At 41.4% G+C, this 288,358-nt stretch overlaps 3 protein-coding genes across 3 annotated transcripts in view; 1 reads left to right on the forward strand and 2 right to left on the reverse strand.

Moving 5' to 3' along the window:
- ephx4 (epoxide hydrolase 4) overlaps positions 1 to 2,498 on the reverse strand; it is a 32,354-nt gene extending 29,856 nt beyond the window's left edge. Inside the window, exon 1 of the mRNA XM_079574974.1 lies at positions 1,899 to 2,498. Coding sequence (XP_079431100.1) covers positions 1,899 to 2,141 — 243 coding nt within the window. The 5' untranslated portion in view covers positions 2,142 to 2,498. The remainder of the gene's footprint in view (positions 1 to 1,898) is intronic.
- Positions 2,499 to 4,967: 2,469 nt separating this feature from the next.
- On the reverse strand, positions 4,968 to 11,597 carry brdt (bromodomain, testis-specific; the record flags this gene model as incomplete). The annotated part of the gene is made up of 20 exons (XM_079575448.1): positions 4,968 to 5,375; positions 6,161 to 6,389; positions 6,542 to 6,735; positions 6,812 to 6,891; positions 6,968 to 7,031; positions 7,504 to 7,571; positions 7,844 to 8,006; positions 8,085 to 8,154; positions 8,537 to 8,549; positions 8,654 to 8,761; positions 8,831 to 8,935; positions 9,016 to 9,266; positions 9,349 to 9,503; positions 9,581 to 9,775; positions 9,857 to 9,985; positions 10,083 to 10,421; positions 10,515 to 10,639; positions 10,707 to 10,839; positions 11,010 to 11,147; positions 11,406 to 11,597. The coding sequence occupies 20 exons, from the start codon at positions 11,595 to 11,597 to the stop codon at positions 5,310 to 5,312; spliced, it is 2,817 nt and encodes a 938-aa protein (XP_079431574.1). The 3' UTR covers positions 4,968 to 5,309.
- A 15,802-nt stretch (positions 11,598 to 27,399) lies between these two features.
- Positions 27,400 to 151,414, forward strand: tgfbr3 (transforming growth factor, beta receptor III). The gene is made up of 16 exons (XM_079575449.1): positions 27,400 to 27,546; positions 63,978 to 64,165; positions 88,066 to 88,203; positions 105,650 to 105,827; positions 113,865 to 114,027; positions 115,952 to 116,099; positions 120,806 to 120,995; positions 121,368 to 121,624; positions 122,577 to 122,732; positions 126,544 to 126,681; positions 128,116 to 128,301; positions 132,453 to 132,752; positions 135,036 to 135,166; positions 142,689 to 142,804; positions 143,040 to 143,147; positions 151,169 to 151,414. The coding sequence occupies exons 1-16, from the start codon at positions 27,486 to 27,488 to the stop codon at positions 151,291 to 151,293; spliced, it is 2,583 nt and encodes an 860-aa protein (XP_079431575.1). The 5' UTR covers positions 27,400 to 27,485; the 3' UTR covers positions 151,294 to 151,414.
- Positions 151,415 to 288,358: the final 136,944 nt, after the last annotated feature.

Genomic DNA, 288,358 nt, shown 5'->3' on the forward strand with positions numbered 1-288,358 from the left:
CACCCGATCTCGGAGGGTGCGCCCAGCCACCCTGCGGAGGAAACTCATTTCGGCCACTTGTATTCGCGATCTTGTCCTTTCGGTCATGACCCAAATCTCATGACCATAGGTGAGGGTGGGAACGTAGATCGATCAGTAAATCGAGAGCTTTGCCACGACTCAGCTCCCTCTTCACCACGACAGACCGATACAGCGACCGCATCACTGCTGACGCCGCACCGATCCGTCTGTCGATCTCACGCTCCATCCGCCCCTCACTCGTGAACAAGACCCTGATAATATAATAATAATAATAATAACAACAACACCTGGACGGGGCCTTTCTGTTTGCATGTTCTCCCCGTGTCTGGGTAGGTTTCCTCCGGGTACTCCGGTTTCCCCTACCACTAAAAACATGTACAATAGGCCAGGATGAATGACGTGTGTGAGTGGTGGTCAGAGGGACCGTTGGCGCAGATGTGTGCAACTGCCAGTCTCCCCCAGGGGAAACTGAAGCTACAAACATGGCTTACCACCACCAAGCATGGAGTGAATGTACAGTTTCTCATGTAAAGCGCTTTGTGTCCATGTCTGTGAAAGCCGCTTTATAAATAAAGATCTTCTTCTTCTTATTGATCAGTGTAGAAATTCACATGTTACATCAGCTCTCAAGAAACACTCAGGGTGCAAAGCGACGGGAAAATGTACAATCAAGTCATAGTAATTAGAGGCATCTTACACACTATGAATATAAAAAACGTTTACAGGCAAAATATATTAAAACAAACAAAAAATGAGAACAGAATAAAAATATAAAAGTATCAAATATATCAAGTCAACAGAGCCTTTAAGCCATATTTGAGTGTTTATCTCCTGCAGTTTTCGTCCTTCTCCCTGACAAGCGTTTGTGTTTCCCTTGAACTCACGACTATCTGTTTGAGCAACACTTGAGAAAACATGAGTTATGCTTTTCCACAAATCTCTTCTCCAAGAAGGTCATGGCACAAGATTTATTCACACACTTTATGCGACATGTAAATTCATGCCCTTTAACTAACCCTGATGAGCCTGCAGATGTTGTAGAGACTGAAAAGAAGGTTGAAAACATTTCTACCTCAGCGACAACATCCAGCCAAGTTTCTGTTCTGTTTTTTTCTTATATGTCTGTATCTAAATCTAAATCCTTCCACTGCAGTGACTCACTCCTGCCTATTATGTAAAGCTATGCAAATAAATAGTGTGAGAAATATCGCTTAGTCTTAAAGTATCCAGTTTGTGCTGAGGCAAGGAGTCAGTTTTATATTCCGGAAGCTGCCAAGTTTTTAATTAGACATTGACTTGATTTAGTCGTGTTTAGTCAGATGTTTACTAGTGCCATATAACACTGTTGCACATAAAGCTTCATAAAGAGCGGTCCTCAGACTCGCCTCCCTTGTCTTGGGTTAAAACACCCACTAATGCGCGCAACAATTGCGACTTTTCTTACATAGGGAAACGCATGCGCCCATTTCAAAGACGCACGCGCCGGAGTGTTTGCACGCATTGCTGGAGATCGTGTCTTGAATTCTCAAAAACTTGGCTGTGACATAACGCACGGTGGTCTGACCGCTTTCCTTTCAGCACCACCTGCCAGTGCCATAGCGCGTGTCGAAAACAGTCATTATCGGGCCATTAGCCGGAGATGCCTATCCTTTTTTTCTTTAAACCAGGCCTATTTAAGTACTAAAGCCAGTTACGACGCCACAACAACACCGATGTACGAGGTGGTGCGCGGAGCCTTCTCCTACAATGCGTGCAGCTTCATAAAACAATGGGTATAGACTTAGATGCCTTACCTTTCCCACCCCCCCCCCCCCCCAGACCAGACATATATACATGCGCTCACTCAACGTCCAAGTGCGTGGTCCGCGGTGACTTACCTTGATGCGCACATAACAATGCGTGCCCAAGGACGTGTCATTCAAACAAGCCGGGGGAGTTTCGCGCACTGCCCACTGGAAGACGGCGGTCGGCCTCAGGATGAAGCTCCACCAAAGTTTCAGAAGCGCCACCGCGGTGCACACTCCACAGTAGCCGTAGATCAGTGACCAGTAGCCCGCAACTTTGATCTGCATCGCGAGTCTTATCAAAAATATGACCAAGTTGTAGAGGACTCTCGCCATTTTTGTGTGTGTGTCTTTTTCCCCCCTCTCTTTTTTTTTTTTTTTTTTTTTACATTGCAGCAGAAAGCAGGTTTGGAGCTCTGCGGGAGGAGGAGGAGGAAGAAGCTATCGATCCGGGTTTGTGTCAAGCGCGTTTGTGGCCAGCGCAGCCCCGACAATGCTTCGTTCCCGGCGCATAGGCACGACTGAGTGAAGGGGAGGATCCCACGGCGGCGGCGGCGGCCCGACAACAACGTGATGAAGAAGCGGCTGAATGGGACGGTGTTGGTGGCGGCGGCGGCGTGGGGCGCATCACGTCAGATTTTTACGCGTGCGTGTCGGTGCTGTTGTTGACGACTATGCACGAGGCTCGCCAAAGAGCAGCGACCACCAGCAGCTGTGAAGTCCGAGGCGAGCGGAGGAGGAGAAAGAGGGGGATACAGTAGTAGCCATTTCCAAAGAGCCAAACGAGGCGCTGTGAGGGAGAGGAGGAGGAGGAGGACAATCAAACCAGCGCGATCACGAGGGATGGCTTTGGCGCGCTGTTATGGCAACACGGAGAGAGGAGTGGAAAGTCTTGCGCCCTGAAGGTTTAGCAATGAGAAAAGGGACATTAAACAAACTAAGCAGCGTCACATGAAATTATTATTTGGGTCATTATTTAGGGAAATCTATAATAAATGTATTGATGCGTTAAAATCAAAAGGTCACAGTGTGAGACCATTGGGAAAGGCCGGTCAATTTGGAGTAAACGACAACAAAAAAGGGGGGAGACCAGACATATCCTATGCCCGTGTCTCAAGGATTACCATAAATCCCCGCAGTTCATTCAATGGCAGCCGGTGCCACGCCCGCTTTTCTTCCTAGTGGCACGCGCAGGGGGCAGGGGCGCGGCACGTTTGGGGACAAGGGACCGAGAGCAGGTGGAGGAAGGACGTTTTAATTCAAACACAGTCACAAAATAATTAGTTTTTGTTGTTGTTGTGGTGGCTGATCTTAGAACTCGAAAATGAAATCTTTTAAACTTGCATTGGAGCGGGTTGTTCAAGGCTGTCCGCAAGTTTGGATGGAGGAGACCATGATTTATTTCTTAAAGAGGGGGTATTATGCTTTTTTCAATCACATAGCACCAGTCTATATCACACTACAATGATGACCAAACCTTCTGTTGGTCTGTAAATGCAGAAAATTAGAACAACTGCCTTGTATAAAATGTCTCTCTCAAAATGGCTGTAGTGAATGTCTTGAAATAGGCCTCTGTCTCTTTAAGAACCTCTGACCCTTTCCGACACGCCCCCTCCACACGCTGTCTGTGGCATCAGTGGGGAGGGGGTTCTGCTGAGGAGCAGTGGTTGGTTACTCGGCTGGTGACGAAAGCTCGGAGGCGTCTCCAGGAGGTGGGGGCGTTCCTAGGAGGACTCAGGCAAACCTATCCCTAAAATGGCCGCCATCAGAGTTTTTACAGATTACTCAAAAATACGTGAATGTGCCAAGGCAACACTTCAGGCATGTTTTTAATGAGGGAATGACATAATAACATGATGTAAAGCTTGAAAAAGTCGATTTTGCATAATACCCCCCCCCCCCTTTAAATGGGCTTGTCAATGCAAATACCTTTACCTACATCAATTTGAAGGTTCAATAAGTGGACCAGGCTGTATTTTCAAGAATTTTACAGGTTTGTGTCCATCTTGAGCAGGATTTCTCAACATCTTATCAGGGCTAATGTCTGCTTTAGGGATGCTATAGCAGCCACATGTTAAAAAATATGCCCTTCTCGCAGTCCGTGATGATCAAAAATGCTCCATCTTCCACGCCTTCTTTTTGTTTTTACATTTAGCCTATTGAACCAACCCCGCGGCCATCTGGCACATGCCCTTCTGTTGGAATCAGCTGAAATACGGATGAGGTGTTGTACCAAAGGACACAGAACATGCACTTCTACTAATTGGGTGACGTCACAGTGTTCTAAAGGCCTATAATATTTAATGAGGTGGGGGGCAGGTCAAATAATGTTGATTTGTGGTGTTGTACACGGTGATCATAGTCCCAGTCAGTGATATTTAAAGGAACAGGCCACCGTTTTTCCATACTGAGATATGACGAGTTTATGCGTACCTGTCTGGTCTTTGTGTGTGCGCACAAAGACCAAAGATGTTGTTAGCATTTGGCCTCTCCCAATGTACTCCTATAGCTCCGAACTGGGGTGACGCTGGAAGCGAGCAAGCTCTTCCACAGACACAAAGACCAGACAGGTACGTATCAACGTATCAACTCGTCTAAGCTCAGGTAAGAACATATCTCAGTATGAAAAAACGGTGGCCTGTTCCTTTAATGATCGTTTTTATAATTCATCAGTTTTCTTTGTAGATACGACTCGTGAAAGTGTAACGGCAATTAATAGGAAAAACTGGCCCCTGTGACATCACATTCTATAACCTGAAAACAATACGTGATCCTCTGGCAAAAGACAAGCATTGACAGCAGGATCTATAACAAAAAAATCTCAGACAGTGAAGTAGTGAAATAAGCTTATTATTGAACTAAAAAAAGAAAGAAAGAAAAAACAATATACAGTGGGGACAAAAAGTATTTAGCCAAAATCCAATATAAAGTCTATGGGAAACTGACCAAATACTTTTTTTCCCCACTGTACAAACCGTAACACACAGAATATGTTGACAACGTCTAGATGTAACTTTGGAACTGCAGAACCAGTTGAAAGTGCAGGTAGTGAATATTAACCGAGGTGATATTGTAAACAAAACAAAAATACTGACTGAATGTATACAATACAATCATGCCTTTAGTGCAAAAAATAATAATGCAAAACCACAGTGGCACCTTGATTCAGTCTGTGACACGTTAAATCCTTCATATGTCTGCATTTTCAATCCAACTTTGGAAATAAGCAACATAGAAATTGAACTTTGTGTGTGTTCAGAGTGTTTTTTTACACTGACAAATCTAGCAAGATTCGGGCACTTATGCAATAGCAAATATGGAAGTGCAGCTTTGATTCACCAAATTAATCTAATCCCAGGGTGTAACAGTGCAAACAATAACGGAAGTAAGTAATGATGCAATTTATACATACATTTTTACGTTGATAATAGGTTTTCTATCATAGGAACAATTCAAGAAGTGCTGTTGATGTTCGGCGTGGAGGTCAGTATTTTAACCTGTTGTTTAGTCCAAATTTAGCTCAAAGCTGGTCATGATGTCCCGCTGCATCGACATGTCAATTCCGCACATCTGAGGAGACACAAGTAACACGTGGTTACAACAAAAACCACAAGTGTATTGACAACAACGATCAATCAAGCATTTTTAAATCAATAAGAACTGATGGAATTAACACACGAACTATAAAAGCTACAGCATTTATCACATATCTGTCTTTGAGCTTAATGTCTCAAGTCTGTATTGAAGGGACAGTGCACAAACCAAACCTAACCAAACCTAACCAAACTAACCAAACTAACCAAAATAGCAACAAAAAACAGCACGACAACGAGGAAAAAGCAGAAAAGCATAAAAAAAAGCAACACAATAAAAATGTGGCAAAAAATGCAACACAAAAGCAATGAAGAAAAAATGTAAAAAAGGGAAGACAACGCAGCCACAATGCGAGGAAAAAGACCCTTCAAGATCAGTTTTGTCGGTCTTAGCTTTCAAATGAGGTGTTGCTCTGGCCTGTAGATTTTAGATGTGGGTAAAGCTGAAAAATGCACTCGGTTAAGAGGTTAAACCTTTAAGAGTTAGCTTTAGCTAAGTGGTCAATGATCCTGGGCGTGTTAAAAAAAGTGCAGAGCGATTCGTGAAAAACTGAATCTAGAATCAGAATAAAGATAAATTGAAAACCATAATTACATATTTTCTAAAATAAAGTTTAGCCTTGATTCCAGTCACAAATAAAAAAATTGACATCACAAAGCAAAAGTGAAATCACGTGAATGAGAAGCTAAAGAAAGAAATAAAGTTATAAAATGAAATAGAATTCTTCTTGCAATGTAACCTAGACCATAGAGCTCACTCACTGCTTCTCTCCGGCGTCGCTCTTGCTCCTTCCTGCGGGCGATCTCTCGCTCCCTGTCCACTGGGGAGCTTGAAGGTGTGACCTGAGGTTCCTGAGGGGGCGACGGCTTCAGAAGCTCGGCATCTTTCATGATTTCTGAGAGCAGATCAGTGCAAATCGTCTGCGGTGTCTGCGGTGAGGCAGGTTTCTCTGGCGATGTGAGCGTCTCGCTTTTAACAGAACCTGGCAAACTAGAGCAACAATTTCCTTGATTTAGACCATTATAGCTTTACTAGTAGAAACTATTCAGACAGATATGAGTACTGTTGTGTTCACGTGACATAATATCTGGATATATGTGATTTGATATTAATTATAAAACAGTTGAACAAAAGTTGAATACCTGTTGTTTTCATTAGCTTCTTTATCGGTGTGCTCTTCCATTTGTTTTCTCTTCAGCTCTTTCTCCCTCTCCTCCTTCTCTATCGCCGCTTTCCTAAACTGCTGAAAACTCTCCCTCGAGGATTTGATGGGAACCGACGTGACAGACTCTCTCACCACTTTGGCCCAAGACTCTGCATTTTTCAGAACAATGTCCTACGAAGAAAAGTCACAATAACAGCACAGTTTTCTAAAGCCAGCCAGTAATGTAATTTGACAGGGTAATGCCAACCTTCTTGAGCGTTTGGGGCCCATCTTCCTCAGAGGCTTTCCTTGAGCTAGTGCAAGTGAAGTCCTCAGATTGTCTGAAACCTAATGCATACACAGTAATGTACAGTGTGCTAAAGCTACAGTGAAATGTTGCAGACAGTTTGGTCCAGTGACTTACTGGACCTGCGTTCATCCTTCAGTGGCACCGGACTGTCGCTCAGAGGGGACAGCACAGGCTCCTGCTGAAACAGAAGTCAGAACAGATTCAAGTATTGTTAAAATGTGTGGTACACAACATACGAGGATATAACACACAGGGAGATCCATCTGATGGTCGAATAGTAAACTAATTGGTCTAGCTGTAAGGACATTGTATTGTAACCAAAAGTAATAAATGGTGACAATTACCGACAGTACATGCTAGAGACGTTGAGATCACCGTCCATCCCCCCCTTTTCTAACTAACTAATCTTACAAATGAAGCCTTAAGCAAAGGCAATGTTGTTGAGAAAGCCTTGGTACTATGGTGACTGAACAGAAACAGTAAAGAATGTGGCTGGGAATGTAGACGCGCTCCGTCTCCTCTTCATTGTGTGAATGACACAGGACTAAACCATGACAATAGATCCTCCCTATTAGGTCATTTGAAATACGGATTGTAGCATTTCTATATTACTTTCTACCTTGTCATGGGTTACTGCAACAGGAATATACCTCAAATCTGGTGGCCCAATCCAGGATGATCCCAGGAGAAGCCATTGGGGATATAAGTGCAGATAAATCTGTCAAACAGGAAAAGATATATATCGATCTGAGCCGTGCTTCTGTGTCAGGCATTAGAAGAGATGAAAAATGAACACAGCTAGGACAGTAATGTGAGAACTAAAGCTGACACAGCAGAGCTCCACTAATGCCACACGCACTGAGAGCCATGTGTACTTTTTGAACATAAAGGCTTTGGTGCCAATTTAACAGAAGCAGAAACAGCATTTTATTCAACTCTAAGCAGATGATGTGATGTAGAAACCAGAGCGTTAGACTCGAGAAATGTTACCTGGTGGAGCAACATGCAGCTCATTACTGTTGCAATCTGTCAGCGGCTGTTTGGACTGGGTTTTACTCTCAGTTACTGATGACTGCACCAGGGGACAGGGTCTGACCGGCTCACTGCTCAAGTCTTTAGGTCCACAGGGACTTTTGCTGCCAGCACAGATCGCCTTTGGCAGAGAGGAAAGTGTTTTTTTCATTGCATTTCATTGTTCAAAGCCTATTTGCGTGTGATAAGATGAACTTGCCTTCATCACCTTGTCATCGCTCCGTCTCTTTGCTGGTGGTGCTACAAAGCATTCACAAATCATTTTCAGACTGTAACATGTAATAAAGATTAAACAGTCTCTTACACAATATGAGAGTGCTAGCAACTTTAAATGACGTAATTTAGCCCAAAGCTACAATTCGCCGTGTCATGAACTGTCCCAACCAAATAAACTAAAAATATCTATGATCGTAGAGTCCTCATCTTGTTCCCACTGTAAAATTGTGTGTTTTTTTGTAAGTGACATTAACAACAAGTATGTTACAACTTTGTGTCTCCTCTTAGAGTAATTGACTTGGCAACACAAAGCACTCACTTAGGAAGGAGCAGAATGCCAGATCATACTTTGTTAATAGTACAAAAAATAATTAGGTCCAAAATTAGACAATTCAATTCACAATACATGTAATGAAGTGTGTGTAGCAGGCTGACCTGTTGATCATAACTGCAATAAGAGTAAATATGTGGACGGTTAAAGGGTAAAACAAATAAAGCAGACCTGAATCTTGTATAAAATTCTTTAATGACGCGCAGGCGTCTAAACTGTACCCAGGTCGAGGCTCTCAGACTCAGACTCGCTGCTGGAACAGGAGGAGCTGCTGCTGCTCGCACTGAGGACCGGCCCTCGAGGACGCTGTGGGGTCAGCGGTTTGGATGCTGGAGAGACATTTTTGTCTTAAGATAAATATATCACTATCTCCATGTGGAGGCCTAATGGTGACTTACCAGGTGGCTTTTTCTGCAATATAAAGTGCTCTTTAGGGGCAACCTGGGATTTCCAGACATTTTTTAAAACCATGGCTTGAGCCTCTGGTGGTCTGCTTTGTTTTTCTGCAAAACACAAAATATAGAACATAGTGCATTTATGAACCATATTAACAACAGTCAGTGGTTTTGAGTAAGGCACTTACTGAGATTTTCCTTTTTCAAACACAAGGACACGTATTTCTGCAGCTCTCGAAGAGTGGAGTTCTTGAGCACTTCGAAGTCGACCTCGATCTCCTCCAGAGTGGAGTCTCTGAAACAGGCCTCTCGCTCGTGGATGATACGTACCAGTTTCCCCAGTCGGTCCCCGGGCAGGCGGTTAATGTCCAGCTTCAGCTGCTTCTTCTCTCGGTACGACATTGGCTTTGTTAATTCTTCTTCATATTGCAAGTATTTCCTGCATTATATGTAAACATTTGCATTACAATCTTAGAACATTTAAGTCCACCATACAATTCAGTTCTGCGTAGTGTACGTACAAAGACTTCTTTTGTTTCATTTGTTCCAATAGAGATTTGTATTTGGTGGATTTGCGTTTGAGTTTTGCGATAATCTTTTTGGATTTTTTGTCCTTTCTTGACTTGTCTTTCTTTTTTGACTTCATTCTTCGTAGATGGTCAGTCATTTCTTTTAACTGTAACCCAGATCAATACTTCATGAACATGCTGTCTTTATATTAATGGCATGTACAATAGAGCACAGGACACACACCCACTCCTCCAGGTTGGCCAGCTGTGTAGCCACGTCCTCAGTGGAGTTCTCAGTCTCTGAGGAGCTGTCGCTGTCTGAGCTCCCAGAGGCAGGAACATTTACAACTCTTTCTTCTTTAACTTTCTGTATTTTCTGAACAGGTACACAGCTCCCAGGTTCCATTGAGATTTTAGCGTAACGCGCCTCAAAAACCTCCTGATCACAACAGATTCATACAGTTATACTGGGTACTGTACTTGTGTAGAACATGTACGAACATACACTTCAGAGTCAGACCTGGAGCTTCCTGGCCATGTGGACCACTTCTTCTGACGGTTGGTTGTATTTGTAGCAGTTGGAAAACATCAGTCTGATATCCGCCGCAAACTCTTTTGCATCTGCATATAGTCGCTCATCCATTTTTTTCTGAGGGAAAATAAAGTGAGCCTCAACCTCAGAAATCACTCAATATCTTGCACATCTTGCAACATGAACTGTGTTAAATGTACTGTTTTTCTCATACCCGTACAGTGCCCAGGTCCATAGGCTGCTGGATGACCTCATGGTAGTCGTGCAGGCCCAAAGCCACCGCGTCCACAGGAGTATAAAAGGCCCAGGCGTATGCATAGTGCCTCTTGGACAGGAGCTCCTTCAGGATGTCGTTACAGCTGCGCAGTTGCTCTGACATTCGGCTCTTTTTTACCTCATCACTTGGTAGGTCTTTCTTTGGGGGTTTGATGGGCCGCCCACTGCCCTTCCTCAGAGGACACGAGGTGGACGGCTCGCTCACAGACGAAAGCTCTACTGTGGGCACCGCTGATGGCATTGGTGTATCTGCCTTTCTCTTCAGACATTTTGATGTCTGAAATATTCAAAAAAACATGACGTGAACATGAAAATATTACAAACCTGTGACCATTAAACACAGGACTTTTATTCTAATGGAGGGCCTTACATTGGCATTTGGGGTTTTGTGGACCTTGTTGGGAGTACGATCATTATCAGGTGGAAAGACTGTTACTGTCTGTTGTACCACGACTTCAGATACTGCAGGTTTGTGTTTAGCGTCACCAGCGCAGCCTGAACAAGACACAGGGTTCAGAAGAGACCGAGGAAGAAAACTTGAACTATACTCACTTCCACTTACCTGCATTCTTCATTTTGACAGCATCTTTACCAATATACTCATTAATGTCACGCTCATCTTTGGGCATTTTGGCAATTTTCTGTATAAAGAGCTTCTCCAGGTTTTGTGCCATAAAAACGATGTCATCTCCAGGCTGCAGTAAAACATTCATGAATATCAATAAAGGAAGCATGAGGCTATATTTGTATCAAATACATGTTCTAAGCCTTTTCTTATTACAAACATTGTATAAACAGCCTCTTAGACAAATCCATCTCTCAATATTAATTCAGTAAAACAGCAGGATTGTGTGTGTTCTCTTACTCGATTGTACATATAGCAGTTTGTAAACATGGCGTTAAAATCCTTTATACAGTCAAATGCTTTCCAGTAGTACTTGTTCTGGAGCCGCTTCTTGATGGTGCCCAGATCCATTGGATTTGTTATAATTTTATAATAATCCTGCAAAACAAAACAAAAAAGTCTCTAATACATATGATGGAAACCATGAAATAACTGCTCCCTAAAAAAAACGTGCATTTATAAAGAGCCACAACCAAATAGAAAGCACCAAGATTATTTTTGCCAATGATACAAATACAATGAACATGGATGGCCTGTAACTTTGTTCAAGAATATCGCTTCCTGGACAGCTCTAAAACAGCGTGTTGAAAGTCTATGAAACAATAGTCTGAGGCTTATTTCTACACAAACACTCACTGGTATATGAAGTGCCACAGCGTCAACAGGTTGACGGAAAGGCCATGAGAAATTGTGTTTCCATAGGGCTTTAAGCACAATGCGCTCCAGGTACTGCAACTGGTTGGTCACTCGTCCAGGCTTCTGTGTGTTCACAAACTCTGGAGGAGGAGGGTTCCTGATCACAGCGGGACAGGCCTTCACGTCCGACATTGTGGACACATCTGGATACCATCAACTGGCCCAGAGTTCACTTGCTTTTCCTAAATGTTTTCTAGAAAAAGCAGAAGTAAATGTGTAAATATGTAAAGCATATCAGTATCATCACAGGCTCTGATCAAACACTTCATATTGTAACACCAGACAAGTCTAGAACTACTGGCCTGTGGTATTACTAGTGCAGAACGGCAGCTCTGCCCTGCCACCTACTGTTTATACATAATACCACTTATTTATACTGTAGTGTTTGTCTAAATCGCACGTGGCTTATTTGCCTAAGTATTAATATATTTTATGCAGATAGACACAGGCAAGAAACTCAAAGAAAGTGTGGAGGTTAGTTTATTTATATTCAAATAAAAATCTGTCAATTCATTTGAGGACAGAATACTTCAGATCATCGCAAACTCAACTAAAAAAGACTTCGGATTATTCCAGCAAAACCCCGTAGTCTCATAATGTACGACCCAAACTGGTATTAGGTGAAGAGATGTATCTGTACATTAACGCTATTTTGGCTCGTCGAGGCTGCCCCATTTTATTGATCTGAAAATTGAACATTTTATTCAACTGGTGGTCAGTCACTGGCCTGGATATAACAATGAAGTTTTAATAACAAAAAACACGATTTATATTTTTTGCCAGCGTTGAGTGACCGCTAGACAAACATGACGTTAACGTGCATCATGTTTGTCAGTTTAGCTAATGCTAACGCTAGCCTCAAACTTGAGGTCTTTGTATTTTGAAAACAATCTGAACTGGCAAACAAAACACAACTTGATACAACATAAATGTTCTCACCCATGAGCTAAATAATGTAGTCATAATCACTTGTTCTCACCGAAATGTATCTTTTTTTTTTTTTTAACAAACTACCGCTAAAGTTAGCATTTTTCAAACGTGTGTGAAGAAACGGCAAAGCTATGCATAACACTCAACTTCTTAGCGATCATTTTGGTCCTTTAAGCTAGATTTACAATAGCACACGCAAAACAGTCGCATAATATGTCTTCTAAGTGAATAATCGATCACATTTCTGCCTATAAATGTTACCTGATCTCGTTTCTCCGCGCGCTACTCTTCACAGTTCTGTCTCTACCGCGGCTGCGTGAGTTTATATGCGCCTGTCGTCTCCACAACTGATTGGTCCAAACGCCCTACACTCCGCTGCCACCTGAGACCCATCTAACACGAACCTCCAAAAACGGTCCTAAAATTCTCTAAAGTTTAAAACTCGTTAAAATGCAACATTCAGGAAAAGGTGTAAAAAGCACAGATTTCCCCAAAACGTGTATAACATGTCTCTTGAAACTCAGCCGTGTCCCTCAGCCCTGAGAGAACAGCCTGGCAGCCTGTCTCTGACCGACTGAGCCTCACGCAGCGCACACCTGTCGCCATGCCTGTCCCGCCTGAGTCCCGCCCACAGCCGGGGGGCGGGCCGGGGGGGTTCAAGGGCCGCACAAGGGCGGAAAATTCACCATTCAACAGAATAAAAAACACGGGTGTAAATAATATAGCCTTATCGTAATCAAAAACAATAGAATAATAGGTGTTAGTCAACAAACATAGACACTTAACTATTTTTTATAATTGTATTCAAACTTAGCAGCAAATGTAAAGTAATGGAGATTTTAAATACTGGAGTTATTGTTCACATTAAAACACTTGGACACCACAGTGAGTTAGATGTATTTACCAGCAGTAACTCAGCCGCTAACAGAGTTGTTCCACGGCTATTTTCTCCACTTTTTACACTGTTTTTAGCTAATGTTAGTGAATGGAAATGTATGCTAACAGGTGCAAAGATGGCGGATCTCCATGGTAACTGTGGAATTTCCCGAACTCTATTGTAAACTAATGGCGATTTTAAAAGTTAAAATACTGGAGCTCTACTATGTGTAATATTGTTTACATTAAAACATTTGGACACCACAGTGAGTTAGATGTATTTGTAGCTCAGCAGCTATTGGAGTTGTTTTTCTCCACTTTTTATGCTGTTTTAGCTAATCAATATGCTAACAGCTGAAAAGATGGCGGATCTCCATGGTAACTGTGGAATTTCCCGAATTCCAGTACAACCAGTAAAGTTAAAGCATAATCCCGCGCAATTTTTTGGAGCAAAACATCAAGGCTCCTGAGATGAATCAACAACTAGCCTTATAAATGACCCTAACATCGCTATGACTTTACTTTGTTCGGACAGTATGGTCGTAGTGTCTTACGGGGATTGTCCACGAGATGGAGCCATTGTCAAAGTCCCTCCATGTAAATCCAAACCAACAGGGCTTGACATTTTTATAGCAGCCTATACACAGTTGTCTGTAAACAACATGAGCTTTCTCTTTATTTGGTGGGAAAAAAACGAAAGAAAAAAAGTATAGCCAACAATACATTTATTCATAGCTTAAAATAGTGAAATATATATTTGCATCACAGACTTGAACTTGAACATAAATAATGAAGTGGCGTTTTCCTATAGCCAAATATTTGAATGACCGATAAAGAATCATTGTTTACATCTTTCCACACCAAAGAAAAACATTAGCAAACATCTCTGAAGTAATTTCCTCTACATGCCCCAAATAATAGCCTATGTTTCATAATGCTTTTCTCTCTCTCTCTACTAATCATACACTGCTCTGTAAAGTTATGTAGGTTGTTTCAATTTCTCCTTTTTTTTTTTTTTTTTTCCTTTTTTTCATTTTAACTAAACAAGAACATTGTACTACGAAAACGTTCTTCAAACCTTGGTTGAATTTGCTAGACCTGCACATGTGATTGTCATTGAAAGCTGTTCTTCTCTCTCAAAGATCCAAAGCAAAGAAGTTACTGAATATAAATAAATATCTTGGACATTGTAATTATTGTAGGAGTAGAGTAGACAAAATACTACAATTCGTACTTTATTGTATTTTATTTACATGTGACATAAATGCATCACTGCAGCAGACACAACATATTTATTAACCTCATGATCACGCCTCTGCTGCCATCTAGTGGAGCTAAACAGTAAGAGCACATTTCTCAGGCTCCACAAAACAACCCGGGGAATAAAATAACTCACTGAACACAAAAATCATGTACAAATGTTTGACTTGATGTGCACTATTGCAATGATATTCCACTTGTTTCACCATACCTACAATGACACAGCTTAGTTTAAGAATAAGAAAAAAGGACCATACATATTTCACACATGTGAATTTTGTGGTTTATGTAAATGTAGGTCTTGCATGGAACCACATCCTATCGCAGTTGGCCTATAGGTTTACATAGGCTTACAGAGAATATATAACACTCTATTGCAACAAGGCTGTAATTGCAGAAGACGGCAAAAGTGACTTACATTTCAGTATAAGATTGGTACCATCAATGCAGATGATGCCAATGAGTTTCAAGGAGGTTGAGGGTCAATGTTGCGTCACACTTTAACATTAACACTTATTTGGTTAATATTGCCTTGCTGTGACATCACTTCCATCCCCCCATCAACATGTTATAACTGTGTTGAAAATTTTAAAAAAGCACATTGGTATGAATATTACCAAGTTCACCAGAGGCATACAGCAGCCATTAATTCATGAACGAGCATATTACAGTTGCTTTAAATAATTTACAGAGGTAAAAGTAGAAACCCAAATAATTACTATTTTGTAAGAATATTACTTGAGTACTGACCTGTTATAGTGTAAAAGTCAGATTTTGTTTTTATTCTATTTTACTGGTTGCACATTTTCCTGTCTGTTTATGCACAACAGTGAGTGATCTTCTTGAACGCCGATTGTAACAAGTGAATTTCTCCATTGTGAGATAAATAAAGTATTATCTTATCTTTTTTTTTTTTTTAATGGTTTATTTGGTAGGGACAGAGCAAGTTAATGAACAAGCCATACCGGATTGTAGCCTTAGGCTAATTTTCATCCGTCGTCCCCCATGCGCACTCTCAAACACCCTGGCCTATTGTACATGTTTTTAGTGCTAGGGGAAACCGGAGTACCCGGAGGAAACCTACGCAGACACGGGGAGAACATGCAAACTCCACACAGAAAGGCCCCATCCTTGGTGGGAATCGAACCCGGACCTTCTAGCTGTGAAGCACAAGCACTAACCGCTGTGCTACCGGTTAGTAGCACAGTAGCAAAGTCCTGACATTATGAAATGTCAGGACTTTCATAATGTGAAAGTCCTGACATTTCAAAAATAATACAGAAAAAGGGACAAAAGTGAACTGTTGGAACTGTAACTTATTGTGGAAAGACTAACCAGATGCCTACTCATGTAAAAGCCCAATACACACTGTGATAAAGCTAGAACTAAACTATAAAACTAAGAACAGTTACCCGCCTCCTTGTAGGCCTATAGGTCAAATGCAGCCACGTGGGACTGGAATCCAAATGCATAAACAGAGGTGAGGAGTGCATGCACTTTTTGAAGTAACTCTTTCATTATTTGTGTTTAAAGTTTAAAGGAACAGGCCACCGTCTTTCCATACTGAGATATGTTCTTACCTGAGCTTAGACGAGTTGATACGTACCTGTCGGTCTTTGTGCACGTGGAAGTGCGTGGTAGCTTCCAACTTCACGCCATTTGGTGCTATAGGAATATACTGGGAGAGGCCAAATGCTAACAACATCTTTGGTCTTTGAGCGTCTTTGACCAGACAGGTACGCATCAACTCGTCTAAGCTCAGGTAAGAACATATCTCAGTATGTAAAAACTGTGGCCTGTTCCTTTAAAGCTGAAACAATTAACTCATATATGCAAAATAAATGGCAAAACACTGTATCTGTATTGTTGTTGCTCGGGGATGTAAACTCTCTTTGCGATATTCTGTAAAGTTACTTGACTCAATGTGCAAATCATCAGTGGTGGAAAGTAGCAAGTACAAGTATAAAGTACAAGTACAAGAAAAAACTAAAAATTATAGGTACTTTTACTTTACTTAAGTACATTTTATGATGAATATTTTTTACTTTTACTTCACTACATTTTAGAACCTGTATCTGTACTTTCTACTCCACTACATTTTTAAATTGGGCTAAAAGTAAAAGTATATATTGACATCTTTACGATGAACTGGTTTATTCCCAGTTTAGACTTGGTTAGTTGTTTTACCCCTTTAGACCTGGTTTAGATCTGGTTTTGACCTGACCTAGTTTAGTCCGGGTTTAGACCTGGTTAACTTCCTGTTTTGACCCGAGTTAGTGGTTTACTCTTTTAGCCCTGGTTTGATTCAAATGATTCAAAACATTCCTGCACATTAGACTCTTAAATACTTTTACTTTTTACCTATAAAGTAACTTTTACAATGCTTACTTTTGTACTTTTACTTAAGCAAACATTTTATCAGATACTTTTACTTTTGTACATTTTTGGTCCTGTATCTGCACTTTTACTTAAGTAAGAACACTGAGTACTTCGTCCACCACTGCAAATCATACACTGTAGTTTGAGTCATAGGTTGAACAGCAAAATAAGGTATTTTCGGTCTTATTTTCTCTGAATAATGGTCCCTTGACATTATTATTTTGCCTTTTGATCGAAAACAAAACTAAACCTAGAATAATCTCTTCGCAGTATTTTTTTTGAGAAGCTAATATTACAGGAAGCTACTCTTACTTGAGTAGAGCATTACTCAATCGTGAGTAAATCCATAGCCTGTATGGCAAAAGCATTATGGCCACCACATGTTAAAGGAACAGGCCACTGTTTTTACATACTGAGCTATGTTCTTACCTGAGGTTAGAAAAGTTGATGCGTACCTGTCTGGTCTTTGTGCGTACCCTCAGTCACGCAAAAAGATGATGTTGTTTGTATTTAGCCTCTCCCAATGAATTCCTATGGCTCCAAACGGGGTGAAGTTAGAAGCTACCACGCTCTTCCACGGGCACAAAGACCAGACAGGTACACACCAACTGGTCTAAGCTCAGTTAAGAACATCAGTATGGCTTGCTCCTTTAAAGTGATAGTCTGGAAGTCTAAATGTTTTACAAATTATATAATGCGCTAAATCGTCCACCTGGTCTTGCAGGTAGTAAGTAAGTAAGTATTCACCTTCCGCCCCGCCCACTTTTGCCACTTTTTGCGTTGTCTCGGCACTTCCGGTCGAGCACGAAGCCCGTTCATTTCAACGGAGAACAAGGGAAAATTTTCACCAACATGTCAACACTGCAGCGTTTCTCTGCGCGGCCTGAAAACGGCTTTGTTTTCGTGCAGTGACTGATTTTATCTGGACTCCTCCAGCCCCATGTTAACACATAGGAGAAAAGGGGCGGGCACAATTCATGGCGGCGCCCACGCGAGCCTCCGGAATAAGGGTGATAGTATATATTTTATTTTTTTGTAAAGTCCCACCTTCCCGGATCCCAGAAACTACTCAGAGTCTAGTCCAGATCCATGGTCTAGTCTCCTCCTGCGTTGACCAATGAGACGAGCTTTTCCTGTGAACCAGCCTGTCAGGTCCAATCAGGAGGGAAGGGGGAGGGGCTTGATTTCATTTTATTAAAACTCTGTTCCTGCTTTCTCCATTTTGCAAACTAAGAAGGGCTTTCTGGTTAAAGAGGGGAGGAATTGGATTGTTTACTTTCAAATTTCACTCCATCTCTCATCACTTTGCAAACTTACGGACTATCACTTTAATGTATTTAATGTATCTTATCTGAAGAACCTTATATCTGCTTTTCCACGTGTGAGTGTGTTAGCATCAACATTTTCCTCATTATTTTATATTTTGTCTGGCTGCCCTTCACCTCTTACTGGTCGCTACTGCACGGGGAGCACAGTGTTGTCAAAGCCCCCTCTCTGCCTCCTCCTCCTCCTCCTCCTCCTCCTCCTCCTCCTCACGAAGTCACGCCCCCGACGATCCTCTCAAGTAAAAAAACGGGACCCATTAAACACATTAAACTCACAGAAACACGCTCGTCCCACACTTTCACCTCCTCTCCTGTCTTCTGGTTTGTTTTCCTCTCGCGGAATAGTTTGGATGTCAACAGGAAAGAGTGGGATTTTGTTTTTTTTGACATCCGCCTTCACTACAGCAACTCCTGTCAAAGATCTTGGACTTTTTTTTTTTTTTCTTTACCCTTCATGGTACGTATACGCTGGTTTTCTCTTGGCTTTACGATGCAGAACTTCCATCCACGCCGCTTTCTTGTCATATAACGGAGTTTACAGAGACAGTGTGGAGGTTTGGATGGCCTTTATGACAATGTGCTGTATTTGTGTGAACTTACGCGCCCGCAACAACAGCAGCTCAACATCTGTCCGAGGAGACGATGACATTCCCACGTATGAAGCCGCATAGCCTGTGCGCGCAAAGCGAACCTTTACGCGTGACATTGTGTACGCTGGGGAGACTAGTTAGGCGCATTCATTTGGCGCTGATAAACAGACGTAGTAAAAGGAGAAGAGGCTCGCGCAGAAAGCAGCGTGGTCTCTGGTTCAGCTTTGGCAGCTCAGGAGGTGATGTGTGTGTGGGATGGGAGCAAACAGCTACTGACAGTTGTTGAGGTTAGAATCATGTTGGTAGCTGATCTATCTGAATTGCATTTTGAGTAAATGTGATGATAGTTTGCTGAGAGCCAGATCAATATGTTGCATTTTTCTGTGGCAAACACATTTTGGTTGTATAAAAGTCCTAAACCAGATTCTTGTTTAAATGAGAAACAAGGAAAGAGGAAGCCACTGTGTAGAAAATGCCATTTGTGGTTCGAACTCATTCCTTATTTTCCTACGATTGCATAGAAATTCTTCTGTCACTTTTCAGTGTCACAGAAATGCTTGAAACGTTTAAGTTTAAGTTTAAGTTTAATGGTTTTGTATAGCCCAATATCACAACAGAAGTCGCCTCACAGCTGCACCAAACATCAAGGCAATAAAACAGAGCAATAAATATGACAATTTAAAGTTCAGGTGAATCCAGGCAAATATAATGTCCAATAAGCGTCGGCAGCAGGTAGCGATGAGCGGCGTGGGTGTCCCCTGTCCTCAGACTCTCCAGCACGGCAAGGAAAAACTCAAAAACCCGGCAGAAGAAAAGACAAACCTTGGGGAGAACCACAGAAGGAGAGATCCACTCCCATGGAAAACTTCATGCACTGAGTTTTTCCCACATATTAGGGCTGAAAGATATCGTTATCATATCGTTATCGAGATAGGAACATTCAAGATATTAATATCGAACAAGCAACGATATATCGTGTTGATATCGAGATATGAACATTCAAAAACATTAAAACAAAAAAACAAGATACAAACGATATAGATTTGTATCAATAAAACTGCACTCTTTCTTATTATGTTTTTATTTTTCTGAAATATTCTTGGTTTTCACTGAACACATAGTTATATCGTATCGTGGCGATGTCTCGATATCGCGCATGAATTAGGGCTGGGCGATATGGACCAAATATCATATCCCGATATACGTTGAATATCGATATACGATATATATCCCGATATTTTTTCCGCAAAGTGAGAGCTGTGGAATGAAAGGTCAAAGCCAAATATGAAAAAAAGGCTATAAAATAAAATAGGTCGATCTTTTTCTGAGGGCAACATTTATATTTACAGAGATAACAAAATAAAGTGCTCAGTTTAACTTTAAAAAAAAATCTGATTGAGATTACCGGTTTCTTTTTGTTAACTTAAGAGCTTATCTGAACGATATGGTATGATTCCATATCTTATTTAATAATATATCGATTTATCGTAAATATCAATATATCGCCCAGCCCTAGCATGAATATCGAGATACAGCTTGACATTTGGTCCATATCGTTCAGCCCCACCACATATGTTTGACTTCACAATATACTTAAGAAAGGCTAGACAGATTCTGTTCCATCACAAGAAAAAAAAAAAAGAAAAAAGATTAAAGACCCTAACAAACAATGACAGAGGAAGGCATTAAATCAAAATGTTAGCTGTGGTCCAAACTCACTCCTAACTTTCCAAACACATTTGTTTCATCCCAATTCATTACAGGGACATTTCACAACTTGCTGGGTCCCTTTTTAGGGTCACTTTCACATAAACGCTGTAAAACTAACCTGTAAAGTTTTTGAAATTGATGTGAATGCTTTAGAATTCGATGCACAGTGACTTTACAATATACTAAAGGGGGACAGAACAAATTTCATTCCACTACTAGGAAAAGAAGATCAGGTTTTACTATTGTACTTATTTGAATATCATGTCAGACACTTGCATTGCTCTTTATAAGCCTGACAAGCTTCTCAAAGCACTGTTAATTGTCAGTCATTTTGTTTTCACTTCATATTTAGTAGACTGACGGAAACAAGGCTGCCTGTTGGCTATTACGTTGGTTTTAATGCCACACAGTCTGCAGACAAATGTATAATGACGGTAATGATTTGCCGTGATGAGGACAGGTCTGCACCATCAGTAACAGCTGTGCACAAAGCTGCCGACTCATCGTTTGTGCCGTGTCATCTTTGTGAAAGTTTACTACCATTGGCTGTGTGTGCTGTCCAAAAAGGCCGAAGGGAAAACCTCAAGTTGAAGGTTGTTACTGGATAATTGAGCTGCACAGTCAATTGCACCTGAAAAGAAATTGCAATTTGCAGATGATGACTTGCCTTGCTCTGAAATATGGCTCACAAACCTGTACAATGGTTCAACACAGCATCAATGTGTCGCTTTAGTTGCATAATCGACGTGATTTGTAGCAGATTGCAAAGCGTGCAGAGCTACACGCTGCACTTCTGAAGTTTTTAATCAGTGGGTCAGATCTGGAGTTTACTAGTCTGACAGTTGTGAGCCCACACAATAGAAAGAAGACACCGCAAACCTCATTTGCAAGAGTAGGCGCATCCTGATGACCTGCATTTCTTATCTATGTTATGCAAACAACTTGGACATTATTATTACTCCCCCCCAAACTCCTACATGTAGTTTTGTCCATTCAGTTTGCTGATGGAACAAATTGCTTATGCAGTTTTTATTGCAACATCATTGTTTTTTTCAATATTCAAGACAGTTATCGAATAAAGCTGATTTTTTCCTTCTTTTTTTTTTTACTTCAGCCGTCAGTAAATTGAAGGTATCACGCTGTTTTTGCAATAAGCAGATTCGGCATTTCACCGAGCGCAAAGCATGTTGGTCCAGGTTAAAGGTCAGGCCTACCCAGAGTATGAATATTTTGAGCGTTGAAAATGGGTGTTTTAAAATAATCCTGTAAGAAACGGGGACACAGTGTTACTGGGAAGAGCAAAGGAACTCGTGGTCCTTGCTAAACCAATAAATAAATAAATAGCAGTTGTTGAATTAAGTAAATACACGTATTGTTTACAAATAGCATAACAAGTTAGCTGTATGTCAAACTTATATGTAATCCATTCGCGTCACAACGTTCTGGATCTTTTCTCTCAGTAGGAAATGTGAAGATGATATATGTGATATGGTGGCTCCATATAACACTGTGAGGTTCCTTTATTGCACCCGTGAAGCCCACACGGACTGTCGCACTGCAATGGAGAATGAATGCGAACCTGGCATATCAGCGTAAAACCACTTTAAGCGACATAAAAGTCACTAAATAGCCGATAGTTTGGTTTTAATGGGCTTTGTTGACTCTGTGGGTAGTTGTGAACTTTGACCGGAACGCATGCGTACTGACAATGCTGATTTCGCTTATATTCAACGACACAGACGGCATCTTGTCACAATTTTCCACTCTTTTTAGCCATTTTCTGGTGGAATATGAACTTATTTACCACGCATAAATAAAGCTAAGTGTAAATCGGGCCCATAGGGATATTTTCTCACAGCAGATTGTTCAGTAGAAGTGAAAAAACGGCAGTTGTAGCTAGCGCTAGCTAACCGTTAGCATTAGCTGATGCTGACATGAAGCATCAAGTTAGCATTCTTCGTTATTTGTGTATTTAAGGGCTGTTGAACCACTTTGCTCCTCCCCATGTCTTTGTATCTTTATTTAGTAGAAAACTATATTCATAATTCAGCATTTGTTAAAGTAGTTTTTGAATAATAAGAGAAAGTTTACATTTTTCTCCAAATTGTTTTCCCCCTTAACTGTTTTCAAACATGACCATATATGGGCGATTCCAGAGATGCCGTCTGTATCTATTGGTCATCATTCTTTTCCCTTATTGCCCGAAGTTGAAGCCATTTAGCCTTTTGTTCGCACTTCAGCATTGTGAAGCACTCTAAACCGCAGCCTCCTCTCCATCTCCCCTTCTGTTTTTGTGATTATCCCCGGTGCACTTTTCACTTTGCGCCTGGACGATGGATCGAGTGAGCGCGGATGAGATACGGCCCGACCCTTTAACGGCGAGCTGACCACAGACTCGTAGCTGGATCTCTTTAATGCGCTTCGGTGCGTCGGGTCCGGGGTCCTGCCTGATCGCTGTAATGCGTTCTCCAGACCTCTCTTTGAGGTGAGGCGGCAGCAGCAGCAGCAGCAGCGGCAGCAGCAGCAGCGGCGGCTCGTGGCACAGACGGTCAGGGTTGAAGGGAGAGTCACATGAGGTGATTTCACTGTTGCTGAAACAAAAGGAGTAAGACCCCGCAAAACCAAAACAAAACGTACAAAGACGAGGTTTAATTAAAGGGTGGATTCTGTGTTCAGTTCAGTACTGACTGTATGTTCTCTGTTGTTGGTCAAGTGCATGTTTGTGTAAGCTGCGGTTGCTCTAAATAGTCCTTTGCAGAATCTCAAAGGGCATGAAGAGATGAAAGAACAGGACAAATAGGCGACAAAACCAAAAAGGAAAAGCGTAATCTTTGCCTTATGTTAATGGCAACAGTGGTTCTCAACTAGGACGCTGTCAGGACCCATCATAATCCTAGAATAGCAAGTCACGACCCAAATAAGAACTTATTTTCTTGTATATCATGTAAAATACTGTATTTCCCTTCACAAAATATTATTGAATAAACATTAAATACACCTATGAACCTGAAATTACGACCAAAACGACCAGATGTTGCTTTACTATTTTAAAAGGAAAAATACATTTATTTACGAAAGTGTACTATTGGTTTATACCATATCTACAATAGTTATTACCTGTTGTTGTTAATGTATTTTTTGCTGTAAAATAATAATAATAATAATAGAGTAAATGTGAGAATTTCAGATCGATGAGGAGGCCGCGATGTCTGGGGCTTTGGGAATGGCTGGGATACTTTATTTTGACATTTGGATTAATTTAACCAAAAACATGCAGCTTTCAATCAAAAATACATCAAAATCAATGTCAGAAATGTAAAATCTATTGTCCCGCAACCCCCCACTTTGGAACCACTGAGCTAGAGGCTCCTCCTTGGAAACATAGTATACTGTACTTCAAATCGGTTAACGCTTTGATATGACAAAACTCTCAGTCCAAAATGCAAAGGGAATCACATTGGATAAGATTCAAGATTCAAGATTGTTTTTATTTGTCAAACCATGTGAATGGGAGTTAAGTTTCCCAATGGCCCTGTGTGTGAAGCTGTTTTTCAGTCGACTGGAACTGACCCGTCGATTCCGCCGTCTCCTCCCTGAAGGCATTACCTTGAAGAGACTGTGAGGGGTGCGAAGGGTCCCTGGTGATTTTGACGGCTTTGCGGGTGAGACGGGTGGAGTACATGTCCTTAATAGAGGGGAGAGGGGCTCCGCAGATCTTCTCCGCTGCTCTCACAACTGCATAAGAGGCTGTACCAACATTACAGAGAAAGCTCAGTCAGCAGTTCTTCCCCATCTTAAAGCCACCACTCTTCCAGACAGTTAGGTTACAATTTAAGCGAAAGAAACAAGATGGTTAGACAGGGTTGAAGGTCTAATTAAAGTAAATATATGGGACCTCTTTTATATGTTAGCAGCAACGTTTATATAATGATTTCTTCAAGTTAAAGACAATTAGCAATTTCAAAAGTGAGTTCCTACATCTCTCTCTCTCTCCAGTAAAAGTCTTAATATTTGGTCCCCTGAATCCCCTGCAGCAGACGTGTTTGTTTCCCAGTTGCATGGTGATAGACGTACGGTATTAGAGTGGGCGATTGTGATACGCTTCAGTGTAGTTCAGACAACCGCATTCAGCCACTTGCTCTGAGACGCTGCGGTTTGGACTAATGCTGTAGCTGCGCTAATACTTTCCTGTCGGCTCGTTCCCTTTGTGAAGTGACACAGAATACAATCATCTGCCTCCAAGTGAAAAGAGAATTGCACTGAAGACCGCACGATTTGACAGTTGGATCAGAAGCATGTAATAAATGGCCATGATTAACAAAGAGCAAATATGGCTAATAAAATGTCCTCTGAAGAAAGGAACTAAAATATTTCCTATAACCTCTTATTATAAAGCCTTTTGTAACTTTGTGAAATAGCTTTTTTGTTGCTGTGTTTTACAGTGTCTCTAAGGATGTGCAGTGTGGGCTTGTGTAGTCAGGGGCGGACTGGGACTGAAAACCAGCCCTAGACTCTGGCCAGCCTGGCCCAAATTAGCGTAAATACGACACTTCCACAAATACATATATTAATAACCTCTTACCAGCCGCCTTAACCGAGAACATTTTCTCCAGTTCGGCTTTACCTAAATCAAAAGGCTTCTTGGCTGGAGAGCAACACTGTAACGCCTCATTTGAAAGCTAAAATCTACAAAAGTGATGGTATCTTTTTGTCATATTTTTGTTGATTTTTTGCTGCTTTTTCGTCACTTTTTTGTCACTTTTTTGTTGTGTTTTCATTTTTTTTCCTTCATGTTATTGTTGTTTTTTCATCGCTTTTTTCATTGCTTTGTCGTCACGTTTTCATCACATCTTGTTGTGTTTTTGTCACTTTTTTGTCACTTTTTTGTTGCTTTTCCTGCACATTTTTGTTATTGGATGCTTTTCTTTTAAGCTTTTAGATTTGGGTAAAGCTCGGTTACGCTCGGGGGTGAGGGTGAGGTAAAGTGAGAGGCCAGACCGGTGGCCCTAGAGCCAGTGGCCCTTCTGTGCTCCTCCAGAATGGACACATGGCCAGTCCGCCCCTGTGTGTAGTTGGATTGCTTCTCCCACAAGCTTATTATTTGGAGACAAGTGCCCATTTTATAGATCACATAAATCTAATTCAGCAAATCCTGGTCAATCTATTTCCCCTCTGTCTGAACGTTATGTGGCAGGGCAGAAATTCAACACCGGAGTACGAGACAGCTCCTCCGCCGCTCTAAGCCTCTTCCCTTTTGATTTGGCCCATTGAAGGTGTCCCGACAACAGTTTACCTGCCCTTAGTCCGAGTGCAGGATGAGGTCGAGGAGGCGCGTGAATCCCACAGGTTCACTTTCTCTAAAGCTTGGAAGTGTAATATTTGTCACGGGCGTCCTAAAATCCTACACAGTGAATGCGCCTTTGTCTGCGTTTGTGCAGGTGGGGGAGTTTGCACAGTTACCACAGTGATGCGGCCGACAGTTTCCCCGAGGTGAACCACGATGAAGGAAATACAGATGGTAGAGCCACGTGCGATTCCTGTTGATGCACCTGCCGCGCGTAGAGTTTCGGTTGTGGGGTGACATTTATACACAGTAGTTCTTGGACTGCAGGCTTTGGAAATCGTGTTTTCAGTGACTTCAGTGAGAAGTAGATGCTCTGTGATTTGATGATTGAGCCATCGAGACCGCCTGGATTCCTTATAGATGCAGACGACATCGCGTCATAGAAGGGGGGGGGGCTTCGCCAAGGTGGAAAATTATCCACTCTTAAGAATGAATAGGCCACCGTTTTTACATACTGAGATATGTTCTTAACTTAGCTTTGACGAGTTCTTTAGGACCTGTCTGATCTTCACCCGTGCCTTCAATCATTTAAACACAGCACAGACGGCGTTAGCATTTAGCCTCTCCCTCTCTCCTCTATAGCTCCAAAACTGGTCAAGATAGAAACTACCAAGCTCTTCCACGTTTTCCCTATTTAAATATGGTTACGTGAAGTGTTCCACTACAAAGTATAATTACACAAAATTAAACAATGTGGATTTTCTAAGCGGATAAAAGGGGGAACTATTTTGTAAGGCGTAATAATACCAGGAGTAGTTCAAAATCCGCGCAGTAATCTTCACTTTACTGCGCAGTAATCTTCACTTTACTGTGCGGATGCCAAACTACTCCTGGCAAAATGATCGGGTCGAGCTCCGGTCTCTTTCTATATAAATCCACAACAGGCGTAAGCGGTCGATGAAAGGTTTAATAATAATGATTAAACTTTAACTGTTACCAAAACAATGCTTTTTGGCTGAAATTCACTGTTAAATGTATCGAATCAACGATATTAATTCTGATTTTCGCATTGCTTTGATGATCTTTGCTGCTCAGTCAGATCTTTTCTTTGCATCGTGACTGCCCAGATATGCTTAAGGCCCATAACTTTTTCAAGATCCAGTGTAAAGTAAGTAAGATAATGTAAACGATCTAAATAGTAGCTCACACAGCTCCACAGAAGCGTAAAATGTCTCTCAGCGAGGCATGTCCGACTTCTTATGGCCATTGTTTTGGGTTGGGTTTCTCCGGTTCAATCCTGAGGGCAGGTCATGCTGGTTAGTTTTGCCCTAATCCTCTTACTGCGGACCCCTCGGGAGCTGCCAATTAAAACACGCTCTCGATTAAACTGTGGTAATAACCTGTGACATGTGCGTCTCACTCTGCCCAGGAGAACAAATGACCTCCAATTAACCTGTTCACTCTAATCCTTCATCTTCACTGGCCTCATCTCAGAGGAGAAGCGCTGCCTTGGCTCCATATTGGATGATCTGTGGGTAATCTCCTGCCTCTCTCTTGGATTCACAGGTTGGATGGTGACTTCTGAGGACTGAAAATAGAAGAGGCGGATTCACAAAGGTTTCTCCACTAATCGACCTGTTGCCAGAAACGGCCGGAGCTGCTCATCATGTGGAGACCATACAGACGTTTGATATTGTTGCTTACAATATGGCACTCAGCATCTGCAGGTAAGCTTTATGACTTTTCACTCTCAAAGGCTTTCAAATCATGGTGGAAATGTTTTTTCTTCATTTTTCTTTATCTTTTTATTGGTTTGTTGCATTTCTACAGTTAGCTTTTAGTCCCACGCTTTGATAAACAGCTATAAAATATCACTTTTCTGCACAATATAGTGACAAATTATTGCTTTTACAATAATATCTTCCATGTGACTGAGATTTACAAACACACGGTAACTTAAAAAAGTTCAGCCTTAGTCACAATTTTCGCTCATTTACTTCTATTTCATTCTTGATGTTTTGCCACAACTTTCTTAAAATATAATAGAACATACTTTGTTGAATATATTTAGTAAAAGATGATCGTTATTATTTGTAGCCGTTTTGGAATATTATTATTTCCCCCTCATATTGTGCTTTATCTTCTTTAAAGCAGTACTAAGTAACTTTTTTATCTTAATAAATCCTTTCCGTAGTCCCTCTGGGGGTAATACAAGTGTTAATGGGATGATTGGAGGGTCTTTCATCTCCCCCTGGTGTTTCTGGCAAGAAAACTACAATTGCAACTTGACTGCCACCGGACCGGGGTCACCAATACACACTAATAGAATCACAAAGAAGAAGCTAACAGGCTAACGGGCAAAGGTAACTGCGGGCTAGCGCCACTTAAACAGTATTTACAGCCAAGTTTGAGTGAAAAAAAATATCTCCATTGTGTAATTGGATATACAATATCACCCTCTCCCTTCGCCTTTTCTGTCTGCGTAGTATTTACTCACACGGACAATTAATACGTTAAAAAAACGCAACTTGCTACGACACCTGCAGTTGCGCTTATAGCCTCTAGGGGCAAGAGTTACTTAGTACTGCTCTAAAACCTCAAAAGCTAAAATGTTATGGTGGAAAAGAGTTGCTTTTAAGGTTCCGGGCCTAAATAAAGCTGTGAGACAAACGTTAAAACTCTGCTAAACACACTCAGTTGAAATGTTCACTTCCACCGATCTGTTCTAATGTCTTTGTCAATATATTACAGGGAGTATACGAAGTGTCAAAATCACTGATGGAAATTCAGCTTAATGGGCAGAGCATTTGACCAGTAATGACCCTCAGCTTTGTTTTTTGCAGTAGTTGTGGTACAAACATAGATGCAGCAACTTTTAGCCTTGTGTATGTTACAAAGTTAGCCCGTGCCCAGGGATTTTCCCCAGTCTCCCAGCATGCCTTTCTTGGGCAGCGCCTTTTATATCAAGGATACATGGATTAAGCCTTAAGAATGTTGTACTGACAGCTTTAATCCCTCAATTAAATCCGAATGACGGGATGTATTTCAATAGATTCTCACATTATCAACTGGATATGCCGGCGATGTGCATTGTTGTGAATGTGTGTTGTAACGCCATTGATATGCTACATAATGAGGCGTGTCACTGGATTAATGGCATTATATGTGTCACATTCGGATAACACTTGCTGTGTGGTGTTTGGGGTGTTTTGTTTTATTTTAAACTTTTAGGAAGTTGACCAAAGTAAAGTTTTATATGGCTCGATATTGGACCATTTATGGGATAATCAACTTGAATCTTTCTCAAGATTTCTACAGTAAATGGATTGAGATTAAGAACACAGGTAGTGGACATGATGAGGAATAATAATCCAGTAAGTGTTTCATGTCATCTCAAAAGGGATTATTATAGACCATTTAAATGTGGTGTAAATGGCACTGACTGCATATTCAACTTGCATTTTCTCCGGATTTCCACAGTACTATTCAATTTGATTTTTCCATACTGAGACATGTTTTTACCTGAGCTTAGACGAGTTGATGTGTACCTGTCTGGTCTTTGTGCCCGTGGAAGAGCTTGGTCGCTTCTAACTTCACCCCCATTTGAAGCTATAGGAATATACTGGGAGAGGCCAAATGCTAACAACATCTTTGTTTTTTTTGCGTGACTGAGGAGGGCACACACAACGGCCAGGCAGGTACACATCAACTCGTCTAAGCTCAGGTAAGAACATATCTCAGTATGTAAAAATGGTGGCCTGTTCCTTTAAACGGGCTAGATGCAAGGTCGTGATTTTATACTCACTACTGCCATCTCAGGCCTTATGCGTAACTGCAGCTTCTATATTAAGCTCGTGCATGACGGCAATTCGGACCTGAATTAACACCTTTTTAAGTGACAGTGCAGGATTTTAGAGGCAGTTGTGAGTTCATTCTACACATTAGGACATTGCTGGAGCATGTAGGGGGAGGAAAATACATAATTTTAACATTATTAAACTCCCTATAGTCCCTTTAAATACACAGGTCATGGACTTGATAGGAAATAAGAAATTAAGATGGGTGTTGTGTCACCTCGAAAAGGGATTATTTTAATTAGAAGTAGCCGATTTGACACTGTGGATTATCAGTAAATTGTGTCGGGCCATTGTGTCACAAACAGTGTCTGTGGAGCCGTTGTGTGTACAGAGTGAATGCGGCATAGTTTCTTATATAAGAATGTGTTGTCAGGCAACCATTTCCTTGGTTACTGTAATTTTTATTATTTAATCATCTTGTTTTTATTGCTATACTCTTCATCTATCCATGTATGTAGGGGCTCATGGCTGGTTTGCATGTACTGCTAATTTATTGTTTATATGGAGTAGTAGAGACAGTACAAAACAAAATCTTGATTCATAATGCAAATACAAGCAAGAAAAGTGTATCTGATCATTTGTATGTACATGGTTCAAAAGAAAATCCATCGATCATGTGAATAATTAAACATAATGGAAGCACAGTACAACTTATTCTTATATAAAATGTCTTGAGTGTCTGTTTTACAAGAGCTGATTTCACAATATAAGTCCGTGGATTTGAAACAAGTCTGTATTTAATCCCCTCCATCCTCTGTTGATTGTTAGCGTTAGCGCAGCAGTAATTACCCTGTAGGAAGCTCGCTCACTTTAGCTCCAGAAACATCCAGCCCGCTTCCCAAAACTTTCAGCCCGGTCGTCTCCGCAAGTCATTATTTCGAAACTCTATTCTCCCGAGACCTGAGCCACAGCATTCGCGGGGAGCTCGCTATAGCTTCCAGGCTCCGCACAATCGAGTGGGCAGCGCAAAAACATCACCCGCTGCCACAATGTCAGGATCTGGGACACAATGCAGGCACGTCCAAAGTTTTCCTCCTGATTCTTCCCCATCGGGCTCCGCGCATTGTTTGAGCGCGTCACCAGGGACACATATTTACGGCGTGTCGGCCAAATGCCCTTTCCTCCACAACGCACTGGCAGCGAGTCACGGCGGACGGAGAGAAGTTCAAATGGTCCCCGGTTAACCGCACTATTGGATTCTGGTGAAAAAAACGAGGGGCGCACAGTGGAGTTTGTTGACAGAAGTCTGGACGGTATTGAGGCACTTTTAAAACAATCCAGAACATGTAATTTGCTTTAGAAACCTTTAATTTACGAAAACAGTCATTGTTTTTCGGGTTGTGAAACACAGAGGATTGTGTAAGCCTCTGTATGTGCCTCAGGACAACTCGTCAAGAGCAGTACAGCGTCCAAGAGCCAGGATCTCTGTTACAACCTACAGTAGCTGGTGGATCAGTCTACTATGCATGTTTTGGATTGAGGGGGGAAGTCACCCGGACATACACAGAGGGTGAAAACTCCACACAAGTAGGCACAGGAATTGAACTTGTAACTTTCTTGCTGTCAGAAGTGCTTGCCACAAGGACTTTATCTTCCTCCTAAATGGGTCCGTTTAAGAAAAAGTCTACACTGCAAAAAGTAATCTTGAAATAAGTACTTTTGTCTTTGATTTGAGAGTCTAATTTCAAGAAATGTGTCGATAGGGCAAGATATTTACCCTTAAATTAAAGGACAACATACTAACATACTGAGATATGTTCTTACCTGAGTTGATGCGCACCTGTCTGGTCTTTGTGTGGGCCCTCAGTCACGCAAAACGACCAAAAATGTTGTTAGCATTTGGCCTCTCCCAGCATATTCCTATAGGGGGTGAAGTTGGAAGCTACCAAGCTCTTCCACGGGCACAAAGACCAGACAGGTCTGAGCTCAGGTACGAACATATATATCACAGAATGGAAAAACGGTGGCCTGTTCCTTCAAGATAAAATAGTTTTATTTCAAGTATTTTTTTATTTTTTTTTGAGTGCAGTGATTTATCCATCCATCCATTTTCTTCCGCTTTATCCGGGGCCGGGTCGCGGGGCAGCAGTCTCAGCAGAGATGCCCAAACTTCCCAATCCATGCACACCTCCTCCAGCTGTTCTGGGGGGACCCCGAGGCGACACCAGGCCAGCTCAGAGACATAGTCCCACCAACAGTGATTTATTCTAGTGTAAATATCTCGCCCCATGGACAGATTTCTTGAAATTAGACTCTTATTTATTTATTTATTTTGTTCATGTTCATATCATGTCATGCCGTTACACAATATTTTTTCATCCATACATGAACAAAAAGGAACAGAGGGAAGATTAATCTTATATTATCTGTTCCCATTATAGCAACTTTACAACTAAATGAAATCTCTCAAGTAAATCAAGGACAAAATGACTTATTTCAAGATGACTTTTTGCAGCATAGCAGGCTATTGCATTGCCTGAGCTGGAAAAAAGTGTCCACCTGGATTTAACTAACTATTCTGACCATACATATTCCTAGATGGCAATGCCAGGTCCACAGAGAATCTTTGGATTGTGCTGGAGAAGCATTACGCAGTGGTCACACTCTCCCATCATCATTACAGGAACTTGGTTAAAAATGAATGGACTGGATCTTTTGACTTTGCTGAAGCTCATTCAAAACAATGCCACATTGAATGTCGTCCAATCAAATCGAGCATGTGACATTTTTTTGGTGGTGACTTTTTATTTTGTCAGGCGGTGTTAACCTGTATGCATAGACGGGATCTATCCATATGTTTTTGTTGATTTGATTTATACTTAAGAATTCACTGCTGAGAACCAGCTTCTTAACTCCTAGACTACTTCAATGGGCACCCTTGCCAAAACAAATGGGAAAAGGTGTACTATCAAGAGCTGACCCTGTCTTTTTTTTACCTTTTAGTTATGTTCTTATCTGTGTAATCTGGTTGTAGGAATGGGAGTCAGTATTTTACAGCACTAAATGAATTGTTACACTCCTACCGTGTAGCTTTATATTCTCCAAACAGAGAACAAAGAACCCCTATATGTCTATCTTTTAATATTTCAGCCCACGACACGCCTCTGTTCTATTTCTATCACGTATGCATCTGTGTAAACCTCACTGCAGCCCTCTCAACGTGTCAAAGCGCCGTTACGTAATGTTTAGATTAGCCTGTTCGGGCCTACTCTTAGCTGCAATGTGATCTTATAACTCTAAAAAGCCAGACGAAGACACCTTGACGTCCATATTTCAACCTCTGAAGGCTGCCCCTCTGTTCTCTCCGCTCTCCTTTTGCATGTTTATGTTTTTCCACTCTCAACATTTTGAGGTCAGGTTGTAGACCCCGGTTGCCAGACTTCGACGCGAGGAGCAGACTTTGGGTTTCGCTGTTGACATTTAAAGTTGCGCGGGAGGGTTGCCAGATATGATTTTTAAGGCAGGATGCTGGTTATAGCGGAGGCACGAGGCCCGGGCTGGTGGTGGCTCACTCACACAAAAACCACTGTTCAGTATTCAGACTTTGACAAGGACTTTTTCCTCTTTTCATAGACCATGAGTGCATAATTCTATATCTGTCCAACTACTTTCTATTTCGTAATGGTAAAACAAATATTAGCATTTACTCTGCATCAAAACTTTGGGCCTGAACAAGTTGCTTTGTGCTGAATGATTCTGTCTTTCTGCCCAATTTTGGTGTCTTTATCAAACTATGATTAATACCGGTAGCAGCTATGGCGTAAATCTGTCTTTAGCTCCTCGTTGTATAGTCTGAGTTCGAGTCAAACAAAGCACTTTAAACGGACTCAAAGCGAGAGGCCCTCAGCCTGAAGTCTATACGTTTAAAAGCGTCGCTCTCTCTGAAGCCAAACGTTCACATTAAAGTAAACAGCCCTCTCTCCGTCTGCATTTTTGTGCGCTCTTGGCAGACTCCAGTCATTGTGCGGCCAAAGGCAATTGTAATGTTTTCCCCCCCAAAGGTTTTTGTCTCTCTATCGCTCGATCTCTGCGGTTCTCAAACACCGGGAGGGGCAACCGAACGTGCCACATGGACTTTTCAGGATTTTGCATTTGAAGTTCTGCTTTTGGGAGGGTGAGGTGATTTAGAGAAACATTATTGTGCAAATAAGAGATCAAATACCTGTTAAAGTAGTCTAAAAATGCTAGAAATAGGGTCAGTGTTTTTAAAATGTCCTGTCAGAACATCTCGCTTGGTCATATATAATTTTAAACAGTGATTCTTAACTGGTGGGTCTGGACCCAAAAGTGGGTCACGGAACCATTTTTCAGTGGGTCACGAGTCTATAGGGAACTTTTAGTCAATATTTTCCATCTGAAAGTGCATGGAAGCACTAACTGTGTCTGTTAAAATGAATGTTATTGGGTTGTTTTGATCAGAGTTTCAGTCTTAAAGGAACAGGCCACGTTTTTCCAAACTGAGATATGTTCTTACCCGAGCTTAGACGATTTGATGCGCACCTGTCTGATGTTGTTAGCATTTGGCCTCTCCCAACATATTCCTATAGCTCCAAACGGGGTGAAGTTAGAAGCAACCACGCTCTTCCACGCGCACAAAGACCAGACAGGTACGCATCAAGCTCAGATAAGAACATATCTCAGAATGGAAAAACGGTGGCCTGTTCCTCTAATGGGATATGTGTTGCTTGTTCAACAAAAACTTGTGTGGAAAATATAATATTTTAGACGATATATGACAAAATTACAGTTGTATTTAAGTCCTCGACTTGTCATCGAGGATAATGGGTCCCAAAGCCCTGACACTTGAGAACCACTGATATAAAAGATTGAAAAGATAGAAAAGATCTTTACTTTAAGCTACAATGTTGAGGTTCGGCCCTTGGGTGTTTTGGCCACAATGAAAATTGGCCCTCCATGATGCGAACTTGCCAACCCCTGCTCTAAATCATGATGTATTTCTGTGGTGGTCCTCCCTGATTCACTCCCAACATCTCACATCTCCACGTACGCATGAAGAATCGTGATTTGTGGAAGTTATTGTGTGAGCTAGAAACAGCAGCAAATAAGAGTTTATGCTCCTGCGATGTTTATGGCTTAAGAATGGGAGGAATGTGTAGCGCAGCTTTAAAGAGGGGGTATTATGCTTTTTGCAGGTTTGGTCTTACACCTTGTAGGTTAGAAAATGCAATATTGATCTAAAACAGCTGAAACAAAACATCTAGTAGTTTCATTTCCTGATTTTCACATGATCTCCCCTCTCTCGTCTTGATCCCCTTTGCTGCACAGCTGTTTCAGTGAAAAGGTCTGTTCGGCTTGGGTGGGTAGTGAAGCTATGGCGAGTGTATTGACTTAAAGGAACAGGCCACCGTTTTTCCATACTGAGATATGTTCTTACCTGAGCTTACACGAGTTGATGTGTACCTGTCTGGTCTTTGTGTGTGCGCTCAGTCACGCAAAACGACCAAAGATGTTGTTAGCATTTGGCCCCTCCCAATATATTCCTATAGCTCCAAACAGGGCTAAGCTCAGGTAAGAACATGTCTCAGTATGGAAAAACGGTGGCCTGTTCCTTTAAGATCGAAAGGTGAGGAAAGCATTTCCTGGATATGTTGGGCCTCAAGTGGAGCTGCCGCTGCGGTGCTGAGAATAGCCTTTGGGGAAGTTTCAAAGATTACTCAAAGAAGTGCAAGTGGGTCGAACACAGCTCCAGGTCTGTTTTTGATGAGAGAACAACATTGTAAATGCTCCCTCGAGGCCTTTCACATTAACACATTTGAAGTTCGATATATTGAGGCAGGAAAGTATCACGATAAACGATATTATTGACTCTAACGACTCTCAACTCTCAGGCATAAAAATGACAGTAAACCTAAATCAAAAAATACCACACAAGCTGCGATAAACATAAAATATAATGTAACTTAGTTTTGCTTCAGTTTAAAATCTAAGTTTTACAAAGAAAAAATAGGGGCAAAATGCTAATAAATGTACAGACGATAAATATCGAGCCCAAAAATATATTGTTTATCTGTTATTTATTGAACAATAAGTCAATATAGAGACAGCCCTAACTCCCTCCTTAAATTATAAAACAGAGATCGATCTCGATTTTTGATCCGAACGTAGCCATATCTTTTATACAAACCTCAGCTCAAACAATAACACTCAATACTTTAACATTACTTTCCTCCAGTATCTTTGAAAGCACTAAAATCTTCCATTGTCTCATCCAAACTCCAAACTCCAAAAGTAAGAGCTGTTTTTTCCCAAAGAAATGGCTGTAAACCTGATTAACCTCTTACCACCCGCCTAAACCAAATGCATTCTGTCCTCTTTGGCTATTATATAGGCCTGTGTAACACCTCATTTGAAAGCTAAGACCCACAAAACTGATCTTTTTCCTTGTTGTGTCACCTTTTGTATGTTTTAATGTATGTAAATTTTTGTCACTCTAGTTTTTTGTAACTTTTTGTGGAATTTTAGTCATTTTTTTGTTGAGTTTTTGTCACATTTTTATTGATTTTTTGTCACATTTTTGTTGAATTTTTGTCACATTTTTGTTGAGTTTTTGTCACATTTTTGTTGATTTTTTGTCATTTTTTTGTTAAATTTTTGTCACATTTTTGTTGAATTTTTGTCACATTTTTGTTGAATTTTTGTCACATTTTTGTTGATTTTTTTGTCACATTTTTGTTGAATGTTTGTCACATTTTTGTAGCGTTTACATCCTTGTTTTCTTCTAATTTTTTGTGGCTGTTTTGTTGCTTTTTCCCCAAGAAGCTTTTTGATTAGGGTAAAGCCAAACTGGAGAAAATGGGATCCGTTCAGGTGGGAATTAAGAGGTTAAAGTTCCATGATGATTATTCAGATTAACAAAAGTAGCGATTGTGATTTCGATTACATTTCGATTAATTGCCCAGCCCTTATGAGGTGTTGCAGATGATTTTCAATTGCCCGACTACACCGTAATAAATTGCTTTTGAACTAGAGTAAGTCACTTAAACTGTCCCTTTTAATCCATATTTTTCCTGCCTTAGCGGTTGTGACAGTATCTGCTCTCTCTCGTACTAAATCGTGGAGGTAATTGCCCGCCGGGGCCCACGGTCTTGTGCAACAGTGAAATGTGAGCGGAGGGGTGGCACAGGGGAGGAGACAGAGACACCCTCCACACGCCGCTGTCCTGCCAAACCCACGCCGCCCCAGATGTGCAGCAGCGGCCCGGGCCAAAGCAGCACACAGGCGCAGAGCGGGGAGAGCAGTAATGTTTATACAGCAACGGGAGTCCCTCTGTCTGTAATTACAGCCCTGCAATCCCCACCACGAGCGCTAATACTGAGAGCTGTCAGGCTCCGTGACCCTTTACACAAGTGGGAATTATCAGTCATTTTAGTTGCGTTCGGGCAATCTGTTAAAATTAGAGGAATGGAGTTTGGTAGTCGAGCCACAGTGCTCTTTGTTGCAGCTTCAGGCCCAAAATGCTGCACGTACGGAGGCAGGTGATTTACTACCTGGAAAAGGAAGAGCGTATGGAAAAGAAAACAAGAAGCATGTGTTGTAATCCATAATGCTGTGTGACTCAGTGGTAAAGCTGCAGCACATATGCGTGGCCTTGGCATCGAGTGTGACTCTCATCTCGATTTACCAGATGTCCGGACAACAAAGTCTGCCATAGATACAGATGGAAACGTGTCACACGAGGGGGCGTGGCCTCGCCGAGGGGGGAGAAAAGTCAACATTTTTCTAAATTTTTAGCCGTTTTCTGGTGGGCTATAAACATATTTATCACACACCAATAAAGTCAGGCCAAATGGATCTTTTTTTTTACAGCAGGTTTTTCAATAGAAGCGAAAAACAGCACTTGTTAGCTAGCGCAGCATGAAGCTAACGTTAGCTTCGCTAGCTTCCTGGTTGGCATTGTCCGTTTTTTTAAGTATTAATGGGCTTTTGGATGAATCTCCGTGTCTCTGTCTCTTTATTTAGTAGAACAATATATTCATAATTCTTCTGTTCAAGGGGCTAGATGCAAGTTGGCCATTTTATGCTCACTACTGCCACCTCAGGTCATACATGTAACTGCACCTTCTATATTAAGCTTGTGCATGATGTCACTTTTTGAGTGTCAGTGCAGGATGTTAGAGGCAGTTGTGGTGAACAGGTCTGCGCTCATTCTACACATTAGGACATTGTTGGAACATGTGGGGGGAGGAAAATACATAATTTGAACATTTTTAAACTCCATATAGTCCCTTTAAAGTAATGGAAGTTAATTATTTTCTCTGGGCTACTTTGTTTTCCCCTTCTGACTGCTTCAAACATGACCATTTATTGGCAATTCCAAACATGCCGTCTGTATGGCCAATAAACATTACAGTTAGGGGCTCATTTACCAAGCGTAATGTGCAAAGCGAGTAGCACAGTCATGTATGCACTTTCTACTCCACTGTGAGATCATTAAAGGCTATCTTATCTTTTCTTATCTCATCCATTTGCATATCTTCAAAACCACATTACATTGAGCCACTATGATGATGATGAAGAAGATAGAAACTAAGCTACAATCTTTAAAGCCTCATATTTTTGCATATTGTCTTAACTTAATAAGCTAAACTAAAGATATCCAATAGCTTCCCATGATGGAGGCTTTATCCTATTGTTGATTTAATGAACCTCAATGTGCACAACACTCTGACTGAAAGGCTTTGCGCTGATTGGTCCTGGGTCAGCTGTATCTTGTCATTCCACACAGGGTTCTGACGTAAATCTGGAGTAGTAATCTGACCTCTCTCCCCCCCCCTCTCCCCCTCCGTCAGTCTGGCCCCTCTCCTCTCCTGCCTCTTCCCTCTCTCTTCACCTCTGTCTTTTCTCTCTCTCTCTCTCCGTATTTCCAGTAAGCAGCGGTGTAAATAATTTTCGGTCAGGGGCAGTAATGAAACCCAGCTGCAGTGATTGTGCGTTTTCCATTGTGTTTCCCTCCTCCGCGAAAACGACTTGGCGTAAGAATCTGGTATGTGACTTCATTCAAGAGAGTGGTAATAGCCCAAGAATGAGCCCGTAGTAAAGACAATTATACCCCTTTAAACGTTTCGCACATCTGACGCACGCTTTTATTTTGACACTTTGACTGTCTGACTGTGTGTGCTTTTATTTTGAAATTTCTAACTGTGCATTTGACCTTTCCTTCATATCACGCATTCAGAGATCTTTATTTTTGCCTATAGACTAAACTAGAACTAAACCTAGACTAACTGAATAATAGGATAATGGATGAACTAAATCAGGAATGACCCAGGACCAGGTCTCAGCAGTACAGTCACTCTTTCATTTGAGAGTGTTGATAATACAGTATCTGTCCTAGAATCAAAGGAATACATGGCGGTACTCAATCATTGAAGGCACTATATCTGATTTTTTTTTTTTCCAGAAATAGAACTGAATTTATTTTGTCCTGATTTAATATATTGTAAACATTTGTGAGGAAAAACACTGTGCATCAAATGATAAAGATTTTGTATGAATTTCATGAACATGTGGGCTTGTTTTTTAGCATTTTTGTGATTGTGACCCAGGAAGTGACCTTGCAAGTTGTGAAATTTTGGAAATTGGATGCTACAAATATGTAAAGAAAGGAAGGAATGAGTTTGGATCAAAGCTAATAATAACTAGTAATAAAAAATCAAATCAGGTATAGGGCCTTTAAGAAAGCGTAGGAAAAAAGTTGAAAAAATCGAAAGTTAAATCTAAAGATTTAAAATGGCTTGTTTATGCAGACGATACTCCATGTGCCGTGATGTGCTGTGTTCCTGGTCTGCATTCTTTTACAAGTTTATGGCAAAGCGCATTTTAAATTTTCTAATTAGTGGTAAATGTTGATGTTCATAACAGGCGGTGTAAGAGGTGGAAATGTGAGAGCATGTACCCTATTAGATTAAGGACTTTTAATAGTAGATGGATAGATAGATACTTTATTATTGATGCTCTATTACTAATATTTAGTATCGGAGTACCGCAGTTCTTCTGCCTTTTCTCCTAGTTTCAGAAACCAATAATACTCTGATTGGACAAAGTGACATAATCTGCTGCTGTGTTCTGGTCAGGGTTTCTGTGGGGCAGTCTGCCCCAGGAGAAACTGTGGCTACAAATGTAGCTTACTACCATCAGCATGGAGTGAATGAGCCCTTTGGTGTGACTTGTGTCATATGAAAAGTGCTATACAAATAAGATTCCCTTCCCATTAAAAGCATTAAAAGCATTAAAAGTCATTAAACGAATTGTGCCAAAGTCAAGGCCTTAAATGTCATTAAAAAGCATTACATTTGATTCAAACTGGAATTAAACATTCATTCAACCATTTCTACTGTGTAATTTCATCAACTATGATTTTTTTTCTCTTAAAATATAGTGTTTGGGGATTAAAATGGCATTAAAAAGCTTTCAATTAGATATACTTCTCCCTTTAGAAAACGTGCCATAACTAAATACTATGAAATTCCCCCCAACTCTGGACCTGCACCACATTTTGAGAACCTCTGTGCTCTAGTTTGTTTTTGCAGTTGTTGATGGCGTAGGATTGTTGTAGTAGAAGAGGTGGAATGTGACTCGATGAAGAACGTTTTGGTCATTGCAAAAGAATGAGCTGGCTCCGCTGTGCCACTTATGAAAACTATACAGCCCCATAAACTTTTTTACACATCGGCCTTTCTCTTTTATTCTGTTGTAAGTTAGTTTGACCTTTTTAAACTACGGAGCTGCGCCAGTTTTTGTGTTTTGTTTTTTTTTCTTCCCCCCTCGCAGGCTCTTGTCCTAATATGGGATGGGGCCGAGGGCTTCCAGGTGGTGTCTTTCGTCAGACGATCCCCTCCGAGGCCTCACCTTCTGCGGCCCATTTCCAACAGACGAGTCTCGGTGAAAGATCACGTCCCAAATTTGGACCAATCCACTGGAAAATAACAAAAGAGATGGGGTGACATCATGGAGGGGGCGCTCAGGAGTTTCAGCAGATCACAGGCACAATAAGGACTTTTTAGATGCGGGGGTTTTATTCTTTTTGCTCATCTTAATCCCTATTCTGCACGTTATTTGTTAGAAAATGCTACATTGCAAGTTCGATATATTGAGGTAGGAATCTATCACGATAAACGATATTATTGAAAACCTTATAATGCCACAGAAACTAACTCTAAAGCTTAAAAATGATACAAAATCGAAACAGCAATCTCTACTTGGAAGAGACTTTTGTGTGTTCCTGTAAATGAAGCTGGAGGAAAGCATTTGTTTTTTAGTTTGGGCTGAGGTTTGAATAAAAGATGAATCTAATTTTTAGATGTATTTAATTTATTATGAAAAAAATAAAATCGAATCAAAAATCGAGATCGATAACTATGGGGAAAATAATTGTGTTTTTTTGTTGTTGTTGTTGGGAAGTACGTAAATCTCAAAATATCCCACAATGAACATGACAGACAATGAGACACAACTTACTGTGGGTAAAAAACAAAGTATTAGATTAGAAAAGTAACTCATGCCCCTAGAGGCCATAAGTGCCACTGCAGCTGTCATAGTTTTTTACTCATTAATTGTCCATGAGAGTAAATACTACACTGACAAAAAAGACAAAGGGAGAGAGGGACATTGTACATCCAATTACACCATGGAGATCATTGTAACTCAAACTTGGCTGTAAATTCTGCTTAAGTGGCGCTAGCCCGCAGTTAGCTTTGCCCGTTAGCCTGTTAGCTTCTTCTTCGTGATTCCATTAGTGTGTATTGGAGCCTCCAACTCGGTGCAGGAAAGTTGTAAGGGTGGTTTTCTGGCCAGAGACTCCAGGGGTAGATGAAAGACCCCCCAATAATCCCATTAACACTTGTATTACCCCCAGAGGGACTACGGAAAGGATTTATTAAGGTTAACAAGTTACTTAGTACTGCTTTAAGGACAATAATGTATCTGCCGTTTATTGAACGATAAGTCGATATAGTAATTATCGTGACACCCCCTCTTACATACCCTCTTATATATGTATGTAGGTATGTCCTGCTTGAAGAGGTAAGGGGAGCACTTCCTGTGGGTGGAGCTTCAGGTTGGCACTTCAAATAGTCTCTGCTGAAGATGCTAAAATTGCTGCACCGTGCGTGGATTATGATAAGAGAACATTATAACATGGCAAAAGCTCTAAAAAGTTGATCACAATGTGTACTTTTTTAACATCTTAATTTATAGCCCTTCGCAAACACTGATTTGAGAAGTGCCCTCTTGTTCTAGCGGTACTTCTATCAGTGCATTATGCTGTAGTGCCCTTGGGCTAAATACTTAACCTTAGCCTCCAGTCCTGACCTTATTCCTTTCATCCATTGGACATAGCACAAATTATAGACCACCGGCTTCTTTTTTTGCCCGTAGGCTTCATGTCACAACTGTTTCAATAGAGTTGAAAGCAAATGTTCAGAAAGTCCAGATTTACACTGACTTTTAGCCCAAGTCTTTCCGTGACATTGTCCATTCAGCGCTTGTCGTTTGTTAAGTGTCCGCTTAAGCATGAGACAACACGACTCCTGACATGTCCCCTCTTCTGCCCTGCGCTGCTCTCCAAGAGGCCCAGAGGAATGCAGGGTGCTGGCCCCTCTCACCTCTGTGGCTCCTCACACGCCCATCACACTGGGACCCACCCTCCGCCTCGCATAGACCTGTCATTGTTCAGAGCATAAAGTCTTTGCGAGCGGTGACTTTGTGGTTTTCTGTATCTTGTCTAACGCAGGATATCAGTTCAGCATTCTTTGAGAGAAAGCATCACGAAAATTCTTTAACACCGCAACGTCGGGGCTGCACAAAAGAGACCGAGTCGTTGATCCCAGTGTAATCCCAGAACAGCAACAGGAATAGTTGCAGTTAACAAAACAATTGCAATTGTTAAAGGGGGGGTATTATGCAAAATTGACTTTTTCAAGCTTTACATCATGTTATTATGTCATTCCCTCATTACAAACATGCCTGAAGTGTTGCCTTGGCACATTCACGTATTTTTGAGTAATCTGTAAAAACTCTGATGGCGGCCATTTTAGGGATTGGTTTGCCTTAGTCCTCCTAGGAACTAGAGACGCCTCCGAGCTTTCGTTACGCCTCCGAGGTTTTCGTTGGAAAAAAAAAAGTTGACATTTGTGTGTATTGATCTTGTAGTGATGGAATGACTGTATGGGTGATCACAGTGGTCTCTACAAAGCTCCGGGATCGATTGTTTTGTAGGTTTTCTCTTGAGAGTGTCTGTGAAACAGTGAAAATCTTCCAAATAATTGATCCCGGAGTGTGGAAAGTAAAGGCGCCATGCTGACCACTCATACAGTCATTCAGTCACTACAAGATGAAATACGCACAAATATCAACTTTTTTTTCCACGGGAAATGTTGCACAATGCTCCTTTAAACATGTCCCGGAGCAATAACTTTTGAGAAAACACTAGATACATTTTGGCCTCAATATTTACATTCATTCACATTTTTGTCACTATTTCTTAAAGGGACTATGTTTTTTATGATGAAATATTTTATTGATATTTGCGTTATTCCTGTTGCCATTGGTCTCAATTAAATTGGAAACTTAACACCGAATCGTCTTTCAGTCCACTGTAGACCACAGAAACCAGAAAGGAAAAAAAAAACAAGAAAAACTAACTCAACACGAGAAACTCATCTTAAAGAACAGAATTAGATAAAATAAATAAAACAAAATAACCCCCCACCCCCCTCCCCTGTCCCAGGTGTCACTACCATCGCAATCAGGGTGACAAGGGCAACAAGCCAAATCCTCAATATGTATATATATATATATACACATGTATATACACATGTACAAATACATGCATGCATACATACATACATACACATATACGTACATACACACACACATCCTGCCATGTCCTAATGTGTAGAATGAGCCCAGACCTGTTCAACACAACTGCCTCTAAAATCCTGCACTGTCACTGAAAAACGTGTTACTTCGGGTCTGAATTGCCGTGATGCACGAGTTTAATATAGAAACTGCAGTTACACGTATGACCTGAGGTGGCAGTAGTGAGTATAAAAATGACAACTTGCATCTAGCCCCTTTAAGTAATACTTAATAATTTTTTTAATCCTAAGTAGGTTGTATTTCCTATTTCATGTTGATAGCGAGTATTTTAAGATTAAGAAGAATGTGCACAAATATCAACTTTTTTTCTCTCGCATAAAATGTTGCATAATGCACCTTTAAAATCTCCACTGGACTGAATAGGATGGATTTTAAAACATAAATTGCAAATGTAATGTAATCTAATTTACTTCCCAATTCCCTTGTAATTGAACACATTTTCATAACTCACAGTTTAGTCCAGTGACAAAATGCTGGTTCAGTCCTATAAGCTCAGTCTTCTTTATATCACGTTTCCAGCTCCGAACGCTAATTTACTCCATTTTCTTTTGCTTTTTTCCATGCGGCCAAGGTTGCCTAAACAAGCTACTCCCCTTATGTCACTGTAAGGCGGGCTCTTTTACATGAGAGCTATCAGGACTTGGCGAACTTTAGTGCAAACCTATGCAAGCAGCCAAGCAACACAAACAAGAAGATAGCATCATGTAATAGAAGTCACCAGTGCCCCTCCTATAGGGCCCCTCCAGCTATGACCCAACATTTTTTTTGCGTGTGTCCATAAACACGAGGGAACCCTGCTGTTCTGCTCTGAGTGTTAGTGACAGAGTGATTGATGAGGGAGAAGACCTCAGAACTCCAGGAGAGATATTACTCAGCGGTTTGGGAGGACACAGGGAGCTCTGTTCGCCTTGACATGATGATGTTGTCGAATGGAAATAAAGAGACGAGAGAACAGACATATTGGGACGTTTGGATGTTTTTCTCCGCATAGACTGCTGCAGTGACTCCAAAAAGTTAACTGGAGTTGTCAATTGAGATGCACCGATCCAGCTTTTTTTGCTTCTGATACCGATACTGGGGGTTTGAGTATCTACCGATATCCAATATTAACCGATACAAAGAGACTTTCTTAAAAGTTGTTGCTGTGAGTGAAAAAGTTGGTCCTCTTTTTAAAAGTCTCATGTTTGAAGATGAAGATGTTATCAATTATCAATTATAGGCCATCTATGAAAACAGAGCTAAGTAACTCATGCCCCTAGAGGGCTGAAGCGCCACTGCAGGTGTCGTAGCATGTTTTTTTTACTCATTAATTGTCCGTGAGAGTAAATACAGAAAGAAAAGACAAAGGGAGAGAGGGATATTGTACATTGTGCCACAACCCAATTACACAATGGATTTTTTTATTCACTGAAACTTGGCTATAAATATTGTTTAAGTGGCGCTAGCCCGCAGTTAGCTTTGCCCGTTTGCCTGTTAGCTTCTTCTTTGTGATTCCATTAGTGTGCATTGGGGTCTCCGGGTTGGAGCAGGGAAAGTTGCAATTGTGGTTTTCTGGCCAGAGACACCCGGGGGAGATGAAAAAACCCCCAATCATCCCATTAACACTTGTATTACCCCCAGAGGGACTACGAAAACAATTTATTAAGGTAAACAAGTTACTTAGTTCTGCTTTAATAAACTGTAATGAAAAAACATTGACTGGACTTTTCTATACTAAAGATATGACTTAGATTACATTAAGGGTATAGCGGAGGATGTTCTATTTCCGGGTGGATCATCAAGACGATTGGTCCTCCTAATTGTCAATCATTCTGGTGATATGCCTACGTAAGGCCGTCGTGCGTGCTCGCCCCTTGTTAATTTCTACGCATGCGCACTTTTGAAGCCTATGTGAGTTACGCTGTTAGCCATTCATTGCTGCTCGCAGAACGCACCGAGTCGTTGAAAATGAAAATGGCAGAGGGTCGCAAGAGAAAAAGTGTCTTCGAAGTGAATGAGAAGAAGAGAAAGGCTTCAGAAGAGAGAAACAAGACCAGAGTGTTTTTGGGAGATTCTTCCTTCTCGGAGGCAGGTAGAGCGTTGCGCATGCGCTTTTTTTTTTTTTTTTTAAAGTGGAGAGGGCGGTTCTTTCCTAAAATTCGGGAAAATCCTCCTGTATACCTTTAATATGAACAACTTAACATAAAGTGATCTGCTCATTACAACTTCTGCTTTACAGACACAGTATCAGTTATTCTTTAAAGGGACTATACAGAGTTTAAATTATGTATTTTCCTCCCTCTACATGTTTCAGCCACGTCTTAATGTGTAGAATGAGCCCAGACCTGTTCACAGCTTTTTGTCACTCAAAAAGTTGTTAATTCGGGTCTGAAGTGCCGTCATGCACGAGCTTAATAGAAGCTGCAGTTACATGTAAGGCCTGAGGTGGCAGTAGTGAGTACAAAAATGACCAGCTTGAAACCAACTAAACTAAAACACACTTGACCACTGACTGCAATGTTTCATAGTTTTCATAGTTTCTATCCCAGTGTTGATTAGTTGCCGTAAACATTAGCATGCTGCTGCTAGCTTTAGCATACTGTTGCTAGCTGCGCCTTTTTGTACGGCTATCAAAAATACGCTTGCAGGTAAGTTGGTGAAAGTTGTGTTTTTAAAGCGGTGAGAGCCAAAACAGGTATCGGTTCAGTATCAGATATTTGTACCCGATATTGAATTAGTATCAGCTCCGATATCTGACACCAGTATCGGATCGATGCATCCCAAGTGTATCAATGACTACAGCCTATTCCATCTTAACCACTGCTGGGCTCTTCACACCTGACAGTTGCTTTGACGACTCTTTTGTTCTCTATATTATAAAGGGGGGACAGCACATGTCATCAGCGCTCAGTGAAGACGTACCGAAACCGTTAGTCCACTCATGTCCACACACATGTCCGACGGATCACTTTACACACTGGCTCCTGTGGCCCTCTGGGAATTACCCTTGTCATCCGTCTCCCCAGATCCGCCTGATTTATGTCTGTGTTTAGAGCTGGAGAGAAACGTGCCACTTCTGTTTCACGAGCAGCCGAGGTTACACTCCGCAACTTTGAGAGTTTGTAGAAAACCATGAACATCGGTGAAAGAAATTCTCCTTTTTTTGTTGCTGCTTGTTATTAAAAGAGGGCAGAAAATCGTTAGCCGTGGCCCAAACTCACTTTTAACTTTCCTTTTCTAATGTCCCACTGATTTACGGGATGAGTTTATTAGCAGGTTTCACAACTTCCAGGGTCGTTGCTTGAAAACATAAGGAATCAAGTAGAGGAGCTTTAAACCTTTAGTAGAGAGAGTTGAATCGGAGAGGTAAATCTTGTCAGCAATTTGAGGTGAGAGACAATTTCCTGCTGTTACTTAAACTCTTAAAGGAACAAGCCACCGTTTTTTCCATACCGAGATATGTTCTTGAGCTTAGATGAGTTGATACGTACCTGTCTGGTCTTTGTGCCCGTAGAAGAGCGTGGTCGCTTCTAACTTCACCCCATTTGGAGCCATAGGAATATACTGGGAGAGGCCAAATGCTAACAACTTGCTAACAATGCTAACACTAACATCTTTGGTCTTCATGTGTGGCTGAGGGCACACGGTTCTTTCATATTGTGATATGTTTTCATCTGAGCTTAGACGAGTTGATACGTACCTGTCTGGTCTTTGTGCCCGTGGAAGAGCGTGGGAGCTTCCAACTTTACCCCCGTTTGAAGCTATAGGAATATGTTGGGAGAAGCAAAATGCTAACAACATCTTTGGTCGTTTTGCGTGACTGAGGGCACGCACAAAGACCAGACAGGTACGCATCAACTCGTCTAAGCTCAGGTGGCCTGTTCCTTTAAAGGATGAAAGAGTAATAAGTTATTATGGGTTTGCTAAACCAATGGTTTTCAACTGATGCAGCTTTTGGACCCACCTCCTTTGACTAATTTAAAAAAGTAATAAAATAATGTTTCATTTAAAGGGGGGGTATTATGCTAAATCGACTTTTTCAAGCTTTACATCATGTTATTATGTCATTCCCTCATTAAAAACATGCCTGAAGTGTTGCCTTGGCACATTCACGTATTTTTGAGTAATCTGTAAAAACTATGATGGCGGCCATTTTAGGGATAGGTTTGCCTGAGTCCTCCTAGGAACGCCCCCACCTCCTGGAGACGCCTCCGAGCTTTCGTCACCAGCCGAGTAACCAACCACTGCTCCTCAGCAGAACCCCCCTCCCCACTGATGCCACAGACAGCGTGTGGAGGGGGCGTGTCGGAAAGAGTCAGAGGTTCTTAAAGAGACAGAGGCCTATTTCAAGACATTCACTACAGCCATTTTGAGAGAGCAATTTTATACAAGGCAGTTATTCTAATTTACTGCATTTACAGACCAACAGAAGGTTTGGTCATCATTGTAGTGTGCTATAGACTGGTGCTTTGTGATTGAAAAAAGCATAATACCCCCTCTTTAATCAGTCATTTAATGAATTCAGCCAAAATCAAGGCCTAAAAAGCTTTCATTTGGATTAAAACTTGCATTGAATCATCAATTCCTTGAGAAAATAGTGTCATTTCTCATCAATTTGTTCTAAATTACTCTGATTATGGTCCAAAATTGGCAATAAACATATAGTATTTTGGTATTAAGATAGAATGAACAAACCTCACTATTGACCCTGATATCAAAATACAGCATTCAGAGAGTACTCACAGAGCTGTGTTGTTTTCATTGCTCTATATGTGTTTTATGCACAACCCACTTTAAGTCCTGACCCACCACTTGAGAACCGCTGCTCTGAATGATTATTTGTTTTCCCTATTGATTTGCTTGAAGCTTTCACTCGTCTTGGCCTGTTTTTGTACGCTTTTATATTGACTTCCCGACCGGCCTCTCGCACAAATTTCACACTTTGACGGAGGCGTTTACGACTTCCCTAATGCCCTCCCTCTTCCTCCTCCATCTCCTGCCCTTTCTCTCCGAGTCTAAGATAAACCCCCCTCATAGAGCCCCTTCCCTCCCCTCATGAAGACGGACTTAGCTCACTTCCTGTAGTAGTGGCCCGGGGTTCAGGGGTGAGCGCGCTGCAGTTTTTGTGTCAACACAGTGAAGCCTCGGCCCAAAATCCCCGAAGCGAAACACGCACGGGCCGCAATATTACGTTTCCTAAACTCTCCGGTGCCTGGGAATCGTGGCCCGCAGTGGTGAGACAGGAGATGGAGGATTCAGAACGCCTTAGTGGCAGAGATGGGAACGGACTTAGATTTAGCCGGAGCGCATATTAAAGAGAGAGGCCCCATGCTTACCTTGTGTTTTGGTATTGTCTATTCTGGGCTATATATACCTTGAACTCTCACCGTGCTGGTTGAGTAACTGGAGAAGGAGCAGTAATTGCAGCCGTTATACGCAGCAGGCCTCGCGGTTGACCTCGCCACCTGGATTTAACTAACTGTTATGATCTGGAGTTGCTGCAGTTGGTCAGGTCTTGGTTCAGCAACACCATGTGCCCAAAGAATGAGATCAGCTGACGACCTGAACACCCTAAATGACCAGGTTATTCCATCATTGGGCTTCTTCTTCCCTATTCCAAGATAACATTTGGTTGATTGGGCTCACATTGTGAAAGAGCGGTTCAGGAGGCACAATTTTCACACATGAATTGGCCAGACTTAGCCCATTGAGAATCAAGTACTCAGTTACATTTTATATTTAAGTACATCTGCTTTTGAAGGAGTTCTTCTTCTTAGACTAGTTTTACAATGGGACTATTTCCTTCTACTTGTGTATATAATGGAGTATATCTGTACTCTTACTTGAGTAAAAAAAAGTTACTCGTTCCACAGTGAGTAAATCTTTGATAGTTAGATGGGGTCTGAAGTGATGTTCAGTGTTGTTATGGTACGCGGCCTCGTACTGTCCATCCGAGTGGCAAAAGCCAAAATACTAAGATCATTTTATCTTTTGTTTCTCATAATTTATGCCACTGCTGAATTGTAATTCAGACTTTTACACTCAAACAGTCAGTCAGCACTCAAAGTACTCAGTAGCATTTTCCCCGGGTACATTATTTACTCTCAGTTCAGTAATTATTTTAGAAGAAGAAGAAGATTTTTATTTATATAGCGTCTTTCACAGACATAGTCACAAAGCGCTTTACATGAGACAATTGGACATTCACTCCATACTGGTTAAGCTACGTTTGTAGCTTCAGTTTCCCCTGGGGGGAGACCAATGGCCGCTGGCTGCTCTGCTTTATGACCACGACACTGGGGGCCGCCATTGCTCCGCCATTGCTGTAGTACCTCCATATCGCCACTAGGCCCCCATTGAAAAGCAATGGAGTTTAGACACCTTAAAAACAACTTTAACGCCTTCTTTCTATGTTTTCAACACTAGACTAGGCTAGATATTCCTCCTGAGATAACGCTGGGTTAGTCACAGTTTATGAAATCAGGCTGGTTTTCGTAATAAGAATTTTAGAAATCTCGTACTTAATGAGGCTCGGACTGTTAGCATTGGAGCAGCGTGAGCTACACGTCACGCAAGGGCCGAGTCTACAGTGAAGATCCCGCCCGTATGTCCATTTTAGGAACATGCTTCGTCAGAGCTGGGGAGGAGGAGTCTGTAAATCCGCCATGATTTCCCCGAGCGTGGTCATTATGGTAAACGGGGAGGAGTGAGGAGAGGCTGTCCATTAATATATACAGTCTATGGGGGAGACTGACAGAAGCGCTGTCGCGTCTGCACACGTCTGCGCCAACAGTCCCGCTGACCACCACCGTACATTCTCACACACATCATTCATCCTGGCCTATTGTACATGTTTTTAGTGGTAGGGGAAACCGGAGTACCCAGAGGAAACCTACGCTTTTATTTTTTTAGTCACCACTCTTTACTTCTTCTTGAGTAGAATGATCTCAATGTAGTCACTGTTACTTGAGTAAATGGGATGTGCTGGAGAAGGCTTTGCACAATGCTCACACTCTTCCATCATCAGTACAAGATCTTGGTGGAAAAACCAATGCAAAACTGGATCTATTGAGATTGCAGATGCTCATTGAGACAAAGCCACAGCGGATGTGTGCTGTAACCAAAGGCGGACCAACATTTTTTTTCTTTTTGAGACCACTTTTTTTGGTGAGGCAGTGGGGTATCTGGTGTTTTTTTTTTTTTCATATTCATATCAGTTGGTTATGGGTAATGTCTATACTTGACCATGATTACATCCGAGCATACTGTCTCGAGCAGATCATCAAAAATATGAAATGGTGAACTTAAACTCATACAACCCAACTCCAAACCTATTGTATTTACTGGCAAATATTTTTCTCTGCTGTCCTATAGAATGCCTTTCTTAAACTATACTGTGCTTAGGAATCGTGGCCTGAAGCGGAGAGGCAGGAGATGGAGGATTCACCAAGCCTTAGTGGCATAGACTTAGATCTAGTCGGGGCACATATTGAATCGAGAGGCCCCGTATATGAAAATAGGTCTATTCTGGGAACTGTTTCGGGGCTTATAAAACAGACATTTGGATGACTTAGTTTTGAGTTTGAAGCGTATGCCAGTTATTAGATGCAAAATAATGAATTCATCACCCTAAACCACTGATTCCCAGCCAATAGTTTCCCCCAATATAGTTTGCCTAATCTGCTTGGGCTTTCGTTTTAAACTGACTGCACAATCCACGTCATTTCTCCTTTGGGAAACCCTTGGCTGCGTGTTTACCAGACGCAGAGCCGCAGTAGCGAGTTGTGTATGCGGGACATGTTCTCGCCCTCTCAAGGGGGAGGCTGTTTGTTTATCTTCGGAAATGTCTTTGTGGGAATATCACATGTGTCCCGGACTGGCACAAGCTCTGACATCACTTCCTGTGCCCGGCCCTGGCGCAGTGCCATCGTGTGGAGGGAAAACAAAGAGCCTTGTCCAAAACAACAGGAGCTTATCTGCAGAAAGGGACCTAACCAGGCACGGCCCAGGCTCTATATATAGGCTATTATTGTAGGGCTTTCATGCAGTGTATAGGTCCTTGGTTTCTGTGAGTGTGAGTAAAGTAGAAAGTTTTATTGAATTTAAGCCAAATATCACAATACAGTATTTAAACTCACAATTAAACCAGATTTTAATTGTTTTGCACCTAATTTACATTTACAGAAGGGGGTCCTGAGCTGTGTCTTGAGATATTTTGGTGGAAAAGTTTGGGAACCCCTGATTAAGGCTGGGCACCATTCAATTTTTTTCCGATAGCGGTACTCTAACGACACTTGGTTTTCGATACAGATTCCTGAACGATACTTTTCTTTAATACCTATACTAAAATATTTGTCATATAGAACCATAAAACAGATTAATAGTGTTAATGTTTCCCTCCATTTAATTTCTTTTTCATTTGTATGATGTGTTTGAGGTGAAACAACCAAGAAACTTCTTTTAACTACAAAAGGGCAGAAATAAAACACTTTCCAAGTTTTCCCCCCATTTTTCAAATATTTTTTTTTTTCAAATTTTCCCCCAAATTTCTATTGGTTTAACCTCTTAACTCCCACCTGAACGGATCCCATTTTCTCCAGTTCGGCTTTACCCTAATCAAAAAGCTTCTCGGGAAAAAAGCGCCAAAACAGCCACAAAAAAAGAGAAGAAAACAAGGATGTAAACGCAACAAAAATGTGAAAAAATGAAACAAAAATGTGACAAAAATGAAACAAAAATGTGACAAAAATTCAACCAAAAAGTGACAAAAATTAAGCAAAAATGGGACACAAATGGGACAAAAACTCAACCAAAAAGTGACAAAAATTCAACAAAAATGGGACAAAAATGGGACAAAAACTCAACCAAAAAGTGACAAAAATTCAACAAAAAAATGACAAAAATTCAACAAAAATGTGACAAAAACTCAACCAAAAAGTGAAAAAAATTCAACAACAAAAATTACAAAAACTCAACAAAAATGTGACCAAAAACCCCCCAAACAAACATAAAAAAGGTGACACAACACAGCAACAACGCGAGGAAAAAGATCAGTTTTATGGGTCTTAGCTTTCAAATGAGGTGTTACACAGACCTATATAATGGCCAAAGAGGACAGAAGGCATTTGGTTCAGGCGGGTGGTAAGAGGTTACATTTTTTTCACTTAAATTTTCCCAATTTTTGCACATGTTTTTTCCTAAATTTTCCCCAAATGTTTTTATAATATGATATATATATACAATTTATTTATTTTTATTTTTTTTCATTTTTTTTCCATTTTTTTTAACTTGCGTTTCACTTTTTTTTTTTGACCAACAGCATCACAACTTGAATATAAAGATTTTTCATTTCTTTTCGGGACCTGCTTTCGATACTTTTATTTTTTCGATACCAGACTGGTATCATTTAAAGGTACCGAGATCTACCCCTGATCTAATCAATCCGTAAAAGCTCCTTAGAAAAGATCATAATGGCACAATATAGAACACTAAAACCAATCAAGGGTGTGTTTAAAGGTTTAGGAAATTAAGGAAACCTTTGATTTATTAATTTTCATTATGCATTCGATTATTTTTGTTTTGGCTCTTGAGACAGATATCCACTCCGAAAACAGAATGACACACCTTGGGTTGCCAGATACTGTATGTCTAAATCCTTGCTGCCAAAAACACAGTGTAGGCGTCCAGTTCTGTGCCTGAATTCTGTTGGGTCTGAGCTTCCGAGTGAGGATTTAATTCGCATGCTCCATATCATATCCGTGTTATATTTCACCAACACGCCGCCCAAATCAAGTCGAGCAGTGACTGGGATCACACGTAGCACATTTCAGCTTTTTTTTTTTCACTAAAACTGGCTCCATTTCTGTACGTTATTATCTGATATTTTTGTTCTATAACTCACGGGGGAAAAAAACGAAACATTATATTCCGCAATTTACATACAGCGGTTATAGATTTACGAGCACGACTATATATCATCTGGCAAAAAAAAACGCAAGGCAAACAGAGCAATAAAACCCTGTATATTTTACTACCATTAGCTTTGCACGGCAGGCCAGCTCTAAACAAGGGGTCCACTGTTAACAAAAAGGCCTAAAAGATAGACTTGGTTTTGTCTATAACTTAAAAAGCGACACTCCCTTGGCTGTTAACGCCACTATTGAAGGAAATATCATCTTTTAAATCTACCGAGACAAACACAGGCCGAGAGAAATGTGTGCGCAATGCAATGAGGAGTGACCGAAATGAAGTAATCGCAATCTGACAGCGCTGTGTCAAAAATACAACGTAAGGAGTTCTCCCTCCCAATTACAAGAAGCTGTTTTTACTTGTCTCCGTGTGATATAAGGAAGCGGCCTGAAAGAAGGAGACGCTATTGCTTAAAACATAAGTCGTACATGTCCGGAGCATGAGCTAATCCGCAGTGAAGGTTGTGGAAATAAACCTTTGGGGTTTGTGGAAATGGGAGGGAGGGGGAAGTGGGTCAAGGTGCCTGTCTGTCACTGCGGTAATCTCTCACGTCGTCCAGGCTGGATGTAATGTAATTAGAGAAATACTACACACAGAAGGAGACCAATTGTTTGGAAAAGAAATGAAAATGGTTTGAAAGCCTGTCAGTCCATGCAGGACCAGGAATCGTACACTGGGTTGAGTTTCAACAAAGCGTTTCAAATCAGTCGTAAGTTGTAAGTTTCTTTTGACGTTGCGTTTGTCAAATCAAGGAAAGGGGTTTGAGGCAGTGCCAGGCGGAAACTGGTGGAGACTCTTATTCGCAGTATTTTACATAATCAACAGAAACATTGACTCAGCAATATCAAAAATGTAAGATGGGGCCTAAATCATTGAATGGGTGGCCCAGTGACTCAATGAACAGTTTCCTGCCTTTAAAACATTTTTAAACACATAAACATACATGCAAGTTCATAAATGTACCTATTTTTTATATGAGGCTGAAATATTAGAGCTGGGTGATTTCTTGCCCCCCCAAAATCTTTGAATTTCTTGTAAAAAAAACTAGCAAAAACAAGCAATGGTAAAAAACTGAAAAGTCCCAATGCAGTGTGCAGATAACAAAGATTTTTTGACATCCAAATTATTAATGCTAATTGATTGAACTTGCCAACTCGGGGACTATACAGAGTTTAGAGTTTAGTTTAAAAAGTATTTTCCTCCCCCTACATGTTTCAACAATGTCCTAATGTGCAGAATGAGCCCAGACTTATTCACCACAACTGCCTCTAAAATCCTGCACTGTCACTCAAAAAGGTGTTAATTCGGTCCGATGTGCCGTCATGCACAAGCTTAATATAGAAGATACAGTTACACGTATGGCCTGAGGTGGCAGTAGTGAGTATGAAATGGCTAACTTGCATCTAGCCCCTTTAAATATAAGAAAATAATATAAGTAATATTATTTGGTATGTACAGTTGTGCTCAAAAGTTTACCCTGGCAGAATTTTTGACTATTTAAAAACCATCAATTTTCTTCCACTTGTCTGTTGCTGGGTCATGAATCACATGGCACAAAGTCCCCGACAACAGAGCTCCTCATTCGGGTGCTCAAACCCCTCCACCATGTTAAGGTGGCGGTTCCAAGAGGGGGTTGTTGTGGATGAGGTTCTTTATTTTTTCTAATGGTAAAGCGGCCCATTCTTTTTGGCAAAAAGCCTCCAGTTCCTGTAAGTTCCTGGGCTGTCTTGCATGAACTGCACGTTTGAGCTCTCCCCACAGTCGTCCAATGATATTGAGGTCTGGAGACTGAGATGGCACTAACGGGACCTTCACTTTATTCTGCTGGAGCCAGTGGCATCAGCGAACCAGATCCATATTTCACAGTAGGAACTTGCAGGAACTGGAGGCCTTTTGCTAAGAAGAATGGGCCGTTTTATCAGAAAAATAAATAAAGAACCTCAGTTGTTTCCCCACAAATGGCTTCACACAACCACAACTACGAGTAAAAAAAAGACTTTTTGTGTCATCTTTTATATTCTTTGAGAACTTTTGAGCGCAACTGTACATATCCAATATTCATTTTGTTTAAATTGCGTGAGAACAGCTGGCCCTATGGCATCTGCCGAGAAAAACTTAAAAAGCGAGTGTTATCTAATGTATAGGGGACGACAGGACCAACATTCGCAGACATGTTCCTGTCACCTTGAACTCGGGAGCCCCTCAGACCCCACGGCCTGATGGGAAAAACACACAGTGATGGGATCAGCGCCCCTCGTTTTTTGACCTTGACTTCTGTTTGATTGATGACGGCTTTGTTCATTGTCCCAAATGCGGATCAGTGAACTTTCAAAAGACCTTGAGCTCAAAGCTGACTATATCTCTGTACTATGGGATTTGAAATATACCATTGTTCGTCATATCATGGGGAACAATGGTATATTTCTACATACAAAGTTTTACATATAAAGTTGCCACCATATGAGTGATCGTAACCAGCATTTCCACTAAGGCTATTAGGATTAACTTTCTATTTATCTGAATGAAACCCTCTGTTAAATGGAAAATTGCGAAACAAAGCCTCATTTATTGTTTATTATTTGTTTTCTGTTTCATGGCAAAATGAATTCAAAATGACACTCAAACGCTGTGCAGTCTCTCTCCAGTGGTCCGATAGCATGTGGAAGCTCCATTATGCATTGTTAAACAGTCTTATTGTTAGCCAATAGTGCTCTGGCAGTTGGCTCGTGCGTCGCCTGTTTTTTGTTTGTAATTTTGCAACAGTGAGGAGGAAAAAGTGATTTTCCCTGCACGTCGTTTGACAGATAATGATACCTCACATGTTTTCAATATTTGGTTCCATTATAAAGGTAGCAACAACGTTTTAGAGACCTGGACCGGCTTCCACTCCCAGCTGTGACAGTTGAAGTTCTCCCCGTGTAGCTGTGTTAGGTTGTGCGTTTGCTCAGCTTCACCTTTCACAAAACTGTTCAATAAAGTTCTCACTTGGGCCTGGACTCCACTGAAAAAAGATCTTTTGTTTCTCCATAAGCGTTTCTTTGCAAATATAAAGATTGGCTGCACAATATATTGGCAATTTTATGTTATTGCAAATGAGGTGACTCAATATCCATATTCTAAAAAACTATAAATATATTACAAAACCATCTGACCTTTTTAGCAACACAGCCTTAAACAAAAATGCATGTTGAATTTGCTTCCCATCTTTGTTTAAATAGAACGTTCTGTTTTGAAATTTAGTGAAATAGCTCTAACAACTGCGCCACTGTCGCCCCACTACCATGACTGCGATACTTGGTTTACGATACTGATACTAAAATATTTGTGTATGGAGCCATAAAACAGAACCATCCATCCATCCATCCATCCATCCATCCATCCATCCATCCATCTTCTTCCACTTTTCCGTTTCCGGGTCGTGGGGGCAGCTGTTGGAGCTGACTAAATCACATTGCACCAGCCCCCAATGGCTCCTCCTGCAGGTGGTGGGTCCACAGAAGGACGGCCTCATGGCTCTAACCGGGCCTGTTGGTCTCTCATAAGGGGCTTCTGAACCGCTCTTTGTCTGACCCATCACATAGGACCTGTTTGCCATGGGAGACCCTACCAGGGCACAAACCCCCGACAACAGAGCTCCAAGATCATTCGGGTGCTCAAACCCCTCCACCACGTTAAGGTGGCGGTTCCAGGATTGCTGTCCCTGGATTCAACAGGTGTAAAACTTGGTCTTTAAAGATATAATGGACCAGATCTTGTGCTTGCGCATGGAGGCGCAGGAGCTCTTGACGAATTATTTTCTGAGTGAGCTATGTGCTCTACGCCTTCACCACTTGTGAGAGGGTGACACAAGAGGAGGTGACTGCTGTGATGGGAGACCTTTAATTACCCCATCATGAGCTAAACAATGTTCATAACTCATAAGAGAGAAACGCTCGGTGTGAACGTGAAACAAAACAAATGCACATGTTCACCTCCCACTCCCGCCCACCTGCTGTGTCTCCGCCCTAGTACTTCCCCCTTAAATGCGCTAAGTCTGGAGTGGCAAGATCACAAAGTGCGTTCCTACTAAGCACAAAATGTTACGCTATCGTCTGCATTTTGAGACACGAGATCGGGCCCAATATCTTTTTCGGTACCTGCTTTCGATGCATTTATTTTTTAAGATACGATACAATATACTTTATTAACCCCAAAGGAAATTCAGTTCATCAGCTGCACAATCAAGTCACACATACAAACTCTCAGATTTAAAAAAAACTAGAACAATGGAGAGAATAAATATAATAATAATTTATAAGTATAAAAATATAGAGGTACTACAAAAAAAAACATTTCACTCCCATTTAATCCCTCCCCTCCCGCTCTGGGCAAGAAGGATCTCCTGAGCCTGTCCTTTGAGCAGGAGAGCGAGAGCAGCCTCTCACTGAAGGAGCTCCTCTGCTTCATCACCAGCTCATGCAGGGGGTGGTCTCTGTTGTCCATCACAGAGAGCAGCTTCTCCAGGGTTCTCTTCTCCGAGATTGACACTACAGAGTCCTGATCGGCCCCAATCACAGAGGAGGCATTTATGATTGAATCTGAATCTGAATCTGATTTTCGATACCAGTAGTACCTAAACCTTTTCTTTTCATCACCCTACTGGTATCAATTAACAGTACCCTGCCCTAATCATGGAATTATTTTACCCAACCAAGACACATTCTCATTTAAGCGTCTTTGAGTGTCCAGAAAAGCGCTATATAAAACCGATGCATTATTATTAATATATCATTGATCCTGTATTCCTGCTATGCAGTGCGAGACCCTTCTATTATGTGGTGCTTCTGACAAAGATACATCGGTGCTGCACTCAGGCTAAACAAAAAACAGATCCAGGCGTTACTTTCACTGGCACTGAAAAAACATGGCGGAGAGTGCTGCTCTGGATCAAACATAGTGAAAGCGTAGAGAGAGAAGCAGGTGCCCTCTGGACGAGCGGGACAAAGGATCATGAATAGAAAACAGGAGCTAAGTTTGCAGATCTAAAGAAAGCTGTTGTCATGTAGCATTGCCTATGGTGGAAACACTGTAGTTTGTTTACTTCTGCTGTACGATACAAGGGGGCTTTTTGTGGTGGTTTTGTGGTGGGCGAGGGATGCAAACCAGATGCTTTAGCCTTTATACTTTTATCATTAATGTATGGCAAAAACCTTAACGCATACTTTCCAAATTAAAACCAACAATGAAAATGCGTTGCGGTCAACTCCTCTTGAAGTTGAATTTTTGTCATGATTTTTCCTCTGAAGCAGTTATAGTGAACACAGACTATTTCTGCTTAAAGAACAAATGGCATCAAAGCCTTCTGAATTGAGTGTCGAAAGCTGTCTAATTGGAGCGTTGTTGTATGAAATAAGCTCAGAATGCTTCTAAAATGGGACAGCGCTGCATTGATACTATAAGGGGCTGTTTGTGGATGGAGGAATAAAAGCCAGATGCGCCACAGGTTTTTGCCATTAGCCTTGGAGCTTTGATCGGAGCCTGCCATGTTTTATAAGAGCGCTCCCTGGACGTGCTGTAACATCCCGGAGTGACTTCACCAGCTCCAGGTCGAGACATGTGCGGACGGACCATCCCCAAAAGACAAATATGGAAACAATAAAGCCTCCTGTGTTTTTCCCACAAAATGAGATTTGCCGTACACGATCCCGGGCTTTATGCAGATCTCCTGTCCGCTTGTTGGACGAAATGAGAGTCCAGCAATGTTAATGCGCTATGAAAAGTAACACGAGGCAACGCAGCCAACTGTTATTAAGGCTTGTATCATGTGTTTGAGCTCGACTTGAAGACATTCTTTGGGGATATACGAATTTAGATCAAATGGAGGGCCGTCTTCAGGCATTAGCAGGAATGATATATACCATAACATTGAAAACAAACTTTAATCTTTCACCTGACGACATGCTACGGCGCCGTGATGAACACACTTTGAGCCTTGAGCACAGGTCCTGTTTAGAAATATTATTATGCAAAGATCAAACACCCAAAACACTGTCTGTGAGAGTGTTAGGTCATAAGATGTACAACACTGGGACTTTGGATAAAGTGATGCTTTACTTTGGGCCACTGTCTTTTCTTTATAAATCAGCCGCCACAGCACCATAGACTGAATTCATGGCGGATTTACAGACTCTCCCGCCCCTGCTCTGACGAAGCTTGTTCCTATAAAGGACATAAGGGCGGGATCTTCACTGTAGACTCGGCCCTTGCGTGACGTGTAGCTCGCGCAACTACAATGCTAACAGTCCGATCCTCATTAAGTACGAGATTTCTAAAATTCTTTTTACGAAAACCAGCCCGGTCCCCTTAATTGTAACCAACCCAGCGTAACACAGGAGGAATATCTAGCTCTAGTTCCAAAAAAATTGGGACCAGGCTTTAAAGTTGTTTTTAACATGTCTAAAGTCCAATGCTTTTCAATGGGGGACCAGCGGCGATATGGAGGCACTACAGTTCTGGGCATAAAGCAGAGCAGCCGGCGGCCATTGCACAACACCAACTTCCAAACCCCTGGATTACGGGCATTGAAAATGCAGAGAACAGTTTCATGTTCTATCTATGACACAAAATACATATTGTGGAATAACACGAGTGTCCTGAGGAAAAACACCAGCTCTGCACTGAAATTGAATCTAGAGGCCGACCGATATGAGTTTTTCTAAGGGTGATGCCGATTTTTGGGATGTTAATTGGCCAATGCCGATATGCTCGGCTGATGTTTTTGGCCAATATTTTTGGCCGATATTTCTGGCCAATATCCTGTAAAAACAAACACTTGGCCGCTCCAGACGATTTTCTTTTATTACTGTGAGCCAATCATAGTTTCTGTCCCAGCTTTGATTAGCTGCCATTAGCATATTGTTTCTAGCCGCAGCATTTTGCGCGGCGATCAAAAATACAATAGTGGAGGTTAAAACTAACTAGTCCATATTGACGGAGGTTTAATGAAACTTGTGTTGAAAAAAACTTGAAGCTAACCACTGCGATGTTTCTCACCTCCCCTGAGGCCTCGGGAGTTGTGGGAGGACTCGTTTTTAAAGCGGGAAGTCTCTTATCATTTTCGGTCCCGGAAATATCTGCTTTTTTTCTCTAATTCCACCTTCTTTAGATGAAATATTATGCTCATCAATACCCATTTTCAAAACCACCCCAAACACGAACAAGGAGAGTGTTTTTTATTCTTTTGTAGCTAATCTCTATAATCATCATGATACACCTCTGGCACAACTTCACTCTTTCCTTCATAACTGAGAGATGAGTTTTGCCACACACAATCCCTGGCTTTATGCAGATCCACCTCAGCTTCGTTGAACAAAATGAACAAGCGAAAACAATAGCTGTGAGTGTTACAAAGCGTATTACTTTCTTTCCCCCCTTCTCTGTACCCCTCAGCTGCAGGACGCTCAGTTTGGCGGGACCCTAATGTTGTTATCGAACTGTCTTTCACCGAGGCTTTAATTATTTCCAAATGCTCCGTCTGATTGCTGCTGGCGTCTCCGTGCGTGTTTAGGGCGATCTGTTTGAAACGCGAGCAGCACTTCGGCTGGCACAGGGGAGCAACAGGGTCAAACGTGGAGGAAAATACTGGCCGTAGAAAAATCCATCATAATACGGATGACTTACGAGAGGCACTGTTTGGTTGCTTTGTCAAACATGCACAGTGTGATTTATGCACACTTTATGAGATCGTCGTATTCTGGTAAGCTGCAGTGGAGTTTTATGAACAAAATAAAGGTGGATGATACATTTGTGGTTAGCTTGTGTGTTGTAAGACATATACAACACTCCATAACGTGTTTAGGTAGATACAAATATGGTTTACCACAACAGTGACTGACGACAGCAACAGGGAGACATCGAGTTGAGGATTGAATGTTTAAAACGTTATCCACCATTTTGGTTACAACTATAATTTCCCATTGAGTGACACTGGCCAAAACAATATACAAAGAGGTGTGTAAATACTTAAACTGTGGTTCAGTTATCATATAAATAAGTGCTTTATTGCACAATTGTACAACGAAATTGTGTAGATCAGACGTTGGGCTAGTCCTGAGCCGCTGTGATTCTGTGCGCCGCCATTTTGTTTGTGGAGGAAGGGGAAACTGGAGTGCCTGGAGGAAACCTGGCTGGCTGCCTTCAGTCTCTTCTGAAACGGTGCACCGCCTCCTGGGTTTGTCCTTGTTTCAGAGCATGGCGTCCTGCACTGGTCAGCTCCTCCTTCCTCTTCCTCCTGTGCAGCTCCCTCCACTATCGCCGCTCCTGCTTGCCTCTTGTGACGCCTCCACTGTGCTGCACCTGTGGGGGGCTCTTGGTACCTCCACAGTGTTGTGGTGTGGATTTGTATTTAGCTAGCGTTAGCTCTTTGTTTACTTTTAAAAAGCTGTTGTTAGAGACTTAAAGGGGCTAGATGCAAATTTGTCATTTTATACTCACTACTGCCACCTCAGGTCTTATGTGTAACTGCACCTTCTATATTAAGCTTGTGCATGACAGCGCTTTGGACCCGAATGAACACCTTTTTGAGTGACAGTGCAGGATTTTAAAAGCAGTTGTGGTGAACAGGTCTGAGCTCATTCTACACATTAGGAATACATAATTTTAACATTTTTAAACTCTGTATAGTCCCTTTAACAATGGTGTTCGAGAGGATAGATGAAAAAGGCAGCACTCTGACTGTCTTACATAGAAGAAGTTTATTTACCGTCGGTGCGGTACCCGGAGACATAAACTCGAGACATTGCGCTCGTCCTCCCATTCAAGTCTGTCTCTGCTTCCACAGAAAGGAGATAAAAACCCTCTCAAAGGCGTCATACTGATACGCAAGCAAACATTCAGTGGCTGAGTGTCTGAGCACCACAGTCAAGGCTACGTCAGAGATAGCACGACTGTACAGCCTGACCCAGTATGATAAATAGTAATTTAATGTTATCCTCTAACAGCTGAATCCTTCACAAAAAGACAGAAAAGATGCACAAAAACATCCTGCAGAACAATGTGGAACTCAGAACCTGCAAATTATGTTCCCAGTAAAATGCAAAAACGCTGCTGCGCTAAGGGAGAGGGAAGCTGCTGCTTGTTTACACAGCACCACAGAACAGATTATTGTATGAAAGTGATTTAGTGTGAACTTTAACTTTCTGAATTTTAGAACATTCATGTTGACTAGGGGTTGTTTTTTTTTGTTTTTTTTCATACATCTGCTTTAACTGTACTTGGTTTATGATACGGATACTTAAAGAGATACTAAGTAACTTGTTTACCTTAATAAATCCTTTCCGTAGTCCCTCTGGGGGTAATACAAGTGTTAATGGGATGATTGGAGGGTCTTTCATCTCCCCTGGTGTCTCTGCCCAGAAAACCACAATTGCAACTTGACTGCCACCGGACCAGAGCAACCAATACACACAAATAGAATCACAGAGAAGAAGCTAACAGGCTAACGGGCAAAGCTAACTGCGGGCTAGCGCCACTTTAAACCGAATTTACAGCCAAGTTTGAGTGAAAACAAAAATATTTCCATTGTGTAATTGAATTTACAAAATCACTCTCTCCCTTTGCCTTTTCTGTCAGCGTAGTATTTACTCTACTCAATTAATAAGTTAAAAAATCGCAAATTGCTACGACACCTGCAGCTTGTGGCCTCTAGGGGAAAGAGTTAGCACTGCTTTAAAAAAGGGAGGCGTTTTGCTATCTATTATGTAGAATAATGAAACAGAATGATAATGTTCTAAGATTAAAACCATTCGTGCAAAACCATTAGTTTTTATAATTTATTTGAGCTGGGGCAACCAAATAACGTTCCTCAGTGCTCTCTCAGGGCAAAAGGTCTACCTTCCCAAACACCAGTAATCAGCCCTAATGACGACACAATCCTGATCTCTACCGGATTACTCCATTCTCTTGAATTACACAAAATGTAAATAAAATATTGTTTCGTCAAAGTAAGGCGGGTGGGTTTACAAGGAAAACTACACGTCTTTGAAACTTTATTTATTCTGTAAAAATGGTTTTGAGGATTATCCAAAAACAGCCCAACCGAGGGCAGGAGTTGAAAATTGACCCTGAAAACACAACCCATGACTCAGGAATCTGATTTTACAATCTAACAGTCCACAGTAATCTAATACAAACATCCAAAAGATTAAATCAGATCCGACCAAATCAAATTACTCAGGCTGAAAGTGTTGAGTGACCACATCATAGCAGCTCTTTCAACAACAGTATAAGTGCCCGACCTTATTCGCTCATCTGTTTTCTGTGCAATTCATCTGTATTTGTCAGGTTTTGTGCCTATTACTGACTTAAACAGCCTTAGACCTTTGAATATGTTTTGGATTCTATGCTCCATTCAAGTGTTACCGTTTGTTTACGCGCTAAATGTCAAGTCTAAAACATCCCCCTTGTTTTCCTTCCAGGCCCCGTGTCCCGCAGCCCGTGTGAGCTGCTCCCGGTGGGGCTGGGACACCCGGTGCAGGCCCAGTCCAAGAGCTTCACGGCGCTGGCGGGGTGCGCGAGCCGAGGCACCAGCAGCCTTCCACAGGAGGTGCACGTGGTCAACCTGAGAGGACACGCCCCCGAGGGAACCGGCGGGACACCTCCACTGGTCAGTCACTGCTTCATTTCATCCGCGCCGCTGTTTGGGGAAGGGATTTGGTTTCGGTGACTCAAAATGGAGCATGAGGTTGTCATAGAAGTGCATGGGATCAATAAAATGTCTAAATACACACATCTGTCCGTGCAAAATGACTCCGGGCTCAGAGACGGGTCCCTCGGTGCTACTGTGCGGTCTCTACTATTACTCACACATCTCAGTGGTATGTCGCTTTACAAAGTGTTTCACCAGGAACATTGTGAAAACATGGTGGAAGCTTGTAAAAAAGAAGCTACTTACATTCATGATGGGGTTCGAGTTAGGGCCCGACCGATATATCGGGCCGATATTCAGAAACAGAACCATAAGAGATAGAGACTTTTTTGTTTTGGAATCTACTGATTTTTGTCTTTCAAACAAGCTCCCTCTGAAGTACCTACTAACCATGATTATACAGCGCCCCCTGCTGTCACAGTTCAACACTGACACATTTAGAAGCTTCATATACAGGATTATAGACCAGACATTCTTAAAAATATTAGCCAAAAAGATCAATGGTGCATATCGGTGTCGGCCAATCAAAATCCCCCAAAAATCAGCATCGGCCTAAGACAAACCCACATAGATCGACCTCTGTTAGATATATTTAAACCTCTGATATAATAATACATGTTTAACTATAGGCTATTTGAAAGATAAAAAAAACAAACAAACATCAAATTAAATTGCTTAAAATATCAGCTAATATAGCGGCTATCGCTACGCCAACCCCCTTCATATTGGTATCGGACCCCAGAAATCCATATCGGTCGGGCCCTTGTTCTTGTTTAGTTTAGTCTTATTTGAAGTGATGATCTTCATAACATGCATATTGTTTTATCAAAACTAGGCCAGTCATCTAACATTTAAAGTTTGATATATTGAGGCAGGAATATTGTGATAAATAAAGATTTTAGCAAACTAAAAGAAATGAAAATCACAGTGATTTCTTGTTCTAAGTTGTATAGACAATTAAAAAAAACACACAAATAGCATGAAAATAGGATAAAATACAAACATATACAGTATGCTGACGATAAATATTTGTCATATTTTGCACAGTAAATCGATAGTAATTATTGTGACAGGCCTAAACCTACAGGTGGAAGTGCTTCATTATGTCTCAAAGCTTTTAATGAAATATAAAATGTAGCTGAAAAGATGTGCTTCGGAACAGTCTAGCTGGAGGACTCTTTGTGCATGTATTTTGGGGGGTGGTCGAGAAACCAGCCCTAGACCTGGAGGAATGGGCTCTATGTCCGCGAGTGACTCATGACTAGTGACTTCTGAGTGCGATCTCCGGAGGCCGCGCTCCTTCCTCTCTCGCCATTTTCCCAATAAGGATTAGCCATGTCAACGAATAGTTCAAGACAAACATCACGGATGGTGAGATGCTGATGGGAAGTCACTGACTATGTGTTAACAACAGTACGTTGGATGTAAATTCTTGACTGCAGGAAACCTCTGTTTATAGGACTTTTTTTTCATCTTGGAGCTAAAGGCTAGTATCAAAACTAAAAAGTATTTATATTAAAGACAAGCCATTTATTTTTTTGATCAAAATCTTGGTGCTGTTTTAATTTTTGTTTAGTGTTCGCCGTTAGCTTCAAGACAAACACATCATGATGAGCAGGAAGTTCCCTCTGGTGAATTCTTTGCTCCTGACTGATTTGCTGTGACTGTCCAGTAGTAACTCACCACCTGCCATGGAATCTTGTTCTACTTATTTTTTGGACAAGACACTGCTACAAACTCATATAACCGGGACAGGAAGAGCAGCGCCTCCTGAAGATCCACAGTCCGGTGACGCTTATGTGCATCTAGAACTCTAAGCAGAAAGGTCCACATTGACTGGGAACCTGTGATAACTTCGCAAGGAGTTGACCATCCAGCCACCTCCATGCAGGGCCTGATTTATGCAGGGGCTTACAGGGGCTAAGCCCAGGGGCCCAGCAGGCTGAAGGGCACCTGGGCATAAGGAGAAAAGGAGAGAGTTCCCTCTCTCTTTGCAGACTCCCTCAAATGTAAGGCTTAATCAGATGACTTTATACCCGAGAATAAACCAGGACTAAACAAGGTCTGAGCTATTTTCCTTGAGTTGACACTTGGAAATAATATGCACCTATTGGTCTGCAAAAATCCATGAGAATGCACCAAATTGCACCATTAAAATGAAGAAATATCTGTGGGAGGACCCCCGTACAAAAGTGTCTTTTTTTTAAACTACTACTATGTTTAAGAAGTTACTTCTGCATGTTCTGAAGTAAAACATCATTAATTTATATTTTCATTGTAGAGAGAGAGTGAAATCTGACAGACAGACAGACATACATCATGTTGAGGGCTCTAAAAAGCCCCTGCCTCCATGCCACCTAATACAACAAAACTGTGATGTACCAATCAGGAGCATGGCTGAGTTTGTGTATATGTTCTCACTATTTTTTACATTCATACCAATAAGATTCAAGCTCTTGTAAAATCACATACTTAGATTAAATAAAAACACATTGTTATTATCACTCCAAGTCCATTTCAAGGTTAAAAGTTCAGTGTAGAAGCTGAGGATTTCTGACACCCTTTACAGTTAGAAGATCGTGTTGTAATGCGATTGCTCCTTTCACTCATATCTCCGCATCTCTGGATAACGGCAGCCTGAGTCAGCGCCGATATTGATTTGCGAGCTGTCATCCCGCGCCACTCCCTCATCCCTCGCACTACCCTGCCCTTCTCACCACTTTCCCAATACTTTTCTCATGATTCACGGCCCCAAAAATCGCTGTGTGGGGATTTTCTTTTTTTTTCTCACCCCCGTCCCCCCCAGTCACTGCAGTGTGAAAGGCGCTGCAGCAGCGTGCACAGACCTGCCGTCCCTGCTCCGCGCTGATGCTGCAGGGAGAACAGCGAGACGACGGTGATACATGCTTCGTCAGCGTGTAAATAAAGGGGGTTTCTATGGACGCGCTGTACAACATCGCCTGATTATCGCGGAGTGGATGTCGTTTTTAATAAAGTTTAACATCAAGTAACTTTGAGCTCAGGGTTGTTTGCTTAGTTTGGAAAGTTGCAGAGGATAAAGGGTTAGCTGGTGTTGTGTAATGTTTCGATAAAGGAAGGATTAATGCGGCTCGAGGTGGTGTATTGGAGAGAGCATTTGTTGTAATCCAGAGTATATTACATGCAGTATCCAGGAGTTTGTTTTGAGTTGCTCGTTTAGGCTTTTTCAGCAAGAATGCAGCGCTGGGTACTTTTTTTGGTTCAGGATTAGACCAGCCATGATAACAACATCTAAAGTTCGATATATTGAGCCAGTAACAATATTATTGAAGAAACTATGATGCCACAGAAACTAACTGTAAAGCTTAGAAAGGACTGTTAAAGCAATACTAAGTAACTTGTTAACCTTAATAAATCCTTTCCGTAGTCCCTCTGGGGGTAATACAAGTGTTAATGGATGATTTTGGGGTCTTTCATCTCCCCCTGGTGTCTCTGGCCAGAAAACCACACTTGCAACTTCGCTGCCACCGGGTAGGAATCACCAATACACACTAAGGCTGTATCCGAATGTCCACACTATTCCCTATATAGTGCACTATATAGTGGTCACGCCATTTTGTAGGGGTGTCCGAATGTCCAGAGAGAAAAAAGTAGTCCACTCAAAATTTCCCACAATGCATCTCGAAAAGTAGTGAGCATCGATGGTCACTAAACGGGTCAATATAGACCACAATGCATTGCGAGAGTTGGAGAAGAGCCTGACAGCGACAGGTCTTTGAACTGAACAACACGATTGAATGAAATCAGCTGTTTCAGTCGTGTGTTGCGTATTTCTCAAGAATCAATGACCCAAATATAAACGGGTACGGTGAAAAGATGCTAACGTTAGCTGCTAACCTTTAGCTGGAGCTGTTAAATGACCAACAGCTTCCTCTCGGATAGTCCAAGCCATTCATGTAAAATGTGAAATAATGCGCATCTGACTCGTATTTATCCACAAATATTCCACTGTCTCTGAGTTTGGTCTTTATCGCAGAAACACATTATTCCCGGATTTCAGCGAACTTTTAGCCGATGTAGTGACTCAATCTGCTGGCGCTTCAGACACCGACCTGACCTACTTTCCGCACAGTAAAGTAAAGTGAAGATTACTGCGCGGATTTCGAACTACTCCTTACAATATAGTTCCCCCTTTTATCCGCTTAGAAAATCCACATCGTTTAATTTTGTGTAATTATACTTTGTAGTGGAACACGTAACCATATTTAAATAGGGAAAACGTGGAAGAGCTTGGTAGCTTCTATCTTGACCTGTTTTGGAGCTATAGAGGAGAGAGGGAGAGGCTAAATGCTAACGCCGTCTGCGCTGTGTTTACGTGACTGAAGGCACGGGTGAAGATCAGACAGGTCCTAAAGAACTCGTCAAAGCTAAGGTAAGAACATATCTCAGTATGTAGAAAAGGGTGGCCTATTCCTTTAAGTAAAGAGGCCTAAAAAACAGTGCAAACATATGTCAAAATAGAATTAAATTGATTTAAAAGCAACATGTGGTGTTTCATGTGCCAAACAGCCTTTTTAATAATTACACACATTTAGCTGAAAAAGCACTAAACGCTGAAGATCATAAAGTAGGTGAAGTGAAAGCTGCGCACGCCTCAGGAAGCTGTCTGTCAAAGCCCTTTTCCTTTTGTCTCCTGAGGCTCTGCTGCAGGAGACTGACCCAGAAAAATACGTTAGCTAACAGGGCTATAAAATCAATGTTTTCACCGTCATTCACTCACACAGGTATTTTCTTTCAGTTGTCGTTTCTCAGTAAAAGTATGTGCAGCAAACTGTTTGGATGTTTGATATATGAACTTGAAGTTATCGAGACATATGAGCCAGACACAATAAATTCCCTGAAAGAAATGCTAATTAGGTGCTTTTGCAAACTTCCCTGAGGGGATTCCACAGTGAGACGGAGTTGGCATCGAGTAAAGATGAATTGTTCCTCCTAAAGGGGACGTATACAAATCACCTTCTTGACTGCCTTTGTTATCGCGGTTCCCTCTTCAAAAACATTGTACCTGGAGTTTGCTTTATTCCCGCTCGAGTCCTCGAGCGGGAGGACTCGAAACTGCGGTTTCTTCTCACCGCAGTTGTGCAGAGTCACAGGAAGCTCTTATCTGATGATCCGCGCTTGCAACTGAAAATCTAAATGGGGACTTCTGATTTCCGGTGAATGCGAGTTTCCTTCTGCAGAAAGGGCTGTGAGCTGCACGATGGGATGTCACAGCGTCAAGTGAATGTGATGGTGTGAGAAGAAGCTTTAGAATTTAAATGACCGTGAAGGGTAAAAAAAACTAGAAAACTCCTTGTTTTTATTAATCGAATAAATGAGCTAATCAGCTATTATAGACCCTTCAATTGTTTGTAAACATTCCGGGCTTAGCTGGAGGCGAGAAGCTAGATTCCTATGTATTTTCATATCCACAGACGGCATCGCATCATAGAAGGGGGCGTGGCTTCGCCGAGGGGGGAAATAGAATCTTTTGGGAAATACTTTTTAGCCATTTTCTGGTGGAATATGAACTTATTTACCACACATCAGTGTTAATTTCGTTGACTAAAATATTTAGTCTTAATTTTAGTCAAAGTGATATTTTTGACGACTAAAATTGGACTAAAACTAAATTAAAAGTTTTTCATGAGACTAAAACTATGACTAAAATGTCCAGATATTTTAGTCGACTAAAATAAGACTAAATAAAAATGAAAAGGAGAGACTTCTATTGACCGTCTGAATGAGCCTCAGATCATGTAAATCCTCTGCCAAAGAATCAGCTCTGAGCTTTGTTCATGTGGAGCAGCTCCATGAAGCAGAGGAACAAGATTAAATATGATTATAATGAATAATATCAATGCAAAGTCGACTAAATTAGTCTTAATTTTAGTCGACTAAAACTAGACTAAAATTCAGAAGATTTTTTCGCCTAAATCTCGACTAAAATTACATTACATTTTAGTCAAAAGACTAAGACTAAAATAAAATATGTTGTATGTCAAAATTAACACTGCCACACATAAATAAAGTCAAGTGTAAATCGGGCCCATATGTATATTTTCTCATAGCAGTTTGTTCAGTAGAAGTGAAAAAACGGCAGTCGTAGGTAGCGCTAGCTAGTTGTTAGCATTAGCACCATGCTAAAATGAAGCATCATGTTAGCATTCTCTGTTTTTTAATGTATTTATGGGCTGTTGAACCACTTTCCTCTTCTCCATGTCTTTGTATCTTTATTTAGTAGAAAACTACATTCATAATTCAGCGTTTGTTAAAGTCGTTTTTGAATAATTAGAGAAAGTTTAGATTTTTTTTCCCTTAACTGTCTTAAACATGACCATTATGGTTTTTGGGAATATCAGATAAACCTTATTTTATCGTCTCAAATGTCATTCCTCTTGTTCTTGCACCTTAAGCCACAACAGGACCACATTTTATAGTTGTAGTTTTACACTTATAATCGCTAGTTTTAGTTTAATTTTATTTCTCTTGGTCACTTCCTGTCTCCAGCTGATGTCACTGATGATTTAAGCAGTTAAAGGGTCTGTAATGTGAGGTAGGGATATTGTACATTGTGCCACAACCCAGTTACACAATGGAGATAATTTTTTTCACTCAAACTTGGCTGTAAATACTGCTAATGCGGCGCTAGCCCACAGTTAGCTATGCCCATTGTGCCTCCGACCCGGTGCAGGGAAGGTTGCAAGGGTGGTTTTCTGGCCAGAGACACCAGGGGGAGATGAAAGACCCCCCAATCATCCCATTTACACTTGTATTACCCCCAGAGGGACTACGGAAAGGCTTTATGAAGTTACTTAGTTCTTAAAGAGTAACAAAAACTTTTGAATGAAACATAATGTTTGTAAAATTCAGATCTTTGTTTTATCTTGATGTCCGAACTGGACAAAGGAGACAGCTGGACAGGACTCCTTGACACAGGATGAATCGAGGGTTAGTCGAATGAAAGACGACTGAATGTGGGAGATTGATTTTACAGATAGCGACAGTCGAAGCTTCACAGGGATATCTATAACAGTTCAACCCGAGGTCCGGCACTGAATGGTAGATTTGAGGTTTGCTTTCCCTTTATCAGGGCATACCATCTAAATTTTAAAACACTTTGACCAGAAATCTGTCTCATGTTTGTCAATTTTGCAACATAATATCAATGCACTTCCAGAATCAGCCACATATTATTGGTCTGTTTAAAGCCAGTCAAATGGTCGTGCAGCTATAAAACCTTTTCTAGTTCATTTACTCACAGAACAAGTGCGTCTGTGAACTTGGCCCGTCTGAATTCACAGCAAGACGTTGTTTTTCTGTTTATTTTGCTGCGTATCAAGTGCTTTGGCCAGACTGGTGATGTAAATGACAGAGATCCCTGTCTCTCTTTGGCTGATGGGGTTTGGAGGTGGTGTCTGTCTGGTCTCGGCACACACAGTATCTGCTCAGTGAAAGAGCACCCTGTCCCGTGACTGTCTGGGTACTGACCTGATGGAGAGTTATGGAGGAACACGATGTGACTGAACCGAGCCCAAAGCAGGTTTGAGGAGGGGGGCAGGAGGCAAGTGCACACTGCTAACTGCTTTTCCATTTGTGTTGATGTTTTGCACATAAATTAGTCCAGGTTTAGTTCTGGATTAAACCTGGTTTTGGATGTAATACCTTGTGTATGTGTGGGACAAGGCCTCGTGGAAGGCCCAGGACACGCTGGTGGGACTATGTCTCCGAGCTGGCCTGGTGTCGCCTCGGGGTCCCCCCAGAACAGCTGGAGGAGGTGTGTGTGGATCGGGAAGTTTGGGCATCTCTGCTGAGACTGCTGCCTCCGCGACCCGGCCCCGGATAAAGCAAAAGAAAATGGATGGATGGATGGACCTTGTGACCACATTAATCCTGATTGCAAGTCCCCTTTTTCGTGAGGAGCGACATATTAGAGCAGTGTTCCCAAAATGTGGGTTGCAAGATGTACATTTCTGACATTGAATTTGATGTATTTTTGATTGAAAACAGCATATTCTATTCCATATGTCATAATACAGTATCCAAACTAATATTTTTAAACCAGATTTTAAATGTGTTGCACCTTGAATAATTATATTACGTTTTCAGAAGGGGGTCCTGTGTTGGGGGTTGACTGATTTTGGGGGTCACAGTCTGAAAAGTTTGGGAACTACTACGTTGTTTTCAAAGGAAAAAGGAGGGGTCCTGTGAATGGAGAGGGGCTGAGGGGTTTAGGTTTATATTGTCTTTTAATTTCAATAGGTAATAATTAAGTTAAGAGTCTTGCATCCTGTAAGCATTTGATCAAAACTGAAAAAAAAAATATATATATACTCAAGATATAAGTCTGAAGAAGTTTTTTCTTACTTGTCCATTCATAATTTCTACACTATAATCGGTCTGTCCAGTTCCCGTCACTCACAGCTGCGGCGTGTGAGGCCGCTGCTCCACATCCATCAGTGAAAGTCCTGGTTTTGAAGTTCAAACCAGGCTGTGAGAGCAATGAATGGCTTCCTGACCGGCTCATTGAACCCATTTACCACGGGTCTTAACTGGGGGCGAGTGCCTGTTACTCACAGAGAGACGTGCACAGCTGGCACTGACGCAGACCCACACACCCTGGCTCCGGTCCAGGTTTAGGCCAGGTTTAGTCCAGACTTCAGGCCAGATCTGAGTCATTAAAGACCGAGGAACAGCAGCCTCTGATGACAGGACACATGGCGGCAGTTGGGAGAGGCCCACAGCAGCCATTTTGTCAATCTCTACGCTCGCTTGTGTTACCAATATGAAATCTTATCAAAATTAGATAACAATCCAGGTAGAGATGACTTTTCCAGAGGTGCAAGAGTCTTCCATAAAGGTAGACCCTTGCACCTAACCATAACATTTTCTCTGATAAACAAAGCCATTTCAAATTGCCATGTGGAAAACAAACTTCTTGTTGACGAGCGCTGTAGTGATCTGAAGCTGTTTCCCAGATATTATCCATGCTCTGTGTCTCCTGGGTGTTAAAACCTCTCCGCGTTGGTGGACTGTTGACCTGGAGGTGTTGGTGTTTTGCCACCTGAGCTCTGCAAAAACAATGACCTCATCTTTAAGTGTTCATTTGCGTTGCCCCCGCTCCCGCTCCACGACGGCGCACCAGCTATATCAGGTTTGCGCATTTTCCCACATGCTTCTATTACGTGCCAGCGCGGCCTTTGCACTTTGCTAACAAGCCACGGGAGGCCACGTAGAAGATCAGCCAACACCCGCTGACGGAGCCTGTCTTTGCTTTGTTTGGATGGGGAGAAAGTAAACATGGAAAACAAGGACGGTCCGGGCATGAGTTTGGCTCGAGAATAAACAAGACCCCCGTGGTATCTCCAATCAGCCAAACTTTCTTTAATCAGTTTACGAAAGGCAAACATCGCACACGGGCTTTGAATCAGGAGGAGGCCGTGGATGTGTTTTATCAGCTGGAGTTCATCGGTAAAGCACAAGCACATGGGGACCAAGCGCTGATCCTGAAAAGTCCATTTCAATCTTTTCAGGGCTGTCAAACTCATTTTGGGTCGTGGGCCGAAAACATTCTGCTCCCACGACGGGCCGGGGGGTCACATATGACATAAACAGGAAAATTGTGTTGAAAATGTTTTTCAATGAAGTCATAATAATGAGTTGTGATTTTAAAATAGGACTGTAACCCAATAAATAATAACAGCTTACACTTGTATTGTATTGTATGTTTAAAAGCCTGTGTCACAAGTTTCTCAAAGTGCACTGTAGTCATTATTCATGTGGTGTCATTGTCGCCACAGCTGTCCTGGGGCCGACTGACCATTTACCACATGGCTATAATGTGTTGTTTATGTCTTGATCTCTGCTGGACACTGGAATCCTCCCTCCTCACTCCCCCTTTTTTATTTTGGCTGCCACAGTGATTAGCCTCTCGTGCCTCACAGCTAGATGGTCCCGGGTTTGAGTCCCACCTGGACGGGGCCTTTCTGTGTGGAGTTTGTATGTTCTCCCAGTGTCTGCGAAAGGTTTCCTCCAGGTACTCCGGTTTCCCCTATCACTCAAAATAGCTACAATAGGTTCCCTACTGGGGCCAGGACTCCTCTGAAAAATGGATTCTTAATCTCAGTGGGACTTTCCTGGTTAAATAAAGGTAAAAAACAAAAACATCATCTCCTTTTGTTTGACACATTTAGGTGCTCCTAAAATCTGTAAAAACTTCAGCCGAGCACAAACAACTTTACAAAACACAAGTAAACAAAAGAACGCGGATAGACTAAGCACTTTGAATTGCTTTGTGTATTATTTGTACTCTACAAATAAACTTGCCTCACCTGCTTTGCCTAAGCTTGGTAAAGAGCAGGATCACTTCCCGTAATACATCCAACACAATCCCAATCTCTCTAAGAACTTGAAGCAATCATTAAAGAGTGGGTATTATGCTTTTTTCAATCACATGGCACCAGTCTATATCACACTACAATGATGAGGCAACCTTCTGTTGGTCTGTAAATGCAGTAAATTAGAATAACTGCCTTGTATAACATTGCTCTCTCAAAATGGCTGTAGCGAATGTCTTGAAATAGGCCTCTGTCTCTTTAAAAACCTCTGACCCTTTCCGACACGCCCCCTCCACACGCTGTCTGTGGCATCAGTGGGGAGGGGGTTCTGCTGAGGAGCAGTGGTTGGTTACTCGGCTGGTGACGAAAGCTCGGAGGCGTCTCCAGGAGGTGGGGGCGTTCCTAGGAGGACTCAGGCAAACCTATCCCTAAAATGGCCGCCATCAGAGTTTTTACAGATTACTCAAAAATACGTGAATGTGCCAAGGCAACACTTCAGGCATGTTTTTAATGAGGGAATGACATAATAACATGATGTAAAGCTCGAAAAAGTCGATTTTGCATAATACCCCCCCTTTAATTGTTCTCATATTGCCAATCTTTATGTCCATGTAACATGAAACCAAACAGCAGTGTCAACCCTTACAAAGTGTCCTGAACATTTAGCTCCAGTCACATAAGTTCAATCACTTCTTTCTTTTATAAGCTCACCCTTCCGGTTCATTTTTATCTTTCTCAGCATGCTGCCTCTCGGCCATATCGCTCTAAGATGCCAATCCACAGTTCCCTCCTCTCTCTTCAACCTTTTCCCCTCTCTTGTCGCCTGCTTCTGAACTTTGCACAGACTGATTATCTTCACCGTTGAGAGGAGAGGCTCCAGGTAGTGCCCCTGTTGCTCTCAGAAATGTAGTTTTTCTGCAGATAAGAGCGGTCGCAGGCGCTGGGCCCCGGCTGCCGCTGTGCATCCTCAGTGATCCCGAAACAGCCAAGATTCAGACAGACAACGCAGAGCTGCTCATCTGATAACACTGGCACTGCACCGTCCCGACCCCCACGGCAACACTGTAGACTTGGGGCCAAACAACTGCAGCAAACGCAGATGCAGGGGGCAACTTTAAGAGCAGTTTAAGTATTAATAAAAGTGCTAATAATTAATATACAGCAAACTGGCCAGTATGGCATTCATCACCTCACTTCCATCTTACACTTTGTTGGTTAGAAATGCATTACTGATCTAAAACAGCTGAAACAAAATATCTCCCAGCACCTCCCACCCCACTGATCTTGCTCCATAGTCCATGCGGCCCTTGTGGCTTAGCAAGAGATCGAGAAGTAAGAAACGGATACTTAGATACTTTTTGGGAACAGGAGGAGCCTTTTGTGAGCTGTCATACCAAGAACAGCCTCTGAGGAAGATTAAAAAATTACTCAAAATTGCGTGAGTGGGTCAAAACACAACCAAGTCTCTTTGTAATGAGAGAACCATACCATCGTGGCCTTTGCTCTGCCCAATCCCGTCAGACCTTGGAGGCTAAGCCGGGAAGGGCCTGGCAGGACTTGGATGGGAGACCGTTTGGTAACACCAGGAAGCCTAGCGAATGTAGTGAGTGAGTGAGTGGTTGGTGGTCGGAGGGGCCCATGGCGCAGACTGGTTGCCTCGCTTCCGTCAGTCTATCCCAGGGCAGCTGTGGCTACAATAGTAGTTTACCATCACCGAGTATGGAGTGAACGAATAGTGCAATGTAAAGCGTCTTTGAGTGTCCAGAACAGCGCTATATAAATCCAATGCATCATTATTATTATTATCCATCCATCCATTTTCTTCCACTTTTCCATTTCCGGGTCATGGGGCAGTCGTTGGAGTTGCCCAAATCACATTGCACCAGCCCCTTATGGCTCCTCCTGCAGGTGGTGGGTCCACAGAAGGACGGCCTCATGGTTCTCAGGCCTGTTGGTCTCTCATGAGGGGCTTCTGAAGCACTCTTTGTCTGACCCGTCACCTAGGACCTGTTTGCCCTGGGAGACCCTACCAGGGGCACGAAGCCCCCGACAACAGAGCCCCCAGGATCATTCGGGTGCTCAAACCCCTCCACCACGTTAAGCTGGCACTTCCAGGAGGGGATTATTATTATCTTTATTATTAAAACAACATTGCAACTTGGTAAAAAGCTTTAAAAGGCAGTGTAGCATAATATCCCCCATTTAAAGACTACGATGTTAAGAAAAGTTTATCCTGCTCACTTCTCAGCGTCCTTTAACTGCACACTCAAGTTGGCTCCTCATGCTCCTCGTGCCTTTCTTCTGTAGAGAGTGTGTAAGACAACAGAAACATCAAGGTTATATATTTGCACAGATCAAGGTGCTATAACTGGTCCGAGCTTAGCTACACCTTTAAAGAGTTCCCCTGAGAGACTTGGCGGCTGCTGGAAGGCTGTAGAGACCCCTCCCTGATTGATTAGCGGGACGTTGGCACTGTGGGCTTTGGGGTCCGGTGTCCATTACGGTCAGGGCCAGCGTTTACCAGCAGCTCGGGACGGGGGCTTGTCTGGACCGATCGTGTTTCCGAAATCAAACTCTCCTCTTGGGACAACAGCTGAGGCCGAGCATAAGCCAGGCCTGTCACCAAACATACCATTACTGCCGGTAGCATGTGTCAACAACAGGCTTCTGAAAACTGTGGACAATAGAGGTTTAACATGTGAGCACTACATCACACGCAACAACAATAAGAGGAGCAACTGCCTCCAATGGCAAAAGATCACGACTCTTCCAAAGGGTTTGACATTTCATAAGCAAGTAGAGGAATTCAGATCTCTCTTGCTGGCCATGGGATGGTTGTTATTTACTCTGTTGCATGACTGAGCATAACAAATTTTATTGAGTTTAGCGTGGACTTGATTAGGAAAGAAATCAACAAAACGTGGACTTAATATGAACCAGGAGGACTAACAAAAGAAGTGTACCAGGAGTAAGGTTTTAATCAGAACTAAAAGTGCATATGACAGGTTTTACTGCTTTTGAAATATGACTTATTTAGAAGGATGACATCAGTTGAAAGTTCATCAGTTGCATAATTATAATTTTGTTTTAGTGAAGCTGCAATTGCAATAAAGAAATGTTGGGTAGAAAAGTTCTTTTTAGTAGAATTTTTAAGCCACTGACAGGAAGTGACATAGAAGAAGGTAACTTTCCAGAGCAGTTTGACTCATTTCCCATTGAGGCAAGGCAACTTCATTTATACCGCGCATTTCGTACACAAGGCAACTCAGTGTGCCTAATTGACTTAACATGGTTGGCACGGCAACTGTTTAAAATGGTTTACCTTCTTCTATGTCACTTCCTGTCAGTGACCAATAAGGAGGTGAAACTATAAACATCACAAAAATTGGTCAAACTAAAGAACAATCTTTCGCAAAATTTTAAATATAGTTGTGTTAACTATGTTTAAGCAAAAAATTTGCCTAATGTGTCATATGTACTTTAAAGCTGCACTAAAGAACTTGTTTAAAGAGGGGGTATTATTCTTCATTCTTCAATCACATAGCACCAGTCTATACCACACTACAATGATGACCAAACCTTCTGTTGGTCTGTAAATGCAGTAAATTAGAAAAACTGCCTTGTATGAAATTGCTCTCTCAAAATGGCTGTAGTGAATGTCTTGAAATAGGCCTCTGTCTCTTTAAGAACCTCTGACCCTTTCCGACACGCCCCCTCCACACGCTGTCTGTGGCATCAGTGGGGAGGGGGTTCTGCTGAGGAGCAGTGGTTGGTTACTCGGCTGGTGACGAAAGCTCGGAGGCGTCTCCAGGAGGTGGGGGCGTTCCTAGGAGGACTCAGGCAAACCTATCCCTAAAATGGCTGCCATCAGAGTTTTTACAGATTACTCAAAAATATGTGAATGTGCCAAGGCAACACTTCAGGCATGTTTTTAATGAGGGAATGGCATAATAACATGATGTAAAGCTTGAAAAAGTTGATTTTGCATAATACCCCCCCTTTAAACAAAGTCCAAACCAAGACTAAATCCAAATCAATCGTGGACAATTCGTATAATACACAAATCATGGTCTAAATCAGTGTTTTTCAACCACTGTGCCGCGGTCAGGTGTGCTGTGGGAAATTATCCAATTTCACCTAGTTGGTCTAAGAAATTAGTTGTTATCCACAAATAATGTGCCGTTGTGTCTGTGCTGTGTAGTTATTGGCAGAGTAACCATGTAATACTCTTCCATTTCAGTCAGTGGCTAATTTCCTTGAGAGAATTTTTAAAAAGTAATTAGTTATAGTTACTCACTACTTGTTCCAAAAAGTAACTGAGTTAGTAACTGAATTAGCGTTAAAGAAGAAGAAAAAACACGCACATCCAGTCTGAATAGTGTGCAGGACCAAAGTGGACTATAAAACTGAAAAAGAAAAAAGTCCGCACAACTAAGTAGCTCCCAGAAAAGTTATTTAATGACTTACACCGTGTAACGTTTCGGGCCTGAGCCCTTCCTCAGACATTAGTAACTGAATTACTCTATAATAAAAGTAACTCGTTACCAGGGAAAGTAACTATTTGTGTTGCTATATGTCAAAGAATTTTGTTTTTTTGTTGTTGCTGTTTTCACAAGTCAATTGAAATGGTTAGAACAGACAGGTGTTCAAAGATGTTCAAAGATGTTCATAGTAACTGAATGAACTGAATGGGGGGTGAGTGGGGGAGGCCCCTGTGACTGAGTGGTATTGTATTTGCGCCGCTGTTTTATTAATGTAGGAATATGGCCGTATTCAAAGAGAATGGGGAGGAACAAGAGTAACATGTCCCAACGATCAGGGCAGACTTTACGCACAAGCATGATGTCTCTCCGTGAAACAATCGACAGCAAATATAAGTTTACATGCCCCAGAAGGTTAGTGGCCTTGCACTGTTCTATGGAGCGGAGAGCGGGGAGAGAGGAAGAAGAAAGGCGCTGAGAGAGTGAGGGAGAAAGACGTGTCTCCACCGCGTCCACTGCGTCTTTGGGTTAAAAATAAGTTCCAACACTACTGATCAATGATCACTAACTTGATTCTCCCCTGCGGCTGCACCGCGCTGTGGGGATGACAAGCCGCGGGTCGGGGACACAAGTAGTTTATGGAGCAGAGAGCGCGATGCAGTACTCTGCACGGACAGTCAGATGTGCGTGTTCTGCTCCGTCAGACTCCGCCCACCCTCTCCACTGCTCTCCCCATGCTGACACCGCGGCGCTTCATTCAGCCCAATTGTAACGTGCCACTTTGTTTACCCAGTAACGATAACGGCGTTGTAACGACGAGGAGAGTAATGAATTAGATTACTCCGTTACTGAAAAAATAACGCCGTTACCTAACGCCGTTCTTTTAAACGGCGTTATTCCAAACACTGAGAATTAGTGATGCATGGATGCGACAGGGAGACTATACAGTGTTCACACTCTGAGGGAAAGGACTTTATATTGTGAATATAGGCAGCAGAGTTTCATTTTGTTACATTCTCTGCTGGTGGTGGTGCCTCGCGATTTTTTTTCATTAAAAAAATGTGCCTTGGCTTGAAATAGGTTGAAAAACACTGGTCTAAGTCACGTTCAATGGAAGTTTTGGCTGAAATTATAATCTAATCTTGACAGTTGTGTCCAATTTGATTCGGAATAGAAAATATACCTAAATTCCTCTTTGACTGAATCTTTGCACACTGAATATGCACCGATATTGCTGTTTGTGGCATTAAAAATCACTAAATTGACTTACTGCTGCCCATTTAAACTGCTGTCTTGTTCTTTAGGAGGCAGGCAGATTTAACCAATACATTCATTCCACTGTGAACTCTCAGAGGCAGCAGATTGTGATTTTGCTCTATGAAAATCGTGATTCAGTTTTTTAAATCTTTGCCATATTGCCTGTATTTCTCGCTTTGGGCCAACTGAGCAAATCCAGCTGAGCGTGTCAGACTTGGGAGTGATTTGTTTGTGCTCTTTGAATTCCATGTGGTTACAATTTCATGACCTTTTTGGGCCGAAGAAACTACATAGTCTCAGAAGTGCTTTAGTCATTGTAATGTGATCTTACTGGTCAAAACACCAAGCGCACAGTCAGTCGGAATATCTCATCGGGGAGTTGGGAGTTTCCTCTATTGACAGAGCAAATGAAATGCCTGTTGATTTTTGGTGATTCCCAGTGAAAGCCACAACATCCTTTAATTAGGTAGAAAGTCTGAACACAAAGCGCCTCCCAGGAAACAATCCCCGACTTCAGAAAAGCACAAGAACACACCTTATTCCTTGATTATATTGTAGCCTCGATATGAATGGTAAACGATGGGATAAGGATGAACAATTTAACTGTCTGGTGAGATGTGTGGTCTCGATAAAGTCAACTCACTTTCGCTACAAGTCTATGCAAGTTTATTAAAGCACATTTCATCTTTGCCACAGTAATCCTCAGTGTTGGTTGGGGCTTGATGAGAACATATCACGTGTCAGGCAAAATAGACTTATTGAGGTTTTAACTACTGTATGTTCCCTCGTCAAAAACACGCTTGCAATTGTATTTTGTTTTCACTGATTTGAGTAACTCCTAGTGGAACCACCCGAGAGATCCTAGGAGCTCTGTTGTCGGAGGCTTCGTGCCCCTGGTCGGGTCTCCCAGGGCAAACAGGTCCTAGGTGACGGGTCAGACAAAGAGGCCCCTTATGAGAGACCAACAGGCCCGGTTAGAACCATGAGGCCGTCCTTCTGTGGACCCACCACCTGCAGGAGGAGCCATAAGGGGCTGGTGCAATGTGATTTGGGCAGCTCCAACTGCTGCCCCCACGACCCGGAAACGAAAAAGTGGAACTAAATGGATGGATGATTTGAGGAATACTTTGGTTGTTTCTTTTTTTCCTGCTGAGGGATTCCCATTTGTATTTCCAGGTAGAAGTAGAAGGTAGAAGAAGAATTTGCCTGATGAAGGTCTCAGGACCGAAATGTTGACCTAATCCTAATAAACTATTTTTGCACGATTGGCAGAGTGCGGGAAGTATCAAGAATGTCCCGGGTTCGATTCCCGGACCGTGTGGGCCTTTCCGTTTGGAGTTTGCCTGTTTCTCTCTCTGTGTCTGGATCAGTTTCCTCCGAATACTGTGGTTTGCCCCATCCAGTGTTAATTTCGTCAACTAAAATATGTCTTAATTTTAGTCAAAGTGATATTTTTGGTGACTAAAATTGGACTAAAACTAAATTAAAAGTAAACTAAAACTATGACTAAAATGTCCAGATATTTTAGTCGACTAAAATAAGACTAAATAAAAATTAAAAGGAGAGACTAAAATCATCCAAACTTCTATTGACCGTCTGAAAGAGCCTCATATCATGTTAATTCACAGCCAAATGAACAGTTCTGAACAACTGGAAGCAGCTCCATGAAGTCGAGGACCTTGATTAAATATGATTATAATGAATATTATAAATGCAATTGACATGCAATTTTAGTTGACTAAAACTAGACGTTTTAAAAAGTTTTTTGACTAAATCTCAACTAAAATTAAGCTACATTTTAATCAAAAGACTAAAACTAAAATAAAATGTGTTGTCAAAATTAACACTGCCCCCATCAACCAAAAACATGCACAATAGGTTAATCCTCCAGCCAGGTGATTCTGACCATCAGCCTGGGACCACATCCCCGGGCATCGAAGGATGGGTCAAAACAACCCAGTCCAGTTGATGGCTTTGGACACTTCTAATATAATGATGAACGCCTGGACGACTGAGATTCTACACAATCATATTCCCTTTTCGTATAGTTTGCTAGCTTGCCGATATTTATAATCATATGTTACTTAACACTGATATACAGTATTATTGTAGATAATTCACAAAGTTGATGCAGGTTCCGTAGCCAACAATGAAACGTAAACCCACACACCTCCTTAATTTTGACTAATACCATATTTAATTCTTTTTTTCCCCTCAGATACATCTTTAAACAAACAAACTCAGATTTTTCTACATATTCTGTCAAAGCCTTCAAGTTCCTCTGCCTCCTTCTTTTTACCCTTTTCCTGTTTATTTTGCTTAGCCCTGACCACTCCATCCCCTCCTCACCCTGACTCGTGTGTGTCTGTTGTGCTGCGTTCAGGTGACTCACGCCTTTTGGAAATGTCTTTGTCTGGCTTTGACATTCCTCACTCTCTCTCTCCCCCTGCTCCTCCCCTCTTTTCCTGTTTCTATCCAAAATCTCTATCCAGGTATGATCTTAACTAGGCCCTTGTTATTCTGTGAAGGCACACACAAGTTTCCATAGTGGATTTCACATGTGTTTGTTTCCCCACATCTTTCCCGATCGGGCCCGCTGACTTTGTAATGCTTTTTGTGCTGCTCGACTTCTCCAAATACTTGTCTCCTTAAGGGTAAACATCTGAAAATGATAAATAATTCGATTCCGATCAGACGTGACCTGAAGTTCTTTGCGTTATTTTCTTGTTTAAGAGCCAAATGTAGCATCACAGTGACAAGTCTTTGAAGGAAAGGTGGATGTGAGCAGATAAAAATCACGCTTCGCTGCAACCTGCGTGGAAAAATAGCAGGTCCAGGAGCCAGTTTTTTTTTTTTTTACAGTAAGTGGAGGCGAGACTGGTGTTGTTTGTAATGTGAGCAAAGATGATAAGTTTGGTTGATTCTGACTCAGACACTGCTGTTTAGAGAAGAACAAGAGATTAGTTGGTCGGCTGTCGTCTCTGCGGGAAACTATTATGTACAATATATCAGACTTTTTTGACAAGCAATGTGCTAAGATACAGACGGCATCTCTGGCGCCCATATATGGTCATGTTTGAAGCAGTTGAGGGGGAAAACAAAGAGGAGAAAAATCAAAACTTACTATAATCACCCCACAATGACTTCAATAAATGCTGAATTATCAATATAGTTTTCTACTAAATAAAGATACAAAGATATGGAGAGGAGCAAAGTGGTTCAACAGCCCATAAATACATAAATAACGGAGAATGCTAACATGATACTTTGTGTTAGCATCATGCTACATGCTAACGCTAGCTATGACTTCCGCTTTTTCGCTTCTACTGAACAATCTGCTGTGAAAAAACATTGATATTGACCCGATGTAGACTTGACTTTATTTGTGTGTGTGATAAATAAGTTTATACTCACATGAAAAATTGTGATTCCCAAAACATACTTCCTTCCCCCTCGGCGAGGCCACGCCCCCTTGTTTGACATGATGTCATCTGTATCTATATCCACAATTGAAGAGCTATAAAATCTGATTTGAAAGGTAGATGTGAATCCTTGTAGAATGAATATCACAAGGATTCCCCTGGCGTAAACACATTAAGCTGAGAATACAAATACATGAGACCAGAGGTGGGCAATATATTGTCTGTTGGATATGCACATTTACTATATATCGAGTTTTTGTCCCATGCCAAGAAATGTGACACTAGACAAATTAGAAGGAAAAAAATTGGGAAAATAGGGGAAAATTGAGAAACAATTTCCTCCCCTACATGTTCCAGCCATGTCCTAATGTGTAGAATGAGCCCAGACCTGTTCATCACAACTCCCTCTAAAATCCTGCCCTGTCACTCAAAAAGTTGTTACTTCGGGGCTGAAGTGCCGTCATGCACGAGCTTAATATAGAAGCTGCAGTTACACAATGGCCTGAGGTGGCAGTAGTGAGTATAAAATTACCAACTTGCATCCAGCCCCTTTAAGGACGGTTATCTTTTTGAGCGACAAAGCCATGCTAATTAAGATGTTAGCAACACTTTCTGCATATTTCTGATGGTTTGCAAAAATATCGCTTCGCCCTAAAAACATTGACATATTAATTTTTTGTCAGTGTTGCTCCGTCCGACATGAGACACAGGAAGTTCTCATCAAAGACACACAGGACATTGACACACTGGCCTAGTCTTACGAGGGGTCCAAAACATGGTCATCCAGCAAGCAAAGAGTTTGTTTGTGCGGCAGTCTACGGCTAACAGACTGTGGAAATGCCAGTCTGAGAGGCCAAGGCGTAGAGATGCTAACAGCGACACGCCACTTTAGTATATTTTTTTCTTACAGTAACAAAGAGCTCTGTGTGAAAGTGGAGATTAAGAGGCCCGAGTATCAAGAGTGGAGCGAGTGCCTTTTAGGGAATACGCAGCAGCCACGGCGTCTCTGTAGTTTTATCAGCGAAGCCTGGGGTAAACAAACCCTTGATAACTGCCGACTGGAGCTGTACAGGGTTTAACATCGACGATATTTAATAAACTGCGGCTGATTTGACCATATTGATGTAACGATCACGATTGTAACACTAAATAATTCACAAAATCATTTCAGATGTGTGCCTCATTTAGTTTTCTATTAGTGTGCAGGGACGGACTGGCCATATGTCCATTCTGGAAGAGCACAGAAGGGCCACTGGCTCTAGGGCCGCCTTAACCTCTTTACTCCCGCCTGAACCGAGAGCATTTTCTCCAGTTCAGCTTTACCCAAATCCTGTAGGCCAGTGTAACGCCTCATTTGAAAGCTAAGACCTACAAAACTAAATTGATCTTTTTCCTCACATCATCAGATTTTTTTTGATCACTTTTTTTGTTGGGCAGTCATCTCACTTTTGTCAAATTTTCGTGACTTTTACGTGACTTTTTCGTCACATTTTTCGATTTTTTTTGTCAATTTTTTGTCACTTTTTTATAAAATTTTTGTCCATTTTTGTCATTTTTTTGTACATTTTTTGTAAATGTTTTCTCACTTTTTTGTCCATTTTTTCTAATTTTTTTGTCAAATTTTATCACTTTTTTGTCAAATTTTTGTCCATTTTTGTCATTTTTTTGTCCATTTTTTGTAAATGTTTTGTCACTTTTTCATCCATTTTTTTTCACTTTTTTGTCAAATTTTTGTCCATTTTTGTCATTTTTTTGTACATTTCTTGTAAATGTTTTGTCACTTTTTTGTCAATTTCTTCTCACTTTTTTCACATTTTCATCCTTGTTTTCGTCTCAGTTTTGTTGCTATTTTCTCACCTTTTTTCCAGAAGCTTTTGGATCGGGGTAAAGCTGGAGAAAATGTGCTCGGTTCAGGTGGGAGTTAAGGCGTTAACCGAGCTTTACCCAAATCTAAAAGCTAAAAGAAAAGCATCAAAATAGCGACAACGAAGAGGATGAAAAGAAAACAAAAATGTGCCGGAAAAAGCAACACAAAAAGTGACGAAAAATGTGATGAAGTCAACAAAAACACGACAACAAAGCAACGAAAGGGCCACAAAAACGTGACGAAAACATAACAAAAAATGATAGAAAAAATGTGACAAAAACACAATAAAAAAGTGACAAAAGCACAACAAAAAGCCACAAAAAAGTAATGAAAAAACAACAAAAATATGATAAAAAATGTGGCGACTTGACAAAAAGTTAGAATCACTCTCGTAGGTATTGCATTGTTGCTCTCCAGTCGAGAAGCTTTTAGATTTGGGTAAAGCCGAGCTGGAGAAAATACGCTCCGTTAAGGCACATTTACATTAATTTGGGCCAGGTTGGTCAGAGTCCAGGGCTGTTTTTCAGTCCCAGTCCGCCCCTCTTAGTGTGCTCCATTTTTGCACATTCACACAGAGATTAGGCTCTTACACCTGAAGCTACATGTTCTGTTAAGGCTTAAGTGTCGTGCTCAGGGACACAACTACAGTACACGCTTGTCACACTCTTTGTCTGTCAGGTTGATGTGTCAAACTATTCCTTTTTTTTTCTTTTCAACAATACTTTGTAGTGAGGAGGCGTCTTACACTTTACCCAAAGGCAGTGAAACTTCTTGTGTGCATCAAAGGAGGTTTGGCCGTTTCACAGAGGCAGAAGAGCGAGTGTGAAGTGTCAGCGAAAGACTGGAGTTTCACACCCTATAGTGCAGTCACACGTTCGCTCTTTTGACATGATCTGAACTAACCCACAAGCACAAGCAGTGGGTTTAGTAATGACATACTACTAACCCATTTAATGCATCACAACACATGCAATTATGTGACATTTGTTGGGGTTTCTTTACATTTCTATTCTATTTTTGTCATACAAAACTGCACATTTACATGTCTATTTCTATAAAAGAGCAAAGGTGTGCTGGGTAATCGGGAGAGTCAGGACGTTTCCCGGTGGGCCTCGGCGCTTTTGGCCTGCCAGAAAAAACTCACACTCTCACAGTCGTACTATTACAGGCCCAAGGCTGTAACTGGGCTGCAGTTTTAGACATAAATAAAGCTACTCGTTTTTTGTCATGTAAATGCCATTGGACGCTGAAGTGACTCAGGGGTGTTGAGAGCGAGTTAGTGTAAGTTGGTGCCGTCCAGTGGAGATAACACAGAAGTGTCTGCGAGTAAATAAGTGGACAGAAAATAGGCAGGTGGGGCAATAAAGAAAGTAGTGACTAGGGCTACTCGATTATTGAAAAAATAATAATCACGATTATTTTAGTTATAATTGAAATCACGATTACGTAAACGTTATTTGCTGCCCTTAAAAAAAGTCTTTATTTTATTTATATATTTATTAATAAAAAAAACGATGCTGAATAATTTCTGTTTTCTGAACAGTCATAAAAAAGTACAAATGATTTCAAGTTTGCCTCGATAAAGGAGAGGTCTCTGTTTCACACCTGCCCCCTGCTGGCCAGCCCTCACACCTGCGCAAGTAAAATGAGCAGCGCAGCCTGATGACATCATCACACAGCGCCGTTTGTTTTTATGTCAGGCAAAAGCATGAGCCATGGCACGTGAAATGCGAAGGGAAAATAATCCGAGCATGAAACAACGCAAGTTATAATAAAATAAAATTTAGATTATGCTAGTGTTGTAATCATTTAGTGTAATAATCAAAATTGTAGTCGAATTTCGATCAATTGCACAGCCCTAGTAGTGACCAATGTAAAAGTGTACAAATTATATATTTGTCATTTGCATAACTCAAAGCTGACTGTGGAGATGTGTCAGGCCCGATCCTACACGCGCTATGAGGTGAGCTACACGTCTGGAGTGTGTGGGCTGGTTTGAATAATAAAACTCTCGGGCCGATATGATGCCCCAGCATGCCCTTGTTTTAGGTGAGATGGATCAAAACATGCTTTGAAATCCTCAGAGAGACAGAATATGTTTGGGGTTGAAACTATCCTTCTGATTGGCTGAAGACAGAGCCAGTGATTAGAAAAGATCCTGCTGTGTTGGGAGAGTGGAATGAAACAAAAATTGACAAATAAAATGATTTAAACCATTCTTCTTCATCAGGTTTAAGATATTGCTTACGCTGACATGTTTTCTTTTTTTGGATGTTTAGAGTTGATCCATGGACACAGATTGTCACATATAAATGACCTCTAAAACATGTACAGTTGTTTCCAGGGCAAGATCTTTTATCGCAGTGAAACTTTAAAACCTGACTTTGTGACATTCATGTCCTCACAGTATAAAATGAAAACACAAATGATGCTTTTTTTGTAACCTGATCTCATATTATTGTTTGATTGTTCCCAGGTGGATCTCCACCTGAAGCCGCTCCAGTCCCTGCTGCGTCATCACAAGGCCCTGGTGTTGGTGCTGAACTCTCCTCAGCCGCTCACATGGAGGATCCGTGCAGAAAACCTGGCCCCCGGCGTCGCACGCACCTTTCATGTGAGTCCAGATCCCGCTTCCTAAAACCATCATTTCCTCAGCCCAAACCGTATCCCTGCTTCAGCCCCCTTCAGCGCTCGGGCGAATATTAAAGTGGCAGTCATTTGTTTCCCATGGTACTATTGTCACATCATCATAATGCAGTGTTTTCAGAGGTTGGAAAGTTGGGCTCCAGTGTTGACTTCTGGTGCTAAAGCTGTTTAGTTTAGTTTATTAGTTTATTTGAGCAGCAAAAAAACAAACAAAAGAAAGATAACAAACAATGGATGTTATCACGGGAAAAGGAGTTCTTTTGCACACTCAAAAGGAGTAGGTTGAATTTCACAGAGATTATGACTTAGTAATTAAAGTGAGGCTTTTCATAGTTTAAGAATGCTTTTCTGATACAAACATTATGGCGCAGGTTCTTCACTGGTTTGGCGCTGCGACCCATAATCACCCTGGGATGACAATCCGTGACCCAAATACGACTTAAACTTATGAAATATAACGTGAAATATTGTCTTTCCCTAAAAAGTTGTTGTTCAATAAGCATTAACTAAGCCAAAAAAGCTGAAATTATGATACGAACAACCCGATAACAGTAATTTTAAGTAAGTGCTTTGTTTTTCATTGTTCAATTGTAGAATGAAAGTGCGTTCAGGTGTTGGGTTAGTCATTAGGTGCCGCCATTAGGTGCCAACCTGAGCAGCATTTGTTTGGAGGTCGGGGAAACCGGAGGAACCCTGGCTGTCTTCAGTCTCCTCTAAAACAGTGCATCGCCTCCTGGGTTTGTCCCTGTTTCAGAGCGTGGTGTCCTGCACTGATCAGCTCCTCCTCCTTCCCCCTGCGCTGCTCACTCTGCTCTACAACAGTTTTTCACCATTCGCTCCTCGTTTGTCCGTGTTTTGTCCCTTTAACAAACTCAAGTAGTGATTCTACAACCCACCAGTTGAGAACCACTGCATTATGGTAGTAAATCGTCACATACAGTACTGTCTACTACCTGGTCTGGCCTCATATTGCGTGAAACAAAACGATTTGATTTGATTCATGTGACGACTAAACTGTCCTTTTAGTTTCTTACATGTTCATGCTTGAATTTGTAACTACTATATAAAAGTAGAATATGCTGATAAAGGTCCTTTTACCAGATTATTTGTGTTGAAAATGATAAAAGAGGGGGAGCTTAAAGTTTAGTCCTAAATTTATTCCTACCTTTCCTAACAAATTCTTGACATCTCAATTCTTCACAGTTTAAGTTCATTATGCAACTTTCAGGAATCACATTAGAGCTTTACAGTTACGGAAATGCTACCAACAAATGTCCTCTCGCAATCGATAAAAAATGGTTTATAAGTAGATGCGCAGTCCTTCACAAATGTCAGCTTTTACAACAAAAGTCATTGCAGGGGAAAAACTCGAGGAACCCCTTAACTTATAAATCGTTCCATCCATTTTCTTTGGCTTCATTCGTTATAAATTGTGGTGCATTTTTGTCCGTGACGCGCTCGCTTCTTTACTGTTTATGAACTCGCAGCTGTTCAGATTTGGCTGGGCGTTTCTGTGTATAAGAGAACCAAAAACATGGAGAGTGAGAGTGCAAAGTTCAAGCGCTGAGTCAGGATTTGCTGCTGGAAATTGTATGCCCAATTAGTTCAGATATTTCGAGTTGTTTACGACCGAATGGGGAGTTCCCGGGAAGGGCGTGCTCCACTTACTGTATGTAGACTGCGGCAGATAAGTTTTCTTCATTACTGCCTCGATATTATGCAGCTTAAGAGGTCTGCTTTAAGACAAGGGGCACATATGAGACAATAGTTTGATATTAGGGAAGCAGTGGGAGCCAGTTCCCCTGCAGAGGACAGCCATATGTACCTGAGGCCCCGCTGCGAAACTTAATGAAAATGTAAAACGTGACTTCTTAACCTGTCTTATATAAGTTCAGAGTGTTTCTGCGTCTGAAACCCCTCCCAGGGTCAATATAGAAGTTCTTTCATTGAGACAAAACATGTTTCCCACTAATGTGATGTTGAGATAGTGATCCATTTGTACACAAAAATGACAAATTCTGCTGGATTTGATTGTTCTGCTTGTTTCGAGGTTATGGGGAAAACATTAGAACAGGCAATCGAGGTGGACTACTGAAACATGTTACTAACAAAGCGTAATGTGAATCAGCTATTGATTATAATTTACCAAAAACGGGATTAAGGTTAAGGTGAAGCTTCACATTGTTGTCCTTGTCCTATTGTTAATTTATTGTGAAACTTGGCCTGCACTTATGCACATATTACTAGCGCTATCAATCGATTTCATATATTTAATTGCAGATCATCTCATGAATGTCATAGTTTACTTGCGATTTGTCTATTTATAAATGTCCCTTGAAGTATCATTTTAATACTCTGATACTCTTATGGGGTTCCTCACATATCCGGCAAACTGTGGTTTAGGTTAGAAAGCGCACTTATTAATTGATTTTTTTCCTTACATTGTTGTCTTACAACATAAAGTGCATTTTTATCCATAAATGCCATTCAAAGTTGGTTGTGTTATGTTGAATGTCCAGTTTCATGGGGTAAACGTATAATTAACATGTTTTCACTAGTTTAGATGCAGCCTAGAGCTCTTCTGCTCCAATTGTGGCACAAGAACAGCAGTGCCGCATGCACGACAGTCACATGTGATGAAAATAATGCAGCAGCAAGAAGAAGATCTTTATTTATATTGTGCCTTTCACAGACATGGTCACAAAGGGCTTTACATGAGAGAATTGTACATTCACTCCGTACTTGGTGGTCAGTTTCCCCTGGGGGACAGAAGCGCTGTCGCGAGTGTACACGTCTGCGCCAACGGTCCCTCTGACCACCATCATTCATTCACACACATCATTCATCCTGGCCTATTGCACATGTTTTGAGTGGTAGGGGAAACCGGAGTACCCGGAGGAAGCCTACACAGACACGGGGAGAACATACAAACTCCACACAGAAAGGATCCGTCCAGGTGGGAATCGAACCCAGGACCTTCTTGCTGTGAAGCGAGAGCACTAACCACTGCACGACCGTGCCGCCAGAAGAGCTAAAATAACAAGGCGACAGCTTCTTACTAACCTGAGGAGAGCAGCTTCACACCTTGTCGGGTAAAGGCTGTTCCAAGCTTTGTTTAGTCTGACAGAAACAGTTGTCAATGACGTGGTGAAAGTTTCTGCTCCTCGTTTCCTGACACGTCCATAAGCGGTTGAACAACCTACCTACACTAAGCACTCAAAGCACTTGCAAGGAACCAGTCACCCATTCACTCTCTCGTTCATACACCAATGCACTTTCTAAACCTAAACTTAACCACTTTAAGCTCCTCTTTAACAACATAATCTTCTTCTGTCTAAGATACTAATATGATACGATTTTACTGAAGACACAAAGCAGGAGTAATTTGGACCTCCCGTGTAAAATGCCCTATAGTCGTGATGTATTGCACTATACTGTTTTGTGTCTAGGGGATACTTTTAGACACAGGCAGTGTATCACATGAGAAAATCATCGCCCAGGGACTCCCATAAGCTGCGGCCACAGTTTAGCCCGACTTTATTACAAAGAGAAGCTTGTTTCACGGCTGTATGTGCTCCGCAGGCTTTTCTCGATTTGCAGATTCCTAGAAGTAATCGTTTTCAATTGTCTGTTAACACCGCGGCGTTCAGCAAGAATGTGCTATACGGTATTCAAATGGCTTCCACATGTGGACGGACCCATGTTTTCTGCTTATGCCTCACACACACAACATCCACCGGGAATCTACAATCTCATTGGCTTGGCCCAGACTCATTCGCACACAGAGACATGGACTATTAGGTCTTACGAACAAGCCCCTCACCTCGCAGGAAGGTCCTGGTTCTGCTGGCAATGTTGAAGCTGTTGTCCAAAGCCAACAGTGTCGACATAAATAGTTTCAAGATGAAGCAGGGCCAGGTTTTTTTTTAGCACTGTGGACTGTGTTGAGTGACAAGGAAAATCCATCCCTCTCCGGTGTACTTTAACACAGAGTAAGAGACGTTTGTAAAGATGGATGGTTCCAACCTGCGAAAATCGGATACATATCAAGTTCAGAAATTGGCCTGTGTCGCATTTAAAATAAAACAATCTGTGTTGTTCATATTGTCATGAAAAGAGCAGATACAGGTTGCACATGAGTAAAAGAAAAATTGGATTCGGGTCACTTTGGCGTGCAGTCTGATCATAGACTAAATAACGCTCTCTTCCCTATTGTAGTGTATATCATAAAGCACTTACAGCCGTAGCACACATTTATTGCTCCCTGAGTGTGCAGACTACACTGGAGCTGTTGTTATGAGTCTATGGTCGGCGATAGCATGCAGAGGCCATCATTTCCTGCAGAAAGGGGGAATGTTCTCATGTCATATTAAACTGATGCATTACGATGTGCATGTGGTGTGTCAGTGTTTTCTTAAGCAGCAGGTCAGCCTCACTGTGACTGTCTGTTCCTGTCAGAGGGAGGGAAGACAGGGAGCAGCTGACGGACTGAGGAACCCATTTAAATCCTTTGTCCAAGGTTGTTGTAGTATACTGTGTGTTTTCCATAATTAGTCCTAGTTTAGACCTGGCTTAAGTTGTTAGTCCTGGTTTACTTTTGACCTGGTTTAGTCTTGGATTTAGGCCTTGCATTGATTGTAGGTGTGTGACCAAAGACAGTACTGGCCTCTGTAAATGAGCTGTAAGGCAGCTGCAGTACATCCAGAACTCTGCTGCTCAAGTCCTGACAAGAACCAGGAAATACGACCGTATTAGTCCAGTGCTCAGGTCTCTCCTCTGGCTTCCTGTCGCTCAAGTTTCAAGTTTCAAGTTTAATGGTTTTGTATAGCCCAATATCACAACAGAAGTCGCCTCACAGAGAATATCTTTAAAACAACTTTGCTTGTCTTCATGGTCTCGCACCAAAGTACAGTTCTCTAAAATATTAGAGCCAATGAACCATCTCAGCTCTGAGGACTTCAGGGAGGGGTTTCCTGCTGGTCCCAGAGTTAGGACTAAACACAGTGTTTGAGACTTGATGTTCAAATGTTAAAATCCAGGCTGAAAGTAGCAGGTGTCGTAGCATGTTATGTTTTTTTACTCATTAATTGTCCGTGAGAGTAAATACGCTGACGAAAAAGGCAAAGTGACAGAGGGATATTGTACATCCAATTACACAATGGAGATAATTGTTTTCACTCAAACTTGGCTGTAAATACTGCCTGTTAGCTTCTTCTTTGTGATTCCATTAGTGTGTGTTGGTGTCTCCGACCCGGAGGCAGCAAAGTCATTATTGTGATTTTCTGGCCAGAGACACCAGGGGGAGATGAAAGACCCTCAATCATCCCATTAACACTTGCATTACCCCAGAGGGACTACGAAAAGGATAAGGTTAACAAGTTACTTAGTTCTGCTTTAAAGCCTGTTCAATTCAGTGTAAATAAAAGGAAATCAATAGCAATGATAGACGGGTGAAGAAGTTGTAATCTAACTTTTGTATTACAACCACTGCTACTACTACTTTTGTAGGTCATTGAGAATTGTTCACTGTCGGCTGTTTTATTACTCTTGAATCAGCTCAATTTCAAAATGACAAAGGCAATAAATGGATCAAGTTCAAGTACCCGCTCCCCATTAATTGCCCGCATTGACAATTTACACTTCTGATGTAAAATAATATGATTTTACTCCAACTGCTCTACAGAACATGACACACCGGTGCTGTTTTATGTTCGGTCTGACTGATTGACTGCAGGGCTGAGCTGAACGAGGTGTTAAATGTCTGTTGTTTGAGCGACAGCAGCTGTTGGTATTTACCCCAAAACCTGCTGCACCTGGCCACGATCCAAAGGCATTTCACACGCTGTGCTACACATGTGTATCATATGACGCATCGTAATGCGCTTGCTTTCTTATCACAGAGGACATTGTAACCGTCTCTGATAAAATTAGACAGAAATCCGTGAGAGACTGGGATGGTCAGGATTTTGAATTAGCCTGGAGCGCTCTCTGCAGGCAGCGGTGGGAATGACACGTTAACAGAAAAAACTAGGCAACGTGATGAATAGAGGTCGATGGAAATGGGTTTTTCTAAGACCTATTTACCACAACTGCCTCTAAAATCCTGCACTGTCACTCAAAAAGGTGTTACTGCGGGTCCGAAGTGTCATCATGCACGAGCTTAATATAGAACCTGCAGTTACACGTTAGACCTGTGGTGGCAGTAGTGAGTATAAAATGACTAACTTGCATCTAGTCTCTTTAAAGAAAACTAAAACTCAAAAAACTAAAAACTTTAAAGCAGAACTCAGTAACTTGTTTACCTTAATAAATCCTTTTCGTAGTCCCTCTGGGGGTAATACAAGTGTTAATGGGATGATTGGGGGGTCTTTCATCTCCCCCTGGTGTCTCTGGCCAGAAAACCACAATTGCAACTTTGCTGCTTGCGGGTAGGAGTCACCAATACACACTAGTAGAATCACAAAGAAGGAGCTAACAGGCTAACGGGCAAAGCTAACTACGGGCTAGAGCCACAATTGCATGTACAATATCCATCTATCCCTTTGTCTTTTCTCTCAGCGTATTATTTACACTCACGGACAATTAATGAGTAAAAAACTGCAACATGCTACACAACCTGCAGTGGCACTTATGGCCTCCAGGGGCATGAGTTACTTAGTTCTGCTTTAAGTCTCAGTCTTGTATGGTTCAAAAATGATAAGCAAAAATCTGCAACATAAAATATATCAAATAGGATCCAAGGTATACAAACTTGTAGCCGATTTTAAAGCTCTGACTGAGCTCCTTCCACTGCAACTAACGGAAAATCACTTTTGGTTCCAGAGATATTGGCTTTTATCAGCATCGGATCTGCCGATAGCTGATATTGTAAAATACCCAAATATTGGTCAACAAGCTTTTACTGCATAATTGCTCCTTAAAGCATGTAAAGGATCTTCCCGTTTTTTATCTTGTACGCAGCAAAATCCAGGAACTACAGATCAAAGTGCTCCTCTAGTAAAAGAAGAAATGACCTATAATAATCATATAGTCAACAGCCGGGTGAAGTTTTGGACCGTACCTTCTCTGTCAGACCTCCCTCACTGCCGCGGCCCGGCGGAGGAGCTCTTTCCTGGGGCTAATTGGGCTCAGCTTCAGGCCTGCCAGTGCCTGTTTCCTGGTCCCTCTGTCACACTCTGACACACTCTGACTCCTGGAAAGACTTCAGAGGTGGAGAGCTCTCTGTTGCTGTTGGACACTGGGAACCGTTGGCTTGTAAAGTACCATGAAACAGGCTGCATTTGTAAAACATGCATTCTGATGCAACGGGTGTCAGTCAACGTCGGGCAGGCTTCAACCTGCTCGGAAAACGCCGTAATATCTCAGATTGCAGTATGCGAGATCAGTGCAGGACACATGCATTTTACATTTGGGGGGTTTTATTGTTCAGCTTTAGGTCAGCGTGTCTTGGGCTTTGTATTTAACCTTTTGCCCTTTTTGTTGTCATTATGAGACGGAGGGTTTCGAGCTTCTAGGTTAAGGAAAGGTAAGCTTTATCGTAGCCAAGAAGATATTTGTTTTGGGCTACAGTGCCACATTAGCTGCATAACAAAAGTACAAAAGAGAAGCACACAAAACTATCAGCCAGCTATATCGGGCCAATATTTGGGGATTTTACAATATTGTCTATCAGCCGATCGAGCACCGAACAAAGACGTTATTTCCGTAACAGAAAATGATGGAGACTTCTCGTTTTTTGTCCTCCCACAACTCCCTTGGCCTCACGGGAGGTGAGAAACATCGCAAAGAAAATTGGTTAGCTTCAAGTTTGTTAAACACAAGTAATTTGAAGTGCAGAATCTGGAGAATTCAATCGCTAAACTAGTTTTAACCTCCACTCGTGTATTTTCGATTGCCGTGCAAAATGCAGAGGCTAGTAACACAATGCTAATGCTAATGACAACAAATCAAAGCTGGGACAGAAACTATGATTGGACCATCTAAAGTAATAAAATGAAACCGGCCACTGTTGGAGAAGTCAAGTATATGTTTTTACAGGATTATTTTATTTTAAAAATCTGGGAAAACATCGGCCGAGCATATCGACATCGGCCAATCAACATCCCAAAATATCGGCCTTAGAAAAACCCATATCGTTCGGCCTCTACATATTTTCTGAAGGTCCAGTTTAGTCGTGGATTAGCCCCAAGGTTTAGTCCAATAGTTCCACAGCCATGAGTCAATTATTTGTTGATTGAACTACATTTCCTGGTTTCGACTGTACCAAAATGCTCTTTGCTTATTTTCGTTTGAGGTTGGAGCATAGCGCGGTTTTGCATGTCGGTTCGAAAAGCTTGATGTTGCTCAAACCTTTTATGACGTCTGATGGAGCAACGCTGTAAACTCTGGCTTTTGTTGCCTATTGTTCGCTCGCCAGGCCTGGTCTTTCAGCTCCTCTCTTTGATTACTCGGTATAAGAAATGCGTGGCTCCCACACATGCGCCCCGTTCTGACTGTAATTGCTAATGGAAACCACTATTGGTTTTTGTTCGGAGACAGGAGAGTGGAGGAACGCTCCGCAGTGGCGCGGACACATATGGTATTGTTTTGTATAGAGCGAAGTTTGCCAGCTCGAATATAAAGCGTTACGCACATCTGCAGCACCATTTCACTCCAATTGTTCATTATGAGAGATTTAATCCTCCGCTGCGACACGTATGATCTTATCTTTAATTTTATGAGTGGTCATGATTTCTTTCCACAGCATCTTTGACTTTATTTGGTGAAACACATCCTTGAAACACGTTGTGTATTAGGAAAGTTCAACTTGCCTGTAACAAAAGCAGATAACCAATTATTTTAACCTCTTAATCTTCACCTTAACTGAGTGCATTTTCTCCAGTTTGACTTTACTCAAATCTAAAAGCTTCTTGAAAAAAGCCATTCTTTGGGCACATAGTGTTGCTGAACCGAGACCTGACCAACTGCAGCAACTCCAGATCATAACAGTTAGTTAAATCCAAATTACTTTTTAGGCAACAGTGTATTTATACTTAATAGATACTTGGATGCATTATATACTGTGTTCTGTTCCCAACCTTGTCCCCAGCCGCTCCCCTGCTAAAAATGTCTGCTGTGAAACCTGGGGTCAAGATTATCTTGGCCAGAATAATTGCGATTAATGATATTATCACAATATTTGCCTATGGTTTGAAAAAAAATCACTGAAACTGGGGATTGGCCAATATTAACCTCTTACCACCCACCTAAACCAAATGCATTCTGTCCACTTTGGCTATTATATAGGCCTGTGTAACACCTCATTTGAAAGCTAAGACCCATAAAACTGATCTTTTTCCTCGCATTGTTGCTGTGTTGTGTCACCTTATATATGTTTTTTTCCCCCTTTTTTTTCTTTTTTGTCACATTTTTGTTGAGTTTTTGTTGAATATTTTTCACATTTAAAAAAAAAATGTTGTCACATTTTTGTTGCATTTACATCCTTGTTTTCTTCTCATTTTGTGTGGCTGTTTTGGCGCTTTTTTCCCAAGAAGCTTTTTGATTAGGGTAAAGCCAAACTGGAGAAAATGGGATCCGTTCAGGTGGGAGTTAAGAGGTTAAATATTCGTCTTCATTGCCTGCTGTAAATGTCTTCTTGAGTGAGACATAAAGTAAGTATTTAAAGGCACACTGTGTAACATTTTGGACAGCTCGACCCAGAAAATGCTGTTTCTGCAGTGGGGAAAATCAAAGAATGGATTTGGATGAGGAACAAACCTACTGAAATCTTAAATACCGCTGATTTTAGTCACATCTCCATGGAGACGTACCCACTCCCGGTAAAGTTACCAGCACGGGTTGTCTGATGGATTTAACGATTACCTTCTAGCACGATAATCACGATAATTATAATTTTATCGCTATTAAGAATATTATTGTTTATTGTCCCATCCTTAATCGCAAGTATAATCACAATCGCAAAACACGTCAGAAAAATGGTAAGTGGTCTCAACTTATATCACCCATTTCTACCTTCATTAGTCCCAAAGCACTTTACAGCAAGGAACCAGTCACCCATTCATACACCTGTGTACACAGACTCTGGAGTCAAGGTGGGTGAAGTGTCTTGCCCAAGGACACAATGACCGTGCGTATCTTCAGGAGCTGGGATTCGAACCCCTGGCCTTCCAATCATTTGACGATCCGCTCTATTTAAATCACAATTATGTCTCTTTTCCCCAGAGTTGCACAGCCCTATTGCAGTGACTGAAACATGTTCTCATTTGAAACGCTATGTCCTCGTTCACACAGCATTTCCCACACTCCAGATTACAGCCCTATGATAAACATTTGGCACATCCTCCGCCTGTAAATGCAACATGTGGCTCTGATCAATCAACTCTCACGAGCTCAAAGAGGGAAAATAAACATTCGCATATTGAGAACACTCCCCGCAGTTTTACGTGATGAAAAATGTTTTAAACCCTAATTGAAGGCGCGAGGGCACTCGGGATGCCAGTGGTGCGCCAAAGCCAAAAGATAGCGCAGGAATCCGTGTGCGCAGATAAGAAATGTTAATTGCAGCGTTTGTTGTACCATAGGGTTACTGTGGGGCGGAAATAATGTGATGGCGGTGTGAAAAATGCTCAAGTGTTGCATAAACGGAGGGAGGAGGGTGGAACATGTCACTGTAATAGGCCCAGGTTTTAGATAAATACATTGACTACGTTTACATGCAGTTACTAACCCTTTCATAACTGGTATATTAGCAATAACCCGGTTTGCCACGGCCATGTAAACACTGGCAAAAAAACTGACCCTGAGTGACTCCTTTTCTATATTTTGGTCATATATACACATATCGGAATATCCTCACCGACAGGAACCCTAATTTGTGTTCTGTGCTCAACTTGTATGTCTGGTGCACAGCCACCCGGAAATACTCAAGAAGCCGAGCTAAACATGGCGAAACCCAGACACGGCACAGCGCCATACGTTTGGAGCGAGGAGGAAACCGATGACTTTATTAGTGTGGTGAAAGACAAGGATGTAATGTCCTTTTGTTGATGGTAGAAAGCACAGAGATGGCGAGATCTACAAGAGGGTGGATGGAAAGTTCTGCAAAAGTTAGCGCTGTCGGGCCCGAGCTGTTCATGATCCTCCGTGCTGCTGCCTCTGCTGTTGGAGTCTTTAGATAAAAGAAAAAGAAGAAGAAGTGCGTCTTGGTTTGGAATATCCTGATGATTACAATTAATAGAGATGCACCGATCCAGCTTTTTTTCTACCGATACTGGGGTTTGAATATCTGCTGATATTTACCAATACTAGGAGACTTTCTTTAAGTTTCTCTGAGTGAAATTGAATAAACTCTTCTCCATTTTAAGATCAATAAAGTCATACATTATTGTCATGTTACAGATCAACTATATCTATTGAAAACTCTTGGATAAACATTTAACAAGGATCACTGGACTTTTCTACACTAAACATCCTTGGGTAGATGACAGGCTTTAGGTAACATTAAAATAAACAACTCACATGAAGTGATCATTACAAATATGTTAGATTAAATAATTCTTAAACAAAAATACAAATTTTATTTGGCTACTTAAGGTATTTCTATCATAGTTTCTGACCCTTGATTAGTTTTGTTAGCATTAGCATGCTCTTGCTAGCTTTAGCATACTGATGCTAACCGCAGAATTTTGTGCGGTGATCAAATATACATTTGCGAAGGTTACAACTAGAAAAGATTAACAGATTCTTATCGTTACAATGAGATACAGCCCATTCACTTAGATTTAGGTGGTAAAAGTTGTGTTTTTTAGATCGCTGAGAGCCAAAACTAGTATCAGTTTAGCATCGGATATTTGTAGCCGATACCCAGTATTGCAATTTTTCCAGTATCGGCTCCGATATCCGATTCCAGTATTGGATCAGTCCATTCCTAACAATTACCATGTATACAGGAGTAACTCTTCCTGCACATACATGTACATTTTTCAGAAACTGAAATATTGACCTTAACCCGAATAATGACAGCATGTAAACGTAGTCATTGATTACAACTACTTTAATATACTTGAGTGAAACTGTACTTCCAGGACAACTGAGAGCCTGCTCAAACAATATATATATATATATATATATTTTTTTTTTTTTCTCTCAACTTTCATTCTAATAACCTTAAAAACCCGACCATGCCTTACACTTTTATCCAGTAGTTTTCTGTACACTATTACGAGCTTTGAAAGCAGCGGGAGTCGCCTTTAACTTGTAACTTGGCTTTGAATTGCAACATCTAAAGAATTCCCCGTCACTGCATCCATAATATTAACCTCATGTAGTTCAAATACACACATTTGTTCGCAGTCTTTTGGGCCGCGTTGGCAGAGAGATGGGATGGATTTTCATCCAGCGCTGATGTGCTTTGCTTGGCTGCACATTTCTGCTTGAAGCTTAAGTCAGATACACCCAGCTTTAAAGACACAAGGTTATTGGAAATCGACCATACTGTACTTACAAGTGAAAACAGACATCATCATAAAGTGTATAAGGTGCGGGCTATATTGGAGCTGACTGAGTATCCAAAGTGAAAGGGTCACTTCTTACGAAACTATACATGTTGAAAGTAGTATACATGAAATAGGCCGACAGGGCGCATGAAGAGTCTAAAAATAATACATCATCATCAATTTTTTTTTCTCCAAGGGTAAGTACAGTTCCACCCCTTGTTTGGCCCTTTAGCATTTGTCTTATTTTTTTCCACCGTACAATAATTACTACTTAAGAATTACTTGCTTAAAGGGATATTTCAGGATTTTTGACATAGGGCCTCATTTCCTAGTTTTCCAAAGTGTTGTTGATTTCTGGAGATTTCTTTTTTTATTCATGCAGTCCTTATATTTGAAGAGTTTAGTGGTGCTAGGCTAGCGCATGTCTATAGTAACTAGTAGCCTGTATTATAATCCTCTTCAAAATCATTAGGTAGTCCTCCAAATGTTGCCTTATCTGATTTGTAGAAAGCTCCTTTGTGAATTCCACGTGTACTAATGCCGGCCGCAGGTAAACAAACTAGATCCGGTAACTTATCAGATCACTCTGCCGCTGCGTAGCTACAACCAGGAAGCTTATGTTGCTCAAATATAAATTATTTTAATGCAAAATGGTTATATTTCAAAAATCATTCAGTCAAAACAGACATTTATATGGGCAGTCTGGTGTTATAAATGATTTGCCTCAGGTGCATTGTGCTCTGGTCAGACTGTTTTTAATGCAGGCTACTAGTTACCATAGACATGCACTAGCCTAGCACTAGCCTAGCAAACCTAAATGAGGCCCTATGTCAAAAATTCTGAAGTATCCCTTTAATGTTGTTAGTTGTATAATCCATGCATTTAATGGTTTAGCCAAGTGACAAGTATAACGTAAGATCAACTTTCTTTAAGCTGTTGTTTCAACATTGTTACCTCACCGTCATGTCAATTTGTTAGCATGCCTTTGGCTTGAATTAGTGGCTTTTATTTGGCGTTTAGGAGGGCGCTCCAAACAACACACGTGATGCTGAATAGAGCCGGAAGTGTAATTTCCATTCACACATTTAGCTTAATGTTGGAGCTGCTCAGAAGCAGGTTTGTAAGTTATGCATGATGTGTTGCTTTAATACGAGAACAACCACGACAAGGATGTTTTTCAGTAACATAAATGTATTTATTTATTTATTTATTAATTAGAGTTGCACTTTCACTAAGCGTAGTTTATGCAAACTTCAATAAATACAATAAATTAAAAAAAATGTCAATAAAAATAATTAGTAACAGTTTGTGCCGTTCCTCTCTCTTCTCCAGGCCAGAGCGAGAGAGAGTTTGTTAAAAGCCGCAGTGGGTCTTACTTCCCCGGTTCAAATTCCTGAGGTTTTTTTTGGAGCTGCAGAAGCCTGGAGCTAGTTTGGCTTTCAGGCTTTCCCCCTGTAACTCTCTGTGACTAATTACACTCGTATTACCGCAATTAAACTGATAAACGGTGCTGAGCTTCGCAAAGATTGGATCACCAGAGCTGCCCCGGACCACTGCACCCTGCCCCAACAGGACTGACCTGCGGGCCACGCCTCCCCGTGCTCCGTGTAGAGACTGGGACTGATACAAATGTGGCTGCGGTTGTGGTAAAAGTATAGGCAATAAAGGCCAGAATCTTTCAGTGTATTGCAGTCCTGCTTTAGTCCTTCTTCCCTTTTTCAAAAAACACACCTGGAGCACTTCATTCATGCAGTTTTCACTTCCAAACCTGTTTGTTTGTGTGTGTTTTTTTAAGGCCATAAACAATCACTAGACCCATTCTGAACTGTTCACGCCACCATCTGTTTGTATGTTTCAATCCCCCTGCTCTCAGCATGGGGCGCTCCAGAGTCTTCTTTCCATGAATCACTTATTGCTATAATAAATATCATTGCTGAAGTATCACAAGGATGTAGGGATTTTATGATTACCACGATTACACAAAGACACGGTAGGTTAAAGCAGTACTAAGTAACTTGTTTACCTGCATAAATCCTTTCCGTAGACCTTCTGGGGGTAATACAAGTGTTGATGGGATGATTGGGGGGTCTTTTATCTCCCCCCGGTGTCTATGGCCAGAAAGCAACAATTGCAACTTCGCTGCCTACGGGTCGGAGTCACCAATACACACTAATAGAATCACGACGAAGAAGCTAACAGGCTAGCTCGCAAAGCTAACAGCGGGCTAGCGCCTCTTAACCTCTTACCACCCGCCTAAACCAAATGCATTCTGTCCTCTTTGGCTATTATATAGGCCTGTGTAGCACCTCATTTGAAATTATAATTTTTTTCAATTTTGGTCACATTTTTGTTGAATTTTTGTCACTTTTTGGTTGAATTTTTGTCACATTTTTGTTGAATTTTTGTCACTTTTTTGGTTGAGTTTTTGTCACATTTTTGTTGAATTTTGTCACTTTTTGGTTGAGTTTTTGTCACTTTTTGGTTGAATTCTTTTTGGTTGAACGGATTCTTGGTTGAATCCGTTCAGGTGGGAGTTAAGAGGTTAAACAGTATTTGCAAAGCCTGTCCTCAGAAAGTTGCAACAAAAGGTGCCAATATGTTGAATATGTCACAGCATCTTGATAATCCTTCGCTGTATAGTCCAAATCAAGGTAACAAATTACTAATAATTGTAATATTTTCTCCTACAATAAGATCTACAAGGAAGAGCTGTCCAGTTTATCTCTCTCTTTGGCAAACTATTAATGACTAACCCTGATGAAGTTGTGGCTAATGCTATTTTGCTTTTATTATACATTTACTGTGGCTTATTGTTGTTCATAAATAACAGTCTATAGACACAAAAGATGGAAAACCAACAGCTCCTTGTCTTCATAAGAAACAAACTAAGAATAAAGAGAAACATGACACTTCATCTCTATACTTTATTTACTGCTTTCAGGGACAATGCCAGGAACGCTGTGAGGAGCGTCCAAAGGTCACGCAGATGTGGACCCATAGCTTTAAATGAAGTTATTTGTTAAAGCTTCCTATAGCCCACTGGGATTTAACTACTGTTGTAAAATCATGGCTGCACCTAACTCATAGCTTCATAACACTTTCTTGAAGAACAGCTTTATGCTTAGACTCAGAGGGATTTAATGTTATAATGCGTACAGATAGGAAAATGAGGCAGGCTGTCCAGAGCGTGCTTTTGGACCGGTTGTATTGAGTTGTGTTTTCAGCGCATGTGGATGTTTATCTCTGAAATGAAGCATATGAGCCGGGCTGTATTAAGTGCCAAAAGGGTGGTTCCTCATAGTTAAGGCCAATTTCCCTCTGACGCAGATCAACATTTTTTTTAAGGCTATTTTTGTATATTCTTCTGGCGTCAACAATAGCACAACATATTTTTTTCAAGGATACTATGTTATGCATTACAGGATCTTTACTGAAAAATGACCCACTATCTTCATTGAACACTGTGTTCTCGCATTACATCAAGACCTCTCCCAAGATGCATAGTTTTAAAATCATACTCTATCCCCATGAAGTAGCACTTTTCCAAGGGAGGATGAGGAGGATATATAGATGTGTTTAAACAATGTCTCTTTAGTGCTGTTCAGTGAGGGGATTATTCTTTAACAGGCAAAAAGCAAAGCACCAAGGCCCTCAAAAGTAATAAAGCCTGTATATTACATGCTTTACATTTTTCACTCTTGCTACCTTGTTTAAATCCTTGTGAGTGATTAGAAGAATGATAATAGTTTCAAAGTGCAGTAATGGCTTCGTGCTAGCCCTAAGAACTGTAAAATGTGAATGTTACTTCTTGTACTTGTTTTGATTGGGCACACAGGCTCCTTAAGGTTTCGGATCAAGATTGGCCTCGATCTGGAGCTTGTATCGTATAACGCCGACCCATCCTCTGAGTTTGGACCGGGTCTCGCACTGGACTTGCACTGTTTGGATTTCGTAATTGTTCCTGGGACTTCCTCCAGTGAGACTGTGGGTCTCTTGACCTGGTCTCCGTCCCAGAAAGTGTTGGATTTGTCTAAAATAAAAAGGTTGCTTGACAGTTAGGCTTGTATTGATAATTCTTCATGTGGTGAATTTGCAGAATTGTAGAATTAAATCGGAGGAAGGTTGCCGGCTCATGCACATACTGGAGGAGAACACTTGCATGAGCTCAATTCTGGATTGAAGTGAAAGGTCTCTGTACGACTGCCTCTTAAAAGTTTAGAGGTTTTTATTGTATGTTTTTTGTCTGTGTTGATCTGGACCACAAGTCTGTAATAAAGTTATCTATCTATCTATCTATCTATCTATCTATCTATCTATCTATCTATCTATCTATCTATCTATCTATCTATCTATCTATCTATCTATCTATCTATCTATCTATCTATCTATCTATCTATCTATCTACAGTATCTATCTACAGTATCTATCTACAGTATCTATCTATCTATCTATCTACAGTATCTATCTATCTATCTATCTATCTATCTATCTATCTATCTATCTATCTATCTACAGTATCTATCTACAGTATCTATCTACAGTATCTATCTACAGTATCTATCTATCTATCTATCTATCTATCTATCTATCTATCTATCTATCTATCTATCTATCTACAGTATCTATCTATCTATCTATCTATCTATCTATCTATCTATCTATCTATCTATCTATCTGTCTACAGTATCTATCTATCTATCTACAGTATCTATCTATCTATCTATCTATCTATCTATCTATCTATCTATCTATCTATCTATCTATCTATCTATCTATCTATCTATCTATCTATCTATCTATCTATCTTTACTGACTGCAGTTTGAGAACCACTGAAGTTGAGCAAAATGTAAAATTGAAACTACTCCTCTATGCAACTCTGTCCTCTATAATGTTCCTTTCTGCTCGTCTGCTCTGTGCAGGTTTCCGAGGGCTCGGAGGTGCAGCTCCTGTCTGCAGACGTCACCGCTCTGGTCCTGGAGGAGACCATGCCCCACGGAAACGAGCACCTCTTGAACTGGGCCCAGAGGAAATACAAGGCTGTCACCTCCTTCTCTGAGCTGCGCATGACCCAGGACATTTACATCAAAGTGGGAGAAGGTAAACGGCTCCTTTCACCCTTTAGTCTTTACCAAGTAGTTTACCAAGTAGAGACTCCTCCTCCTACTTATTCAAAACTCATCAGTAGTACATGACTAGTTTCACATCCAAGTCAATAATCACGGTAAGACACAAGAAAAGCAACAAATCGCATGGTTTACAGTTACCATGGATACGTTAAGTCAGGGTAATTTCATGATGGGTCACATATTTCTTAAGACTTATTCCTCTAAGTTCACGAGGCAGCATGTTCCAGTTTGAGATGGCTCGGTGTTAATGTGTTTTTAGAGCATTAGTTCTTGGCAAAGTAAAAGTATCATCGCGTTAATCCCATGTGGACTGCACAGTCTAACAGGCTAAAGAGTTTGTGTGAGGTCCAGATTTGACAGTACATGCCGATAAGTTCTTGACATCCTTTTGTTACCTTTCATTAGTATTTGTTTTGAAAGGACAGCTTAGAGCAAGTGTAGCAAGGTCAAGGTTTTCCTTTGCAGCGCTCGACCACACAACGGGATAGTCTGTACTCTCTTCTGTGACGAAACTGAACAACCCAAGCAGAATCAATATTTATTCTTTCTTTCTTTCTTTCTTTCTTTCTTTCTTTCTTTCTTTCTTTCTTTCTTTCTTTCTTTCTTTCTTTCTTTCTTTCTTTCTTTCTTTCTTTCTTTCTTTCTTTCTTTCTTTCTTTCTTTCTTTCTTTCTTTCTTTCTTTCCTTCCTTCCTTCCTTCCTTCCTTCCTTCCTTCCTTCCTTCCTTCCTTCCTTCCTTCCTTCCTTCCTTCCTTCCTTCCTTCCTTCCTTCCTTCCTTCCTTCCTTCCTTCCTTCCTTCCTTCCTTCCTTCCTTCCTTCCTTCCTTCCTTCCTTCCTTCCTTCCTTCCTTCCTTCCTTCTTTCTTTCTTTCTAGTTTACAAATTGACTTTTTCCAGTAACTAAAGAATATATTATACACAAAATATGGTAATATATTAGTCATTACAATTTAAGTAACTCAAGTTACAAGTGCATTTAAATGGTTTGAATTGTCTTGTACAAAGAAAAAATATCAATATTTATTCTTTCTCTTTCTTTCTTTCTTTCTTTCTTTCTTTCTTTCTTTCTTTCTTTCTTTCTTTCTTTCTTTCTTTCTTTCTTTCTTTCTTTCTTTCTTTCTTTCTTTCTTTCTTTCTTTCTTTCTTTCTTTCCTTCCTTCCTTCCTTCCTTCCTTCCTTCCTTCCTTCCTTCCTTCCTTCCTTTCTTTCTTTCTTTCTTTCTTTCTAGTTTACAAATTGACTTTTTTCTGTAACTAAAGAATATAAAATACACAAAATATGACAATATATTAGTCATTACAATTTAAGTAACTCAAGTTACAAGTGCATTTAAATGGTTTGAATTGTATTGTACAAAGAAAAAATACCAAACCCAAATTCAATGCAGAACCAAATCAAGTTGGACACTGGTGTATAATATAAGATCTGCAGTTGCGTGTAATTAACGTCGTCAAAACAAAACATGAGAGAATTGGGGAAAGCAAAGGAAAAGGAAATCTATGACTGCACGTATGGTCCGTGGCATTATTACTATTTTCAGTTTGTATTTTGTCAAAAGTAAATCTAAAGTAGTGTAACTCAGCTACACTATGTAAAGATATAACTACTAATATAGAATATAGGGTATTGCTTTAGATTAAGGTGTGCTCTTTAAGCATTAATAAGCATTAAAAATCATTTTAAGGTTAGGGGTTAAAGGAACAGGCCACCGTTTTTACATACTGAGATGTTCTTACCTTAGCTTAGACAAGTTCATCTGTACCTGTCTGGTCTTCACGCGTGGCCTCAGTCTTTTCAGCATTTAGCCTCTCCTCCTCTATAGCTAAATATGGTTACGGGAAGTGTTAGACTATAAAGTATAGTTACACGAAATTAAACATTGTGGATTTTCTAAGCGGATAAAGAGGGGAACTATATTGCAAGGCGTAATAAAACCAGGAGTAGTTTGACATCCGCACAGTAATATCTTCATTTTACTGTGCGTATTTACATACTTACAAGCATATTATTAATGCTTATTAGTACCTCAGTAATACTTAAAGGGCACACCTTAATATAAAGCGTTAACGAATATAGTACAATTTTAAAGTAACTTGCCCAACACTGAATGCAAGTTTAAACTTATGGGTGTCTTGCATAGAATTTTGGCAAATCTTTTTCTCAACACACAACAACTTCAAACATTCGAACAGCAAATCGTCACCAACAACATTATCGATGCCCTTCTATCCATTGTTACCAGTTCTGAAATTACAATTGGCAAGTCTGTAGGAGATATTCTCACAAAAGATACTTTTCTAGTTTAAATACAGTCTTAAATTCCACATAAATATCACCTTCCCCTCACCATTTCTGCATGAATTGGTCCTTTGGGGTTTATTCCCCTCTTAAACCCTCAGTTAACATTAGTGATTTCCTGAGATCTCCAAATAAAACCTTAATAACTTCATTACAAATGAACTAAACGTGCATCCTTCGCGTTGTTTAAAGAAGTGTATCTTGGCGCCTGTAGAAAACAGAAGACAGATGCTTCCGTACGTTAGCCACGTCCTGGCACACAGCGTAAACTCTGGGTTGGCACCTTCCCACTCCGGATCTGCGGTGGCACTTTAATAACAAGCCGGAGAGAGCCCTGCAGTTCAGCATCATGTCTCTACTACAGCCACAGCCGCGATGAAGCACCACTGAAGACATGAAGCAGAGGAAATCTACCCCTCTCACTCCCTGGAGCTCAGCCAAACCACAGCCGCTAATGACCCGGCCCCCAGAGCAACCGCTGCACAGCAACAAATAACAGAGCAGTCCCCACACCGGCCTGTGTGCGCACACTTCATTTACAGGGGATTCTCATTAAAAACATCGTTGAGTCTTGGCACAGAATCAAAGTTGGTGTCTATAGACATTGTTTCATACTTTAATTTTCTATGGAAAGTATGCAATTTATAGGAAGGCCTTGTAAAACATGCTCTGTAGGTTAATCCTCCAACGAGATACCCCTGACGAAGATCCTGGCACAAGATCTAGGGAGGCGTAGGTTAGAATTTACATACATCTTAGTTAAACAGTCTGCTTGTAATGTCTCATTATCAAGGTTTTCATTTCAGAGATCAGAGAGAGGAAACAGAGAGAATAAAGCCACTTTTCCTGTATCAAACATTTATGAGAAAAAACAAAAGTCTAAAAGCGTTGTGAGCTCTGTACTTTTGTCCCATGAGGTGACCCAAAGCAAGGAAGCATAATGTGCTGGGACAAAAATACCACTAGACTAGATGCAAGTTGGTTATTTTATACTCGCTACTGCCACCTCAGGTCTTATGCGTAACTGCAGTCCCTATATTAAGCTCGTGCATGACTTGTAACAACTTTTTGAGTGACGGTGCAGGATTTTAGAGGCAGTTGTGGTGAAAAGGTTGGGGCTCACACATTAGGACATGGCTGGAACATGTAGGTGGATGAACATACTTAGTTTTAACATTTTTAAACCCTGTATAGTCCTTTTAAACCTATTAAACATGAAACAAAGGTTCACCCTCCCCTTTACCTTAATAACTTTTTGTTGCATAACTGAGACAATGAAATATTTACAACTGACTTATTAAAATATTACTTACTTTTAAATCCTTTATAATCATATGAAATATACTAAAAATAGTCTATATGGTAATTTACTTAATTTACAATAAATTATACTTGTTTTTTTGTAAATACCTCTCTGTGGAGGCAGAGACGTGTGAATCCGGATGAGGGAGTTTCAGTGATCAGTGCATCAGAGCGAGTAGCAGCGAGGGATTGGAGGGATTAGCGCTGTGGCTAGCGCTATGCTAATGGAGAAAAAAGCAATAGTATTTAATAAACGCTGATTTTTTCACTGTAGCCTACATCCACGAACTACCGCGCACCTTTACTAGATTGCGAAGTGAACAAAGGCACGTAGCAGAGCACGTATGTCATCAGCTGAATGAAAAATCCCGTGCCTCTGTGATTTGGAAATCACGTTGTGTAATATTGCCATAAAATTGTTCAGCCCTTCTCCAGGATCAACCATTTGACCAGAACTTCCTGAACATTTTGACTTCTTTGGAACATTTAGAGCATGTCTAAACATTGACTGTTCTTGCTTGAAGACGTATAGACGTACACTTATGATGGTTTATACATAAAATCAATATTTATTTATTAATTTGTCCACAGAAGCCTCAGATGTGTTCGTTCAAGCTTTCTCCATCCGAAGATATGAGCCCTATGATCGACAAGTGTTTTGATTGCTATTATATTGTGGATTTGTGTTTTAGAATCAAGATTTATCTCACGGTGCACATTTTCAACATCGAGCATTAAAGGGGCAAGATGCAAGTTAGCCATTTTATACTCACTACTGCCACCTCAGGTCATATGTGTAACTGCAGCTTCCATATTAAGCTTGTGCATGACGGCAATTCGGACCCGAAGTAAAACCTTTTGAGTGACAGTGCAGGATTAAATACTTGATTTTAACATTTTTAAACTCTGTATAGTCCCTTTAACAACTGAGAAAAGACTAAAGTATGAGCTGGTAAACTAATACATTTCCTCGCTTTAATAACGATGTTAATACGTCACTGTTTCCCCAAAGGAGTGAGGTTAGACGATGACACGAGACAAATGTAGAGTATAAACTTTAAAGCCGTAATGCTCTGTCGAGGAGCTGATCTATTGTAGCTCACAGGCCAGAATAAAGCCTCAAAAACAGCCCGAACATTTGTGAAGATAAATCAGAACCTTCAAAGGCTTGTTCTACTCCTCCATCTACACTTATTTATGGAGGAAAGATGAATGTATATGTCTGCCAGTTTGGTTCGATGTATGCGAGGTGCCTTTTTGAGTAGGAATTACAAAACATTATGGTGGCACAAGGCTGAAACATTCTCCCATCAATCCAAAACATGCACAGTAGGCTAATCCTACAGCTCAAGTTCGGCGCTTCTGACCATAAATTTGGTTTGGGAGATAGATCCTGACGCTGAGGCTCTTGCTCTCCGGTCAGGAAAAAAAAAAAAAAGTACTTAATGTAAAATGTTCTTTGTTAATGAATCAGCCATAGTTGAAGCTTAAAGCTGCATTATGGAACTTTTTTTTTATGTGGAAAAGAAACTTACTTTCCATCACAGTGGCTCCAGGATCAATTGTTTGTAGTGTTTCTGGTAGATGGCTGACGCTCTCACCAGAAAACTTGCAAAACAATTGATCGTGGAGCGTTGTAGAGACATGCTGACCACCCATACAGCCATTGGGTCACAAAAAAGTAAATCATATCGCAAATTTTAACACATAAAAAGTTCCATGATGCAGCCTTAAATGCGGTCAGCTGGACTGGATTGATTTAGCTGAGGACTTTCTTCTATGTTCAGAAGCTTCTTCTCACTCCTATTAAAACTGGTTACATGTACAAGCTCCCGGTCTTCTTAAACACTGGCCTTTCCAGGGGTCGAGTCCAGGACTATACTGGTACTTTGACGATACTTGGTTTACGATACCAATACTTGAGCGATACTTTTTACGATACTTATACTAAAATATTTATCATTTAGAACCAGAAAACAGAATAATGATGTTCACTAAATAGAATAGTCTTCATTTTGGGCTGTGGTGAAACTTGAAGTAATTTGGGCTAATTTACATTAAAGGTGCATTATGCAACTTTTTATGTAGAAAAAAAGTTGATATTTGTGCGTATTTGACTTTGTAATGACCCAGTGGCTGTATGAGTGGTCAGCATGGAGCCTTTACTTTCCATCACAGTGGTCTCTACAACGCTCCAGATACTATTGTTTAGTATGTTTTCTGGTCAGCAGTGGAGAACCTTCCACACTAATGATCCTGGAGCGTCCTGGAGACCACTGTGGTGGAAAGTAAAGGCGCTATGCTGACCGCTAACACAGCCGCTGGGTCACTACAAGGTCAAATATGCACAAATATCAACTTTGGTTTCACATTAAAAGTTGCATAATGCACCTTTAACAAAGCCCTTTGAGTGTAATTCATAAATCATTCAGTCAGTCATTTGCTGCAGTTGTTATTGGTAAAATGAGTGGTTGATTTCAACACTTTTGCTTCATATCTATGGACACAGAACGGTTTCTGTTTATTGTTTCTCCCATGCACTCTACCTTTGACTCCAGCCATAGCTTTACAACTGTCAGTGCTTTCAGATTCAGGGATGAGCTCTTTATCTGTTACTATCCCCGAATTAAACTCCTGAAAACAAACTCCCTTTTCCAAAACAGCCCTGTTGCACAAAACGACTTGCGCACACAGTTATTGCTTCACTATCGCTCACTCCCCCTGCCTTTTGCTCAACATTTGATTTATGAATTAATCTAAAAGATGGCCACATGTGTCATTAAGAGCACTGTAGAAACTAACTCGTCTTACTCCGCTCCAGGTTTTGTGTGAGAAAAAGGCCCAAATGATTAAAAATGTCCAGACTTCGAAGGAAATTAAACACAGGTGTCTCCATTGGGGATGCGGACAGGATATTTGTTCAGAATCATCGAAAGTTGTGAACATAAGGAGAAATCTTTCCAGGCAATTTGGAAATCAACAACAGTGAACCCTATAAAAAAAAGATGTTGGACTGCGTTTGCAAAGAGAAAACTTTGCGGCCATTAATGTTGATAGTGAAGATGTAGTGGATATAAAACTGTCTGAAGCTCTAATGCGTTTGAATTACTATCATAAAGAGATGTTTTTTCCACACTTTAAATGGTGTACGCAAGAAGGAAAGCAGGAGAAATGTGTTAGAGTAGTGCGTAGTGACCGCAAATTGCTTAAATGAGTGTCTTCTGCTGCCAGCTAAACATGCTTGACATTTTTGCTATTTATTTAGTAAATATTGAGGTTTTATAACAGCTTTTTTGGCATTTAATACTATATTGTGCGAGTGATTATTACTACATCATATCAAACGTACAGGCAGATTAATTGTTGAGGTTGCAGTTTTAATATTAAAGGGACTATACGGAGTTTAAAAATGTTAAAATGAAGTATTTTCCTACATGTTCCAGCAATGTCTTAATGTGTAGAATGAGCTCAGACCTGCTCACCACAACTGTCACTCAAAAAGGTGTTAATTCGGATCCGAAGTGCCGTCATGCACAAGCTTGAAGGTGCAGTTACACGTATGACCTGAGGTGGCAGTAGTGAGTATAAAATGGCCAACTTGCATCTGGGCCCTTTAGAGTGGACATGTCCTGCATATCGAGCCTAGGAATAGACTTAACCTCTTAACCCCCGCCTTAACAAAGCACATTTTCTCCACTTTGGCTTTGCCTAAATCTATGGATGGATGAAATGCAACAAAAGAGTGAAGAAAACGTGATGAAAAAGTGACAAAAATGTGCGACAAAAAAACGCAGGCAGTTCAGCTTACCGATGGCCTTGTGTATGAAACTGATCTTCAGTCGACTGAACCTGGCCCGTATATTCTGCAGTCTCCTCCCTGTAGCCTTGAAAAGACTGTGTGATGGGTGCGAAGGGGCCCTGGCGATTTTGACGGCGTTGTTACGCGTTATTCTGGCCTATAGGCTGCGACCTTTTAGATTTGGGTAAAGATGGTTAAGGTAGTTAAAAAGCTTTGATATTTTACGTTTTATTATTTGAAAATATATCTCTGTAAGAATTAAATAGTAACAGTGAAAGGCAGGTGAAAGAGCTGGTGAAGATCTTGACTGGGGCTCCTCCTGCTGGCAGCTGTAGGAATAATTTTCTTGAGAAATAACTTTCAGGTTGGATTCGGTGTGTGAGCAGCTCCAGCAGTGCGTGATCAACACACTTCGAGCACAATGGCTCATAATCGATAATGTTGGAGTATCGAGTGTAATCAGGAAGTAGAGAACGAGGCACTGACACCGTAGAAGAAGAAACAGCTAAATTTCCCAGCTTTGTCCGAGGATGAACTCAAAAACTCTGTAATTTTGCATTGATTTAGTTGAGATTTAACAACAGCCCTCTCTCCTTTCTCCTCCCTCAGATCCGGTCTTCTCTGACAGCTGTAAGATCGACACCCGGTTCCTGTCGCTGAATTACCTGGGGGGATACGTGGAGCCCCAGCCCTCCATAGGCTGCGTGCTCTCGGGGCCCGACAGAGACAGGGAGGTGCACATCATCGAGCTGCAGGCCCCCAACTCCAGCAGGTGAGAGGATTGTGGACAAAAACATCTAACATAAAGGCATATTGTTTCATTACGCAGTCCGGCCGTTTACGTTGGCCCGACATGGAGACAGTTCACGCCGCGGTGTTCCTCTCAGACTAATATTTCAAAGAAGGATCTTAAAGTTCACTTGGCCCCGTAAACCGCTGATTATGTCCAGGCCAAAGACAATGTGATAGAAAGTGCTTAAGCTTATTGGAGCGATGTCTGGTCAGCACATGTCAGGCTTTTTCCTTCCAAAAGTATCCGTTTTTAATTAGCTGGCCAGACTTTTTGCTCGGGCTGCGTCATTTTGGAGAAACACGCTGTTAGTAACCATGGCGCAGCAGTGACACGGTAGGTGTGTGTTTATAGTGAGTTTATACTTTCATTAAGTTTGACAATATAAATGTTTGGAACTTTCTTTGGCTCTTGTTGCTAAATCAAGGTTAAATCCTGAAAGACGGAACTGAATAGACACATTTTAAACACAGGACTGGAGTGAATCTAAGCGTCAACCTGTTGTTTTTAACACACGTTTACTGTATTTTAATATTATGGACTTGTACTTGAGACAATTGTTCATTTGCATCACTCAGCCCCAGGGCAGCTGTGTCCACAAAAGTACACTATCATCACTTCAGGGTTTCCGCAGGAACATTACACATTAAAAAGCATTAAAAGTCATTAGGCAAGGCACGTTAATTTGTAGAGCACAATTCATGCACATGGCAATTCCAAGTGCTTCACAGTTGCATAAAGTTACAAGAAAACAGATAAAATCAATAAAAACATCCACATAAAATTTATCAATTACAGTTAAAGGCAAGAGTGCAGATAAAATACGTTCAGTCGTATGCTCGGGCAAGAAGAACTGTTTTCAGCCTGGATTTGAGCATTGTCAGGGTTGAGGCCTGTCTCACATCCTCATGATGACTGTTCCAGATTTTAGCTGCATGAAACTAAAAAACGCAGCCTCACCGTGTTTAGTCCTGACTCTGGGAACCACCAGGAGACCCCTCCCTGAAGTTCTCAGGGCCCGAGATGGTTCATACCGCTGTAACATGTCAGAGATGTACTTCAGTGCTAAACCATTCAAATTAAATGAATTTTGATTCGAAATGGCATAAAATCTAAATTTATTGGAAAGTTATAACATTGCTCAACAAGATTACTGTATAAGTTCATCGAAAATTCCGCAATTATATTCCGCTTTGACTGAAATTGACCACATTTTTTTGCTCAAAAGTGTCCAATTCTCTTTCCTCCGTTTGATGAAATGTTTGCAAATCTGAAGGAATGAAATATGCGCCAATTTCTTTATGAGTATGTCGCATTGAAATTTAGTATTTGGGTATTAAAAAACATTACATTTGCTTCTGCCTGTATAATCCCTGTCACTAAATCATTGAGGGTTTAATGCAATGGGCAAGATTTTCTCAAAATGCCACAATAAATCCAAGCCATTATTACTCTCTACTTCATGAAGCCATGAACGCCTTTGAACCCGTGGTTGACAGTATCTCAGGTGGTCAAAGTGCTCGTCCACAGATCCAAAGGTCAGTGGTTTGAATTCCAGACACTTCATCGAACACTCCTGTGTGGATGTTGTGTGTGAAAGGTTGACGTTGGTCAGAGAGGCCGAGGCGGGAGATTGGCCCTTGCTTTTGTTTTGTGGCTTGATACATAGCTTGCCACCACCAAGTATGGAGTGACCTACAGTGTTATGCTTTGAGCCAGCATTATTATTATAATTATTGGCACCACTGCTCATCTGTATCTTTTCTTGTCTGTGTGGATCACCATAATCTTCAAATCTTCAAATGTCGAAACTGTGCTAGGTTAATACTATTCAAATAACAGTAATGCCTTTTTATACTTTGAAACCCTGCTTGAAAGCATCTAAATGCTGTCCCTCTCTCTGCAGTGCGTTCCAGGTGGATGTGATCGTGGATCTTCAGCCTCTGGAGGACGACGCCCCTCTGCACCGGGACGTGGTCCTCGTCCTCAAATGTGCCAAAGCCGTCAACTGGGTCGTCAAGGCCCACAGAGTCGTCGGCAAACTGGAGGTGCTGGTAAGTTGTGCGAACAGTCGGAGACCAGGGTTGCTGTCGAGCTTTGAAGACCAGAGTGGGAAGATAGATTTTATTTGTCTAAGAAGTTAAGTCTGCTGACTGCCGGAGATGGAAAAGCCTCTGAATATGCATGTGGCTGCGTCAAGGGAAAATAAAGTGAACGACAAGTCAATCTAAGTGAGCTACAGGTCCATCCTCGCACCTCTTGGTTCCTCACCCCCACTGGCAGGAGATGCACCTCTCCGTGAGCCACTTAAAGCGCTGGCTGTGTTTGTATAAGTCGGGATAAGCGCGCCTCTTGGTCGGCGTGCAGCGCTGCCTCTCCGTCGGCATGCAGCGCTGACTCTCCAGGCCTCTGCGGTGTTTGTGCAGCTGTGGTCACCGCTCCACTCAGACTGATGTCAGGACAGCTCCGAACGTGACACTAAGAGCAGCAGATCGGGTTCTGTTTACGTTTTTAAAAACACATTTAAAGCGACTACTACTGCCCACTTTCCCAGTTGTTCGACGGCCAGGCCAAAACCAACACAGCTACCATTCTGTGATTTTCATTACATAAGTCAAAGTGGACCAGTTCTTTAGTCTGACGTCAGCGTTTCATTTTGGTCTAAAGTCATTCCTTTTTGTCCATGGGTTTCAAGTAATGTAATGTCACCATAGAAACAAACGCTTTTAGTTAATGATAAAAGGATTGGCATTCATAACAGGAAAAAGCAATGTGACTGAAATCCATTTAAAATGAAGAAATAACGAAAAAAATATACCGTTAATTGTCTGAGCCTGTTCTTAAAAATGTGCCATTGTGGACCTGTTTGAATTTAGCCCACGTTTGCCATACAAATGAACGGAGAAGCCAGGCCCTATATTAACCTCTTATACCACGTTGGTCAGTGGTTAAATCACTGAGATATCACTCCGCTTGCGGGCATCGCCATAGTAACGCATAACACAGCTGAATCAGATAAACGCTTAATTAGCTAACGACACGAGTGACAGGAACGGATGAGGTGGATTTTGTTGTTAATTTTTGGGCCAAAATAAAACTGATGAAGGGAAGTAGAGGAAAGCAAGCAGCTAGGTTAGCCAACTGTTAAAGAGGGGGTATTATGCTTTTTTCAATCACATAGCACCAGTCTATATCACACTACAATGATGACGAAACCTTCTGTTGGTCTGTAAATGCAGTAAATTAGAATAACTGCCTTGTATAAAATTGCTCTCTCAAAATGGCTGTAGTGAATGTCTTCAAATAGGCCTCTGTCTCTTTAAGAACCTCTGACCCTTTCCGACACGCCCCCTCCACACACTGTCTGTGGCATCAGTGGGGAGGGGGTTCTGCTGAGGAGCAGTGGTTGGTTACTCGGCTGGTGACGAAAGCTCGGAGGCGTCTCCAGGAGGTGGGGGCGTTCCTAGGAGGACTCAGGCAAACCTATCCCTAAAATGGCTGCCATCAGAGTTTTTACAGATTACTCAAAAATACGTGAATGTGCCAAGGCAACGCTTCAGGCATGTTTTTAATGAGGGAATGACATAATAACATGATGTAACGCTTGAAAAAGTTGATTTTGCATAATACCCCCCCTTTAATAAAATATGAGCTTTCCATTTCTAGTGAAAATATTCATTATTTTTATTTTCAGACCTAAATTGAGTGATCCCTGCACTTAAGCATATTTGGCTGGATCAGTAAAGTCAAACATAAAAGTTTCAGTTCATACGACCACCAGGTATAAGCAGACGCTGTTTCGATAAACAATTGAGCTTCAGGTTAAACAGTATAAAAGTGAAATAACTTCTGCCCAGGAAAGCCGCATATCTGTGTTTACTTCCACGGAAAAGAGCTTTGTTAGTCCTGTTGTGTTGTGATTCTGGCGATCCAGTGTGTGCTTATGTTGTTTCGTTGAGCCTGAGACTAACCTTCAGACAGAGTAAGACCGGCTAAAACCCACATAAAATAGTCCCGGTCGTTTGGCATATTTAGTGAGTTTAGTAAATGAAAAAAAAACCTTTGGTACAAAATGTAACGTTTGTGGGGCCGTGGTATAAGCGGATTAAACAACGGGGAGCCGTGGTTATAAACGCTTATACTACACGAGGACTGGTGTTCTTGTACTTAACCTCTACCTGAACCGAGCATATTTTCTCCAGTTTGGCTTTTCCCAAATCTAAAAGCTCCTTGAAAAACCTAGCAACATAACAGAGACAAAAATAAGTTGAAAACAAGGATGAAAACACAACAAAAAAGCAACCAAAGAAAAACAGTAAAAATTTGACCAAAATGTGACGAAAAAGCAGCAAAAAATGCCACAAAAGGGTGACAGAAAAGTGACAAAAACGCAATGAAAAGAAATGTCAAAAACACAAGGAAAAAGATCAGTTTAAATGAGTTTTGTAGGTCTTAGCTTTCAAATGAGGCGTTTCTCTGGCCTAGAGTCTGTAAGCTTTTAGATTTGGGTAAAGCTGAACTGGAGAAAATGCATTTGGATTAGGCGTGGGTTAAGAAGTCATATCAAATCACCACTGTCCCACCTCTACCAGTCTAAAGAAGTTCTCCCTATCTCTACACAGAAGTAAAAGACCAGCTCCTTCAGAACAATGTAGCTCCATTCAACAAGTAAATATCAATTCTTTCATAAAAGTGTAAACAAATGACAAATGTAAACCTTGAGGATAAAATCTATTCAATGCAATCACGACTGTAGCTACTTTCACTACAACACTATCCGACACTGGCCTGTGGCGTTTGAGATTTATTAAGCACTTTTTAAGCTTCTGAGCCACCGATTTTACGATGATCTGTGCGCAACAAAAGCCGGTCTGTGAGTCGGGGCATTATTCCAGCCTCGTGTGCAGTCTTGCCTTTCCTGTTCAAATTGTGAATCACGTCGCTGAGGTAAGAGGCATGTCATAGCTCGAGAAGAGGGGTTTAGTTTCCTTCAAAAATTCAGGTCCAACTGTGCTCCGTGCGCAGGAAATAAAAGTTTGTTCACACAGAAATTCCCCACCCGTGCACCAAGTTTGAGGAGAAGTCTGGCCTCTGACACGGCGAGCCATCAGTCTTTACAAAGGCTATCGGATCACACAGATAGTTGACACTTTCCCAAATGCTATTGCACAACTCAAGATGCTCATTCAGTAATGGAAGTTATGGAGAAAAGTTCAGTTTCGGTCTGTTGAAATACTGATATTTACAAAAAGATACAAAAAAAGATAGCAACAGTCCAGGTTTAGTCATGAATTTCCTGATTTAGTTTAATTTTAGTCTTGTTTTGTTGCTGATAAAGTATTTCAGGCAAGATAAGATAAGTCTTGTGACATATATTGCATAAATGGTTTCACCTTTTAACCCCTACCTTAACCAAGCACATTTTACCCAAATCTAGAGACGCACAGATCCGGTACTGGTATCAGATATCGGAGCCAATACTGGAAAAAACACTATATCGGGTATCGGCTACAAATATCTAATACCGAACCTACTAGTTTTGGTTCTCAAAAACACAACTTTTACCACCTGGATCAAGCTGAATATGGGCATGCTGTATATTATTGTAAAGCTAAAAAGCTGGAGAATGTATTATGCTGAGTTAGTTTTAACCTTTGCAAATGTTTTTTTGATCACTTCGCAAAATTCTGCGGTTAGCAATTGCATGCGAAAGTTAGCGGGACGATGCTAATGCTAACGAAAACTAATCATTCATGATAGAAACAGCCTACCAAAAATGTATTCAAACAAAAGCCAAGTGTATTTTAGTTTAAGAAATAACTGATCAGATCACTTAATGTGAGTTGTTTATATGAATGTAACTTAAAGCAGTACTAAGTAACGTGTTTACCTTAATAAATCCTTTCCGTAGCCCCTGTGGGGGTAATACAAGTGTTTATGGGATGATTGGAGGGTCTTTCATCTCCCCCTGGTGTCTCTGGCCAGAAAACTTGCAACTTGACGACCACCGGATCAGAGCAACCAATACACACTATTAGAATCACAAAGAAGAAGCTAATGGGCAAAGCTAACTGCGGGCTAGCGCCACTTTAAACAGTATTTACAGCCAAGTTTGAGTGAAAAAAAATATTTCCATTGTATAATTGGATGTACAATATCCCTCTCTCCCTTTGTCTTTTCTGTCAGCGTAGTATTTACTCTCCAAGACAATTAATAAGTTAAAAAATCACAACTTGCTACGACACCTGCAGTTGCGCTTATGGCCTCTAGGGGCAAGAGCTACTTAGTACTGCTTTAAAGCTTGTCATATACCCAAGGATATTTAGTGTAGAAAAGTCATCCTTGTCAAATGTTTATCCAAGATTTTATCAATAGATATAATTGATAACTGATCAGTAACATGACTTACATTGACTTTATTGATCTTACAATGGAGAAGAGTCAATTAAATTGTTCAGTTTCTTGGTAAATATCGGATATCGGCAGATACTCAAACCCTAGTATCAGTATCGGTATCAAAAAAGCTGGATCGGTGAATCTCTACCCAAATCTTAAAGCTTCTCGACTGGAAAGCTTACAGCCAATAGGCCAATGTAAGGCCTTGTTTGAAAGCTAAGACCGACAAAACTCATCTAAGCTTCTTCCTTGTTTTGTTTTGTATCCCTTTTTTTGCGAAAAAGTGACAAAAATGTGACAAAAAAACGCAAATAGATACTTTAAACCAGTACAATCTGCTAAATGATTCTCTTTCCCCTCACAGGCGTCTGACACAGTAAGCATTGGCTCCGGGACTGAGAGGTTGATGCAAGTGACTAAACTCCCGAAGCAGCCTCTCCCGCTGGGCTCCCAAAACCTGATCAAATGGGCCGAGGAGCACGGCTACAGCCCGGTCACCTCCTACACAAGCACCGCTGTGGCCAACCACTTCAACCTCAGGCTCCGCGAACCAGGTAACTCAATCAGCCGCTACGACTGTGGACACCAAAGCATGTGCTCTCTCCGTTATGTGCTCTATAATTAAAGCCATCGTAATAGGATTTTAAGCACCGCACTCTGTCAGGCTACAATGAGACGTTCAACATGAGGCAGGATCGACTCGATAGCTCAGCTCCAAAAGGCCTCTGTGATTATTTGGTTTTATTCCCATATCGGGCAAAAGCGCAGCATGTTTAATATGAAATGTTACATACAGTATTGAATTGAAGAGGATGTGTTAAACGATTCAATATAATGTTGAGAGTTCCATCCCTAACAACCCAAGAAGGCTCAAACAAAAGTATTTTTTTCTGTTGCTCACTTTTCCTCTGTCTGTATCATTTCAGATATAGTTGACCCTCTGGAGAGTATGTTCTTTCCGGAGCTCTCCATCCGCCATGACTCTGGTCCTCACCACGAGCCCCGCACTGCCCCGCGCCGCTCTGAGCTGCCCTTCGACCTGCCCTACCTGCACCCCTCCCTTGACGACCGGCCCTGGGACAGCGAGGGACCCGAGGAGGTGCAGGGGGTGCTCAACGTGGGGCTGACAGTGCAATGCGAGGAAGCCAGGATGGTGATCAGCATCGACAAAGAGAGCCTTAAAGTGAGTTCGATGCATTCACAGCGTACTCAACTTGAGTTTTCTCAGGATTTCTACACACTCAAATTGTTTGAGATTAAATACACAGAAAGTGGACATGATGAGGACTAACATCAAGTGAGAGTTTCATGTAATCTCAGAAGAAATTACACTAATCCCTCTCCAAAAGTATCCACTAAAATGTTTCTCCTAACAGTTTTTTCTCAGGATCTCACACATCTTTATCAGAATTGATGATTATGTACATGTGTAGTGGACATAATGAGGATTTTTAAAACAGTGAGACTTTTCAGTATATATGGCACTGTGGAACGCTTTGTAGAATACTGAACTCGCTGCTTTTATCATAGTCCATCCTAAGTGTATTTTGTACATTTTTGATACTGTACAAGACAACATGACTTGCACAGTATCAGTAATTGCAAAAGAGTTAATCCCCAACTACGTTGGTTTAGCATTTTTATATGATCAGTATATGCTGATGTGATACTGTACCTGCCCATTTACACAGTGTTTTTATGCAGAGTCTCCACATAAAAACATGCATAAAAGTTGAGGAAAACTGAACTTTAACATATACAAATGAGTGACTATATTATGTCTTCCTTTCCTTTTTGTTACTTTACTCAGGCAAGCATGTTTTTGTATATTATAAACACATTATCTGAACCCTTTTGCAATACTGATAAATAAAACTTTGCTGATGTGAGTATGACGCAAACGAGAGAGAAATTTCACAACCTTTTGGTGTGTGAGCAGTGAACGCATTAGCCCACATCACAGACTGGAAACTGGCACTGGCTGTAATTAGAATAAGCTGGAGCGGTCGACCACCTTACGGGGCTTGTTTATTCCTGGGAACGCACTGCGCCTCCCTCCCCTTCAACAATTCTCCAAATGAGTTAATAAAATTCACCGTTTGATCTTTATTCAATTTAGCCGCTCTCTTTCTCAGGCAAACGGCTTCGCCAACGCCAGCCTCACGCTTGAAGACCCAGAATGCAAAGCGACGGTGAATGCGACGCACTACAGGCTGGAGACTCCACTGGACGGATGTATGACCACAGTGTATCCAATGCCGGGCAGCTCCACAGCCCTGCACATCAACTCGGTGAGTGTGGAACATGGCTGACACGCTTTAAATGGGGTTTAGAGACATAATGATCTCTAGTGTTTGAATTTTCTGTGATATTATTCAATTTCATGGTGACATTCGAGGCTCTGAAGGAACAAGTCTCTCATCAGATGCAAAATGGACATAAAAATGGCTTAATTACTGGATCTTAATGGTCATATTCCTATGTTAAAATAGTATTAGAGGGAGTAATACAAAGATACACCCTTGATGAAAAAAAAAAAGAAATAAATCCCAAGTTAAATCCCAAGTAAAACGGCCGAGTTTGTGCATCGATAAAGATGGCAAATAGAACTGGTGACAAAGGACAACCCTGGCACAGTCTAACATATTAATCCATGCATTTGCTTGTTGCTTTCACATTGCCAGAGTAGCCTGTGGGGGTCAGAGGGGAGGCACAGGTCAACCCCAGAATCTTATTGCCAATCCCACGCATGACTATAGCCTGGCCAGAATGTACACACTATCCTATTCTTTACAAAGACGTGTAGTCTGGGATCAGCTGCGATTTATTTGAATTCCCGACATTGATTGTCAAGCATATTAACCAATCAGAAAAGCCGGATATCATGCAGGCGGCAGCAGATTTTGCAAACAAGGAAGTTAATAGTATAATAATAATAGTGGCATCGGAGTTTTTGCCACAAAAACTGAAGGATACAAGGAGTCATTAGCAATTAGCATCTTAGGAGGAATCAACACAAATGCACAACAGCTTTTTCAATCAATGTAAGTTTGAAATGGGACAAAAACACTTTCGATAGATGGCAACAAGAAGAAAATCCTCTTAGAGAAGATTAAGCATCAACATCTACGGAGATACATTCTTGTTAAGTACATTTAAGAAAATATTTTACTTTAATTGATGATTTAAAATGGTTAATGGCTTTAAATAGGACAATCACAGCAGTAGGATTTACATTTTTACTGTTTCTGTTGCTTCATGTTTGGATCCAGCTTTACCTTCTTTGGGCATGCGTTTTCATTTCTACTGAGCTAATGGCTTTGAATAACCACTAATTTATCCATGCAAGTTCATTAGAATGCTAACATTTAAGTGTTACATTTTCAATTCAAATGGTGCTACCCGATCACTATGATATATCATTTCATAGTACATGCAAAAGTGGAGCAAATCATTCTATTAAAAAGATGTGTTTTCTCATTTACATATTATATTTGTGGCCACAACGATGTACACAATTTCAAACAAAAAATCGCGTTAACACACCTGACATGCTTGTGCTCGGCATCTTGATAATTGACCTTTCTTTGGATAGCAACTGGCTGTTTGAAAATGTTTACATCTGATTGTAGATAGATTTCAGAGCCTGACAGGATAATTAGTTTTGACAGTTTAAATCTTTTGACAGAGTGTGAATCCCTGCCTGTCTTTGGACCAAAACTATATCACGTTTTCAGATCTTTTCCGTTGCTTTCAAAACGGTAACATTATACTGTGCAGCCCTTGTCTGTGGTAAACCTCAACTGTAAGACGTTTTCGATTGCCTTATCCACTAAAATGTTTCTCCTAACAGTTTGGTGGGATCTTAAATTGAATTGACATCTCCACTTAACCTCATTATTGTGGAATTCTCTTCGTCTTTGTTCGAACAGGCAGAGATGAATCACTTCCTTTGCACTGTTGTAATCCCGTTCATGGGGAAAGAACACACTGTCTGTTTCAGAGCGAGGCCCGTGTCCAAGGTTAGCTTTTGTGCAAACGCTTGGACCCAAAGAAAGTCCGACCTCAGGCCAAAAATATTTATTTCCACAAGGGATGCAACTGTAATGACATTATTAGGATGAATGACAAGAGTCTCTCCCATATCTAAGGTTTTATGCATATACAGTTGTAAACTCCTGGGTCTTACAGGCAGTTATTGTTTCAGTGGGATGTTGCAACTACAGAAACTTTTTTGTTTAAGTAGTAATGTGACAATAAATGTATCGTAACATTGACATATATAAATTCTACAACACCTTGGCCTGAACCTCCTCATGAGAACAAAATCTATTTCATATCTAAAGATGAATGATAAGATAAATGTGACACTCATGCTTTCAACTGCTCTGTGCTGAAGTTATGGACTTTTTGATGTTCGGTGATCGTTTTAGGTTAAAGCAGTACTAAGTAACTCATGCCCTTGAGGCCATAAGCGTCACTGCAGGTGTCGTAGCATGTTGCGATTTTTTTACTTATAATTGTCCGTGAGAGTAAATACTACGCTGACAGAAAAGGGAGAGAGGGATATTGTGCATCCAATTACACTGTAAATACTGTTTAAGTGGCGCTAGCCCGCAGTTTGCTTTGCCCGTTAGCCTGTAGCCTAGCTTCTTCTTTGTGATTCCATTAGTGTGTATTGGTGACTCCTACCCGGTAGCAGCAAAGTTGCAATTGTGGTTTTCTGGCCAGAGACACCAGGGGGAGATGAAAGACCCCCCCAATCATCCCATTAACATTTGTATAACCCCCAGAGGGACTACGAAACCAACTTACTTAGCACTGCTTTAAAGTGCTCTACTAGAAAAAGAGAAAACATTTAAGGAGCAGGTGTTATTGGGCTTTCTGCGTCAGTTTTCTCAAAGTTCTTCATTTCCTCTGACATATTATTGAACTTTCGTTAAGATAATCTTTTTCATTTTTTTTCTGCAGTCCCTATAGTGAAGTCATAGGACACTTTCATACGGTATTTTAACCCAAATTATTGGTTACACATTTTCCTCAATATGAGTTTGCTGTAAAAAGAGACAGTAAAAAAAAAAAATTGCTTTGAACTAGTGCACACAAGAATTTAACACATCATCAAGGAACAAAAACAGACAACAGTGATGCAGATAGTCGAGAATGTCGTCTTGTAAAAAGAGGGTAAGCTGTTCAGACCCTGCGGTGCATTGTGTCTTTGGGCAAGACACTTCACACGCCTTCCCTCAAGTGTCTGTGGGTGAGTGGGTGAGTGGTTCCTTGCTGTAAAACGATTTAAGTGCCTAATATAGGTGGAAAAGTGCCATAGCAAATTGAAACCATTTATAATTTATATAACTATGATATAAAAGTGTTTCTCCTTCCTGTTTTTGTGCAAATTACCAATGTGTTTAATGGAAACCCAATGCACTTATTCAATATGTTGCCATACATTCATCCCCTTTTCTCCAAGATGATTTAATAACATTATCAACAGCTTAAAAATAGTGTCAAGACAGAGTGAAATAGACTTAAAAATAGTGTCAAGACAGAGTGAAATAGACTTAAAGTCAAAACAAGACTTAAAATGCATATAACTGAAAGTATTTTATCTACACTCTTGCCTCTTACTGTAATTGATTAATTCTATGTTGATGTTTTTATTGATTGTATTTTTTTTCTTATATTTATGCAACTGTGAAGCACTTTGAATTGCCTTGTGTATGAATTGTGCTCTACAAATAAACTTGCCTTGCCTTGCCTTGCCTTAAATTAAGTCTGAATTTGAGTCATGATGTAGATTTCAGTTTGTTCTGGTCTGTTCGAGACTGTTTTGTTTACCTCTCTGGCCTCCAATCAGTTCCGTGCAATCAGAAACATTTCATTGATTTTTTTTTTACTCTCCTGTGAGTCCCTCTGCTGAAGTCATGGGATCGCTCTTCTCTTCTCCATCCAACTTATCACTTACACGTTGCTTGGAAGATCTCAAAACTTTGGCTCCTCAAATGTGGCTAATTCATCAACGCTTTGTGAATCCGTCCAAACTTCTTGTGTCTCGAGTTTTTGTTCCTGCTCTAAGTTCTGCCTGTTTATGTCCCACAGGTTTTGGTTAGTCACGCCGAGTCCAAAGACGGCAGCGGCGGACCCTCGGACGACGACCCCGCCGATCCCGACCCTGTGGATGTGCCGTTCCCTAGAGGGGCCGTCCCGGACCACGCGGAGCCCCCTGCTGTCATTAATGTGAGGGAGGAGCGGAGTGAGAGGGGTGGAGGGAGGGAGGAGGGGTGAAGCGGGGGGGGGTGGAAAAGTCAACCTCTATATTTTATGCATGTACTGTTGGACCAGGACTGCGTTTCCCACAGTCCCTCGGTGCTAGTAAAGCTTCTCCGGGCTTTAGCAGTTTTCCCTTTTTCAGTGCGGGATTCTGATTTATTGCGGGACAGCTTACATAACCTGTACAACCAGACCTCAGTCAATGTTTACCGCAGCAAAGGGGGTCTCCAGAACAACTCCCATTCTCATAACATAATCACCTCGTCCTGTCCATCACCGAGCGTCTCAAATGGAAAGTGTTTTCTGCAGCGCTTGCTTCTCCGATGCATTGTATTCCTGTTTTAGCCTTGATTTAGTCCTACAGAGAGCTTATTATTGTCCTGGAGGTCTGAAACGGATGATGGAAATAATATATTCTGCATCTCTAAGCCCTTTTTTAACCTAAAACTTGTTGTTGGTCCAGTTCATATATAAAACTAGTTTGACAAGGTTCATTTAGTCAGCCACTAGTATTGGAGATGTTGAATTATTTTACCTTTACATGTTCCACAATCTGCAAGCTGTCCTCAGAAGTATCACTGGTGTGCAAGTGTATATATATAAATAACCAGGCACATTTTCCCCTGTTCGGCTTTACCCAAATCTTAAAGCTTCTACAGCCACCCAGGCCAGTGCCTCAGTTGAAAGCTAAGACCTGCAAAACTGATCTAAACAGATCAGCTTTTTCTCCCTCGTTGTTTTTTTGTTGTGTTTTCACCTCATTTTTGTGGCTTTTTTGTTGCTCTTTTTTGGCACGTTTTCATCCTCGTTTTCATAACTTTTTTCTTGCGCTTTCGTGCTCGTTTTTTTGTCATTTTTTGTTGCTCTGTTGTGCCTTTTTGTTGCGTCTTCATCACATCTTTGTCGTTTTTTCATCGCTTTTGTTGTCATATTTTTGTTGTGTTTTTATCTTCATTGTAATCTCGTTTTTGTCACTTTTTTTGTTGCTCTTTTGTTTTCATCCTCGTTTTCGTCTTATTATCGTTGTTTTTTGCTGCGTTTTCATCTTGTTTTTTGATGCTTTCTTTCAAGACGTTTTTCTTTGGGTAATGCCAAAACTGGAGAAAACCTGCTCAGCTTTGGCGGTGGTTAAGAGGTTGAAGATAAAGGAAGTTAAAAGCAGCACAATTGTCCTTAAAGACATTTCGATAGGGTTTTAAAAATGTATTTGGCCAGCCCTGTGTTAGACCTAGTTTAGTTCTGCCTAGTGTAGTTCATTTTCAGCCTGTGCAAACACAACAAAACAACACAGTAATAATTTGTAAAAGAATTGGCACGGCTGATAAACAAATACATGCTAAGCTAAACAAAGTCATGTGTGTAATTATTGCTTTCTCTCGTTCCTCCTCACTTTTATTTTAGTTCAACTGCACATATTCAAAGGAGCGGGAATCCTCAGAAACGCTGCCCAGGATCGTCCCGGAGCTGCAGAGGCCGAAACAGATCAACGTGTCGTTCAACATGGAGCTGTTCAACACTCTGCCGTTCAGCGGCCCCTCACGACAGGCTTTCCACACCGTGTCACAAAACCAGCAAGTCTACGTGCAGGTAAGAGAGTGGAAAGGGGCTCTCGGATTTCTCTTTACCAACAATAACCCGCTAATGAATCTCAAATGACTCTAGTTTTGTTATGAATGAACCAAAGGATACTGTCGGCTATACTTCCACAGTGCTCAACATCTTTTATCAGATGTTCAGTTAGAGAATGTGTCTCTGTGCAGCTCTTTGTCTAAATACACTGTACTTTGTTTGGATTGCAGGGTAAACGCATAATCTATGGTTCTTCATTGTATAGAATTGTAAAGAAAGAGTAAATATTATCTATGATGTCAGTGATTATGTTGACTACAGGACAATGGCCTTTGCTGTGTGCTCTTAAATATACAATGAGATGGGAAATGTAGGGAGAATGCACCACTTTGTTTAGTCTAAAGTTAATTCATTACATAATCACAGGCCAGTCTCTGTTTTGTCACATCCACCTCACTACTCCCTTCTGTTCTATCACGGCATGCTTTTTATTTACTACTTGAATGATATTTTAACGTACAAATATTTTTGCTTGAGTAAATCTTGTGTCTAAGATTGTCAGCTGTACCGGCTACACATAAGGGATCAGTTTATCAGTTTAGGCGTCGTCCCAGGTTGGTTCATACTGTATATTTACGCTTATGGCCTCAGTAACTGAGGGGGTGAGGGTAGGAATATAACATATTACTTACACAGCAATACATTAGTCATTGCAATTTAAGTAAATCAAGTTACAAGTGCGTTTGATTGGTTTGTATAGATGTACAAACAAAAAAATGCAGCACTAAATCAAGTTGGACACTGGTGTATAAGATCTGCAGTCTGTAGTTAATGTCGTCAACAAAACACAAGAGAATGGGAGAAAGAGAAGGAAAAGGAAATCTCTGACTCAGCTAGTGCAACTCAGCTACATTATTACACAGTAATATGTAATACAAACATATGACATTTTTAAAGCTGTAGTCACTAAAATGGAATATATTCCAATTTTTACTTACCCAACACTGGTCATTGCATAGTGAAATGAATCACCACAATCCTAACCCTGCTCAGTATAAAAGTATAAAGACAAGAAGCATTGTACTTCCTTGCGCTCCACAGTCTGCTTTGATGAGCTGATTTATGGAGATATCAGACGGAGATGCCTGTGTGACAGCGCAGACGCGGAGCCAGTCACTTACAAAGACCTCACTGTGAAGGAAACCTCGCAGTGAGACGAGAGCTGACCTGAAACTGCTGCCGACCGGAGCCCTCCTCAACGCAGGAGAAATGCTCAAGTTGATTAAAAAACAAGAAGTATTGTGGCGGCTAGCTATCAATATTCAAAATGAATTTTAAAGTAGCAAATTTTCAAAACGCTTATTTTGTCTAAGTTCAAAACCTTTTACTGACATGAGAGACAAAACAAGACCGAAGTCATTGCAGTGCTTTTACTCACTGATCAATCAATTCTTACTTTTACAAACATTAATAGTGCACTCAGAGCTCCGGCAGTGACCATTGTATTTCCCTAGTCAGTGCTAAATATTCTTATTAAAAAAGAAATGTATTAAAAAGTAATAATATGGCAGAAAGGTAAAAACTATATCAAAGGGTAACTGCTTCTTACTTGTCTAGATCTTACGGTTGAATAATTTTTATGTAGTTTAAGCCTAATGGTAAAGTCATCATTAGAAATCCCAAAGAGAAAATGGGATAGATAATGACCAGAGGGAGTGCACTGTGGTTTGGAGTGGAAACTGCTCCTTCCATATTGTCTGGAAGTCAAGTTTGAACCCTGATGAGTTTTCAAACAGTGCCTTTATCAGCCTCTTATTACAATTCTGAAAGAAATGGATCAAATGTTTCCATAAATCTTGAATTGCATCTATTATGTTTAAAACGTCTACAAAAGTAAGTACTTCACTCTGGTCACTCTGCAGCCTCTCTCTCGAATCAAATGTCAAATTGCAATTTTTAGAAATGCTAAAAGCTAAGTGTAAAAACAGAGCTGGTCTGCACTGGATTTCAGTCTTTGCATCATCAGTTTTGTGAAGTCATTATACACTGTGAATGAATAATTATTAATTAAGCCATATGCTGAAGACTGAAGTAATAATATTTAGGGAACAGGTGTTTCCTGGGCATCATACAGGTACTGATTTTGTTACTGGAGTAAAAGTGCAGATACTGTACTAGTCAACAAATATTACTCCAATAAAAGTAAACTCAGTCAATTTTTTACTTAAGTGAAAATAGTATTGATCAAGTGTACAGTAAAATTACCTTTGCAACTTAAAAAACACAAAGTGGCGCCCAGATACTCCCCTGCACGGCCACAAACCTTCGTTCTGATTGTGAATCAGTGACATCATTTCTACACAGCGACTTAGACATGATCTTTTTATATTATGTATTGTTTTATATTGTTGTACTGTAGACCTTTTTATGAAGCACTTATGGTCAACATAGAGTTGTTTTGAATTGTGCAATATAAATATATTTGATTTAATTTTTAATACAAATAAGAAATACTTTCCCCTCATATCATTTTACACACAAAAATGTCCCATTGTCTTGTCCGAACTCCAAAACGAGGAGGTGTTTCTGCCAAAGAAATGGCAGCAAACCTGATGATTATTGAGATTGTGATTTCGATAAAATTTTGATTTATTGCCAAGCCCTATTGTGGAGTAGAAAGATTTGTATTTATCTATCAAATGTGGTGGAGTAAAAGTAATCAGAGGTGGGAGACTCGAGTCAGACTGGAGTCGCAATTTTCGGCACTTGAGACTTACTTGACCAAAGCTCTAAAAAGACTTAACTTGGACTTGAGGCCAATGACTCTCAATGAGTTGCTGTGACTTTATAGTTATTATTTATTTGACTTAAACTGTTGAAAGATCAGGATTCTTTGCGTAAATGTGGCGCATACACATGGTAATTAGCCACATGCTTTTTCGGCTTCCTGACTTAGTCTAATCAATACAGGCAGTGCAAAAAGGCAGGAGGAAATGCGTGTTTCTTTGGATGAATTAAAAGTTTTCTACAGTGAGTGAAGAGGTGAAGGTTCGTAGACATTTATTAAGGACAGGAAAACGTTCGAAACAATGACTGAAGTCACGGCGCAGACAGGAGCCTCCAGAACGACGATGTGTAAGAGCTGGATTAATGACAGAAATCTTGGAGCTTTTCGATGTTTTAAGGCGTCCTCATGAAAGTTACTGCATTTAGAGGCTATTTAACACAGCCACACAGAGCCCAGTGACAGGGTTTGAATGCTGTGAGGAATCTACTTTGAGCAGGGGCGAATCCGAGTATACAGGGGCTGGGGCATTACAGGGGAACCACTGACGGAAGAACTGCCATAAACTAACAAAAATAAAACATTATTTTATATTTATCTTTCAGACTGCAGGGAAAAGCAACTCATGTTGAAAACAAATGTATTTTTTTTTTTTTAATTAGGCCTCCCGGACCCCCTTCCTTAAAATGCTGGTTATTTAGATAGATAGATAGATAGATAGATAGATAGATAGATAGATAGATAGATAGATAGATAGATAGATAGATAGATAGATAGATAGATAGATAGATAGATAGATAGATAGATAGATAGATAGATAGATAGATAGATAGATAGATAGATAGATAGATATTTACATAGACTGGAGCATTTCAATCCATTCCGTTTTTAAAAGAAAAAGCTTACATTTTCTTGATTTAAGCTAAATCTTGAGAAAGCACTTTATATTTTCAAGTAGATTACACACATTTTTAAAAAAAGAATTAGGCTTAACTCTGACGTTTGTGACTTGCTGGCTGAAGAAAGACTTGACTTGACAAAAGCCAAAGAAAAGACAAAAGACAAAGACTTGGACTTGCTTGGGATTTGGACCTTCAAGACTTGGACTTGACTTTAGTGACTTACTCCCACCTCTGAAAGCAAGTTCTCAACAAAAAATACTACTCAGTAACCGTCATATCTAATTGCAATCCAAAATTGAGCTGCGGTACATTTGTGGATTCTGCTTTTATCATAAGACTGACTCCCCCCAACATGGAACCATTTGAAAACCAAAGTAGCTCTTGACCCTCCTTTCACCTTTGCACAAACGTAAACCTGTCACCGTCAGCTGTTTTTTCTGCGCAGAGACTGATTGTTTTTCCCCCTCCCCGATGTCCCTCAGATCACCTCCGCCGCTTCCGACCCAGACCTGGGCTTCACCATCATCTCATGCTTCATTTCTCCCACCTCCAACCAGCGAAGCGCCTCCTCCGACTACCCCGACTACCCCCTCATCGAGACGGTTTGCCCCACGGACGACTCCGTCAAATTCCACTCGCCCCAAAACCCCCGGGTGCACGCGCAACCGGCGGAGACAAAGACCTTCAGTTTCAACTTCAACTCAAAGTCAAACGTGTCCCCGCTCTTCCTCCACTGTGAGATGTCTCTGTGCTCCAAGAAGTCTTCAGGATCGCTCCCAGCGGTGAGCAGACGCAGATTTACGGGTTTGCTTTTATTGCGGCCTGTCGGGGGCTGTTAGACAGATACGGTAGACAGACTTCACTGTATCACACTATAGGACAATCAAAACAATAGAGCTTTGGAGTTTTGCTTCACAACGCAGTAAAAGCATGGTATCTAAAAGTGTAATAACATGGGAATGATGGAAACAAGACTTATTTTGTTTTATTTCACGGTAAGCTGGTTAACCCTGAGCCTGACTTTGACCCCTTTAGGACAAGATAGGACTTTAATGATCTCACAATGGAGAATTTCACTTGATACATTATTTTCAGTCTCGATCAAAGGTTTAACCCCTTTACCCCCATGTTTTACCCAAATCTAAATGCTTCTTGACTGGAGCTTACCATATATAGGCCAGGGTGACGCCTCATTCGAAAGCTAACACCGACAGAACTCATCTAGGCTTCATCCTTGTTTTTGTTATCACGTTTTTGTTGCGTTTTTTTTTTTTTATCATGTTTTCATTGCTTTTTTGGAGGGCATTTTCGTCACATTTTCGTTGCTTTTTTGATGTAATGTAACTATGATCAAGCCACAAAAAAATGACCAAAACATGTCAAAGACGCAACAAAAACTTGACAAATACGTGACAATCACAACGAGGAAGACGCTTAGAGTTTTGTAGGTCTCAGCTTTCAAAAAAGAAGCTTTAAGATTTGGGTAAAGCCGAATTGCAGAAGATGTGCTCATTTGAGGTGGGGGTTAAAGGAATAGGCCACCGTTTTTACATACTAAGATATGTTCTTAGCTCACTTTAGTCGAGTTAATAATCCCTGTCTGGTCTTTGTCCGCGCGCTCTGTCACGCAAACGGAGCACATACGCAGCCTCTCCCACATGTCACATAGCTCCGAAAAAGCTCACGATAGAAGCTACCAAGCTCTTCCACGTGTTCCCTATTTAAATAAAGTTACGTGAAGTGTTTTCATGCGAAGTATATTTACCCAGAAATGTAGCATGTCGATTTTATAAGCAAATAAAAAGGGGGACTATATTGTGAGGCGTAATGATACGAGGAGCACAGCGTCCGCGTAGTAACTCCTAAAGACTTCCCCCGCTCACTTCCGTCAATAACCTTTAGGAGTTACTGCGCGGACGTTTTACTCCTCGTATCATTACGCCTCACAATATAGTCCCCCTTTTTATTTGCTTATAAAATCGACATGCTACATTTCTGGGTAAATATACTTCGCATGAAAACACTTCACGTAACTTTATTTAAATAGGGAACACGTGGAAGAGCTTGGTAGCTTCTATCGTGAGCTTTTTTGGAGCTATGTGACATGTGGGAGAGGCTGCGTATGTGCTCCGTTTGCGTGACAGAGCGCACGGTTGAGTTGAAAAATGGCACAAAAAAAATCACATTTTGCATGGTTAGTAGAAGTGCAATAAGCAACAAGAGGAAAAGGGAGAAAGACACAAGTATTGAACCTTTGATTGAAAACAATAAATAAACTGAAATAGGCTGTTTTGCCGCTGATCAAAAGTTTAGGACAACGTGCACAAAGGGACTTCTTGACAGTGTGGAAACAGGACATAAAATGATGCTGAATCCACATTTTTACACAGATTTGTCCTTTTAAAGGCATGTGGTCCTAAACTTTGGATCAGGTACAAAACCGCTTCACTTTATTTGTTGTTTTCAATGAAAGGTTCACTATTTTTTGTCTGTATTTCCTTTCCTCTTGTTGCTAACCCTATTGAAGTTCTACTTAAACCTTCTTAAGATTCAACCATTCAAAATGTGATTTTTTTTTTTCCAACTGGTCTTAAACCTTTGATCGGGACTGTAACAGGAGTAAGTTATTTTTCTTTTTCTCTGCAAAGAGACATACAACATATATGTAACAGCATAGAAATACTTATAAAATAACATAAACAAATATTGAAACAGATAAACAGTCATATACAGCATGCATTGAGGTTTTCTTTTGGGAAGATTTTCCAGTTTTAAAATAATATTTATATGTATTGGGTCTACCTTTTGAGGTATTTGCCATAGAGGATTAACAAAATACTGCTTAGATGTGTTTTATTAACAACAGTTTAAAACAAAATATCCCTTTTTAATTCACTTGTTACATCAGCTCCCAAGAACACTCAGGGGGTCTAAATAGGCAGGAAAAATGTGCAAACAAAGAAGCCAGAATAATGTGCATACGAGTAAGAGTAAATAGGACAATAGGTTAGGTTTATAAACTGTGGTAAACTGCATTATGACTTAGTTATTTCTCTGTCTCCCAGTGCTTACAACCCGGCGAGACGTGCGACTCTCTGTCTGTGGATAAGATCATGGCGATGATGATGGACACCAAGACTTCCATCAAACCTTTGCTCGTGTTGGACGAATCTCTTCAAACCGATGTCACAGGCAAGTCACGCATTTCACTGTAGAGTTATTTTACTAACTTTTGACGAGAGAAGAAAGAGAAGCTCTATTGGCCAAACTGTGGCAGAATGAGAACTTGCAAAAGCCTAAGTGAGATAAAACGAAAGTAAATTCACAATGAGTTTCCTCAGTCAAACAGCAGCATCTTTATTACACGGACACACATAACATTTTGGATACATGTTTGAACATAGCATTTTCTGGGCATACTTGCGTCTCTACTTTCTCAATAGTTTTGATGGAGTCAGTGAGCTCTTCAGGCCCAAACCACTAATTGCTTCCCCACATGTGTTTGTCATTAGCTGCTCTCTGGGTTAGCATTAGGTGCGTATGCGTCTGTTTACATTAATGTCCGTACACAATAGTTTTTTATGGTTGTGCGTGTGTGTGTGATAGCGTGTGGTTGGAGAAATCTGGGCCCCACTGTGGAAAAACCTCTGCATTTGCAATTGTTCAAATGTGAGGCATAGATCTACTGTAATTGCAATTTTATGATAGAAAACAGCAGGAGAAGTCACTGCTGGGTCCCCTGCAAAGCTATGAGGCTCCGGCTATTGCGGTTTTTACCCGCTACCGGCTGAATTTACATATAGGTCCAGGTTATTATGAGCCCACTATATAATCTGGCAGCGCTTCTGTTGCCAGATAGAAAAAAAGACAGACGCACACAGAACGAGGAGTCCTTGGAGACTGCAAACCTCAGCCAAAGTAATATAGTTCAGCCATGTGTTCCAGTTTATCGTGCTTCTATCAGCGCAGTCCGGACTCGGAATAATAATAAAGCACACAGTAATAACTGTATTTTCTGCCTCGGTTTTAGTTAACGCTCTGACAATTTTTAGAACAGTTCATCTTTAAAGCAGTACCAAGTAACTCATGCCCCTACAGGCCATAAGCGCCACTGCAGGTGTCGTAACATGTTAAGTTTTTTTTTATTCATTAATTGTCCGTGAGAGTAAATACTACGCTGACAAAGACAAAGGGAGAAAGTGATGTACATCCAATTATACAATGGAAATCATTTTTTTCACTCAAACGTGACTGTAAATACTGTTTAAGTGGCTCTAGCCCGCAGTTAGCTTTGCCCGTTAGCCTGTTAGCTTCTTCTTAATGATTCCATTTATTGGGGCCTCCGAGTCGGAGCAGGGAAAGCTACAAGTGTGGTTTTCTGGCCAGAGACACCAGAGGGAGATGAATGACCCCCCAATCATCCCATTAACACTTGTATTACCCCCAGAGGGACTACGGAAAGGATTTATTGAGGTAAACAAGTTACTCAGAACTGCTTTAAGTGGAAATATCAGGCATAGACCTGCATATTGAGCACATTATTTTCATTATCTAACTTTCGATAATGTCTCTATGGAAAAGACACTTAATCAGGTGTTTGAATCTCAGTGTGAAGATGGAGCGCTCTCTGCAGGCAGCCGTGGGAATTGTACATAAACAACTATACAAGCAGTAGTTTTGAGCCCATGCCATGCTAATGTATTGGTGGCGGCTTGATATTAGTCAGGAAGAAGAAACATTCAGGGCCTGATCGTCCGCCTGGCGCAATAACAGCTTTGCTCAAGACAAAGCTGGTATCTTGCGTACAAACAAAGCCCTCAGTGCCGGTAGCCTGAGGGGGTCGCATAGAGAAAAAATGGGCCAGCAACAAGCGCTTCCTCTTTGCTCTCGTCTTCTTTACATTAACTTCATGTGTCTTATTAAGCGCTCACAGGACAAACGACAAACTATGCATCTCACTGTGAGTTAAAGGGACTATACGGAGTTTAAAAATGTTCAAATTAAGTATTTTCCTCCCCCTACATGTTCCAGCCATGTCCTAATGTGTAGAATGAGCTCAGACCTGTTCACCACAACCTCTAAAATCCTGCACTGTCACTCAAAAAGGTGTTGAGGGTCCGAAGTGCCGTCATGCACTATATAGAACTGCAGTTACGCATAAGACCTGAGGTGGCAGTAGTGAGCATAAAATGACTAACTTGCATCTAGCCCCTTTAAGCACTGCCCAACCTGCATGAATGCTTTTCCAGGTATTTTTGATGATGGAATAACATTATAAAACTTTGCTAAAAGCTCAAAAAAGTCTGTATATTGTATGTAATAGGTTTGCTTTAGCATAATGTTTTGTTACAAATACAAATGGAAAGTGCAGTATCCTATTCAGAGCCAGTATTGCCATTATAATGATAAATCGAAAGAACTTTTTGATAAGGTATAGCATTACTGTGTTGCCAGGTTGGGACATAAAACAGACAAAATTACAACAAGTACTTGCAAATTTACCAATAAGCCAAATGTAAAACTTGATCGGAAACATTTCACCACTTGGCCTTAGCTTGACATTTCCCCTGGTTATTTTCCTATTGTCTGCTCACAATAGAGTTCGTTATGTGTACGGCGTATAGTGGCTGGTGTTTGACTCGCGCTGATGCTGAGGCCCAGTTTTGAAGGGACTCGTGGAAAAACCTCTTCAGCTCCAGTTGTTTTCACTTAGGAGCACATCGTGGCCTCACTTTTCCACTCCAAAAGGGGAGGTACGTCGAGTATACAAGCTGTTTAGTTGAAATCGAGCCAACTAATATCCCTCTGTCATCGCTGGCTGTATCTCTAAGGCTGTGCGGCGGGTCAGAGGGGGCGGAGGTTACAGCGGACATGAATAAAATGACTAATTGTGGCCTCACTGGAGAAGAGATGATTTCATAAAAGCCAGAATTTACTTGTAAATCAGCGGCATCCCCTCTGAGCAATGACCTCAGCTGCGGTCAGTGGAAGGCTTTATTGTCTCATGGCTGTAATGCAAGATCGTGTTGTTTGGAGCCAGAGAAAATACATGACTAAACAGACAGGATTTATCAGACTTTCAAAGTAATTATACTTATAATGTATCTGCAATTTGATGTGTGATACCAAACTATATGTACGAGCAAGGCTGCAAAGAAACAGCAGTGTCTGACAAATTGAGGCAAAGCTGGTACTTGTTAGATTTATTCCTCCTTAAAGTAGTCCCTCTGGGGGTAATATAAGTGTTAATGGGATGATTCTTTCATCTCCCCCTGGTGTCTCTGGCCAGAAAACCAGAATTGCAACTTTGCCTGGACCGGGTTGGAGTCACCAATACACACTAATGAAATCACGATGAAGAAGCTAACAGGCTAACGGGCAAAACTAACTGGGCTTGCGCCACTTGAACAGTATTTACAGCAAAGTTTGAGTGACAAATTGATTGTGTAATTGGATGTACAATATCCCTCTCTCCCTTTGTCTTTTCTGTCAGCGTAGTATTTACTCTCACGGACAATGAATCAGTAAAAGAACGAAACATGCTACGACATCTGCAGTGGCGCTAATGGTCTCTAGGGGCATGAGTAGTAACTCAGTACTGCTTTAAGTACTGCTTTAAAGATTTAAGAGACTTGGCGATGGCAGAGCACATGCAGGAAAACAAATGAAATCCATGTTTACATGCATGTGCCTCCTATGCTCATTACACAAAATCAGCTTTTTAAAATCTTTTAACCTTGTTATAACGCCGTACCCTCGTCAAAAACTTATCCGGAGTAGTATTGTACTAAATTCTGGGTGTCACTTTGGCTATTTCTTCTTCTATTGTTAAGGTTAAGGTATACGTTATTAATCCCTATAAGGAAATTTGTTCTCCAGGATCATGGACAGAATTACCTGGCTCGAATATTTATCCATTGTACATGTTTTTAGTGGTAGGGGAAACCAGTGCACCCAGAGGAAACCTACACAGACATGTGGAGAATATGCACACAGAAAATCCCCTTTTGGCAGGGGACCGAACCTGGAAGCTTCTAGCTGTGACACACGAGTGCTAACCACTGCGCTCAGCTATTGTATTGTAACACGCTTCAATCTGTTTTTCCTGGGTTTTATTGCATCGTAGAGGGATCACAAAATTGCTCTTTAATTTTTTTCTATACTCGTTACCCATCACCAAACCCTTTCTGTGCTCAACGTGTGCTCATCAAGGCGACTTTGATTTGGTAGCATGCCGTTTTCACTGTTTTATCACATATTGTTCACACTAGTGCCTGCTGAGGGCGCTGCAGCAGAATCCAAAATCATCCAACTCCTTACTGTCTTTACATGGATGTTATTTACATTTTTTAAAGGTAACCCAAAATAATGCATGAGTTTATATGGACTGCCCTGATCAAAGAAACAAATAATAGTATATAATTTGGCTTTTTTTTGTTTGTTAGGTTATTGGCAAGTTAAAATTTGGTAAAACTGAGCAAAACTAGATTAAATCTATCAAAAAGATCAGGGTTCATCTGCCCAAGTATATGATGAATTAAGTGTTAACTCATAATTTATTAAGCGGTGTAGTTATTATAAAGTGTTGTTATAATTGCTGTTGATGTAATAGTTAAGTTCTGGGAAACAAACTCCCAAGTTACAGTTACTTAAAAGTTATAGTAAGTGTAAGTCAAACCCATAGCAAAGTCTCGGGTCCTCTTCAGTGCCAGCTCAGTTACTTTCCACGAACTGGATTTGGTAAACACCGAGACATGGCGTAAACATCATAAAAACTGTTGTGTTTCAAAGCCCCATGTTTTCGAACACAAAGACATCTCTCATGTACGGCCCTGGCAAACAAAAACAGGCCGCCTTTCAAGAGCCCCGCGTTAGCACTGGACAGCGTCCCGCGCCCAGCTTGATCCGCAAATCAAAGAGGGTCACTTGTGGCCAGCTGGGTGCGTGGAAAAACATCACAACATCACAGCCCCGGCGATCAAAAAAACGGGATTTACGACCTCGCTGCGGCGGGAGAAAGTCATCGCTTTTATGCATCTGGTTATAGTTTGCAAATTTGAAAAGTCGTCCAAGTATTACGGCCACTTTCAAGGGCTTTCAAAGGTCTGCCAAATGGGAGCTCTGATCAGTAAAAAATCGTGTCTTTTAAGTATTTAATAACATTGTAAAGTTATGTTATTGATAGAGCATGACTTTGAAATTGTACGATGAAAAGAATAAATGACGCGTGTTACTGTAATACGAAGAGCCAAACTCAACTCAATGGATAAATGTCAGGTATGAAGCAAATATAAAAGCAAATTTATGAATTAACGGTATGTGAGTGGTATAGGAAACAGTAGTGGCTCTTCTCCAGAGAGTTAACTCAAGTGTAAAGCAAACATGTCATTACACGGGAGTGCCCTATCATCCGCTAACTTCAATAAACAAATGCTCATCGTAGTTACTTCAAGTGTGCTGTGTTTAAAACTTTGTCAAACATGAGTCGGGTCCGTAGATAACGCGTGTACAAGAGTCGGCTGCACAGAATTGGATGAATATTGTGAGTGTTCACCATTAATGTGACAAAAAATGTCCTCTTATGGTTTGCCCTGGCAAGAAACATGGAAAATAACAACATAGAATCATATGCAAATGGCTTAGCAAAGGAACTGTATGTCCTGTCAGAAAAGTGATGATCGTAGAAAAGTTTAATCAATAATCTGAAGTAACCACACGATTAATAAATGCTGCCAACATTGAATAGTTGAGTGAACTCTCTCAGATCAGGCGTTGTGTCACGATGAACTCAGAGCCTCGGACCACTAATGTTTAGCCTTTTATAATCCCTCTGGACGCCGTTCAAAAGTCAAATTAGTTCATAATGATGCCTTAACAAACTGCACAAAGGCTCTACTGTCCCAGGCCGGACCGAGCGCTGGTCCCTGTCCAAGGCTCCAGTACAATGAGGACTATTCTGGGACAGGCACCTTTGAATCCCTCGTCTCAGATAATGGGCGCTGACAGGCCGTCACAGGAGACCCTTCATTTGAGAGGGACCAGGGCCAGAGGACGTCCTGCCGGACCTTATCTGCCCCCCGAGACATGCTCCACCAGGCATCAGCAACCTGCGGTTCCAGAGTCACATGCTTTAGCCCTACACATGCGGTTCTTTGGCTCGCAAACGAGTGTCTGGTAAAGTCTTCATTTAGGCCTGGTTTAGTGTTAGTAGAGATTCAGTTGAGCCTGTATTAAAACACTGGGGGAACTTACAGTTGTGCAGATCTTTCGTCATTTCGAAAGTCATCAGAATAGTTTTTATTGCCATTGTTTGATGAACATGTTTGGACTTTAACGCATTAGTTTCGATTAATTAATTACAAAGACTTTAGCGCATACATAACGCAATTAATCATATTTCCCCTGATTTTCCCCCCAAGCCGGACCCTTTCTATTTGTATGTTTCTGGTACGCCCGTATATCTGATGCACATCCGCCCACAACAGCGTTGGACGAAGATGCTTCACTCGCCCGTTGGGACTCAATTTTGTATGAATAAACATCCTGATGGGACGATAGAAAAGCTGTACTGCTGTGTGCAAGTTGTGCAAAAAAAGAGTTCACCTTCCACCATTACTCAAGTCTAAAATACCATCTCTATGTAAAACATGTTGGACAAACACACAGACGTCCTCGATGCTAATGTTAGCGTTAGCCTCAAACAAACGCTCCAGCCACGCCCACTCTGAGCCACAACAACCCCAACCCTTGTCAGTATAAGAAATGACACTTTGATTTCGGTTTACTGTAATTGTTCAACATTTAAAGGCACTGTTTTATGACCCTTTTGTTTTTTGTTTATTTTTTACTTTTATATAAATGTGGCATTATTATTACTGCCTCCATTACTTGAATAACTATACAGATTAACAATAATAAATACATTTGTTGTTGAACTCATTGAATTTTTTTTGTATTAAAATGCGATTAATTAATTGCAGACCTGTAATTAACTCGATTAAAATATTTTAATCAAGTCCCACAACTACATAAAACACATAACTTTAAAACTATAAGACTATAAGGGCATGCATAAGAAGATATATTATGGGCCTATGCATAAAACAGCATAAACTATGATTAAGACAATAACAATTTGACATAGAACAACAGGGGACCAATAGAATGATGAATGTACTTCACTGAAGGTAGATGTCTCTCATGCACTCTAAATAAATATACTTTGACAAAGAGTTGTAAGAAAAACATGTATTTAAAGGTTCCTTTTACGAAGATTATAGTAATATAACTAAGACTATGATGGTTCTAAAACAATGGTACATTTATGAATCAGGAGTAAAAACCTACTCCTTTTTGGTCAACTGCTTTCACTGACTATTTGTCTCATTTTATTTACTTGCAAGATGACATACTGTACATAATGTTCGATTGTACATAAATGTACATATAGATACAGTTACAGCTCACAGATAAAAACACTACTTTATTTGTGCCCTTTGAGTATCTTACTAATAATGAATGATCGTAGCCTCCTTGTGCAAAGTGCGGATTCGCTCAAGGCACTGGGTTCATCCTCATGAGCGCTGGCCTTTCTCGCGGCACATTCCTGAGGGAGCCTCTTATCAACACGCTGCAATATCAGCGCAGGGCCATCTCTCTGAGGGCTGCGCCGCCAACGGCCCGCCAACAACAGCTATTGTGTGTTTGTAAAATGCAAGGACGTTTAACACAATGCAGCCCGCCGAGATTAAAACCTGCTTTTTCTGCGTTCTCTGTTTTGCAGTTCTTCCCTCACGGACGCCGCAGCCAAGTTCCCCGCGCTCCAACAATGACAGTAAGTCACCAAACACTGCATTTCTCTGCTCATTTTAGACTAAATAATTTGGAAGTCTGTCAGCTTTAGAAATGAGAAATGTATCAACACCGTGGAGTAAGTTCGATTTAGTTCACACTTTCTTTTGCCATGTATTTCCTGAGATCACTATTTCCATCTTTGTATAGTCTGGTGAGCTTTATGGCTGTATTCTTAACCAATCAGAAGGCTTTAAAACATGACTTGTTTGTCCCAGGTGCTGGATTCGTGCTGGACACTCCGACGGTCGTGGGCATCGCCTTCGCTGCGTTTGTGATCGGGGCTCTTTTGACGGGAGCTCTTTGGTTCATCTACTCACACACAGGTGCATCTCAACACAACTCCCCTCTCCCAGGTGAACCGTGCAACCGTGTTATGTTGTTTGCTCGTCAAAAACATACCTCGATTAGCTTTTTGGTCTCATTTATGAAATCCATGCATGATTTCAGCTCCTAACATGCATACAGAGCTCTATCAAAAATGAATATAAGGCAGATGAGGGAGGGAAGGGGAGGGTTCAGCTGTGTCTTTCCAGTGTGTCCTGCCTCTGCCTAGTGCACAGTGTCTTTGTGCATTTTGTGTCTTTTTTGAAGAGGGGTGCTCAAAGCGGGGCCCCACTTCTTGCTGAGATGGCACACACGTGGACATTTATAGTGCGCGTTTAGTAATTCTACACAGTTATAGTTTCCGGGTCGTGGGGGCACCTGTTGGAGCTGCCCAAATCACATTGCACCAGCCGCTATGGCTCCTTCTGCAGGTGGTGGGTCCACAGAAGGACGGCCTCATGGTTCTTACCGGGTCTGTTGGTCTCTCATAAGGGGCTTCTGAACCGCTCTTTGTCTGACCCGTCACCTAGGACCTGTTTGCCCTGGGAGACTCTACCAGGGGCACAAAGGCCCCGAAAACAGAGCTCCCAGGATCATTCGGGTGCTCAAACCCCCTACCACGTTAAGCTGGCGGTTCCAGGAGGGATTATAGTTATAGATATACATATAGATATAGATATAGTTATAATTATAGTTATAGTTTTAATTTAGTTTATCCGTTTATTTGTCAGGGACAATGTACAAAATACATTAATCTTATGAATAGATGGTTTGTACCTGATTTAGCGAATCTGCAGTACCCGGGCAGGTGCACACACTATAAAAACATCACATTACAAATAACCCTACACTGTTATTATAACCCTAATAACTAACATTTTAGTGTGAGACAGAGCTGCAGAGAGTCCAGGCTTAAATGTGGTTACATGGCTAAAACTACAATATTCAGATTCAGAAGAGTTTATTTCTCCCCGAGGGGAAATTCATTTGCAGCTTCCCAGCCAAACATTCGTCCATCTCATAAATACAGTACAAAGAAGATTAGGCCTAACACATACACATGAATAAAATAAGTCAGCAAGATAACAAAAAACTTGGAGCCATGATTGATCTAAGATGACACATTAATGATTGAAATGAAAACAGATTACAATTCTTTGTTGCTCGCGGCACATTATAGCGCCGCCCAGAGGGCATCAACAGAAACTCAGAGGACAGAATGTGCTCTGTGGCTCATGATTTGTTTGACCTTATCAGTCGCTCGCTTCGTCCAGAGTGAACATAAGTCCTTCAGCTGGACTCCTATCATTTTAGAGCAGCTTTTTACAATGTTGTGCAGACCGTTCTTGTTTTTACAGACAATCTCTTGAACCAACAAATGAAAGAAAATGTTAACCAATAGATTTGCTCAAACAATACCACTTATGACCTGACCCTCTAGGGAGGCCGGCCCCCCAGGTTGGAAATCACTACCCTATATGTATATATTTGAACAGCCAGAATATAACACAATATGGGACCTAATTAAAACAATAAAGGCCGAGGCACGTCCGATGGTGCCAGTGCCAGGAACGTGCGAAACATCCGCAGTCCAGTCCACAAAAACATCACTGCTCGATGAGAGTAAATATATCCGGTGAGTTTCCTGTCTTTGAATATTTGCGAGGCCCGCCGCGGGGTGGTCAGCGAATATTCCCAGGACAATGAGGAGATGGAAAATCCCTTTGTTGAGGTTCACAGGAAGAAAACAGTCAATCTGCCCAAGAGATGCCATCGAACTTTACCCTCACTGACCCGAGCTTTAGATTGATGGAGCCTCTGCTTGGTCAACAACATGGAGTGGATCTGGGACAAAAGCTAAAGAGGCTCTGAAGTGTAATTCAACAGTAGTAGTTTTAAAAGTTATTGTAGTTATGCAGGTGAGGGCAGTTCTAGTTGGAAAAGCGTATAGTAGTAGTAGCATAGTTTTTGGCAGTCATGGATACACAGCCAAATTGAAAATGCCTTATCTCTAAAACAATATTAGTCTTGGCTCTGCTTTAGACAAGCGTTTTGCTGCAGTTTAATGTGTTTCCAACCAATTGAACAGAAATGAAAACAGCATCGAAACACTGCTAACACTGAACTGGTCTATTTGTAGAGACCGAAAAGTGATTTAACTTGATGTCGAATAAGAATGTGGTACTACTGTAATACTGTAGCTAATACTGTAGCACCTTGTGAGTCTGGCACTGTTAATGTGCTGCTTAACAACATGTTATCAGCTTCAAATTCTATAACATATACAACACCCTCCTATTGGACAAATGAAATGTCTTTCAGATGGCAATACTGTCCAGTGTTTAACCCCTTACCCCCGCCTTAACCGAACACATTTTCTCCAGTTCGGCTTTACCCAAATTTTGAAGATTCTTGAAAAAAAATCATCAAAATAGAGACAAAACCAGGATGAAAATGCAAAAATGTGATTAAAAAACGTTCATGGGATGTTTATCATTGAGCCTTGGCACAAGAAGTGAGTAGGTATAGAATCTCTATCCCATGATGCTCTTAGATTTCCATACAGCAAAGTCTAAAGATCTATGGAGCTGACACTCTTCCTATGTGGGTAGTGCATTTTCTTCAGCACAGCTTTACCCAAATCTACAAAACTCATCTAAACGGATGAGTTTCCTCTCGTTGTTGCCATATAGTCGTCGTCGTTTATTTTTTTCATTGCTTTTTTTGTCTTTTGCCACACATTTTTGTCGCTCATTTGTCGCATCTTCAGACTCGTTTTCGTCTCATTTTTGTTGCTTTTTTTTCTTTAGAGGCTTTTAGATTGACAAACTGGAGAAACAGGTGCTTGGTTCAGGCGGAGGTCAAAGTTATTGACAAACCTCTTGATCGTGGAAAAGTTGTCAGTATGCTTGAAAAAGGTCAAATCATTGTCATGTATCCCAAAAAAAAAAAAAGGGCTGAGTACTGTCTGACGCATTGTTAAAAACTGACTGTACTCAGCAAATAAATCCTGTCTGATTGTGGTCAGATATCACTTAAACAGCTGACAGAGTAGAATAGCCAGCTAAAGCTAAAGGCGATCCAACTAAATATTGTTGTGTAGTGTGTGACCCCTTTCTTGGTCAGGCAGTGTACTATTTTGTTGCAGAAATGGCCGTTGCCCCATCTGACAATAGGAAGTTACAGCGGTTGACCAGTTAATATCCTTTTCCTTTTGCCATTTGCAACATCAGATAGTTTACATATTAGGGCCCAACGACATGCAAACAAACACGGTTGTCAATGGAGCTACAACATGTACTTGGATTGGCGTTTTGGCCTTACAAGGTAACATTGGCAATTGATGTTAAACCTCAACTCAATAAAAACAAACATTTTCACTGTAGAAGCAAGTGATTGATCAGCCTATTGTCGCCTTTTAGTATCATTTCTTTACAATGACAAGCACACAGTACTGCAGACTCTACTGGACTGCTGGGTTTATTTCCTTGTAAGGCCAGAGGAGGTATAACTTGTATAAAAGCCACCCCCGTAGTATATTATCGGACATTTTGATTATTATCTTGGCACGTTTATTTGGCTTGTGTTGGGGTTTAAAGCCACCTGCCAAATGACTGTAATCTCAATTCGAGTGTTTAACTAATCAGAGAGCAAATAAACTAAATCTGATCTGCTTTGAGTGCTGTATGACAAAGAAGTAAATGTTTTCATAATGTTCAGCACTGTTAAAAAGTCGATGAACAATGAAACAGGATCTAGATGTGTGGGAAACGCACAATTACAAACAATACAGTGATTTTTTTTTTTTCAGATTTGTGAGCCATAACTACAGCTCCATGGTCAGAGCGTCTGACAGTGATATCACAGGGACTTTATCTTTTCTCAGGACAGTTTCACCCCAATTAAATGCAGTAGCAGCATGAACACAGAAAGGATGTTGATGAACTAATGTGCAGACGGTGCTGTTAATAAACAATCTCGAAGCGATGATCAGAGGGTGAGAAGAGGGGCTGCTTTTGGGAAAGGCCCTGCTCACAATGACACAGTGCCTAGTGTGGTGTAATCTGAGTTTAGTAGAGCCTGACAACCTTCATCCCAATATTTATCAAAAATTCATTTGTTGAAATACTAATACTTAATTACCTCCTTTTTAACCCCCACCTTAACTGAGCATGTTTTCTCCAGTCCAGCTTTACCCAAATCTAAACAGCCTTTAGGCGTTTCTTGACTTGTTTTGATGCTTGTTTTTTTTGCCTATTTTGATTTTTAAAAAAAAATAATCTTGTTTTGATGCATTTTTTTCACATGTTTTGGTGCGATTTTTCTCCTGTTTTGATGCAGGGATTTTTGCCTGTTTTGTTCTGTTTTTCTTGCTCTTTTGCTTTGTTTTGTTGCAAATTCATCCTCATTTACGACTCGTTTTTGTCACTATTTAGATTTTCTTTTTCAAGAAGCTTCTTAGATTTGGATAAAGTCGAACTGGAGAAAATGTGCTTGGTTCAAGCGGGGGTTAAAACTAGACTAAAACCTACTTTAGTTTTTGTCGACTAAAACTATCACATTTTAAAATGACTAAAATGTGACTTAAAGGGACTATATGGAGTTTAAAAATGTTAAAACTATGTGTTTTCCTCCCCCTACATGTTCCGGCCATGTCCTAATGCAGTGGTTCCCAACGTTTTTTGTCTTTCGTACCCCTTTGGCCTTTCAGTGGTCAACCATGTACCCCCTATACCTCAAGGGTGTTACAGTTTATTTAGAAAGTAATTACTTAAAAGCGGTATTTGTAAGAAAAAGGACAATGTTGCAGTCAAAATAAACCTACAATTCTCTCAAAGCATCACATTTTACTGAAAAATATAGCTTTTCCTATAAAAAATGATGTTACATTTTCCCCTTTTTTCAATCTGAAATAGTTCCAAGTACCCTCTGCTAGGTCCTCGAGTACCCCCAGGGGTCCCCGTACCCCTGGTTGGGAAACACTGTCCTAATGTGTAGAATGAGCCCAGACCTGTCTCTCCACAACTGCCTCTAAAATCCTGCACTGTCACTCAAAAAGGTGTTAATTCGGGTCCGAAGCTCCGCCATGCATGAGCTTAATATAGAAGGTGCAGTTACACGTATGACCTGAGGTGGCAGTAGTGAGCATAAAATGACCAACTTGCATCTAGTCTCTTTAAACAAAAACACACAAAAAACTGACAGAAGCAATTTTGAGCGTCTTCAGATCAGTCCGCTGTTTTTACTTACTCTCCCTCTGTGCCAGCTTTTATAAACTTGAAGATTTGTTTATTCAATAACACATCACTAAGAACTTATAACCCTTATCAAAGCTGCGTCGTTAAATAAAAGCCTCAGCGATACAGGCTCGCTCATCTTTGTAAAATCCACTTGCGTCGCCAACAGTTGCAAACATGGCCTACATAACGTATTCCTATATGTTATGTTTGCAGAATGGGCTGGATTGGACACAGTAATCAGGCCCAGAGGCTGTTGGCGTTCGCTGCAGTTATTGTGTGACAGATGGTTTTCGTAAACAAACCGAAGCTTATTTTTCAGTCCCCTTTTTTTTTTCCCCAAATGAAAAGCTTATTTAGACATAAAGCAATAAACCCGTCAGAGCGCCCCGTTTAGAGATGGTCCGGCCTCGAAAAGTGTAAAGCTCGATGATTGAAAACAGATAACGGCAGAGGTGATCCCTGTGAAAACAAAGGCTTTCCCATCTCTTCAACGCGAGAGGACACGGCCGGTGTCTCCGCGGTGATCGGGTCAAACGGCCAGATGTGAGCAGCTGGAGGCGATGTGTGAACCTCCGAAGGATCAGCGCTGTTGGTCCAGACCCAGATTCTTATATAAACAGAAGAAATCATTTCAGTACATTTTTTTTAATGGATTTAAACATTTTCGGCTCTGTGGCAAAACGTGACCCTAACGTGTCATTAAAAAGCATTAAGCTGGATTCAAACTGGCAACATTTTTTTTTCTGCGTTTGTGAAATAAAATTTTGTATTTGATTTAAACCAGGGATTCCGTAGGGCATTAAAGAAGAACTAAGTAACTTGTTTACCTTAATAAATCCTTTCCGTAGTCCCTTTGGGGGTAATACAAGTGTTAATGAGATGATTGGGGGGTCTTTCATCTCCCCTGATGTCTCTGACCAGAAAACCACCCTTGCAACTTTCCCTGCACCTGGTTGGAGGCCGGGAGAGGCTTGTCAACGGTGCAGTTACGCCTCCATGCCCAGATAGTTGTCAAGGCTGGTGAGGCTTATACTCCGGAGCAACTTGTATATGTTCTTTTCTTCTTCATAATGCATTTTTTGGCTGGTGCGACTTATACTCCAGAGTGACTTATAGTCCGGAAAATACAGTAGCTTCTTTAACCCCTTTAACCCCCTCCAGTTTGGCTTTACCCCAGTCCATTCATTCTACACATTAGGAACATGTAGGAGGAGGAACATACTTGGAAGTGACCTCCCTCTCTCCTGGTGCAGCTGAATTGTTTGCCTTTTTCAGTGAATTGTTTGCCTTTTTCAGCGAACCACGTTGTTTTTCTGGATACCTCTGTACATCTTTACCGTGTTTTTGTGGAGGTTTGGTGGATTTGTTTACTTTGAGAGTCCAAAATGGTCCTGAAGAAAGCAGCTTTTTGAAGGTAAACAAACTGCTAGCTTATCAGCTAAACCCATTTGAGATCTACAAACATCTTCTTCTGAGACAGTGAAGAGGCACCAAGAGCCCCCACACCTGCAGCACGGAGGAGGCGTCACAAGAGGAGCTACAGGAAACAACAAAAGGGACCAACGAGGAGATGGTGATAGACTGTGGAGGGAGCTGTGCAGGAGGAAGAGGAAGGACGAGGTGGAGCTGACCAGTGCAGGACACCACGCTCTGAGACGGGGACAAGCCCAGGAGGCGGTGCACCGTTTCAGATGATCAGAGGAGACAGAGGGCAGCTACAGTTTCTCCATCCTCCAAGGTCATGCGGGTGGAGTGGCTGAAGGACAACGAGATCATGGACCCGGCCGAGGACAGGAACTTCTACATCACCGTGGACACAACCTGATCATCAAGCAGGCGCGTCTGTCCCACACGGCCAACTACACCTGTGTGGCCAAGAACATCGTGGCCAAGCGCAAGAGCTCCACCGCCGTGGTCATCGTCTACGGATTTCCCATCAACCAGTGCTCCTCCTGTGACCAAAACAGTGAAGATGGCGGCCGCGACACAACCATCTTTCACCAAAGAAAAAAAAAAAAGAGTGGTGCGCACTGAATGGGTGCTGCTGCCGGATGCTCTCTCATCGAATGCAATTTCTCCATCTGTGAGATCAATAAAGTATCATCTTATCTTATCTTATCTTATCTTATCTTATCTTATCTTAAAAGCTTCTGGAAAAAAGGTGGGAAAATAGCGACAAAACTGAGACGAAGACAATAATGAAAATGTCACAAAAATGTCACAAGAAATTGACAAAAATGTGACAAAAAAATGACAAAAATGTGACAAAAAATGACAAAAATGTGATAAAAATTTGACAAGAAAATTACAAAAAAATGACCAAAAGAATGACAAAAAAGTAAAAATGATGGAAAAAAAATCTGTTGACGTGAGGAAAAAGATCTCTCGGTTCAGGCGGGAGTTAAGAGGTTAACTTGAGGGTGAAAGGATAATACATTAAATTATAAAGCAACTGGAAAGCCACCGTTTAAGACTATTACATAATTAATTATTCATTCATTATTCCTTCAACAAATGTGTCACACTCTATACATTTCACTTTGGAAAGGGATTTGTTGAAACAAAATTTCCTCTCGTGATTTTTATTCCTCATCATGTCCACTACCTATGACCTTTAGAAATGCTGTGAAAATCCAAGTATATCCAAGAATCCACTTTGAATATGCCATCAGCGACAACTGTATGCATCCCGTTCACCATAGTCTCACTTCGCTCCTCTCTCCTCTGCTTAAGTCTGCTTTTTGACCGATTTAAGTAATGTTGGTTGTGTTTTTATCCAGGTGAGAACGGCAGTCGTCTCCGGCCGGCGCAGAAGCCCCAGCCTCCAGCTTCAGAGAACAGCAGCGCGGCCCCAAGCATCGGCAGCACCCAGAGCACGCCCTGCTCCAGCAACAGCAACGCATAGCACCCACCTCCACATCCCCCCCACGTCCCATCCACCCAGCAGGCCTCGAACGACAAAAGAGAAGTACATTTGACCACAAAATCATGAAGGCTTTTGCTAATTTTGACTCCGGGAATCCAAACACCAGACATTTGTTCAAGTCTTCAAATGGCTCTGACCTTCACTGAATAAGGACTAAAATGGAAACTTAACCACATCCGAGCCAGGGTCAAATTATCAATATAAACGTGGACTTCAGAATATTTCAACCGTTTCCAAAATAAGACCAAATCTGAAGCGAGACCAAAAGCCTTTTTCACCCCTAATTTTCACCCCAGGAGTCCGAACACCAGACTGACACACTGCCGCAAGAATCCTCACTCCTCGAATCCAAAATGCTGTTTCTCTATCGTTTCTGCCCTTACATGGAGACGCACATTACGAGCTTACAAACAGGTGGAGCGCATCCAAAAAGAAACAATGATGTCAGGAGAAAACGCCTGGCACGGGCCACGCCGCATTGCTCCGTGACATGCAACCACTATTTTACCCGGACTTCACGAGACAGTTTTGAAAATGAATGTACGCATAATGTGAACGCGAAATGTGAATTATATATATATATACGCTGAAATGCCGTGTTTTCGAACGGTTATATAGTCATACATGATGGTAAAGTATATTATAGAGAGTATTTTAGATCCACGTCGCTGTGGAAGGTGTCGTGGCTTGTAAGGCGGCGGCTGCAGGGGCTTCGGATCGCGAAAGGCAACTGTAGCTTAGGTTTAGGGAAGGGGAAAGTTCAACATTTTGCGGCAAAAACAACTTTCAAAGCCGGAATACAGACACATCATTTTTATTGTTAACCTGTTACTTGCCCCCTTGATCAGGAGGATAGGTTTAGGTTTAGGGATTAGGGTATTTTTAGAAACTAGAAGGTCCTGGCTTTCAAATGAGGAATCACTAAACCTAACACTCAGACAAAAAAGGCTTGTATGCTCCTAATTTTTTATTTCTCACACCACTTAAGTGACGTATCAGGCTTTCATCCGACTTCTGATGAACGGCTGGTCTTAAGTGGTTGGATTGGGAGCGTACAAACTGTGTGGATCCTTTTTGCCTTTTTTGTCCTACAGTTTTTCAGATCCATGGGATCTTAGCTTAGTTTTTGCATTAATCCTAACTCTAACCCTAATCCTGAATTGGCAGATAACAGGTTAATTGAACCAAAGTCTTATGAGGAATCAGAATACCTTTTTTTGTCATTTATTTCACATGTGAAGTCCCACTGAGATCCCGAATCAGATGGACTGATAGAGAGCGTGGAATGTTTTTTTATAGGGTTTCAAGGGTAACACTTTATTTTACATTACCTTTGATACATTGCACCTAACTAAATTTAGTACAATGTAATGTGCTCTGTAACAATGTGTAATAACTTGTACCTATGGGTTAGATACACAATGGAATAATATGTATTTGTAGTTTGTAGGTGCATAATGTAATAAGACATAACTCTAACCTTAAGGGTTTCATGTCCTATTACATTACATACCTACAAAGTACTAATACAAGTTATTCCATTGTGTATCGAACCCATAGGCACAGGTTATATTACACATTGTTACAGAGCACATTACATTGTACTAAATCATGTTGGGTACAATGTGTCAAGGTACTGTATAATAAAGTGATGCCATGTACTATTATTATTATTATTTCAAATGAGCATCCTACTCTATTTAAAGTCTTTTAAAATGTTCTAAGTTCAAAATGTCCCCAAATAGTGGAACAAAGAGCCTTGTTTGGGGATTTTTTTTGTTCTTTTACAGTGCAGTACTTTAAAAGTTAAAGTGAAAAGGCATTGAACATTTTAATAGCTGGGTTATAATCCTGACATCTGAAACATTAAAAAAAATGGCTCTAATGCAAATGAAATGACCCAAAGTAAATACTCCATAATGTTGAACTATTCCTCTAAATGTCTGTATATTTTTGTGAATATTGTAAATACCAAATGGGCATACCGTGTGTTTTTGTACTTGTAGATAAACCAGAGTGATTTGTACTATTGTTTGTGTAATGGCATATGAAGCTATAAGGCTATGTTCACACCAATGCATTTGGACTCTTACGGGACCTTTGAATGTTCCTGATTGACAGACCAAAAACTGACAACGTAATTTAAGATAATACTTAAATGTTCTTTTCTCGTTATGTTTAAGTCATATTTTATTCTGAAAAGTCATTCGTGTGGACATAATCTTGCCTTTCTATTGTAATCCACCAGCGTGTTACCGTCATGAATGTTGTGTCCAGTATTTTGCAGCCACAAACTCACAGAGGGACAGAATGTAAAGTATCTTTTTTATTATTGTTTTGTGTACACTTGTATAGAGCTTTTTACAGAGGGAACAGAGCATAGATATATATTTGTGTAAAAATATATATTTTGAAATATAAGAGAAATTTATTGTCATTTGTGTGAGTGTGTGTGTGTGTGCGCTGAATTGAAATTAAGCTGTTCATTTTGAACTAGAGTGTTTTCAGAGTTTGCTCGGTGACTGGGATCGATCTTAACACTGCTGGGCCTTTATGTGTCACCACCAACTTCACAATCCAGTCACTGACCTTGGTCCTGGGGAGGGAATTTGGTGAAAGAGCATATGACACATTAGACACAGTTTTTGCTAAAACCATAGTTAACACAATTATATTTTAGGATTTGCTAAAAATGTACCCAGCTTTCTTTAGTTTGGCCATTTTCGTTTATAGTTTCACTTCTTTATTGGAGACTGACAGGAAGTGACACAGTTGGAGGTCTATGGGAAATTTGTCAAACTGCTATGGAGCTTTATCATTTCATTCATTAAAACTGTTGTTTCACTGAAATAAAGTGATAATTATCACTTACAACAGATTGTTTTCAAAAACCTTAAAGCAGAACTAAGTAACTCATGTCCCCAGAGGCCATAAGCGCCACTGCAGCGTAGCATGTTACGTTTTTTTACTCATTCATTGTCCGTGAGAGTAAATACTACGCTGATAGAAAAGGCGAAGGGACAGAGGGATATTATACATCCAATTACACAATGAAGATAATTATTTTCACTCAAATTTGGCTGTAAATATTGTTTAAATGGTGCTAGCCCACAGTTAGCTTTGCCCGTTAGCTTGTTAGCTTCTTCTTCGTGCTTCCATTAGTGTGTATTGGGACCTCTGACCCGGTCCAGGCAAAGTTGCAATCGTGGTTTTCTGGCCAGAGACACCAGGGGGAGATGAAAGACCCCCCCAATCATCCCATTAACACTACAAAAAGGATATATTAAAGTAAACAAGTTACTTACTGCTTTAGTACTGCTTTAAAACCTGTCATATGCACTTTAAGTCCCAAACATCGGCCCGGTAAATCAAGAAAATGTCCAGTTATATCGATTCAATGGACTGTGTTGTTTTGTTGTTTTGAGATCGATGGTTTTGTGAGCAATTTTTGACTATACTTTTTGTTGCTGATGAGTATTAGCAATTCAGCTCTGTCAACCAGATCAGTAATACAGTTTTTGAGAATCATTTATCATAAATAACTAGGGCTGGGTGCCGTTAAACATTTTTCAATACCGATGCTTTAACAAGACTTTTTTCTATACCTTTTCTAAAATATTTGTCATCTCGAACCAGAAAACAGATCATAATGTTAGATTCATCTTTACAAGACTAATTCATACCAGTTGTACCTGAACTTCTTCTCCTGATACCATAGTGCGATCATTTAACGGTACCTAACCCTAATCATGACATCACTATTATGGCAGTACAACTCTAATCTATCTTTTATGCTAGTATTTGTTTTCTTTTAATTCTTAAAGATGTGCAGAATGAGAGCACACTGCTGAATAATAGCCTCTTTTAACTCTTTAACAATGACCTAAATTAAAGCCAATTTTGTCAATTCATTATGATCATTTTATTCAGTCTGCGTTTGGCGGTGCTTCTGGCCTTAAAGTGTGATTAGAAAATGGACTAAATTTGTTTTATTTTTCGAAGGAAGAAAAGTGGCGTCGCTCCAAGAGTTGGCTTATTGTGTTTCTGGAAAGTCGACTGTTTTCAATAAGTCGGTTTTATTGAATTATATGAGAAACAGTCGGTCAGAGGAGCAACTTTTGTTTGTTTTATCGGGGCCTCTGCCAGACGCCCTCAGCCAGGACCCCATCGCACGCCGCTGTTTCTGCCCGGCTCCTATTTCAGCTGAGCGCACTCCCCCAGCGTGCATTAGGTACATCATTCTACTTATATGTTGGAATCATAACTACTACACACTATTGAGCTCTGGTAAATACTTCACTCATTATTTATAAAACATTTTCTAAGCTTTTATTAGCTCAAAATTGGTCAGACCATGAATAAGATATGTGTATATAACAATTAGTCCAAACCCTTAATAACACTTTGTAATAACAACCTTATTTAGTCTTAATAAATGTTGAGTTAACCTCTTAATCCCACCTGAATCGTGCACATTTTCTCCAGTTCAGCTTTACCCAAATCTAAAAGCTTCTCAACTGGAGAGCAACAGTGTAATGCCTCATTTGAAACATTTTTGAACAGTTTTTAACCGCGTCTTCGTCGCTTTTGTGTCATGTTTTTGTTGTTTTTTGTTACTTTTTCTGTTGCTTTTTTGTTGTGTTTTTGCCATGTTTTGTGTGGCTCTTTTGTTGCGTTTTTGTCTCTTTTTTATCACTCTTTTGTGGCTTTTTGTCATTGCTTTTTTGTCGTGTTTTCGTCATGTTTTCGTCGCTTTTTTGATGCTTTCATTTAACTTTTCGATTTGGGAAAAGCCAACCTGAAGAAAATGTGCTCAGTTCATGTGGGGGTTAAGGGGTTAACACTTAATTCATCATGAACACAAGTGTGACTGACGCTTAATAACTACTTAACTACTACAGTTAATGCCTAACTCCTAACTAACTAATATATAGTTCTTCATATACTTCACATATTCATTGTTAGTTAGTTATAAAGCTTTAGTTACACTAAACTAATGAATTGTTCATGATGAAGTAAGTGTTAACTCATCATTTATTAAGGCTAAATAAGGTGTAGTTGCTATTAAGTGTTACCAAACCCTTTTCCTGACCTGAACGATTGTTACTATGGGAACAAGTCTACGTAGGAGTTTATAAATGATAACAGATGATTACGAAAACGTATTAAACTATTCTACGATCAACACAGGATAAAACTGGAAATTATAATCCCAGAGGTAATACTATATGGACTAAACCAGAACTAGAGGTGAACCGGGACTACACCAGTGCTAATCCAGGACTAAACGGGGACTACCGCACTGAAGAACAAAAGATATTGGACATGTGGACTGGATATAAGGACTTAAATGTTGGACAAATGATCTGAACCAGTATGAACCAAATCGGGATTTTTATGAGGACTAAACCTGGTCTAGAACTGTACAATGAAAGGCCAAAACACCGAGGCGAATCCAGCACCAAAACGGGCAGAATAAAGGCTAAACGAGGTCTGAACCTGGATCATGCGCCAAACTAGAACTTGATCAAGTCAAAACTCGATCAGGAATAAAGATCTCAAACAGCGACCATGGACTAAACCAAATCATGTACTTTAAAACTAAACTAATGAGGATTAAACTAAGCCTTGTCTAAAACGCAGGACTGAGTACAAGCCAAACCAGCACCAGACCAGGCGCAATAAGGACTAGGACTGAACCAGGACTAAGTGCTAATCTAATCTCAAAGGCCAGACCCAAGTTGTTTCCCTTGTTTTTCTATACAGGACATGTGATGTGTTATGTCCAAAAGCTTCCGTTGGACATGTGTTGAAAATGAGCCATTTTGCTTTAACACTGTTATGGCCATATCAAATCAAACCAGGACTAAAACTCAACCAATCTAAACTAAACAGGGAATAATCCAGGACTAAATCAAAGCTTAATAAGGACTATAAGACAATTTACTATGGTACTTTTCTTATCTCAAGTAAAAAGCTGTTTATTTTGTAATTCTTAGGCACAATAAGATGTTTAATCTCATTTTAGGTGCAATAAGATGTTGTTTTTTCTTACTGGCAAAACAAAACAAGCCCCGAAGAAGAATAAAAAGAGGGACTAATCCAGGCCTAAATCACGACTTAACCAAAACCACGATTAAAAAGAAAAACAAGAATGAAACCAGCTCTAAATGAAATGATTCAAACTAAACACTTGGCTTAGTGCTGCCAGAGGAATCCCGCTGCAGCCTGTAATCATTGGCGGCCATTGTGGTTTTGTGGCCTTTCCGCATTCCTCGAGGTTTCTCTTATCGACGGCGGTCTCAACCATCTCCTGCACAAAAATTATTCAACGTAATTACGGCGTTCCTAGATATTTATCCACAACATTCCTCCTCAGACATTTGCGGTCGAGTTTTTGACGAGTTAGCCCACTCCTGTTGCATGCTGGGAAGGCCATAGCCCATTATCGGTTTACACGATGTTGCTGTATCACAAAAACAGTGTAATGTTTTTCTGTAGTAGCGATGCTGAGATGAAAACAGCAGGTTTTGACTACCTCATGATTGAATGTGTTTGAATGGTGTTTTTTTATTAGTCTTTTTGTATTGCATTCAGATTTTTCACAAAGCATGAGTTTTCTTTTTTTTATAATGCTGTAAATAAATGTGTACACTTGTATATTTGTATACTTTTTATGCATAATAAATGTAAGTAATAACTCTTAACTTGTTTGTAGTGTGTTATTTTTCCATCCTAAGTCAAGTTTTAGTCACAATTGTTACATTTCAGGCTTGTTTTGGATCTCATTTTGTATTTGTTTTAGTTTTACTCAGAAAATACAATGTCAACAACATTTAATGGAACATGTTGTTTTGAATTAATTTGATAAGATATTTCAATAAATATCATCATGACAATATTATGTATAGTATAGTATAGTATAGTATAGTATAGTATGGTATAGTATAGTATAGTAGCGGTTAGGGCTGAACTATTTCAGTAATCGATAAATGGTTTTCTAGTGAACACAGACTAAAATAGAGCAAAAATGACATGACAATTATGTATTTTGGATGAAAACCTACTTTATTTTTAAAGTGAGGGTCTGCCGTGTTTTGTACATTGTAAATTTCATAAATATCTGTCTTTGCCTCGTCCAATCAGAAAGCAGAATTAGCACAAAGAGCCTCCTACCAATGTTTACTTTAAGTTTACTCCATCAACATGTCCTCAAGCGGCGCCACTTTAGCTTTATGTGGTCAAAAAATTGAAAAAATACAATTTCCATGCACCTTTCACAGCCAAGCAATTAATCGATTTAATCGGCAGATAAATCGATTATCAAAATAGTCGTTAGCTGCAGCCCTAGTAGCGGTGGGAACCTCTGGATACCTCACAATTTGATACGATATGCGATACATGGCTTACGATAACGGTTTTCTTACGATACTGCGATAATCAATATATTGCACAAAAACAAACTACAATACATCACAATGCTACTTACTTTTAAATTTTAATATACCACATGTTCCCTGACTTACCCACTGAAAATGGGTCCATCCATAGATCAGTCATTTACATTTAAATAAACTAGAAACTACAGTCCTATTTCAAAAAGAATGAATCGACCCCAAATTAATCTTATAACATATAATACATATAATACATATAATATATAAATATAACATTTAAAGTTATTTATTTGTGTGACAGTGTTTGGTTCAAGTGCTTGAAACTGTAGTGCTGCCCCCTGCTGTCCTGACTGAATTCTTGATCATTATTGGCGTCTACTCACTGTGAAAACAGTGGAGCACGGCCTCATTAATATGCATGATGTCATCAAAAGTATCGACATCGGAATAAAAAGTATTGTATCGCCCCGCAAAATATCGCGATATATCGGAAAATTGATAGAATGTCACAGTCCTATAGTATAGTATATAGAATCTCTGACAGCCCATTTGTTTCATATGTTGAGTTGTACACTTTATCAGAGGTTCTAAATGCGATCATAAACTGACCAAAAATGTGTTGCCACAGGTCAAGTCTCGGTTCAGAAACACTGTGTGCCCAAAGAATGAGGTCAGCTGACGACCGGAACATCCTGGATGACCAGGTTTATTCGATCAGCGGACTGATTCTTCCTTAATGGCACGGCCAGGATTTATCGGGCTCACATTGTGAAAGAGTGGATCAGGGAGCATGGATTGGCTGCACAGTTTATTGATTTAGCCTTGGGGAAGCCGGAGTACCTTTAGTCACACTCTCCCATCATCGATATAAGATCTTGGTGAAAAATTAATACAACACTGGACCTTTTGACATCACAGCTTATTGAAACAATGCCACAGCAAATGCAAGCTGTAGTAAAAGCTAAAGATGGTCCAACAAAATATTGAAGTGTCTGACCTTTGTTTATGGTGACTTTTTTTGGGTCAGAGTATTTCCATCTTCAAGAACCCATTGTCAGTCACCATATGTTCAAATCAAAACCCTTTGCTAGTTTATGGTGTATGTAGGGGAAAATGGACCTAGATTTAAATGTACAATGTTTTGAACCTCTTTTCATTATTGCTTATTATGTAGCCAAGAATGTTTGACCGCCAAGAATATTACTTAGAATTACATCGATAGGGTTATACTTTTACACCCTGAATACATTATGGAAAAACTAGTCCTCGATCTGTATAATCCAATGTAAATACAAAACAATGCGCACCTATGAAAGCTGATATCGAACAGTTGAGAATCTTCATTTTGTGGCGTCTGCGCTGTTTCACAACAATGCGCTGCCGTAATGAGGTGTGAGCTCTGGCTTTATGACCAGTGTGGGGTGAGCTCACAGTCTGATACAGAGCATATGGTCCCTAGCTGTTGGGTCGAAGGGGACAGAGGGGAGGGGGTGGGGGTACGGTCTAAAAAAAATGTGTCTATGCTTTTGATTAGAGCTCCCCAGAGGCAGCAGCGAGTGTACGGCTGTGGTTATCATCTGAGACAAAGAGGACAGGGGCCAGTGAGAGGGGCCCCAAGTGAGAACTGCCTCAAATGTTCCTTATCCACAAACGGGACGTACCATATCCACGGAGGCGTCGAGGAGGGGGTTGTAGAGTGACAGTGTTAATGACTCCATGAGGTCAGCCGCAATAGTGAGATCACAGTATAGTCACCAAACTATACCTCATTCTCTCATGAAGACAATTAATGACAACAATGCAGCACATACACATACAGCACGTACACGTACACGTACACATACACATACAGCACATACACATACAGCACATACACATACAGCACATACACATACACATACAGCACATACACATACACATACACATACACAGCACATACAGCACATACACACACAGAACAAACATGTAAATGCAACTCCTTTGTTTTCATTCCCATTCATGCACTGAACTCAAAAACATGAAAATTTGTTCTATAAACACAATAGACCAGGAATATTCCACTGGGACATATTCTTATTTTTTGGGATGAATAAATTAGAAATACATTACCATCATTGCTTAAAATATAAAGGTTTTAGTTAAATTTCAGCATTTAAAATCCCTTATAAATGCTATTGCAGCAGCAACAGCAGATTAATACAGCATTACCACTCTCATTGTAACAGTGTTATTTCAGCCTGTTGGCATCTTAACTCTGCTGTATCATTTTGAAGGTCTGACTCTTACATCTGAAGCACATGGCTACTTAATATGTGTAAACAAAAAGGTATATTTTAACTTCCAATCACAGTAGTTTGACTTGATTCTACCAGAGTTCTGACTCTACTCTAAAGGCTAGACAGAAGCATTGTAAAGGTAGCAGGAAATCTCTGTAATAATTTTATAGGCGTAATGTCATTTACCTATCATGACCTGTCTAGCGGGCCGGTCTGGCCCCAGGGCCGACAATAGACACATTTCTCTCAAATAATGTTCACAAATATATCTAAATCTGTGTCAGTGAGCACTTCTCCTTAGCCGAGAGAATCCATCTTCCCTCACAGGTGTGGCATATCAAGATGCTGACTGGACTGCATGAATTATTGCATTTGTGTCTTAGGCTGGCCACAACAAAAGGACACTCTGAAATATTCCGTTTTTCTTTATTGGGCCAGTGTTTGGTGTGACCACTATTTTTCTCACGCAGTGCAGCCACATATCCTCTCCTTCATAGAGTTGAACAGGTTGTTGTTGGTCCACTCCTCTTTGAAGCAGTACTAAGTAACTCTTGCCGCTCGAGGCCAGAAGCGCCACTGCAGGTGTGGTTGCAAGTTGTGATTTTTTTAACTTAGTAATTGTCCGTGAGAGTAAATACTACGCTGACAGAAGAGGCGAAGGAAGAGAGGGATATTGTACATCCAATTATACAATGGAAATTATATTTTTCTCTCAAACTTGGCTGTAAATACTATTTAAAATAGCGCTAGCCCGCAGTTAGCTTCGCCCGATCAAGCGTATATATGAGTAAAACATTTATTACTACATAAAACAGAATATTCAATGACTTCTATGGTAATGTGGTTCTTACTTCTTTGCTGCGTGAAAACGAGTGGTCACGTCATGAAGTCCCAGGTCCAACTAATGACTCACCCGCCATTTCTAAATAAAATTCCCCCTTTTTCCCACTTGGGCTCCAAACTGTTGTGTCTCTGCTCTCCTCAGCTCATCCATTAGGTCACTGATTACAGATGAGTCAGACAATAGCTCATGACAAATACGGCTTTATTTAGGCGTAGAGGCCCCAAATGCTGGCTCACGCAGGACTGAGGAGGTCTGGGGGGGGGGGGGGGATAGGGCTAATGAAGAACAGAGCTGAAACACGAAACTTGATTATCTCGATTGAGTTAGCAAAGATGCTGAGGAACGTTATTTTTCAGCTTCAGAGAGGGCAGAGGGAAGTAAATGTATCTATGATGGTGAGGAAGCTCCAGATGATGTGAGGCTGGGACATGACTAGAAATACTGAGCAATACATTTAGTTAGTTCTAGTAAAAGAGAAAATTGACTCAGTTCTTGCAGCAGGTGATCCACAGTTTTGCACCGATTTGATACTGGTATTGGAAATCGGAGACGATACTGGAAAACATATGATTTTGGCTACAAATATCCGATACTGAACCGACACCTATTTCAGCTCTCACCGTTTTAAAGCATTTAGTAACTTGTTTACCTTAATAAATCCTTTCCGTAGTCCCTCTGGGGGTAATACAAGTGTTAATGGGATCTCCCCCTGGTGTCTCTGGCCAGAAAACCACAATTGCAACTTTACTGTCACCGAGTAGGTGTCACCAATACACACTAATGAAATCACGAAGAAGAAGCCAACAGGCTAAAAAGAAAAGCAAACTGAAGGCTCGCGCCACTTCAACTGTATTTACAGCCAAGTTTGAGTGAAAAAAAAAAAAATCTAAATTGTGTAATTGAATGAACAATATCCCTCTCTCTCTTTTGTCTTTTCTGTGTAATATTTACTCTCACGGACAATTAATAAGTAAACAATCGCAACATGCTCCGACACCTGCAGTGGCGCTTATGGCCTCTGGGGGCATGAGTAACTTAGTATTGCTTTAACACACAAAACACAACTTTCACCAACTAAATCAAAGTGAATATGTCTCATCTCATTTTGAAGCTCAGAATCGAGAATTAAATCAGTGAGTTTGCTTTAACTTCTGCAAATGTATTTTTAATTACAGCGCAAAATGCCACGGCTAGCAACAGCATGCTAATGCTAGCAGCAATGAATCAAACGCTGGAGGAGAAACTGATTGGATCCCCTGAAGAAGGCTAATGAAGTGTTTGTATTTTAATTTATAAAATTGTGTTGAAAAATAATAATATAGAATATATTTGAAAGCACAAGTTGTAGTGATCAGATCACTTTATGTGAGTTATTTAAATGTATGCACCTTACCTAAACAGCCAAGGATATTTAGTGTAGAAAAAAACAGTAATTCTTTTTTAATGTCTTTCCTTTACAGTTTATTAATTGATTTACAGTAATTGATAATTGGTCTGTAACATCTTGTTGGCAAGAAAAAAATAAGACTTGATCTCACACTGGAGAAAAGAGACCATTCATTTTTTTCACTTAAGGAAGTATCGGTTAATAACGGCAGATACTCAAACCCCATTATCAGTATCGGAAGCAAAAAAGCTCTATTTTCTAATACCAGACAATAGATTTTCCAAACCAAGCTTAGGGTCAGGAAATGGGTGCTATGGGCGCCGCACTGACAGAGGCTTTGGGTCGAATGCAGAGTTCCCTCAGGGGACAAATACCAAACTATATAGTTTCAAAATAGTACTTCAGTGCAACAACTTGCGTTTTCCAGTGTACTTTGGTGTTTTATTCTGTCTCTTTATAGCTACCGTTATCATTCAATAAAATCAATCAGCTTTAATGGCAAAATGCATAGGCACACCTTTTGTTGGTTGTTTTCTTTAAATATGGCCACAGCTCACCACTATGTACATGTGCTTTATTTTTGGTCTAGGACGCCCTTCCTGAGCCCATTCGATTCACTCTGGTTTGGGACTAGAATAGTAGCACCATATGATCTACCTCTTGTGTGACTTTAGGTTTAACAGCTTGAAAAACGCTCCCACAGCTGTGCAGTAATGTAACTTCTCCACTTCTCCTCATGTTGGCGACCCGTATAAAAACCTCTGCTTTTCGCTGAATTGCAAATTGTGTTTTGATTGTGGCTCATGAGCCCTCGTGTGTATATTTTTGTAGACATTCGAGGCCCTCATGCGTTTCTTTGGCAAACGCGGCAGTGTTTCCAGCTAAAGTAGTAAAGAAAAAGCAAAACCTGAAATTACCGCGCCATAATGAAAATGCTCAATCAGGTCCACTTTTTCCACCACAAACAACTCCCGTTAGATTTGACTCTCCGCTGCGTTTTCTCCTGCTCATGTGGAATAAGGAGCTCTGTGTCAGACGTCAGACCACAGCCCTCTGTAACACGAGCTGGAAACGCTGAGGCAGCATCTTTTACTGTTGCTCCCAATGGAAACAACTCTTATCTCAGTTCAGGGTTTCATTCAATTTAGTTTAAGGTGATTATTATTCATTGGGTCACAAGTAAAATGGCCAGTGAAACAAGCCAAACTTTAGTAATCAACTTCTCAAATCGAGACTTTCTTGAGTTTCTTAAACCACTGCTCACCACATACAAACACACACAGCCTGTTCCACTAATTGACCCCAAATCCACAGACCTCGACCTTCACCCCTCACTCTCCCTCCCTCACTCTCCCTCCCTCCCTCACTCTCCCTCCCTCCCTCCTTCCCGCTCGGTGTCACCACACTATACGCACTTACACTTCACCAACAACCAACCCACAAGTGTCCCCCAAAACCACTCTTCCATGTGGTTTCTGATATCCACTAATAATAAACATGCTTAAATAGTCACATTCCTTTAGTTTAACATTCAAGAAAATAAATACAAACCAATGAGAGACCTGTGCCCATCAAAGAGCTTTCATTTTTAACTAGCTTTGGACACGCCAGTTGCTTTTCTCTTTGAAACACAGCGTATCAAATGATCGCTCCGTTGTGGCCACCATTTTGAATGTTTTGGACAAAAAATCCGACTTTAGATTCGCACTGGGATCAGCCCAGACAGAAATGAAACTGCTCAAATGAAGATTAAATAATCAAAAAGTTATAAAATGTTTTACTTTATTCATTATCGTAATATTCCGAATATTGACGCACTTAAATATAAGCCTCACCTACGAAAAAAATACATAAAATTGGTAACATTTAAGGTGTGCTTGAAGAATTAATAATTAATAGGCCATGAATAATATGCTTGATATTTATAAGCTGCTTATTATACTATTATCCATTAAAAATAGGCCATGAATAATATGCTTATTGATGGCCTACCCTAATCCTAAACTTAATCCTAACCTTATCCCTAACCTTGAATGGATTACTAATGGTTATTAACACCCTCTTAATACTTAACAAGTACAACTTAATATAAAGCGACACCAAAATGATCATTTTTACATATATAGGCCACACTTGACTTGCAGGTGTCCACGTTGTTACAAAGCGCAGTTGAACGCACCATCATCACTGAAAATACAGGACTTTTCTCTCTGTGCACGGTCATTTCCTAAGAGAAGGGTGGCCTACAGGTACATTTACTTTCATAAAAGTGTGTTAACACATTAAGTGCCTTGCTGTTTTGGGGGATTTAGCTGTTGAGTGCCCAAAATCCAGACCATTTTTCATGATAATGGTAGCACCACAGCATATTCTATGTAGGACACATGCTTTGTCAAACGTGCTTCAGAGAGCAAGAGAGAAGTGTCGGCTTTACAGATGTTCGCTACGCAAAACACAACGCCCCCTCAAACTAAAAAAAAAAGAGAAAAGAAACGCAATAATATATATGAAATGTCCAGACGCTTTACAAGTTTTTGATCATCATTTATTTCACGTCTGTTCATGACAGAGCTGCCAAAATCACACATAAGATGTATTAGAGTGTCTAGTTTCATAATATAAAAAAAAAGAAAAAGTAATTAGCCGTATCGTTGTATAAGCTGCAGGATTCAAATGGTGTGAAAAAAAGTGGCGGCTTTTAGTCCGGAAATTATGGTACATATTTGTATTTGGACGCTATATTTTCCCAGTGACTATGAATAAGAATAGCTGGCTTCAAAATGCTGCTGTGGTGTAAAATTAGACATTAAAGAAAATGAAAGGCACAAATCTTTTATTGTAACATGAATCAGCCAATGCTTCCAGTCCTTGAGTAACACCTGTCTTCCACGAGATCCTCAGAAGCACTCATGTCTTCTTATTTTCAGGATTAGATGGAAGCTTAGGCACTGTTTCAGTTCGATGTGAGAAACCTTGAAGAGCACCTTGTAAAAAAACAAGAAGACACACCGGACAGAAAAGTCCCACGGGGTCCGGGGACCTGAACCCACGGACCTTCTTGCTGTGGGGGCGCGAGTGCTATAAACCCCTGGGTGCAGCACAATATGGAGTTAATTTGTCAGGAGGGCTGTTTGTTTTCAATAGAACGGGCTCGGCGTGTGTTGAATGGGCACGGGGCCAACATCAGCAGAGCGAGTGTGCAGCAGATGACAGCGCTGTGGATATACTCTCTGTGATGAGTGCTTTCCTACACCCTGCCCCCTCACACAATGAGAACGGCCATAACAATAAACACATGAGACACACTATGGACTTAACTGGACTAATCTGAAGGGATCGACTGTATGTGAGCAATGGGATATAATTGCTCACATAGGTTGCGTTTATGACACTATAGAAATGGTTGTCATCATTTCAGATGGAGGGCTGGGGCCTGTATGACTCTGCAGGTGATTTACTGTGACTTAGAACCCAAGAACTAATAAAAATCTCACCAGAAATAGCCTCACCCTCTACCAAATATAGACGACAGGTGAAGCACCAAGCTCTGTGTTCATTACAGGTGACAGAAGTTATATACAGAGAGCAACGTGTCATAAAAGGGGGCGTGGCCTAGCCAAGGAGGAAGAAAACCTCTCATGGAATCAACATTTTTTACTCTTTTCGGCGTTTCCTGGTGGACTATGAACATATTTATCATACACCTGTAAAGTCAAGCCAAAATTAGGTCCATATGGATGTTTTTTCCAAGCAAATTGTTCAGAAGTGAAAAACGGCACTTGTAGCTAACTTTAGCATATGTAGCCGGAAGCTAACGTAGCTTTCCGGTTAGCATTGTCTGTTTTTAAATATTTACATATGGGCTGTTGAAACACTTTGCTCCTTTCAATGTCTCTGTAGCTTTATTTAGTAGAAAGTATATAATTCAGCATTTGTTAAAGTAATGGTTAAAGTCATTTTTTTCCTTTTCTTTGTTTTCCCCCTCTGGCTGCTTTGAACATTACAATGGGCACTTCCAAAGATGCCGTCTGTATCTATAAAGATTTATAGTTTCACTAGATTGGTTTATAGCAGGGTCCCCGACTGGCGGACCTGCAGAGGCTTTAGTCCAGACCCCAAAGCCTTGTCATCCTCTCAATGTACTTAATTTCTAAGGCTGAATAAAAAATCATCTAAACAATTTGAATAACATTGTTCATTAATCATTAATCAGTTCTGCTTTGTAAATAGACAACCTGTGTTCATGATTTAACATTTTCAAGAGCAATGACTGCACATGTCCGGACCTTGGACATATTTAATCAATCCAGTGTATCGTCCACACGAGCCCGGTGTTTTGGGGGTCTGTAAACAAACATTTTCCAAACTAGGTCCCAGAGTGGAAAGATCCCATAATGCCGTTTACGTGGCACCGTTGTTACAAAGTCTCCGCAACTCTGGCGCAATCATAGCACCAGAGTTTTCCATAATCTACTGACCTTTAAAATGAGTTTTACTCATGGATCTATGATGGTTTTACTTTGCTCCACTGCAGTCCACAAGCCACAGGTGACAAGTCCAAAAAACACGGCCGAGTCAGTCTGTGTTTTTGGACTGACAGTAAAAGTCACTGATATGTTTTTCTGCTTTAGTCCCGTTACGTCTGAAGAATAAACTCGTTTTCTCGTCTCTTTTGTAGATCGTAAATCCATGAATCACTTTCATTTTCACTCTTTACACACAGAAGTTTACTGCGCATGCGCCCTCTACATCTTGTTCTATTATCTGTGTTAGCGTCACAGCGCCTCACACAGGCCTGGAAGATGAATTGCGCTGTTTTCACAGACCTGAGTCGACCCACATGGACGCACACATTTACTGAGCTGGCTTCGTGCTTACAAACAAAGTTTCTGAAAATATAAGCTTTTATAAGTTTTGTCTTCGTGTGGATAAAGCCTTTATTGAACAAGGCAGATTTGTTTCATATTGCTAGGCCCATTAATTACAGAGATATTGACCAAATTAAAACTGAAGGCAATTCTACCATCCACCCCGGCCTGTCCACAACCCCAATAACAAAATTTAAGATGAAGCAGCACAGCTTTTGAAACTGCGGCTTGTAATGTTTCAAACACACAAGCCATGGCGGTCAGTGCACAAAGACGTTGCACACCAAGCCTTTTAAACAACTTTGGTCAGTTTTTTTTTTGCTGGTTTCTCCTTTCACATCACTTTGATGCAACCCTCTTTATTTATCTGGATATCTGGACGTGGGTCACTCGAAGGTTTTCATTTAATTTATAGCCATAAAAACACTATTATGATATTTAATAACAGCTTGAGCTTGATAATAGCTTTGTTTATATCCACCAAACAACCACAACACATAACATGGTTAAAGAGCATATATTCAGTACTTTTAGGTGATTAATACTATACTTAAATTGTCCCGTACATTTCTGTTTTAATAGCCGTGGGTCAATATTTGTCTGAGGACGGCTTTGTGGCGCTTGGCTTCAGAAGCGCGTCCTCGTAGATCCATAAAAAACATTACTATTAAATAACGTGGCACTGACTCACTTCACGTATATGACAAAAATAGGGTTCTGCAGCAGCGCACGGGCCCCGGTTAGATTTCTGGTAACTGTGCGTCAATAACACCCCCCCCTCCATCTCCCCCCCCTCCCTTTTCTCTCTCTCTCTCTAGACTCACATTTGTTTTTCCATTCAGGAGTTTCAGCTGTGCGCTCCCAAACCAGAGCGAATGGGCCAAGGCAAAGTACCAGCTCATAACTACTCCCAGATGATACCCCCATAGCCCCCCCCCGTCCCCCTCCCTTTATGGCCCAGAGAGGGGATAAACACTCACTCGGGCTGCGATTGGAGCGGGACGTCCCAGCTGATCCGCTCCGAACACGTGTCGGGCCGAGGAAAATACTATGACAGGGCCCAGAGCTGAAAATGAAACCACACACAAGAAAGAATTAAAGGGGAGGTTGAATTGTTTTTGTATTTACCACGTATTGCTACTTGCACTGCCCTTTAATATTATCTCCAATAAGGAAAGCTAAAATGACACAAACAATCGTGCATTTTCAGTGCTGTGAAGAAGATGCTTTCTGCAGGTAGACGTGATAAACCCGAGTAGTTGTTCGGGCTTGTGTGGTTATGACCTTTGGTGAAAAAAAAAGTCAAATATTGCAGCCTCACCTCTCCCTATGACCGAGCGGTGCCAGATGGGAAACAGCTGGGACTAATCACACAGATCGACGATTCTTTCTTTTTCTTTCTCTGTTTCTTTCTTTTTCTTTCCCTCTTTCTCGCTCTCTATTTTTTCTTTCCTTCGTTCCTTTTTTCTCTTTATTTCTTTCTTTCATCCTTTTTTTAATTTTTCCTTTTTCTTTCTTTCTTTCTTTCTTTCTTTCTTTCTTTCTTTCTTTCTTTCTTTCTTTCTTTCTTTCTTTCTTTCTTTCTTTCTTTCTTTCTTTCTTTCTTTCTTTCTTTCTTTCTTTCTTTCTTTCTTTCTTTCTTTCTTTCTTTCTTTCTTTCTTTCTTTCTTTCTTTCTTTCTTTCTTTCTTTCTTTCTTTCTTTCTTTCTTTCTTTCTTTCTTTCCTTCTCGCTCTTCCTTTTTCTTACCACCTTCCTTCCATTCTTTTTTTCCTTCCTTCCTTCCTTCCTTCCTTCCTTCCTTCCATTCTTTTTTTCCTTCCTTCCTTCCTTCCTTCCTTCCTTCCTTCCTTCCTTCCTTCCTTTCATTCTTTTTTTCCTTCCTTCCTTCCATTCTTTTTTTTCCTTCCTTCCATTCTTTTTTTCCTTCCTTCCTTCCTTCCTTCCTTTCTTCCTTTCTTTCTTTCTTTTCTCCCTTTTCTCTCTTTTTTCTTTTTAATTCTTTCTTTATTTCTCTCCTTCCTTTCTTCCTTTTTGTTTCCCCCCTTCTTTCCTTCTCTCTTTCCTTCTTAACTACTTTTTGCTTTTTCCTTCCTTTTCCCTTTCCTCCTTCTTTCTCTCTCTCTCTCTCTTTCCCTCTCTCTCTCTCGCTCTCTCTCTCTCATCCATCTATTCCCCCTCTCTCTCTCTCTCTATTCCCCCTCTCCCTCAGCGTGAGCGCCTGTGGTCTCGTCAGCTGTGGGTCAGGGCCCTCAGTCCTCTGGTTTAAGTGTGTTTTATGAGCCTCTCTCAGTTGGAGCTGCAGCAGGTTTCCTTGAATCCACACCTGGCCACACACCTGCTCCTAACAACTTCATTAACATCTGCTACGGGGTCGCCCACCCACCGGAGCAGGGAGCAGACTCCAGCCGCACACCCGTCCGCACACAGCACTCTGCACATAGTGGTACAGATCATTTTGTTTGATTGGAACATCAAAAATTGGTTTGTTTTTGTGCTCTGTTGCACTGACTCACCGGATGAGTTCTGCCGATGGGGTCGGTATGATGTGGGACCGGTCTAGACTCTACACATAAACGCCATAAAACTCCCAGAAGGGACCGAATTTCATCTCAATCTTCAAAACAGACTCCTCACAGCTGGGACAGGAGTCTTCTCTTACTCCCACTTCAATATCTAAATCATTTAAAGTCTAGTCTGTTTGTCTTGAAATACAGAGGTGAAGAAGTCTATAGCCCTGTGATTGAGGTTGTGGTGTGAGTGCTCTGACAGCTGCCTCGAGTTCGCGTTCAAATATCAACCTTTGGATTGTCCTAGAAAAGGTTAGATCCCTTTAGTTTTGACGCGGTGGAATTTGAACTTTATGACTACATAATTTCTCCGTCGCAGAATGATCTGATTTCCATCTTTCATCAAGGTCTTAAATATTTACTTAGGATTTTAACAGCAAGTTTGTCTTAATTATTATTATTTTGATCGCACATTTCTTCATACTATTGCTAAATAGTAAATAATTATTTGTAAAATGGCTCATGGGTTTTCCCTGTTTCAGAGCGTGGTGTCCTGCACTGATCAGCTCCACCAGTCTTTCACCATCTTCAGGGAAGAGTTTAGCAGTTCATCTGTTTGTCCATTAGCCAGAGCAATAGAAGACTTGTGTGGCTTAGCTGTGTGTCTTGCCCGAATACCTTCTCCTTTGTCCCTTCCTTGGTACCAAGGGGCCCCAAGCAAGCATGTCGGGGGCCTTCTGGTGGCCACCCTGTGTACTGTGCACTAGGTGAGAGGACGTCTCGTGGACAGGAGTTGGTCACCTGACAAGTTTCCATCAGAAAGAAAGCTGACATTCTTTAGCTCACGAAAGCAGCAGCAGGGGGATAAACAGCACCACGGCACATTAGTGGAGACATGGTGTAATTACAGCTCCAAAATCTTAGGAGACTGTATATCAAGTGTTTGATTCAAGTTTTTAAAAAAATGGGTCAGTTCACGGGGGCCCTTGCCTGTTGGGGGCCCCAGGCAGCTGCCTGCCTTGCCTAATGGCAAGCTACACCTCAGGTACCTCTTGTGACACTGTGCTGCGCTGCCGGTGTGGGGGGCTCTTGGTGCCTCTTCAGAGTTTCAGAAGAAGAAATGTGTAGGCCTCAAATGTCTTTAGTTCAAAAGCTAGCTGTTTGTTTACTTTTAAAAAGCTGCTTTTCTTCACGACCATTATGGACTCTGCAGTAAAAAAAATCTTCCGAACCTCCACAAAAACACGGCAAAGACGTTCAAAAGATTCCAGTAAAACAATGTGGAGAAACCACAACTGCAGTTTGCAGAAAAAGGCAAAAAACTCCAACAACTCTGTACCAACAGAGAGGGAGGTTAGTTTCTTAAAATCAAAGAATTACATCACGGTATAATCATCCATGTTCAGTTTCATAATCATAATATTAATAAGAACGATTAGAATCAAAACAGCTGGGACAAGGTTCAGCTCTGTCCTTCTGGGTTGTGGGCCTTTGCAGCTCTTTTTTGCATTCCAAATGAGATGTAAATAAGTTTAATCCACATTTTTAAACATTTATTTCTTCTATACTGTTTTGTGCTTTTATGGCAACAAACATCACTGATCCCTAACAGTAAAAGTCACATTTACAGTAAACCCCTGTAACGTTTGGCCTATTTGCCTGATAGTTCCTTCGTAAACAGCCTGTCTCCTGGAGCTTCTCTCCTCCGTATAAGGCCCTGCTGCTCAAACCCATCCTTCACTGGGCCTCTGTTTACGCGACTGTCCCTGGTTTTGAGCAGCTGTGTGGCGTTTAATGACCTCGGAAAGCACGGGACGACTGGAGACTGAGCAACGTTTAACGACTCGTCTCAATAAACCCCTTATGATCGATCCGTCACATTAACAGGATTAGTCTGACGTCCCGTGAACGCAGCACGTGGCCCCTCTACAAAACACCTGCGAGGCGTTCAGGGCCAGCACATGTGCTCCGGAGTTTGAGTCGGAGGAGCGTGGAGTTTATTGGGCCCAGAGCTGCGTGTGTCCTTCGCCGTAATGAGCGGCCGGTGGGACGGCTAACACCTCGCTCGGTAAATCATTTTGGCCGATCGGAGAGTTTCAAACGTGTATCAGCTGCAAAACACTGTTACAGCGAAAGGAAAAACTTTAAATCAAAGCACTTGTGGCAACGCACTGGAGGCGAACGGGGAAATTATTTGAAGATTTAGAGATTTTTGAACCTTTTCCCATAGATTCACAGCTTTGATCATGTTATATTCTGAGAAATGTGTTGAAAATATTTTAAAACTGCAGATATTTTGAGGCAAAAGTCTGGATTTATGGCTAGTGCCAGGCTTAAATTCATGGCTTTATTTAGCTAGTAACAGCATTTTCTCAAAGGGGATTTTTTTTTTTGTCCTATTGTTCTTGAATAAACTATTATTACGGGGGGAAAAAAGTCAAATTAAAGCTAGAATGCAGCTATTGGAATTAGATATTGAGACATTTTCTGCAGAGTTTACATGTACCTCTTCCTGTCTGAATGGCTTCCCCAAAACCGTCTACCAATCCTCCAGCCGGTGACTCTGTCCTTCACCTCTGGAGATGGGTCCCCGGATGCCGCAGCCCCCTGCTTCTTACGGGTTGCCCCAGCTCTATCGATGGATGGGTCAAATGCAGAGGACAGATGTTGTTGTACAGTTGCTGTATGAGAAAGCATCTGAACCTTAACCTCGAGATATTGTACCAAACTATCTACAATCTACTTTGACAAATTGGCTTTTGATGTTTCTATACTTGACTTCCTTCCAGAAATCTGACATGTTAAGAGAGAAAACTGTCTCAAAACCTAATGATAAAAAAACAAAAAACGTTTTCCGTGCAGTGCTGTCCTTAAAGGAACAGGTTTTTACAGACTGAGATATGTTCTTACCTGAGCTTAGACGAGTTGATACGTACCTGTCCGGTCTTTATGCGTGCCCTCAGTCTACTCTCTGCGGCACATTGTGTACAAAATGCACGGTATAAATAAACATGCCTTGCCTGCGCCAGCTCCTCTATATCTTGAGTAAGTGTTTGAACAAGATCATAATAAATAATAAAGCATTAATAGTGTCAATGCTCTTCCTCTTGTGGCCAGAAGGGAATGCATTAAAGAGGTTATTTGAGATCATTACAATGCATCGTAAACTGACCCGTCTTCAAAGAGACGTTCACAGGAGACAAAGCTTTAGCTGAAGAAACATCACTGACCACCCAGACTCTACAGAATAAAACACTTGTGTTATTAATATAATGATATTAGACTCTGTGGCGACGCCTGACTTTGAGCCAAACCACACTCTGGCCATAACACATTTACTCCAGCTTTTACTGTGCAACAATCTGACTTCGGAAAAGTCAGTGGAAATTATGGCAGAGGCAACGACATGGACTTTTTAAACCTTACATTTTAACATTGATATCCAGATGATGCACTTTGATTGTATCGAGGGTCCCAGGTCAATTTCTTGGACCTTTCTGGAGGAAGCGTTTGAGGAATATGTGGTTAGACAACACAATTTTTCTGTTTACTCACCAAAGACCAAAGGTGAGCCATGTGTTTGGTCAATAAAGCCAAAGATTGTTGTATAGTAACAAAAAAAGAGGCCACAATCCTGACAAGCTTGATGTGTGCTCTGCCAGCAAATAACTCCGGAGCCAAAATGGACGCCCCAAGGTCCAGCCGCTCATCACTCACTCATAAAGACCCATCCGAGACAGGAACAGAGTCGCTCGCTCAAGGTCACACAGCGAGAGATCAGGGGAAAGGACCCGTGTCAAGGGAAGCAGAAACGCCTGGAAAAGTCCAACGGCCAAACTGAACTGCTGTTTGTGGGCAGCAGTTCCATTTTCCCAATAACATTCTTGAGTAACTTGTAACTCGTTGCCTCTGAGCTCGGCTTCATTATTAAGTGAATTGTTGTGGCGCGTTTAAGCTTTAATCTGTTTCCTGTTTACGGCTCAGTCGCTTGACACATGTGACTGCAGTGAGGTCACTTCCTGTATTTAACACCTCTGTCCTCACCTCAACCTGAGAACATCTGGCTCTCACATGCTCTTTCTCTCTAGCCTGTATATATTATGTACAGTAGGTCCCATAGGTTGATGAATAAAAGTATTTAATGAAAGCCATTTCAGCGCATGTGAGAACAATTTGACTTTCATTCAGTCAGAATCATAATCGGCCCATTCTTGTCTTTGTGCTGATTAAGGCGCTGAAGGCTGTGTCAGAAAGAGGATCTTGTCTTTGCCATTTCCTTTTACACCATGTAGGAACCGATAACGTAATAACGGCCAATAACATAATGACGATTTGCCAGCTGATAATACAATAATTATTACAGATTGACAAAAACGATATCTGAAAGATACTTTTTTCAATCCCTTTGCGAAAATGTTTGTCGTCCTGAACCATAAAAAAGAACAATAGTGTTGAAGCAGTGTAACTCATGCCCCTAGAGGCCATAAGCGGCACTGCAGGTGTCGTAGCATGTTGCAGTTTTTTACTTACTAATTGTCCGTGAGAGTAAATACTACAATGACAGAAAAGACAAAGGGAGAGAGGGATATTGTACATCCAATTACACAATGGAGATCATTATTTCCACTCAAACTTGGCTGTAAATACTGTTTAAGTGGTGCTAGCCCACTGTTAGCTTTGCCCGTTAGCCTGTTCTTCGTGATTCCATTAGCGTGTATTGGGGCCTCCGAGTCGGAGGCAGTGAAGTTGCAATTGTGTGTGAGAGTCAAAAAAGGTGCCAATAAAGGTAAAAACTGACCAAAATAGGTAAAAACAGTGACAACAACGCAGCAACAACGAGAGGAAAAAGGCGCTACCCTGGCCTGTATGCATTGAACTCCAGCGAAGAAGCTTTTAGATTTGGGTAAAGCTGAACTGGGGAAAATGTGCTCGATTAAGGCGGGGGCAAGAGCTTAAAACAAAACAAAAACATGACCGAGCTAAGTTTCATTTGTTAGCTGTGGTCCAAACTCTTAACTCGTTTTTATCATTTTTTCATCTTCTGGCAAGACATGTCACCAACAGCAGCCCTTTCACGGCTCTCCCCTCGCGTGTAAAACAGCCTTGCTTTGATAAAGCCGCCCGCTCGCTCCGAAGATCAAGATTTGAACCAAAATAATGTCTCGAAACGCATGCCGACAGACTAATTGCGGCTAAAGTAACGCTGTGGGCATGTTTTAATAGATGGAGGGAGATGTATGCGGCGCGGCGTTGGGGAGTTTAATGAGTTGAGTTTACCGCGGGGGAGTGGAGGATATGGTCTGTGCCCACTCACATGTGCACGACTGGCATCATTAAGACCGGTTTACAGCAGAGACACTTCCGACACAGAGATGGAAATGTCAGCCCATGTTAAACTGACACTTTTAGTATTGATGCTCATACTGTTAAAGGAATAGGCCACCGTTTTTACATACTGAGATATGTTCTTACCTTTGCTTTGACGAGTTCTTTAGGACCTGTCTGATCTTCACCCGTGCCTTCAGTCACGTAAACACAGCGCAGACGGCGTTAGCATTTAGCCTCTCCCTCTCTCCTCTATAGCTCCAAAACAGGTCAAGATAAAAGCTACCAAGCTCTTCCACGTTTTCCCTATTTAAATATGGTTACGTGAAGTGTTCCACTACAAAGTATAATTACACAAAATTAAACAATGTGGAATTTCTAAGCGGATAAAAGGGGGAACTATATTGTAAGGCGTAATAATACCAGGAGTAGTTTGGCATCCGCACAGTAAAGTGAAGATTACTGCGCGGATTTCGAACTACTCCTGGTATTATTACTTTGTAGTGGAACACTTCACGTAACCATATTTAAATAGGAAAAACGTGGAAGAGCTTGGTAGCTTCTATCTTAAAGCAGTACTAAGTAACTCTTCCCCCTAGAGGCCATAAGCGCAACTGCAGGTGTAGTAGCAAGTTACGATTTTTTAATTCATTAATTGTCTTGGAGAGTAAATACTACGCTGACAGGAAAGGCGAAGGGAGAGAGGGTTACTGTGCATCCAATTATACAACGGAAATATTTTTTTTCACTCAAACTTGGCTGTAAATACTGTTTAAAGTGACGTTAGCCCGCAGTTAGCTTTGCCCGTTAGCATGTTAGCCTCTTCTTCGTGATTACATTAGTGTGTATTGCTTTCTCCGCACCGGGGGCAGTCAAGTTGCAAACATGGTTTTCTGGCCAGAGACACCAGGGGGAGATGAAAGACCCTCCAATCATCCCATAAACACTTGTATTACCCCCACAGGGACTACAGAAAGGATTTATTAAGGTAAATAAGTTACTTAGTACTGCTTTAACCAGTTTTGGAGCTATAGTGGAGAGAGGGAGAGGCTAAATGCTAACGCCGTCTGCGCTGTGTTTACGTGACTGAAGGCACGGGTGAAGATCAGACAGGTCCTAAAGAACTCGTCAAAGCTAAGGTAAGAACATATCTCAGTATGTAAAAACGGTGGCCTATTCCTTTAAACTCCACCACCAGACTGCAGTTCTAGTAATGGAGCAACATTTGTTTTGTCAACCTTTACTTCATTACAAACTCAGACATTTGTGGGAATAACACTGTGTATCTAATTCTAAAACATTTGTACGAATTTTACGAACTCACAGGATACTTTTCGAGCATTTCTGTGAAAGCGACCCTGAAACCAAATATGTTGTGAGGAATGTATTTGAACCGCAACAAACATTTTAGGTAAGTGGCTTCCTCTTTCATGGTTTGTTTTTTTTAAAAAGGTATCGGAAAGTTGACTAAAATAGAAGTAGGTGAAATATGCAATAACAGTAAATACAAAGACACTTTCAAGTTGCACCAATTCTGCAAATTGTAGACCTAGGGCTCAATATAGCCAAAATTAATGTTTCTGTAATGTTTTATCTGCAACAGGACATGCCAGGCCTAAACTGGAGCTAAATCAGTCCAAAAGCTGAAGCCAAATCAGTCCCAAAGCCGACCTGAACTGGAATCAGTCCCAAAGTTGGAGCTAAATCAGTTCCAGAGCCGGAGATAAATCAGTCCCAAAGCCGACCTGAACTGGAGCTAAATCAGTCCCAAAGCTGGAGCTAAATCAGTTCCAGAACTGGAGCTAAAATAGTCCCAAAGCCGTCCTGAACTGGATTAATTTACGACTATAAAGTAGTTCTATAAGGACAAACCCAAATGAGTGTGTGTAGGTCAGTGCTTCCTAAACAGGGGTAAGGGGACCTCTGGGGGTACTTGAGCACTTGGCAGGGGGTTCTTGAAATAACCTCTGTATTGCTTTCAAATAAAAATTTATTTTAATGATGTTTTCCAGGAAGAGCTTTGACTTTAGAGTATTTCAGCTATATTTTGAACATAACACACTAAATACTGCATAATCTAAGTTACTTTGCTAAAATATTGGAGGTAGGGGGTACTCATTTAACAACTCAAGGGGTACGTGTTTCAGTACTTACCCATTTGAAAGAAAACAAACCGGAAGAATGACAATTGCATCACATTTTAAGGTAGTTTGGGACAAATCCTTTCAAGAATATTTAACATTTGCAGACTTTATTAACCCTTAAGGGCAGTTTTTACCCACCCTTCAACCGCAGTGCCTTAGGGCAACCTTTCTAAAGCTGTGAGCGACTGCAGTGCTGGGCCCAGGTCTCCAGATCATAGGATTAGTCAATTGTGCGTGTTTTGCAAACTCCACACAGATCAAATCAAAGGAATCGAATATTTTCTTTTTATTGACAGTTAAGTTAATCATTTTTCCTACAAAGCGTGTCTAAATCTCCAGCGCACAGAGTGACTGCTTGGATCATGCGCTGTCAATTCGTCATTTATAGTTTGATCTTTTTTTCTCTATTACATAATTTCACTGCGTATACTTTTCCTCCCGCTCTCTCCAAGTTTTTGATTTGACTGCATTGGTCCGTGGCACGGTCCCATCCTCCTCCTCAGACACCTGCTGCTCTCTTTCCCCCCAGACTGTGCTGCGCATTTGTGGGCCGTGGCCGCCGGCCCGAAGACAGGTAAAATATGGAGGAGAGGCAGCAGAGATCAGACGGAGACAGTGTGCAGACATAAAGAGAGAGAGTGAGAGGCAGAGGAGAAGAGCTGTGGTCCAGATGCGCTCAGGATACAGATGTGCAGAGGAGGAAGTGCGTCCCGGGGGAAACTCCTGGCACCGCGGCTCGTCTAGAGCAAGACGGAGGCATAACTCAGGCATACAGTGAAGCTGGAGGAAAGAGACAGAAAAATGGGGCCACGGTTATGAATTATCAATGTTTGTTTTTGCATACGGACTATTTTGAGCTTGTGCGTATTGAGATTTTTGTTCTTCCCATTTGGTTGAGATTACCTGCTTATGAATACATTTAAGTGTTTGGGTTCATAGTGGATGACTGTTTAGTACTCTCATCTCATGATAAGAAGGTCCTGGATTTTCTATCTTCTGTGGAGATACTCCCACAAAGCCTGAGAGTGGGTTTCCTCAGGGTCTTCTGCTGCCCCCCCCCCCCATCAACCGAAAACATTTACAGTAGTTGACTAATTCACCAGATAAATACTCCAAGCTATGAACCTCAACCTCAAGCTCTGGAGATAGGTCAAATACCCTCACCTTATTGCATCATTTATCAACAGGCACGTAATATGCTGTGCTGCGTTTCAGCAATGACAACTGTGGCCAGCAGAGGGCGGCAGATACTTAGCCCAAGAGGCCTTAATAAACTACATGACAAATAGGAGGGAGTGAATAAAAAGAAAATGTATTAAATGTATTAATCTCTTTTTCCTGCCTTAACCAACAACAGGTCACAGCCTATTTGAAAGCTAAGACCTACAAAAGCTATCTATACAGATAGCTTTTGTATATTTCCATGCATTGTTGCCGCGTTGTCGTCATTTTTTTGGCAGTTCTTTTCATTGCTTTTATTTTTGCTCTTTTGTGGTCACTTTTCTAACTTTTCTGTTACTCTTTTCTTGCGCTTTTATGTCATATTTGATTTTTGTCACTTTCGGCTCGCGTTTTTCTAACTTTTCTGCTGCTCTTTTGTGACATATTTGTTGCTTTTTTGTCACTTTTCTGTGTTCTTAGTCGCTCTTTTGTTGCGAGAAGAAAACAGAAAAAACTCTTAAAAACAACCATGAATATTTCTGAAACTCAACAGAGAGTTACTGAACATACTTATTTACGAGGCCCATTAGTCAAAAATGCTGAACCTACTGCTATAAAAGCAATATTTACCAAAATTGCTACATCCGGGTTAGCGGAGATAAATGCTAACGGCGCAGCAGCTACGCTAACCCTGGAAGTATTGACTTTAGAAAATATTGCTTTTTTTTAGCAGTAGGTGCGGCATTTTTGGCTAATGGGCCTGATAAGTAAGTACGTTCAGTAACTCTCCGTTGAGTTTCAGAAATATTGATTGTGGTATTAAAGAGTTTTTTGTAGTTTCTCGCACATCTGCGGACCCGGAAGTAGAGCTGTGACGTCAACACTTAACAAACGTATTACAAGCACGAACTGTCATTATTTTTTTCAGAAAATAGATAAAAGGGCACTTTGAAATCTGTAGAAAATCATCCAGGTACGTTTATACAGCCGCTTAGACACAAGCCTGGATCACAAGATGATTTCCAAATATTGAAGTTTGGGCGGTATCGAAACTTTTTTTTCATTGTTGCATATTGAAGTGTATTGGAGCATCTCAGATTGGTCTCAGAGTTTTAACCTGTTCCTACAACTTAATTTAGGCTTGGAACCTTAAAACCAGCTCAAACATGTTATAATTGTGTAGAATTACGAAACTTGTAAAAAAAAAAGCACCATCTCTGGCGATATGTCGGCTACCAATTCAAAATGAAGTCTGAGGGCCACCAAAAATTGGTCTAATGAGCCGCATTTTAGACCAAAAAGGTTATGTAATAATTATGCTTAAAATACGTTTGTCAATCGATCCAAGCTTTCCTTTTCAACTTCAACTTTTGTCCAACAACATTTTACTGCAATACTTTTGAAACTCTTTACGACACTTGAAGCGACGCCGTCGATGTGAGAGTTGTGGCGTATGGGACGGGGGTTCAGTGAAGCCGACCCTTGTCCCGTCCTCCGCACATTCACACACAGAGGAGTAGTATTTGAGATGTGTGCATTGGCAGCAGCAGCAGTTCGTGAGTGGAGGCGGCCCAGGTTTCTGTTGGATCGGGACCAGGGGATGATTGCGCAACAGCGGCCCGAGCCGAGGGTGAGTAATGTACGCGGGACGGGGGTGACAGTTTGAAGAAAGAGTCCCGAAAGAAAACTGTCTCATGTGAATTAATATAAAAGGTGGTGAAAGAGCAGTAAATCAAGACCGGCAGACATAATGCAGGTAAAAATACTGTGAATATTTATATAGCAATAAGTCATTTAAATTGAAACGAGTGGTTGTCCTAATGATTGCTATAAACTCAGACTGAATAATGAAATAGGCTATTAAAAAATGAAGCAAAACATTTTAGAGAGAAAACAATAATAATAATACATTAGTCTGGGCATAGTTTTTCTCTACACTACAGTTGCTTAAAGCTACGATGAGGAACATTCCGGGTTACATGTTGCCACGTCACAAGAGGTCATGTTCATCACGGCAAAAACAAACCGGTTTCGGTTTCGGAGAAAACCTGGCTGACTGACTTCAGCCTCCTCTGAAACGGTGCAGCGTCCCCTGGGTTTGTCCCTGTTTCAAAGCGTGGTGTCCTGCACTGGTCAGCTCTACCTCCTTCCTCCTGCGCAGCTCCCTCCGCCCCACAACTGTCTTTCACCATCTTCTGGGAAGAGTTTAGCTGTTAATCGGTTTTATTCTCCAGTGAACACCCATTATCCAGAACAGTAGGGACAGAAGGCATGTGTGGCTTAGCTGTAAGTCTTGCCTGTATACCTTCTCCATTGTCCCTTCCTTGTTTCCTGTAGCGCCTCTTGTGACGCCTCCACTGGGGGGCTCTTGGTGCCTTGTTCAGTGTCTGTGTGTGTCAGTGTTTCAGAACAAGAAATGTATCTTTAGCTAACTAGCTAGCTGCTTGTTTACTTTTTAAAAGCTACTCTCTTCAGGGCCATTATTCAGGACTCTTTGCAGTCAAAAAATTCCATCAAAAAACATGGCAAATGCAGTTCGTAGAAAAAGGCCAAAAACGTAGCTGTACCAAGAGAGAGGGAGGTTGCTGCCTGTTTACACGCCGCCATGACTATTATAATACAAAGCAAAGGACCTGATGTAACCTCTTAACCCCCAACTGAACCAAGCACATTTTCTCCGGTTTAGCGCTACCCAAATTCAAAAGCCTCTTGGCTGGAGCCTTTAGGCCACAGAGTAACGCGTCATTTGAAAGCTATGAAAGCTAACCGTGACTTTTTAGTTGCTTTGTCGTCATGTTTTTGTCACATTTTTGTAGTTTTTTTTGTCATGCTTTGTTGCTTTCTTCATTGCTTTTTTTCTCTTGCTTTCTTGACACTTTCTTGTTCGCGTTTTTGTCACTTTTTAGTTGTGCTTTTGTTGCTTATTTGTGGCTCTTATTTTGCATTTTTCATCACTTTTCAATCCTGTTTTTGTCGCTCTTTTGTTCCTTTTCTATTGGTCACATTTTTTATGTGTCTTCATCCTCGTTTTTTGTCGCTGTTTTGACGCGTTGTTCAAGAACCTTTTAGATTTGGGTAAAGCCGAACAGGAGAAAACGTGCTCGGCTCAGGTGGGGGTTAAGAGGTTAATCATCTGGCTAAAGCAGCAAAATTTCCATGGAGACGAGCTAGAGATGTCCCGCTCCCAGCAAAGTTATGAGTCAAGTCAGGTAAGGAGAGATGAGCCCATACCCAAAATACCCTTGTCTTATTCTATTCTATTTATTATTATTATTTATTCTATTTTCTATTAGTTGGGTGAATTGTTATGCCTCGCTCCTACACTTACAGAGTGTTTGGAGGACCCCAGATGCAGATACATTACTTTTCATCCCACAGAATGAGTTTGGTTCCCTCTGCTGGACAGAAAGAACATTTTCAGCACTAACCAAATGTACATTGCACTGTTTGATATTCGTTGTGCTGTTCTGTAATTCTTTAAAAGTCCTTTGTTAGGCTTTATTTAGGTTTTTACAACTACTATCGTGCAAAATAAATACATAAATAGACTATGTGTCAAGTACATAGCCTTGGTCACACATTGTCATAGTATGTTGCATGTATGTTTTACAAGACACCAGCAGAGGGCGAAAGAGCTGGAAAACACACTACTACTACTACTACTACTACTACTACTACTACTACTACTACTACTACTGCTGCTACTACTACTACTACTACTACTACTACTACTACTACTACAATGTTTGAGCTGACCCTGCTCTAAAAAAAAAAAAAGGCAATGTAGGAGGACAAAAAGGACACAATGCAAATCAAAATGTATGTAGAGCGTGGTTGCAACTTAATCTCTTAACCCACTCCTGAACCAAGCACATTTTCTCCAGTTCGGCATTACCCAAATCTAAAAGCTTCTTGAAAAAAAGCGTCAAAAGAGCGACACAAACGAGGATTAAAACGCAATGACGAAAACACGATAACCGAGCGACAAAAACATGACTAAAGGGTGATGGAAAAAGTAAAAAAAAACCCAGCAAAAACACAACTACGAAAACACAACAAAAAAGAGCCGACAACGCTTCAATAATGTGACATTGTGACGCTACGGTCAGTTTTGTAAGTCTTTGCTTTGATTTGGGTAAAGCTGAACAGGAGAAAATGTGCTCAGTGAAGGCGGGAGGTAAGAGGTTAATGTAGGTTTAGGTTATATTAAACCAAGCTTTACTTAACTGAAGATTTGGGGGGGGAAAAAGTGTAAAAACATGAAGATGAATTTGCTCGGCTACACTGCCCTCTGGTGGACAAGTGGGGACATCTACTTGTTCTTGATGTTCACCACTTGTTACTCCTCCCATACATTCTTCCATACATTATCAATATTAATCTGCTGATTCATTCTCAACAAGACAATGTTCTTCATACTCGTTTTGCGCTTGGGTAGTCGTTTCCCATGGCTGGACTGAGATGGCATTAAAATAAAACATCAAACAGAATTGAACTGGTGTGGCAGCATAGCAGTCACTGAGATATACTTATTTGTGGCGACAGTGAATAAATAGAGTCGTAAAAGTTGTGGGTGTATCTGACTAGCAACTGTATTTGCATGTTAGTGAGAATGTCCCCAACTTGGACTTGAGCCAAAGATGAATCAGACACTGAGAACGGCGTCAGTGACGGGACGTGTTTTGCTTGGCAACCGTTTCCTCAGGTGATATTCTAGGTCTAGATTACAATTTGGGTTTTTTGAGACCAACCTCCTTTTCTCAGGTAACAATTTAAAGGATAAGATTAAAACTAGAAAAATAAACAAGGTGATAATGAGCAAATGGTTTAAGGTAAATAAATTAACTTAAATCTAAATACTTGGTGTTTACTAATTGCAATCACAATATTCAGTTGTTCTTAGGTGGAATAAACATCGAAAGGAAAACAGAAATGAGAATGAGAATTCATACAGGAAAAACCTCTAGGCCTATATCTTTCGCAAGCTGTGAAGCTATTACACTGTACATTAATATTGCCTCATTTTACTGACTACATTTATATCACACTAACCAGTTATTCAAAACGCTCACCATAATGTATAAAGAAAGACATGAAACTGTACAGACTCTTGATTCATTTAAATGACACACAAACTATATTTGACCCTTCCTCTCGCCAGAGTCACCCAGAAGTGAATGGCCATCTCGTTGGCTGGAGTCAAGCTGTAGCTCCATGGAGTATAACTTCAAAAGAATATATTTGTGTTTCAGGTTAAATGACTGTTCAAGAAACGTCATTAAAGCATATGAAACGTATGAAACATGAAGGTGGTTTGTTTTGATGTTTCGTGCACTTGTGACGGTTTGTTGTTAGTTGTGTGACGTGTACTTCTGACCATCAGGAAAATATTTTTATTTTTTTGTTTCTTCTGCAGAAAGGGGCATGTAGTATAAGTTTGTCTTCTTTGTTCTCCTTTTAAAATGTGTGAGGATGGAAGTCTGATGTTGATAGCAGAGGGAGATGATGATATGACGTCTGATATTACTCCATGTTGTTTTGATTGGCTTTTCATTTTCCCATTTTTCTGGACAAAGACCAAGTCAATAGGAGTCAATAGTGTCACCTTGTAATACTGTCACTCAAGTGACTATAAACAAATAGAGTGACAAAGGCGTGGACGTGTAAGGACTGATAGCTTGATTTGCATATCGAAGCGAAGACGACTCAGACAGAAAAGTGACATTTGTCATTTATTTGTTTGTTTATTCAATAGGGACACGCCGATGACAATGGATAAAACCACGAGCATGTAATCTCCAATAATAACTATCCTTGTCATTTTGCTAATAATGACATTGATAATTATTATTTACTGCTTTGCTGAAAAGGAGATTACATGCTTGCGGTTTTATCCATTGTCAACCCCGGGAACTGCCACCTTAACATGGCAGCATGGTTTGAGCGCCCGAATGATCCTAGAAGCGATGTTGTTTGTGGCATTATGCCCCTGGTTGAGTCCCCCATGGCAAACAGGTCCTAGGTCCCAGAGCGAAATAGTGCTCAAGACAGAGCGAGTCAAAACAAGACTTAAAAATGGTGCTCAAGACAGAGCGAGTCACAACAAGACTTAAAAATAGAGCTCAAGACAGAGCAAAATAGTGCTCAAGACAGAGCAAATCAAAACAAGACTTAAAAATAGTGTCAATACAGAGCGAAATAGTGCTCAAGACAGAGCGAGTCCAAACACGACTTAAAAATAGTGCTCAAGACACAGCGAGTCAAAACAAGACTTAAAAATAGTGCTCAAGACAGAGCGAGACAGAACAAGACTTAAAAATGCATATAACTGAAAGTATTTTATCTACACTCTTGCCTCTTACTGTAATTGATTAATTCTATGCTGATGTTTTTATTGATTGTATTTGTTTTCTTATATTTATGGAACTGTGAAGCACTTTGAATTGCCTTGTGTATGAATTGTGCTCTACAAATAAACTCGCCTTGCCTAGGTGACAGCCTAAGAGCAGTCCAGCCTCTATGGAGAGAGAATCAACAAGGATCGAGTATCAACTGCACCCGGTGGTGCAGCTGGGGCCCCACCTTGGAACCAGGCATGAGTTGGGGTTCGCATGCGAGCGCCTGGGGTTCGGGCCTTTGCACGCGGGGCCCGGCCGGGCTCTGCCCGAAGGGACGACATGGATCCGCCCTCCTGTGGACCCACCACTGCAGTAGGAACTGTATGGGTCGGGTGCAGAGAGGGGTGGACTGGGTTTGAAACCTGTTGTGAGGGTCTTTTAGGAACGTCTGGTGGATCCCTCTGTTAGCAGGGTCTTCAACTCCCACTTGCAGAAGAACATCTCCCAGATTCCAACGGAGGTTGAAGACATGAAATCCAAGTGGACAATGTTCTTCTCCTCCATTGTTGATGCGGCGTTACATAGCTGAGGCCGTAGGGTTGCTGATGTCTCTGGTGGAGGATGTCAGTAACTTTGGGCCTTAGGCAGGAAGCACAATGAAGTAAGTCACATGCCATTCACCAGTGTACAGTAATCATCCATTATCCACCATGCATACATTTGGGTAAAGTCACCGATACTCTTAACATAGCGAGCGTGTGGAGGCATAATCAATCTCACTCGTAAATCTCACTGGATGTCACTTTGTCAGTTTGTAGCTGAGAGCAAAAGCAGTGAGGAAAAGGTTTTCAAAACAAATAATTTGCATAGGAAAAATTAAGCCATCACGTACCACAAATATTTAGCTTGGCAAAGTCAGTTCCGAGTTTGAGTGCGACTGACTCAACCAATCAGAGAAATGCCTGACTTCAGATCCAACATGGCAGCTACGCTCCTGAAGGTATGGATGGAAACAAGACTGAGACACAACATCATCTTGTGGTTTGACCAGCGAAATACTATTAGAACCTATTTGAATACTATTTAAATCAGAGAAAAGAGGCGTTAAAAAGGCTTTGAACACTGGAGCAAAGATGAATCCCTAAATCCTCATTTGTGAAATAGGTGTAAGGCCAGTTCACAGCAAACCAGAGGCATTGAAGATGGGTCAAATGCAGAGAATGAATTTCCCTATGGGGACTAATAAAGTATACCTTAACCTTAACCTTAAAAAAATGTACAATAGGCCAGAATGAATGTAGTGTGTGAGTGAGTGGTTGGTGCTGGTCGGGGGGGCCGACTGGTTGCCTCCTAATCTGATTACTTTGTTGACTCATACTTCAAAGTATTCTGAGTCTAACTTGTGTTTCTTATAGCATTAGTGGGCAGTGCTGTCATGGTAAAGGGCTGTGTCTGTTCCGTGGGATGATTGCAACACATTTGTTAATGCTAATGAGGCTAGTGCTAACGTCTACGGCATCTGAGAGAGCACTGAAGAGAGCATTGGCAGAATCAAGTCCAACAGCTGTAATCGGGAGCTGAAGTACATCCTTTTGTTTCCTTGCATTTTAGGTAGCCATGTGCTCCGGGTGCGTCTAAGCCCATAATAGTAAAACAATCGAACAGGGAGCCTTTATACACCAATAGGATTTAAACAGCATGTGTCTGTCACAGTGAGGGTTAACTAATACTGCATCTGCTACTGCTGCTGTGGTGTTTGAAATGCTGGGAAATACTTCATGTGTACTGTATGTCCCAACCAATGCGCAACTCGACCCAAGATTGACCAAGCACGTATTCCGGAAAGGAGGCATTGAATAGATCGATCTTGTGCCAAACATAAAGGGACAGCATTTTGCCGGACGATTGGGCATTTTACTGGACAGGGGAGCAATATGAACCAGGGTCAGTCAGTGGCACCTTGTTGAACAACACTTTCCATTCCATCCTGTAAAAAAACACTTTGCCCTGCACTTTTACTGCATGGGCGTATGGGCGTATGGCCGTTAGCGGATGTCACACTGTAATTATAGTCTCTAACAATGACATTAGACACTTATCACATTTCAGTCATCGTAATAGCTTGCATGTATGGCACTTTCTTAAGTGTATGCAGTATGCACTGATCTGGGCTGTGTTCGAGACACCACATTACCAAAAGATAACACCAGCGCCTCTCAAGCCTCAGATTTACAGATAACAAAATTAATCTTTACTTTTACAGTTCTCATTTTTCCTTTTGTCACTCATCACCGATTTGAATAACTTCCAACTATTGTCTATCTTAAGCTTTATATCTGGGTCATGTCTGGGCCATGTCTGGGCCTGTGTCACTCTGCTCCCATCTCTTTATGCAAATCAGGATTTCTGGTTGGGAAATAGCATTAGTCTGTAGCCGCACGATGGCGCAGTGGTTAGTGCTCTTTCTTCACAGCTAGAAGGTCCTGGCTATTCTGTGTGAAGTTTGTATGTGTGCGTAGTTTTCCTCCGGGTCCTCCAGTTTCTCCTCCCACCTAAAATATGTACATTAGGTCAGAACGAATGAGAGTGTGAGTGAGTGGGGGCTGATGGTGCAGATTGGCAGCCTTGCTTCCATCTGTCTACCTCAGCTGTTATGAATATGAAGTTTCTTCTGTTTTATTGTCTCTTAAAGGCACACAGCATAACTGTGTGAATAACATAGTTGCCAGCAATACTAAACATGCTCCGAGTGACTAGCTAAACACAGAAAATGCTATTTTAGCAATGGGTAATAAAAAAAATGGATTTGGATGCAGACCCAACCTATTTAGATCTCAAATTTGGCTGCGTTCAGTCGAGATCTCCAGATCGAGATGTACCCACTCCCAGTAAAGTTAGTCAGGTCTGAGGAGAGGTGAGCCGCTCACAGCAATAACACATGTTCATATTTTCTTATTTAAAGGGGCTAGATGCAAGTTAGCCATTTTATACTCACTACTGCCACCTCAGGTCATACGTGTAACTGCAGCTTATATATTAAGCGCATGCATGACAGCAATTCGGACCGAAGTGTGTGAACAGGTCTGGGCTCATTCAAGGTTCAAGGTTCAATGTCCAACTTTATTAATGTCCCGAAGGAAATTATTATGCAGCAGGAGTCCATGCATAATAAAGCAAAAACAAACAAATAAAACACAGTGAGACAAAAATTGTGTTTGGGACCAAGATCATACAGACACAGCATCATCAGTCCGGCTCTGAAGCTGAGTGACAATCCGCATAAGATCAAGTAAAGCCTCATTTGCAGCAGCTTCACTGAGCAACATATGATCATTTACCTTAGCAACAGCCTCTGGAATAAAAGCGGCCCTGGCCCGACGAGTTCGAGTACAGGGCATTCTTAGCCTGCGTCCGGAGGGGAGTAAGTTAAACTCCTTAAAAAGCGGATGGTCCGGACACTCCATTATCTTTGTGTACAACCCTTTGGCTGTAAAGGTCAGGCAGCTGAGTCTGCTATGCACCAATGGTTTTACCTGCTACACATTCTACACATTAGGACATTGTTGGAACATTTAGGGGGAGGAAAATAGATAATTTTACCATTTTTAAACTCCGTATAGTCCCTTTAAACAATAAAAATGTGTGTAATTAAAATATATGCTTGTATTTTATTCTATTTATGAGGTAAAATGTTACGCGGTTGTGGCTTAAAATGGTGAAAAGTCCTAAATAAAATGGCCATTGTCACGGCAACCCACCCACACGTTCTTTATGATGTTATGTTACATGAGCAGTGTTGAGACTACCATTGTAATACTATTGTTCTACACAGTGTTTCCCAAGCATTCTTTCGCACATAAAAGTGTCATGAAAATAATTTACTGCATGTGATTATTAATAACGACATTAAAACCTTGCGTGTGAAGGTTTTACTGCCAGGATTTCTTGATGACTAATCTCAAGTATTTCTTAAGTAAATACATTGTGGCAAACAGGAACAAATTAGTAAACCACTTTAACCTGTTACTTGCTGCTCCCCCTGATCAGGGAAGTTTCAGGAACGGCAAATGTGATGCAAGTTGTGTTTACCTCACACAGAAACTAGAAGGTCTTGGCTTTCCATGAAGAATCACACTAGCATATACGTAGGCTGTAAACTTGGACTGGAACATCAACACAGAGTCCCTTTACAAAAAGGGTCAGTGGCTCTTTTCTCTGAGGAGGCTGAAGTCCTTTGATCTGTGTGACCAAATTCTGTCTATGTTTTATCAATCTGTTGTGCGGGATAATAAAGTATCTATTAGGGCTGGGACGATCCACTTTTGTCACGATCCAATACGTATCACGATACTCAGAGGCCGATCCGATGAACATTGCGATACAATATTTGTATTCTATTTAGCTATGTATGTATGTATGTATGTATGTATGTATGTATGTATGTATGTATGTATGTATGTATGTATGTATGTATGTATGTATGTATGTATGTATCTATGGATTCAACGAGGAACAAGGCCTCGTGGAAGGCCCAGGGCCCGCTGGTGGAACTATGTCTCCGAGCTGGCCTGGTGTCGCCGCGGGTCCCCCCAGAACAGCTGGAGGAGGTGTGTGTGGATTGGGAAGTCTGGGCATCTCTGCTGAGACTGCTGCCCCCGCGACCCGGCCACGGATAAAGCGGAAGAAAATGAATGAATGAATGAATGAATCTGTGTGTGTATGTATCTGTTTATCTGTCTATGTATCTGTCTGTCTATATCCATCTATCTAAGTGTGGCACTAGGTGTTTTATTTTAGAGTAAAATAGTTGCCCCCCCATTAAAAACTCTTTAAGGTCATTTAACTAAGTTTAGATGCTGTTTATAATTGTTTGCTTTTGGCAATGTTTAAGGTTTCACTGTGTTTTATGTGACATGCAATACCCGGGTACACCAGCAGAGGGCGCTTGGTGCGTTTCGTATCAGTAGCTGACGCTGTAGAAGAAGTCCTGCCAGTACGTGATATGAGAGGAACAGAGGCAGCAAGCTCCGTAGTAATTCATGTTGTACATGTTTTGCAGGTAAGCTGGTTGGAAAAGCGCACACATAAACAGTAGTAGAGTCTCTCCTGCACCTGTTAGATTAAGTTTTGTTTAGTTAGGAAGTGTTTTGTAAACTTTATTTTGTTTAAGACGAGTACCAGACCAAGTTAGCATTTCTAAGATGGCGGACGTTGGTCCAACGGTTGCCGCGGTGACCAAGCAAAATACCATTTAATACAGTATGAGGTTGTGTTCGCGAAATAAGTACTCAGATGTGCGTACTAGTACTGTGCTAGGGGCAATTTGTGTGGTAGGGATTGCCAGGTTAACATTTTTTGTGTTTTGTTGCCACCATAAGCACATCAGTTATGTGTACGGCTAAGCTACTAGTGTACGTGTGCTAAGACAGGAAAATGGAGTCACACAGTACAGTAGGTCAAGTTTCAAGTAATAATATGGTACAGTAGAACGGTAATGACAAAAGATACATACATGAATAAATAAGTGATTAAAGACATGATTAAAAGGTAATTCATACATGATTGAAAGGTAGTTAAAAACAGTTAAAAAAGGTTTTTGCTCAGTCATTTAGAATATTTTAAAATTGTTCAACTCCAGACTTTAAGTATTGTTTTGTAAGAAGTCCTGCCAGTACGTGATATGAGAGGAACAGAGGCAGCAAGCTCCGTAGTAATTCATGTTGTACATGTTTTGCAGCTTGTGCCAACGGAAATAAATATGTTGCACCAAGAAGGAGTTGGCCCATCTTTCAAAAGTGTAACATATTTTGGCGAGCCAGCCAGGAGGGGGCGCCAGTGAGTCAACACCACCACCATCGACCCTCCTTCCCAAGAGACGAACCTTATTCTTCAATCAAAAATGGACGAAGTACAGCCACTGCGTGATGAACTGAGTGCAGCCTTGTGGCAGCTGGAGAAAGAGCTTCTCGTGGATGTCTGCGGGCGACTGAAATGTTCTGGCCTAGACAGCGGAGAGCCTCACAGCAAGACAAGACGGGCGCTCATCAAGTTGGCAGAGGGCGCGTTTGATGAGATTGAGAAAAGTGAAAAAATAGAACGAGTTGAGCAATTTTATACAGAGTTAAGTACATACCTAAAGAGACTATCTCTAAAGAAAGGACCTGAGGAACCGTTTGAGAGTGGCCCTCCACCCAGGATGACACCTTCTCCACTCAGAGCCCGACCAGAGCCAATACCTTCTCTGCAAGAGGTAACTTTGAGGAGGGAGTTCAAGATCTGTGGGCAGATAGGTGAACCCGGACAGAGGGATAAGCTATCCTACCTCAGTCTTGTGCGTCAAATTGGGGTGGGGACAGAAAAAGGGCATTCAGAGACAGAAATAGTCGAAGCAGTTATCAAGGCTATTAGTCCAGGCCTGCCCCTGAGAGATATGTTGGAAATCAAACGTGGACTGACCCTTAGTAAGCTGTTCACCATATTAAAGGGACACTACAAGGTAGACAGCCCCACTGAGCTATACCACCAGCTCCTCAATGTCTCCCAAGAGCCCAAAGAGACTGCCGTGAACTTTGTCTTCCGTGCCATTGAACTGAAAGAGAAACTGTTGTGGAAAGTTGCTAATGAGGAAACTGATGAACTGTACAGCCGACGCACAATCCAGCGCAAGTTTCTACGGTCCATTGAAACAGGGCTGCTCAGTGATTCGGTCAAGTATCAGCTGATGCCCTTCCTCAGTAATGTGGGCACAACAGACGAAGAACTGATCGAAAGAGTAACTGAGGCGTCAAAGCTGGAAAGTGAAAGACTTGAGAAACGTAAAAGGTCCGCTGCAACCAAGATTCCCAAGGTGCAAGAGCTCCAAACAGAATGCCAGGCAGACCCCACACCTGTCCAGAGCCCCGCAAAGCCCAGAGAATCCCAGACCGCAGTGGCCGTGAGAGCAGTGAAAGGTAAAGAGACTAAAAGTGAAAGCACTGACACAAAGCAAATCATTGAAGAGTTGCGTAAAGAAATGAAGCAGATGTTTATGACAATGATGGAGACCAGTCCCCGTCCAAGTGGACCAAAGCAGAGAGAAAAGGGCTGTAAAAAGTGCAGAGAAGAGGGGAAAGGAGACAACTGTTCACATTGCTTCAAATGTGGGTGCGAGGGACACTTCTCTCGTGGATGCCGAGCTCAGAGACAGTCGGGAAACGGGGAGGGACTACTGAGATGGGACCAGCAGTAGCCCAAAGCCAAGCGTCCCAAGATGAGCTCCCATATTCAAGACCAGCCCTCACACAACCTACAGCCAATGCCAGTGTCAGCGAAGTTCATTATCTACCCCCTCAACGCAAGTCACAGTTAATCAACCTTGTGGGAAACAGATGTATAGTGAACTGTTTTATGGACAATCATCCAGTCAAAGTCTTGTGGGACACAGGGGCCCAGTCGAGCATAGTAAATGACAACTGGCAACAAAAGCATCTTCCTCACACAGTTGTCCGGCCTATATCTGAACTATTTGAAAACGAGACACTCACAGTTTATGCCGCTAATGACACGCCCATTCCCTACACTGGCTGGATTGAAGTCAGCTTCCGACTCGACAGTGATTCATCCAAAAGTGAGTTGCAAGTGCCAATACTAGTTTGCAGTGACCCCGCAGTGGCCAGTGACCCCATCATCGGCTACAATGTGATTGAGGCCATTGTAAACAACAATGAAGGCAAAACTAAAGGTGGGAGAAAGCAGCTTGCCCACAAAGTGAGTAAAGCTTTTCAGATAACTGTCACAACTGCTCACAATGTCGTCAAACTAGTACAGAAGAGTAACGAAGATTCAGAGATCTGTGTGGTGCGTACTGGTGTAAAAACAGTGACATTGCCAGCTAACCAAGTCACAGTAGTTTACATGCGGGCACATGCTAGTCAACACTTCAGGGGCCAAGATATGCTGTTCTCACCTGACACACCTGACCCGCCACCAGAGGGCATCGTCTACAACGAGGTACTGGTAAACATCCCAGACAGAAGATTACCCTACGTGCCCATTCCAGTGACTAACACCACAGACCACACCATCTACTTGCGGAGTCGCAAAGTTATTGGGCATCTTGAACCAGTGAAGACAGTTTATTCAGCAGACATTCAAACAAAAGTAAACGAACTGACAAAAGAAACCAAGAGCAGTACAGAGGTAAAGACAAATAAGCCAAGTCACACAGAGCAGTCGGAGAATCGACACACACAGAGACCAAAGTCATGGGATCCACCTGTGAGCCTCCAACACTTAACACCGAGTCAACAAGCAGCAGCAAGGAGGATGTTGAGGGAGGAATGTGAGGCGTTCGCATTTGACAATGACGATGTAGGCTGTATACCATCGCTCAAGATGCACATAACCCTGCATAACACCAGTCCAGTGCAAAAGACCTACATGTCTGTTCCGAAGCCCCTTCACAACGAAGTCAAAGAATACTTGCAAGACCTACTTAACAAAGGTTGGATCACGCCCTCACGGTCCCCAAACTCGTCGCCAGTTGTGTGTGTGCGCAAGAAAGATGGGGGCCTCCGTCTCTGTTGTGATTTCAGAGAGCTCAATCGTAAGTCAGTTCCGGACCGCCATCCAATACCAAGAATTCAAGACATGTTGGATGCGCTGGGTGGGAGCTCCTGGTTTTCAGTTTTAGATCAGGGAAAAGCGTACCACCAGGGTTTCCTTGATGAAGACAGCCGCCCGCTAACAGCCTTCATCACACCCTGGGGGCTATATGAATGGGTGCGCATTCCTTTTGGCCTGAGCTCCGCACCCGCAGAGTTCCAGAGAAGTATGGAGCATTGTTTGGCTGGCCTCAGAGACACTATTTGCCTCCCATACCTGGACGACAACCTTGTGCATAGCAGCAACTTTGAAGACCACGTTGAGCACATCCGTCTTGTCCTCCAGCGCTACAGAGAGCACGGTGTAAAGTTGACGCCAAAGAAATGTGAACTTTTTAGGAGTAGTGTTAAGTTTCTGGGAAAACTGGTGTCAGGGGAAGGCTATACCATGGACCCGTCAGAGATGGCGCCAGTGAGGGCCCTGAAAGAAAAGACACCTGCAACTGTCGGAGAGGTACGTCAAATGCTTGGCTTTCTCTCTTATTACAGGCCCTTCATACCTAACTTCTCTCGTGTGGCCCACCCGCTGTACAACCTGCTCAGCCCTCCACCTCCTGAGAAAACCACTCCAGCTCCTGCAGAAAAGTTCAAAAAGGGGGTCAAGAAGAACAAAGGCCACATGCCTTCACGCACGCCCATACAATGGACCAGTACCCACCAAGAAGTCTTGAACCAACTCGTTGATGCACTCACAGAGCCGCCTGTCCTCGGGTATGCTGACTTCACCCAACCATTCGTGTTACACTGTGATGCCTCACAAGTCGGCTTGGGTGCGGTGTTGTATCAGCGACAGCAAGGAAAGATGAGAGTGATAGCGTTTGGCTCCCGCACCCTAAGTCCAGCAGAGAAGAAGTACCACCTGCACTCTGGCAAGCTTGAGTTCCTGGCAATGAAGTGGGCCATCTGTGAACGCTTCCGGGATTATCTGTACCATGCTTCATCGTTCATCGTGTACACGGATAATAACCCGTTAACGTATGTGCTCACATCAGCAAAGCTCAATGCCACAGGTCACAGATGGGTCGCGGAATTGGCCGATTACAACTTCATCATTCGCTATCGTCCAGGCAAGACCAACGCTGATGCTGATGGGCTGTCGCGGATGCCATTGGACATTGAAAACTACATGAACATCTGCACAGCCGAAGTCACTCAAGAAGCAATAAGTGCATCTATGGAGTCTGTGAAAATCGAACAACATGACCCTTGCAAAGGCGTTGGTGTGATCCAGGTCAGTGCCCTAAAGCTGATCAAAGACTCTGACACTAACCAGCCTTTCACTCCAGACCAGATCCGTGAAGCACAAGAAGATGACGAGATCCTGGCAAGAGTTATCTGGTTTAAGACACAGAACAAAAGACCGAGTAGAGCCGAAGTAAAGTCCGAGCCTCCTGCCGTCGCTGCACTGCTCAAGCAATGGCTAAAGCTTCACATCGATCCAGATGGTGTCCTGCGCCGCCGCACTGTGCACCGAGAGCAGCTGTTGATCCCTAAAGCTTATCGCCCCCTGGTTTTCAAAGAGCTGCATCAGGAGATGGGCCACTTAGGGGTGGAAAGGACGCTCGACTTGATCAGAGAAAGGTTCTACTGGCCACAAATGAGTAAAGAAGTGGAGCATTTTGTGACGGAAGAATGTGAGTGCTTGAAGAAGAAAAAGCCAAGTAAGCAGACTCGAGCACCTCTGACCACGATCCATACTACGTACCCGTTTCAACTCGTATCCATAGACTTCCTTCACTTGGAAAAGTGCAAACACGGCTATGAGTACATGTTGGTAGTTATGGATCACTTTACAAGGTTTGCTCAAGCCTACGCTACGAGGAACAAAGCAGCCAAAACAGTTGCGGACAAGCTGTTCAAAGACTTCGCACTCAAGTTTGGGTTCCCAACAAGAATACACCATGACATGGGTAAAGAATTTGAGAACAAGTTAATGGCAAGGCTCAAAGAACTGTCAGGCATCCAGGGCTCACACACGACACCGTACCATCCACAGGGTAACGGACAGGTCGAGAGATTTAATCGCACCCTGTTGTCCATGTTGCGTACCCTGGAAGACGAAGGGAAAGAAGATTGGAAAGAGTCATTAGCTAAAGTTGTTCATGCATACAATTGCACGAAAAGTGAAGCAACAGGCTACGCTCCATACTACCTCGTCTTTGGTCGTGCCCCCCGCTTGCCTATTGACCTGTTGTTCGACATAAAGAAAGAAGAGTCCCATGTCGATTACGACGATTATGTAAACAGTTGGAAAAAGAGAATGCAAGAGGCCTACGCTATCGCAGGAAAAACAGCTGATAAAGAGGCGGCTCGAGGTAAAGCTCACTACGACAAAAGAGTTAAAGGCAGAGACCTCCAGCCGGGCGATAGAGTCCTCCTCCGGAATCTCACTCAAAGGGGTGGTCCCGCAAAGATCCAGTCCTATTGGGAAGAACACGTTTACAAAGTAAAAGAGAGAAAAGCTGAAGATAGTCCAGTGTATCAGATAACCCCCGAGAATGGAAAAGGACGAGACAAAGTCGTGCATAGAAATCTTCTGCTCCCGTGCGATTTCCTGCCCTGCGAGAAGCCCCCGGCAACTACTCCAGCAGCAGCAAAGAGAACGTCCAGACTTCAACGCAGACAACAGCAGCAGCAACCACGAGACAACGGTGACACATCCGACGATGACTACGACAGCACCTACCGGTGGTACCTTCGGCCTGGTCCAGGAAGGCGGCAGCAGACTCCACTCAACGCATTGGCGGAGCCATTCCACCCTCATCAGGATGCAGTGCAACCAGAAGAGGATATGCCACTACAGAGCGAAGAGGATATGCCACTACAGAGCGAAGAGGATGTGCCACTACAGAGCGAAGAGGATATGCCACTACAAAGCGAAGAGGATTTGCCACTACAGAGCGAAGAGGACTTGCCACCACAGACTGAAGAAAATGTTCTGGATTCAAGAAGAGACAGTCCAGCGTGTGGTGAGTCCAACACTGACGCTTCAGCTGTCGATGGAGGTGAGACTAAGACTATGACTCAGCGACCTCAGCGACACAGACAACGACCTATGGTACTGAGTTACAACACTTTAGGTCAGCCGACTTCGGTACAAAAGGGTTGCAAGGTAAAGACTCAGGGTATTGAGAGTAAAACCTTTTGGCGACCCTGGGATGTTCAAGTGTGTTAAGGATACAGACTAAGTAACAGAAATGTCAGGAGACATTTAATTTTGTGGGGGAGAGTGTGGCACTAGGTGTTTTATTTTAGAGTAAAATAGTTGCCCCCCCATTAAAAACTCTTTAAGGTCATTTAACTAAGTTTAGATGCTGTTTATAATTGTTTGCTTTTGGCAATGTTTAAGGTTTCACTGTGTTTTATGTGACATGCAATACCCGGGTACACCAGCAGAGGGCGCTTGGTGCGTTTCGTATCAGTAGCTGACGCTGTAGAAGAAGTCCTGCCAGTACGTGATATGAGAGGAACAGAGGCAGCAAGCTCCGTAGTAATTCATGTTGTACATGTTTTGCAGGTAAGCTGGTTGGAAAAGCGCACACATAAACAGTAGTAGAGTCTCTCCTGCACCTGTTAGATTAAGTTTTGTTTAGTTAGGAAGTGTTTTGTAAACTTTATTTTGTTTAAGACGAGTACCAGACCAAGTTAGCATTTCTAAGATGGCGGACGTTGGTCCAACGGTTGCCGCGGTGACCAAGCAAAATACCATTTAATACAGTATGAGGTTGTGTTCGCGAAATAAGTACTCAGATGTGCGTACTAGTACTGTGCTAGGGGCAATTTGTGTGGTAGGGATTGCCAGGTTAACATTTTTTGTGTTTTGTTGCCACCATAAGCACATCAGTTATGTGTACGGCTAAGCTACTAGTGTACGTGTGCTAAGACAGGAAAATGGAGTCACACAGTACAGTAGGTCAAGTTTCAAGTAATAATATGGTACAGTAGAACGGTAATGACAAAAGATACATACATGAATAAATAAGTGATTAAAGACATGATTAAAAGGTAATTCATACATGATTGAAAGGTAGTTAAAAACAGTTAAAAAAGGTTTTTGCTCAGTCATTTAGAATATTTTAAAATTGTTCAACTCCAGACTTTAAGTATTGTTTTGTAAGAAGTCCTGCCAGTACGTGATATGAGAGGAACAGAGGCAGCAAGCTCCGTAGTAATTCATGTTGTACATGTTTTGCAGCTTGTGCCAACGGAAATAAATATGTTGCACCAAGAAGGAGTTGGCCCATCTTTCAAAAGTGTAACATATGCGTCTGTCTATGTGTCTATGTGTCTGTCTATGTCTTAATTGCTACAGGCTGCTAGCCTGGCTAACGCCAGACTAAAATCACAAGTGATATTTAGTCTGGGGACCACCAATTCATGGTGTGGTTTACAATCGTCCATAGCCGTTTATTGGGCGCTACGAATGTCTATCATGCGTCTGCATGAGGCCACAGCCAATCGTATCATCGTATCCGATGACGTATGATGTACCCGCTGTAAACTTTCGAGCTAAACTATTTAGAACACGGTCTAAAGCTTGATCAAAAAATGCTGTCGCGTCTGCTGCTGTCATGTTTAATCCGTAAATAAACTACAAGCTTCCGTATATCGAATAGCTCGTCATCATCTTGCCGTCCCTCCTCGTTCTGTGATTGGTTCCCAAATCCATGCGAATAGTTCAGCCATGGTCCCCAGGCTGCTGTGCAGTTTGAAATGATTCGAGCGCACACAGCAGCATGGCGTTAGCCAGGTTAACAGGCTGCAGCCCCTTGACCCCTTACCCCAACCCAAGTTCATTTGAAAGCCAAGGCCTAAAAAACTCCTCTAAGTCCATTTTTTTGCTGTAATCGATTTTGTTGCGTTTCTGTCATCTTTTCGTTGTGTGATGGAAAACGTGACAAAAAACCAGATGAAAACGTGACGAAAATGCAATGAATACGCAATGAGAACTTGACGGAAATTTTGATTTATTTGATTAAAACGAATGTCCCATGTGATCAGGAGAGCTCCGTTTTCTGTATAACTGGTTTGAGTCATGAATGCTTGAGCAGTTCCAATGAAAAACGCCGTGACTCAAACTTATGTCATCCACGTTTAAATAATCAAAAGCTGCACAATAACAACAATGAAACTTACATAACAATACTGCAGTGAAAATACAAATGATTCCTTTTCTTTCACATTTTTCCAAGAAGTATTGAGACAGTTTTAGACAGTGAGAAAAAGGAGGCGGGACGACATTACACCGGTTTTAGAATTGCTGCATTGGCTCCCCGTGTGCTTCAGGATCGATTTTAAAGTTCTTTTAATTCTTTTTAAATGTCTTGATGGTCTTGGTCCTTCTTATCTTTCAGAAGTGCTTTCACCTTATGAGCCTTCGCGGCCCCTGCGCTCCTCCGGCAGGGGTCTCCTTGTTATTCCTAAAGCCAACAAAAAGACTCGCGGCGAGGTGTCTTTCCAATATTACGGCCCTCGCCTGGAACCACCTGAGGAGGAGCTCAGGGCTGCAGAGAACGTTCATGTTTTTAAGAGCAGGCTCAAGACCCACCTTTTTAGTTTAGCTTTTAAAGCAGTTACTAAGTAACGTGTTTACCTTAATAAATCCTTTCCGTAGTCCCTGTGGGGGTAATACTAGTGTTTATGGTATGATTGGGGGGTCTGTCATCTCCCCCTGGTGTCTCTGGCCAGAAAACCATGTTTGCAACTTGACTGCCACCAGACCGGAGCAAGCAATACACACTAATGGAATCACGAAGAGGAAGCAAACAGGCTAACGGGCTAACGTCACTTTAAACAGTATTTACAGCCAAGTGAGAGTGAAAAAAAAAAAATCTCCTTTGTATAATTCGATGTACGATATCCCTCTCTCCCTTCGCCTTTTCTGTCAGTGTAGTATTTACTCTCCAAGACAATTAATAAGTTAAAAAGTCGTAACTTGCTACAACACCTGCAGTTGCGCTTTTGGCCTCTAGGGGCAAGAGTTACTTAGTACTGCTTTAACTGATATTTATTTTTGCTAGGCCTATTTATTTATCTTCGCACCTTATAATTAATTTGATTGATATTCAACTGTTATTAATATTTATTTTGTATTTATGTATTTTACCTCTCGGTCTTATTTTAGTGATCCTATTATTCAACAATTTTAATGCTCTCCCAGTTTCCTCTGGAGGAGCCCTCTGCTTCGGGAGCGGTGATTGGCTGTGGCTGCTGGGGTGCTGTCCTGTGAGTGGAGGTGTGGTGTTTCTACCACGGCTTGTCCGGGCACCCTGTGTTGGCGCCCTGCGGCTGCAGCCGAGGAGCCGCTCCCTGCAGACGGCTCCTTGGATGGGGTTTCCTTACCTGGTTTATCTGTACCCAGCCTTACCTCAGCCTTATGTCCATTGCATCCATTGTTTTACCTTGAGTGTGTGTGATGTGCTTGTGTGTCTCTGGGGAGGTGGGTGGGGAGAGTGTGAATGCGACAATGTGTTTGTGGGAGGATGTGGGAGTGTGTGTTTGAGTTACATGAAATGTCTGAAAAGCGCTATATAAATAAAGATTGATTGATTGATTGAGTAAAAACTAACTCCCCTTCAAATTTACTGACAGTAAAGACGTTGAACCCTGTGCCAGTTCATGCTAATGCTCATAAACTAGGGTCAAACAAGTTGTCTAGAATTCGATATGATTAAATGCTGTTTTGGTGCATTCTTTGTTTAGAGTTGACAATATGCAAAGTATTTCTTTACTGAGTCATTTGTTTGGGACGTCCTACCCACAGCAGTAATGTGATTCCAAAGCATCATAAAAAAGGGGGAAGGTTTGATTGTGAAGGAAGCAGCCTCGGGGTTAAAGACAGAGAGATTTGGAGACGCATTTCAGGTTCACGTCAGTCAAGTGCGGATCAGGACGTATAGCATGGCTCTGTTTCTTCAGCTGGTTGTGCTGCTGCTGGTGAGTGTAAAAACCTATTTATTTATATATTCTCAAGGGAGTCCTGGCCAAGAGGCAGCAAAAGATGCACTCTTTACATCTTTGACAACAGCGGCTCAACAGCTTTGTATGTCAGAACTTTGAATTCATGAGCAAAATGATATAGGAAAGACACAATTACTGAGGTTTTTTGTCATGATAGCTATTTCAGATTGTAAATTATTTGAACTTTGTTTGCTTCTAACCTCCGCTTTCACCAAGTGTGTTTTCTTGAGTTCAGCTTTATCCAAATCTAAACACTTACAGCCAGTGTGACACTTCAATTGAAAGCGAAGACCTACAAAACTCATCTAATCGTGTATTTTTCCTCACGTTGTTGTCACTATTTTGACCTTTCTTTCTCCATTGCTTTTTTGGTGAGTTTTTGACACATATTTGCTACTTTTGTGTCACTCTTTTGTTGCGTTTTTGTCATTGTTACGTCACATTTTTGGTCACCATTTTGTTGCATTTTCATAAACATTTTCATCTCATTTTTGTCGCCATTTGACACTATTTTCAAGAAGCTTTAAGAGTTGGACAAAGCCAAACTGGAGAAATAGTGCTCGGTTCAGGTGGGGGTTAATGTTTTCAGATTGGCTTAAAGGTACCAGATTCAAGTTGGTCATTTTTATACTCACTACTGCCACCTCAGGTCTAACGTGCAACGGCAGTCCCTATATTAAGCTTGTGCATGACACCTTTTTGTGTGACAGTGCAGGATTTGAGAGGCAGTTGTGGTGAACTGGTCTGAGCTCATTCTACACATTAGGACATGGCTGGAACATAACTCCGTATAGTCCCTTTAACTTTTGAAATAATATTCGAACACTGTTGAGTTTCACCTGCTTGTTTTTAAAGACATTCTTATCGAGGTATGTGATTACATAGCCTCAGGTCCTCGTATCAATGCTGAGTAAACACTGCTCTAATCTGCCTTTGTATCTGTCCTTGTGTCATCAATCATTTGAATTCAATTATCATGACAAAAAAACAAACAAACCCCAGATTACCTGCTGTCATTCTTCCTTGAAGCTAAACATTGTTCTAAACCGGTCCCGTTTGCAGATGCTGTCCTGTGTGAGCTGCAGTGTGGCTCCACAGCGGAGGCGGCACAAAAGAGAGTGGCTCGTCCCGACTAAAATGTTAAAGGAGAACAAAGCATACGACGGCACAATCCCTGTGGCCCGGGTAATAACGGATTTCATGTTTTCTGATGTTTTTAATGCAGTGATAAAAGTTAACAACACCTGTATTTAACAAAGGACATTACTGCGTGTTCAGCAAAGTGAAAAATGAGATTCAGAATAGGCCTAGTCCAAGATAATGGCAGAATGCCCCAGGTTTAAAGTGTTTTCATCATAATCTTAACCCAAAGAATCATGGTATTTTACTTTACTTTACTTTTACTTTACTCACTTTGTTTTACACTACCTTGATACATTGGACCAAACTAGATTTAGTACAATGTAATGTGCTCTGTAACAATGTATAATAACTTGTACCTATGGGTTAGACACACAATGGAATAATATGTATTTGTAGTTTGTAGGTACATTATGAAATAAGACACAACTCTAACCCTAACCTTAAGCCCAAGCCCTTGTGTATCTAACTCATAGGTACCAGCAAGGGCGTAACTTCCTGAAGGACTGGTGTGGACATGTCCCCACCAACTTCGACTGGGCAGGGACAGTCCCCACCAATAATTTGGAACCCATTTTCTACATTTGCGGACGCCATTCGAAGGTGCGCAAATGCCCGACAAGCCGTCTGCCCCCGCATATCGGTTGCTTGATTGGATAGATGCAATCTGATTGGTTGTGGCTTTTGATGGCGTACGTAACTACGTGACAAAACGAGCATGTCAATCAAATTAAAAAACAACGGTAACAGTGGAATAGCGGGGTAGCTACTTGCTATTTTCGAAAAATCGACCTTTCGTTAGAAAATGCCACCGAAAAAAACCCAAGATATCCGTGGCTATTTCCTCCAACAACAACATGTAAGTCTCAGTTATGTCAGACTGTCAACTTCAGTTCAAAATGACAATGTTCTGAGACTCCTTTCTAGTTTAGGTTTAAGGATTATTTGATGTTAAAAATTCATTTTTTGTTAAATGAACCACTGAAACAGATTTATTTACTGAAGGTACTTATTGTTCTGTTGTATATTTTGATTAAGGAATCTAGTGTTTTTATGTTTATGAGCACTCTTGAAATGAGGTACAGTTAGGCAGCTATCTTAACTATTGTGATAATTTTTCACATTTAAATGTGTTGTGTTGGTTAAGTGTTGTGTTTTCCAGAGCAGACAAACTTGAATTTAATGAATGTCATTTTCAGGCAAAATCTACACAGTTTTGGCTTTATTTGTAGCATAGAAAGAAGAAGAAAAAAAAACATTGGGTGGTGGAGATCGGGTTGACCACCTTTCCCCTCCTCAACGTCACAGCATGTCCCGATCAACTTTGAACATGAAGTTACTCCCTTGGGTACAAGTTATTACAGACTGAGAGCACATTACATTGTACTAAATTTAGTTAGGAACAATGTATCAAGGTAGTGTAAAATAAAGTTATACCGTATTGTGAAATATGCTTGTACGATCAGGGAAGAAACAGTATCTTAGAATGACCTAATGTTTTCTTTTGGTAACATGAGAAGAAGCTGAAAACATGTAAAGCAGGTCAACCTGCCTGGGGACTACAGATGGAAACTATAGCTTCTTTTCTATAATCTGGGAAACATTGTCGATGTTTATTAATATGCATTGTCCATAATTAAAAATAATAATAAAAAAATAATGAGTGAATAAATAAAATAAAAAGAAAGAAGAAACCAGCAATATGTTTTAAAGATTGTATAATTAAACAGCCCAGCACAATAGAGGCTTATGATGAGGGAGGATACGTGCCTTACCCCCCAAAAAACACATTATCTTATTGTCTTCCTGAGCACTTTGTCTAGTTTTTTCCAAAATAAAAAGAAAGTTGGATGAAGATTAAACTAGGAAAAAAATAATCTGGTCATTCTGCATAACCAGGATGAACACATGTGTTATTGGGGGAGTAACCCTTATATTTCAGCTCATATGGTGATTTTGCATGAATAGCTCACAGTTTCTTTATGTAATCTCACCACTTGTTATAATTTGGTTCAACATCTTAAGTATTAAGTAATTGTTGAATAAAACTTGCTGTGGGAGTGGGGTGGCACTTTAGACAAGCCCCTTACACATTGTTGAACATTTAAAGGGATGGCGGTTTTATTTGCTTCGTTAAATCCCATTTGGGTATTTGGGAATATTACAATATTAAGACTTAATGTTACTGCACTTTAATGAAATGTGTAATGTTCATGTAATTAAGTTGTTGGATTATGTTTTAAAGAGAACTTGTCCTGCAGATCCGGTCCGACCTGGATGAGACTGCGCAGCTTTACTACTCGCTGCAGGGCCCGGGGGCAGACGAGAGGCCGTTCAACCGGTTTGTGGTGGAGAAAGGGCTGGTGTATGTGACGAGCACTCTGGACCGAGAGGAGCAAGAGAGCTATATTGTGAGTGTGTGAGGGGAAACGATGAGGAGGCGTTCTCACAAGATTTGTTTTACTAATTTATAACAGCAACAGTATTATATATGGTTTTATTTTTTACTACACAGTGTATCCTCTTTGGGTATCCTAGGGTCACTGTCTAAAATGATGACTCTGCTTTATGAACAAAGTGAACGACATGCACTCTTTTTCTAGACCTAGATTGTTCAAATACAAATATCTTTATTGAATGTTTGGGCGTATAGTTTACGCGTGTGATGTCATAGCAAAGCAAAAGAAAAGAGAGTGGCTATGTCTGCAGTGTTTGTCTTGTGTAATTCTTTGATTTGTCCCTCAATTTGACGTTCCATCTTAAGTTCATTTGAGGTTCCATTTCCATTTAGATTTAAAGGGACTATACAGAGTTTAAAGATTTAAAAAAATATGTATTTTCCTCCACCTTCATGTTCCAGCCATGTTGTAATGTGTAGAATGAGCTCAGACCTGTTCACCACAACTGCCTCTAAAATCCTGCACTGTCACTCAGAAAGTTGTTTATTCGGGTCCGTAGTGCCGTCATGAACGAGCTTAATATAGAAGGTGCAGTTACACCTAAGACCTGAGGTGGCAGTAGTGAGCATAAAATGACCAACTTGCATCTAGCCCCTTTAAACAGAAATATAATCTGCATATCCAGGTGATAGGTAGTGACTTAAGTTTATAAAAGCAGGTGGATGCAACGTTTGGGAAAGTAGAGAGTTTAGATTCCTGACAGCCTGGTTTGTGAAGCTGTTTTTCTCACCCGCAAAGATTTTGTACACTTTGCGCTTGAGACGAGTGGAGTAAATGTGAGGGGCACCGATGATCTGCGGGATGCTGTGCTCGCATCGCACCACACCGTGATTCAGCTGTTCAGGATGCTCTTTACTGTCCCTCTGCAGAAGGTGCACAGAATGTGGACCGAAAATCTGTCTCTTCTCAGTTTGTGGAGAAAATAGAGAGACTTTGATGACCTTTCTTAGCCAGTGATGTAGTGATTGTGAACCAGGATGGACTCTCTGTGTGATGTGCACACCCAAAAACTTGCCGGTCTCCATCTCAGCACGGTTGATTGTCAGAGGAGAATGCTGCATGTGCGCCCTCTCAAAGTTCACAACAATCTCCGTTGTCTTGTCCACATCGAGAGAGAAATTGTTATATGTGCGCCACAGTACTGTAGCTTGTCTCATCAACTACAGTGCCTCTCGAAAGTATTCATACACCTTGAACTTGCACATTTTGTCATGTTTACAACTCTAAACATCAAGGTTTTATTTTGATTTTTTTACTGAACGTTCACACACAAGTATCAGACAACTGTGAAGTGAAAGCTAAATGATACATGATTCTGTTATTTTTCAAAAAATTGAAAAGTGAAAGGTGGGGCGTGCATAAGTATTCATACAGCATGAATGAATACTTTGTGGAACCCCCTTTTTAGCAAGTCTTCTGGGGTCTGACTCTACAAGATTAGCACATGGAGAGACTGACATTTTAGCCCATTCCTCTTTACAAAACAACTCCAGCTCTGTCACATTAGAAGGAGAGCGTTTGTGAACAGCAGTTTTCAGATCTTTCCACAGATTTTCAATAGGATTTAGGTCAGGACTTTGACTGGGCCATTCTAACACATTAATATGTTTATTTTGAAACCATTCCATTGTAGATTTAGCCTCAGTTCTCTTGCTGACTCCAGCAGGTTTTCCTCCAAAATGTCCCTGTATTTGGCTCCATCCATCTTCAAAACTATTCTTACAATCTCCCCAGTCCCTGCTGAGGAAAAGCAGCCCCACAGCATGATGCTCCCCCCACCATATTTGACACTGGGGATGGTGCACTCAGGACCATGAGCAGTGTCAGGTTTGCTACAGGTGGTAATAGAGGCCACCTGTAGATTACACACAGGTGGCCTCTATTTAATGGTTAGACCAAGGTGTGAACATTCTGCCGTCATTAGGAATGTTATAAAGGCAATTTAATGCACTCAGAAAATGCTGTATGAATACTTATGCACGCCCCACTTTTCACTTTACTATTTTTTGAAAAACAACAGAATCATGTATCATTTTGCTTTCACTTCACAGTTGTCTGTTACTTGTGTGTGAACGTTAAGTAAAAAAAACAAAATAAAATCTTTATGTTTAGGGTTGTAAACATGACAAAATGTGCAAAAGTTCAAGGTGTATGAATACTTTCGAGAGGCACTGTATATGTGCAGTATATGCTTTATGGTGGGTGATTTTCCACTAGACTGTCTCTTACATACTGTGAGAAAGTTTGTAAATTGGTCTAACCTACAGTTTTTCCATGGGATCTGCCTGCACATGCATGACATTATTCATCACTAATACTTACAAAGGGAGTGTCCATAGAACGCGTATGTGGCAACAACGGTAATAAATGTAAACATGTTTTGTTGTAGCTGACTGGAGTGGCTCGGTTTCACAACGGCACTGTGGCGGAGGACCAGATTGTGATGAAGTTTGAAGTGGAGGACGACAACGACAACCCCCCAGAGTTTCCCAGGGCGCCCATCCCTCCGCTCTGTGTGAACGAGAGCAGCCCCTCAGGTCACAATGATAAACTAATGTTACATACCTACACAAGCATTGACTAAGCGTTTGAAAACAAGCGCAAAATGTGGCACATTGATGTCCATCTAGTACGTATTCTAAAGAAGGATATGGATGTCACTTTTGGAATATGAAGTAGCCTAAATTTAACTTAAACAAAACAACATTTTATCCCAGAGGAGCAATGAAAAAAAGCAAGTTTAGCAGCAGAATGTGAAGAAACAGTGTCTCAAAGTTTCCTTGCACTATGCTGTAAACCAGTGTTAATTTTGACAACATATTTTATTTTAGTTTTAGTCTAAAAAAAAAAAATGAAAAAAAATTTTAGTCTAGTTTTAGTCGACTAAAATTGCATGTCAATTTAGTTGACTAAATTTAAGACTAATTTAGTCGACTTTGCATTTATAATAGTCATTATAATCATATTTAATCAAGGTCCTTGACTTAATGGAGCTTCTCCCACATGAAAAAAGCACAAACCTGTTAATTTGGCAGTGAATTTAAATGATCTGAGGCTCTTTCAGACTGTCAATAGAAGTTTGGATGATTTTAGTCTCTCCTTTTCATTTTTATTTAGTCTTATTTTAGTCGACTAAAATATCTGGACATTTTAGTCATAGTTTTAGTCTCATGAGGAACGTTTAATTTAGTTTTAGTCCAATTTTAGTCGGCAAAAATATCACTTTGACTAAAATTAAGACTAAATATTTTAGCTGAGAAATTGGTACATGCCTTTGTCTCCTCCAGGCTGGATTACTGCAATGACCTCCTCGTCGGGATCCCTGGTAAGAGCCTGCTGAAGCCCCAGCGCATCCAGAACTGTGTAGCCAGGATCCTGACGAGGAGGCGCAAATATGACCACATCACCCCTGTCCTCCAGTCCCTTCATTGGCTGCCCATCCATTACAGAATACACTACAAAATCTGCCTCCTCACATACCAGTGTGTCCATGGAACAGGCATACCTTGCTGAGCTAGTTGCTCCACACACCACCACAAAACGTCTACGGTCCACTTTCACCCACACCCTTCACCAGCCCGTGACCAAGCTCTCCACAATGGGAGACAGGGCCTTTAAGGCAGTTGCCCCTAGACTCTGGAATGCTCTGCCAGAGTCCCTGTTGAGGCCTGAAAACACATTTATTTAAAAAGGCCTATTCGGACTAATTTGTTTGTTTGCTTGTTTACTATGTGAATGTTCTTTTTGTTATCATCTGATTTTATTCTTCTGTTGTAGCACTTTGAGGTTTCGTTGAAATGTAAAGTGCAATATAAATAAAATGTATAAATATTGTTATTACTTTTTCCGTGTAAAAGTCCATGCCTCTCTGCAGTCACAGAAAAGTTCAAAAGTTCATTAATTTATTTACACATGTTCTTTAAATGTATTGTGTTCTGCAGGCACTTTTGTGGGCAACTTCACGGCCAGTGACGCAGATAAAGAAGGAACCCCGAATGCTAAGATCGCCTACATCCTTATCAGACAGGAGCCGGAGGAGGACACACCCCACTTTTCCATCGACAGAGATTCAGGCTCAATCTATCTTAAGGAGGCCACACTGGACAGAGAGGTACAGCAGTGACACGAGTGATACATATCCAATATGGCAGATTCAATGTTGGTGCAATCTCTTACCTAAGAGGAAGTTCCTCTGTGTTTTAAGGTCTAGACACTTTCACAAAACCTGTCCCGGTCCTGTCGGTTTTCAAACTCTAAAATGTATTATTTCACTCCAAAGTTTTATCTTTATGCTGCTGCCCTGTTCTGCACAAGCAAAAGAAGTGCGCTCTCTGCTGATTGTCCGGATACCTTTTAGCTTATATCATCTGATACACCACAAAAATTACCAAGGCAAAGTTGTTCTAAAAGCCTGAATGAATAATAACACAGGACTTTTTAAAAATGGCCATAAACCAAAGGTGACCATAGTAACTAATGAATGCTTGAGCTTTTTTTCCTTTCTTGATGGTGATAATTAGGCATGCTGTATGTCATTTTGAAGCTAAGAATCTTCAGAATTCATTCACTGAGTTACTTTAAACCTCTGCAAATGTATTTCTTGATTGCCGCACAAAATGCAGCAGTTAGCAACATGCTAAAGCTAGCGGGCGCATGCTATTAGGTGCGTTTAAGATGCCGTTGCGGCTCGCCTGGATGATCGGCGAGAGTAGCCGGCACAACGAGACTGGCCTCAGATCACGCAGCGTCTCGTTCAGATATCGCGTTCATTTACAGTTTATCCTAAATAAAAGTCATTCACCTCTTGCTCTGTTTCCTTTACTCCAGAGACATCATTCTTCATCAGAGAAAACTTTCCCTTTTATTTGTTTGTTCAAGTTTGTGAGATAAAATACGTCCTTTTAAATCATGAGTTTGTTCTGAAAAGCATCAAACATGAGCTCTATTTTAGGGGCGATACATAACTTTAATAGTTTCAGTCATAGTTATTTGTTCAGATCTAAAGAGGAGAGAGGAGGGGGCGAGGAGCACGTTTCTGATCACAGCAGACTCGTATCCAATCACCTGAGCGTGAGCCGCGGACAGGTGGGCGTTTTCCCGTCATGCACGCGGCCGTGGAGCCGCTGCAGTTGCCTCTGGAGAGATGCAGTGGCTGATCAAGTCGGCTGCTCTCGTTGGGGTCTCACGATCTTTCCGTGCCCCATGTGCCCGTGACATCAGAGCCCGTCTGGAGCAAGTCGGACAGAAATCTAACCAGCATGCACCGTGCATCTGCAGTCGGCTGTCTGAACTGCGTCCGTCTGGCTCATCTCAAACACACCTAACGTTAGATTCATAGTAAAGGTCCTGAGTCATCTGTGAAACTTACATGGCTGCTTTCCTTTGCAGCCTGTTCCTTAAAAGGGTAAAAAGGCCGGGGGAGGCTCACGGGCGGAGCCTCCACAGAGCACCTGAGCATGATTGACAGGCTCTAGAGCCAGTCAATGCACTGAAAAGGCTTGCACTTTTTCGGGCTGATGTACAAAAACCAGTGTGGTTAAAAATATTTCACCCAGCCCAGCGTTGTCACATGGGTCAAAGCAATTTTTAGAAAAAGAAAAACTCTTTGGAGCCTTTTAAGCCATTCTAGGGAGGTCTGAAGTCCCATTATAATCCTGTTTACCAAATCTCTTTTGGAGTCGCCCCTGGCCACCAGGGGGTGGCACTACAGCAATGTCAGCTCCCTGCCATGAGGACCAAAGAGAAGCACATTCCTCACCCATCGGCTTCAGCTAATAATGGTTGGGTCAGAAACTATGATAGAAATACCTAAAGCAGCCTAATGAAATAATATCGGCCATTGCTGGAGTGGCCAAGTGTGTGTATTTTAATCTATGAAATGCAGTTAAAGAATAACTGATATAAAATATTTGCAAAGCACAAGTTGTAATGATCAGATCACTTGATGTAAGCTGTTTATATTCATGTAAAATAGCCTCTGCTAAATCCAGTGATCCTTGCTAATAGATATGACATGATAATTGATCATTGATCTGTAACATCATGACAAGACTTCATCGATCTCACAATAAGAGGACCATTCACTATTTCCATACTGACACTGTGTTGCACTATATTTCTGTAGACCCAATAAGTCATGTTGTGCAAATGTGTTTAATACTGTAAAGTATGTCATTGAAATCTTTTAAAAGGACCCCAGGAAGACCAGCTGCCATTAAATGGGCAACTAATGGGGATCCTAATAAAACATAAAAAAATAAACAAAGAAAAGTCTCTTGGTATTGGATATCGGCAGATATTCAAACCCCCAGTATCGGTATCGGTGTTGGAATCAACAAAGCTGGATCGGTGCATTTCTTGAGATAATGTTAAACATCTTGCTCACAGAGACAAGCAACATACAATCTGACCGTGAGAGCAGTGGACATGGACGGAGCCGCGGACGGAAAATCAGCCACGGGGACTATCGAAATCAAAGTTGGAGACATCAATGACAACGTGCCCACTCTGGACAAGGACTCGGTACAATCTGAAATTTACAGTTGTCATGAGACAAGCTTCCATATTCTGCTAACTAGCATTTCTTTTGCCAAACACATACTGGGCATTACATTACAAGATACACAGTAAAGCATCAGAGCTAAAAATTTACTTGTACTTGTTTTCTTTGCAGTACTCGGCACAAATCAAGGAGAATGTAGCGCATGTGGAGGTTATAAGGATTCAAGCTTTAGACCCAGACGAGCAGCCCACGGACAACTGGATCGCTGTGTTCGATATTGTCTCCGGAAACGATGACGAAATATTCAGCATCTCAACTGACCCCATAACCAATGAAGGCATCCTCAAGCTGGAGAAGGTAAATGCACTATATATGTGATTAAATGATGACGTATAACAATATAAGTGGGAAATAAACTGAATCATATTTGTGTTAGTTATAGTTGAGCATAAAAGGTGCCTTTAGGCAAGATATTTTACCCAACTGCGGATTTTTGGTTTTGTAAGGGAGACTGTATACAGGCTAGAAAATGGCAGCCCTATCCGCATCACACCAAGGCAACTTTGGCGACCTAAAGTTTACTCCTTAAAAGTAATTCCTGGATTTTTGTGTGTGCAACTGCTAAACTGGACAATGTAATGTCCTCTGCAGTTTTAAAGTCCGTATGCTGTCAACAGACCAGTCCGAATTGTTCTGAACTTCAACCGTGTTTATCACCTCACCACTGTTTTGCTTGCACGCCGTTAGCTTTATAATTTTTTTATTTGATCAGGGACAATGGAGAGCCACAGTGTAACATCAGCCTTGATCAGTTTGATGTTACACTTACTAAATACTATATGAAATTTGTACAAGTCCAACCTTTTTAAGTTCAGGATTTGTACAAACTGCAGAGGGTGTTTCAGCTTCACATTCAGATGCAAACGCACAGTGCAGTCCTTGCTGATATAGTGTCTCTTCTTCAATGTTAGTTTGATGATGTAAAATATCAGTAAAATCAAAAGAAGCAAAGCCATCATTGCTTTCAACAGTATTTTTATCCAATTCGCAAAAACACAAAAAAGTTACCATCTTGTTTTTTTTCTTTCTACAGCCTGTGGATTTTGAACTAACCCCTGATCTTCAGCTGGGCATAGTTGTAGAAAATGTTGCCCGGCCTTCGGGGGCAGGTCCCGGGGCGGGTGCAGGTGCAGGTGCAGGTGCAGGAGTGAACTCTGGCGGGGCTGGGGGCGGTGCAGATCTCGACTTGGACGCAAATTTGGGAGTTGATGCAGGAGTAGAGATGGGAGCGGGGCTAGATGTTGATATGGGGGCCGGGTTGGATGTTGGCATGGGGGCGGGGCTTGACGCAGATGTAGGTTTGGGGCCAGCAGGAGGGATGGGGGCAGCAGGAGGCGGTGGGCCAGCAGGAGGCGGTGGGCCAGCAGGAGGGGCGGGGGCAGCGGGAGGCGGTGGGCCAGCAGGAGGCGGTGGGCCAGCAGGAGGGGCGGGGGCAGCAGGAGGTGGGGGGCCGGCAGGAGGGGCGGGGCCAGCAGGTGGGGCGGGTGTGAGTGCATCAGGACCGAACACTGGACTAGGACCAAACCTTGGACCAGGGGCATCAGGGGCATCAGGGGCGACCGGTTCACCAAAAAAAAGGCCAAAGAAAAAGAAGAGACCGATTAAAGGAAAAGTGTACGGGGTGAACATCGCAGTGCTGAACGAACAGGAGGGACCGTCCTTCTCACCAACGACACTGCCGGTGCAAGTCTCGGAGAACCCAGAGGAGTTTCCCAAAGACGGGGTGATCGCTGTGTATCGGGCCATTGACACTGATACAGGACTGCCGGCCGAGAATGTCACGTAAGAAACCCGCCTGCTTTTGTTACAGCTACAGCCAAAACATCTTTGGTACAGAGTCATTCACGCATATTTGAGACACCGACCTGCCTCAGTTTAGCACATACAGTCGCCATCCAGCAAGACAAAGGCACCACCAAGTAGTGGATGCATGCACAAAAAACACAGCCGCCCAGCAGAGAAGTGTTGACGTTAACTTCTGAATGTCTTTTTTCCACACAAAAAATACCCAACTGTGTCATTAGTAGGCTTGATGATTTTAATTGTGTGTTTAATTGGACTCAGACACAAATACCTTAATGCTTATCGTGGCTTGGTTCGGTTCGATCACTGCTCTGTTGGATGAGGGCCGGCCTCGGACAGAAAAACTGGGCCCGATCCACACTCTATTGTAAGCAGGAAGCGCTGTCCATACCTCCCGCCAAGGCTCCCAATCCCTCACCTCTGCAGAGCAACAAGGGCAAAAAGTTTCACCAGAGTCTTGTTACGAAGCAATACACTGAAGCCCCTTATGATCCTGGTGCTGTTGTCCGACAGTAGGTACATACAGTATATGGAGCTGGGGAGGGAGCAGAGGTTTGATGAGCGAGATGAGGAGGGTCTTAAAGGGACATAGGCCATTTACAACTGTTTTGGATAAATTTAGCATTTCCTAACAAACAACTTATTAGATGCGTAGTGAAAAGTCAAAAGGAATAAACATTTGAAGTCTGCTTTATGTAATCTATACTGTACGTTGTATTTGCAGATATGCTAAAGCCTATGATCCAGAAAACCTTCTGCTGATTGACCCGGACACAGCAGAGATCAAACTCCAAAAGAGTCCAGACCGAGAGTCACCCTTTGCCATCAACGGGACATACTATGTCAAAATACTCAGCATGACCAAGGGTAAGCTGCCCTGTTTCACATGAATGAATGAACAAACTATATGTACAGTATCTTATCTTTAAAACTAATATTCCTTCTTTTCCCACAGATGCGCCGTACACCACCGGCACTGGGACGTTAGCGCTGCAGGTGGGAGACTTGAATGATAACTGCCCCTCCCTGACCAGCTCGGTGGAGTATGTGTGCTCGGACACTCAGACGGTCAACATCACGGGATTTGATGAGGACGGGGACCCCAACGGAGCACCCTTCACTTTCAGAGTGTTGAACGCAAAGAGCCGCGGGGACTGGACCATTCAGCCCATAGATGGTAAACATACTTTCGGGAACCATAGACCATTTGTCAAGCTTGTAAATGTTTGCAAAAGCTGGCGGCCGTAACAATCATTGGTGAAGGCAGTGTTGAGAAGTATTAGCTTCAATTAAAGTTATTGTGTTATTTAAAAAAAAGGAATGATATTGATGCAAATGGTTAAGACTTTACCGAACTGATAGGAATTAATGGTATTTTATTTGTCTAAAATTGGACAAACATTTTAAATACTAGAAATTGAAATATGTACAGTTCAATTCCACTCCACCACCTCTGTTCAAGGCACAGCTGTTTTATGCAGGAAAGACTTCAACTGCTCGGTATTTATGATAGAACTGTATGTTTTTTTCTTGTTTTTGTCATGGCAGAGCATTTGTTATAAAGCTTTAAGAGTGCATGTGTGATTGACTGATTTGTTTGTGTTCTGTTGTTGCACAGGTATCCACGCGTCTCTCCTCTCCTCGACTCCGCTCTGGGCCCGAGCGGTGTATAAGATTGTGATTGAGGTTTCAGACCAGCAGGGTCTGTCCTGTCCGGAGCCCCAGATACTGGAGGTGTATGTGTGCTCGTGTGAGGGGAATGGGACATGTGGGCCAGCTATCGCTCGGGGGCAGCGGGCCTCGCTGAAGAAGTCCACGCCCGCATTCGGAGGACTGGCGGCTGGGGCGGTGATCCTGGCCCTCCTGGCTCTGCTATGTGAGCTCAACAACACAGATTTGAGCTTTTAATGGGTTTCATTTTAGTAACACAAGTGTTGTGTGCCACAGGTGGTGTCTTCTTGGCCAGCTGCAAATCTGGACAAAAGTCTGAAGCCTTCTCTGAAATTCCCTTCTGGACTGAGGACAATTTAATGGTCTACCACACAGAGGGTCAAGGAGAAGATAAGGTGATTACAGTGACTGCTACTCCTGCAACTACTAGAATTACTGAAGCCATATAGTTACCAAATACTATACATAACAATGTGATATGTAGGACGGAAGGAAGCACTTTATCTGTATAGCGCTTTTCACAGACATGGTCATAAAGCACTTTACATGAGACAATTTTACATTCACTCCATTCTCTGTGGTGGTAAGCTATACATTCACACACACACGTACATGTTTTTAGTGGTTGGGGAAACCGGAGTACCCAGAGAATGCCTACGCAGAGTTGAGTTTGCATGTTTGAGAACATGCAAACTCCACACAGAAAAGCCCCGTCCAGGTGGGAATCGAACCCCAGGACCTTCTTGGTGAGAGGCACGAGCGCTAACCACTGCACCACCGTGCCATCCACCCACATGTACTTTTAGGTCCACCACACAGTAACTTTCCAAATATTTTTCCCATATTTTCTACATTCTCTTCTCAATTTCCTGCACACAGGTTATGCAATAAAAGGTATTTGCACCAAAAAATATCAATATGAATGGGGTGACAGTGGCGCAGTTGGTAGAGCGGGTCGTGTCATGATCGAAAGGTTGGGGTTCGAATCCCAGCTCCTGAAGATGCTCACTGTCGTGTCTTTCACTTGTCACCTTGCCTCCAGTGTCTACGTACACTGGTGTATGAATGAGAGTATGAATGCGGGACTGGTTCCTTGCTGTAAAGTGCGTTGTGCCTAATGAACGTAGAAAAGTGCTATTTAAGTTGAGTACATTAACGTCCCTTGCCAAAATAGCAGGCTTAATCCCTGAAAGTGACTCTTTTCTTTGTCAACTGAAACACTGACATACCATAAACCACAGAGCAATGGAATTATAGTGTGTTTTGTCATGTTCTGCAGGATGTGGCTCTGCTCAGCGCTCAAGTCTCTGCGGCACCAGTCAAAAAGTCTGTCCAAATGGCCACTCAGGCCACTCAGTACACTCAGGCCACTCAGGCCACCACAGCCTACGCCTACACCTCTCAATACAACTCCATGGAGGCTGGTTTTGAAGAGTATATGGAGCGTATGGGAGAAACGAGCCATCTGGTGGACAGTCATTTTCGGGTCGACAAAATGGTCGGCTTTGCTCTTCCTGATGTGCTTCTCGACAGATACTATTCACAGGTTGGTATTAAGAGCTTTAGCCACTGCCTATAACTCTGGGCTTACCGATAGTTTAATATTCACCTGTCCATGAATTAAGGTCCGATACCTGATCTTTTTTTTCTTTACAAACAATGACAGCGGGAGCATGAAACATTTTAATTGTTAGTTATTGTCCACACCTTCCTTACTTTACTAATGCACAAGCTAACACGCTAGCTACAAGTTCATAAAAATGCTGTTTAGCCTGTTATTCGAAGCACAGTGCTTGTTGAGCTGCTTTTACAAGATAATGAGGGACAAAACAAAAAAATCAGGTGTATATGCAACTTTTTATGTGACCCAGCGGCTGTATGAGTGGTCAGCATGGTGCCTTTACTTACGGTCACAATGGTCTCTCGGAGGCTCCGCGATCAATTGTGGGGTAGTTTTTCACTGCTGACAACTTCACCAGAAAACCTTCAAAACAGTTGATCCTGGAGTGAAATCATAATTTGATTCACAATAATATTACTATGTTCAATTATAGCATAAATAAATAAGCATGCCAGCGTGTTGAGGTAAGAGTGTGCAACGTGTATTATGCTTACGTTAGTGGAAATTACTGGTAAACCTATAGGACAAGGAATGTGTTTTTCTATCTATACAGTACATAGCTGTCTAGCCACCATGACAGCTGACGGATACGTGGCTTCACAGACAGACGGTCTGTCTCAACTAACCCCACCTAGAATAGCAGCTTTTACTTGGAATTCGGGCCGCCTATCCTTTTTTAAGATACGCCCTGTACATACCTCATTTGCATACTAGGATAAAAACCCCATGTCTATGGTTGTTCTTTGTGAAAACTTGTTCTATAATCTTCACCCAGTAAATACTTTCTCTAAATCCACTCGATTGTCTCTATTGTTCTTCACACCTCATGATTTCATGGAGTGTTATAGAAACCACTGTGATCAAAAGTAAAGGCGACCATTCTCACCACTCAGACAGCCCCTGGGTAACTACAATACCAATGGGCGAGGAAAGCACTTCACTCTGGTCCTCATGGCGGGAGCTGGCATTGGTGTAATATCACCCCCTGGTGGCCGGGGGCAACTCCAAAAGAAACTTTAGAAACAGGATTCTTATGTAGCTCTGGACCTCGTTTGTATTGCTTAAAAGCCTGGCTCCGAAGAGTTTTATTTTTTCTAAAAATTGCTATAACCCATGAGACAGTGCTGGGCTAGGTGTCCTATTTTTAACCACGCTTGTTTGTGGAAATGGAAGCTTTAGTCTATGATTGACAGGTTCTGGAGCTCTTAAGTTAAGATTTGAAGGAACAGGCTTTAGTGGAGGAGATGGAGCAGACATGTTAACTTCGCAGACCTCTCGGGATCATGAATGATTGGGACTCTATTAAGTAGATCTTTTTCAAAAAACGCCCAAATATCAATTCTTTTTTTTCCACATAAAAGTTGCATATTGTACCTTTAAGGGAATTTTCATTGTTAATCTCAGTGTATTCTCCATTGCACACAAAGGTTCCTAAACTGATGCAGCACTGTTAAACACCCCACCACACCACTTTGTCTGGGCGTCTCTTCCCTTTCTTTCACTGGTTTCCGTTATCTAACTCCCCGAGCACATTGATATCTATATTGCTAGTTTAGAGATGCTCCAAACATTAATAGAGTCTACAAATACATGAAGTTTTTGGCCTGTAATTGTCGGCCCCAAGGAAAGACGTAATGTTTAAATTGCAGTGCTTTTAAGTGTCTTCCAAAACCACCTGTCCCTGACATAGTTTTCATTCCGTCAATCCACAGAAGGCGAGTCACTTCACGCGAGTTTCTCACACCAACCATGTGCGGGACGACCTGCTGGTGTACAAGTTCGAAGGGCAGATGTCACCAGTCGGGTCAATGAGCACCTGTAGCTTGGACTCTCGAGACGACGACCTGGAGTTTTTAGAACAGCTGGACACAAAGTTCAAGACTCTTGCTGAAATATGCGATCCCCCAAAACCAATCAGAACAGGAACTGTGCACCTTCTACCCACCGCCTCCATTGCTCCAACTGTCTCCGCCACAAGAAATACGCTTCTTCAAACTAATGTGGACAAGACAATGCCGTCAAAACTGCCAAGCATTCTTCCCAAAAGTCCTGTCCAATCCCTGAGCAACTCTACAACTCAAACGTCAGTCGTCAAAAGCGTTGAAGAGCACAAAATAGTGAGCAATAACTACCACAGTCCACCACCCAAAGTTAACACAAACACGCTTCAGCAGCAAAGTGCAGCTCTGACGCCCTCTCTGGGTCGCCGTGTGGTATTGCAGCAGCCTCAGCAGCCCATCTACTACATCACCTCCCCGGTACTTCCACCCATGCACTATGTGGTCCAGCCCCAAGGCCCCAGCGGGATGCTTCTCAACGGAGGCCAAGCACCCGGTCTGCACGGTGTTTTTGTGCTTAGCAACGGCTCGTCCGATTATGCGGTGCTTCCGGGCGATTTCGCCGGAGTAACTAATCCGGGGAGGAGAACGTTTGGTAGTCTAGATTTGGGGCAACCAGTGGAGATAGAGCGAGGCGGTCCCAGGGCAGGTACTGGGAGAAATGGGCGACGGAAGTCAGAGGGATGGGTCAGTTCAGAAGCACGTGCCGATTTTTTGTTGGTGAATAACAGCAATATAGTTACAGGGGCGACTGGCAGTGGGAGAAGTCGCAGGAAGATGTCGTATACTGACCAGTCTGATTTTAACGTGCTTCTAGGGAGCACAGATGCAGAAAGCACACCGTCTACAAGCAGCACACACTCTTATTCTGCATTCACGTCGTCGCTGCTATCAGACAGTTATTACACGCCATGAGTCATATTTATCTAAAACATAACAGAAAAGGTTTGTCAATAACATTACACAGCAAAGAAGAAACTGATTTGTGTGACAGGTTTCAAGAAATCTGTCCAAGGGGCTACTTCTTTCACTTAAATTAAGAAAAAACATAGAGAAATGTAAATAAAATATATATTTTTGTATCTAATTTTGAGTGCAAAAAACACACAAATTTCACTCATTTTGTTTACTTTACGACCTATGTGTTAAGTATGTGAAAATAATGACTTAAAAGAACTGTATTTTCTTTCTGTTTTAGCAGCAAACGTGAAATACTATATAGACAGTATAGTAAGACAAAACTGATTTATTGAAGACACAAAAAGCATGCTAACAGGACTAGCAGCCAATGCCCTACTCCTCTGGCCACAACCTCCTCACTGTCCCGGTGACCCGCTTCAGAACCGTCCCGGTGACCCGCTTCAGAACCACTAAATTGTGGAATGATCTTCCTCTGTCGCTACGTGTGCCGACTTTATTGATTCTTTTAAAAAGCTGAAGACTCTGCTGTTCAGACGAGCTTTTAGTTGACAAGGCTACAATTATTTGTATATTAATTTTCTGTAATTTTTTCTGTTTTTGTGATCCTATTGTTCTCTGTGAAGCACTTTGTGATTTTGTCTGTGAAAGTTGATATATAAATAAAGCTTCTTCTTCTTCTGAAGTGTTATTAGTTATATTTAATGTATTTATTCAAATGTCTAGGACACATTCTGCTGTGGAAATAAACTTCAGAATTAATCTCAGACAGTTGGCGCTGTTGCTTTGATGAAATCTTGACACTTCTAACATCATTACATTATGTTCATATATTAGTCACTTAACGTCATAAATCATAGTGTTTTATATGCAACTTTCTCTTTCTGTTTTTTTTTTTGCCAATGCCTTTGGGTAAAAAAAAAAGTTTGTGGATTTGTTTGTTTTGTTTGTTGTATTTTGTATGTGTGCCATAGATTTAAAAGATTTGTAAATAGATTTTAAATGTACATTAACTATTCTACTATTTGTAATTGCCTTTGTAATTGGGTCATTAACATACTGTAAGTGCTACATAGTGAGTATACAAACAGGAAAGTATCACACAGCTATTTTTGGGACTGTTGCACCTAATTTACCTATTAAAATTGTATATATTACTGTATTAAAGTCCCAAATGTTATATGTAATTGAGAAATTGCCGTGTGATAAAATAATAATAATAAACACCATTATATCATCTCACATCTTTGCCGGATCCTCCAAAATAGTTCCCGGATCCTTTACCCTGAAAAAGTGAAAGGTGGGGGAATGTGTTCAAATCAACATATGGTCTGTTTTGATTGGGCTAGACTACTTTTTACTTTTTCCCCGTTTTGTTTCTGTTTGGCCGGCTCACAAGGGCTACCTATTTTTTTGTTGGTCTCGGGGAAGTAAGGGTAATGTTTTTTATTGCTTTTATTCTTTCTAAATCAATACTCAAATTTTATCAAACAAAAACAATATCCAATAAAGATATATGTGTCCTCCCTAAATGTGTTGTGTCCATTGGCCACTGGTTGCACTGCTTTATGACCACAACGCTATAGGGGCCACCATTGCTGTAGTACATCCATATAGGGGCGGCAAAACAAGCCAGTTTTCCTTTAGAATGCATTGCACTTTAGACACGTTCTAAACAACAGTAAGGCCTGGCGCTAAATTTTTAAAAACTTTCCACAGCTAGATATTGCTCCTGTGATAACGCTGGGTTAGCTACAATTAAAGGGACCAGGTGGGTTTCGTAAGAAAAACCTCATATACTAATAAGGGCCGGAAGAAAATGTCCTCTGTTAAGGCGGGGGTTAAGAGTTTAAGGAACATGTTAACTTCACAGACCACTCTGGATCATTATTATAATGCTAACAGGCCGTTAGCATCAGTGTTAATTTTGTCGACTAAAATATTTAGTCTTAATTTAAGTCAAAGTGTTATTTTTGACGACTAAAATTGGACTAAAACTAAATTAAAAGTTTTTCATGAGACTAAAACTATGACTAAAATGCAGTCATAGTTTTTTCCCCCAGATATTTTAGTCGACTAAAATAAGACTAAATAAAAATGAAAAGGAGAGACTAAAATCATCCAAACTTCTATTGACCGTCTGAAAGAGCCTCATATCATGTAAATTCACTGCCAAATGATCAGCTCTGAGCTTTATTCATGTGAGAGAAGCTCCATGAAGCAGAGGAACAAGATTAAATATGATTATAATGAATATTATCAATGCAATATTGACTAAATTCGTCTTAAATTTAGTCGACTAAATTTACTTGCAATTTTAGTCGACTAAAACTAGACTAAAAATGAAGATATTTTTTGGACTAAAAAAAGACTAAAATTGAAATACATTTTTGTCAAAAGACTAAGACTAAAACTAAATTAAAACATGTTGTCAAAATTAACACTGGTTAGCATTAGCGCTAATGGCACTGGTGTGGCTACAAATGAACTACATGCCCGAGGGCCGAGTCAACAGTGAAGATCCCGCCCTTTTACCCTTTCATGGAACATGTGCCTTCCCCGCAGGGTAGGAGGAGTCTGTAAATCTACCATGATTTCCCTTTCGAACGTGGTCATTATGGGAAACGGGGAGGAGAAGCTGTCTATTAATTCTACAGATTATGGTTGTGTCCCACCTGGTTGTAACAATGGGTCTAGTCAAGTCTGTCTAAAGGCCAGACTGAGCCTCATGCCGGTCTGATTTGGGCCCAAGGCTGCCTATTGTCGCACCACAGTTGGACAACATTTCAATAGCTTTAAAATCCTATAAAGTACACTTTCAGAAGAGCCGAAAACAGCTGCTGTAGTCACTGCCATTATGAGATCAAATCAGAGAGTTCAGTGGCTAACTCTCAGACAGGCCTGATTTCCCTTACGGCGGCGCGCGGCCCTTAGACACCAGCGCTTCTCAATTAAGCTCAAAGACTGTCAATCAATTATCCCATTAGTGCAAAAGTTTACTCCACACTCAACTCAACGCCGTTCCTTATGGGGCCCTCTCGTAACAAGGCGCACTGGGGCTGGGTTCCCGATGTGAACCCCAGCTGAATCTGTTATTCTTTTGAGCAAACGGCATTAACTTAACAACAAAACCAGGGTCATCCGCTATTCTCTTTCTACACCAATCACAAGAGGCAAAGTGGCGTTATTGAAATAATCCACGCGCAACATCGGGCAAGGAAAAAAAAATCTAGTTATTGTCCCTTTGAAGATGGAAAAAAAAAAAAAAAAAAAAAAAACCAATGCTGAAACTTTAAGCATCGTTTGTAATATATGGCGAAAAACAAACTCCAAAGCCTGCGTGTCTCGAGTGTGCAAAGCTAATCAGTCTATGTAACTCGCCCTGGGTCTTCCAGCATTTTCTCTCTTTTTTTTCTTTTTTTATTAGCGGCATTCAGCCCCTAAAGTGAGGCTGCGGACATGAAAGTGAAATCGCGCGGCTCTCTGCAATTTGTGTCTTGCTTCGGCGTGTTTACAGAGAGATCAATTCCCAATCTCCAACAAGGGGGTCGACAATGCCAAAAAAAAAAGAATGAATTATTTAAGGGAGAAGAAAAAAAAAAAAAAAAAAACAAAAGCAGTCAACCCCTAAACTTTACTGCTGCCGTAACACACAAAAAAAAAAAATATGCGCACATTTTTGGGACATGAAGAGAATCAAAGCGACATAAAGTGTTTATTTCATTGCTACAGCCTGAAATTGCTGCTAAATGACTCTGACCCCGAGCACTTAACTCTTTTGGAAAACAGACGTCGGAAGATTTGTTAGCCACTTTTTGAACATATCAGAGGAGGCTTTGATAGCAAATATATGAAGGAGGAGTGGCTGGCTCTTGTAAAGTGGATATATGCACAACTTGAAAAACATTTGAATTTATGTCTATGAAAAGAAAAGACACTAGGAAATGATCCGGTGATGGATTATGGGCTTTAAAAATGTGAAGGAATGTTTTGTTTTCTTTCCGTTAAGCAAGGAAAAACAAGAAATGAAGCCTAGGCGTAAATTCAACCTGGAAGACAGATCTCAGCGTCACCTACCTCCAGTGCAGATGGCTCGTGCTGTGACCCACCTCCACCCCCTCACTGACTCTTCTGTCCACAGTTTCACCCTGCTACATCCTTCACCGGTCTCCCATACCACCACCAATATCAAGGCTGCAGGGGAAGACATCCCAAACACTAACCCATCCTAACTATAATCCGTATATCGATGTCGGCTGCCGGGGTCTGATCGCAAAATATATATATGTCAATAAATCTTATTGAGTCTATCCAGGTTGAAACACAACACTGAAGTACTTGAGCAGAAGTAGAAATGGCCTGAATAAAGAGAACATATATTTGAAGAAAGTCGTCTTTGCATGATATGTCACCTTAAAGGAACAGGCCACCGTTTTTCAATACTGAGATGTGTTCTTGCCTGAGCTTAGACGAGTTGATAGGTACCTGTCTGGTCTTTGTGTGTGCCCTCAGTCACACAAAAAGAACAAAGATGTTGCTAGCATTTGGCCTCTCCCAGTATACTCCTATAGCTCCAAATGGGGTGACGTTAGAAGCAACCACGCTCTTCCACGGGCACAAAGACCAGACAGGTACGTATCAACTCATCTAAGCTCAGGCAAGAACATGTCTCACATGTAATAACGGTGGCCTGTTCCTTTAAAGGTTGTGAAAGACACGCTAACATGTTATATTTCTACACAATTAGTGACTCTTATCACTTTGGTCACACACGTTATTTTCTTATACTCCTGACAGAACTTCACCAGATGCATAATCTTAAACCAGTGCTGTATCAGTGCATCGCTTTACTTCCATTCTGCAACATTAAAGATTGTGCCTGAGAAAAGATCTTTAATAAGGACGTGCTTTGGCAGCACAAGCCTCATCAATGAATCATAACTGCAGAAGAACCACTGTGAGATATGCTTAGTGCGTGAAAAATTACACCAACATCAAAGCAGCGTCTTAAAAGAGCAAGTTTAGAAGAATTAATATTTGATAAAACCCAAGCTCTGCATAAGCACATGGGCGATGAGCGCGCACTGATAATCTCTTAAGAATATTAAAGGCCCTAATGTGCCATATTTACTGATATTAAGATTAAAACAGCATATAATATGCGTTTAAAAATCGTTTTGCATATCAAAATGCAATTTGTGAGCAGTGATCTAATAGTAGTTAATAAGACTTCTCAAAGAGCAGCTTCAAACGGACAGAGCCCTCATGTGGCCACATGAGGTAATGAGTACAGCACACTAAATTTATTTTTCCATTAGTCTGTGCAAATTTTATCTGCTATGAAAGGGAGCAATATCAGGACACTTTAACCGTTTTCTCTGCACTTTTCTGGGTGAACACAACCATCCAGCTGACTGATTTATTCTATTTTGGCTGTGTTCTGATCCTGACTTCGTTTAAGTCTTGATTTGACACATTTAAACTTAAAAGGTGCTTACAAGTTATTTATACTTCAGGGGACACACTTTAAACGATTTAGTAAAATATCACAATAATTTTCTTGCTTTAAGGATACATACCTGTTTGAGCAGATAGATAGCACACAAAAACATATGAACACCCTTCAGTTATAAGAAATGACACTGACAGCTTTGGAAGCTGAATACTCTGCACCCTTTACATTGATCCCTGTATGACTGACTTTTGGTGAACTTCCTTTTATCAAGCACTGGACACGCCTTTCATCTCCCGCTTATGCATTATTTACTAATTAATTCATCACATTAATAAATCATAGTTGTGCAAAATTTCAAGCCCAAAACCTACCGACTGACGGGGTGGATGTGCCCTCCAGCCTTGAGATCGAAGACGCTCAATGGATTACTGCTGAGCTGGCAACCCTAAAAATATATATTATAGTAACTGTGACAAGCTGAGACAAATGAATATTTGCGTAACTTTCATTCCACTTTGAGCATAAAGACAAATTACATTGAAGTATCATTTATCTATTGAAATAAAAGATTCAAGCCACACTGCACAACATTTTAGTCCAAACATAGATTTGGGTGGTGAAGAACTCCTGTATTAAAAACATGTATGTTTGCTGTGAGCAGGCTCGCCTTTCTTCAGACCTGACCAATTCAGATTTCTGCGGGTGCTCGTTCTGTTTTCCATATACAATAGGCTATAGAAGAAGTGAAACAAGTGAATCAAAAACTACTGTATACAAAATTAATAGAAACAATGGTAAACCGTTGTCAATTAAAAGCTTGTCTGAACAGCAGCGCCTTCAGCTGCTTGTCCAATATCCAATGTTCATTTGCACCAAAGGTCAACACTGCTCTGTCTATGGGCCTGAAAACAGCTCTGTGTCCGTGTTGGAACAGATTTTCTTTCGACGTCTGAAGTCCTATGTAAACAAAAATGAGCACAAATCATGGCGGCGCCCTCACGAACATTGTTCCAGCAAAGTCCTAATGTGTAGGACATTAGAGGCACAACTGCCTCTAAAATTCTGCACAGTCACTCAAACAGTTGTTACTTCGGGTCCGAAACGCCGTCATGCACGGGCTTAATACATAAGCTTCAGTTACACGTGTGACCTGAGGTGGCAGTAGTGAGTATAAAATGGCCAACTTGCACCAAAAACTCTAGGCAAAAGAAATGACCTGAATATACCTTTGGGGCTCAGAGGGTCTTAAACATAATAATTATTAACGTTGAGTTTGTTTCGCGCTTCAGCCCAGATAAAGTTAATTGGTCGGGTCGGGATTCCCCGTGGGTCTGGGTCGGATTTTTCAGGTCCCATCTCACCAAGTTGCAACCTAAAAAACTGCTGTTTTTCATTTTTTCACAGGTTTCCTGACAAGCTAAACACACAGATGCAAAAGGAGAACTCTACTCTTTCCCAGGGCCCAGAGAGCTACAGGGGGGCAGGGGCTCTAGAACCATAAAGAGCAGACCCCTCACAACTGACTGTGATTGATTTCTTTATGAATATCGTCTATTTGGGCAACTGGTAATATCTATGCATTTCTTTATTTTCATTGTTTATTTATTTAGTTTATTATTAATATTATTTACGTTTTACAAAAGAGGAGCTATAGGAGCTAATAAATACAGATTTGGGGGCTGTAATTCCTCCAGGTACGACAGACACAAGTGGCTTTCTCTACTGATGAATTTATTTTCTTCATCTTAATAAACACACCGTGAATTTGCAAATTGGCAAATCAAAATACTTAAACAAAAATAAAACAGACAAAATACCTCGTTGGCTGAGTACCGAGAGAGGAATTAGCTTCAGGTTTCTTCTTCTTATTTCATTCGTTTCTTGTTAAACGTTTACCTTGTGTTTTTCTTAAACATCATGCTTCTTTTTCTCTTGTGAGATCGCTTCTTCTACGATAATTAACCTCTACTCTGCAGACGAAAACTGACTTTAGCGTCACAGCGCCCTCTGGTGGCACTCAACCATAAAAACATAAAAATACATAGAAAACAAAGGGAAATGAAAGTGTGGCAGTTACAGGGGCGGTAACACATACAGGGACACACATCTGACACTGTTGATCTATTTTACACTTTTGAAAGTAAAATATCTGCCTTTTGTTGATGACACAGCGCAGAGCATAGAAAACACATGGTAAACTGAATTCAGATTATGAAGAACAAACTAATTAAACTAACTAAGCAAACAAATTAGTATGATTGACTCGGATCTTTCTTCTACTTTCTTTGAGGTTTTGTCGACTCAAGCTCTATAAATGTACTCAAATTGTGACTTTCAAATTTAATTAGAAAAGTCTAAAGCCTAGAACATGTGTACAAGTGTAACCCGAGTCAACCTGCGCAACAAATCCGGTATTTCCCCTCCGTGTTGTTTAATACGGGCTCGCTTTGTTAACCATCTTCCCCATAATGATGTGGTCTTCTGTGATGTTTCGACGCCATGGCTGGAGGCATCAGTTTAGTCAGCAGCTTGCGAGATCAAGACACACACACAAAAAAAAGCGGCCATCCAGTGAAAACGCACCAAAACGGCTCGAAGTTACCCCAAGGTAGGAAATAAATTGCAAGACGATAACTAGCGGAGTGAAGCGCAAACAGAATAGTAAATGCCGGGGAGATTTGCTGCGCTCATTTGCTGCAGCTAAATCAAACTTTGGGGCCCGCACAGTTGGCAGGCCATTAAAGGAATTATTTCAAGTGCAGGGAGCAGCAAAAAGCATGTCAATCTCTATCTTGCAAACAAACCGGGATTGCCTTGTGTTTACTGCTGTTTAGGCAGCGGGGATCAAAGAGGACAAATAACTGCGAGTGACGTGCAAAAGGAAAGAAATGTTATTGAATGAGAGGCCAAACGCAAAATGGCAGCGGAGCAGGGAATAAAATAAGTCAAGCGCAAACATTTATCTTGTACAGTCTCTCGATGTTTTCCCACAGGTGATTATTGATGCGCACACTTAATAACTTAATAATTAATAGATACAGACGGCTTCTTTGGAATCGTCCATAAATGGTCATGTTTCAAAACACTTAAGGGGGAAAACAATTTTGAAAAAATCTAAACTTTCTCTAATTATTCAAAAACTGCTTTAACAAATGCTGAATTATGAATATAGTTTCTACTAAATAAAGATACAAAGTCATGGGGAGGAGCAAAGTGGTTCAACAGTCCATAAATATATTAAAAAACAGAGAATGCTAACATGGTGCTACATGTTAGCATCGGGCTAATGCTAACGGTTAGCTAGCGCTTGCTACAATTGCCGTTTTTTCACTTCTACTGAACAATGTACTGTGAGAAAATATCCATATGGGCCCGATTTACACTTGACTTTATTTGTATGTGATAAATAAGTTCATATTCCACCCGAAAATGGCTAAAAAGAGTGTGTTTCTCTAAAGATTCCATTTTCTCCCTCGGCGAAGCCACGCCCCCTTCTATGACGCGATGCCGTCTGTATCTATTCACCTTATTCCGGACGTTCGCGTGGGCGCCGCCATGAATTGTGCCCGCCCCTTTTCTCTTATGTGTTAACATGGGGCTGGAGAAGTCCGCATAAAATCAGTCACTACACGAAAACAAAGCCGTTTTCAGGCCGCACAGAGAAACGGTGCAGTGTTGACATGTTGGTGCAAATGAACATCAGACATTTTACACAAATCAATCGACTAAACATCAGATTTGAGCAGAGAATATTTTCCCTCGTTCTCCGTTAAAATGAACGGGTTTCGCGCCCGACCGGAAGTGTCAGGAAAAAGAGGCGCCGAGACGACGCAAAAAGTGGCAAAAGTGGGCGGGGCGGAATAAGGTGAATAGGAAAGGATACTCGAGCAGTGCAAGTACTAAGGCATAAAGGTCAGATTTGGGTTTCAGTAATTCGTCTCGTAGCCTCGAAGGCGGCCCGGGATGGCTAACCGCTGCCCCCGGTGTCTGCAAGCTCTCCCTGGAAGACTACAGTAAAAGCAGCCCCATCCCATAAGCACTGACAGCCTCTGATTAGCTCTCTCTGCACAATACAACTTAATCGTGTCTGTGTTTTCAAACGTGAGAACATCCAGCCATGTCAATAAATCAGTCCGTAGCCCGAGCGGTTAGCACTTTATCGTGTCTGTGTTTTCAACGGGAGAACATCCAGCCATGTCAATAAATCAGTCCGTAGCCGAGCGGTTGCACAATACAACTTTATCGTGTCTGTGTTTTCAACGGGAGAACATCCAGCCATGTCAATAAATCAGTCCGTAGCCGAGCGGTTAGCACGCGGAGCTAACTTGATGCATAGCAGCTAGCATGCATAGATCCAGTGAAAACAAGCATTATGCACTAATAGCATCAATAAAGCGAGTAACTATTCACCTTATTCCGCCCACTTTTGCCACTTTTTGCTTTGTCTCGGCACTTCCGTTGTACAGACACTTCCGGCCGAGCGCAAAGCCCGTTCATTTAAACGGAGAACGAGGGAAAATATTCTCCGCTCAAAGTGCTAGTAGCTATTACTTTTTACTCATGCTTAGATGATTGATTTGTGTAAAATGGCCAATGTTCACTTGCACCAACAAGTCAACACTGCACCGTTTCTCTGCGTGGCCGAAAAACGGCTTTGTTTTCGTGTAGTGACTGATATGTGTACTTCTCCAGCCCCATGTGAACAGATAGAAGAAAATGGGCGGGCACAATTCATGGCAGCGCCCAGGCGAACTTCCGGAATAAGGTGAATATAAAGCAGCCTTTGAGGTGATCACACACGGAGCCAGGCTTGACACATTGGTGGTTTATTGCGGCCTTTTCATCATTAATGAGCTGTAGGCGATTGCAACAAGCTAACGGGGGTAACTTGGAATGACCATTGTCCACTGGCACAAATAATCGTCCTTCATTCGGACATATGGGCTGGATATTGGCTTAAATACTGGGGAGATCCTCACGTAGACCATGGTATAGCTATAGTAAAAGATCCATAGGACATGGCAGTAGCAAAGATGGACTAATAAGCCCCAAAACCGCAGTTATTCAGTTCAAGAGCTCCTTCCGACGCTTCAGAGCACACTTTAACAAAAACTACATCTATTTTATGTTGACATGAAGCTTTTGTCATTTTAAAACTTACTGTGCCACAAGTAGCTATTTTTTTTACTCATGTCAAGTAGAAGTGAAAAGTGCTGATTGATATAACAACTCTAATAAGTACAGTTATTTATTAGTACTCAGTGTAAATGAGTACTACCTGACTCTACACACAATGTATCCAAGGAATAGGTTCTGTGCAAGAAGCCTCCTTAATCTGTGCAAGGAAACCTCCTTAATCTGGGCAAGGAAGATTAAGGGAGATTAAGGAGGTTTTTCTGCAATAAATCTATCCATCAAGGGGCCCCACTCTCATTCATACGCCACCATTTTACAGTAGGAATAGGAACTTGAATGTTATCACCCAAAACACTACACTATAAAGTAATTTACCTGTTTATGGATTTATGGTTTCTTTGCTCGCAACATTCTATATTCATCATATATTAGTAAATCTATTTGACACTTTTTTACTGTTTTCCAGTATATTTCCCAGTAGGCCTAAGTATGTTTGAACAGGGACATTCGATAACGCACAACGATTCATTTATTTACTTCTTTTTGTTTTTGTCTATTTGATCAGGACAGTGCATATTAATGAACATACAGTACATGGGACTCCTGCATGTAAACAGGCCCCTCTGGACCATTCTCACACTTTCAAACACTCTTAACTCATCCTGGGAAGAACGTGCAAACTCCACACACATAGACCATTTGGCTGTTCATGCAAGTACAATGAACAAAGTAAAATGAATTAAATCACAACAATAGGAAGAGTCTCAATCACAGAAATCACAGAAATGCCTTTGGCTATCTGATTCTGTTCCTACAAAGGGAAAAAATACATTGACAGCCTGCCCAGGGACTGCAGGTGAAAATTTGCATAAGTGCTACACCCTGGTACAATGTGTTACCTGTCTGGAAAGATGGGCCAACTCCTTCGTGGTGTAACACATTTCTTTCAGTGGCACAAGCTGTAAAACACGTACAAATACAGTTAACACCAGCTGCCTGTTTGAGTCATATCAGGAACTGACAGGACTTCTTACAAAAAAAGTCTGGAGTTGTTTTACCATATTCAAATTCCTTAACAAAAGCCTTTTGAACAATTTTTACATGCCTTTATACAATGCTTTGAATCACTTATTTGTTACCTATGAATTGCATTTATCTGGTGTCTTCTCTTAAGAAACTTGAGCTACTGTACTGTGTACATTTTCCTGCCTTAGTTAGCACACATACACAGGTAGCTTAGCTGAATACACACATAACTGATGTGCTTATGGTAAAAATAAAACACTTAAAAGCTTGTTTGGAAAGTCCTTTTAATATAAATTGCCCTTAGTACACTAACCTCAAGTATCTCCGAGCACTTATGTTGTGAACTTAACCTTATAGAGTTCGGGAAAGTCCACAGTTACCATGGAGATCGGCCATCTTTGCAGCTGTTAGCATACATTTCCATTGACTAACATTAGCTAAAAACAGTATAAAAAGTGGAGAAAATAGCCGTGGAACAGCTCCGTTAGCTGCTGAGTTACTGCTGGTAAATACATCTAACTCACTGTAGTGTCCAAGTGTTTTAATGTGAGCAATAACTCCAGTATTTTAACTTCTAAAATGTCCATTAGTTTACAATTGCTGCTAATCCCATAATGCTTAGCGATATGACGTCACATTCCCGAACTCTATACAGAATTAAAACAGTATTTTGCTTGGTCTCCGCGGTTACCCTTGGACAAACGACCGCCATCTTAGAAACGTTCTACTCACTCGTTTTTAAACAAATAATATTGACAAAACACTTGCTAGCTTAACAAAACTTACTCTGAAAGGTACGGGAGAAGCTCTACTACTGTTTAATGTGTGTTCTACCAACCAGCTTAGCTGTAAAACATGTACAACCGAAGCTTGATGCCTCTGCTTCATTCATATCACTGGCAGGACTTCTTCTACAGCGCCAGCTACTGATACTAAACGCGCCAAGCGCCCTCTGCTGGTGTTGCCTAGTATTGCATGTTACATTGAAACACAGTAAACCAAAAAAGTCATAAATACAATATTATTTATTAAACAAATAAATTAACTAAATTATTATGTATTAAAATAGGGAAAAGTAAACAATAATAAACAGTTTTTCATTTTAGTTTTATGACCTTAAAGAGATTTTAATGTTATTTTTAATTATTAATATTCATTTATAAAGTGAAAAAACCTAGTGCCACAAATGCATCTCTTCTATTTTAGGTGAATGTATATTGTATATTTTCCCTGTTGAAATAAATGAATACACTAACCAAAAATTAGGGCCGGGACTTTTTCCGATTAAATATATTAATCGAAATTAATCGGACTTAACTTTCAACACTTCAGTTTATTTTTTTCCTGCAGACCTTGCTAAGGCACAAACAATACGTGAAGTAAAAACCAACTTCACTGTTAAACTTGTTTATTCACACAGTCAAGCGCCGACATAAACCTGTTTAAAAAGATAATTCTCGTATTTATCCATAAATATTCCACGGTCTCTGAGTTTGGTCTTTACCGCAGAAACACATTATTCCCGGAGTTTAGCGAACTTTTAGCCGATGTAGTGACTCAACCTGCTGGCGCTTCAGACACCGGCCTGACCTAGGCTACTTTCGGCACGTCTTTGATCTAACGCTGGGGTTTTCATTTAAATGTCAAATAAAACGCCTGTAAAAGTGCCAAAACAGTCGTTCTGTTTCATAAAATAAACGCTTGTAACAATATATAAATTCAGATAAAAAATAAATTAAAAAAAACATGTCTGCACGCCGCAGCGTGTGTGACGTCACACAGCTCGGAGAAAGCAGTGGGCTTGTATGGGCTTCAGAATCAGTGACTATATAGTCGACTATATAGTGCGGGCCTATGTAGTGAATGAGGGGTTAGGGACTAGGGTGGACATTCGGACACAGCCCATGTGATTCCATGATTTATGTATTTATAGGCTGTTGAACCACATTGCTCCTTCCAATGTCTTTGTATCTTTATTTAGTACAAAACTATATTAATAATTCAGCATTTGTTAAAGTACTTTTTGAATTATTAGAGAAAGTTTCAATTTATCTTCAAAGAGACGGCGTCTCGTCATAGAAGGGTGCGTGGCTTTGCCAAGGGGGAAAATAGAATCTTTTTAGCCTTTTTATGGTGGAATATGAACTTATTTATCACACATAAATAAAGTCCAGTCTAAATCGGGTCCATATGGATATTTTCTCACAGCAGATTGTTCAGTAGAAGTTAAAAAAAGGCAGTCGTAGCTAGCGCTAGCTAACGGTTAGCATTAGCCCGATGCTAACATGAAGCATTCTGTTAGTATTCTCCGTTATTTATGTATTTATGGGCTGTTGAACAACTTTGCTCCTCTCCATGTCTTTGAATTTTATTTAGTAGAAAACTATATTCATAATTCAGCATTTGTTTAAGTAGTTTTCAAATAATTAGAGAAAATTTAAATTTTTTCAAAATTGTTTTCCCCCTTAACTGTTTTCAAACATGACCATATGTGGGCGATTCCAGAGATGCCGTCTCTATAGTTTCATAGAATGTTGGAATGTCACATGATCCCAAGCTTCCATCTGTATCTATAGTTCCAATGCATTGCCATGGCAACAATTAATCTTTGCCTATGCCTGTCCAGTCGCAGATGAAAGTGTGTGTGACAGGCTGTGTTTAGCCTCACAGAGCCCTACTCGACACACTGCTAAGAATTACTTCATTATAAATGCAAATGCATACATAGACACAGGCATTAACGAAACAAGCAGTCATGAGCCGTGCAAATTCCAGTTCAGAGTGGACTGAAAGTCCCCTGACGGATGAAGAGGCAAAGACCATGATGGAGGAGATGGGGGAACGAACAGAGGAGTCGTCGCTCAACAGTCTAATCCCAAACATTCCCACAGACACAATCCAGCCGCTTGTAGGTTCATTTTGGGAAAGACTGACCACATTGAACCTTTCAGAGCCTGAATCCCGACAGCGTCTGGGACAGAGCTTTCTGCAAATCATTGCTACAGTCTCTGAGTTAATGCTGATGGACCTCAGCAATGCAGTGTTAGCAGGCAGAGAGGAAGAGAGAAATCTAGCAGTGTCAGAAGAAGCTGTTAGTAAGGCAATGCTTCATGGCCTTCTTGAGAGCTTTGAGACGGCTTCAGGGGCCACACACCTGACCGAGAATGACTTGTTCGGACAGGTGATCCATGAAGTGACAGACAGAATAAACTCTGTGCTCAGTCACAGCTCAGTGCAGGAAGACTGCCTTGTGGTCGCCGAGGATGTCAGCTACAGACTACCAAAGGACAAGATGAAAAACATGTTTCGTAATGCGAAAGCCATGATGACGTCTATAAAAGCCAAGCTGAGCCAGAGCCGTCGGGGGTGTGTCCAGGCTGAGATGTCCCCTTCACACACAGAGACCCCAGACCCCCCTGCACCTCGAAAAACTGTGGACTCAACCCCTCAGAAACACCCACTTAGCAGACCCTGTCTGGGCAAACAAACTCCATCTGATCAAGTCCCTAATGGGAATTCCAGCAGTGTGACCAGCTCCGTCACAGAGATGAGAGACGTCCTTCAGGAAGTGAGGAAGTTTCTGGAGCAGGAGGCTCTGTATCTGGGTGGCAAAGACGACAGTACTGTGAGCCGCGACAGTAACAGTGCAGCAACATTCATCATAGATGCCATCCAAAACGATTCTCTTACTGAAGGAGAGAGCCACATCTCTCTGCCCTGGATGGAAAGAGTGAGACAGAAGATGAAGCACTTTTATGTGAAGATCTACGCCAGAGAGACACTTCGGAAATCTCTGACAAGACTGTGCTGTTGGTGCGGCCGCACTGACGATGTTGATGAGGAGTTGTTAGAAGATACAACGTCTTACGTGGAGCAACTTATTCATGAACGCGCTGAAGAAATACATACTTATCAGCAAATGATTTTGTGCATGGGTGACGGAGAACACAGAGCTCTGTGTGATAATCTTTCCGAATTCCTCTCCGTCAGACTAGAAACTCCACAACAAGACACACAATCCATCAAGGCTGAGTGTAGCTGGGTCATGGGAGAAATCTACAGTTGGATTCAGACCCAGATCCAGCTGCCAGTCCGAAGAGCCATGGGCAGAATTCGTAGTATAGTTTTCGGCTCGCGCTTCAGAGCAGATCAGCCCACATCCACAGACAGTATCGCTACGGGTTATGCATCGTCAACTTCTCAATCTACCACTGAAGAGTCCAGTGGTGCGGCCAGATGTTGCATAAATCCTCAGGGAGTAGTTCAGATAATGAAAAAGATCCTGAAGCAAGAAGCTGTAGAACTGAGCAACAGCGACAAGAGCAGCTTAAACCGCGACAGTCAAACCACTGCATCGTCAATCATTGAGGCCATCCAGAACCAGTCGGTCTCTTTTGAAGAGAAGAAGAAAAGCATAGTGCAAAATATTCAATCCTTTTTTGTGAGATGCTACACCAAAGGCATGTTTCGCATTTGTCTGAGGAGACTGTCCGGCGAATCCAGAATGTCTGATGCTTCTGAGGGCTCCGTGTCTGAGGACTTGTCGGATAGTCTGTACGAATTCACACAACAGTATCCCCAACAGAGTGACTACTATCAACGGCTGCTCATGTGCATGGGAGATGCATCTTTCGCACAGCAAAATGAGGAGCTGTCAGAGTACCTCAGCGTCAGCTTAGACCCTCAACAAGAAAGAAAGCATTTCCTACAGGACATTCGGGCAGAGGTCAGCAAAGTCACGGAACAGATTAGAAACTGGATTCAGACCCAGGTACAGCTACCAGCCCTGATAAATCCCGTCCAGAGAACTCTGGGGAGGATACGCAGACTGTTTAACAACCCACAGCTCCAGTCTGTATCCTCAGACACCACTCTATACCCCCTTTCCACAGTCTCTACCGGGAGGATGTCCCGGTCATCAGGTACCTACCCTGTCTCCGAGGTCAGCAGTGCGGATAGACCCTGCATCAACAGGAAAGAAGCCATGGATGAGAGAGAGCTCTCAGAACAAGAGTTTGTGAAGCTGTCTTCTGTTGTTAAGAAGCAGACACCAAACACAGTCCTAGTGGAGGCTGGTGCATTCACTCCTGCAGAGGTTAAGGCTCCCTCTGTGCAACAGGATGCCCAGGAGCACAGCAAAGAGATGCCAGAGTGCAAAGCGTCTGTCTGCTTTGGCCTTGCCTACGAGGTGGCAAAAAGGATCTCCAAAAGGGAGAAAGGTCCCGAAAGGCAAGCACTAACAGGGAATCTGTACCAACAACTGAAGTCTCAGGCTCCCCAATGGGATGTTCCAATGAATCTGAACCTAAAACAAATCAACAAAGTGGCAGATGAGGTTTACAAGGACTTGAAGAAAGGAACAAGTGGGAAACATTTAGCATTCAGAGCAGGCTTGGATCCTAGCTTCACTTCTTTGGTCATAGACAGCATACACCAACACCTGATTATGCCTCCAAGAGAAAAATGCACACTGTGGTCATACCTACAGTCAAAGTGGCGCAATATTTGCTGTCGCTAAACCACCTGCGCAGCATGGACCACCTGCCCCCTTTAATCTCTTTCCCCCCATTTATCGATGCCAATTTAATTCCACTTTAAAATGTCTAGGCTTTCAGTCACCTTGGAGTAATCCATCTTAAATAATGTTTCTTAAGTCATTTGTACTCTGCAGTGAAAGTGTTGAATGTTTCGCTCTCATCCTGAGTTGCAGGTATGAATTTTTCATACCTGAAACTCAGGTGAAACTCAGATGTGAGTTCAGACTGAAATTCACAGCTGAGTTTCAGTCTGAAAAACTCACACCTGAGTTGCAGGTGTGAGTTTTCCATACCTGAAACTCAGATGTGAGTTCAGACTGAAATTCACAGCTGAGTTCAGTCTGAAAAACTCACGCCTGAGTTGCAGGTGTGAGTTTTTCATACCTGAAACTCAGGTGAAACTCAGATGTGAGTTCAGACTGAAATTCACAGCTGAATTTCAGTCTGAAAAACTCACACCTGGGTTTCAGGTGTGAGTTTTTCATACCTGAAATTCAGGTGAAACTCAGATGTGAGTTCAGACTGAAATTCACAGCTGAGTTTCAGTCTGAAACTTGGGTGTGAGTTAGGTCGTTGGGAATTAAAACTACAAAGACTCTTAACTCAAAAGATGTTTACCTACAGGTGAGAGTAGTTGTTAATCGAGGGAAGGGACTGAGCCAAGCTAAACTCCATCAAGTGGTCTCTATATAGCCTGTGGGCTGAGATGAAACGAAAGTTTGCTGACGTAGCTTTAGGATGGGTGGCGAAACATTCAACACTTAAACTACAGAGTACAGAAGGTGACACAAGAACCTTAATTGAAGATCAACTTTTATATGTGTCTTTGGTTTCACTTTATTTTACACACTTTTACATGGATGGAGTCCACATCGACCATCAAGCATTCAAGCTCCTTGGCATTAGAGGGAGAGAGGGGGAGAAGAGGTACCAGAAACAGCGGTTGAAGCCGCTAAAAAAGCTTCAAGGTGGCTGTGGGTCAAGAGGGGAGACTCTTGGAGAAGCGCATTTCTTGGACACACACCGGGCCTGATCAACCCCGGTTGGGTCGCCCAGATGGGGGTCTCTGAAGATAAAAGACCCGAAACACCCAAGGATCCAGGGTTCTTCACTGAGGATATGTCCAAGCTACACCTTCAAGGTGTTTCAAAATGGAAGTTCCAGGGAAGGCTGGATGATGACCATGAAAGAATGGTGACGATTGGACAGTAAACAGCTCGGAGAAACGGCAGCCGGTGCAGTGAAGGCTCATTCGTACTTCATAGGACACAAGAACTTCGTTCCTACATCGAGAGCTGCAAGAACAAAGTTATTTTTGCCTTGTAGCCATGAAAACGTCTTGTAACTGAAGACATTTACATGGTTAAAAGAAAAAATTACTTAATTGCAGCTCTCGTGTAGGAACAAAGTTCTTGCGTCTTATGAAGTATGAATGAGCCTTAAAGGTTTGCAACTTGCGCTGCAGCTTCCGTTTATTTATTTGTTTATTTGGTCATGACAGTGCATGTTAATGAACATACATGGACTCATGCATGTAAACACATCACGCTGGATTGTAGCCTTGGGCTACTCTTTGCTACAGAAAGCCCAACAAAAAGGGGTGCCCAAGATCGGGAAGGATGAGCATGGGTGGTTATGGGTGGTTACTCTGGCGCCTTTACTTTCCATCACAGCAGTCTCTAGGAACTCTCCACGATCAATTGTTTTGTAGGTTCTCTGTGAGAGGTTCCGACAGTAGTGAAAAACTTCCAAGCAATTGACTCTGTGCATTAGTTCAAATCATAACAACGCCACTCAAGAAGTGACTTCCCGTTTCGATCCAGCACGCCAAAACAAAAGCCCACAGCTCGTCTCATTGATTAGTTCAGTAGGTACTTGCAACATTAGAAGAATATAATTAAATACACACATTTTAAGTGTTGTGTCTGTTAATAGTAAGGTAGAAAGAAAGTTGGACTAATGAATTGCTGAACTAATGAATAGGATGGTGCTTTTATTTTGCTGTGCTGGATCGAAGCAGGAAGTCACTTATTGGGCAGCGTTTTTATGATTTTAAGTTATGCACAGAGTCAATTGCTTGGAAGTTTTTCACTACTGTCGGAACTTCTCACAGAGAACCTACAAAACAATTGATCAGGGAGAGTTGTAGAGACCGCTGTGATGGAAAGTAAAGGCGCCATGCTGACCACTCATACAGCCGCTGGGTCACAACAAGGTCAATTTCGCAAATGTGACAAAAAATTGACCAAAAAATCTAACAAATTTGACAAAAAAGTGTCTAAAATGTGACAAAAGCACGACATAAACGTGTCGGAAAAGCAACAAAAATGCGACAAAAACACGTAAATATAACTTAAAAATGTGATGTAATTTTTTTTTTGACAAAAATGTGACAAAAATGCAACAAAAACACGACAAAACACGACATAAACGTGTCGGAAAAGCAACAAAAATGTGACAAAAACATGTAAAAATATGTGACAAAAATATAAAAAATGCGGTTTTAAAGAATTTAACCAAAATGTGACAAAAATCCAGCAAAAACACGACATAAACGTGTCGGAAAAGCAACAAAAATGTGACAAAAAAACGAAAACAAATGTGACAAAAATATGACAAAAATTGTGCCAAAAAATGACAAAAATGTCACACAAAAAAATGTGATTAAAAAATGTAGCAAAAACGCAGCAAAAACACGACAAAACACGACATAAACGTGTCAGAAAAGCAACAAAAATGTGACAAAAACATGACAAAACACATAAACATAAGTTAAAAATGTGATTTAAATTTTGTTTTCAAAAATGTGACAAAAATGCAACAAAAACACGACAAAACAAAACATAAACGTGTCGGAAAAGCAACAAAAATGTGACAAAAACACGTAAAAAAAATGTGACAAAAAACAAAAAAATGCGCTTTTAAAGAATTTAACCAAAATGTGACAAAAATGCAACAAAAACACGACAAAACACAACATAAACGTGTCGGAAAAGCAACAAAAATGTGACAAAAAAAACAAAAACAAATGTGACAAAATTATGACAAAAAATGTGACAAAAAATTGACAAAAATGTCACAAAACAACAAAAAAATGTGATTGAAAAAAAATGTAACAAAAATGCAGCAAAAACACGACAAAACACGACATAAACGTGTCAGAAAAGCAACAAAAAAGTGACAGAAAAATACAAAAATGTGATAAAATACAACAAAAACACGCCAGAAAAGCAACAAAAATGCGACAGTGACAGTGATATAAACTTGCCACAGCGACCAAAAAAATGTGACAAAAATTTAATAACGTGATAAAAAAACATGGCAAAAATGCGACAAAAACGCGACTAAATAGTGACATAAACATACCGGAAACGCAGCAAAAATGTGAGAAAAACGTAACAAAGAGCTCATGAGCTGCTCGCCCATTAGCACTAGATGGATCTTCACGAGCTCATGGTCATCTGCAGCCCATGTGTTTGTAAATGAAGGGAACTGCATTAATCCTGTCTTCATCGGCTCATTAGGTCATTTCATCCTCAAACATTAGGATTCCTGGGCTACAGCTGCGCTAAAATCGGCACTGTTTTATGTCTATATAGTCTTAAGCATCTCTGACAGCGGCACATCCCTGTTAGCAGCAGAAGAGTGAAGGTTTTGTCAGAATCAAAGCGCTGGCCGATATAATGGTGCATTGCTCCCCGCAGGTGTCTAAGATGGGGATTAGGTGGCTATAGGAGAAGTCAGCGGTAGCTTAGCAGCCTTGTGTCGGCCTTACAGCTTTAGTTTACCGCCGAGACCAAAGGAGTCAACCATTCGACTAAATAAATCAAACGTCTGAGGCATGTTATCCACAAATTGATTATCTGTCACTTTACAAGGTCAAATATTTTAACCAAGACGCCTCGAGTCCCTGAGCTGGCGGCAGAGCAGGAGTGCGCGTTGGCCCGCTGCCTGCTTACACAGCTGTAAATGAAGACACCTGGGACTACTTAACTGGGAGTACACCGGCCCCGAATTAGCACCTCGGCTGAGCGGCGGCTGGAGACATGACATATTTTAGTAATCAGGTGGATCTACAGGAGAACTGGAGCTGTAGGCTCTCAGGGAAAGTACGAGAGTGCTAATGAAAATAAAGAAATGTCTTGGCTCTGAGACTTTTGTATATGGATCATGTCTGATATGGTGGATACAGATGTGACATAGTGCGGCTCCTGTATCTGCTCACCCAACCCAGTCTCACACGAAACTGTGACAATGTGACAGTGGTCCACACACGGCTCACCTGAAAGTGAAAAGGTCCTGGATTCAATTTACACATATATTACACATTTATACCGTGCTCATGTGTTATTGTCTTGAAGCTAATGGCTAACACAAATTAAAAATGAAAATAGCTACAAGATTTTAAATGAGCTGCGTAAAAAATAATCAGCCTCAAGAATCGACTTAGGATTGACTTGGAAGTCCTGTGTCATTTGTGTGCATAGAGCCTATTACCTCAAAAGTAATAGGTATCATATTGGTTAACTTCTTAGTATGTGTGATCCAGATTATAAAACCCCATTTCAATGAATCAGTCAATCACTTTTAGTCCATTTATCATCAGAAAAATGCGCCAGAGAGCAGGAAATTGCACGTATATCCTTCAATCCTTTTCTTCCTATTGTTTCAGATACACAGAAGTTTACTTATTGTCTCCAACTCAAACCTGTGACTTCATTAAACACAAGAACAAAAATGTCACAGAAACACAGCCCCCTCTTGCATATCTTTGCACCTTTTGTACTTGCTAAATGACACTCTCGTGATCTGACTGGTTTAGGTTGGGCTGCTTCCTCAGACTTTTCTGATAAATCCACTTTTTTTCTCTCCAATTTCCCCCCCCCGGTTTCGGCAAAGTGTTTAGTTCGCTGCTGCAGTTGTGAATCGTGAAAAGCAACGTGTGGAAAGTTTCACTCTGAAAACCCCACAATGAAAAGTAAACGTTGACTACCGTAAATTCTCTAATACTGGCCTGTATTCCATTAACGGCCGGGTCTCTAACAGTGGCCGGGTTTGCGGCTGGTGGAGGCAAATTAAAGCCGGTCTCTAAAACAGGCCGGGGCTTTTATTAGAAACTATAGTGGTAGAAATATTCCCCATGTTAGGAATTTGTCTCATACAAGTGTAAATGATAACTCACGTGCAGGAAGTAAACAAACGGGAACCCGGGCCGATGGGGACGCTGTGAAGGAGCTGATCCAAGCGTAACTTTGACACATATTTAGCCACTTTTCAAACCTCCTGTGACTGTATTTGGAAACAGGGCAAGAAACAAATGTTGTGTGACCCTCCAGGGTTTTAATAAAGTCACCATCGCGTCTTCAAAGCACGTCCAGCTGCTCCGTGTGCAGGTCAGTCCCACGCCTCAAAATAACTCCTCTGATCAGCGCAAGCGTCTCGTCTTCTCTCGGGTCGGTCTCATGATCGATCACAAACACAAACGCTCCGTCTAAACTCGCCTTTTACACGAGATAACAACAAATAATCCGGTCTGCAGTAAAAACGAAACAGAAACCTGCAGTGACATTGATGTCAATGTTCCGCTAACAGCATCGAAACACTTCCTGTTGTCCCGACAAAATAAAAGACGTCAATGTTCCAGCGCTGGGAGAGTGTTTGCAAAGTTAATTAATAAATGAACCTAATATTTTAGGTCCAAATGGACACAAATATCGTTTTTCTTAATTTTCCTGGTCGTCCGTTTTGCTCAAATAGAAATAAAGGCCTGTCTCTAATAAAGGCCTGGTCCTAGATCCCCTTGGGCAAATAAAGGCCCCGGCCTATATTAGAGCATTTACGGTATTTGTCGTTTCAGGGGCCTACTATTAGATTTTTACCAGCACACACGCTCTCATTTACCAGACTTTCTGATTCTGTCCATGATAAGAAAACTCCTTCTTGTTCAGTGAAGCATGTGGGCCAGTGAACTTAACCATTAAACCAGTGAAACTAACCATTTCAAAGTGAAATTTTTGCTCTGCAGCTCTGGTAGTTACTAGGGATGCACCGATACAATATCCCACATAGAGCTGACTTTATAACAGACTACACTCCCTAAATCAGAGTCTGTGCTGGATTTAACCTGAGCTAAATGTTGTTAGTGCTGCAGCGTGGAGTCTGCAGTGTTTACAAGATACAGGCTAATGTTGCTAATTAGCTGCTAACTCGCGGTTAGCAGTTTTGGCCGTTTTATGCCCAGGGCCTTATTCATCTGAAAAACTAACCCAGCGACTAAAAAGTCCTCAGAAAATCGAAATTAAAGAGATACAGCATGTCCATATTGAGCGACAATGAGCTGCAGCAACACAATGAAAATGCTGTAGCTACTCGCTAAGCTAATATAAACACACGAGAAAATCCACACGGAGCCGAAGTAAAGACGAAAAGAGACCATTTAAGTAACATTTAAGTGTTAAAGGGGTTAGATGCAAGTTCGCCATTTTATACTCACTACTGCCACCTCAGGTCATACGTGTAACTGCACCTTCTACCTTCTTCGAGTGACAGTGCAGGATTTTAGAGGCAGTTGTGGTCAACAGGTCTGGGCTCATTCTACACCTTAGGACATTGTTGGAACATGTAGGGGGAGGAAAATACTTAATTTTTTAACATTTTTAAACTCCATATAGTCCCTTTAAATAATAATAGATAAATGAATAAAGCACAGGCATTGAGGAGCTTTTGGACATGGGCCGTTCTGTCTATGATGGACAGTGCAATAAAAATTAAAAATTATATTGAATGAAAATAAAATAAATACATGGCGTCAGCACAATTCTGATAAAACTGCTCTTAAAAGTGTAGCCTACTTTACTTAACGAAATGTAAATGTTTAAATTAACTAATTACTAACCAATCTGCTGTGAAAAAAGTAAGTATGTCGAAGAAAATGCCTTGTACTCGTATCTATTCGGTATCGGCAAGTACTTAAATCAAAGTACTCGTACTCGTGTCGGTTTTAGAAAAAGTGGCATCGGTGCATCCCTAGTAGTAACCCAACCAGAAGAGGAAGACGCTCCTCTGTTGCCGTGATTTAAGTAGTGTGAGGTTGTTTGTATAACTTGGGTAGACATAATTTCACGTAATACCACAATAAAACACAGTGGCTGACCTGTTTAAAAGCCTGAGTAAAACATAATATAGAAATTTCCCTTTGTTGTTTCGCTCACACGGACCTTACATGTATTTTTAGAAACTGGAAGGTCTTGGCTTTCGAGCAGTAACCTCGTACAGCTGTGTTTTTTGCCCTTTTATGCGAGCTGCATTTGTAGTTTCTGGTTTTACTGGATACTTTTTAACACCTTTGCTGTGTTTTTGTGAGGTTCACCAGAGTCCATGCTAGTCTTGAAGGACCCAGGTTTTTTAAAAGTAAACAAACAGCTAGCATATGAGCGCAAGACATTTGAGAACTACACATTTCTGAAACACTGAAGAGGCACCAAGAGCCCCCACACCTGCAGCACAGTGGAGGAAACAAAAAAGGGACAAACAAGGAGGTATTCGGGCAAGACTCAAGGCTAAGCCACACATGCCTTCATACTAGGGCTGCAACTAACTATTATTTTGTAATCAATTAATCTATCAATTATTTTTACGATTAAGTATCACATAACGCTAAAGTGGTACCGCTTGAGGACATGTTGATTCCGTAAACTTAAACGGACTCGATGCAAGTTGGCCATTTTATACACACTACTGCCTCCTCAGGTCTTATGTGTAACTGCAGCTTCTATATTAAGCTCGTGCATGACGGCAATTTGGAGTAACAACTTTTTGAGTGACAGTGCAGGATTTTAGAGGCAGTCGTGGTGAACAGGTCTGGGCTCATTCTACACATTAGGGCATGGCTGGAACATGTAGGGGGCGGAAAAGACATAGTTAGAATAAAGTAGTTTTCATTAAAAAAAGATTACATTTTCATGTCATTTTTTCTCTATTTGAGTCTGTGTGAACCAGAAAACGATTAATCGATTACTAAAATAGTTGTTGACTATTTCAATAATCCCCTACTTCTAATCCTTCTATTGTTCTGGCTAATGTTTCCTCACTGGAGAATAAGACGGATTATGTTCGCCTGCTACACTCTTCCCAGAAGATGGTGAATGACTGTTGTGGAGCGGAGGGAGCTGCGCAGAAAGAGGAGATGGAGGAGCTGACCAGTGCAGGACACAACGCTCTGAAACAGGGACAAACCTAGGAGGCGGTGCATCTTTTCAGAGCAGTACTGAAGGCTGCTAGCCGGGTCTCCTCCAGGTGCTCTGGTTTCCCCGACCTCCATAATCATGCTGTTCAGGATGGCCCTCATTGCACCGCGTTTGTCCCAGCGGCTCAGGACTATCCCAACACCTGAACATAAGTTTGTTATACAATTACACAATGACAAAGCATTTACTTGAAAGGCGGTAACACACTGACACATAGGCTATAAACTAAATAATCCTAACTTTCAGATAACAGGCTAATGTGGACCGGTGGAGCTAGAGAGAGGAGCACTTTGGATTTTTTAACCATGTTGCTTCTGATTTAAATGTCATCACTGAAATAGTAAAACAAAAAAAAACAGAAAGGCAGATTCATGTGGCGTCAGAACCTGCTGAGACAGTACTGTCGTCACAAGCATTCACATATCTCTTGACATTGTCCACTGATTGTTTTATATATAGCTACTAGTCACAGCCCTTGAACGCATGGACAAAATGATGCATATTCTTCGAGAAAGTACAGTGAGAGGCACAAAATGCACAGCGCATACATTCCAGCCTTACGTTGCGAAGTACAAATGATTACACAAAGCCTAATTCTTTAGCTTAACTTAGTTCCCTAATTCCACATAAATAGCCATTAAAGACCCGGCTTCTGGCACAAACACGAATTGTGCCTGGAATTATGTCGATTAGCTTCATAATTGGAAGAAAATATTATTATTGTTACCACCTGAAATATGCCCCCCTTACCCCGATGAGGTGTTGTGGTTGCCGTGGCGCGGTTGTACGTCTCCATACCGGCTTTACACCTGAAACTGTGGTGTGTATGTGTGAAATGCTCTGAAACTAAGCTGGGTGTGATTAGCAGCCAAATTAGAGCTGCAGATGTCAGTTAGAGGTGCCACTGCCTCTTCTCCTCCGCAACTTGTCAGGTTGAAGCGACAGGTTTTATTTTTTTATTTTTTTTATTTCATTAATTATATTTTCCATACAGCTTTTCAGTTGCTCGTTACATTTAATTTACACGGCAGCGCCGGTTTGCAATAGTTTCAGACGGATTGTGCACCAAGGCCGTGTTGCATCAAACCCGCAGCTCGTAGGATTTCATCACGTACATCATCACGAACATCATTACATCAAGTACTCCGTTTGTTTCATTTTTAAAAGCTCTTTCAGTTATTTTTGCCTTTATGTCTATTGTATGCAGTGATGCCTTTAAAGCAGTACTAAGTAACTCATGCCCCTACAGGCCATAAGCACAACTGCAGGTGTCGTAGCAAGTTGCGTTTTTTACGTATTAATTGTCCGTGAGAGTAAATACTACACTGACAGAAAAGACAAAGGGAGATTTTTTTTTTTCACTCAAACTTGGCTGTAAATACTGTTCAAGTTGTGCTAGCCCGCAGTTAGCTTTGCCTGTTAGCCTGTTAGCTTCTTCTATTACAGTTTTGTTTCTTATAGTGAGACAGAAGGTTTAGTTTACCTGCTTGACTAGTTTCGATCACTTCCTGTGATCTTCCTCAGAAGCGACACCTGGTGGTGGAGGAGCCGTGTCGTAGGCAGCTTACATGGATTTTCCAGTCAGTAGGGAGAGCTTACGCCCCCTACTGACTGGCACCTTCCCCAGGATGGCATCCCAGGTGTGGGATAAGGTGTCCGCTCCCTCGTCCTGGTTCATAGATGTTGATGCACGTTTCCTGATCTCGATGGCTTCTCTGACCCAGCGGTGGTACTTGCTACTTTCGGCATGGATGACCCTGGCATGTTAGCTTCTTCGTGATTCCATTAGTGTTTATTGGTGACTCTGACCCGGAGGCAGGAAAGCTGCAAGTGTGTTTTTCTGGCCAGAGACACCAGGGGGAGATGAAAGACCCCCCAATCATCCCATTAACACTTGTATTACCCCCAGAGAGACTACGGAAAGGATTTATTAAGGTAAACAAGTTGCTTAGTACTGCTTTAATCCGAATACTTTTTCCAGTAACGAATAATCCAACACATTACTATTTCAGAACAGCTGGAGGAGGTGTGTGTGGATCGGGAAGTCTGGGCATCTCTGCTGAGACTGCTGCCGCCGCGACCCGGCACCGGATAAAGCGGAAGAAAATGGATGGATGGATGGATTACTATTTCCTAAACAGAAATCAGATTAAAGTTACTCTTCCAAGTCACAATGTGTTATTATTTAGTCATTTCCCTTTTTAAAAACATATATTTCCTTTGTACGTTCGTCGCGAGGAGTGACGTAACGTATGCGCCATTCACGTTTTCACTATGAGGACCACGGCGCCCCAAAAGCTGACGTGAAGTAAACAGGTAATGCAGGAGGAGGTGGTTACTGTCAGGGTCAGGGTCTGAGGTAAGACACAGCCGTGATCTTTGTGGAAATGTATTGGTTTCTTTAACTACAGCATGAGGTGAAGAGCAGCTATTGAAGTGAATCAGACTCAATCAATAACAGTAATGAAGTGCCCTCTAGTGGTCAGATACGCAAACTGCCGTAGATTAATCTCACTATAGTAAACACCACACTAAACTCGCTATAATAAAGTAATGCGTAATCTCACTTTCAAAACCAAGTAATCAGTAAAAGCAACTAGGTTACTTTTCAAAGGAATAATCAGTAGTCGGATTACTTTTTCAAGACACAATCCGCGACATCACTGATTGTATGTGCCTTGTTCACTGTTTCCAGGCCAATGTAAGAATTAACAAAGGCTCCATCTTTGTAATACTGAATGGAACCTCAGCTCATACCACTGTAGTATGAGCTGAGGTGCAATTCTCTTTGACTCCAGCCCTCGATGTTTTTTCCGTCGGAACATGCAAATTACACGCGACACAATCAATAATACATCGGCTGCATCCAATCTGCAGAGCTACGATTTAAATAGGGTTAAAGCTCACTGCTTTTCCTTTGCGTGAGACCAACTGGACATGAAATATACAACAGCAGCATGTTTTTACCGGTGAAACTTTTATGAAAAACCATTTGAGATTCAGTCCAGAGAATAATCTGCTGCGTCTGAAACCTTGAACCAAAGGAAAACATATCAATGACCACATTATTATTATCATCATTATCATTATCATTATCATTATCATTATTATTATTATTACTATTATTATTATTATTATAGAGCCCTTATAGTTTTTACGAGCCATAATCTCATGGCAGAAGTACGACCAGTAAGCTGAAGGGTTGAATTGTTTAACCTTTTAACCCTCACCAGAACTGGGCACATTTTCTCCAGTTTGGCTTCACCCAAATCTAAAATCTTGAAAAACACAATGAAAAAGTGACAAAAAGAGGGACAAATATTTTAGTAATCGATTAATCGTTTTCTGGTTCACGCAGACTCAAATAGAGAAAAAATGAAAACATTGAAAAAATTAAATTTTCCTATACCATTCACAGTCAAGCGATCAATCGATTAATCGTAAAAATAATTGATAGAATAATCAATTACAAAATAATCGTTAGTTGCAGCCCTAAAAAAGTGACAGAAGCGTGACAAAAACATGACAAAAACAAGACAAAAAAGTGATAAAAAAGGTTGAATAAGTGACAGGAGGTTGAGGTCTCAGGATCAGAACCTGATCAGAACCTGAGAAAGCTCCACAAAAAGGGATGAAAACGCAACAGTAAAGTAACTAAAAACATGTTCAAAAGGACCAGGATGAAAGAGTGTTTTTTTATTTTTTACCTTTATTTAACGAGGTAAATCCCACTGAGATTAAGAATCTTTTTTTTCAGGGGAGTACTGGCCTATTGTACATGTTTTTAGTGTTTGGGGAAACTGGAGTACCCAGAGGGAAACTACGCAGACACGGGGAGAACATGCAAACTCCAGGCCCCGTCCAGGTGGGAATCGAACCTGGGACCTTCTTGCTGTGAGGCACGAGCGTTTTCCACTGCACCACCGTGACGTGTTTGAATAGGTGACTGTGGGACACCGGACGCAGATTAGCCCATGGCTACAATCCGGCGTGGTGTGTTTACATGCATGAGTCCCATGTATGTGCGAGGAAAGAAATCCGTCAATTTCGTAGTTTTCAAATGAGGTGTTACTCTGGCCTATAGGCTGTGAGCTCCAGTCGAGAAGCTTTAAGATTTGGGTAAAGCCGAACTGGAGAAAATGAGAGGCTAAGGTTAAGTCCCTCTGAAAACATCCTCAAAGTCACCACTGTAGTTCTGTTATGTCCATGCAGTGACATCATTCAGTTCACAATTCCCTTTTGTTCCACCTTTCCACCACTAGGGGGCGCACTATGATCACTGATGGAGCCAGTCTCTGAGGGAGGACACTGAGAGGCAACATCTGTTAAAGCCGCTCTTCAGAACAAACCCAATTATGACCTGCCAGGAAGCACAAAGAGCCGTTTACAGACCATGACACCCACTTGTGCACCATAATTAACCATAAGCAGCTTTAATTAAGAGGCTATGATTCGTAATAACGTCCTTTTCCTCCAGCAGGCAGACACATCTACGGACCTGCACTCAGTCTTTTGGCATAGCTTTGAACCCCAGGTGCTCTATGCTTTTTGAATTATTGCTGGAGTGGCACATTTGTTTATATTCATGAATAGAATACTTAGATATTTGATCCAGTGTATTTGCTGTAAATCCTCCTCCTCTTAGGAAGCTGTGATATGCAAATGTATTTTACCTTTCCACCAATGATTTAAACTCAGTCTTGAACCTGATATTATTTTGTGGTATGTTTTTGCACACATTGTTTCCTGCATGTTTCGTTTTTTAGATACAGACTTGTATGTTTTTGATATAGGCTAAAATGTGCTGTACTGTCCCCAAATAATAAGGACATGGCCATCTTTAGCCACGGAATAGTTCTTTAATTAGACTTGGAACCTCAATACCAGCTCTGCTCCAAACGAAAATATATATATTTATTGTGGTAATTATTACAGTGACATGGACAGTGGCTACGTTTACATGGAGACCAAAAATCTGATCATAATCTGAGTTCCCAGATTATTGAAGAGACATGTAAACAGCATATTCTGATAGACATGATCTGATATTCATATAATCTGATTTCTTCCTGATCTTTCACACGTGCGCATGTACTAACCAGAAAAGTACAGCAAAAAGGCCAAAAAAATGTAAAGAAGCCAACAATTAAAATATAGAATAAAAATACTAAGCATTTGTATAAAAAAAAAAGAAGAAAGAAAGTTATCCATGAAATAAATCTCAAATTAGTTTGTAGCCTAAGTGCTGCTGACAGTGGAGTGGATTAAGCTACTGCAGATATGTAGAACAATATTACCTCCATTAGTGGTTTAATTTCTTTATTACTTCAGAAAACTGGATTTGAATCTGAGACCTGTGAGTTCCTAAACCTGTGCTGTATCCACTCGGCTTTACCGAGCAGAAGAAGCTGCTGCCATATGGAGCAGTTTGACTCCAAGTCCAAATATGGAGGAATCATTCTCCACCTGGTTCTGCAGATGGGTCTGATTGAAGAGAGAGGGGTGGAGACACTGCAGGTGCTCTAAAAATCCAACTCTGCACTGGCTCATGTAGAACCCAGGGTTTTGGAGTCTTTGATTTCTGAATGTAAACGCATCAGATCTGATTACTGTGTTATCTGATTTTTTGGACCATGTAAACGTACTGACACTCCGTAATGGCTTGGATAAACAATGCAATGTGCATCTTGCACTGTGTACCAAGTCATCAAAAAAGGTTGCACATGACACCCAGGCCGCACTCTGGGCACCTCTAATCCTACCTGGATGACTACTGTGCATGTTTTGGGTTGATGGGTAAAACCTGGAGGGGACCGATCACTGCTTTGAGACAACAGCCCAACACCATTATACTGTATACCAGGGGATATACATTCAACTATATTACACAACACATTTCTCAATGATTACATGATTTGTCTGGATTTTACAGCATTGACGCCTTCACTAAAGTCTGGTCACACTCTCTTCCTCGCTCCGCACTGGTCACATGAGCACGAAAGATCAAGAAGTGTGTCCTTTGCTGGTTTTGTTGTATAACTGAAATGCATAAGATCACATAGTACTTTATTAATCTCACAATGGAGAAATCCACTTGTTCCATCACCTCTCAAGAACATCTATAAAATGAGGTGTATTTTCTAGACACAAACGTTATTCTAAATTGTAGGACAAAAACTTTAAGGCTATGGTGTGTATTAGTGTAAAGCAGTTGTAACAAGGCATAATATCATTCTTTAAGTCTAAAACATCCTTTCTACACATTAAGGATGTTATTTATGACACAGATGTGATTACAAGTACTATCATTTTCCGATCTGGTAGCCTATTATTATTATTTGAATATGGATGTGAGTGAACTCCGAGGCCGCTGACCCCTTTTTTGATTCTTTGTATTGAGCTCAGCACTTTCCTCATTAATTTCCCATTTATTCTCCGAGTCGGATGTGGTATTTTAGAGATTTGAGCTGGCGGGGGCACAGGTTAGGCACAATTACTGCTGACAGAGGGCTTTCTCCTGACGCGCTCGATGAAATGTGAAGTGTAGGATTATATATCAAGAAAGTTCTATAGTGATTAACCTTCACGCGGGTCCCTCCGGTGAACTCCACGAGGCACATCCAGCTCATGTCAGCTACTGTCTGCAGCACCTCTCCGGTCTAGAAAAATGACCTTCAACATGATGGATGGAGGCATGTTTCTCAATTTTCCTCCTCTGGCACAGTTAAAGCATTTGTTTGGCCTTTTTCAATGGGTCAAATGCGCCTTTAGCTACAGTCTAAACCCGTCTCTGGGTTCCAAGCTGCAAGAGATGATTGGAAAAATGATCAGGTCAATCGTGCTGTATGAGTATTTTTGGCTTTGTATTTCCGTCAATGGCACCTTATATCAGACCTGCTTTTCCTGTCTCTTTTATTTCCCTATGAGTTAGCAGCAGCATCTTGTCTAAAAAAATAAACAGCTGAGGATTACATGCAGGCAGTTACTGGTGGACAGTCACAGCATCAGGTTAAAAACATCGCATTAGGAGCAAAGAACTCACAGGAGGAAACTTCCTGCTCATCATGGTAAGTGTTTTCGTCTTGAAGCTAACGGCTAGCACTAATTAAAGGATCTGTATCATGCTATTTTAGCCATCCCAAAGTAAAGTATAGGCATTTATATGATATATTGTACCTCTACCACTATGGAGAACTATTTTTTGTGAGAAATATTTTGCAAACCCGGAAGACAAGACGCTTCGATTCAGTTAACTCCGCCCCCTCTCTCCGAGCGGATCCGCCCATGCATTATTAGCACTACAATAAATATAAATATCACAGAAATAAGTGAAGTTACTTCACGATGCAGTTATAAGGAGTTGAGATCTGCAACACAGCTTCATTATGGCAAACACACAAGCTAACACACAAGCTAACACACGTTTTGACGCACCACCGCTCTGGCCTGGCCTCTCCATCACATTGGGGACTCGTTGGTTATAAGAGTTAATCCACTTTGATTCTGGCGAAGGTTCACCAAACATCCACCAAGAGAGAGACACAGAAAACACTATTTTGGCTGATAGTCGCTGAATCCCGGAAAGAAATTCCAATTTCTGGCGAGTGGCCTCTTCTTTAGGAAGGTTGAAAAAAGTCCTGCGCCTCTCGTAGCAGAACGCGCTTTTCTCCGCGACATGATCGTTAGGTAAGAATAAAGAACAGGCGTGTCCAGAATAGTTTAGAAAGAGCTCCGTCTTCACATCCTTCAGTGCAAACATGACATCTGCTCAGACGCTCAGGGGTGCGTTTGTTTTGCGTTTGTGTTCAGCCCTGACCTGGATGCGCTTCCTCTAAAGTCATTTGCGTATCTATTGTGAAAAATGTCAAGCACTCATGAGAAATATCCGGACCTGGGAATCATTTATCAATCAATTAAGGCAGGTGCTATATCGCAGGTGCAAGCTGAAAAATGAAATCTGCTTTATATTGCACGTAACTTACCATTTGATGTTGCCTGCGTTACAGTATCAGGCCCACAAATCTAATATGACAATACTGCATGAGAAAATGTTTTATGAATTAACGAGCAACCATTCATATTCAGTCTGTCTCTTTCAAAAGAGCACCTCCACCTGCTGATGTCATGAGGTGGTCCTCAAGGGGTGGCGTAGAACATCTAGCTTCACTGGTTTCGTACTTCCACTACAGTTGTTTCATATGGCTTTTTTTCCCTTCATACAGTATATCTTTGTCCTCTCTGTGCCAGAAAATTAAGGCTTAAAGGAACAGGCCACAGTTCTTCCATACTGGGATATGTTCTTACCTGAGCTTAGACGAGTTGATGCATACCTGTCTGGTCTTTGTGCGAACCCGTGAAAGAGCGTGGTAGCTTCCAACTTCACCCCCGTTTGGAGCTATAGGAATACATTGGGAGAGGCCAAATGCTAACAACATCTTTGGTCGTTTTGCGTGACTGAGGGCACGCACAAAGACCAGACAGGTACGCATCAACTCGTCTAAGCTCAGGTCAGAACATATCTCAGTATGTAAAAATGGTGGCCTGTTCCTTTACATCTGAAGGCATTTTCCCAATATAGCCGTATATGCTTGGGAAACTACAGTAGATGCCTCAAGTATCAGTATAGGGAAGATGCCACCACTAACTACAACAGTAATTTACCATATCATTTTACATCTAAACATTCCTTTTTCATGTGTATGTTATATACTTTTCATAGCCTACTGCAGTTTGTATCACACATAAATTGCAGCTCAGAGGAAAGAGCCCTCCTCCTGGAAAATTGAATGAATTTGCCTAAAACCAATCTGCACATCGATTCAATTTATATTCAAATCCACACGACTCTCCCAAATGATGGATAATTCAATAGCCTGTGTGTTTTTTTTTTTAGTCTCTACTCATTATCAGCTCCTGGCGACCCTTAATGGGAGCTTATAAAAGTTTGTCTCGTCATAAACTTGAAACTTATTTAATGCCAAAGACATATTGTCACAGATTGACCCAGTTAATCCGTGCATTTATGAAGCTAACGATGGCTTTTGTGCTGCAGAGGTGCAATCATGTCAACTTGCTGTTAAATATCTTTGGTTTGACAGAAGACAGAAAGGAGAAGAGAAGTGACACCTGATTTAACGACTTGCTGTGACGCTTTGTTTTTCGGGGAACAGGTGAAGGCGTCTTAGCCCCATTAGCAGATTTTGCACTTGTTTGAAGAAAGGTAAAAAAAAAAAAAGAAAAAAACCCACACACAACTTTTTGTTGAAGTGTTTTATGACATGTGAACAGTGAGTGTGTTAGGGAGCGTTGATCTTAGTTGGTTTAATTTTTTTTTTTACAGGTTTTTTGGTGTAAAAGAAGAGGTCTAAGTGGGAGGAAATAACAGCAAAACTAGTCAGAAAGTCTCTAAATGGCTGCAAATTAAAAGTTCATTTCACGCTTGTATCATCTTTCAAAGCGCGGCAACAATTAAGGGTCCATGGTGAGTCTTTGGGATATGCGGGTGGTCACAGGAATGAAACAATGTGACTGAGTGGATCATGTGCTGTAATCAAAGCTAAAGGCGGTCCAGTCCTTTCTTTTGGTCGGGCAGTGAATGAACTGAAACATCGGCACAGACGGCATCAAACTGATTAACAACAAATGATCATTGCTTATTGGTGTTCAAACTTGTTCCCTTCTTGGCCGAATGAATTGAAACAGTTTACGTCATAATTAACGGATGATATCCTGAGTGTCTTCTCAATAGGCTCTATGCTGGTAGAATGACACATGGCTTCCAAGTGGCTCTTAAAGGTACAAGCCACCGTTTTTACATACTGAGATATGTTCTTGCTATACTAACTTTGTGTGAACGAGCAAGAAAAATAGTGCTCAAGACAGAGCGAGTCAAAACAAGACTTAAAAATAGTGCTAAGTAATTCTATGTTGATGTTTTTATTGATTGTATTTGTTTTATTATATTTATGCAACTGTGAAGCACTTTGAATTGCCTCTACGAATAAACTTGCCTTGCCTTGGCTATACGTACCTGTCTGGTCTTTGTGCGTGCCTGTGGAAGAGCTTGGTCGCTTCTTTCTTTCTTCTCTAGCCCCGTTTGGAGCTATAGCAATACATTGGAAGAGGCCATGCTAACAACATCTTTGGTCGTTTTGCATGACTGAGGTCACTCATAAAGACAGGTACGCATCAACTCGTCTAAGCTCAGGTAAGAACATATCTCAGTATGGAAAAACAGTGATCCTTTCCTTTAAATCGGTTCTTGCGTCCCCTGTCTCTGTTATTTCCTTATGAGGTCTTGTCTAAAAAAATAAATAGTTCAAGGAAACATCACTGAGAGATATTGATGAGATATTGATCCGAAGTGACTCGCTACGTGTTAAAAACATTACGTTGGATGTAAATCCTTGTTTCAGGAAACGTCTGTGTTCTTTGAGGTAGGACTTTTTTATCTCAGAGCTAACGGCTAGTATCACAAAACAAAACCACAATGACTAAACATCTAAAAAGTATTTATACTAAAGATAGGCTGATTATTTTTGAGCAGATTTTTTTTTTTTTCCATACTGAGATACCTGAGCTTAGACAAGTACAGTACCGGTCTGGTCTTTGTGCCCATGGAAGAGCGTGGTCGCTTCTAACTTCAACCCGTTTGGAGCCATAGGAATATACTGGGATAGGCCAAATGCTAACAACATCAGCACGCACAAAGACCAGACAGGTACGCATCAACTCGTCTAAGATCAGGTAAGAACATATCTCAGTGTGTAAAAACGGTGGCCTGTTCCTTTAACATGATGCTATAGTGACTGTCGACCGGTAACTCGTTGCCTGCCATGTAATCTTGAGCTTTTTTTTTTTTTAGACAAGACCTCACAGGGAAAAAACAGAGCAAACGACTACTTAGAATCTACTCGGAAGTCATGAGACACTCACGTGCATATAGCCTATTATAGGGTTTTAAAATTTGAACAACCATGTGAGGGTCAGAAACCGTACCTTTTGTCTTTCCCCATCATAAATAAATTGAGCTGGTTGAGCTGAATAAATACAGAGCCTGTTTTGCTTTGTGTATTTCATTTGTATATTAATTCTTCCCTGTTTGTCCAGTTAAGTGTTTTTGGGATATCAAGCGGCCCGCACACTTAATCACGACTTTATTAACTTGCTTTATGCCACCACTTTGGTCTGTAATTCCATTCTAATTGTCTTCATATGATTTGCTAATGTCCCCGTGTTTTGAGGCTGCCCCAAAGCAGCTTTTCCCCCTCTGAACAATGGCCGTTCCCGGAGCAGCCCCCGTGGAGAGGACAGGCTTGAGCCCCCTTTGATTCGGCGCACGATTTGTTTTGATGTGAGCGAGCGAGTGCTTTTTAAAATCTCCTTAACTCCCCAGGCTGCGGCCCGGTCTCCCACAGGGCTAATGACCGCGGCCCGGCCCAAACGCTGAATAATACAAACGCACGAGGAGGGAGGAGGCCACGGGGTTAGACACCAGCCGCCCCTAACATACACCTACATTGATAACATTGAATTAATTGGGACACTGTAAAACCCTGCACTGAGCCCATTCTGCTCAAATAAACTGGGGAACCTCGAATCAGATCATGACTTTGAACCATTTCATATGCTATATCCGCATTGAAAACATCCTGGGGTGTTTTTTCCTTTCATTCACATAAGTTAACCCGGCATAAAATAAACGCCAAATGTGAAATAAAGCTTCAGATTTTCAGATTTAATTCATTCAGACATTTAAACATTTTTCAGATAAAGGGATTAAATATGTGTACATAAAGTCTAGTGGAATAGGCAAAAGCTAAAGCTTATATAATGAAGCCTAGGCATTAATTCAACCTGGTAGACAATGATCGCTTCTGAGAGGGCCACACCTCCACCTCAGCCATCAGCGTAGGAACCGCACCTCCGTAGCAGCCAATCACTGCCCTCGGTCCCGCTTTTAAGCCCCAGCAATCATGGTTCATTTGCTTCCCAGCTGTGCTGTGACCCACCTCCGCCCCGTCTCCACCTCTTCTGCCCACGGCTTCTCCCTGCTGCATCTTCACGGGTCTTCCATACCACCACTAGTGTCCAGGCCCCGGGGGAAGACATCCCTAACTACAAGCTGTTCATCCATACTGACTTTCATACATCGATGTTACCGCCGGGTCTGATCACCAAAACTAATATACAAGTGAATAAATCTTCCTAATCGCTGCTTTTGTCTTTTTGAGTCTATCCAGGTTGAATTGCACCTATCCCAGTGTGCTTTACAAAACAAAAACAGAAACAGCTGCCAATGTCTTATACATGCAGTGTTACATTTTTGTTTGTTTTTTTCAGAAAAGAAAGAAAAAATCCATCATCTTATCAAGCTTAATACAAATTTTAATGCTCTCTTGTTTTGCAGCAGCATTCTACAAATCGCACACATTAAAATTTTTACTTCATCATAACTCCCTGATTTTTTTTTTTACTTTTTGAGCAAGTGTTACCATCAGTAGGGATCAGTGCTGAACATACCGTGCAGCAAAAACATGTCTCACAAATGTTCTCTTGTATTGATTGATCTCGATTTTCTATTCGATAATGTTATTTAATCATAAACTGAAAACAAAGCTGATTCATGAACCTAGCCGGTCCTTTTTTACAAACTTCACATTTTTCCCCAGTGTCATTTAACACACAAAAATCTTCCATTGACTCGTCCAAACTCCCAAACTAGGTGCTATATCTGAAACCGAGTATAAAGTCCCAACACGATTATGAAGATTGACCAAAATAAAGATTGCGATTTTGATGAAATTTCCATTAACTGCCCGGCCCTATAAGGAATTGAAAAGTACATTGTCCAAGCCCTACAGAGGGTCTGATACGTAGAGCAATAAAATAAAATATGGTTTTCACTGTAACACAGTAGTTTGTCCCTGCTCCAGAAATCAGCAGCTTTATCAATAGAAAATCAATTATTATTGGTCTGAAAGCTCTTGAAACCCTCTTTATAAACCTGAAGTAGATCACAACTTGAAACAACAAACAAAAAGACCGAAACAGCTACGTACCACCATTGGTTTGAGAACCCCATAGTGACGTCCACTTGATTGTTTTTACAGTGCACAGGGCTGGATCCGCCCCCTCCTCTTGTATCCGCGCCCCCCCCTTCTCTTGTATCCGCCCCTCTCCTCTTGTATACATTTACCATTAGACTCATTAACTCCCCGTTGCCTCCCAGCGCGTCCTGCTTCAGCCCCGCTCAAGTCTCCAGGGAGGCAATTTGCATCGCTCCACGGTGCCTCTACGGGCTTATTGAGGAAATATTAGCTCCTTTTCTTCAGCGCGCAACCCTTTGATTTATTTGATAGGGTGGCACACACATGTTAATGACCGGGCCTTGTTGACGCCATTGATCGCCTTGAAGAAGACACAATTGACGAGCGGCGCATAGTAATGGTCGAACGTGTGCCTGAAAGGTGGCGTTAGGGGCTAATTATCAAATGACTGAACATGACACTGGCGCAAACTTTTCATCTCAAGTCAAGGCTTTAGATATTTGCACCATCAGGCCGAGATCAAGATAAAAATAGGGCACAACTGGGACTAAGAATGGTCTAAAATATATGGAAATGGTACAAAATTATGACATGCAAACCATATCTGAATGGAAAATTGACTGTGCTAATGAAAAAAGTGAAAAGGTGAATTGTACGAAAGTCTGAAAGAGTGAGTCTAGAGTCTGTCGGAGCAAGTTTTAGACTCTGGAATACACTGTCTGACAACAACAAAAAAAGGTCACACACTCTGCAATGTCAGAAGATCCAGTGATCCACTAAGGCCACGACATCATGGAGTGAAGCGCTAACAACTTAATATAAACATAAAGAAATTAGTAAACCGTGCATTTACAAGTAAAAAAGACAATCAAACTTACAATTCATTGTTACCAGTCACCGGGTCCTCCCCTCTGGCTTCCGCATGTGCCACCCTGTACTTCCTGTTTGTTTAGGCTGAGTGTTTCCCTGGGATTGACCTAGCAGGCACTGCAGCATTGAGCCGTTCATATTTTTTTCCAGAATGTGACAGGACTGGCCACTTCACGCGATTATTGTGATCGACCTTTATTAAAATCAGGATTAAATAAAAACTTGTTTAATTGCCCAGCCCTAACACACACACACACACACAGTTGTTGTGGGCCATGCCCCCACAGAGGAGCAGAATGTACAGATCGTCATTAAAGTTTTGTACGCCACGATGAGAACAAATGTGGACAAATGCTGCCTTCTGGTGGGAGTTATGGAATTATTCAGAGGTGCCAAGCTATACGATGACATGAAGGTAAGCAACTTGCAAATGCTAACACCAGCTAAAGTTGCGCTAACAGCCGCTAAATGCTGGCAAACCCCCCTCTTAGAATATTTGTGAAATATAAAATCAATAGTCAATAGTGAGGGCTGTCCACTCTCTCGTTGCCAATCAGAGGCCAGCAGTCTGTTCACGTGACGTTAGTACGGCTTAACGTGCTTTGGCCACAGCCGGAGGCCGGTCCTAAAACCTATACCTGGTCAGACCGGTTTGGCACAGGTCTTCGCTATGGAAGAGCTCACCAGACCAGCCATTGGGCTGATACGTGCCTGCATGTGGAAAAAACACTATAGTGTTGCTGAACCCAGACCTGACCAACTGCGGCAACCCCAGATCGGAACAGTTAGTTAAATCCAGGTTATTTTTGTTGGTCAGACGGTGTAAAATGCGGCCTCGTTCATATCTGGGCGCGGTTGCTTTTGACTCTGCCAGTGGACATGTATGTTTTTTTTTTAATAACATGCCTGACATGGCTCGCTCTACAGTGCAGCAATGTCTTTCATAATATCACACACTCCTCGATATCTGTCGCCGCTCGTCTTCGGTTGGTCAATTTTTAATCTCTACCCCTGTCTCGCTGTAAGACACATAGCGTGTGCTTCTGAACTACGACGTATGAGTGATCTTTCTACCCAGAAAACACTTCACTTAAATGCATTAAAGCCAGCTACGCCATTGCAAAACATGCTACTCCGTTCAGCCATAGACACCAATGATGCAAGCAGCAAAAGAAATAGCTGTGGGATATCAAATCAAAGTATTCAGGCGAAGACTAATCGTCCATGGAAGTCTTGCTCCCGGCTAAGTTGCGAGTCAGGTCCGGGGTGAAGTGAGACCCTCTTTTTTTTTGTCGTTTGGAAGTGTAATTTTGCCTACTCGCCTGTGGTGCATTGATCGAACATGCCACAATCGACTACCAGTGCTGAATAATTGGCAAACTCGTGAAGCCTGCCCGGGACACTGAGAGATGACGGGGGGGGGGGGAGATCCCAGAGCTGTCAGGGCCGCTCCACCACAGCTGTCCACTCTTTGGGATAAATAGGCTTCTGCTCGCCAGCCGCTGGATTCTCTGTGACTTTTTGACAACCGCAGATTTGGCATTGTCTTGTCAGAACGTGCTCATCCTTGTCATGTCTTTGACCCCGTGTGATCACAGTGCTGCTTATTTTAGCCCTTTTATACGCGCAAAGATAAAAATGGCTTCCAGATACATCAGACAGAGATATACAATGATGCACCTTGACTTCTAACATAGGAGGGATAAGGCAATTCTATATTTAAAACGTTGCATTATCTATTTTGGAGCTAATAGTGTGATGAAATAGACACTTGACACTTTGTGGATTCATCTTTTGGGTCATGCTACGTAACAGCAAGATTATTGAGTACAGTCAAAAACAGCTGGATTTACTTGTTTTACCACGAACCTTGTAGCTGCTTCAGAGTCGGATTGGTGATTGTCATCTTGTTGTAGTGCCTGGACGTTTGAGTTTGCCTTTTGACTGTGAGAAAATGTTTCACGCGTGCACAGTCACATGTCCAAGGGGGCGGAGCCAAGCCGGTTGCACCAAACTAGGGCCGGTGATACTGGACATCTGGAAGAACGTTTTAAAGGTTTATACGTTCTGTGTGCAGTGCAAAGCGGATTTCCAATCCACCGATGAGGACAAGTGTAGCACAGAATCTGGCTGAGTTAGTGCGCAGGAGAGGTGAGGAGAGTAGTCGCAATATGAAACTGAACCGAGCATATTTTCTGTTGTTCGGCTTTAGCCAAATCTAAAAGCGACCGTGTAATGCCTCATTTGAAAGCCAAGACCTACAAAAGTGATAGTAACTTTGTTGTAACCAGGGTTAATTTTGACAACATATTTTAATTTAGTTTTAGTCTTAGTCTTTTGACGAAAATGTAATTCGATTTAAAAAAAAAAAATATCTTCAATTTTAGTCTAGTTTTAGTCGACTAAAATTGAAAGTAAATTTCGTCGACTAAATTTAAGACAAACTTAGTCGACTTTGCATTGATAATATTCATTATAATCATATTTAATCTTGTTCCTCTGCTTCATGGAGCTGCTCCACATGAACAAAGCTCAGAGCTGATCCTTTGGCAGTGAATTTACATGATCTGAGGCTCTTTCAGATGCTCAACAGAAGTAGTTTTAGTCTCATGAAAAGCTTTTAGTCTTAGTCTTTTAGTTTTAGTCTCACAAAAGCTTTTTCATTGCTCTTTTTGTTGCTTTTTTGTCGAGTTTTTGCCACTTTTTTGTTGTGTTTTGCCACTTTTTTGTTGCACTGTTGTCGTTTCATCTTCGTTTCGGTGGATATTTCAATGTGCTTGAAAGGTGCTTGGTTCAGATGGGGGTTAAGAGGTTAACATTACTCTACAATCATAGAAGATAAAATAGCTTAAAAGCAATGACCCAAATAATCACAAAAAATGATCAAGATGCTAAATAGCAAGTGCCATCTGGAAAACACCATACAGCAACAAAAAAGCGACAAAAACTGGACAAAAGAGAGGCAAAAACACGACAAAAACGCTTTAAAAATGTGACAAAAAAGTTACGATCACTTCTGTAGGTCCTAGCTTTCAAATGAGGCATTACACTGTTGCTCTCCAGTCGAGAAGCTTTTAGATTTGGGTAAAGCCGAACTGGAGAAAATGCGGTAGGTTGAGGCGGGGTGGCAAGAGGCGAGATATGTTCTTACCTGAGCTTAAACGAGTTGATGTGTACCTGTCTGGTCTTTGTGCAGTCACACAAAAAGACCAAAGATGTTGTCAGCATTTGGCCTCTCCCTGCATATTCCTATAGCTCCAAACGGGGGTGAAATTGGAAGCAAACAAGCTCTTCCACGGGCCAGACAGGTACGTATCAACTCGTCTAAGTTCGGGTAAGAACATATCACAGTATGGAAAAACGGTGGCCTGTTCCTTTAAGGCGAATGGTGAGAGGTTAAAGGGGTCAATGGGTCAAAGAGCAAACGCATGGGGTCAAAACATAAACTTCACGGCACTCGGAGTCTTAGAGAAGTGTTGGAAAGACAAAAACAAAGCTCCTCTCAAAGTTAATGGCATTAGCTCTGACTAATTTCAGAAAGAGGACCTCGAGTTAATAATAGCATCAACTGCAGTACTTGACATTTATATACTCTATGATAATACTAACATTTAATAAAAGTCAACATGGTAACTGCCACTAAACAAAGACACTATCTCCCTCTGCATATTTATAACAGATTAGAGGTTATGTATATCAGTGGCGCGGCTCATGCATATGGTTATGAAGGGGGCAAAGCAGGAAATGGAAATGTGCCATTTGAACGAGGCGGCGCAGGTTGCCAAACGCAGCCAAGTGGCGGGCGCTCGTGCTGATGGCGGGTTTGTGTGGAGATGAGAGCGTTGGAGATGAGAAGTCTGAACAAGCCGACATGAGCTTCACGAGGGCCAGATGTCCTCGTTGTAAGCCCACATTATTCGAAATTGACTTTTTTTCTATTCTTTTAAAGTTTCTGAGTTATAATGCTCATCAAAACACAAGCAACCGGCCTCTTCATTGTGAGAATATCCTGATTAAAAGGGTCACATGCCTGAGAAAGTGCTTCTTCTCCTCCCCGCCTCATCCTTTTTAAGAACCCCGGCCTGGGAAATCCCCATCAGACACCGCCGCCTCTAATCCCAGTTAATTTTGAGCGGTATTGTTTAAAAGCTTTAAAGTTTATATCGTTTAATCCGCGGCGCATCTCGGCGGGCCGCGAGCGAGGCCGTGTCAGCAGCGGGACGACACACGTATAATCTGGCAGAGAAATCCAGCTTCAGAGCAGAGGCAGCGAGGTTTCCCTGTGAAGTGGCTGTTTGATGTTTCTACCTGCGATGGAACATGACTGCTGCCTTAACCCGACTGTCACCGCGGCCCTGTCCCCTTTTATCACCCCCAATGTTCCCGCTTCGCCTTTTTTTCATCAGTAAATCTGCCATCACAGCCTCCGCGACGCCGTTTTAGACCGTGGAGGAGGGGTGCGCATGTGTGTGTGCGCGTGTGGAGAAGTTTGTTGTGCAGAGGTTTTCAGCCGGAGTTGAACCTTGACCAAAGCAGGCGATTGTTTTGCCAGTGTCAGGCGTCTGCAGTGTCTGGTTCAAAAAAAAGCGCTCGCGTCACGTGATCCTGAGGCAGGTTTTCGGAACAGCAGCAGCTAAGACTGGTGCCCTGTTAGCTAAAGTTGCTTTCAACCCATTAAATGCTGTAAATATCATGTATTGTTAACTTAATGACTCTGTGCACAACTTTAAATCAAAACGCCGCCCAAGAAGCGACTTCCTGTTTCACTCCAGCGCGCCAAAATAAAAGCCCACAGCTCGTCTCATTGGTTAGTTCAGCAGGTACTTGCAACATTACAAGATTATAGTTAAATCCACACATTTTAGGTGTTTTGTCTGTTATTAGTTAGGCAGAAAGAACGTTGAACTGAACTAATGAATAAGATGGTGCTTTTATTTTGGTGTGCTGGACTAAAACAGGAAGTTATGCACACAAATATGTATTTTGGGATTTGAGATTATACCTTAAAGGAACAGGCCACCATTTTCACACACTGAGATATGCTTTGACCTGAGCTTAGATGAGTTGATGCATACCTGTCTGGTCTTTGTGCGTGCCCTGAGTCACGCAAAACCACAAAAGATGTTGTTAGCATTTGGCCTCTCCCAATGTATTCCTATAGCTCCAAATGGGGTGAAGTTTGAAGCGACCGCGCTCTTCCACAGGGACACGCAAAGACCAGACAGGTACGTATCAACTCGTCTAAGCTCAGGTAAGAACATATCTCAGTATGGAAAAACTGTGGCCTGTTCGTATAAGAAATTACTGTACCCCATTAATATTCATTAGGTGTTTGCATCAATATGGATTTGATCACATTACATACAATACGAGTGATAGCTGTTCGAGAGATGGAAGTCATCTCAGACACACTTGGGTTCCCAGCTTGATCAATTATTTGTGTTGCCGCAGGTTGTTGTTTTACAAATGACTGACGCAGCCAATCCCAACACATGACATGGGGGCATGTTGATTTCCCAACATGTGTGTCATTTACATGGTTTCTCATCATTAACATTGAAAAAGACAAGTTAGTTATTTCTAGACGCATGACAGAGCCACACAATCAGAAAACTCACCTCAGTTCAAGCAAATCAATCACATTATATTTTGTATATCGCCTTACAACAGCCAGAAGGAGCCCAGAGCACTTCCCAGTATAAAAACAAGAATCACAAACATCAATAGATGTCAACACATAGAAACACAAATGTACATTAAAAACAGCAGCCTAACAGTGGCTACATACGGTATGGAAAGCTTGCCTGAATAGATGTTTCTTCAACTGTGATTTAAAAACACTCAACTCAGTGATGCTTCGAAGGTGTAGTTGACACTCAGTGCTTCTATGGACTATGGCAGTGGTTCTCAAACTATGGTCTGCATCCCACCGTTGGCACTCAGTGTCAGAGAAAGAGAGAGAGCAATGAAAAAACAAAATCATTTTATATTATTAATATTGATGGACAGTACAGACAATTCAGCTTAAAGCCACAGTCTGCAAGTTTAAAAGCTTCACAGATTTAATAGATTGTGTATAATTGACGTGACTTCAGTAGGACTGGATACCTTAAACCAGTGATTCTCAACTAGTTGGTCGAGACCCAAAAGTGGGTCGCAGAAGCACTTTCAGTGAGTCGCGAGCCTTTTCCAGGGAATTTCTTTTCAATATTATCTATCTGAAACTGCACGGAAACACCAGAGTCTGTTAAAATGAATGTGTTGTTTTGATCATAATTCCTGTAGGGCCAATACAATATATTATATCATATATGAAAAATTACTTTTTTATTTGGGTTGCGGAGATCTGCTAATGGTGGGTCACGAAGCCATGCCACTTGAGAACCACAGCCTAAAAAAAAAGAGTTTAGGTCCTTATGGGTATAAAAAAGTAAAAGTATGAAAAGCAGGTACAGAATAAAATCTTTAGAGACCAAGTGTTGATGCTGTTGGTCCAGGGGCAGCATTCAAAACTTGGTTCATTGGTTTCACCTCAAATAAATGATACAAATTTAAATAAATAGTCTTTTATGGAATAATTTAACATTATTGTCCTGTTTTCTGGTTCTAGATCAGTGTTTCCCAATCAGCGGTACGGGACCTCCGGGGGTATGTGAGCATTTTGCAGGGGGCTACTTGGAATTTCACATTAAAAAAAGAAGGTAAATGGAATTGTATTTCATTTATTATAAAAGTAAAGACCATTTTAATTATGTTTTTTTCTGCACAAAAGACAAAATAGGTTGGGAACCACTGTTCTATGAGAAATACTTCAGTATAGGGATAGGAAAAAGGTATTGTTCAGGTATTGTATTGAAAAACAATTATAGTACCGCTATAGAAAAAAGGTAAACGGAAGTATATATAAACACTACCGCTCAAAAACGTTTGGGGTCACTTACAATGTCGAAAAGCACAGTTCTTTTCAATGAGGATGACATTAAATGAATCTGAAATATAGTATAGACATTGTTAATGTTGTGAATGCCTATATTCTAGCTGGAAACGGGTGATTTTTAATGGAATACCTACATAGGTGTAGAGGTACATCGTTCCAGTGTTCTAATGATACATTATGTTAGTTAATCGTGTTAAAGAGTAAGTGATGATAAGAAAACCCTCGTGCAATTATGCTAGCACTGCTGAAAACCTTTATGCTGATTAGAGAAGCTACAGAACAGGCCTGGGTAGTGTATATATATTTTTCTTCTAAAGTTCCTCCCTTTGCTGATCTCAACAACTAATCACAATCCACTATGCCATCACTTTGACCAATGAGACGGGCTTTTCCTGTGAACCGGCCTCTTTCTCTCTTCATTTTGCAATCTCACAGACTATCACTTAACTCATAAATACTGCATACTGTCTATGTCTTCAAATGTTGTCACTTACAGTATAAACCCTGTTCTTACATGTGTGCCTGGCTGCTTGTACACAGCTCTTACCTTTGTGCGCCTACATGACTCTAAAGCCCCACAACACGCACAGACAGCCCTTCCTCATCTCTTATCTCTTCTCAGATACATGTAATACCGTAATCATGTTTTAATTAGGCTCCATAGAGGTAGATTTGTTGCCTCTGGACGGCGGCGCCTCCTCCGTTCCCCGTCTGTTTGCGCTTTATAACCTCCTTGTTAAGACGCGCATTAGCATTTATATTGTCCTCACTAAAGAAGACACTGTTTACTCTGCGACTTGTACCTTGTTGTGCGCCTCTCATATATTTGCCTTTAGTGTGTCGCCGCGGTCATATAGCGCGGCCGTATGCTTCCACTCAGGCAGTAAATTACATTGTTTAGTTATCAAAGGCTTTGCGTGATTACATTTGTGCAGTTCAAGATGACAGGCCGGATAGTGTCTGCGCAGGACTCCAGCATACATAATCACAGCCCAAATCCCATTAGGGAGAGTAGAGGCCATTATTATGGAAATGACCTCTGGGTGACAGAACTCAGTGGGATAAAAGGCGGCGTAATCCAGACAAAGACATCCAGCCCGAGCGCTCCATCCTCCTCCTTTAGACGTCGCACTCTCCTCATAGGTTTGCTGTATGGCCATTGTTGCGGCTGTGTTTTTTAGTTTTAGTAGATTAGTTTGGTGAAAAGGTCAATTTCGGAGGACAAGGGGGATTTACAGTTTGAGGAGATAATGCTACATTTGTCTTATTGTTGTTACGGTGAGTCAGTGATTCCCAATCCCTCTCCCTCACAGATCAGTGGACGCACCGCAGACACAAGTCATTTACACTCATTCCAGTACATATTCCACTGGTGGGATTTTGATTTTATTCATTTCAATTAGAGATTATTTAATTTATGCTTAAGGCAAGTGTGTTTTTTTGGTTTAGACAAGGTTTACACATGACACAACTTTCATCCGGATTTTATCTTTCATCTTGATCTGGGCCTGGCGCTACTTAAGGTAAAATATTTAGGTGGTACTCAAGGTAGGTCTTGAACAAAAATAAATAAAATATACCTTAAAAAGTATCACTGTGAAGCTTGGGTCCACGGAAAGTCACTACAATCCTTATGCCAGCAACAAAAACATAAATAATTATATAAGATGGACGGATGGATGGAAAGATGGTTGGACGGATGGATGGGTGGGTGGGTGGACAGACGGACGGACGGGTTGGGTGGGTGGGTGGGTGTATGGATGGATGGATGGATGGATGGATGGATGGATGGATGGGTGGATGGGTGGATGGATGGATGGATGGATGGATGGATGGATGGATGGATGGATGGATGGATGGATGGATGGATGGGTGGATGGATTGATGGGTGGATGGATGGATGGATGGATGGATGGATGGATGGATGGATGGATGGATGGATGGATGGATGGATGGATGGAAAGATGGTTGTATAGATGGATGGATGGATGGTGGAAAGCTATATTGTAGCCCTGGACTAGACTGCAGAAGTGAGGTTGCCAATTTGCGCCATCGGCCTTCACTGCTTAGCTTCCAACATCTGACGGGATCAGGCAGAGCAAAGGCAGTATGGCCCTAGCTAGCTAGTTAATGTTAATTTTCGCACTATGTCTTTTGCTTGGTCTGCATTCAGTTCATGTTTTAACATTTGCTTTTAAAAAGAACCTCCCATAATGAATGATGCCAAATCCACAACTTTAACAAGAATTGTTAAATGTGTCTATGCTTTTATAGAAGATAAATATTGAAAGAAATGTACTCTGGAATGGGTCAAAGGGGATTTAGAGTTTGGAGAGATGATACTTGTCACTTTATGCTTAAAAAATACTACATCAGTGACTTTATATCTCATCATTGTAGTGTCAATATTTGGAAGCTTGCTTTGTTCTCAAGTGAAAATGGCTTGTGATAGAGGCTCTTAGACGGGGAAGCTTGGTGATTCAAATCAAATAGTGCTTATATTGTTGTGCCCTTGGGCAAGACATTTCACCCACCTCTAGGATTTCAACGATAGCTTTTTTGGTCAGAATGGATCTCTGTCAACCTGCGGAGATTGGAGGTTCAACTTCTTTTTGACACTTTTGCCTTATACTTTGAGGAACTGGCCGTTACAGTTTGAAGATGGCCCTCTTTTATGACAAACTTCACTTCAAATCATTACTTTTCCCCCCAGAATCTCTCATACTCTTTCATTCTCACCAAACTGGATTCTCTCACCGCGAGCATCCAGCTTTAGCTTCACTGGTAAAGTTAGCATTGCCCTCTCTGTCCTCACATATCTCCCTATTTGCAGGGCGCCTCTTCCGCTCGCTCGCACTGTCAATATTGCTTTGGCGGAGTATTTTTGATGCATTCCTCACTGTAATAAAGCAGAAATTTTGGTTTGCCTGCTCTTTAGAACTTGGGTCACTTTCGACTTTCACACAGAAGCGATGGTCTAATTTCAGATTCCCATCTGGATGCAGGAGTTTTTGAACAGTCTTTGTGCTTTGGGCTGCCAAAAGCCTTCCAGTCATTGTATTATCTTCCCCATCGAGGTTATATCAGTTGCCACGTCTAATTTTTCAGCGGCGTGTAGGAGTGAATTTTCATGCTTGTCCATACTCCACAAATAGGTTGACAGTGTGTTTTGTTTGCTGCGTGACCTGCCGAGATCTAGGCTTAATAGTTGTTTGGACTGGTTTGTAATTGCTGGCAGTGCCCAGTGCTAAAAGTTTGGATCGGGTTTGATCATAAATAACATACTGTACTTTGCGCTTAGCCCTGCCGACTTTTAGCAATGTTAGTGGTATCGGCTATGCTTTTCACCCTGACTGTGTTTATTTATACCAGCACTTCTCAACTACAGCTTATGATAAGTCGTGACCCAACAACAACATCATTTCAGTATGTAATAAAACATTGTTTAGTTTGGGCCTGTTTTAGTATGATATCAAAATTCGAAAAAGGCTCTACAAGCCATTATGTCCCTACACACCAGTTGGCTTCCTCATTGTCCTCTTATATTGGCTTTGACCAGTTTGTCCAGAGTTGACCAGAGTCCTAGTTGTGTAATGGTTCACCCAATTAAAAAAAATACTTTAATTTTGGTGTTTTGTTGGCGAAAACCACTTTGAACGGGCTCGACTCTTCTCAGACCCAACTTTTAACTTTGCTAAACGCAGGACGTCAGCAGCTCGTCTTAATTAAGATGTTGTCGTTTTACTTTAGTCAAACATGAAGGTAAATACATTAGGCCCTGGTCCAAAAAAAAAAAAAACATTTCTAAACTCTGTCTAGTCCAGGGGTATCAAACATAAGGCCCGATGATTTAGAGATGATTTAATCCGGCATCTGCCCTGTAAGTAAGTAGCCTCTTGGGGGCATTACATATTAAAATAAGGAAAGAGTTCCACATGTCTCCAGCAGAGGGCACTGACATAATAAGAGCTCAGGATATGAACAACACGTTATATAGCCATGTGGTAAATGGACAGTCTGCCCCAGGGCGGCTGTGGCTTTAGTAACAGCGTTCCACCACCGAGTGTGGAGCCAATGAACAATGACTAATACTGTATGTAGTACTTTGAGAAACTTGTGACACAGGCTTGTGAAGTGCAATAAAAGTGTAAGCCGTTGTTATTAATGAAGCTATGACCAAATCACAGCTTATTATTATTCATTAAAAAAAGTTCTCTATTATATGCGGCCCGCGACCCGCCGTGGGAGCTGAATTTCGGCCCGCGTCCCAAACCAAGTTTGACACCCCTGGTCTAGTCCCTTTAAAGGGACTATACAGAGTTTAAAAATGTTAAAACTAAGTATTTTCCTCCCCTTACATGTTTCAACAATGTCCTAATGTGTAGAATGAGCCCAGACCTGTTCACCACAACTGCATCTAAAATCCTGCACTGTCACTAAAAAAGGTGTTAATTCGGTCCGAAGTGTTGTCACGTACGAGCTTAATATAGAAGCTGCAGTTACACATATGACCTGAGGTGGCAGTAGTGAGTATAAAATGGCTAACTTGCATCTAGCCCCTTTAAGCTGAGCATTAGAAGCATCTTAATATCGCTGGCATTTTGTAAATGGTAAATTATGGCAACACAGCCTGAAACGTATCTATTAGGAGATTTTCACTCCATTAATAGAAAATACAAAGTTATTTAAGTCATATACAAAGTTCCAAAAGTCTTTTTTTGTGTAAAATATCCATGGAAGAGTATTTAGTTTTATTCAAGCAGTCACTTTAATCGTTTCTTCTTCTACTGCTTGAGAAGAAGAATCAACAATCTGTATTTTCTAGCATGCCATTTGCAAAAACTTGCTAGCACTGTTTCATTGCTGCCTGCAGAGGGCGCTCCTGGCCAGTTAAAAAGCTTGACCAGCCCAGTCTCTCACTCATCCTTCCTCTCTTATCTTTGCATAAACATGACCAGTAAAAGCTGTTTTAAGTATAATTCATCCACTTAACATATTCAGATTGGTTAGTCCTGGTCTAGCTGAGTTCAGAACTGGTCCAGTCTTGGTCTAGCTGCAGACTGACAGATGGAGAGAGCGAGCATTGTGACGCACAGTGGAGGCAGACAGCTCCAAACACGCGTCAGGCTCTGTCTAAAAGGTTAACCGCAGCTAAAGTGACACGGTGCCTCTCCACAGTCGTAATAATGTTGAAAATGTTGACACTGCCAACAAAGATGATTCCTTCGGCTCGCGACATGATGTTAAATATTCTGCAACTTAGACATCACTCCGGCGGCGGCCCAGGCACGGAGCATGGGCACATTTACGGCACAGCGGAGGCGAGCTGTAATGAGGCAAACGGCCCTGAAACAAGACACTTTTCCTCCAAATGTAAAACAGTTGAAGCCAGAACAACTCCAGCAAAAGACATTCCTAGTCTAATGCGCAAAATGTAACGATAATTTCAAGCAGGAGAGACATTTCCATAGCGGCTGTATGATGTATCATTTAGACAAGCATAATCAGGTGAGGAGATGTTCCGTGGTGCTTTATATGCAGCGAGAGTGGGCGTCCGTTCTCCCCAGAGCGCGATCATTATTCTCTCAGACAGCTGCAGGGACTTATGGTGGAAATGAAAAGGTCTCGTGGCTGCGGTTCGTATGGAGCAGACGGGAGCACTGGCCTGGTCCGAAGGTCTAGTGCAAACTGCCAAAACGCATAACAATCAGAGATACTGCAGCCGCTGCTGTCAAAAGTGCTACTACTGTATGACAGATTATGAGAACATTTAGCTTAAAGTGCACAAGAGGAAGGGAATAGTTTACACCAGGATTTGGAAACTTTTCAAACCAAGAACTGCTTTTTTTATGCACTGGAATAGGAGACTCCAACATGGGGTTTGTGACCGGATGGTATACAGTATACACTATACAGTATGGCGAGGGAGGTCAGGCAATGATTTAATGTATGTTCAATATTTGATGACATGTATAAAAAATACACGGAATATTAGGGCTGGGCTATATGAACCAAAAGTAGGGTGAATACCGATACTATATACAATATATATCCCGATATTTTATCCTATTTTATATTAAGTCAAAGTCAAAGCCAAATACGTGTAGTTTTATTGAAAACTCACTGTTAAAACTCACTGTTAAAACTAAGTATTTTCCTCCCCCTACATGTTCCAGCCATGTCCTAATGTGTAGAATGAGCCCAGAACTGCCTCTGAAATCCTGCACTGTCACTCAAAACGGTGTTAATTCGGGTCCGAAGTGCCGTCATGCACGAGCTTAATATAGAAGCTGCAGTTACACGTAAGACCTGAGGTGGTAGTGGTGAGCATAAAATGACCAACTTGCATCGCATTTTAAATAAAAATAGCCTATAAAATAAGTATTACAGCGCAAATTTGAACTATATCGATATATATACGATATGGTCTAATTCCATGTCTCATTTAAAAATATATCAACATATCTTAAATATTGATATATTGCCCAGCCCTACGGAATATTGGTATTTTAATCAGTCAATCATACAGTTCAATCCTGTTTCTTCTTCTACTGCTGAAACAATTCAAACTGTAAGTCCAGCAATGATGTATTCAAAACAGCACCATCAATGTGTTAATATGATGTTTCAGTGAAAGTTTGCATACACTGTTTTATCATCCCCACCGACGATGCTCCAGAACAAAAAAGTGCGTGCATTTGGGGCTTAAAAAAATGATTTTGGGTTCCGGAGCATTGACATTTCCATATAAACAGTGGCTTTAAAACACAGAGGCCAAAGGTGGTGAGGAGTTTGCCTTGAGCTCCACCTGCAGGCAGCTGTGGGAATGACTTAGTAAAAACAGACTTTCAAATTAATCAGAAAGTTTTTTGACTGAATGATATCCCTCTTTAATTTCAAATTATGAAAGGTAAATGTTATGGTACCTAAAATAACTTTAATAGGCCACAACTACGCACTGTATATTCACGAGAGATTGACCAATATGGATTTGTTGTTGGCCGACACCGATATGCACAACCGATATTTTTTGGCTGTTTTTTTCCAAATATCTTGTCTGTAATCCTGTGTGTGATGCTTTTAAACTGTAAAATGTGTCTGTGACAATAGGGGGCGCTTTATTAGGGGCATAGGGCTGATTTGTTCAGGACATTCATGTTTAGTATATACTTCAAGAGGAGCTTGTTTGACAGACAAAAATAAAAGTAGATGCAAGTTGGTCATTTCATGCTCACTACTGCCACCTCAGGTCTTATGCGCAACTGCAGGTTCTATATTAAGCTGGAGCATGACGGCACACATGAGATTGAATACCTAAATATTGACCCGATATATTGGCCGATCTCTAATATTCGCTTTGAAATCAAAACTGTATCAAGGACATGGATCAAACCAGGTATACTTCATTTCTAAAGCAGTGCTCAGCCAAACACCATGGCTTTGCTCTCTCCATCTGTCAGTCTTCATAAAGCATGTGTGTTTATTGGCCGTCCCTCCTGATTTCTCCCATTTATTCGAGCCATGACCGCTGTTTTATTGTTTCTCGTCATGGGTTTGTTAGCGCGCATTAGCCCTCGGTCCTCTGCTGCCGATGGTTATGTGTCTCTGCCCATTGTCCCGGGAGTGCCACAGTGGCGTGTTGACACCTGTTCTTCCACGGGGCGCCCGCTGGGTTGCTCCGAGCGCCTGATTGAAGCGCCCTGGGTGGTGCTCACACTTCGGGGCCGCCGTCCTCTCCGCAGCGCGGGACACCGTGGCACGTCGCGGGATAAAAACAGGCTTTGTTCGGGCCGAAACGTGCACCTCTGGGCCCGGGTGTGAAGCAGTGCCATTAACAAGTGCTCCTGTCGGCAGTGGACGGGCCGCGTGGGGAGCAGCGGGAGCACGGCTGTATACAAATGGCTGCGGCTGGGTTCCATTTAAAGGCTTTTGGTGCTCATCTGAGGACAGGCCCGAGGCATTGTTCTGTGGGGGGAGAGTGAGAGTGTGAATGCGCCGAGCAGGACCTGTGTGCCGCCCTGAGCCCCATTGTCTCCCTGCGATTCAGGCTGATCTTCTGACGTGGTGCAGCGGCTGTGAGAATATAAGGGAAAGAACCGAATGTTTACGGATTAATAGTTGCAACAAATAACTGGAAATAAGAGCAAAGGTTTAAATAGTTTTGACAGGAAGTTGGATAAATGACAGTTTTTTACACTATACCAGAACAAGTAGGACTGACAAAGCCTCCTGAATAAGAAGTATAACATCTTTAACTAAATGCCACAGCCCAGACGACCACAATTATTGTCTTAACCCCCACCTCAACCAAGCACAAATTCTCTAGTTTGGCATTACCCAAATCTAAAAGCTACTTGATAAAAAATAGAGATGAGAACGTGCTGGAAAAGGAGTAATAACACAATAAAAACCCAACAAAAAAAGTGATGAAAAAGCAACCAAAAATCCACAAAAGAGCGACAATAACATGCCGGAAAATAGCACAATAAAAAAGCGACAAAAACACAACAAAATAGTTAAAGCAGAACTAGAGGCATGTTGCAGTTTTTTACTCATTAATTGTACGTGAGAGTACGAGGTTATTTTTTTCACTCAAACTTGGCTGTAAATACTGTTTAAGTGGTGCTAGCCCGCAGTTAGCTTTGCCCGTTAGCCTGTTAGCTTCTTCTTCGTGATTAGTGTGTATTGGGTCTCCGGCCCGGTGCAAGAAAGTTGCAATTGTGGTTTTCTGGCCAGAGACACCAGGGGGAACCTGCCAATCATCCCATCAACACTTGTATTACCCCCAGAGGGACTAAGGAAAGGATTTATTAAGGTAAACAAGTTACTTAGGTCTTCTTTAAAGAGACTAGATGCAAGTTGCTCATTATATGCTCACTACTGCCACCTCAGGTCTTACACGTAACTGCAGTCTCTATATTAAGCTCGTGCATGACGGCACTTTGGACCTGAAGTAACATTTTGAGTGACAGTCAGTTGTGGTGAACTGGTCTGGGCACATTCTACATATTAGGACATGTAGGAGGAGGAAAATACATTATTTTAACATTTTTAATCCCTTTAAGTAAAGGAGAACTGGAGAAAGCACAATTTTTACTAGAATCTTGCATACACGCCATTTTGAATGTTTCTTCCACTTTTTTCATGCTGTTCCCTTAACAAAAACATTCATCAGTCTACCTGAAGTTCTATCGCAATAATGAATGACAAACTTTTTTTCTTTTCCCATTCTCTCTGATCAGACATTTTCTTAAAGGTTGTAAAAGATTGAATTATATGTCGGAGGTGCTTAGGATACGTTAAAATAGATGAATAACTCCCCCCCCCCCTTTTAAATGGTCAAACCAAAACATGCTCAAAGGCAATTGTGCTCACAACGGGTAATAAAATGCAATGCTTTGTTATTCATTCGCACTAACAACACGCTCCTGCTTTAAAAAATGGTTTCCGTCCAATTCCCACTGCTCTGTAAAATTGGTCCTGTTCTTTTTCCGAGGCGCATTATGATTTTTCGACACCCTTTTTCGCCACCTCTATTCACAACAATGCCTGCTGTTAGCCCCGAATGCCCCGGCAAGGAGGCTTAATTATGTGCGCGTACCGCCGGGACGCAACCTTCCGGGCTCTCCACCTAAAGTTCTCAGCCGTCTGCTAAAATTGACCAATTTCCATGGGAACAAAGTACACCTCCAATGAGATCATATTGCGACTTATCACTCCGAGATGGTGCCAACGCGGGGCCCAGCGTGAGGCTGTTGTTACTTGGATCCTGACAAATTGGCAGCGCACAATCTGTCTGCAGCACAGGCACAACAAACATACAGAAAGCTATACGCTGCAGAGCACAGAGGGGAACGCCAATACATTTAGGATCTAAGACACTTTCATTTATTTTGTGCTGTATAGAGTTGAAAAGATGTAGGTGATGGACAAAGCGAAAGCGGCACTTTGATTTATTTATTTAATTGATAATCAGAAGTAGGGCTGCTCGATCATTGAAAAAATAATAATCACGATTATTTGTGTCATAATTGAAATCATGATTATCCAAACGATAACTTGTTGCCTTAAAAAAAGTCTTTATCTTATTTATGTATTTATTAAAAAAGAAAAAGCTGAATATTTTCTGTTTTCTGAACAAAATAAAAGTACAAATGATTTCAAGTGCGCCTCGATTAAGGAGAGGTCTCTGTTTCACACCTGCCCCCTGCTGGCCAGCCCTCACACCTGCACAAGTAAACTGAGCAGCGCGGCCTGATGACATCATCACACAGCGCTGTTTGTTTTTATGTCAGGCAAAAGCATGAGCCATGGCAGGTGAAATGTGAAGGGAAAATAATCCCAGCACCATGAAATAACGCAAGTCTGCTTTGCAAAATAATAATAATCGAATCGTGTAATAATTGAAATTGTAATCGAATTTCGATTAATTGCACAGCCCTAATCAGAAGTATAAGAAATATTTGTATTGCCATTGTAAAGGGACAGGGTCATGGCATCCAAGAAATATAAAAGAAATGGAATGAAGAATAGTATTGGGTGAAAATAAGACAACCTGTGTGCTTCAAAAAATGTGAATGAGTTGGCGGATTAACAACATGTACAATATTACAGCAGATCCAGGAAGATTAGATTTAGCCAAGGTGGGGAACACAATGCAGAGGGTTGCTCAGATGATTCACTGTTTATACCTTTCAAATATTCTCCAATGGATAAGAACTGATTGAGTATAGTGATTAAATCTAAGGTTGATCGCTGCGTGATGGTTTGTAATCGACAAGTGAACCATCAAACCTGTGGCAGAAGCTGAGGGTTCATTGCAGAGGTTTGGATTTTAAAGACTAAAATGGTTTACTGTGAAATAGACACAGAAGTAATGCTTATACACCATGGGTTGCCAGGTCACAGCAGCCAAACCACACCCAAAAATATCTGGAAAAAAACACCTAAAAGTTTCAAATGGGTCTAAGCACAGTTCAGGAAACGTGATCAGGAAACGATACCTTCAATTTTTTCCCTGTCTCTCAAACAGAGAGTCAAGGTACATTATGGTAAATGGTCTCAACTTATATGGCCCTTTTCCACTTACATTAGGCACTCAAAGCGCTTTACAGCAAGGATCCACTATCCCATTCATACAGTCATTCATACACCAATGTACACAGACACTGGGGGCAATGTGGGTGAAGTGTCTTGCCCAAGGACACAACGACAGTGTGCACTTTCAGGAGGTGGGATTGTTATGTCTTACTTGTCGATGGGGCTATTTCTGTTTCCACAGCCGACATGGGACTAACTGATGGCGATGTGGCGGCTACTTACATGTTGCTTCTTCAAGGTCACCCTGGCAGAGACAGAGACAAGTTCAGTCAAAATTATGCAACGTCTCAGGTACACGAACACCCGCATTATGATTATTTGAGATAGATAGAGATACATGACATTGTCTACAGAGCACAAAAGCAATCAATATTTTTATAACAACCTCTGAAACCTCTTGTTTTATTCCGATGCCAACACGTCTAATGGACTTGGCCAGCGCCCCGTGTATTTGCCTCATATACCGAGACCGTGCGGCGCTGTCCAGCTCTTGTTTAGTCTGGGAAACGTATGCTCGGCGGGGTTGACAACCAGGGGCGGTCGCTCTCTACAGGAAGCGGCGTTGCTAACGAAGTGGTAAATTCAGTGTTAATGAGTGGCTTCAGTGTTAGCACCTCCGAGGTAAAAGCGTATTCCTTCCCATCTGTCGTGGTGTTAGGGGTTCTGAAAGGGGGGGGGAGTGAGGGGGGACAGACGCGCCGTATTTAAAAGCCAACTTCGGTGTTAGCCCCAAACGGCGGGGTGCAGGCGAAACCATCACATACTTTTTTTTTCTTCTTCATTTTCTCAGAATGTGCAAGTCTCATTAGCGGGCAACTATACCCACTTCTATAAATATATGAAACAGAAATGCACCTTTTAAAAATGTATTCCCTTCTATTTACTTCGCTTAGTCGATGTTAAAAGGCGGACTTTGCCTTGCCTCGAGATATTTACCGGGATTATGGGCTTTAATGCACTTAAGCTGTATGCACAAATCAATCCGGACTACAGCTCGGTCTGCGGTTTTCCCCCCTGACACTCTGCTGAATAAGCACCGCTGTACGAGAACACCGATGCAAACCTGTTTTTGTTTTATTTAGGCTTTTCATCCACACTCTCGGGCACCTCCAGTGTGCTGCTGATTACTTAGAGCGCCGTCTGCGATTCAGGATAAAAAAAGTCCCACTTATTAGGTTTCAAAGTTCAAAATGAATGAGATGTATCTGTTTGCATCTCCTTATTTTTTTTCTCTTGTTTTTATCCAAGCACTTCCTGGCTGCAGCACAGTACATTCCTTTTTTTTTTTTTTTTTTACAGTGTCACAAAAAGACTAAAAATGACCCAATCTGGGCAACAATTGACACAATTTGGTTAAAACATGTGTAAATCTTAGTCACTCTTGTGTTAATGACAATAGATTGACAGCAGCCAATGTGAGGGATAATTATGCAGTGTGAAGGAACAGGACAATAAAAGCTACATATTTATAACAATTCATGAATTATACACGACATGGCTTTGTAAATCATTCATGTCTGAGCCTTTTTATATGATATGTCTCTCACTGATGTTGACTGTATGGTGGTTTAGTTCTTCTGTAGCCATAGCGGTTTACATTAACCACCAAGAGCTCACAGGTAAGTAATATTCAACACAGAAGCTGGTATAATTTCTTTAAATATTAAAATGTATTTGTTTCAATAATGTTTCTATTTTTCTTCTATAGTTTTTGTTTAGTTGCAATAAATATTTAAATCCATCGTCAAATGTCTGTTTGTACATAAAATAGACTCATATGCAAACTCACGCCCCAAACAGTGGGTTTACAGGATGGCACAAAACAGCCAGGACTTGGGGCGGGCACTTGGTTGACGAGAGGTTTTTAGATCCTTCAGTAGCCTTTAACGCGCTGGTCATCCAGTGAATGTAACCCAATGGGCGAGGAACGTGCTTCTCTATGGTCCTCATGGCGGGGAGCTGACATTGCTGTAATACCACCCCCTGGTGGAGAGGCGACTCCAAAAGACACTTGGTAGACAGTTGCCTGGCTCTGCCATACTCTTCTCTGTCCATTCCACGCAGGGAATTAGTCTGGTCACGGAGCAATTGGAGCAGTTTGAAGGGGCGGGCCTAACGCGCACAGATTGTCAGTGAAATAAACCAATTAGCAATTAGCGGACAATTAGCCTTAGTCCAATTCAAAACATATGAAGTGAATATAAACTCACGTGGAGAACGTGAGGCAAAATCCTCGACTCCTTCATCCATGATTAGTTTTGGCTAATGTCAACGTTAATTGAACTAACAAAGTGGTGCAGCGAGTGACGTCACCTTGTCATTTCTCTGTGACGGTCGTGCAGCAACTACTGTTTGTGGCCACACCCACCTTCTTTCGCGCAGAAAGAAGGGATTTTATAAATTAAAAGTGGTCAATGACTGATAGGCTCTGGAGCTCTGTGGGCACTCGTAGCCGGCTGAATGGGACCTGTTGTAGCCTAAAATTTAAAAAAAGTAATTTGACAAACACACTTCCTTTAACACGCAACACCTTCTAAGCTATGACCAAAATCAAACATACCGCCCTCCGAGCCACAGTCTCATCAGGCTTTGGGACAGGAATGCTAAGCCGCACCAGAGCTTCCGGACTTCCACACCCAATACTCGCTGAGGCACCCTAGACTAGTGAGACCAGAATGCTACCCCTTTATATTCTTTATATAGGTTATCCGTCTGGGACCTCCCCCACTGTTGGCGGCATCAGAAAACTCAAACGTGCAATCAGATTCCTTTATTTGTGGTCATGTGTTGTTCACGAGCAGCGTCACTCAATACGAATCTACGAACGGCGTATGAGAGACAGGCTTACAGTTTAAAGTCCTGTATTTTAACACTGGGACCACATTTTGAAGATTGGTGATAGGATACTGGATCTTAAAGTGATGACCTGCAACCATTTTCAGAGTAGTCCCCGCAGTTGTAGCTCGTGGCAAAGCATCTTTGATGTCTACTTCACCCGACGTCAAATTATACCAACCTAATATGAATCCTGCCTCCATCGGAAAGTGGAACATCGCCATTCTATCAGACAATCTACAACAAGCTGAAATAATTCTCCAATTTCATTCAATGTAAGTTATGTCTTTATTTCACAATGGAACGTAATATTTCTCAAACTTTGCGGCCCTTGAGTTGGAGTTGTGTCCCGACTTGGCAGCACCATTGAGAGGCAAAGCTATAAAAACCTCAACGGGACCTAGCGGGACCAGTGGTGAGCAGAGCACTTGTACTTTCTCTGTTCCTGTCGGCTTCAATCACGCGCTCTCACTGCGGACGTGGAAGCGCTCCCTCAAGTACCGGCGCTGCACAGCTTCCCCGGCTAATGGCATCTATTGATTTATTTGACACTATGAGAATTTATGAAGCCGCCCGAGTATCAAAGCGGGGCTCAAGACAAACAGAGCAAGATCCAGTCAGACTCTTGAGTAATCCCGAGATGAAGAGTGTGTTCTCTCTGTAAAGGTGCTAGAGTGGAGAAAAACGAGAGGAAAGCTCATGTAACCGCCGCTATTATGGATTTGTTTTTGTAGCTGGAACACTGGCTAGTTTGACTCAAGATAATGTTATGTATTGTAAATGAATTATCTTAAACTCTATGAGGGATTTTATCGAGTCAAATGCCGTACAAATGTGCAAAACCAAACTCCAAAAACATGATTAACCACAACTTTAATGTCTGTCAGCGTCAAAAATGTAATTGTCCCAAAAAGAGCTATGCATTTTAGTACAGTTTTCCTTTGCTGTACTCCGTTGTACTTATTAGTGATGTTGTTATATTGATCATATGAAGAACAGGTTGTTTATGCCGATATGATGAAAGCTGTCTCAATAAGTTCAGTCTAACCCTCTAACTCTCACTCTCACAGTGTGCCTTAGTCTGACTGAGCCAACTCCATTGCAGGGTCACCCTCAATTCATGGCTTACTATACAGTATAATCTAAAACTAGTCTTCGAAAATTTTGGTTCAGAGGTTTAGATCAAGCGTCCATAGACAGGCTGGTCCAAAATGCAGCAGCCCATTTGCTGACCGGCACATTACACTTGTGCTTGCCTGTCTGCACTGGCTCCACGTCTGCCACAGAATTGACTTCAAGATTCTTTTGATTGTTTTCAAATGTTTCAATGGTTTGGCACCTATAGGTCCACATGCATATTTCACCCGCTTTGTCGAGCTTTTCCATATTGTTGTGCGCTATTGTGCATTCCCCTACCCTGTGGTATAAAATTATGTTTTTAGCATTTAGCCAACGCTCTGAGAAGCCATTAAAGCAGTACAAAGTAACTTGTTTAGCTTAATAAATCATTTCCGTGGTCCCACTGGGGGTAATACAAGTGTCAATGGGGTGATTGGGGGGTCTTTCATCTCCCCTGGTGTCTCTGGCTAGAAAACCACAATTGCAACTTTACCGGGTCGGTGTCACCAATACACACTAATGGAATCACGCAGAAAGAGCTAACCGGCTAATGGGCAAAGCTAACTGCGGGCTAGCGCCACTTTAAACAGTATTTAAAGCCAAGTTTGAGTGAAAAAAAAAACTGATCTCCATTGTGTAATTGGATAATATCCCTCTCTCCCTTTGTCTTTTCTGTCAGTAGTATTTACACTCACGGACAATTAATAAGTAAAAAATTGCAACATGTTACGTCACCTGCAGTTGCGCTTATGGCCTCTAGGGGCATGAGTTACCTAGCACTGCTTTAAAACGACATTGGCGACACGTTAGAATGAGCAGTGAGTTGCTGTACAACGTATTGTGCTGTCCGTAATGTGTTTCCTTGTGCTACTTGTTGATTTGTGCAAGACATACCTAATCTTTGTCTGGAAAATAGCGAGAGAGGAAGGCCTGCGACCTCCAGAGATCGCACTCGGAGCCACGTGTCACTTGTGCGCACGGAACCTTTTGGCCCACGTGACCCTCACCAGCCACTCTCACAGTCAAAGTGGGTCTTAAAACTAACTCCTGATCTCCTGCAGTAAGCCTGGGACACTATAACTTCACGGCAAAATACAGTCTATTAAGGATGGTGGCATATCCATAAGTGATCTCTAGTTATTAAAACGTAATAAGGCAACACAGTGTCTTTTGACCCAGCCACACAGAGACCCCTGTCCAAACTCTCTGAACCCATGTATCCGTCCCAAATGAGCAGTGTGGGAGCGTTTGGCCTCTTTGTTCAATGACGTCCATTAAACCCATTATTGACTGTACAGGCGTTAACCTCTGCGCGCTGCTCTTAATAATTGATTGGGGGCGTACAGTATCTGGTGCATATACCTGAACGCTGCAGCAGGAGCCATTAGGACGCTGTGTGAGAATAGAAACACAATCGGCCCATTTCAGAAGACGCACGCTGTGTCACAAAGTGCGTATTAAAAAATCATGACAGGCCCCTCTTCATGTTGGATCGTCTGTGTTTGTGACTCTTCAAAAGGTGGATTTTATACCTTCAAATGCATTAAATATTTAAGCTAATTTACTCTTATGTCACATATTGGAGAAACCCTTTTACATTTGGTTTGAACACATACGGTAACAGCCAAAACAAAATGGACTCTTTTTGTATATTTTCCTCTGGGAGCAGACCTTATGCTTTTCATAACGGGTTAGTAGTACCGCCTTGAATCAATCTTTCACGTCTTAACTCCCACCTGAACGGATCCCATTTTCTCCAGTTTGGCTTTACCCTAATCAAAAACCTTCTTGGGAAAAAACACCAAAACAGTCACAAAAAATGTGACAAAAATTCAACCAAAAAGTGACAAAAATTCAACAAAAAAGTGACATAAATTCAACCAAAAAGTGACAAAAATTCAACCAAAAAGTGACAAAAATTCAATAAAAATGTGACAAAAAAGTGACAATTTTTTTTAAAAAAGTGACAAAAATTCAACAAAAATTCAACAAAATTCAACGAAAACTCAACAAAAAAGCTACAAAAACTCAACAAAAATGTGACCACAATAAATAAATAAATAAAAAAGGTTACACAACACAGCAACACAGCTTTACGCTAATCAACAAAAATGTGACAGAAATTCTATAAAAATGTGACAAAAATTCAACCAAAAAGAGACAAAAATTCAACAAAAATGTGACAAAAATTCAACCAAAAATGTGACAAAAATTCAACCAAAAAGTGACAAAAATTCAACAAAAATGTGACAAAAATTCTACCAAAAAGTGACAAAAATTCTACCAAAAATGTGACAAAAATTCAACCAAAAATGTGACAAAAACTCAACAAAAAAACTACAAAAACTCAACAAAAATGTGACCAAAAAAAATAAATAAATAAAAAGGTTACATAACACAGCAACAACGCGAGGAAAAAGATCAGTTTTGTGGGTCTTAGCTTTCAAATGAGGTGTTACACAGACCTATATAATGGCCAAAGAGGACAGAAGGCATTTGGTTCAAGCGGGTGGTAAGAGGTTAATGAGATTTATTGTCAGTTCTATCAAGGTCAACATGAATTCTATTACTCTCAAAAAGAAACAAAACAATAAATGCTATATTGTCCTTCAGTCGGATGGACCTGGCCGAGACTGAGACTCTGATTTTCTTCCTGATGGCTGTGTGACGGGTGCATGGGATCTCCAGTATACAGTACATCTGTGTGAGCTGTGTGACATTATCCTTAAAAGGAACAGGCCACCATTTTTACAAACTGAAATATGTTCTTACCTGAGCTTAGACGAGTTGATACGTACCTGGTCTTTGTGTGTGCCCTCAGTCAAACAACCGCAGATGTTGTTAGCATTTGGCCTCTCCCAATGTATTCCTATGGCTCCAAACAGGGTGAAGTTGGAAGCGACCAAGCTCTTCCACGGGCACAAAGACCAGACAGGTACGTATCAACTCGTCTAAGTTCAGGCAAGAACATATCTCAGTATGGAAGAACTGTGGCCTGTTTCTTTAACCTCTTACCCCTGCCTTAACCCTGTGCATTTTCTCTAGTTTGGCTTTACCCATATATAAAAGCTTCTCGAGTTTACAGCTTATAGGCCAGTGTAACACCTCATTTAAAAGCCAAGACCTTCAAAACTGATCGTGTCAGTTTTTGTCTTTTTTTTTGTTGTCAAAATTTGTTTCTTTCTTCATTGCTTTTTTTCCCTTCATTTCTTTTTTCCCACATTTTGTCGTGTTTTAATTGTGTGATTGTTGTTTTTCCCGGCACGTTTTGTTGTGCAATTCTGATGCTTCTTTGTCGCTCTTTTGTTGTGTTTTTGTCACTTTTTTGTATCTCCAAACTGGAGAAAATGTGCTCGGTTCAGGTGGGGGTTAAGAGGTAAAACATTGTGCTTTGTCAGCTTTTTGCTGCGTTGTTCTAATTTAATCGGATTTGATCATTGTCTACCCTCAATTATTCCTGGGGTAGCAGAAAAATGTTTCTAATGGATAAACCTATTCTAGTGAATTTGAAACCCCACATTTGATGATTCACTTCAGTATCAAGCTAGTTTCATATGATCATATACACACTATATAGTCGCTACTATAATATAAAATGTGTTAACCATGTGAATGTATTTTTTTCTATTCTATCTGATATAACAGCACCAATGTGAGCAGAGGTAATTCCGAAGAGCTCCAGTGTTTAGTCATTTCCCCCCTCCCCGCTGTGGTGGAACGCTGATTATTTATTGACAGTTTGACAAACACCAAGTTCACATTTCTTTCACTGTACATCTCTGGAGCTCTCTTTAATCCTGGGCGACTCTCATGAGCAGATTGATGTGAAAACGTGCCCCCTAAACACTCCAAAGTGTGTTAAACTTTAGCAGTAACACTTCTGGAGCGGGGGCTGCAGTGAACGCGGGTGGAGGTGGGTTCGAGCGCACCCTGGGATTCACAGTTTTACCTGATAATAAAATTACAGAATCACACTCTTTCCCACCGCTTCTCCATCACCTGCGAGCTTGATTTGAGATGGAAGTGTGAATTTTTCATATCTTTTTTGCATGATTACTGACTGGTAAGGCAAACATGAGAACCATTTGTGCGGCAGGCAGAGTTTCTTGCTTCTTGCAGGTGAAAGATGAAGCTGAATTGGAGCGAGCGTCACCTTGGGAGATGCAGGAGGAGCGGCTGAACATATTCAAGCTGCAGCGTGTTGAGAGGACACAGGTCAGGCTTCTGCTCAAACACTCTGACATAACTTAATACAAACTTTTCAGACTCAGGGAATATAGCGCTGTTTGGTTACTGCCGTATTTGAAAGGTCTGTTTTTCAATTGTGGATCAATAATTGTGGCAAGGCAAGTTTATTTGTAGAGCACAATTCATACTCAAGGCAATTCAAAGTGCTTCACAGTTGCATAAATACAAGAAAACAAATATAATCAATAAAAACATCAACATAGAATTAATCAATTACAGTAAGAGGCAAGAGTGTAGATAAAATACTTTCAGTTATATGCATTTGAAGTCTTGTTTAGATTTGCTCTGTCTTGACAATTGTGCAATTAATAATTCAATTACCCTCAGCATCTGCATTCAGAGTTAGAGGGGTGTTTAAAGGAACAGGCCACTGTTTTAACATGCTGAGATATGTTCTTACCTGAGCTTAGACGAGTTGATGCGTACCTGTCTGGGCTTTGTGCGTGCCCTCAGTCACGCAAAAAGACCAAAGATGTTGTTAGCATTTGGCTTCTCCCAATGTATTCCTATGGCTCCAAACGGGGGTGAAGTTGGAAGCGACCGCGCTCTTCCACAGGCACAAAGACCAGACAGGTACACATCAACTCGTCTAAGCTCAGGTAAGAACATATCACAGTATGGAAAAACGGTGGCCTGTTCCTTTAAGGGCGGCACGGTGGTGAAGCGCTTGTGCTACTTGTGTCACAGCTACAAGATCCCGGGTTCGATTCCCACCTGGACGAGACCTTTCTGTGTGGAGTTTGCATGTTCTCCCTGTGTCTGCGTTTCCTCCGGTTTCCCTTATGAATTTAATGTGCGAGTGAGTGGTTGGTGGTGGTCGGAGTCTACCCCAGGGCAGCTGTGGCTACAACAGTAGCTTACCGAGTATGGAGTGAATGAATAATGACGACAGTGTAGCGCTTTGAGAAACTTGGTAACACAGACTTGTAAAGGGCAATACAAGTGTAAGCCATTATTACTATTAATATTTTTACCTGTGCCAAATATCATTCACTTTTTAGCTGATAATCCCATTACTATGACATTATGAACTAATTAATAACAAAAAACTGTAAAAGTCTATTCCCTAAAGCACAGCATTATCTTTTTAACACATCTGATGCCTAAACCTTGTTTCTTTGAGCCAAAATTGGACTGGATTGGACAAGTAGAACAGAAGCTCCAACAAGGACTGGACCTTCTGCGATCTTGGCCCGTCTGCTGAGGGGCTCCCATCGGTCCTGGGTCTATCTACTGTACAGCCTGTCCGTCCATGGGAGTGGATCTATCCTTCTGTGGTTATCCCCGAGGTTTCTTTTTTCTCCCCCTGGGCTTCTGAGCTTTTCCTCTCCGTGCTGGAGAGTCTAAAGGACGGGGGACGCCCAAGCGGCTCCTCACCACCTGCTGCTGACACTTATTAAGACTTTATGTTTGCCTGGATACTTCACCTTTACCTGAACTTTACATTGTCTTGTTTACTGTTGAGTCTGCGCTGTGAAGCGACTCCTGTTGAAATATTGGGCTATACAAAACCATTAATTGATTGATTGATTGATTGATTAGGCAAAGGGCCATAGAAAACGTTATGTGTGTAGAAAAAAAAACATTTATTTTTTAAGTATTTAACTTTTAATTGTGTTTTAGAAGGGCATACTGTTTTGGTTTCCTATACTAAATGCTCATTAGTTTCACAAATTAAGCAGATACTCTTTACAAACCTAAGCACCGCCTCACAGGACGAAAAAAAAACCCCTCAGAAAACCAAAATGTGCTGCATGCTCCACTGTAGGCATCCCTGGATTGTCTCTTTTTTTTCCGATTTGCCATTAATTGAATTCAATATGTTTTGTGTGTTTTATGAGACTTTGATTTGTTTAACTGTTGATTTGATTAGGCAAGTACAGAGGGGAATGGTTAATGAGCCGACAGAGATATTCAGCTATTAAAAATTGCAGAAACTGCACCATGTGTGTATGACTAACCCCTGGGCCATCGTGCCACGTGTGCTTCAACAACTAATGATCAGCTTTGGACAATAAGAAGTAAATTTTCATGTTTTGAGTTTTAAATGGGACACATCTGGGCAACAACGAGAGATAATAAAAATAAAGAACCTTAATGCAGTCATTTCAGAAACGTAATAGCTCAATATAGACTTAGACAATGTAATGTACAATGAATCCTTGAGATGTTTTATGTTTTTAGGCTGAGATTACGGACGTAAGCTGCCGGACCAAGGCCTGAGCTGCAGAAGAGGATTACGCCGCCGTGACCTGCAGGTGTCTGAGTGGGAAGGTTGTACGTTACACACGAGATCTCTTTTCACAGCAGGAGCCGGCTCAGACATGGAAACCTTCACATATCGGAAAAAAAAAAAAACTCATGCTGGAATCCCATTTGAGGTCTTTATAATAAAATATAGGTTTGAACTTGTTCTCAGCCACCTGGAGAGTTTTTGCCATACCTTCCGGTCAGAGAAAAGTTCGAAGTGTGTGCATAAGTGGAATGATTGTGCCTCTTGGATACATATAGGAGCAATCGCTGTTGTTTTCACAGGATGTTTCGGTGAATAGCAGGCAAACAGCTGTATGCATGCTCTTTATTTAATTTACTGATCTGTTACAACGCAAGGGAGGCAACGCTCAGACTGTGAACATTGTTTTCGCCCATCATACCGTGTTATGATCTGTTTTCTACATTCATGTTGCCAACCCGAGCCCCAGACGTGACACTATACCAGATTTTTTGTGTGGATTGAAATTAGTTTTGTTCTTCTTTAGCATACTGTCAGACGTTTGTGTGGGGAAAAAAACACTGTGCATCTAATTACAAAACATTTTCTATCAATTTCATGAACCAAGATGGCGGTAATATACTATATAGCCGGCAATGTATAGCCGCCAACAGCCACTAGAGGCACTCTCTCTCGCAGTAAACGCAAAAGTGAGACGGGCTTGGCGAAAGATTATGGCTGAACTTCTAATCAACGCTGCTCCTGGCCAGGCCCGGTTCAACGGGGGTGCAAAAGGGTGCAAAGCAACCTCATTTTGAAATGTTTGCGCCCTCAGTTTTAATGGCATCCCAATGTATTTTAATGGCGAGAAACTCTATTTGCACCCTTTTGAAACTCGAATGCACCCTCAGTCAGTTTGTTCTGGAGTTGGCGCTGAGGAACAGTGGATGAGTGACTTTTAAAATGATGAAGGCTCACTTTAGCCTAAATGTGGAAGGGCTTTGCTCACTCGGGGAGCGGTCAGAGCTGGAGATGTGGTTACACGTCACATCCCTACACTCCCACATTGAGGAAGGCTACACTGGCCATTTCTGCGTGCCTTTTTTTTGCACCTTTCTCCGGGATGAAGCGTCTCTTCCTCCTCATCCGCACCATGGGCCGCTCTGAGCTGATGCACGGCACTATGAAAAGCGGCTTATATTCGAGTGCGGCCTGTATGTGGACAAGGCCGCAAATATAGCTGCTGCGGCTTATAGCAAGGTGTGCTTAAAGGGATATTTCAGGATTTTTGACATAGGGCCTCATTTCCTAGTTATCCAGAGTGTTTCTGATTTCTGAGGGACTATTTTCTAGCAGATCACTCCGCCGCTGCGAGGCTTATACAACCACGAAGCTGATGCTGCTCAAATAT

This window comes from Gobius niger (assembly GCF_951799975.1).
Source record: "Gobius niger genome assembly, chromosome: 17".
Taxonomy (NCBI): domain Eukaryota; kingdom Metazoa; phylum Chordata; class Actinopteri; order Gobiiformes; family Gobiidae; genus Gobius; species Gobius niger.

Bases quoted from the DNA above. Each gene is read 5' to 3' on its own strand.
- tgfbr3 (XM_079575449.1), top strand. From the start codon at position 27,486: ATGTGGAGACCATACAGACGTTTGATATTGTTGCTTACAATATGGCAC. The intron at 88,204-105,649 runs GTGAGTCCAGAT...TGCTCTGTGCAG, and splicing joins GCGTCGCACGCACCTTTCAT to GTTTCCGAGGGCTCGGAGGT. The intron at 142,805-143,039 runs GTAAGTCACCAA...TGTTTGTCCCAG, and splicing joins CCCGCGCTCCAACAATGACA to GTGCTGGATTCGTGCTGGAC.